The sequence below is a fragment of the Pristiophorus japonicus genome, chromosome 10, assembly GCF_044704955.1.
Source record: "Pristiophorus japonicus isolate sPriJap1 chromosome 10, sPriJap1.hap1, whole genome shotgun sequence".
NCBI lineage: Eukaryota > Metazoa > Chordata > Chondrichthyes > Pristiophoridae > Pristiophorus > Pristiophorus japonicus.
In genome coordinates, this window is record NC_091986.1 from 188,816,560 (window position 1) to 189,104,917 (window position 288,358).

The window sequence follows — 288,358 nt, forward strand, 5'->3', positions numbered from 1 at the left end:
TTTAGAAGGATGAGAGGGGATCTCATAGAAACATATAAGATTCTGACGGGACTGGGCAGGTTAGATGCGGGAAGAATGTTCCCTAGTTGGGGAAGTCCAGAACCAGGGGACATAGTCTGAGGATAAGGGGTAGGCCATTTAGGACTGAGATGAGGAGAAACTTCTTCACTCAGCGAGTTGTTAACCTGTAGAATTCCCTGCCGCAGAGAGTTGTTGATGCCAGTTCACTGGATATATTCAAGAGGGAGTTAGATATGGCTCTTACGGTTAAGGGGATCAAGGGGTATGGAGAGAAAGCAGGAAAGGGATACTGAGGTAATAATGTTCCCTACTATAAATTCACCTGAATCTGACTACAAGGGACCTATGTTTGTCTTCACTAATCTTTTTCTCTTCACATATCTATAGAAGCTTTTGCAGTCAGTTTTTATGTTCCCGGCAAGCTTCTTCTCGTACTCTATTTTCCCCCTCTTAATTAAACCCTTTGTCCTCCTCTGCTGAATTCTAAATATCTCCCAGTCCTCAGGTTTGCTGCTTTTTTTGGCCAATTTATATGCCTATTCCTTGGATTTAACATTATCCTTAATTTCCCTTGTTAGCCACGGTTGATCCACCTTCCCCGTTTTATTTTTACTCCAGACAGGGATGTACGATTGCTGAAGTTCACCCATGTGATCTTTAAATGTTTGCCATTGCCTATCCACTGTCAACCCTTTAAGTATCACTCGCCAGTCTATTCTAGCCAATTCATGCCTCAAACCATCGAAGTTACCTTTCCTTAAGTTCAGGACCCGAGATTCTGAATTAACTGTGTCACTCTCCATCTTAATAAAGAATTCTACCATGTTATGGTCACTCTTCCCCAAGGGGCCTCGCACAACAAGATTGCTAATTAGTCCTTTCTCATTACACATCACCCAGTCTAGGATGGCCAGCTCCTTAGTTGGTTCCTTGACATATTGGTCTAGAAAACCATCCCTAATACACTCCAGGAAATCTTCCTCCAACGCATTGCTACCAGTTTGGTTAGCCCAATCAATATGTAGATTGAAGTCACCCATGATAACTGCTGTACCTTTATTGCATGCATCCCTAATTTCTTGTTTGATGTTGTCCCCAACCTTACTACTACTGTTTGGTGGTCTGTACATAACTCCCAGTAGCGTTTTCTGCCCTTTGGTATTCCGTAGCTCCACCCATACCAATTCCACATCATCCAAGCTAATGTCCTTTCTTACTATTGCATTAATTTCCTCTTTAACCAGCAATGCCACCCCATCTCCTTTTCCTTTCTGTCTATCCTTCTTAAATGTTGAATACCCCTGGATGTTGAGTTCCCAGCCTTGGTCACCCTGGAGCAATGTCTCCATGATGCCAATTATATCATACCCGTTAACTGCTATCTGCGCAGTTAATTCGTTCACCTTATTCCGAATACTCCTCGCATTGAGGCACAGAGCCTTCAGGCTTGTCTTTTAACATAATTTGCCCCTTTAGAATTTTGCTGTAATGTGGCCCTTCTTGCTTTTTGCCTTAGGTTTCTCTGCCCTCCACTTTTACTTTTCTTCTTTCTATCTTTTGCTTCTGCCCCCATTCTACTTCCCTCTATCTCCCTGCATAGGTTCCCATCCCCCTGCCATATTAGTTTAATTCCTCCCCAAAAGCACTAGCAAACACTCCCCCTAGGACATTGGTTCCACTCCTGTCCAGGTGCAGACCGTCTGGTTTGTACTGGTCCCACCTCCCCCCGAACCGGTTCCAATGTCCCAGGAATTTGAATCCCTCCCTTCTACACCACTCCTCAAGCGACATATGCATCTGAGCTATCCTGCGATTCCTACTCTGACTAGCACATGGCACTGGTAGCAATCCTGAGATTACTACTTTTGAGGTCCTACTTTTTAATTTAGCGCCTAGCTCCCTAAATTCGTCTCGTAGGACCTCATCCCGTTTTTTACCTATATCGTTGGTACCTATATGCACCACGACAACTGACTGTTCACCCTCTCTTTTCAGAATGCCCTGCACCCGCTCCGAGACATCCTTGATCCTTGCACCAGGGAGGCAACATACCATCCTGGAGTCTCGGTTGCGGCCGCAGAAACGTCTTATCTATTCCCCTTAAAATTGAATCCCCTATCACTATAGCTCTCCCACTCTTTTTCCTGCCCTCCTGTGCAGCAGAGTCATCCACGGTGCCATGACCTTGGCTGCTGCTGCCCTCCCCTGATGAGTCATCCCCCCCAACAGTACCCAAAGCGGTGTATCTGTTTTGCAGGGGGATGACCGCAGGGGACCCCTGTACTACCTTCCTTGCACTGCTCTTCCTGTTGGTCACCCATTCCCTTTCTGGCTGTGTACCCTTTACCTGTGGTAAGGCCAACTCACTAAATGTGCTATTCACGTCATTCTCAGCATCCAGAGTACATCCAAAGTACATCCACCTGCAGCTCCAGTGCCGCAATGCAGTCCGTCAGGAGCTGCAAGCGGATGCACTTCCCGCACACATAGTCGTCAGGCACCACCGGAAGCGTCCCTGACTTCCCACATAGTACAGGAGGAGCATAACACGTGTCCGAGCTCTCCTGCCATGACTTAACCCTTAGATTAACTTAAATTGGCAACAACAATGCTAAAGGTTACTTACTGATAAAGAAAAAAAAAAGAAAAACTACTTACCAATCCTCTGCTAATCACTTATCCCCTTGGTTGTGACGTCACCTTTCAATTTCTTTCTACTTCTTTCTTGCCTTCCTGCTACAGCTGCACCAGTAGGTCTCACCGATGTCCTGCTCTGCCTCCTCGACGCACCTCGAACTCCCCGTTCGACGCTGGCCTCTTGTAGGCCTCACCGACCTCCTGCTCCACCTCCTCGATGCACCTCGAACCCCCCACTCAATGCTGGCCTCTTGTAGGCCTCACCGACCTCCTGCTCCACCTCCTCGATGCACCTCGAACCCCCCACTCAATGCTGGCCTCTTGTAGGCCTCACCGACGTCCTGCTCCGCCTCCTCGACGCATGGGAAATGCGTTCCGAAGTGCAGTTCGCGCTTTCCCTTCAATCTCCCGTGGCTGGGGCTTGTTAAGCCCACCCTGTGGGTTTCCTGGCCAATTAACTGGAAGCCAGTCTGATGACATCATCTGAAGATGCGTCATTAACCGGTTTCCTTAAAGGGTCCATGCCCAACTTTTTTTTGACACTTTTTCTGTCAGTGTTTTACAGCATTGAGCTATTGCAAACACTGCCCAACACTGCACAAAGGTGCACGGCTGCACATAGGCTCTGCCATGACTCCCTGCAGATGCTTATGGAGCGAATCACAGCACGTAGGGAGGTTCTCTTCCATTCCAATGGATGGAAGAGACCTTCCCAGGACACCAATGCAGCCTGGTTGCACATTGCACATGAGGGCACAAGCAGGGATGTCATTAGGAGAAACTGGCTGCAGTGGTGTAAACCTTTCAATGATCTCAGTAGATTACGAAACCGTACTGCAAGCCACACTCAACCTCATCCTGCTGTGTCACTCATCACATCCCCATCACTCTGCCTTCCCTACCCTACTCCTGCACATCCTTACTCACATCAACTTGCCTTGCACCACCACCCATCCCTCTCTCTCTCTCTCGCTATCTACATTATCAGTTCCCCATTTCACTAGCTACCCCTCACACTCACCCTCATCCTTGTCCAATCACGCCAACTAACAACACACAAGGGTAGACACTTGGGTCCTTGAGCCAATGTTCATTATCATTAATGTTGATGTGTTGTCAAACATTGAAATCTTTATTTTCAGGACTTTGCATTCTTGGGACAGATTTGTGGGCACCTTTGGAAGTGGCTTAGTGAGTTTTAGTGAATGGTGAGACATAAGGGTACCCCCTACAATGGTCATGAGTATGAAAGGAATGGGTTGGACATTGCAGGGATGCTTTATGGAGCTGGTGTGGTGTGGTGCAAACCTGGGGCATCATGTGGCAGTCAGGGTGTACAGTGTGAAGTAAATGTGGCAATGGTGAGGCCATCACTGGCATCCCGGGCAGCAATGTGGTCAGGTGCTGATGCCCTGTGTACTATGCAGCATCAGGTGATTGTGGAGAAGGTTGGTGTTGTTGGTGGTGATGCTGGTGTGCTTAGTGATGTTGGTGTTGGGGCTGATTATGGTGGGATCCTAAGGACCAAGGTGAGAAGGACACCGATGCTGCTGGAATAGATGGCAGGTGAGGTTGAGGTGACAGAAGTGTCCTATCAATGGTGAGAGAAGTTGCTCCAAGGAGGTGACAGTGAATAGAGAGTTCACTGCAAATACTTCCAAAGTGTAGACAGCTCAAATACTCTTGCAAAACCTGAAGGCTTCAGCTTCTGACATTGGAAAGCGAACAGCTGTGAAATGGTAGCTTTTATACCACTTCTGCAGCTGTCAACTAACCAAAGCAATAGAGAGTCACTGAGAACCCAACACACTGCCCTGGCGTGAAACCCAAGGCACTACAAACCAGTCAAAAGTTTGGGAAAATTGTAAGTGCCTGCTATTAAGCCACTTAACTAGGATTTACATACATTTTAATGATAATTGCCTGTCCCGCCGCTTGCTGTCAGGTCCGCTATCCGAATGCCCATATGACAGCCGGGAAACTCACACCGAGGCAGGTTCAGAGTGGGATCCCGACCCACTGTCAATCAGGTCTATTGTGACAGCGGGCCCGCCTCCAAACCCGCACTTGCAGGGCTGGGGTGATTCCGGCCCATGTGACCAGAAGAGGGAGATATTTGACTGCATTATGACATAATAGGGTCAGTTTAAGGTTTGTTTTTGGAATTTGTTCTATCCACTAAGGTCATTTCAAATATGTCATTAATTTAAAAAAAATATTTAGCAAGCACTGGCTGGAAAGAAACATGGCAGGTATTGAATTAGATGCTATTTTCAAAATGAGGTTTGATTGCAAAGAGAGAGAGAGAGGTGTGTTACCTTAGTACCCCAAGAAGCACAAAGCCGCTGTTACACTTAAAGGGCTTTGAGTGCTTTCGTAATGTAGCTATGAATGAAATGGTAGCTGCCTTCACTGGTTACTAATGCAGGAAAAACATTCGGTATTACAGTCTGCAAGTAAGTTTTGGAAACTTAAATGACTTCACAAATGTTTAAGTCAATGTGGTTATTACTCCACTCTTGTATTGCTTTTCTTTCAAGTTAGCTTTGAAGTGCGGTGAAGAATACCCTGCTGGGGTTGTGCTTTCATAAAATCGATCGTTACGTACCTCTCCAAGAACTTTGGCAGCAATTCCAAATAAATGTGATTATAAATGGTGAGCCCCAGTGATGAAGACTAATGGCCCAAACTCCCCAGGAGCTGTCATGGGACAGATCATAGATGGGGCAGAATTTCCATAATCTGCTTGCCTGTGCCCGACTCAGCCCATTCCCCAGTGTCAAGGGCATTTAAATATTTCGGATGGGTGCTGGTATAATTTACGGTGTCAATGGGAAACCTGCCGCAGATGGACGCAGAGTGAATTTAGTGTGATGACTAGGGCAGAGTAAGTAAAAATTTTCTAGCTTGTCAATCTTCTACTTTCAATAATGCAAATCAATTGTAATGTTGAAACCAACCCTTTAAAGTTAAAATCCCTCCCTGTGACTCCTTAGCAACAACTGCAACTTGCATTTATATAGCGCCTTTAATGTATGCAAATGGTGCACAGTCTGTGATAAGCTCATAATAAAGAATGAAACTGAGTATTGTGAGCAATGAGTAAGTGTGACCTTAGCTCCTTTACTCCAGAGTGCAGGTACCGCGTGGGTGGCCTGCTTATATACAGTGCTCCCAAGGGATGCTGGGATCTCCTCTGGTGGTGGTGTGATACAGGTAGCCAAGGGTTACATAACATCACTCCCCTGTGAAGTCAACAGTACACTTATTTACAGGGTGAGACGATCTGGGGCTTTTCGCTCCCTTGTCGATCGTCTCAGTACAAATGCAGGTGTGGGTGAGTTGGTTGGTTCTTCACTGGGCTGTTGGGCAGCCGGCCTTGCCGGGCTGCTGGGGATGGTGAGTTCGGCTTCGTGGTCAACCATGATATCGGTTGCCACTTGTGTGTGTGTTAGAGGGTCAAAGTTGGTGGTGTCTTATTCGGGTTGTTTGTAGCTGTTAGTGAACCGCAATTTGATTTGGTCCAAATGCTTTCTGCACATTAGTCCATTAGCCAATTTAACCTGAAACACGCTACTCCCTTCTTTGGCTGTGACCGTGCCAGCGAGCCATTTGGGACCATGTCCATAATTGAGTACAAACACAGGATCATTGATCTCAATATCTCATGACAAATATGCACGGTCATGGTCACACTTTGTTGATGCCGCCTGCCATCAGGGTGGACAAGAGAGAGCCTTGTTTTAAGCGCCCTTTTCATGAGAAGCTCGGCTGTGGGAACCTCGGTGAGCGAGTGGGGTCTGGTACGGTGGCTGAGCAGCACTCGGGACAGCCGGGTCTGCAGGGAGCTTTCCGACACGCATTTCAAGCTTAGCTTGATGGTCTGAACTGCCCGTTCTGCCTGGCTGTTGGATGCAGGCTTGAATGGGGCAGATGTGATGTGCTTGATCCCATTGCGGGTCATGAATTCCTTGAATTCAGCACTGGTGAAACATGGCCCATTGTCGCTGACTAGGACATCAGGCGGGCCGTGTGTGGCAAACATGGCTCATAGGCTTTCAATGATGGCCGTGGATGTGCTTATAGACATTATTACACATTCAATCCATTTTGAATAAGCATCCACAACAACCAAGAACATTTTGCCTAGAAATGGGCCCGCATAGTCAACGTGGATCCTCGACCATGGTTTGGAGGGCCACGACCACAAACTTAGTGGTGCCTCTCTGGGTGCATTGCTCAGTTGAGAGCCAGTGTTGCATTGGCGCACGAATGACTCTAAGTCTGAGTCGATGCCGGGCCACCACACATGGGATCTGGCTATGGCTTTCATCATTGCAATGCCTGGGTGGGTGCTGTTTAGGTCACGAATGAACGTTTCTCTGCCTTTCTTGGGCAAGACCACATGATTACCCCACAACAGACAGTCCGCCTGCAAGGACATTTCATCTTTGCACCTGTGGAATGGCTTAATCGCCTCCTGCATCTCCGCTGGGACGCTGGACCAGCTCCCATGGAGGACACAGTTTTTTACCAAGGACAGTAAAGGATCCTTGTTGGCCCAGGTCCTGATCTGGCGTGCCGTAACGGGTGACTTTTCATTTTCGAATGCATCCATTACCATGAGCAAGTCTGCAGGCTGTGCCATTTCCACCCCCGGTGGTGGGCAATGGTAGCCGACTGAGAGCATCAGCGCAGTTCTCTGTGCCTAGTCTGTGGCAGATTACATAGTTGTATCATCATCATCATAGGCAGTCCTTCGGAATCGAGGAGGACTTGCTTCCACTCCCAAAGTGAGTTCTTTGATGGCTGAACAGTCCGATACGAGAGCCACAGACCCTGTTACAGGTGGGACAGATATTCGTCGAGGGAAGGGGTCGGTGGGGCTGGTTTGCCGCACGCTCCTTCCGCTGCCTGCGCTTGGCCTCTTCATGCTCTTTGCGTTGAGACCCGAAGAGCGCAATGCGGATAGTTGTATGCCAACTGCATGAGCGCCCATCTTTGGATATGGGCAGAGGCATTGGTGTTAATCCCTTTGACCTCTGAGAATAGCGATATAGAAACATAGAAACATAGAAAATAGGTGCAGGAGCAGGCCATTCAGCCCTTCTAGCCTGCACCGCCATTCAATGAGTTCATGGCTGAACATGAAACTTCAGTACCCCCTTCCTGCTTTCTCGCCATAACCCTTGATCCCCCGAGTAGTAAGGACTTCATCTAACTCCCTTTTGAATATATTTAGTGAATTGGCCTCAACTACTTGCTGTGGTAGAGAATTCCACAGGTTCACCACTCTCTGGGTGAAGAAGTTTCTCCTCATCTCGGTCCTAAATGGCTTACCCCTTATCCTCAGACTGTGACCCCTAGTTCTGGACTTCCCCAACATTGGGAACATTCTTTCTGCATCTAACCTGTCTAAACCCGTCAGAATTTTAAACGTTTCTATGAGGTCCCCTCTCATTCTTCTGAACTCCAGTGAATACAAGCCCAGTTGATCCAATCTTTCTTGATAGGTCAGTCCCGCCATCCCGGGAATCAGTCTGGTGAACCTTCGCTGCACTCCCTCAATAGCAAGAATGTCCTTCCTCAAGTTAGGAGACCAAAACTGTACACAATACTCCAGGTGTGGCCTCACCAAGGCCCTGTACAACTGTAGCAACACCTCCCTGCCCCTGTATTCAAATCCCCTCGCTATGAAGGCCAACATGCCATTTGCTTTCTTAACCGCCTGCTGTACCTGCATGCTAACCTTCAATGACTGATGTACCATGACACCCAGGTCTCGTTGCACCTTCCCTTTTCCTAATCTGTCACCATTCAGATAATAGTCTGTCTCTCTGTTTTTACCACCAAAGTGGATAACCTCACATTTATCCACATTATACTTCATCTGCCATGCATTTGCCCACTCACCTAACCTATCCAAGTCACTCTGCAGCCTCATAGCATCCTTCTCGCAGCTCACACTGCCACCCAACTTAGTATCATCCGCAAATTTGGAGATACTGCATTTAATCCCCTCGTCTAAATCATTAATGTACAATGTAAACAGCTGGGGCCCCAGCACAGAACCTTGCGGCACTCCACTAGTCACTGCCTGCCATTCTGAAAAGTACCCGTTTACTCCTACTCTTTGCTTCCTGTCTGATAACCAGTTCTCAATCCACGTCAGCACACTACCCCCAATCCCATGTGCTTTAACTTTGCACATTAATCTCTTGTGTGGGACCTTGTCGAAAGCCTTCTGAAAGTCCAAATATACCACATCAACTGGTTCTCCTTTGTCCACTTTACTGGAAACATCCTCAAAAAATTCCAGAAGATTTGTCAAGCATGATTTCCCTTTCACAAATCCATGCTGACTTGGACCTATCATGTCACCATTTTCCAGATGCACTGCTATGACATCCTTAATAATTGATTCCATCATTTTACCCACTACTGAGGTCAGGCTGACCGGTCTATAATTCCCTGTTTTCTCTCTCCCTCCTTTTTTAAAAAGTGGGGTTACATTGGCTACCCTCCACTCCATAGGAACTGATCCAGAGTCAATGGAATGTTGGAAAATGACTGTCAATGCATCCGCTATTTCCAAGGCCACCTCCTTAAGTACTCTAGGATGCAGTCCATCAGGCCCTGGGGATTTATCGGCCTTCAATCCCATCAATTTCCCCAACACAATTTCCCGACTAACAAAGATTTCCCTCAGTTCCCCCTCCTTACTAGACCCTCTGACCCCTTTTATATCCGGAAGGTTGTTTGTATCCTCCTTAGTGAATACCGAACCAAAGTACTTGTTCAATTGGTCTGCCATTTCTTTGTTCCCCGTTATGACTTCCCCTGATTCTGACTGCAGGGGACCTACGTTTGTCTTCACCAACCTTTTTCTCTTTACATACCTATAGAAACTTTTGCAATCCGCCTTAATGTTCCCTGCAAGCTTCTTCTCGTACTCCATTTTCCCTGCCCTAATCAAACCCTTTGTCCTCCTCTGCTGAGTTCTAAATTTCTCCCAGTCCCCAGGTTCGCTGCTATTTCTGGCCAATTTGTATGCCACTTCCTTGGCTTTAATACTATCCTTGATTTCCCTAGATAGCCACGGTTGAGCCACCTTCCCTTTTTTATTTTTACGCCAGACAGGAATGTACAATTGTTGTAATTCATCCATGCGGTCTCTAAATGTCTGCCATTGCCCATCCACAGTCAACCCCCTAAGTATCATTCGCCAATCTATCCTAGCCAATTCACGCCTCATACCTTCAAAGTTACCCTTCTTTAAGTTCTGGACCATGGTCTCTGAAATTACTGTTTCATTCTCCATCCTAATGCAGAATTCCACCATATTATGGTCACTCTTCCCCAAGGGGCCTCGCACAATGAGATTGCTAATTAATCCTCTCTCATTACACAACACCCAGTCTAAGATGGCCTCCCCCCTAGTTGGTTCCTCAACATATTGGTCTAGAAAACCATCCCTTATGCACTCCAGGAAATCCTCCTCCACCGTATTGCTTCCAGTTTGGCTAGCCCAATCTATGTGCATATTAAAGTCACCCATTATAACTGCTACACCTTTATTGCATGCACCCCTAATTTCCTGTTTGATGCCCTCCCCAACATCCCTATTACTGTTTGGAGGTCTGTACACAACTCCTACTAACGTTTTTTGCCCTTTGGTGTTCTGCAGCTCTACCCATATAGATTCCACATCATCCAAGCTAATGTCTTTCCTAACTATTGCATTAATCTCCTCTTTAACCAGCAATGCTACCCCACCTCCTTTTCCTTTTATTCTATCCTTCCTGAATGTTGAATACCCCTGAATGTTGAGTTCCCAGCCCTGATCATCCTGGAGCCACGTCTCCGTAATCCCAATCACATCATATTTGTTAACATCTATTTGCACAATTAATTCATCCACCTTATTGCGGATACTCCTTGCATTAAGACACAAAGCCTTCAGGCTTGTTTTATTAACACCCTTTGTTCTTTTAGAATTTTGCTGTACAGTGGCCCTTTTTGTTCTTTGCCTTGGGTTTCTCTGCCCTCCACTTTTCCTCATCTCCTTTCTGTCTTTTGCTTTTGTCTCCTTTTTGTTTCCCTCTGTCTCCCTGCATTGGTTCCCATCCCCCTGCCATATTAGTTTAAATCCTCCCCAACAGCACTAGCAAACACTCCCCCTAGGACATTGGTTCCAGTCCTGCCCAGGTGCAGACCGTCCGGTTTGTACTGGTCCCACCTCCCCCAGAACCGGTTCCAATGCCCCAGGAATTTGAATCCCTCCCTGCTGCACCACTGCTCAAGCCACGTAATCATCTGCGCTATCCTGCGATTCCTACTCTGACTATCACGTGGCACTGGTAGCAATCCCGAGATTACTACTTTTGAGGTCCTACTTTTTAATTTAGCTCCTAGCTCCTTAAATTCGTTTCGTAGGACCTCATCCCTTTTTTTACCTATGTCGTTGGTACCAATGTGCACCACGACAACTGGCTGTTCTCCCTCCCATTTCAGAATGTCCTGCACCCGCTCCGAGACATCCTTGACCCTTGCACCAGGGAGGCAACATACCATCCTGGAGTCTCGGTTGCGGCCGCAGAAACGCCTATCTATTCCCCTCACAATTGAATCCCCTATCACTATCGCTCTCCCACTCTTTTTCTTGCCCTCCTGTGCAGCAGAGCCAGCCACGGTGCCATGAACTTGGCTGCTGCTGCCCTCCCCTGATGAGTCATTCCCCTCAACAGTACCCAAAGCGGTGTATCTGTTTTGCAGGGGGATGACCACAGGGGACCCCTGCACTACCTTCCTTGCACTACTCTTCCTGCTGGTCTTCCATTCCCTATCTGGCTGTGGACCCTTTCCCTGCGGTAAGACCAACTCACTACACGTGATACTCACGTCATTCTCAGCATCGTGGATGCTCCAGAGTAAATCCACCCTCAGCTCCAATTCCGTAACGCGGACCGTCAGGAGCTGGAGGTGGACACACTTCCCGCACACGTAGTCGTCAGGGACACCGGAAGTGTCCCTGAGTTCCCACATGGTACAGGAGGAGCATAACACCCGACCGAGCTCTCCTGCCATGTCTTAACCCTTAGATACACTTAAACTGGTAATAACAATGTTAAAAGTTACTGACCAATATAAGAAGAAAAAGAAAAACTACTCACCAATCACCAGCCAATCACTTACCCCCTAGGCTGTGACGTCACCTTTGTATCTTTGCCTTCTCCCTGTAGCTGCACCGGCACGCCTCTCGCCGACCCCGGACTCGCGCTGCTCCGAGCTCCCGCCTCCTCGACTGACTGTTCGAACTGCCTGACTCCCGCTGGCCTTTATAGGCCTCTCGCCGACCCCGGACTCGCGCTGCTCCGAGCTCCCAGCTTCTCGACTGACTGCTCGAACTGCTCGACTCCCGCTGGCCTTTATAGGCCTCTCGCCGACCCCGGACTCGCGCTGCTCCGAGCTCCCGCCTCCTTGACTGACTGCTCGAACTGCTCGACTCCCGCTGGCCTTTATAGGCCTCTCGCCGACCCCGGACTCGCGCTGCTCCGAGCTCCCGTCTCCTCGACTGACTGCTCGAACTGCTCGACTCCCGCTGGCCTTTATAGGCCTCTCGCCGACCCCGGACTCGCGCTGCTCCGAGCTCCCGCCTCCTCGACTGAGCGGCTTATGGTCAGTTTCAAGCTCAAACTTGAGGCCAAACAGATACTGGTGCATTTTTTTCACCCGTAAATGCACACCAGAGCCTCTTTTTCAATCATGCTGTAGGCCCTTTCGGCCTTGGACAGACTCCTGGACGCATAGACGACCGGTTGTAAAATCCCCGATTCGTTAACCTGTTGTAACACACACCCGACCCTGTATGACGAGGCATCGCAAGCTAGCAATAATTGTTTACATGGGTTGTACAGAACAAGCAGTTTGTTTGAACACAACAGATTTCTGGCTTTCTCAAGGGCAGCCTCTTGTGAATTCCCCCATACCCAGTCATCTCCCTTGCGCAGCAGCACATGTAGGGGTTCTAGCAGGGTGCTTAATCCGGGTAGGAAATTACCGAAATAGTTGAGGAGTCCCAGGAATGACCGCAGCTCCATCAAGTTCTGTGGTCTCGGCAAGTTCTTGATGGCCTCCGTCTTGGCGTCGGTGGATCTGATGCCGTCTGCTGCGATTCCTCTGCCCAAGAACTCGATCTCTGGCGCCAGGAAAACACATTTCGAGCATTTCAACCTGAGTCCCACGTGATCCAACCGACTAAGAACCTCTTCCAGATTCTTCAAGTGTTCGATGGTGTCCCGACCTGTAACCAGTATGTCTTCCTTGTGATGTATGTAGCACTCAAATCACTGATTCCACACAGTCTGGTGTTGTAATAACTGCTGTGACCTTGGTCCTTTATTGTGTAACTCCAGAGCGCCCCTCAGGTGTGGTGGGCAGCCTTTTATACTCTGTCTCGCAGGTACTTTTGGGTCTCCCACCACAGTGCCCCTTGTGGCGCACCATTGTAACTATACATTTAATGTACATGGACAATACATAACATCTCACTCCCCCCCCCCACCCCAGTTCCAAAAGCAAATTGCCGGTAACCTCGGCCTTGTTCGTCCTGGTTGATTTGTGAGTGTGAGTCCATGACCATCCATTTCCCTCCTCCCCCCCACCCCCCCATGTAGAGATTATGCTTGTGATCCGGTGCAAGCATGTGGTATTAGCAGTCCTTACATGGGTGATACAAGTACACAAACGTAATCTCCAGTAGAAAGTACATTTGAAGAGTTGTATCGAAAGGTTGCAGGCACACTGAACAGTTATTTAATCCCAGCTCCACTGGGTGAGGTGTGGTGGCGGCATACTGCCCCTTTTTGGCCGAGGTAATGGGCTGCTCTGAGACAGGGTATGGCAACTGGTGCGTTGCCTCTGTTCTCAGAAAATAGTTGCCTTTGTGGCTTGTCTGCAGCCGCTGAACAATTGCATAAATCACATAAAATCAAAAATCGCATTAATCCATTAGTCACGTTAGTCACGGATCCATTAACCCTTTTAACTGTGCATTGTGATATTAACTCTTTTCACCAATCATCTCAATCATTTTAATCACAGTAGTCATTTTAGCATCAAAATATTAACTCTTGTCATAAATCACGTCATCATACAAATCACAGTAATCATTTTGACTCACTCTTGCCCTTACAAAAGTCTCATTGTGGGGACCGCCAATGGTGTAAGGCCCCTTTAAGATTCCCGGCTACATTTCCCTTTTAAGACGCCATCTTGTTTTTCCCACGAGGTTTCTACTGGGCGCCGCCATTTTAGGTGCTCTGCTGGTGCCTGCCTGTCTCTCTCTGCAGAACTCTGCTGCCACGAGGCGCGCCGCCATCTCTGAATGCACCCGGGAGCCGCAACGCACCGGCCCCCGCACCGCCACATCCTCCGGAGCACCCCACGCAGCTGCCCTTTTTGCCCGGGAGTCACCACATACACACACACGTCCTCCGGAGCCGACCTCCTCACTGCCACAGCCGCTCCTCCCGCTGCAAGCCCCGCGAACGGCCGCCTCTGCCTGCGGGCCGACGGTGCCTGCTGGAGCAGCCCGTCGAAGCCCTTCTCTCTTCTCCAGCTCGGTCGGCGCTGCTGCTGGTTCCAGCGCCTCTTTCTCACTCTCAGACTTTGCAGGGGAGAGTCGACGGCCGCCGCTGCTCTGCCCAACCCCACACACGCTTCCTTCACTGCCATCCGATCCGAAGGTGGAGGCCTGCTCTGCCTGTGAACACGGGGGACAGCGGTCTGTGGAGGAATGAAGTCTTCCCAGCTCCCACGGACCTTCCCCATCCATCTCCTGCCAAGTAGCATCAGCCCATCGCCTGCAATGATCCACAAAGGTAAACCGTGCGTCTCGCCACCGTGAGATACCTGCACATCCGCTCTGCCAAGAACAGGTATCAGTTCCTTGGTGTAGGTGCGCAGCTTTGATGTGAACGGGACCAGCTTGGGTCATGCAGCTGGGTTGATCCACAGTTTATCAAAAGTTTCCTGACTCATCAGCGACTGACCCGACCCCGTGTCCACTTCCATACTCACTGAGACTCCGTTAATCTTGACTTCCATAATCACTGGGGCCGAATCGTCGGTACACGTATACAGTGCAAACGCATCATCTTCTTCTACCTGGGGCTGGGATGCCCATCGAGCCAAACCGCAATGCTCCTCGCTGGATAGCAGATCATCTACCATCTCCTCAACCACACGGTGAGTCGTGTTTCTTTTGCACATACGCTGAAGATGGCCTTTCATGTGGCAGGTATTGCACGTATACTCCACAAACCTGCACCGGTGAGCCCCATGGCTTCCTCCGCAGCGCCAGCATGGTGCTACTCGATTAGCCCCCCTCGGCGGACTCTGAGTTACAGGACCCTGAGGTCTGTGCTCTCTGCCTTGGGCAGAGCCACGTTCTGCAGTTTTGTCCATGACGGGCGCTATCCTGTGAAGAGTACCTGCCAGGTTCGAGACCGTGTGGATCATCTGCTTGGTGCTGCAAGTCGAGGTCATAAATGCCTGGCTGATGTTTATGGCTTGCTGCAGGCTGACTGTAGGTTCAGTAAATGGCAGCTTGTGAAGGACACCCTCATGACCAATCCCCATAACAAAGACATCTCACAACGCCTCGTTAAGGTGTGTGCCAAAATCGCATGGCGCCGCAAATCTCCTGATGTCCGCAGCATATTTTGTGAGATCCCGGCCCTCAGGTCTGCAGTGGTGGTAGAATTTGTGCCTGGCCGTGAGGATGCTCTCCTTCGGTTTCAGTTGGTTACGAATGAGTTCAATCAGCTGCTCATATGACTTGTCCTTGGTGCTCACGGGTGTCAGCAAATCCCTGACGAGACAGTAAACCTCCTCGCCACAACTGGACAGCAATATCGCCTTACGCTTCTCTATCAGTGCATGTCCCTTGTCAGGTTGTTTGCTATAAAATAGTACTCGAGCCTTTCCGTAAAGGCATCCCAGTCATTGCCCTCTGTGAAATCCTTCAGCGTGCCCAAAGTAGCCATGGTTGCATGAAGAGCTCGTCCGTGTCCTCGTCGCCAATTTGTGATGTATGTAGCACTCAAATCACTGGCTCCAGTGTTGTAGTAACTGCTGTGACCTTGGTCCTTTATTGTGTAACTCCAGAGCGCCCTTCAGGTGTGGTGGGCAGCCTTTTGTACTCTGTCTCGCAGATACTTTCGGGTCTCCCACCACAGTGCCCCTTGTGGCGCACCATTGTAACTATACATTTAATGTACATGGACAATACATAACAGTCCTGGAAAACCACAGTGCGAGGAACCGACTTTAGCAGGCTTTGCATGTTCCATTGGAAGATTGCCGCAGCCGACCGAATCCCGAACGGGCATCTGTTATAGCTGAACAGACCTTTTTGTGTGTTGATGCAGGTGAGGCCTTTCGAACATTCCTCCAGCTCCTGCGACATGTAGGCTGAGGTCAGGTCCAACTTGGTGAATGTTTTCCGTCCAATCAGGGTTGCAAATAGGTCGTCTGCCTTGGGTAGCGGGTACTGGTCCTGTAACAGAAAATGATTAATCGTTACTTTATAGTCCCCACAAAGTCTGACCGTGCCGTCACCTTTAAGTACCGGGACAATCGGACTGGCTCACTCGTTGACTTCCACCAGCACGATGATGCCTTCTCATTGCAGCCTGTCCAGCTCAATTTCCACTTTCTCTCGCATCATATACGGTACCGCTCGTGCCTTGTGGTGGATGGGTCGCGTACCGGGAACCAAATGGATCTGCACTTCCATCCCCGGGAAGCTTCCAATGCCTGGCTCGAACAACGATGGAAATCTGCTCAGAACCTGGGCACATGAGGCATCGTCGACGGACGAAAGCGCTCGGATGTTGTCCCAGTTCCAGCGGATTTTTCCCAGCCAGCTTCTGCCAAACAGTGTGGGGCCATCCCCTGGCACAATCCATAGTGGGAGACTTTGACTTCTGCACTGCCAATTACAGGGATCAGTTCCTTGGTGTAAGTTCTTAGCTTTGTGTGAATGGGGCTGAGCTTGGGCCTGTGTGCCTTGTTGCACCACAGCCTGTCGAAGGCCTTTTTGCTCATTATGGACTGACTCGCACCCGTGTCCAGTTCCATGGATACTGGGATTCCGTTCAGTTCAACTTTTAACATTATTGGTGGACATTTTGTGGTGAAGGTGTGTACCCTGTACACTTCTGCCTCCTTGGTTCGAGTCTCTAGTTCAGCCTGATCCACCGTGGATCGATCTTCCTCTGCAACGTGGTGGTTTGCAGGGTTTGCAGGGTTTGCAGCTCGCCTGCACATTCGCTGGAGGTGTCCCATTGTTCTGCTGCCGTTGCACGCATAGTGCTTGAAGCAGCATTGATGGGCCCGATGATCACCTCCACAACGCCAACAGGGTGTTAACTGCCTCGCATTAACGTTTGATGGCAGACTCTGGGTCATCTGAGGTCATGCAGCAGCCGGCGTGTACTATCAGCCATGTATATTCCTGCTCGAAAACGATGTTACTTTGTGCACAGTACTGGCCGAAACCTCTTTATGCTGCAAAATTTGTTTGGTGTTGTCGCTGGTGGACATAAATGCCTGGGCTATCGTTATGGCTTTGCTCAGATTCGGAGTTTCAACAGTCAATAATTTGCGAAGGATTACCTCATGGCCGATACCAAGCACAACAAAATCTCTCAGCATTTGTTCTAGGAATCCATCAAATTCGCAATGTCCTGCGAGGCGCCTTAGTTTGGCGAGGTAGCTCGCCACTTCTTGGCCTTCCGACCGTTGACACGCGTAGAACCGATACCTCACCATCAAAACGCTTTCCTTAGGATTTAGGTGCTCCGGGACCAGTGTACACAATTCTTCATAAGATTTGATTGTTGGTTTTACCGGAGTTAGAAGATTCTTCATGAGGCCATAGGTTGTTGCCCCACAGACGGTGAGGAGGATCGGCCTTCGTTTGGCAGCGTTCTTGTCCCCTTCCAGTTCATTGGCCACAAAGTATTGGTTGAGTCTCTCCACGAAGGCCTCCCAATCGTCCCCTTCTGAGAAGTTCTCCAGGATACCAACAGTTCTTTGCATTTTCATGCAGTTGTTTGTTATCTCGTCGCCAATTGGATAAGCTCATAATAAAGGATGAAACTGAGTACTGTGAGCAATGAGTAAGTGTGATCTTAGCTTCTTTAATAAGACTCCAGAGTGCAAGTACAGCGTGGGTGGCCTGCTTATATACAGTGCTCCCAAGGGATGCTGGGATCCCTTGGAACTCCAACAGGTAGGCCCTCTGGTGGTGGTGTGATACAGGTAGCCAAGGGTTAAATACATAACAGTCTGCCCATCCCTGATGCAGTACAAATGGCAGGCAATATATTGTATGATGTAATTCTCTTCTTTGCCTATGATTAGAATGTGCCCAGCAATATAATAAGATTTTCTTTTAATGGATTCTTCAAATACACTGTCGATTACCATATGCAGACAATTCATCCTGTGCTTCCTAGTACTGATATATTTGATGTAGAAAGATTGGGTATTATTTCTTTACAGTACTCAAAGGTTATATCATGTATTAATTTGCTTTAGCATTTAAATTAAGTTGCAAGTTTAATAATTTATAGGTCTGTGACTCATTGCTGGATTAGATTGTATTGGGAGCAGAGTGGAATGGGACAGAATAGGTTTATGCTTACACTTGCTCAGGTGCTTAACCACCGACCATGAGGAGATACCTTGTGGGGGCTGAATGGTTCATACTGAGATGGCAAGTCAATGCAACCAACAACAACTTGCATATAGATAACGTCTTTAATGTAGTAAAATGTCCCATGGTGTGTCACAGGAGCATAATCGAACAAAATTTGTCGCTGAGCCACATAAGGAGATATGAGGACAGGTGACCAAAAGCTTGGTTGAAGAGCGTCTTAAGGGAGGAGGGAAAAGTAGAGAGTCGGAGAGGATTAGGGTGAGAATTCCAGAGCTTAGAACCTAGGTAGCTGAAGCCCCAGCCGCCAGTGGTGGAGTGAAGAAAAGCCGGGATGCACAGGAGGCCAGAATTACCCAGCCAAAGCTGGTTGTTTTTGTGAATTTTTGTGCATCAAGATGAGGGATATGGGATGTCAGTGTTTGGGAATGGAACACATTTCCATATCAGCATCAAACGTTCCCAAGTCAGCACTGCTCGTGTAGAGTAAACTTCTCTCTGCTGTGCCCCAACAATGTGCCTCAGCCCGAATCTCAGCCTCAGGAAAACACCCTCTACTCCACCAGTATGGTGTTCCTTCATTCATCAGGCCTCACTGTGTGAAATCACCAAATAGTGCTGATTAAGGGGCAGTTTTGTGCTGTGGGCCCATGCACATTCATTTCACATTGGACTCCGATGGCCAACAAACAGGGAAGAATTTAATCACATCATCAGCCCAAGATGTTAATGGCCAGTGCTTAACCCACTGTGCCATTCAGGCCCACATTAGGTGATTTTTCAAGATGGCAGCTAGTAAACTAGATGTAAAACATTCTTCGTGAACAGAATACTCTGAAAATTTACTCGACAATGTACACGTAGTAATTAGGGAGTGACACCAGAGTGGCATAAAGAGTTTCCCCTTGTAAGGTCCAATTACTTCACTTGAACTATTCAGTTGGCTACATCATGAAAATGTCGGTCCTGCCACAAGATTGTACCTGTGAAAAATGTTAGGACTTTTATCTATTTGGCCTTAATTTATGATGCACTATTGCTATGAAGTTAGATTCAGCTTAACTTCCAGAGATACACAAGCCATTTAGAATGTTGGCTGAGTTGAATAGGTCGGACCCTCCCCGATGGAACAGCTTTCAAATTGTTTAATTTATCCTCACTATGTCAATGTTGGGACAATGAGGAGTCACTAAGCACATAGCAGTTTGTACTCTGATGGTAGAATGAGTTTTCATTCAATACACAGGCAGGGGGCTCAGCTGAGTAGACAATGGAGATGGCATAAGCTTCAAGAAGGGTGGTATCTCGTTCACAGTAGTAACTTTGATTGGCAGCTCGCCAAGCCAATCATCAACACACAGAGATGGTGTAGGGGTCAAAGAACTGTCATTGTCTATATCTCTCCAGACAAGTCAGAGACACAGAAAGAGCTTGCTCTTGAGGTGTTCAGTATGAGTCACTCAGAAATACACACACAAGCTCAACCAGAACAGCCCAAACTGCGTGTAATCAAAAGTTAGTACCAGTTAGCTCGGAACAATTAAATTGTAAATGAACCTCCACCAAAACACTTGTAGAGGTGCCTTGTTATTTTATGTAATGAGGTGTAGTAGGACGAGAAGGATGTATTCTGTTCATTCATATATTTTAGAAACATAGAAACATAGAAAATAGGTGCAGGAGTAGGCCATTCGGCCCTTCGAGCCTGCACCACCATTCAATAAGATTATGGCTGATCATTCCCTCAGTACCCCTTTCCTGCTTTCTCTCCATACCCCTTGATCCCCTTAGCCATAAGAGCCATATCTAATGCCCTCTTGTATATATCCAATGAACTGGCATCAACAACTCTGTGCGGCAAGGAATTCCACAGATTAACAACTCTCTGAGTGAAGAAGTTTCTCCTCATCTCAGTCCTAAATGACCTACCCCTTATCCTAAGACTATGTCCACTGGTTCTGGACTTCCCCAACATCGGGAACATTCTTCCCACATCTAACCTGTCCAGTCCCGTCAGAATCTTATACGTTTCTATGAGATCCCCTCTCATCCTTCTAAACTCCAGTGAATAGAGGCCCAGTTGATCCAATCTCTCCTCATATGACAGTCCAGCCATCCCTGGAATCAGTCTGGTTTATGTAAAATAAACCAGTTTGTTGATTTACAATTGGCCTTGTTGAAATTTAGGTTCACCTTACAAAAATTCACATGGTGACATATTTGAGATCATAATGTCCAGTACCCATAAGGCGTCTGTTGTTACAATCCCTTCCTGCTATTGTTTAACTAGGTGCTGGGCAACAAAGGGATGCTGCAGATCAGAGGGCGATGTGAGGTCCACTTACAGAATGTCACCACGAATCCTTCAAGAGATCCATTGATGAGCCCATTGCCTAGTATTGCAGCTATTGGGCTATCTCTACTTCTTCAATGGGTAATTTAAAATTCTCACCTTGGAGATCAGGTAGACAATGTGCTCCCACAGCTCCGGTTGAAAGGGCCGCATAGCCTCCTTCTGTGCCGTATCATTCTATGATTCTATGATCTATCATCCACCCAGAGACGACATTTGTCCCAAATACCTATAGCAAAATTACACAAAATGACTTCATACACATCTCTGGCACCTGTGTAATTTTATTCTTGTGCATTTCCTAATTTATCTATTTCCACCATCTGTTGGTGATTATGGCCCCTGCCAAGTCCATGTTGCCTTGTGCAGAATACAACAGCAAGAAACAACGGCGGAACTTTTTAAAGCTGTATTACAATCTGCCCACATGCAGCAGGTAATCAGGAAGGCGAATGGAATGTTGGCCTTCATTGCGAGAGGGATGGAGTACAAAAGCAGGGAGGTCCTGCTGCAACTGTACAGGGTATTGGTGAGGCTGCACCTGGAGTACTGCGTGCAGTTTTGGTCACCTTAATTAAGGAAGAATATACCAGCTTTGGAGGGGGTACAGAGACGATTCCCTCGGCTGATTCCGGAGATGAGGGGGTTACCTTATGATGATAGATTGGGTAGACCTGGGTCTTTACTCGTTGGAGTTCAGAAGGATGAGGGGTGATCTTATAGAAACATTTAAAATAATGAAAGGGATAGACAAGATAGAGGCAGAGAGGTTGTTTCCACTGGTCGGGGAGACTAGAACTAGGGGGCACAGCCTCAAAATTCGGGGGAGCCAATTTAAAACCGAGTTGAGAAGGAATTTCTTCTCCCAGAGGGTTGTGAATCTGTGGAATTCTCTGCCCAGGGAAGCAGTTGAGACTAGCTCATTGAATGTATTCAAATGACAGATAGATAGATTTTTAACCAATAAGGGAATTAAGGGTTACGGGGAGGGGGCGGGTAAGTGGAGCTGAGTCCAAGGCCAGATCAGCCATGATCTTGTTGAGTGGTGGAGCAGGCTCGAGGGGCTAGATGGCCTACTCCTGTTCCTAATTCTTATGTTCTTATGAAATCCAGATATTGGGATCTCATTTTTCAAAAAGCCAAGTGTGGACTCTATGATTGCCCTAATTGTATTGTGCTTTATAGGGCAGGTTTTGAAATTTGTGTCACATGCCGTGACTGCATGTCGTGATCTATGCCACTGGTCAAAGAGAAAATCGTATTTAAAAGTTGAGATCTATGTCTTACTTGCAGCTATTCACTACTCAATCCTCACTTTGACGTGATTAAACTAAGTAGGGTAGAAATTGCACCCCCCCCCCACCTGAAACAGGGCACAAGCATCCCGATTCAATGGTCGCCTCCTGAGCGAAATTCCGCTCTTTGTTGTTTTTTACTTGGATCCAGAAGTCGCTCTTAACAGGGGCGGTGACTACACGAGAGGGACAGATACACAGCGATGGCAACACCTGTGGGGCGGAGGTTGGGGGAGTGCAGAGTGGCCGTGGCAATGACGTTGTTATGTATGCAATAACTTGATAGACTGAATACTGTAAACGCCAAACAGGTACAAACCTGGCTGTACTTTATTAGGGCCCAAAGTGATTACATTACAAGATGGCTAGCCTTTTATACCTGGGCCGCACACACGTGCGCATAGCCCAATGACTTCCGAAAGTGACACCACTTGGTGGCTAGTAAACCCAAGCATACATACCTGACAATATCCCCCTTTAAGATATTAGTAATGGTCTTTTTACAAATTGAGACGGTCTGGGGCTTTCCGCTCCCGAGCTGAATGTTTCAGTTCAACTCCAGCCTTGGGCAAGCATTCCGAGTCTGTTATGACTGGGGGCTGGGTAGCCGATCTGATGCGAGTGGCAATGACCATGTCAGGGATTGAAAGTCCAGATTCATTGATGACAGCGGAGTCGTCTGATGACTGAGGGTAGGTTGGTTGGTCACTGATTGTGTCTTCCTCAGACTGTTCCGGTTCATCCGTGTGCCGCAGCTTTATCTGATCAACATGTTTCCTGCATGTTTGCCCATTCTTGAGCTTAACGCTAAACACTCTGTTACCCTCCTTGGCCGTAACAGTACCGGCGATCCATTTGGGACTTTGACCATAATTCAGTACATACACAGGAGCGTTAACAGAAATGTCACGTGACACAGTAGCACGATCATGATACCCTTGCTGACTTTGACGTCTGTATTCGACATGATTATTCAAGTCAGGGTGGACAAGAAAGAGCCTGGTCTTGAGAACTCTCTTCATCAATAGTTCAGCAGGGGAAACCCCAGTAAGCATATGGGGTCCTGTCCTGTAACTAAGCAATATGCGTGACAAGCGAGTTTGCAGTGAACCTTGAGTTATATATTCTGCTTGCTGGTTTGGACCACACGCTCTGCTTTTCCATTGGATGCGGGTTTGAATGTTGCTAACCTCACATGTTTGATACCATTGAGTTTCATGAACTCTTGAAACTCCATGCTCGTGAAGCAAGATCCGTTGTCGCTTACAACGATGTCAGGCAGACCATGCGTAGCAAACATGACACTCAGATTCTCAATGGTAGCTGTGGGTGCGCTGGATGACATGATTGTACACTCTACCTACTTGGAATAAGCATCCACCACAACGAAGAACATCTTTCCCAGGAAGGGACCTGCAAAGTCGATGTGGATCCTGGATCATGATTTAGATGGCCACGACCACAGACTCAGCAGCGATTCCGCTGGTGCTTTACTAAGCTGCATTCAAGTGTTGTACTGATGCACACATGATTCCAGATCAGAGTCAATTCCAGGCCACCGTATATGAGACCTGGCAATGGCTTTCATCATGACAATGCTGGGATGCGTGATATGTAGATCATGCACAAATTTCTCTATGCCTTTCTTGGGCATAACAACACGATTACCCCACAGTTTACCATCTGATTGAATGGATAGTTCGTCTTTTGCGACGGATGTAAGGTTTGGTCTCCGCACACATTTACTTGGGTACGGCAGACCAATCACCACTAAGGATACAAAATTTCACAACCAATAATATTGCCTCCTGGATGATCCAGATCTTAACTTGTTGGGCCATGACAGGGGTTCCTTCACATTCAAAAGCATCCATGACCAATAGTAGGTCTGCCGGTTGTGGCGTTTCCACCTCTGGTATAGGCAACGGCAAATGACTCAATGCATCGGCATAATTCTCAGTGCAAGGTCTATGACAAATGACATAATCATAGGCAGATAATGTCAGCGCCCACCTCTGGATGCGAGCGATGCATTGGTATTGATACCTTTGTTTTCCGGTTCAAACCAAAGCCCAAACAGGTACTGATGTATCTTTTTAATCTCATACACACAGGCTAGTGCTTCTTTCTCTACCATGCTGTAAGCTCTTTCTGCCTTTGACAAACATTTTGAAGCATATGCAACAGGTTGTAATTTGCCTGACTCATTAGCTTTTTGGAGCACGCAACCAACTCCATACGATGAAGCATCACAGGCCAATACTAGACGCTTACAAGGATCATAATATACCAGCAACTTGTTAGAGCAAAGCAGATTAGTAGCTTTCTCAAAAGCTCTATCTTGAGACACACCCCAAACCCAGTTGTCGCCTTTTCTTTGCAGCATGTGCAGTGGTTCTAATAAGGTGCTCAATCTACGTAAGAAATTACCAAAGTAGTTGAGTAGACCAAGGAACGAACGCAGCTCCGTCACATTCCGAGGCTTTGGGTGCATTTTTGATGGCCTTGGTTTTCGAGTCCGTGGGCCTGATGCCGTCAGCAGCAATTTTCGTCCCCAGGAATTCGACTTCCAGTGGCATGAAGACACACTTCGAGCGTTTCAGTCTGAGTCCCACTTTGTCCAGACGATGTAGATCCTCTCCCAGGTTGTTCAGATGTTTGACGGAGTCACGACCTGTGACAAGTATGTCATCTTGGAACACGACTGTTCTGGGACGGACTTTAGTAGAGTCTCTATGTTCCTCTGAAATATGGCTGCAGCTGAGCGAATTCCAAAAGGGCACCTATTGTAGATAAACAGTCCTTTATGAGTGTTGATGCACGTAAGTTTCTTCAACGTGTCAACCAGATCCTGTGTCATGTAGGCCGACGTCAGATCCAGTTTTGTGAACGACTTCCCCCCGGCTAGCACTGCAAACAGGTCATCAGTCTTCGGTAACGAGTATTGATCCTGTTTCGAAACTCGGTTCATCGTAAACTTGTAGTCTCCACAAACCCTGACAGTGCCATCACTTTTCAACATGGGAACAATGGGGCTGGCCCATTTGTTAAATTCGACCGGTGATATGGTCCCTTCACACTGGTGTTTATCCAGTTCGATTTCGACCTTCTCCCTCATCATGTACAGAACTGCCCGAAATTTATGATAGACGGGTCTTGCATCCGAGTCCACGTGGATCTCCACCTTGGCTCCCATGAAATTTGCGATGCCTGGTTCAAACAGCGAGGGGAACTTGCTCAGCACTTGAGTACATGGAGTATCCTCCTCCGAGGACAACTCTTTGATATCGTTCCAGTTCCATTAAATTTTTTCTAACCAGTTCCTGTCAAACAACGTTGGACCATTGCCTGGAACATAGAAACATAGAAACATAGAAACATAGGAAATAGGTGCAGGAGCAGGCCATTCAGCCCTTCTAGCCTGCACCACCATTCAATGAGTTCATGGCTGAACATGAAACTTCAGTACCCCCTTCCTGCTTTCTCGCCATACCCCTTGATCCCCCGAGTAGTAAGGACTTCATCTAACTCCCTTTTGAATATATTTAGTGAATTGGCCTCAACAACTTTCTGTGGTAGAGAATTCCACAGGTTCACCACTCTCTGGGTGAAGAAGTTTCTCCTCATCTCGGTCCTAAATGGCTTACCCCTTATCCTTAGACTGTGACCCCTGGTTCTGGACTTCCCCAACATTGGGAACATTCTTCCTGCATCCAACATGTCCAAACCCGTCAGAATTTTAAACATTTCTTTGAGGTCCCCTCTCACTCTTCTGAACTCCAGTGAATACAAGCACAGTTGATCCAGTCTTTCTTGATAGGTCAGTCCCACCATCCCGGGAATCAGTCTGGTGAATCTTCGCTGCACTCCCTCAATAGCAAGAATGTCCTTCCTCAAGTTAGGAGACCAAAACTGTACACAATACTCCAGGTGTGGCCTCACCAAGGCCCTGTACAACTGTAGCAACACCTCCCTGCCCCTGTACTCAAATCCCCTCGCTATGAAGGCCAACATGCCATTTGCTTTCTTAACCGCCTGCTGTACCTGCATGCCAACCTTCAATGACTGATGTACCATGACACCCAGGTCTCGTTGCACCTTCCCTTTTCCTAATCTGTCACCATTCAGATAATAGTCTGTCTCTCTGTTTTTACCACCAAAGTGGATAACCTCACATTTATCCACATTATACTTCATCTGCCATGCATTTGCCCACTCACCTAACCTATCCAAGTCACTCTGCAGCCTCATAGCATCCTCCTCGCAGCTCACACTGCCACCCAACTTAGTGTCATCCGCAAATTTGGAGATACTACATTTAATCCCCTCGTCTAAATCATTAATGTACAATGTAAACAGCTGGGGCCCCAGCACAGAACCTTGCGGTGCCCCACTAGTCACTGCCTGCCATTCTGAAAAGTACCCATTTACTCCTACTCTTTGCTTCCTGTCTGACAACCAGTTCTCAATCCACGTCAGCACACTACCCCCAATCCCATGTGCTTTAACTTTGCACATTAATCTCCTGTGTGGGACCTTGTCGAAAGCCTTCTGAAAGTCCAAATATACCACATCAACTGGTTCTCCTTTGTCCACTTTACTGGAAACATCCTCAAAAAATTCCAGAAGATTTGTCAATCCATTGAACAATCCATAACGGTAAATCATGAACCGCACCATCATACGACATCTTGATTGCTGCACTGCCAATCACCGTTATGAGTTCTTTAATGCACGTACGCAACTTGGTATTGACTGGACTCAGCTTAGGCCTCACAGCCTTAGTATCCCACAGCCTAGCGAATGTCCTTTGGCTCATTATCGATTGACTCGCACCCGTGTCCAATTCCATCGATACCGGCACATCATTAAGTTTTACATTAATCATTATCGGTTGGCTCTTTGTTAAGAACGAATACAGTCCATAGACTTCCTCCTCTGGTATCTCGGATTGCATATCCGGATCCGCGCTAGACCGGTCATCATCCTCCATGTGGTGTGTCGCAGCACGCTTGCTCAGTTGCGGATACATGCGCTGGAGATGCTCCACTCTCGAACAGCCTTAACAAATACACTGTTTAAACCGACACTGAAGATGCCGATTATAGTGTATGGAGAAAGAGTCAGACTGAACAATGTGAGCTCAAAATAAAGTGTGACCTTAGTCTTTTATTGCAGGTCTCCAGAGTGCCTCTCCAACAGGTGACGCCTCTTTAAATATCTGTGATCCCAAGGGATTATGGGATCCCTTGGGACTCCAGGGGATGAGCCCTCTAGTGGCTATACAGAGTAAATACAAGTCCACATATATAACAACACTTACCCCCCCCCCGAAAGACAATAGTGTAACTATTTACAATGTGAGTCGATCTGGGGCCCTTCTTGCCCTGGTTCATCGTCTCGGTGTGAAAGCTGGTGTTGTTGAATCATTTGTTGGGCCTTCGCTGGGCTGCTGTACAGCTGGCCTTGCTGGGCTGCCTGGTGTGTTGGGCCCTGCAGGGCTGCTGTGGATGATGGGTTCTGCTTCGTGGTCAACCGTGGTGTCGGTTGCCACTGGTGTGTATGTTGAGGGATCAAAAAAGGTAGGGTCCAAAGTGGGTTGCTCAGGATAGTCCGTGAATCTGAGTTTGATTTGGTCCAAGTGTTTCCGGTAAATTAGTCCATTTGAAAGTTTGACACGAAAAACCCTGCTCCCCTCTTTGGCCGCTTGGGACCTTGTCCATAATTTAATACAAATACAGGATCATTGATTTCAATCTCACGTGACACATTTGCGCTATCATGGTATGCACTTTGTTGAAGCCGCCTGTTCTCTACCTATTCATGTAGATCAGGGCGAACTAACGAGAGCCTTGTATTAAGTGCTCTTTTCATGAGCAGTTCAGCAGGTGGGATCCCAGTGAGTGAGTGGGGTCTCATGCGGTAGCTAAGCAAGACTCGGGATAGGTGAGTCTGCAGTGAGCCTTCAGTTACCCTCTTCAAGCCTTGCTTGATGATTTGCACTGCTCTCTCTGCCTGACCATTGGACGCTGGTTTAAACAGGGCAGATGTGATATGTTTGATCCCGTTACGGGTCATGAATTCTTTGGTAAAACATGGCCCGTTGTCGATCACCAGGACATCGGGTAAGCCGTGAGTGGCAAATATGGCCCGCAGGCTTTCAGTAGTGGCAGTGGATGTGCTAGCCAACATTATCTCACATTCAATCCACTTGGAATATGCGTCTACAACCACAAGGAACATTTTGCCCAAGAACGGGCCTGCATAGTCGAAGTGATCCTAGACCACGGTTTGGAGGGCCAAGACCATAAACTTAGCGGCGCCTCCCTGGGTACATTGCTTAACTGCGAGCATGTATTACATCTGTGAACGCAGGACTCTAAGTCCGCATTGATACTGGGCCACCACACGTGGGATCTGGCTATCGCTTTCTTCATTATGATGCCTGGGTGGGTACTGTGGAGGTCATTGATGAAAGTGTCTCTGCCCTTCTTGGGGACCACTACTCGATTGCTCCACAGAAGGCAGTCTGCCTGTATAGACATTTCATCTTTGCGCCGCTGGAACGGCTTTGCCTCTTCCTGCATTTCCACTGGGACACTGGACCAGCTCCCATGAAGCACGCAGCTTTTGACTAGAGAGAATAAGGGGCCCTGGCTTGTCAAGGTTTTGATCTGCCGGGCAGTTACGGGTGATTGCTCACTCTCAAATACTTCCATAACCAAGACGAGATCGCCGGGCTGCGCCATTTCCACCCCCGTAGTGGGAAATGACAGCCCACTGAGAGCATCGGCGCAGTTTTCTGTGCCTGGCCTGTGGCGGATGGCGTAGTTGTATGTGGACAACATGAGTGGCCATCTCTGGATGCGGGCCGATGCATTGGTATTTATCCCTTTACTCTTGGAAAACAGGGATATAAGTGGCTTATGATCAGTTTCCAATTAGAATTTTAGCCCAAACAGGTAATGATACATTTTCTTTACCCCATAGACACATGCTAACGCTTCTTTTTCAATCATGCTGTCGGGTCTCTCAGCCTTAGACAGACTCCTGGATGCAAAAGCAACCGGTTGCAGTTTCCCAAAATCATTAGCTTGTTGCAGTATACACCCGACGCCATATGACGATGCATCACATGCTAGTACCAAACGCTTGCATGGATCATACAACACAAGCAATTTGTTTGAGCATAACAATTTTCTCACTTTTACAAAGGCATTTTCTTGGCTTTTGCCCCAAACCCATTCGCCCCCTTTTCGTAGTAAGACATGTAGTGGTTCTAGCAGGGTGCTGAGACCTGGTAAGAAGTTACCAAAGTAGTTCAAGAGTCCCAGAAACGACCGCAGCTCCATCACGTTCTGTGGCCTTGGTGCGTTCTCGATTGCCTCCATCTTTGCATTGGTGGGCCTGATGCCATCCGCCACAATTCTCCTTCCCAAGAACTCCATTTCAGATGCCAGGAAAACGCACATCGAGCGTTTTAACCTGAGCCCCACGCGATTGAGTAGACTAAGAACCTCCTCCAGGTTCTGCAGATGCTTGACTGTCTTCCAACCTGTGACCAAGATGTCGTCCTGGAAGACCACGGTGTGCGGGACCAAATTCAGTAAACTTTCCATGTTGCTCTGGAATATCGCCGCCGCTGATCGGATTCCAAACGGGCATCTGTTATAATCAAAAAGACCTTTGTGCATGTTGATGCAGGTGAGGGCCTTCGATGATTCCTCCAGTTCCTGCGTCATGTAGGCTGAAGTCAGATCCAGCTTCATGAACGTCTTTCCTCCCGCCAGCATTGCAAAGAGGTCGTCAGTCTTTGGTAGGGGTATTGGTCCTGCAGGGAGAAACGATTGATAGTTACTTTGTAAGCGCCACAGATTCTAACGGTGCCGTCTCTCTTGAGGACTGGGACAATAGGACTGGCCCACTCGCTGAACTCAATTGGTGAAATAATGCCCTCTTTGCAGCCGGTCTAGCTCGATCTCCACCCTTACTCTCATCATGTATGGTACTGCTCTCGCCTTGTGATGGATGGGTCGCGCCCCCAGAATTAGATGGATCTGCACTTTTGTTCCTTGGAATTTCCCGATGCCTGTTTCGAACAGCGAAGGAAATTTATTTAAGTCCTGGGCACACGAAGTGTCGTCAGCAGGCGATAGCGTTCGGGCATCATCCCAGTTCCAGCGTATCTTTCCCAGCCAGCTCCTGCCAAGCAACATGGGACCATCGCCCGGTACCACCCAGAGTGGTAGCTTGTGCACCGCTCCATCGTAGGAGACCTTTACGGTAGCACTGCCGATTACAGGAATCAGTTCTTTATTGTAAGTTCTTAGTTTCCTGCGAACTGGAGTTAAGACTGGCCTTGAGGCCTTGTTGCACCACAACCTTTCGAAAGTCTTTTTGCCCATGATGGACTGGCTCACGCCCGTGTCCAGCTCCATTGACACCGGGAGTCCATTTAGTTCAACATTCAGCATTATAAGGGGACAATTTGTGGTGAATGTGTGCACCCCATGTACCTCTGCCTCCTCTATCTGAGGCTCTGGTTCGTCGTGATCCTCCATAGATCTGTCCTCCTCTGCAACATGGTGGTTTGCAGAATTAACTGGCTTTGCAGCTCGCCTGCACACTCATTGGAGGTGTCCCATTGTTCCACAGCCCTTGCAAACATACTCTTTGAATAGGCATGAATGGAAACGATGATCACCCCGCAGCGCCAACAAGGTGTTAATGGCCTTGCATTCATCACCCTTGATGGTGCACTCTGGGACATCTGCGGACGTGCAGCTGCAGGTATGTGTGACCTGCCCTCTACATTACGATTCGAAAACAGCATCACTTTGTTCACAGTACTTGCAGCAGCACTTGTGTGCTGAGAGATTTGCTTCGTATTGTCACTGGTGGCAATGAATGCCTGGGCTATCGCTATGGCCTTACTCAAGGTTGGGGTCTCTACAGTCAAAAGTTTGCGAAGTATGGTTTCGTAGCCAATGCCAAGTACGAAAAAGTCTCTGAGCATGTGCTCCAAATGTCCTTCAAATTCGCAATGTCCTGCAAGGCGTCTTAGCTCGGCAACATAATTCGCCACTTCCTGGCCTTCAGACCTCTTGTAGATGTAGAACCAGTACCTCGCCATCAGAACCCTTTCCTTCGAGTTCAATTGCTCTCGGACCAATGTGCGCAAATCATCGTACCATTTCTCCGTAGGTTCCGCTGGAGTGAGCAGATTCTTCATGAGGCCATACGTTGGTGCCCCACAGATGCTGTGGAGGATCGCTCTACATTTGGCAGCGCTCTTTTCCCCATCTAGCTCGTTGGCCGCGAAGTATTGGTCGAGTCGCTCCACAAAAGTTTCCCAATCATCTCCCTCCGAAAATTTCTCCAGGATGCCCACTGTTCTCTGCATCTTTGGGTTCGCTATCTGTATCTCATCGCCAGTTGTAGTGTATGGAGAAAGAGTCAGACTAAACCCTGTGAGCTCAAAGCAAAGTGTGACCTTAGTCTTTTATTGCAGAGTGCCTCTCCAACCTGTGAAGCCTCCTTAAGTACCTGTGCTGCCAAGGGATTATGGGATCCCTTGGGACTCCAGGGGACGAGCCCTCTGGGGGCTGTATGGAATAAATACAAGTCCACATATATAACACCGATGATTTCCCCCACAACGCCAACATGGTGATATCGGATTCATTGCCGTTGGCGGACTTTGAGCAGCCACCGGTTTCGCGTACGCAGTCGGGTAGGCCCTGCCATATGCAGCTCTGCCAAACGACGATACTATCTTGTTTACACTACTTGCCGAGTTCCGATTTTTCAATTATATCTGCTTTAAGCTTCTGTTCGTCGTCATGCATGATTGAGCAATTGTGATGGCCTTGCTCAAATCCAACATCTCCGCCGCCAGTAGCTTACGCAGGATTACCTCATGGTTGATGCCAATTACAAAGAAGTCCCGCAGCATGTTTGCCAATGCAGTTTCAAACTTATACGGTCCAGCTAGACGTCTTAAGTCGGTAGCGAATTCCGATACATCCTGGCCCTTAGAACGAACGTGCATATGGAATCGATATCTTGAGATGATGATGCCTTCATCTGGTTTGAGATGGTCACGTACCAGAGCACACAATGTTTCATAGTCCTTGTCCGTTGGACTTAAGGGCGAGAGGAGATTCTTTATGAGTCCATAGATTTTCGGACCGCAAACCGTGAGGAGGATCGCCCAGCGCCGAACTGCGTCTGCCTCTTCCTCCATTTTGTTGGCCACGAAGTACTGGTTCAAGCGGGCAACAAAGTCTGCCCAATCTTCTCCCTCCACGAATCGCTCCAGAATTCCAATTATGCTCATTTTTGCATGCGAAGGTTCTTGTTACCTTGTCGCCAAATGTTGTGTATGCAATAGACTGAATACTATAAAATCCCACCAGGTACAAACCTAGCTCTACTTTATTAGGACTCAAAGTGATTACATTACAAGATGGCTGGCCTTTTATATATGGGCCACACACACGTGCGCACAGCCCAATGACCTCTGACAGTGGAGCCACCTGGTGGCTAGTAAACCCCAGCATACATACTTGACAAACGCACAATAAACTCTTGGCCGCTACGTCCTACATTGGTCCAGCTGCAGTCACTGCCACCTTCACAATTGTGTGGACAACCTGCTGGGAGGCACCAGGTGTGTTGACTTTATGAGACACAGATCAACCATGCCTATACCAGCCGTACCTTTGTTTTTCCTTTTTACCATGGCCAATGATCAGCATTACGGAGAACCTAATATCACCAACAAGATCTTGGGTCCTGCAGTAATCACTATCAAAGAGGGCCCACCTCCTTCTCTGACTCACTTCTTACTGAAGCGTTTCAGCGCCTCCATCTTAGAAACAGAATGGACCTCTGCTCTCCTGCATTTCTTACATTTATTCCTTCTCTGAAGAAGCTTACTGACATCCAAATTTGCAAATCATCATGCCTGCCTTTCTAAGTGCAGCATGCATTTAAATCCTGCACCTGATCTCTTCCTTACCATCGAACAAGCTCTCACTCACACCCATTGTCCACATTGGGATTTTGCCCATGTTACGGTATTGAAAAATAATCCCTGAAATAACCGTGGGGTTAGTGCACTAAAGACCAAGACAATGATGGTCTTCTTGCACCAGCTAACTTCCACCCATGCCTGACAGGAAAAGCTAGATTCATTAGTCATAACTTCCTGACTAAAGTGAGAATGGCCTGATTCTGGTGTAATGTCAACACTACTCGCCACTTATTCTTTAAACTAGAGTTTATGTAATGATGTCCAACACACTAATTATCAAAATAGATTTTTCTGTCTGAAGAGAATAACATATAATGGATTATCCGGCTCAAAATATAGCAGCCAGTATAACTTACAATTCTCATTCACATTCTCTGTTGCAACTTTGGGATGGCATTAGGGACTCTCTACTTTACTTTTAGAAGCGATTTTTTAAAAGATACTGACATAACAGTGCTCCCAAAAGTGTAATATTTAGCAGCATAGAACAGTTGAAGCCTTTCCTATTACAGCATTCGCCACCGGAGCATGACTGGCTAAGTGGTTGCAGATGGTGGAACTCAAAGCATTAAGAAAGTCAGCGATGTTAAAGAATAGCTCTTTGGTTGCAGCTCTGAAAAGCAGTTATAGTGAAGTGTCCTCTTAAATAAAAAATTGTGACCTTAGGAATGACTTTGGTCAACTGATTGGCAACCATGGTTTCTCAGTAGAGAGTCTGAAAAGAGCTGGTTCAATAGAAAGTAAACAATGTGGTCGCACATTGGCCCAAGGACATGATTACTGAGGTTTTGATCATCAATATCCAGCTGTAATGCCTTGCACAGCTCATCCTGCATTTCTCCCAACTACGATTCAAGACTTTTTATTTTATCTCTCGTAGTTGATTTACAATCCCTATTGTACATTTTTGTTTGAATTTGAATCATAAAAGCTCTATTATTTAATTTTGTCTGTGTATAAAAATATTACATTCTGGGAATTATTGAAAATGATTTGAATTGGATGATGAATTTGAGTCGATTTTCAACCAAACTTAGAAACAAAAGCTATAACAGCACAAAACAGCATGACAAACAAAGGAGAAAGAGAGAGGGATGGAGAGAGAGCGTGAGCTAGAAATTCCGCAGGAGTTCTTACGTAGCTTTGGCAAGAGATCGGCGGAACTGCCAGAGAAACGGAATAGGTGTCTGAAAATTAGACTGTTTCTCTAGGTGTCCCACTGAAGGAGCCTGGGAGAACTCCTGTGGAACTTCAGGGCCAGAATTTTCAAAGCTACTCAGCAAACAGAGGAATCATTGAGAATATCAATGACACAGAAAAAGGAGCTGTTAAACATAATGCTTCACTGATATATTTACAAAGTGCAGTGACGCACAAAACAATATCGTCATGTGTAGAGAGAGAGATACAATGAAGGTGTAGCAATGACAAGATAACAATTCGCCATCATGTAGTATAAATGCAAAAAGCAGTGAGGCATTTCAGCACAGAGTATATCGACTTATTTAGGTTGACTAATATTGATCGCAGTCATGAATTCCTACATTTTCTCAGAAACAGCAGAACTGCTAAAATGATCTGACCATCTGGACAGCCACAGTGCAAATATAAAAACTGAATAGCACATCTCAGTAAGACACATTTGTATTGGTCCAAAATGTCTGCATAGCATGTCAGTTGCAATGCCTCATGCATTGCTTTTCCTTCCTGTAGAATGCTCTCACAGAACCTTTATTGTTTGGAACTAAAGAACACATTTTATGAGACTACATGCCTGGCACAAAAGCTTCCTCAATAGGAGCATGGATCAATGTGCTTGGTAGGTGTAATGTATGCACCTGTGAGTATGTGCACAGATTTGTAGAGCAGTAGAGTTGAGAATGGCTTAGCCAGTCATGTGATGTTCACAAGACTCAATAAAACCCCAGCCAGTTGGGTTCAGGGGATCCACAATGTGGCAGGTGGTTGTGAGCCTGGTTGATGAACTGGTAATGTGTAATATAATTGTTAAACCTTTGCTAATAAACCAACTAGTTCTTAATAGCAATGTGTTGCTATGAATTCTTAAGCAAAGAACCCATGAAGCAAATACATTACAATAGGCAACACTTCTGATTTCCCACTAATTAAAATCTATCACTTGGAAAATCAGCAGTGTGAATCGCACACTCTGACCTCACGCCCAAAATCTAGGCTGACAGCGCAGTACTGAGGGAGTTCTGAGGTGTCAGAGGTGCTGTCTTTTTAAAAAGAGAGAAAACAGGGAATTAAAGACCGGTCAGCCTGACATCAGTGGTGGGGAAAATGTTGGAATCAATTATTAAAGATTTAATAGCAGCACATTTGGAAAGCAGTGACAGGATCAGTCCAAGTCAGCATGGATTTATGAAAGGAAAATCATGCTTGACAAATCTGGAATTTTTTGAGGATGTAACTAGTAGAATGGACAAGAGGGAGCCAGTGGATGTGGTGTATTTAGACTTTCAAAAGGCTTTTGACAAGGTCCCACACAAGAGATTGGTGTGCAAAATTAAAGCACATGGTATTGGGGGTAATGTATTGACGTGGATAGAGAACTGGTTGGCAGGCAAGAAGCAAAGAGGAGGAATAAGCGGGTCCTTTTCAGAATGGCAGGCAGTGACTAGTGGGATACCGCAATGTTTAGAAACATAGAAACATAGAAACATAGAAAATAGGTGCAGGAGTAGGCCATTCGGCCCTTCTAGCCTGCACCGCCATTCAATGAGTTCATGGCTGAACATGCAACTTCAGTACCCCATTCCTGCTTTCTCACCATACCCCTTGATTCCCCTAGTAGTAAGGACTTCATCTAACTCCTTTTTGAATATATTTAGTGAATTGGCCTCAACAACTTTCTGTGGTAGAGAATTCCACAGGTTCACCACTCTCTGGGTGAAGAAATTCCTCCTCATCTCGGTCCTAAATGGCTTCCCCCTTATCCTTAGACTGTGTCCCCTGGTTCTGGACTTCCCCAACATTGGGAACATTCTTCCTGCATCTAACCTGTCTAACCCCGTCAGAATTTTAAACGTTTCTATGAGGTCCCCTCTCATTCTTCTGAACTCCAGTGAATACAAGCCCAGTTGATCCAGTCTTTCTTGATAGGTCAGTCCCGCCATCCCGGGAATCAGTCTGGTGAACCTTCGCTGCATTCCCTCAATAGCAAGAGTGTCCTTCCTCAGGTTAGGAGACCAAAACTGTACACAATACTCCAGGTGTGGCCTCACCAAGGCCCTGTACAATTGTAGCAACACCTCCCTGCCCTTGTACTCAAATCCCCTCGCTATGAAGGCCAACATGCCATTTGCTTTCTTAACCGCCTGCTGTACCTGCATGCCAACCTTCAATGACTGATGTACCATGACACCCAGGTCTCTTTGCACCTGCCCTTTTCCTAATCTGTCACCATTCAGATAATAGTCTGTCTCTCTGTTTTTACCACCAAAGTGGATAACCTCACATTTATCCACATTATACTTCATCTGCCATGCATTTGTCCACTCACCTAACCTATCCAAGTCGCTCTGCAGCCTCATAGAATCCTCCTTGCAGCTCACACTGCCACCCAACTTAGTGTCATCCGCAAATTTGGAGATACTACATTTAATCCCCTCGTCTAAATCATTAATGTACAGTGTAAACAGCTGGGGCCCCAGCACAGAACCTTGCGGTACCCCACTAGTCACTGCCTGCCATTCTGAAAAGTCCCCATTTACTCCTACTCTTTGCTTCCTGTCTGACAACCAGTTCTCAATCCATGTCAGCACACCACCCCCAATCCCATGTGCTTTAACTTTGCACATTAATCTCTTGTGTGGGACCTTGTCGAAAGCCTTCGGAAAGTCCAAATATACCACATCAACTGGTTCTCCCTTGTCCACTCTACTGGAAACATCCTCAAAAAATTCCAGAAGATTTGTCAAGCATGATTTCCCTTTCACAAATCCATGCTGACTTGGACCTATCATATTACCTCTTTCCAAATGCACTGCGATGACATCCTTAATAATTGATTCCATCATTTTACCCACTACCGATGTCAGGCTGACCGGTCTGTAATTCCCTGTTTTCTCTCTCCCTCCTTTTTTAAAAAGTTGTGTTACATTGGCTACCCTCTACTCCATAGGAACTGATCCAGAGTCAATGGAATGTTGGAAAATGACTGTCAATGCATCCACTATTTCCAAGGCCACCTCCTTAAGTACTCTGGGATGCAGTCCATCAGGCCCTGGGGATTTATCGGCCTTCAATCCCATCAATTTCCCCAACACAATTTCCCGACTAATAAGGATTTCCCTCAGTTCCTCCTCCTTACTAGACCCTCCGACCCCTTTTATATCCGGAAGGTTGTTTGTGTCCTCCTCAGTGAATACCGAACCAAAGTACTTGTTCAATTGGTCCGCCATTTCTTTGTTCCCCGTTATGACTTCCCCTGATTCTGACTGCAGGGGACCTACATTTGTTTTTACTAACCTTTTTCTCTTTACATATCTATAGAAACTTTTGCAATCCGTCTTAATGTTCCCTGCAAGCTTCTTCTCGTACTCCATTTTCCCTGCCCTAATCAAACCCTTTGTCCTCCTCTGCTGAGTTCTAAATTTCTCCCAGTCCCCGGGTTCTCTGCTATTTCTGGCCAATTTGTATGCCACTTCCTTGGCTTTAATGCTATCCCTGATTTCCCTTGACAGCCACGGTTGAGCCACCTTCCCTTTTTTATTTTTACGACAGACAGAAATGTACAATTGTTGTAGTTCATCCATGCGGTCTCTAAATGTCTGCCATTGCCCATCCACAGTCAACCCCTTCAGTATCATTCGCCAATCTATCCTAGCCAATTCACGCCTCATACCTTCAAAGTTACCCTTCTTTAAGTTCTGGACCATGGTCTCTGAATTAACTGTTTCATTCTCCATCCTAATGCAGAATTCCACCATATTATGGTCACTCTTCCCCAAGGGGCCTCGCACAACGAGATTGCTAATTAATCCTCTCTCATTACACAACACCCAGTCTAAGATGGCCTCCCCCCTAGTTGGTTTAGTGCTGGGATCCCAGCTATTTACAACATACATTAATGATTTGGACGAAGGAATTGAATGTAATATCTCCAAGTTTGCAGATGACACTAAGCTGGGTGGCAGTGTGAGCTGTGATGAGGATGCTAAGAGGCTGCAGGGTGAATTGGACAGGTTAGGTACGTGAGCAAATACATGGCAGATGCGATATAATGTAGATAAATGTGAGGTTATCCACTTAGGTGGTAAAAACAGGAAGGCAGAATATTATCTGAATGGTGACAGATTAGTAAAAGGGGACGTGCAACGAGACCTGGGTGTCAATGGTACATTAGTCATTGAAAGTTGGCATACAGGTACAGCAGACGGCAAAGAAGGCAAATGGCATGTTGGCCTTCATAGCGAGAGGATTTGAGTATAGGAACAGGGAGGTCCTACTACAGTTGTACAGGGCCTTGGTGAGGCCACACCTTGAATATTGTGTGCAGTTTTTGTCTCCTAATCTGAGGAAGGACATTCTTGCTATTGAGGGAGTACAGCAAAGGTTCACCAGATTAATGCCCGGGATGACAGGACTGACATATGAAGAAAGACTGGATCGACTAGGCTTATATTCAATGGAATTTAGAAGAATAAGAGGGGATCTCATAGAAACATATAAAATTCTGATGGGATTGGACAAGTTAGATGCTTGAAGAATGTTCCCGATGTTGGGGAAGTCCAGAACCAGGGGTCACAGTCTAAGGATAAGAGGCAAGCCATTTAGGACCGAGATGAGGAGAAACTTCTTCACTCAGACAGCTGTGAGCATGTGGGATTCTCTACCACTTGCTGAGGCCAGTTCATTAGATATATTCAAAAGGGAGTTAGATGTGGCCCTTAGGGCCAAAGGGATCAAGAGGTATGGAGAGAAAGCAGAAATGGGGTACTGAAGTGCATGATCAGCCATTTTCATATTGAATGGCGGTGCAGGCTCGAAGAGCCAAATGTTCTACTCCTATTTTCTATGTTTCTTTGACAGATTAAACCGAGGTCCCATCTATTCTTTCAGATAGATGTGGAGAATCCCATGCACTATTTTGAAGAAGAGCAGGAGACTTCTCCCCGGTGTCCTGACCAATATTTATCCCTCAACCAACATCGCTGAAACAGATTATCTGGTCATTATCACATTGCTGTTTGTGGGAACTTGCTGAGCACAGAATCCCTGCAGAGTTTCCTACATTACAACAGTGACTACACTCCAAAAGTACTTAAGCAAAATACTGCGGATGCTGGAAATCAGAAATAAAAACAGAAAATGCTGGAAATACTCAGCAGGTCAGATAGCATCTGTGGAGAGAGAAACAGAGTTAATGACCGGAATTTTCCGATTGCCGGGCGTGCAGGATTGGAGGCAGGTCAGGAGTGAAAGTTGAAATAAATCGGAGCAGGTTGAGAACCCGCCGTCATCCCACCTCCTTTTGCCAACGCGGCCGCGAACCGAACGACAGAGGCGGCCGACCTAATTCATTATTAGGTTGTTGTCAGACCCTTAAGCGTCCTTGTAACACTACCTTGGGAATCTCACTGCATGACCATGGGAATCACGCAGCTCGGGAACCACGTCTGTGACCCTAAGGTGGAAGTACAGTGGCCATTGATGGAACTCATTAGTGTACAGTATGGAAAGCACAATAAATACTCCCACCTGATGCCTGGTTACTTACCTAAGGCAGATGTTGTTGCTGAGTGCATTGTCAGTGTAGACATAGGTTTCTAGAGATTGGAAGTGTTTTCAGCAAATTCGGGAACCACTTCATTGATATAACGTATCACACCATTGGCAGATTGCTTCTCTCATCTCTACTTGACCTGCCATCCATTACATCACCATGGGTGCTGCTTATACTCTCCCATCTTCATCCTTAGAATCAGACCACAATGAGCCCCAACACCAGCAACACCAACAGCACCACCAGCTGATGCTGCACAGCACAGGACAGAGGGCATCAATGCCAGAGGCAATACCCCCAACACAGGGTATACAGGCAGAGGATGAGCTTCCTCAACATGACAGAGCAGCAATGCCAAAGGAGGCTCAGGCTATCACGCTAGGTTGTCGCAGACATTTGCACATTACCTGCATCCCAGAGGTCCGGGTGGCCATGCCTTACCAGTGACTCTCAAAGTCACCACCGCCTTCAACTTCTCCACGTCAGTCTCCTTCCAGGATCTGCAGCAGACAGTTGCAGCATCTCGCAGTCGGCCGCCCACAGGTGCCTCACACAGATTACTGATGCCCGATTTGACAAGTCAGACAATTATATCAAGTTTGCCACTGATGGTGCCAGTGTTACTGAGCGGATGCTCAGCTTTGCCATTCTGGCTGGTTTCCCACAGGTGCAGGACATCATCGACTGCACACATGTAGCCATCAGGGCACCCCATCATCACCCAGGGGTGTTTGTGAACAAAAATGGGCTTCCACTCCCTCAATGTGTAGCTCGTCTGCAACCATAGGAAGATCATCATGCGTGCGTGCGCCAAATTTCTTTGCAGCTGCCATGACTCTTTCGTGCTGTGCCAGTCCACCCTCCCTCAGCTGTTTGCACCACCAAACAGATTTATGGCTGGCTGCTTGGAGACAAAGGCTATCTACTGAAGACGTGGCTCATGACACCCTTGAGGAGACCAAGTACTGAGGACAAGAAGAGATATAATGATGTGTCATAGAGCAGACAACAGACATTGCCTTGATATTTCTGGAGGAGCCCTTCATACGCACCAGCCAGGGTCTCCAGAATCAGCATCATTTGCTGCACGCTGCACGACATAGCACAGTAGCAAGGATTAGAGCTGCATGAGGAACAAAGTGCAGAGCGCACAGCCTCTTCAGAGGAGGAGGACGAGGAGGAGCATCACTTGGAAGATGAGGAGGAGAAGCACGAGGAACCTGCAGTCCACATCCCACCAGCACCCGAGCACATTGCTGCCTGGGATGCCAGGGATGGCCTCAGCATGGCCAAATTTACTTAACTTCAAGCAATACACCCATATGACTGCCGTATGATGTGCCAGATTCCCACCATCCCACAGCAACACCATAAAGCACCCTACAATGACCAAGCCATTCCTTTCACATTGACCATTATTGCTGGCGGTAACGTTATGTCTCACCAATCACGCCAACTCACTAAGCCACTTCCAAAATTGCAGAAAAGATTTGTCATGAGTGGCCAATAAATAACTTCATCTGTGACGTAAGAGTAACAGAAACTTAACGCGAATAGTTATTAAAACACCCAAGTGCTTACCCTTGTGCATCTACTTTTGTGTCATTTTTCTCTTACGAGGGCTTCTACGAGGTGCAACTGCTGTGGCTTTAGCAGAGGTAGAGGCAGCCTGCTCACTGCCCTGCTGTGACTGCGTGGACACTTTTGGCGGATGTCCTCTGGGTTTTGGATCCTGTGAGGGCCCCGCCAAAGTCTGTTCCTCCTGCGACAGTGCAGGAGCAGACTCAGCCATCGTGATCTCAGGAAGCATGTGGGGCTCTGACTGAGGGGTATGCAATGGGGGAGAAGTGGGAGCGGTTTGAGAGGAGCCCCCACTTCCATCATCCCTCTCATGGGCCACCCACACCTCCCTGCTAGCAAGGAGCTGGAGAGCACCTTGTTGCACAGCAGTGGGGCCATGAGGACCCAATTCTACGCTGACATCCCTCCTAGAGAGGAGGTCTATGAACCTCTGCCATCTGTTGTCCATAGATAGCATGTGCTCATGTGAGTGGTGCAATAGCTGCTCCATGCAAGCGGCCTTCCTTTACATAGAAGAGCCTACAGTCACCATTGCCTGCGACACAGTGCTGCTCATGTTGGAGATGGACTCCTCCTTTCTCTGAACATTTGTAGACATCACAGTCGCAAAACCTGTGAAAGCCTCCTGCACTTCTTCCTCTACCTTCAGGATCGCCCTATTTCTGGATGGCCCCCGAGGCTCAGCATCTGCATGTAGCTGAGCAGAGCTGAGAGCATCCTACGCCCTTCAGCAAGGAATCTCCACCGCTGTCCCTGTCTCCACCATCTCCTCTTGCTCACTTGTGAGTTGTGACACACCAGGTGACAACATTATTCTATCTTGCATGGCACCCACCGAGGTGTGTGAATCTGCGCTGGTGCTGGGTGCGCTTATGTTTGGTGACGGTGTATCTTCAGAGGCTGGAGGCTCCTCTGAGGAGTCGTCTTCCTATTCCTCCTGGACAGTGGGGTGCGCTGATGGACCTGTGGGAGAGTAAAGAGATCATTTGAAAATGTCATATCAAGACACCATTATGGTACGGTAACGGTACCATTATGCACAGGATGAACATTCACTGGTTGCTGACATCAGTCCCCATATGAGTAACTGCTGTATGCCATGTGGCTGTATGAGATGTAATTCTGTAACCCAGTTGCTGAAATGGTCCCCTCTCTCCATCTCCCACCATCAGTTGCTCTGAGACCTCCAGGGTGACCTCCTCTGCTGCAGTTAAAGGAGCCAATGATGGAGGGCCACCTCTGGTTCTCTCTCTCCCTCTTATTGTGGGCTCTCTTCTCCTGTAAAGAGGGAAAGAAGAGAAGTTTGAATGAGAGTGATGGAATGAGTGGAAGGAATGGATGGGTTACATCATAGAGGGTGACAATGGGGTGCCAATGTCAAATGGCCCCCTCGTGTGGTGTTACTTGGTTATGATTGCATTAGGATCAGGGTGAGTGTGAGGGGTGGTTAGTCAGATGGGAATATGAGTATGTACATAGAGAGAGGGGTTGGGTGGATGCACAAGGTATGTTGGTGTGAGTAATGATGTGCAGGGAAGGCAGAGTGATGGGGATGGGATGACAGGCACTTCAGGATGAAGGTGAGTGTGGCATTGCACTAACCTTTCCTGATCTAATGAGATCATTGAATGCACCCAGATCCTCCTCACAACATCCCCGCTGTTCACCTTCTTTACTATCTCCAGACAGGCTCGTTTGGTCTCCTGGGGAGGTCTCTTGCACCCAAGCATATGGAGTCATCGGAGAACCATAGTGCAGCCCTCGAGGCTTAGCAAGACCTAAATGTTCTAATCCAGTGCCTGCACACTCCTAGATGAACCTTCAAATGCAATGTGGCCAAGGTTCCTTTAAATATCCCAGTTGGAAATGAGTCATTGATGACGTCAGGTCACGCGCAGGGCTGCCTTAATCGGCGCCATTGAGGGGAAATCATTCTGAAGAGCGACATGAAATTATGAACGGGATCCCGATCCGCCTCGCTGACTGTTCGCGCACGATCTGCCCAGGTAAAAAAAATTCCAGCCAACGTTTCAGGTTGATGCCCTTTCATCAGTTCAGATGCTGCTTGACCTGCTGAATATTTCCAGCATTTTCTGCTCTTACTTTAAGAGTACTGTAAAGCAATTTGGGGCAATCTGAGGTCGTGAAAGGCGATATAGAAAGTATTTCTTACTTTCTTTCAAATCTCCAATCCAAACTCCAGTCAAGTGGAGCATTGTATCAGGAGTGTAAATTTGCTGAATTTACCACTTTTGTCTCTTGCATGCACAAGTTTAAACGTAGAGTTAACCAGCACTTGCTGGAGCATATATTAAGGTACAGGAATTCAGTGACTTGACCAGTATAATTTCTTCCAAGTTTTCCTATGTTTTGAGTAAAATTCAGGATCAGATTTATGAGATACCCTTTCTTGTTATAATTGTTACACCACCTATAATATACAAATAAATCTGAAATATATCTACTGCAAGGATCTCAAAGCTTGTAAAAGGTTTCCCATTTCTTAAAATTCGAAAATTAGCTCCAACATTGGCTCGTTTCTTGATTAAGGGAGCAAAAGTACAATTTTCTTTGTAAAAGGTGTTCAGTCTCATCAATCAGAACTTCAGTTTTAACTAAAACTCTCATAAGTGAGTACCTGACTCATACACACCAGCAAGGTCCTGTGGTTAATTCCTGGTCTGTGCTGAGTTAGCTGAGTTATGGAGATAATCAGACTCAACAATAGCTCTCAACAGCCCTGGGTTAGGGAGGGTAAAATCAGATTGTGAAATGTGAAAGAGACTGTTGGTCGGTGGTGTCAAGAGAGGCAAAGAAGAGGGGAGTGTGTTTTGAACGAGAGAGAGGTGTTGCAGTATACCTTTGTGATTGAATGCTGCAGGATGTGATGGAGGGGAGGGAATTGTTGAGAGTGGTGGGGGAGGCGACTAGTGAAGTTAATAGAAGTGACAATCGGGAGAGATGTATAACGGATGACAGATCTAATATTGGCCATTTTACAATATCGGCCAATCAAGATTATCCCCAATCACTTCCTGGTTTGATGTCACGCAGGTAACATAATCCTCTTTTCTATTAGATTATGTCAGGTGCAATTCCAGAGTAAATGGCAAAATTTCGAAGACAGCAGGTTGCCCCCGCTTATTATCCTGTCATTTGCAAACATGCACCAATTTAGAGGCATGCATATCTTCTGCCAACAGCTAATTTTACCAGAATTTAGTGTGTATTTTAGAATGGTATAACTCTGGCATATCTGACTTACGCCCAAACTCCGATCCTCTAAATCATAACTACACCAATTTCAGGTCCATTGGAAAACATTTTTATATTCATTTATGTGATGTGGACATCACTGGCAAGGCCTGCATTTCTTGCCCTTGAGAAGATGTTGGCGAACCGTCATTTTAGAGGGCAGTTAAGAGTCAACCACATTGCTGTGGGTCTGGAGTCACATATAGGCCAGACCAGGTAAGGATGGCAGATTTCCTTCTCTAAAGGCCATTAGTAAACTAGATGTGTTTTTACGACAAACCGGTAGTTTCATGGTCACCATTACTGATACTACCTTTTTTCTTCTTCCAGATTTATTTAATTAACTGAATTTAAATTCTCCCAGCTTTCATAGTGGGATTTGAATTGATGTCTCCGGATCATTAGTCAAGACCTCTGGATTATTAGTCCAGTAATATAACCACTACCGTACCGACAAAATGCTGGGCAACGCAAAGGTTGGGGATCCATCAGTTATTGGTATGGTGTGGGAGGCCCGAAAAATATAAGGGGGGAGCAAAGGATGTACTTCTGAGGGTGGGCAGCTGCAGCATTGGAAGCTGGACTGCTCTTAAGGCAGAACCAGCATGCAGGAAGGTGAAGACATGGCTCCAACAGCAATAACTAAATGGAGAGAACAGCAAACTTCTCAACGATTGATCTCATGGGTCAAGTGGCTTGCTTCGGGTAGTTAAGACTTTGAACCTGCAGCATTTATAAACTTTCTTTGATTTACTCTGCCGCTCAGTTATGTGAAGCAGACTAATTTATTTCTCAAAATAGGCCTAACTGATTGATGTAGAATAAATACTACTCCTGAGCCTTAGACATAGAATACAGCTTTCATCATCATCATAGGCAGTCCCTCGGAATCGAGGAGGACTTGCTTCCACTCCCAAAGTGAGTTCTTTGATGGCTGAACAGTCCGATACGAGAGTCACAGACCCTGTTACAGGTGGGACAGACATTCGTCGAGGGAAGGGGTCGGTGGGGATGGTTTGCCGCGCGCTCCTTCCGCTGCCTGCGCTTGGCCTCTTCATGCTCTTTGCGTTGAGACTCGAAGAGTTCAACGTCCTCCCGGATGGACTTTCTCCACCTCGGGCGGTCTGCGGCCAGGGTCTCCCAGGTGTCAGTGGTGATGTCGCACTTTACCAGGGAGGCTTTGAGGGTGTCCTTATAACGTTTCCGCTGTCCTCCTTTGGCTCGTTTACCATGACAGAGCTCCTCATAAAGCATTTGCTTAGGGAGTCTCGTATCTGGCATGCAAACAATGTGGCCTGCCCAGCGAAGCTGATCGAGTGTGGTCAATGCTTCAATACTGGGGATGTTAGCCTGGACGAGGACACTGATTGTTGGTGCGCCTGTCCTCCCAGGGGATTTGCAGGACCTTGTGGAGACATCGTTGGTGATATATCTCCAGCGACTTGAGGTGCCTTCTATACATCGTCCATGCCTCGCGTCCATACAGGAGGGTGGGTATTACTACAGCCCTGTAGACCATGAGCTTGGTGGTAGATTTGAGGGCCTGGTCTTTAAACACTCTTTTCCTCAGATGGCCAAAGGCTGCACTGGCGCACTGGAGGCGATGTTGAATCTCTGCATCAATGTCTGCCTTTGCTGATAAGAGGGTCCTGAGATATGGGAAATGGTCCACGTTGTCGAGGGCCGCACCATGGATCTTGATGATTGGAGGGCAGTGCTGTGAGGCTGCTGGAGGATCTTTGTCTTACGGATGTTAAGCATAAGGCCCATGCTTTCATATGCCTCAGTGAATACGTTGACTATAACCTGGAGTTCAGCCTCTGAATGTGTGCAGACGCAGACGTCGTCCACATACTGCAGCTCAACGACAGAGGTTGGGGTGATCTTGGACCTGGCCTGGAGGCGGCGTAGGTTAAACAGCTTTCCACTGGTTCTGTAGTTTAGTTCCACTCCAGCGCTGGGAATACCTTTCAATAGTTCCATTCAAAGTGTAGGGGCTGAATCCGTTTTCCCATTATCTGTCAGTGTGCCGATGCTTTTTCCTGTAAGTAGGCACCTCAAAGCACTGGAGAAGTACCACCAAAGCTGCCTCCACAAAATTCTGCAAATCCATTGGCAAGATAGGCACACCAACGTCAGTGTTCTCTCTCAGGCCAACATCCCCAACATCGAGCACTGACCACGCTCAATCAGCTCTGAGGGGCGGGCCTTGTAATCCGCATGCCTGATACTAGGCTCCCGAATCAGGCACTGTACTCCGAGCTCTGTCACGGCAGGCGAGCCCCAGGAAGGCAGAGAAAACGCTTCAAGGACACTCTCAAAGCTTCCATGAAAAAATTTAATATCCCCACCGACTCTTGTGAATCTCAGGCCCATGTCCGCTCAAAGTGGAGAAGAAGCATTCAGGAAGGCGCCGAACACTTTGAGTCTCTTCGTCGGGAGCACACGGAAGTCAAGTACAAACAGCGGAAGGAACGTACAACAAACCAAGCACCCCACCCACCCGTCCCTTCACCCTGTGACAGAGTCTGTAGATCCTGCATCGGACTCATCAGCCACCTTAGAACTCATGTTAGTGTGGAAGCAAGTCATTCTCGACTCCTAAGAGGAGAAGAAGTGAAAGCGTGATACCATTAAATATCTGGAGATCAACACTGAGCGCTCCTATAGTGAGATGAATGAATACAACTATATTTATCATATGTGATCCTCAGAGAAGGAGATCGACAGAAGATATGTATAAAACGCATTTTCAATCACAGGTGAGTTATCTCTTTTCATTCGATTCCTTTCTTTGCGGCAACATCCTTTTTTTAACGTTGATCAACTCTTGCAATAGTCTTTTTATGGCCAATTAATTCCCCCCCTTTCCTGAAAAGAATCAACATGCAACCGTCCAAAGGGAAATGGGAAATGTGAAGTGGCTTTGTCAAGCCTTAACCTCCAATATGTGGTAGTTAACTTAAAGATTGAAGTTGTCTATGATTTTATCTGTTTTATTATGGAACTGAAATGCTCAACAGATTTACTGTTTTTGAAGCAAGACACAGAGCCTTACTAGTACATCAAAAAGGCTATTGACGCCCCCCCTCGCCCACCCCACACCTTATCAGAGGATCTCCTGGTTACAGTGAGTCACGTTTTTAGTTCCTAAATGAAAATAAGGAACTAAAAACCTTGGGCTAGATTTCCTGCTGCTGTTCGCCTCTGTTTTTGCCCGGGAGGGGTGGCAATGGCGGTGAGCTCTTCTGGGCAGGTGATCAGCTTCCAGCTCCCTGCCGGGGTTTTCGGAGCCGGTTTCGGCGGGATGCGGAGCATTACCGCCTGGAAGAGGCGAGCTGGTGTGCAACGCCCCGACCCATAGCGCCCAGCGTTCCAAGCTATAGCGGTTGCAGTGAGGTAAGTGTGTGCAGTGAGCCGACCTCAGGTAAGTGTGAATTTTTTTCTTTTTTTTTTGCGATTTATGTTGTGGTGGCGTGAGTTATGTATTGCCAATGTTTTTGGTGGGTTTTTTTCAGGGTTTTTTTTCTTCTCCCCAGACCTCTCATCGAGCACTCTCAGGCCGGCTGTTCAGCTCGGGATTTTCGAATGCCCAGCCGGCCTAGCGCCCTAAGAGAGGTGTGCAACGCCTCCCCTCCTGCTCTGCCCCACACTCAGGGCCCAGCTGCCCAATTTTGCAAACTTTTTCCAGGCAGTATCTGGACCACCCCCCCCACCATTAACGCCCCGAAATCCTAAGAGCCGAAAATCCAGCCCTTTGGTTTTAAGGATTCAACCATTCATTTGTGCACACCATTAAAGGGTTAAAGAAAAATAATATTGAACAATTTGTTCATGCTTATGCTGGAGAGTGGCAGGCAGCAGGAGAGACCCAGGTCTCTGAAAATACAGGCACAGAAAGTGAAGAGGCAGCACAGGAGTCCTGTTTCAAACTAGCTGACCCCATCAACAACATGGGGGTGTATTTTCTAACTGATGCTGTTTCTATAGCAACGCTTAAAGCACTCGTACTAAATTCCTCTATGCTTCTTTTTAACCTGTTTTAAATAAATGGGTTAACACCTGTGCTAAAAAAGCACATAGATGAATTTATTATGGGAGCCTTAAGCATTTTCTGACTGACACTGAAACATTCATGTGGGAACAGTGCGAGGTGGAAAATACGCAGATTGCAAAATTATTCTGATGATGGTCTGGGATAATATAGTTCTCCTAAATTACTGCTGGACATTCATTTAATGGTTTTGTCTTAATCAATACTGTCTGAAGGGCTGTTATATTGTGCTCAGTATATTAAAATATCTTAGTTTTCTTGATATTTTGAATGTTATCTTTCTTCCCCAAATGATTTCTCAACCAAGGCTACTGACAGGAAATCTCTCACCAGACTTCTGCCTATGCCATCTTTGAAACTAGCAGTGCACAAGAGCAGAACACTCACATGAACAAGCACTTTTTGGGTGCTGGTGGAAGCAATGAACAGGAAGACATCTCTCAAACTTGACCTTAGTGGTTGCTGCTAGTAGTTATGGGAATGGAAAAGGTAAATTGGAAATATTGGGCCTGAAATTCCGATGGAGGTCTTCCCGTGGGCAAACTGAAGAAAAAAGGTTAAAAAATGCGCACTTACCTGTTGCTGCTGCGCCCGCTCGAACTTCCGAGCCTGAAGCCTTCACTCCTACGCATCGGAGCGCGTGCATGTCAGGACGTGCGCAGGGCTGGAGCTGCAGTCACATGGCTCTGGGCAGCCAATCAAGGTACAGTATGTTCTCATTCATAATAATGGGAACTCCATAAGTTGGAATTCCCATTATTATGAATGAGAAACCCCCCCCAAACACACAAAACACTAATAAAAAATAGAAAAATACACTACATATTTAAGAATCATTTAAATTAAAGTTTAATAAAAAATATTTTCTCGACTTTTATCAAAGATTTTTTAAAATAAACTTACCTTAGTGGGGAGGGTTTTTAACAAAGTATTTTTTCATGTGTTTATTTAATTTAATTTTAATGTTTTTATGTATTTTTAAACACTTGCGCCTGTAAAAGTAGGCTATACGCCTGCTTTTTCAAGCGCAAGATTTTAAAGGACATTTGCTGGGCAAGTATTCGTAAATATCGGAAATATTGCCCTGCAAGTGTCCTCACTCCCGATATGCGCGAGATCTGTCAAGCCAGAAACTTGACAGATCGGAAAAGCCGGTTTTCAGCGCCTGCGCATTGCGCACTGAAACCTGGCTTTTCCGATGCCTTCCCAGATCCATAGGAACTTTGTACAGACCCAGGACCTCGGAATTTTAGGGCCAATAGTTTAAATTAAAAATATGATTCAAGCAGATAGAAGTTAAATTTAGGACTGGTGTCAGAAAATCTAACAAGAGCTTGCATTTATATAGCATCTTTTAAATCCAGAAAAATATCCCAATTCTTTCCACAAAGAAAGCTCAACACATAGAGAAGACTGCAAGAGAGATAAAAACCCTGAAATTGCATAGTATTTATAGTCCAGCAACAGGCCATTTGGCCCAACAGATCCATGCCAGTGTTTATGCTCCACACGACTCATAAGATTTTTATGAAATAACTGGACGCTGCAATTGGGGAAACTCTAGGATCCCAATGCATGGATGAATTTTGATCGGCCAAATGGCTTTCCTCATCTGTAATTATCTTGTGAATAGAATGGGTTGACTTACCTTCCAATTTTCCATCCCGTACCCCAACTCAGATTAGGAAATCACTATGTGGAGAATTACGGAGACAGCTCACCGTTATTAAGGAGTAAATCGGACAGCAACTTCCGGCATCGCACATACGCAGTTAAATGCAGAAATCAGGAAGTTGCTGCCCAAGTTGCCCTGCTCCTCCAGAAGTTTTGCTATGCCAACATCTTACTGAGAGACTCGGCATTGAAACACACTGATTGGTTAAGGAGATACATAGGGGTAGAAATTTGGCTGCTTTGCGCCTCCTGTTAGTGCCGGGAGGAGGCGCTAATGGGGTGCTAAGGGGTTACCGACCAGGTGCGGCGAATTCAGCGACACCTATGAACTTCCCTGGCAATTTTGCACTGGCGCTAACACTTACCACCTTGGTCGCTAGTGCCCCATAGATCGTGACGTCATCAGGTGCACAGCGTCCCTTTTGCGCCCCAGATGTGAAATTCACTCCTGCCCCCTGCTGCATCACCGGGCATCAATAACGGCAGCAACAGGAGGCATTGTCACCTCGGCTGGCTGCTCAGGGAAAGTTAGTTAAAGGCAGCGGTGGTCAGGTAGGCCAAACTTTATTCTTTGCACCAGTCTAGTGCCTGCTAATATTTTGGAAGCCTCATTGCTGCGCGACGCCTAAGTCCTCCACTTTCTGAGAGTGATTGGGGCTGTAATGGAAGTCGTGTAGGTCCCCGGGTCCCACAGAAATAATAATAAGAATGTTGCGAAACATCATTGGCTCTTACCTTTAAGCAAGGGAAGGAGTGTCTGATGCCGGCAGCACTGCACTGCACATTGTTCTGCGTTCTGCCGCTACCACATATTTTAATGCCCCAAGAGAAGTGGATAGCACTTGATTTAGTGCTCCACTTCCCTCTTGGAGTGCTAAAGCTGAAGTTCCCGGAATCAAAAAAAGTTTATCACCTTTTCTCAGATTTCTAAAGTTATCGCCATGATTTGGTATTGAATTAACTGACACTTCCTGGTTCGGACTCTGCGTGACTCATTAACGATTCTTCAATCTGATTGGTTAAGGAGATATACTGTTGCTTGCTCTGTTCACACAGGCAATTATACTGCAGGTTGCGAACTGTACTTTGCACACTTCATGAATTAGCCTGCTCGCTCATATAGTAGTATTCTGGCCTTTTGCCCCTCACCTCAGAAGACTGTACATTTGAGTCCTACACCAGAACTTTAGCATATAATCTGAGCTGACAATCCAGTGATTAATGGAGTGCTGTATTGTTCGATGTGCCATCATTTGGATGAGGCATTATACCAAAGTCTTGTTGCAATAAAAACATAGAAACATAGAAATATCAAAAATAGGAGCAGTAGACCATTTGGCCCTTCGAGCCTGCACCACCATTCAATAAGGTCATGGCTGATCATTCACCTCAGTATCCTTTTCCCGCTTTCTCTCCATACCCCTTGATCCCTTTAGCCGTAAGGGCCATATCCAACTCTCTCTTGAATATATCCAATGAACTGGCATCAACAACTCTCTGCGGTAGGGAATTCCACAGGTTAACAACTCTCTGAGTGAAGAAGTTTCTCCTCATCTCAGTCCTAAATGGCTTACCTCTTATTCTTAGATTATGTCCCCTGGTTCTGGATTTCCCCAACATCGGGAACATTCTTCCTGCATCTAACCTGTCCAGTCCCGTCAGAATTTTATATGTTTCTATGATATCCCCTCTCATCCTTCTAAACTCCAGTGAATAAAGGCCCAGTCGATCCAGTCTCTTCTCATATGTCAGTCCTGCCATCCCGGGAATCAGTCTGGTGAACCTTCACTGCATTCTGTCGAAATCTCGACCTCCGAAAAGAATGACTCCGACACTTACAGCTCCGGTAGAAGTTTCTTTAATTTACTTGCTCGCAAGGGGTAGGTTACACTCAGTCAAGGGCTAAGTGAACACCTCCGCAATGGTTCAGTTTAACAAGATATTTATACAGTAAAACCCAAGTTATGGCCTCTCCCTGTGTATTGCTCTGTCTCACAGTCAGTGAATACAGATAAAGAGTTAATTACTATATCCTGGTCCTGACATGGTATCCAGATATTTCCTTTTGTCAGGGTTATCAGTTGACCAGCCGGCCATTACTCCATGAGTCATAGGTAATGGGCTATCACCTGTCTTGTATTGTGTCAGGATTGTTCCAATTTCCTGGTCAGTTTATCTGTTTGCATCAAATGGATGTGATCTCGAAAAGAGATAATGGCTAGAAGATAAGGGTGGGGTGACATGGAACTCCTGTAGTGTAGACAATAGGAAAGCACCATGGGGGGGTACTTGTCTCAGCATGACTTGTCTCCTAGCTGTCTGATGGCCATCAGCCATCTCAAACCAGGTTTAGCTGTTTATGCAAGCTGACTGCTAAAATGCAGAAAGTTCTGGAAGGGCCAGGACTCCATTTTGATCAAAAAGCACACAAATACCGTATGGTATCAGCTTAGATAAAAATACATTTCCACATTCCCCCATTTTGTCCTTCACAAGGACAACTTAATCCATTCTGATCTTGTACAGTCTCTCCATTTCCATTTCCACACAAGAGCCTTCAGCAGTTGTTGCTACCATAACTCTAGCCGTGGTCTCGGTAGGTAACATAGTTTCTCCCACCCTGGCACAGCAACACTTAACGATGACAAATAATAGATACAGGGCGAAGACTATCAGCAGGAATATGATCAAACCCTGTACCACAGATTTCCCCAGGGCTTCCAACCATCCTGATGTTTTCAGCTAGACTGCTGATATCTTCTGATTTATCTGGGATATACGTACAGCATTCTTCACCTATTAATGCGCATGTTCCTCCCTCCGTGGCTAGGAGATAATCTAAGGCCATACGATTTTGGAGAGCCACTGTTCGAATAGCTACCATTTCATCAACTCCCTCAATAGCAAGAACATCCTTCCTCAGATTAGGAGACCAAAACTTAACACAATAGGCCCAAGTTACGGGCCGCGCCTAAAACGGCACAGCCCGGACCTGGACGCCCGTTTTTCGTGCCAGAAAGTGCGCCTAAAAAAACCGTACCTATTCTCCGGCTCCCTGCAGGCCCTCTGGAGCTGGGCGCAGCGCAGCACGAGCTGTAGGGGGCGGAGCCAGGTCCCTACGCTGAAAACAGTGTCGGGACCTCTGCACATGCGCGCTACAGTGGGCACGCATGTGCAGTAGCTCCAGGCGCCCAAAACTGTGGGAGGGGCCTGAAGCACGCAGCCCCTAGCCCTGGCCGAATGGCCTCACTGGGGCTGCGTGGATAAGGCTCCTCCCACCCGACCAGACCCCCGCTCTCCCCCCCCCGGACCTCTGCGACTCGACCTCTGCTTCCCCCCGTGGCGACCCGACCCCCGCCCCGCCCGGCGACCCGACCTCCGCTCCCCCCCCCACCCCGCGGACCTCCGCGACTCTTCCCCCCCCCCCGGACCTCCGCAACTCTTCCCCCACCCCCACAAGACCTCCGCGACTCTCCTCCCCCACCCCCCCCCCCCCCCCGCCCGGACCTCCGCGACCCCCCCCCCCGAGATCTGACGCCACCTACCTGTAAATCCAGCCCGAAGTCTTGGGACCGGCCGTTCAGCCTCCTTCTCTCCCTTCCCCCCCCCTCTCTCCTTCACTCCCTCCCTCCCTTCCCCTCCCTCTCTCCTTCACTCCCTCCTCTCTCCTTCCCTCCCTCCCTCCTCTCTCCTTCCCTCCTTCCTCTCTCCTTCCCCCCCTCCTCTCTCCTTCCCTCCCCCCTCTCTCCCTCCCTCCTCTCTCCTTCCCTCCCTCGTCTCTCCTTCCCTCCCTCCTTCCTCTCTCCTTCCCTTCCTCCCTCCTCTCTCCTTCCCTTCCTCCCTCCTCTCTCCTTCCCTCCCTCCATCCTCTCTCCTTCCCTCCCTCCATCCTCGCTCCTTCCCTCCCTCCATCCTCTCTCCTTCCCTCCCTCCACCCTCTCTCCCTTCTCCCCCTCTCCCCCCCCACTCTCCCCCTCCCCCTCCAACCCCCCTTCTCCCCCTCCCCTCGCTTTCAGAAACACAGACACTGACAGACAGAGAGTGAGAGACACACACACAGACAGACGGAGGGATAGAGACACTGACAGAGACACACTGGGGGGGCCGTCCCAGCACGCTGTTGGAGGACTCCCGGTGCTGCAGTCGATAAGTAGAAAATGTTTTATTTATTGATTTTTTTTTAAATTTATTTTTTATTAATTTTTTTTGATTGATTTATTGATTGATTTATTGATGTATTTATCATTTATTATTGATGATGGCTCTTTATTTGTAAAACTGAAGTGTTTAATGTTTGTAAACTTCCCTTTAAACCCCCCCTCCCCCATTCCCTTCGCCTGATTTGTAACCTACGCCTGATTTTCTAAAGTGTAGACAAGGTTTTTTCGAACGTACAAAAATCTTCACTTACTCCATTCTAAGTTAGTTTGGAGTAAGTTTTCACTGCCTAAACTTTGAAAACAGGTGTAAGTGGCCGGACACGCCCCCTTTTGAAAAAAAAATTCCAAAGTGAAACTGTTCTAACTGACTAGAACTGGAGCAAACTAAATGCCGAGAATTCAAATTTCTAAGATACTCCATTCTAAACCAGTTGCTCCAAAAAAACAGGAGCAACTCAGGCTGAAACTTGGCCCCAAAATTCCAGGTGAGGCCTCACCAAGGCCCTGTACAACTGCAGTAAGACCTCCCTGCTCCTATACTCAAATCCCCTAGCTATGAAGGCCAACATACCATTTGCCTTCTTTACCGCCTGCTGTACCTGCATGCCAACTTTCAATGACTGATGAAGCATGACACCCAGGTCTCGGTGCACCTTTTCCTAATCTGCCACCATTCAGATAATATTCTGGTAGATAATAGTTCAGGTGGATGTTAAAGATCGCATGGACAAAAATCCACAGGGTGCAATCCAAGTAGTTACACCAGGATCATTCCTACCCCAGTGTGTTCCAGGGCTGACCCTGCCAGAGTTTGTGAGATCAATGGGTGTGCTCCTTATTTACAGTCACATCTGTGCCTCACTACCTCATGCTGCCAGAACATCCAATGCCTGCCAGATATCTGAGAGGAGGGAAGGGGGGGGGGGGGAAGGGGAGTTGCCCAGCCCCCCCCTGCCTGAGAACCCATTCGCAGCCCCCTTTGGCAAGATGCCAATGTTAAAAATGTTGGGGGGGGGGGGGGAATCCTCATTGTCAGATGTTGAGGCCACTGCCCTAGCCTGGATCACCAGTAGAGCCTATTTGCATCTTGCTGGAAGGCAGTGCGTTTCATTTGACTTGACCTACCAGCCTCCAGTCTTACACTGTGACTGATGACATTGAGGCACTCAGTTACAGTGAGGCTGTTACGAAGGCTGTAACAGTGAGTCCACACACTTTGGAGATACTCTATAGTCTGCTTTCTTGCAGGTCTAGGGATATCAGCTGGAAGATCCAGCACTGGCTGGAGAATGGGCTGAGGAGGTAGGCTCCACTCAAGAAGGTGGTAGTGAGATAGTAGTGCATGTCCCACAGGCACTCTTCAATTTTGCTTCTGTATATTGATTCTATTAAATTATTTTCAGTTATTGAAATCAGGCTAACTGGGTTGTATTTGCCAGGTATGAGTATGTGTCTGTTTTCAGTCTGCTGGAACTTTCCCAGTGCTGATAGACTCCCTCAAAATGACCTTCAGTGCTTCACAAATTTCCATCCTTGTCTAAGTGCCTCAGGATATCTGTCTGAGGTGATTTAAACTAGCTTGGCAGGGGGATGGGAACCTGAGAACAAATTCAATAGGGAAGGAAGTAAAGCTGAAATTGGATAGCAAGAATTTAGAAAGTGAATCTGTAAGACAGAGGAAACAAGGATTAGTAAGTAGTAATCAAGGAGGTCTTCCAGTACTAAATGGTACATACTTTAATGCAAGGAGCATAGTGAATAAGGCGGATGAGTTAATAGCACAGGTAGACACTTGGGAGTATGACATTATAGCCATTACAGAGACCCATGGCTGAAAGAGGGGCAGGTTTGGAAGTTCAATATTATTGGTTACAGGATTTTTAGTCAAGACAGAGAGGGGAGTAAAAAGGGGAGGGGGGGTCCGCAGTATTGATTAAAGCAACTATTACAGCGGTGAGGAGAGATGATATGTTAGAAGAATTATCAAATGAGACCATATGGGTCAAATTGAAAAATTAAAAAGGGGCAATCACACTGCTGGACGTTTATTATAGACCCCCAAACAGTGGGAGGGAGATAGAAGAGCAAATATGTCGGCAAATTTCTGTGACGTCCAAAAACCATTGGGCAGTAATAGTAGGGGATTTTAACTATCCTAATATTGATTGGAACAAATATAGTGTGAAGGGTATAGAGGGTGCGGAATTCTTAAAATGCATTCAAGAGAACTTTTTTTAGCCAGTATGTAACAAGTCCAACATGAGAGGGCGCGGTTTTGGATTTAGTTTTGGGGAATAAAGCTGGGCAGGTGGAAGGGGTATTAGTGGGAGAGCACTTGGGTGCCAGTGACCATAATTCAGTCAGATTCAAGGTAGTTGTGGATAAGGACAAGGATAGACCAGGAATAAAAGTCCCAAATTGGGGAAAAGCTAACATTGCTAAGCTGAGGAGTGATTTGGCCACAGTGGACTGGAAACAGCTACTTGTAGGTAAATCAGTGTCGGAACAGTGGGAGGCATTCAAGGGGGAGATCCGGAGGGCTCAGACCAAACATGTGCCCTTAAAGAAAAAGGGTGGGAATAACAATTCTAGAGCCCCCTGGATGTCTAGGGACTTGCAGGGGAGGATAAAGAAAAAAAGGGAAGCTTATGTTACATATATCGATGGCTAAGTTCTGTAGAATCTTTGGAGAAATATAGAAAGTTCAGAGGTAAAATTAAAAAGGATATTAGGAATGCTAAGAGAGAGCATGGAAAATTCTTGGAAAATAAAATTAAGGAAAACCCAAAGATGTTCTATAAATATATTAAGAGCAAGAGGATAACTAAAGAAAGGGTCGGGCCTAGTAGAGACCATGAGGGTAATCTTTGTGTGGAGGCGGAAGATGTTGGTAGAGTTCTTAATGAAAACTTTGCATCTGTTTTCACAAAGCGGCAATGCAGATACTGCTATCGAGGAGGAGTGTGAAATTCTGGATGAAATAAGCATAGTGAGAGAAGAGTTATAAAGGGGTTTAGCAGCTTTGAAAGTAGATAAGTCCCCAGGCCCAGATGAAATGCATCCCAGGATGTTGAGCGAAGCAAAAGAGGAAATAGCAGAGGCCTTAACCATCATTTTCCAGTCCTCGTTGGATTTGGGCATGGTGCCTGAGAACTGGAGGAATGCTAATGTGGTATCCTTGTTTGAGAAGGGAGAAAGGGATAGGCCGAGTAATTACAGGCCTGTCAGCCTAACCTCAGTGATGGGAAAATTATTGGGAAAAATCCTGAAAGACAGGATAAATCTACATTTAGAAAGGCAAAGATTAATTAGGGACAGTCAGCACGGATTTGTTAAGGGAAGTTCGTGTTTGACTAACCTGATTGAATTTTTTGAGGAGGTAACCAATAGGTCTATGAGGGTAGTACTTACGATGTAGTGTATATGAACTTCAGCAAAGCTTTTGATAAGGTCCCACATGGTAGATTGGTCACAAAGGTTAAAGCTCATGGGATCCAGGGCAAAGTTGGAGCCAAAATTGGCTTAGAGGTAGGAAGCAAAGGGTTGATCAATGTTTTTGTGACTGGAAGGATGCTCAGTACAGGGTCCCTTGCTTTTTGTGCTTTACATCAATGATCTAGATTTGAATATAGGGGGTATGATTAAGAAGTCTGCAGATGACACTAAAATTGGTTGTGTGATTGGTAATAGAAACATAGAAACATAGAAAATAGATGCAAGAACAGGCCATTTGGCCCTTCGAGCCTGCACCGCCATTCATTATGATCATGGCTGATCATGCAACTTCAGTACCCCACTCCTGCCTTCTCTTCATACCCCCTGATCCCCTTAGCCATAAGGGCCACATCTAACTCCCTCTTGAATATATCCAACGAACTGGACTCAACAACTTTCTGTGGTAGAGAATTCCACAAGTTCACCACTCTTTGGGTGAAAAAGTTTCTCATCTCGGTCCTATATGGCTTACCCGTTATCTTTAGACTGTGATCCCTGGTTCTGGACTTCCCCAACATCGGGAACATTCTTCCTGCATCTAACCTGTCCAGTCCCATCATAATTTTATATGTTTCCATAAGATCCCCTCTCATTCTTCTAAATTCCAGTGAGTATATGCCTAGCCGATCCAGTCTTTCTTCAGATGTCAGTCCTGCCATCCCAGGAATTAGTCTGGTGAACCTTTGCTGCACTCCCTCAATAGCAAGCACATCCTTCCTCAGATTAGGAAACCAAAACTGCACACAATACTCAAGGTGTGGTTCAACTGCACTAAGACCTCCCTGCTCCTATACTCAAATCCTCTTGTTTTGAAGGCCAGCATGCCATTTGCTTTCTTTACTGCCTGCTGCACCTGCATGCCTACCCTCAGTGACTGATGTACCATGACACCCAGGTCTCGTTGCACCGCCCCTTTTACTATTCAGATAATAATCTGCCTTCCTGTTTTTTCCACCAAAGTGGATAACCTCACATTTATCCATATTATACTGCATCTGCCATGCATTTGCCCACTCACCTAACCTGTCCAAGTCACCATGCAGCCTCTTAGCATCCTCCTCAAAGCTCACACCGCTACCCAGCTTTGTGTCATCTGCAAACTTGGAGATATTACATTCAATTCCTTTGTCCAAATCAATAATGTATATTGTAACTAGCTGAGGTCCCAGCACTGAACCTTGCGGCACCCCACTGCCTGCCATTCTAAAAAGGACCCGTTTATTCCCACTCTTTGCTTCCTGTCTGCCAACCAGTTCTCTATCCATGTCAATACATTACCGCCAATACTATGTGCCTTAATTTTGCACACCAATCTCTTGTGTGGGACCTTTTCAAAAGCCTTTTGAAAGTCCAAATACACCACATTCACTGGTTCTCCCTTATCCACTCTACTAGTTACATCCTCAAAAAACTCTGGAAGATTTGTCAAGAATTATTTCCCTTTCATAAATCTATGCTGACTTGGACCGATCCTGCTTTCCAAATGTGCTGCATCTTTAATAATTGATTCCAGTATTTTTCCCACCACTGATGTCAGGCTAACCGGTCTATAATTCCCTGTTTTCTCTTTCCCTCCTTTTTTAAAAAGTGGTGTTACATTAGCTACCCTCCAATCCATAGGAACTGATCCAGAATCCATGGAATTTTGGAAAATGACCACCAATGCATCTACTATTTCTAGGGCCACTTCCTTAAGTACTCTGGATACAGACTACGAGGCCCTGGGGATTTATCGGCCTTCAGTCCCATCAGTTTCCCGAACACCATTTCCTGACTAATAAGGATTTCCCTCAGTTCCTCCTGCTCGCTGGACTCTCGGTCGCCTAGTATTTTCGGGAGGTTATTCGTGTCTTCCTTAGTGAAGACAGAACCAAAGTATTTATTCAATTGGTCTGCCATTTCCTTGTTCCCCATTATGAATTCACCTGATTCTGACTGCAAGGGGCCTACATTAGTCTTCACTAATCTTTTTCTCTTCACATATCTATAGAAGCTTTTGAAGTCAGTTTTTATGATCCCTGCAAGCTTACTCTCATACTCTATTTTCCCCCTCTTAATTAAAATCTTAGTCCTCCTCTGCTGAATTCTAAATTTCTCCCAGTCCTCAGGTTTGCTGCTTTTTCTAGCCAAATTATATGCCTCTTCCTTGGATTTAACACTATCCCTAATTTCCCTTGTTAGCCATGGTTGAGCCACCTTTCCTGTTTTATTTTTTTCGCCAGACAGCAATGTACAATAGTTGTAATTCATCCATGTGATCTTTAAATGTCTGCCATTGCCTATCCACCGTCAACCCTTTAAGTATCATTAGCCAGTCTATCCTAGCCAAATCATGTCTCATACCATCGAAGTTTCCTTTCTTTAAGTTCAGGACCCTAGTCTCTGAATTAACTGTGTCGCTCTCCATCTTAATGAAGAATTCTACCATATTATGATCACTCTTCCCCAAGGGGCCACGCACGACCAGATTGCTAATTAATCCTCTCTCGTTACACAAGACCCAGTCTAGGATGGCCTGCTCTCTAATTGGTTCCTCGACGTATTGGTCTAGAAAACCATCCCTTATACACTTCAGGAAATCCTCCTCCACAGTACTGCTACCAGTTTGGTTAGCCCAATCAATGTGTAGATTAAAGTCGCCCATGATAACTGCTGTACCCTTATTGCACGCGTCCCTAATTTCCTGTTTGATGCCATCCCCAACCTCACTACTACTGTTTGGTGGTTTGTACACAACTCCCACTAACGTTTTCTGTCCTTTGGTTTTTCGCAGCTCTACCATTACAGATTCCACATCATCCAAGCTAATATCCTTCCTTACTATTGCGTTAACTTCCTCTTTAACCATTAGCGCTACCCCACCTCTCTTTCCTTCCTGTCTATCCTTCCTGAATATTGAATACCCCTGGATGTTGAATTCCTAGCCTTGGTTACCCTGGAGCCATGTCTCCGTAACTCCAATTACATCATACCCGTTAACAGCTATCTGCGCAGTTAATTCGTCCACCTTATTACGAATGCTCCTTGCATTGAGACTCAGAGACTTCAGGCTTGTTTTTTTGTCCTTTTAGAATTATATTGTAATGTGGCCCTTTTTGAATTTTGCTTTTCATTTCTCTGCCCTCCACTCTTGCTTTTCTCCTTCCTACCTTTTGCTTCTGCCCCCTTTTTACTTCCCTCTGCCTCCCAGAATAGGTTCCCATCCCCCTGCCAGTTTAACCCCTCCCCAACAGCACTAGCAAACACTCCCCCTAGGACATTGGTCCCGGTCCTGCCCAGGTGCAGACCATCCGGTTTGTACTGGTCCCACCTCCCCCAGAACTGGTTCCAATGTCCCAGGAATTTGAATCCCTTCTCCTTGCACCATTCATCAAGCTGCGTATTCATCTAAGCTATCCTGCGTTTCCTACTCTGACTAGCACGTGGCACTGGTAGCAATCCTGAGATTACTACCTTTGAGGTCCTACTTTTTAATTTAACTCCTAGCTCCCTAAATTCAGCTTGTAGGACCTCATCCCATTTTTTACCTATATCATTGGTGCCTATATGCATCACGACAGCTAGCTGTTCCCACTCCCCCTCCAGAATGTGCTGCAGCCTCTCCAAGACATCCTTGACCCTTGCACCAGGGAGGCAACATGCCATCCTGGAGTCTCGTTTGCGGCAGCAGAATTGCCTATCTGTTCCCCTTACAATAGAATCCCCTATCACTATAACTCTCCCACTCTTTTTCCTGCCCTCCTGTGCAGCAGAGCCGCCCACGGTGCCATGAACTTGGCTGCTGCTGCCTTCCCCTGATGAGTCATCTCCCCCAACAGTATCCAAAACGGCGTATCAGAGTGCTGTGATGCCTCCTCCTCTCCCTCCATTCACGATTTACATGTATTTATGTAATTACATAATTTGATTTGTAACAGTCATAAGTGACTATCGGCAGATGTGAGGTCTTGCACTTTTACCGGGAATGTTTTACTTAAAGCCTGCGGTCACGGTGTATGTCTTGAAGAGATCACAAAGTCTCTGTTTAAAGAATGGACTCAGTCGAGAATATTTCGTGGATGTTATGTTTTTTTTTCTCTGAGGGTACTTTCTCTGTGATGGGGGTCACCCTGTGCAGATACGTGAAAAAGCTGGTTTGTTAAAACTCCAGAGACCGCATGGCAGTTGGCTGTGACAAAGAACTGTCAATCATCCAGAATGTACAGGTTTGCCCTAACAAAAAGAAAGGAGTTCAGATATCTGAGGCATGCATAAATTTTGGAAAATCACTCTAATATGCAAAGACACTTCTCACCTTCATCACCAACCTCGCGGCATTCGCTACAGACAAGTATGATTGCGAAAGGGTAACAGGGGTGGAGGTCAGAGTAGAAGGAGACCCCATGGTTCGACCACAGAAACAGTACAACTTCCCCAGAGAGGCAGAGGTGCATTTAGAGACGGCATTGGTATCACTGGTTGAGCAGGGTGTGCTGAGACCCATAGCGACCCATGTGAACTCTCCGATTTGGCCGTTTAGGAAACCGGACAATTCGTGGAGAGCCACTGTGGACAATCGGGTTCTTAACAAGAACATCCCAGCCTGTGCCCCCGCTTGATCAGGAGTATCCCAGCATCCGCGAAAACATTCAGGGTGCTGGACATTTCGAACGGATTCTGGTCTATCCCTCTCAAAAGGGAGGACCGGTATAAGTTCGCATTCACTTTCAAGGGTCAGCAGTACACATGGACCTTCCTTCCCCAAGGGTTTCATAATGTATGGCCAACTGTTTAAAAGGGTTCAGCAGACCACAGCAGCTTGTGCAGCACGTGGACGACCTGTTTTTGTTCTCCGGCAAGGGGGAGGAGCATGGCCCACTGCTGGCTGAGCTGCTGAGTCTGTTAAAGGAAGCTGGGTTCAAGGATAATCCCAGGAAAGCACAGATCAGCCAGCAGGAAATAAAATTCCTCGGGCTGACCGTGCGTGCTGGGGAGAGGGCCATCGATGAGACGAGGAGGAAGGCGGTACAGGAGCTACCTGCCCCGACCACGGTAATGGGGGTAAGATCCTTCCTGGGACTCACAGGGTACTGCAGAAATTTCTTAGAGGACTATGTCACCACGGCAGCCCCTCTACTCCGGCTCCTCCACAAGGGAGTGGGCTGGGAGTGGGATGAGGACTGCAGGGCAGCTTTCAGTTATCTGAAGCGAGATCTGCAGACCGCATCGGCTTTAGGAGCAATTGATGGGGGAGAGGAGTTCTTTTTGGAGGTAGCTGCCACAGGAGACAGCTTAAGCGCAGTGCTGCTCCAGGAGCAGCATGGCAAGCTGAGGCCTGTGGTATACTCATCAAGGATCCTCACAGATATCGAGAGGAGGTACTCCAATTGTGAGAGGCACCTGCTCACTACACATTGGGCCGTGAAGAGATCACAAATCTTCACGGGAGTGTCCCCGATAACTCTCTTAACCCATCATACGCTCATTCGGATACTTCTGGATGGGAGGATAAAGGACGGCACGGTGAGCAGTGCACGCGTTGCTCGCTGGACTTTATTGCTCTCGCAGATGAATTTGAGCATGAAAGGCCTCTGAGAGCCCAAGCTCGCCGCAAATTTGATCTACCCAGGGGTGGCTCACAAATGTTCTATTGAAGGAGTATGGGACGTAGACATAGGGTTTCGTGCTGGGATCCATCCCACAGGCCGCGAGATCTATGTAGACGGGTCCAGTACAGTGGTGGCAGGGGATCGACTCACTGGATGCGGGATTTTTGACCCAAAGGCAGGCATTGCCAAGGCCATTAAACATCCAAGCACCATGAGCGCGCAGCACGCTGAACTGTTAGTAGTGGTGTATGTGGTTACCCATCCCGAAGAGTTCCCTACACCCTACATGATTTGCTAGGACAGCATGTTCACTTGCAATTCATGTACAGAATATTTGGCCATTTGGACTCGTTGTGGGCTCACATCTGCAACAGATCAGAACATCGATAGGAACCCAGGGGGATTTCTATATCCACAAAGGCAAGGCCCATTCCAAGACAGAACCCCATGCAGAGGGCAATCAGCAGGCCTACGTACTGGCCAAGGAAGGTGCTTGAACAGGCACGTTTTGGTATCCTTACGGGTCGAGTCCGGTAGCCGCGATCAGGGACAGAGGTGGGACACAAGGGAGTGCAGGGGTAGCATTGGCCCCAGACCTAAAGATGGTCCAGATACTGGACCCCGTCCTAAAGACTGTTCTGGAGACGCTGGCTAAGGGAAATAAGGTAGAGAGTCCATACAGAGTGACAGCCATTACGGTAAAGGAAGGGATGGTTTTCAGAGTGGAACAGTGGGTAGTCCCGCAGCAGCACCGGAGAGAATTCCTTCAGTTGGCCCACCAGGGTCCAGGAGTGGGGCACCCCAGGCCGGAGACCACCTGGCAACGGGTGGAACAGGCAGGGTGGTGGCTGCAACTGAGGGAGGACGTCCGCGACTTCTGCGCAGATTGCTTGGTGTGTGCTGCAAACAACCCTGACCCCCCAGAAAAGGAAGGTATCCATGAGACACACTAGGAGACTGGAGGGACCATGGCAGTCCATGCAGGTCGATTATATCGGGCCATTGCCCACCGCTTAGGGGGGTTACAAGTACCGCCTAGTCCTGGTAGGTGTGTTCTCTAAATGGGTAGAAGCCTTCCCTTGCCGAACAGCCGCAGCTGTGGGGACCATAAGGATTCTAGTGAGAGAAGTATTCTCTAGGTGGGGGCTACCACAGTATGTGGAGTCCGATCAGGGGAGTCACTTCACAGGGGCAGTCATGCAGGCGACTCTGAAGATGCTCGGTGTAGAGGGTAAATGGCACGTCGCCCACAACCCGCAGTCATCAGGGATTGTGGAGCGAATGAATAGGACCATCAAGGAAAGGTTACGGAAGGAAATGGAGACTCGCCTAGAAAATGGGTGGAGGTCTTGCCTTTAGTTCTGATGGAGATCCGAGCCAGCCCGTCTAAAAGCACAGGTTATTCCCCGCATGAGCTCGTGACTGGCAGGGTCATGAGTACGCCCAGCCATGTACTGGCACCGGTTCGCTCGGAAGGTCAGTTGAGAGAGGTGAACTGGGAAAGGTTTGTTAAGAATCTGTTTGAGCATCTCAAATAGATCCATTGGTAGGCTGCCAGTAACATGAGGAAGCAACATCGTAGAAATCGTTTATTGCTTGAGCCTCAGAGGCACCACGAGTGGAAGGTCGGAGATCAGGTAATGGTCAGAAACCTCGCCAGGGTAGGGACTTTTGAACCGCTATACATGGGACCATACAGTATTGTGGATAAGGCAAGTCCTATGGTCTATGTGGTCAAAATGCCCCAACGCACTAAGTGGTTCCATTTCAAACAGTGCAAACCTTTCAACCCTGGGGAAAGAGCTGACAAGAGGAGGAAACAGCAGGGAGTGGTGAGCTGCGCTACAGGTGTGGGTCTCCAGCCCATAATCTGGGACTGTGAGGAGCCCACAGAGGGACCAGCCCTTCTGCCTGTGGGGACAGGAGTGAGGAGGAGTGCCAGGATCCCACGGCCAAGGGCTCCATGGACACCTCCTCACACACGGGTGAACGAAGGAAACTGGGGTCGTAAGAGGCCCAGGGTCGAGGAGACCTAGTGTGGCCACCCGGAGACGGGTGGCGCTGTACATAACTTCTTTCTCTTCTGTCTGTTGCCTTAGCTTGTCTGTATATTCCAGTTACCAAAGGAAATCATGTGTAGCTACATCTGGAAAGGTGAGGCATCACCCCAAGGACAACGTTGTCTTCTGTGTGTTTTGAGGGAACACCTAAGAACAAGATGAAGTCCGTCATAGTAATCCTGATCGTCATGATTGAAGCCAGCACGAGTCGCAGGGGCGACACCGATGAATCGGTTGTTTTCAGCTGCACTGGTGGAGATGAACCGACCGTGACCACTGGAGGTGGCTCGAAGGACGGGGCGAGCGACTATCTCCATGAGGGAAGATGGCCTGGATGGCTGGGGTTGAATTCCACCCAGTATTCCAGCCATGACAAGTTCACCTATGGTGAAGCGTCCATCCCATGCCTGAGAATAAGGGTCAGCACCTCCCGGGTTAGGGTAACAGAGGGTAAACGGGTCTGCCTTAGCTGTAGGGGACACATTCCACTGGGAAGGTGGTGGTGGCTCAGGAAACTGAGCACAGACACAGGGGACTGGACAGCTGACTAGGAAAGACTAAGTAACAACACGTACAGGACGATCATGGGTTCTCAGGGAGGAGTGAATGTGTGTTGGGATAAGTGGTGGGAATCCGATGAAGGGATTTATGTGTGTATGTGGGGGTCGGAAAAGATCTGCCCAACTGGTATGTCGATCGCGTTTAGCAAGGAGTGGTAGGTCGCCGGGGATGGGATTGGTTGGGATCGGAGTGTGGACTCCTGTGTAATCCCAAATCTCCCAAATACCATCAACGCCACAGAGCTCATCTCATACACCAGGAAGCCCCCACCCAGAGCCCCGACGGTACAGACGACTATAGATAGGTGTCCCACCACCACCAGGGGTCCAGGGAATGGGTTGGTGTTAAATCCCACTGGCAAAGTTTTGTTTCAGAACGTGCACTACTCCGTGGCATCCGTGATCCTAAACCTGACTGAAATCCACCTGCCTGTGTGGTGCCCAAAGAAGACGGAGAAGCTTTATGAAGCTCTGTTAAAAGTGATGTTTCAGGAGTTTTATGAACTGGATTATGGAAATGTAGATAAAGTACAGCTTTATGATCTGAATGTTGGGAATAGTGTGGGGTCCAGGAGGCAGAGAATAGGGACCTGGAACGATGTAGCCACAGTGTTCAGTACAGGAACGGGTATTGTTAATAGCGTGGATGATGTACAACTCCAGATGCAGATCACTGGGTTAAAGAACCAACCGCGTAAGATTCTAGGGGAAGAGAACACAGTGGTAGGTTCAGAGCTTCATGAGGACCAGACAATGACCGTTCATTTAAAGGAGGTCATTGCGGAGCTGGAGAGGCACGCTAAAACTGTTAATGGTTTGATATGGGAGGACAGGAATGTCTCGGAGCAGGCAGCACGGAATGAGGTGTGCATGTTGTGTGGAGCATCGTTGCTGGGCAAGGGCCGCAGTAACCTGGAGGACCTGAGGCAAGGTCGCATCCCTTCATGGATAAGCAACAAGCATTTCGCCGCGTTGCACCCGTATAGCAATTCGTTGAGCCCGTTTAGCTCTGAAGTCTACCCTGTCCCGGTAGATTGTGGGTGGTCCAACCATACAGTGATGGGAATTGTAGTGAGGATGCCGGTAATGGGCGGGTCATCCCGGTCAGCACCGGTATACAGGGTTGAGAATATCGGGGTCATTCGTGGAGGAGTGCATATTCATTTTAAAGCGGAACCGCCGTATGTCATAAAGCGGGAGCATGTTATGACGGGCACTGACCTCTCCGGATGCCAGAGCCGGGGTGCACACGTAATACTGTGCCCCCAGCACTTGAATGCTTTTGTTCGATCAGAATGTGGGTTTGCTTCTGCAGGTGCGGAACCTATTAATTGCACCATGGAAACGGTGGCACCAGATCACGTACCTCCACAGGTAGCATACGTGGGGAGTGGGACATACTGTTTCACCACAAGTGCACTCCGCTACCAGTACAGCCAGAACATGTGGTGTCCGGTGAGCGACAGCAGTTTTTGTTTCAAACCCAAGAACATAAGAACATAAGAATTAGGAACAGGAGTAGGCCATCTAGCCCCTCGAGCTTGCTCCGCCATTCAATAAGATCATGGCTGATCTGGCCGTGGACTCAGCTCCACTTACCCGCCCTCTCCCCGTAACCCTTAATTCCCTTAGTGCTTAAAAATCTATCTATCTTTGACTTGAAAACATTCAATGAGCCAGCCTCAACTGCTTCCTTGGGCAGAGAATTCCACAGATTCACGACCCTCTGGGAGAAGAAATTCTTTCTCAACTCGGTTTTAAATTGGCTCCTCCGTATTTTGAGGATGTGCCCCCTCGTTCTAGTCTCCCCCACCAATGGAAACAACCTCTCTGCCTCTATCTTGTCTATCCCTTTCATGATTTTAAATGTTTCTATAAGATCACCCCTCATCCTTCTGAACTCCAAGGAGTAAAGACCCAGTCTACTCAATCTATCATCATAAGTTAACCCCCTCATTTCTCGAATCAGCCTCGTGAATCGTCTCTGTACCCCTTCCAAAGCTAGTATATCCTTCCTTAAGTAAGGTGACCAAAACTACGCGCAGTACTCCAGGTGCGGTCTTACCAATATCCTGTACAGTTGCAGCAACACCTCCCTGCTTTTGTACTCCATCCCTTTCGCAATGAAGGCCAACATTCCATTTGCCTTCCTGATTACCTGCTGCACCTGCAAACTAACCTTTTGGGATTCATGCACAAGGACCCCCAGGTCCCTCTGCACCACAGCATGTTGTAATTTCTCCCCATTCAAATAATATTCCCTTTTACTGTTTTTTTTCCCCAAGGTGGATGACCTCACACTTTCCGACATTGTATTCCATCTGCCAAACCTTAGCCCATTCGCTTAACCTATCCAAATCTCCTTGTAGCCTCTCTGAGTCCTCTACACAACCCGCTTTCCCACTAATCTTAGTGTCATCTGCAAATTTTGTTGCACTACACTCTGTCCCCCTCCTCTAGGTCATCTATGTATATTGTAAACAGTTGTGGTCCCAGCACTGATCTCTGTGGCATACCACTAACCACTGATTTCCAACCCGAAAAGGACCCATTTATCCCGACTCTCTGCTTTCTGTTCGCCAGCCAATTCTTTATCCATGCTAATACATTTCCTCTGACTCCGCGTACCTTTATCTTCTGCAGTAACCTTTTGTGTGGCACCTTATCAAATGCCTTTTGGAAATCTAAATATACCACACCCATCGGTAACCATGCTCATTATATCCTCAAAAAATTCCAGTAAGTTAGTTAAACATGATTTCCCTTTCATGAATCCATGCTGCGTCTGCTTGATTGCACTATTCCTATCCAGATGTCCCGCTATTTCTTCCTTAATGATAGTTTCAAGCATTTTCCCCACTACAGATGTTAAACTAACCGGCCTATAGTTACCTGCCTTTTGCCTGCCCCCTTTTTTAAACAGAGGCGTTACATTAGCTGCTCTCCAATCCGCTGGTACCTCCCCAGAGTCCAGAGAATTTTGGTAGATTATAACAAATGCATCTGCTATAACTTCCGCCATCTTTTTTAATACCCTGGGATGCATTTCATCAGGACCAGGGGACTTGTCGACCTTCAGTCCCATTAGTCTGTCCAGCACTACCTCCCTAGTGATAGTGATCATCTCAAGGTCCTCCCTTCCCACATTCCTATGACCAGCAATTTTTGGCATGGTTTTTGTGTCTTCCACTGTGAAGACGGAAGCAAAATAATTGTTTAAGGTCTCAGCCATTTCCACATTTCCCATTATTAAATCCCCCTTTTCATCTTCTAAGGGACCAACATTTACTTTAGTCACTCTTTTCCGTTTTATATATCTGTAAAAGCTTTTACTATCTGTTTTTATGTTTTGCGCAAGTTTACCTTCGTAATCTATCTTCCCTTTCTTTATTGCTTTTTTAGTCATTCTTTGCTGTTGCTTAAAATCTTCCCAATCCTCTAGTTTCCCACTATCCTTGGCCACCTTATACGCATTGGTCTTTGATTTGATAATTTCCTTTATTTCCTTGGTTATCCACGGCTGGTTATCTCTTCTCTTACCGCCCTTCTTTTTCACTGGAATATATTTTTGTTGCGCATTATGAAAGAGCTCCTTAAAAGTCCTCCACTGTTCCTCAATTGTGCCACCGTTTAGTCCTTGTTTTCAGTCTACTTTAGCCAACTCTGCCCTCATCCCACTGTAGTCCCCTTTGTTTAAGCATAGTACTCTCATTTCTGACACAACTTCCTCATCCTCAATCTGTATTACAAATTCAACCATATTGTGATCACTCATTCCGAGAGGATCTTTTATGAGGAGATCGTTTATTTTTCCTGTCTCGTTACACAGGACCAGATCCAAAATGGCTTGCTCCCTTGTAGGCTCTGTTACATACTGTTCTAAGAAACAATCCCGTATGCATTCTATGAATTCCTCCTCCAGGCTACCCCCTGCGATTTGATTTGACCAATCGATATGTAGGTTAAAATCCCCCATAACTACTGCCGTTCCTTTTTCACATGCCTCCATTATTCCCTTGATTATTGCCCGCCCCACCATGAAGTTATTATTTGGGGGCCTATAAACTACGCCGACCAGTGACTTTTTCCCCTTACTATCTCTAATCTCCACCCACAATGATTCAACATTTTGTTCATTGGAGCCAATATCATCCCTCACAACTGCCCTGATATTAACAGAGCTACCCCACCTCCCTTCCCTTCCTGCCTATCTTTCCGAATCGTCAGATACCCCTGTACATTTAATTCCCAGTCCTGGCCACCTTAAACCATGTCTCTGTAATGGCCACCAAATCATACCCATTTGTAATGATTTGTGCCGTCAACTCATTTACTTTATTTCTAATGCTGCGTGCATTTAGGTAGAGTGTTTTCATCCTAGTTTTTAAACCATGATTTTTAGTTTTTACCCCTCCTGCAGTCCTTTTATATTCAGTGGCCCTTTTTGTTTCTTGCCTTTGGTTTCTCTGCCCTCCACTTTTACTCATCTCTTTTCTGTCTTTTGTTTTTGTCTCCTTTTTGTTTCCCTCTGTCTCCCTGTATTGGTTCCCATCCCCCTGCCATATTAGTTTAACTCCTCACCAACAGCACTAGCAAACACTCCCCCTAGGACATTGGTTCCGTTCCTGCCCAAGTACAGACCGTCCAGTTTGTACTGGTCCCACCTCCCCCAGAACCTGTCCCATGCCCCAAGGCGGAGGATCAAGTGGCACAAGAGCGAATTACTCCCATCCCCGAACCCTCGACCATTCACCTCACTGTGAACAACACCTTCACGCATCTCCAGGACTATGTGGTACATTTCGGGTACCCGATTCCTTTTCTGCCGGAACACCTCACTGAGTTAATAAAGGCTGTTGAGCTCTCCCAAAAACATTTTTACACTTTAGAACAAAAGACAGTGGAAGTGGGGGAGGAGATCAAGGGGATTGTCTCGCCACCATGGTGGGACATCGGTCTGAGTGTAGAGATTCCCCCCTGGATCCGCATCTGTTCCCATGCATTAGTTATCGTACAATTGTTGCTTGTAAGTTATTTGATGTACACCAGCTGCAGGCGATGGAGAGGTATAATTATTGATGATGGTTTCTCCCTGCCAAAACTTGTAATGTACCAAAGTTCTGTAAGGAAGTGTATTATATTCTGGTTATAGTTTCACACTCTGTATTGCGCGATGTGCACTGTTGTAGTTTTTGTAATTTTATTTTTGGTAACATCTTGCACAAAAAAACAAGTAGGCATTAACCTCAGGGTCAATGAGATAAGGGATGAGGTAGAGTTGTAACCATCAGGGAAAGCCACGGAATAATAAAGCCAAATGCCAATTAACAAAGTGCCAGCAATTGCAAATGAAGAAATAAAAGGTCAGGCTAGGAATAGCAAATTGAAGACCAACAGATAGGAGGGAGCCACCCACCATCACAGAACCAGTTGTGGCCACAGCAGGGGGTGGGGGGTTGGGGGGGGGGGGGAGGGTGATGAGAAAGATTCCAGAGATTAAATTAATAGTCACACATGGGAAGGGAGACTCCCAACTTGGTAATAACTTTTGGAGGTGAGAGACAAGTTGAGATAACAGCAGAATGTCTCTGTATCTTGTAGAAACGAGCAGGCAATTAGTAGCAACCTATACAATTAACAAAGGGGCAAAAAAGGTATAAAAATGGACACGTTGGGACAGTCTGGAGTGAGAACCCGGGACTAACTCTCGACAGAAACAGGGACCAGGGAGCAACCCTTGAAGGAACAGTTTCTGGACGTATTGGGTAACTATGAGAGAGTGTTGAGTTAAACAGAGTATTTTGAACAGCAAGGAACACCTTTTGGAACGCCTTGTTTGCAGAGTTGAGTTAAATAGAGTTGAGTTGAACAGAGTATTTGGAGCGGAAAGGAACACCCTTTGGAACGCCTTTCTGCAGAGATAAGCTGAGTTAAATTGGGTATAACTTGTGAGTCTTATACTTTTGTATTAAGTAATCGAAGAATTAGAGTATAAGTAGCGAGTCTTGTACTTTTCTTGTATTAAACGAATATTAACGATACTGTCATTTGTCTAGTGTGTAATTTGGTATTTAACTCAGGAACCGTCGCAGGCAACTACTAGTCACACGACGAGTGAAATTGCCGCTTGCGCAACATTGGCGATCTAGATGGGACGATTTTGAGTTAAAATAAATTAAATTGTTAAGAAAGACAAAAGAGAAATGACAGGAAAAGGTGGAACCTCCCAGTCTTGGGAAGAGCAGTTTAACCAGACTCTGATCGAGAATGTCAGGGGATGGCTTGAAACAATGAACTCATCCAGATTTCCCGGAGGAGACTCATTCTTCGACAAAACTAAAAAAGAAAAGAAGAGAGAGTCTAAATGTGTCTTATTGGCAGCATGTTTTGCAGAATTACTTAAGCAGAGAGACCTTAACAAAACTTTACAAAACCAAAGGGAGGACGAAAAATCAGGATGTCAGACAGACGTAGGAAAATTGACCGACGAAGTTAAGGGGTTGAGGCTTAAACTAGCAGAACATGCGAATCAAATTGAGATTCTCCAAAACAATTTTTTTAATTCCATACGTTAAATCTAACCTCTAGTATGATTATGGCAGAAAATAACAAGCGAAATGAAGAGAAAATGAGGCAAAAGTGCATAGAGGCTCAAAACCTCAGTATCTGCAAAAGCAGTTTTAAAAATCTGAAAGCTGACAGCAAGAGTTTTCAGGAAACAATGAAACAAGGTGAGCAGCAGGACCCTGCGGGATGGCAGGACTGACATATGAGGAGAGACTGGATCGACTGGGCCTGTATTCACTGGAGTTTAGAAGGATGAGAGGGGATCTCATAGAAACATATAACATTCTGATGGGACGGGACAGATTAGATGCAGAAAGAATGTTCCCGATGTTGGGGAAGTCCAGAACCAGGGGACACAGTCTAAGGATAAGGGGTAGGCCATTTAGGACTGAGATGAGGAGAAACTTCTTCACTCAGAGAGTTGTTAACCTGTGGAATTCCCCACCGCAGAGAGTTGTTGATGCCAGTTCATTGGATATATTCAAGGGAGAGTTAGATATGGCCCTTATGGCTAAAGGGATCAAGGGGTATGGAGAGAAAGCAGGAAAGGGGTACTGAGGTGAATGATCAGCCATGATCTCATTGAATGGTGGTGCAGGCTCGAAGTGCCGAATGGCCTACTGCTGCACCTATTTTCTATATTTCTATGATCCAAAAGGAAGTACAAAACATGGCAATGTATATTTGTGGTTCAGGGAAGCATTGTGTTTTACGGTAATAAGCCGTCTATTTAAGAGACGAAAAAAATAGAAAAACATTTCTATGAATCTAAGAAGATAGAACATAGAATTTGCTACTATGGATGTTTGAAAAGTAATAAATTGTATTATGTGTGACGCTTCAGTATGAATGAATGCTAAAACCAATGTAGATATTTATTTGTCTGTGTGTCTGTAGTTTTTCAACTGGCACTGGTTAGTGTGAAATTGGTTTGAATTAATTTGGAGTTATTGAGGTAAATTAAACTGTGAAAACCAAACTTTCATTATGGCCATGGTGGAATTTTGATTGGTTTAAATTGTGTGAAAAACTGCTAGTTCCGGACATGAGGCAATCACATATATTGGGTATTTTAAAATAAAATTTTCCGACCAATTCAAGAATGTGACCAGTGGAGAAAAAGAAAGTGAATGCTATTATGCGTGGAATACAGAAGGATTGCAATGAATGCTATTGGTATGCGTGGTGTTGCTTTACAGATTGTTGGTAACATTGTTGTGTTTGTCAAACTTTTAAAATGCGTAAAAAGGAAGATAACTCTCTGCACCAGATTTCAGAAAGCAATACCATTTTGCAGAGTTGAAGTTGAATATTTTGAGCATTTAAAAATTTTAAGAAAATTTTAAGTTTCGAATTTGAGTGGATCAGAAAGGGGATCATGATTGATGAATTAACCCATTGGGCTGGCACAAAAAAGCCACAATGGAGTTTCTGGGTTTTTTTCCTTCTAAGCAGGACTACTGATGGTGACAAAAATTGAACTTAAGACTTTGCTTTAAAAAAAATGCTTGGAATCAAGCTGATAACACAAGCCTCTTGGGGGTACTGTTACAGCACCATCATGACAAACTCCAACCCGTAGCTTACGCCTCACGCGTCATAACACCAGTGGAAGCAACTTTCCAGCCCTGTGAGAAGAATCTTCTGAGTGTCTTTTGGGCAGTGCATAAATTCTCCCCCATAATTGGACTTAGCCCCGTTATTATCTTAACGCCACACTCCCCCATCAAAATGCTGATGGACGGAAATCTCAAGGAAAGCTCAGACAGTTCCCAGCGAATCGCACGATGGACCCTCCTTCTCCAAGGATGGGACATTGCAGTCCAGTACCAGCCCAAGGCCACTAATCTAGCTCAAAATATGTTGTACCCCAGCGACCCACATCAGTGCGAGATTCTGACTTCAGGTACCTTGGATGGTCCCTTTCAGTCAGAAAGGGAGGGAGGAAGAGACAACAGTCACGAAGTCGAATTTAAAACCCATGTTTACGTGGACGGCTCTTCCGCAATTATAAATGGGCAGCAGTGCACAGTATTCTCAGTAATAAAAATGATCCCGGATGGCAAGCAGGCTTTAGAACAGATACCAATTAAATTAGAAGGCAGTAAAGCCTCCGCAGACGGAAGGCCGCTAGCTACAGCCCCACTTTTAAAATAGATTTTTGATACAGCCACCTCAAACCAAGGTCCGTACGTCATAACCAAAGTCAAAGCACATGCTAAGAATACCCCTTTAGGGAACCGAATGGCGGACGAACTAGCAAAAGCAGCCCATACAGGTTTCCTATGGGACCCCTTGGAAAACGTAAAAACCGCACCAAGGGCACCAGTTGCTGTTACCCGCCCGATACTGGACTTGGCAACCAGTCAGGCTACAGACCCTGATCTTAAAAACATACAATTAGGAAACCCAAGTCCTAAACCATACCTAGGACAAAATTTACAGCTTCACGACGGGGTAGTACTTAAAGACGGCAAATATGTAGTCCCAGTGTCAGAAAGGGGAGAATTGATTTACCAATGCCACGATATCAATGGGCATCAAGGAATAGATAAGACCATGGCAAAATTGAAGGAGCTATGCTGGTGGCCTGGAGTACAGCAAGATGTCAAAAACTGTCTGATATGTGCTCAGAGCAATCCAACACAGTACAAAAACCAGGCAGAATTAGGACATACTAGACAGGGCCCTTGGACTCAACTTCAGATAGACTATGTAGGACCTTTACCCACCTGCCCTGGTGGTAAGAAATACATCCTAGTAGTGGTGGACGTATTCTCCAAATGGATCGAAGCATTTCCAACTAATAATAATTCGGCTGCCACAACCACAAAAATCCTTATGGAAGAAGTGTTCTCCAGATGGGGATTGCCAGAGGGCATTGATTCTGACCAGGGAACACATTTCACGGGACAAGTTATGCAGCAGGTCATGCAATTGGCAGGGGTAAAACAGAAATTCCATATCGCCTACCACCCGGAATCAAGCGGAATGGTAGAGCGCATGAATCGGACATTAAAAACAATGTTATGAAAATTAGTACAGCAGAACCACACGTCCTGGAACAAGGTCTTCCCTTATGTATTAATGGCCATCCGAAACACAGTGGTAGCCTCTACAGGCTATTCACTCCACGAGCTAATGACAGGAAGGGTCATGAGAGGTGTTCAAGCCTTCATGGGATTAGATTTGAATGAGATCCAGAAAAGTTCCCTGTCCTCAGAGAAATACATGTCAGACTTGATCAAGTATTTGGAAGCTGCTTGAATAGCTGCCACAGTGAAATTGGGAAACAAACATAAACAAAGTAAGGCCTACTTTGATGGAAAGGTACATAGAAACATAGAAAATAGGTGCAGGAGTAGGCCATTCGGCCCTTCTAGCCTGCACCGCCATTTAATGAGTTCATGGCTGAACATTCAACTTCAGTACCCCATTCCTGCTTTCTCGCCATACCCCTTGATCCCCCTAGTAGTAAGGACCTCATCTAACTCCTTTTTGAATATATTTAGTGAATTGGCCTCAACAACTTTCTGTGGTAGAGAATTCCACAGGTTCACCACTCTCTGGGTGAAGAAGTTCCTCCGCATCTCGGTCCTAAATGGCTTACCCCTTATCCTTAGACTGTGACCTCTGGTTCTGGACTTCCCCAACATTGGGAACATTCTTCCTGCATCTGACCTGTCTAACCCCGTCAGAATTTTAAATGTTTCTATGAGGTCCCCTCTCATTCTTCTGAACTCCAGTGAATACAAGCCCAGTTGATCCAGTCTTTCTTGATAGGTCAGTCCCGCCATCCCGGGAATCAGTCTGGTGAACCTTCGCTGCACTCCCTCAATAGCAAGAATGTCCTTCCTCAGGTTAGGAGACCAAAACTGTACACAATACTCCAGGTGTGGCCTCACCAATGCCCTGTACAACTGTAGCAACACCTCCCTGCCCCTGTACTCAAATCCCCTTGCTATGAAGGCCAACATGCCATTTGCTTTCTTAACCGCCTGCTGCACCTGCATGCCAACCTTCAATGACTGATGTACCATGACACCCAGGTCTCTTTGCACCTCCCCTTTTCCTAATCTGTCACCATTCAGATAATAGTCTGTCTCTCTGTTTTTACCACCAAAGTGGATAACCTCACATTTATCCACATTATACTTCATCTGCCATACATTTGCCCACTCACCTAACCTATCCAAGTCGCTCTGCAGCCTCACAGCATCCTCCTCGCAGCTCACACTGCCACCCAACTTAGTGTCATCCGCAAATTTGGAGATACTACATTTAATCCCCTCATCTAAATCATTAATGTACAGTGTAAACAGCTGGGGCCCCAGCACAGAACCTTGCGGTACCCCACTAGTCACTGCCTGCCATTCTGAAAAGTACCCATTTATTCCTACTCTTTGCTTTCTGTCTGACAACCAGTTCTCAATCCATGTCAGCACACTACCCCCAATCCCATGTGCTCTAACTTTGCACATCAATCTCTTGTGTGGGACCTTGTCGAACGCCTTCGGAAAGTCCATATATACCACATCAACTGGTTCTCCCTTGTCCACTCTACTGGAAACATCCTCAAAAAATTCCAGAAGATTTGTCAAGCATGATTTCCCTTTCACAAATCCATGCTGACTTGGACCTATCATGTCACCTCTTTCCAAATGCACTGCTATGACATCCTTAATAATTGATTCCATCATTTTACCCACTACCGATGTCAGGCTGACCGGTCTATAATTCCCTGTTTTCTCTCTCCCTCCTTTTTTAAAAAGTGGGGTTACATTGGCTACCCTCCACTCGATAGGAACTGATCCAGAGTCAATGGAATGTTGGAAAATGACTGTCAATGCATCCGCTATTTCCAAGGCCACCTCCTTAAGTACTCTGGGATGCAGTCCATCAGGCCCTGGGGATTTATCGGCCTTCAATCCCATCAATTTCCCCAACACAATTTCCCGGCTAATAAGGATTTCCCTCAGTTCCTCCTCCTTACTAGACCCCCCGACCCCTTTTATAACCGGAAGGTTGTTTGTGTCCTCCTTCGTGAATACCGAACCAAAGTACTTGTTCAATTGGTCCGCCATTTCTTTGTTCCCCGTTATGACTTCCCCTGATTCTGACTGCAGGGGACCTACGTTTGTTTTTACTAACCTTTTTCTCTTTACATATCTATAGAAAGTTTTGCAATCCGTCTTAATGTTCCCTGCAAGCTTCTCATACTCCATTTTCCCTGCCCTAATCAAACCCTTTGTCCTCCTCTGCTGAGTTCTAAATTTCTCCCAGTCCCCAGATTCGCTTCTATTTCTGGCCAATTTGTATGCCACTTCCTTGGCTTTAATACTATCCCTGATTTCCCTTGATAGCCACGGTTGAGCCACCTTCCCTTTTTTATTTTTATGCCAAACAGGAATGTACAATTGTTGTAGTTCATCCATGCGGTCTCTAAATGTCTGCCATTGCCCATCCACAGCCAACCCCTTAAGTATCATTCGCCAATCCATCCCAGCCAATTCACGCCTCATACCTTCAAAGTTACCCTTCTTTAAGTTCACCCATGGGAACTAAAAATCGGGGACCAAGTAATGATAAAAGTACAGAAGGAAGGAACTTTTCTTGCCCCTAAATATGCCGGACCATTTAATATAATGGAAAAGGCTAGTGCCTCAGTGTTCAAGGTCATGGATGGCCAAGGGAAGTATAAGTGGTACCACCATAACCAGCTAAAACCCTTTGGGAAAATAAACAGTCACATGTACCACGTCATGTTAGATTCAGGAGAGACCGAGTTCGTCCCACCCGATCCAGCAGCTAACCCGATTCCAGCCCAAGGTATAATACCCACCTTGCCGCCTACCCAAAACTTAGAGGCCACAAATATTTCAGAGGAAGCCACCACAGAAGGAACAGATGGAGGTAGTAATTCAGAAGATGACCAGGTACCCGCCCCAGGACACCCGACGAAGCCCGCACCTCCCACAATGAAACGGCACCAAATACAACGGACGGCTTGTCACAGAATTTCGAAGCTATGAGTCTCACACCTCAAGCCACCCCCACCGGCCAGGAAAAGGAAACGAGGACGACGGTTCCCAGAGAGAGAAAGGAACAGTCACTTGGACTAGAAACCATCCAATACCATTGCCTGGCTCTGCGCTGGGTTCAAGGAGATTGAGAAGACCTATTCCGTAAGGAGAGCAACTGATACTAGGTTTTATTATCCTACAGGGTGGACCTACATGCCAAAAGTAATCCCATACCACAAATCAGAACATTTTCAGGACCTACCCAACGAATGGAGTAATCAGCTGAAATATGGACTAATGATTTTGTGTTTGTTTAACACTGTAATTTACATTGTAATATATCACTGTGTAAGTGGGTGCCAGGAGTCAGAGGGAAGAGATGGAGAACCCCTTACGAGATAGTAGAAATAGTAACAAGGGGGTAATCATGGGGAGACTGATTCTGGTAATCATCCTCACCATAGCAACAAAGACCCAAGGTAACACTTCTAGTCCTCCGGTACAGGTATTTTATTATGCCAATGGTACTGGGGAGACAGTCCACAAACTGTACTAATGCGGCAAACAGTTGGGAGGCCCCGATTAATGGGAATAATGTGTGTGCCTGTATCGGTACAACAAAAATGTGCACGGTATGCATTAGGTGCAACCATGTAACAGCCAACGACATTACTCCATTTGGCAGGCCATGGTTAGCAGCCATTTTGCAGGCCAAGAATGGTACCACATGGTCTCCTCGGCCGACAACCCCTCGACAGAGCTTAAGTGTACTCTGACCGGAAAGAAAATATGTTGTTATATTAAACAAGGTAATGGTCAATTACGGTTGTTTATGGGATGTAATAATAATGCCTCTGTACTCAACATTGTTGTGTATCTGTAAAGCATGCACTCCCATGTTCCGTCACCAGCGAGTGCATCCCCTGAAGTCCCAAGGGATCCCAGCATTCCTTGGGAGCACTATATATAAGCCGGCCCCTAAGGCCTGTTCCTCAGTCTGGAGTGTCTTAATAAAGACTGCGTCACTGTTACTTTAACCTCCCTGTGTGCAGTCTCATCCGTGTTAGGAACACAAAAACTGGCGACGAATATACGAATCTAACACAAAGATGCAGCAAACTGTGGGCATCCTGGAGAAGTTCTCGGAGGGTGAGGACTGGGAAGCCTATGACGAACGGCTAGACCAGTACTTTGTAGCCAACGAGCTGGACGGAGAAGGAAGCGTTGCAAAAGGGATAGCGGTCCTCCTCACAGTCTGCGGGGCACCGACCTACAGCCTCATGAAGAATCTTCTGGCTCCGGTGAAACCCACAGATAAGTTTATGAGGAGCTGTGTACACTGGTTTGGGAGCATCTTAACCCGAGGGAGAGCGTGCTGATGGCGAGGTATCGGTTCTACACGTGCCAGCGATCTGAAGGTCAGGAAGTGGCGAGCTACGTCACCGAGCTTAGGTGACTTGCAGGACAATGTGAGTTGATGGCTACCTGGAGCAAATGCTCAGAGACTTTTTTGTACTGGGCATTGGCCACGAGACCATCCTATGAAAACTTTTGACTGTAAAGACACCGACCCTCAGTAAGGCCATTGCAATAGCACAGGCGTTAATGTCCACCAGTGATAACACCAAACAAATCTCTCAGCACACAAGTGCTAGCAATGTTCATAAATTAACTGGAACTGTGTTTGCGAGCAGAAATGTACAGGGCAGAAACCACGAGTCTGCAACTGTCAGCAGGCCTCAAGTGACCCAGATGACTCAAAGTCCGCAACAAAGGATGAATGCAAGGCAATTCAGACCTTGTTGGTGTTCTGGAGGCTTCCATTCAGCCTATTCATGTCGCTTCAAAGGGTATGTTTGCAAGAGCTCTGGAACAATGGGGCATCTCCAAGCTGCAAGCTGCAAGCTCTACAAAACCTGCTAACCACCACGTGGCAGAGGAAGATCGGTCCATGGTGGATCAAAGCAATTTCGAGCCTCAGAGAGAGGAGGCAGATGCTGAAGTACACGGGGTGCACACATTTTCGATGAAATGTCCACCTATAATGCTAAATGTAAAATTGAATGGCTTACCCATAGCCATGGAACTGGACACTGGCGCTAGCCAATCCATCATGAGTAAAAAGCTGTTTGAGAGACTGTGGTGCAACAAGGCACTCAGACCAGCCCTGAGCCCCATCCACACGAAACTGAGAACGTACACCAAAGAGCTTATCACTGTCCTGGGCAGCGCCATGGTCAAGGTCACCTACGAGGGCACGGTGCACGAACTGCCACTCTGGATTGTTCCGGGCGATGGCCCCACACTGCTTAGAAGGAACTGGCTGGGCAAAATCAGCTGGAACTGGGATCACAACCGAGCGCCATCACGTCGATGAGGCCTCATGTACTCAGGTTCTTAACAAATTTCCTTCCCTTTTTGAGCCAGGCATTGGAAACTTTTCCGGGGCGAAGGTGCCGATCCACTTGGTTCCAGAGGCACGACCCATTCATCACAAGGCGTGAGCGGTACCTCACATGATGAGGGAGAGAGTGGAAATCGAGCTGGACAGGCTGCAACGCGAGGGCATCATCTCCCCAGTGGAATTCAGCGAGTGGGCCAGCCCGATTGTTCCAGTACTCAAAAGTGATGGCGCGGTCAGGATTTGTGGCGATTATAAAGTAACTATTAATCGTTTCTCATTACAGAACCAATACCCGCTAGCTAAGGCAGATGACCTATTTGCGACGCTGGCAGGAGGCAAGACATTCACCAAGCTCGACCTGACTTCGGCCTACATGATGCAAGAGCTGGAAGTGTCTTTGAAGGGCCTCACCCTGCATCAACACGCACAAGGGACTGTTCATCTGCAACAGATGCCCGTTTGGAATTCGGTCGGCTGCAGCGATCTTCCAGAGAAACATGGAGAGCCTGCCTAAGTCGGTACCACACACGGTGGTTTTTCAGGACGACATATTGGTCACAGGTCGAGACACCGTTGAGCACCTACAAAACCTGGAGGAGGTCCTCCAGCGACTGGATCGCGTAGGGCATCAGCTGAAGAGGTCGAAATGCGTCTTCATGGCAACAGAAATGGAGATTTTGGGGAGAAAGGTTGCGGCGGACGGCATTCAGCCCACAGACGATAAGACAGAGGCTATCAGGAACGTGCCCAGGCCACAGAACATCACGGAGCTGCGATCGTTCCTGGGACTCCTCAACTATTTTGGTAACTTCCTACCGGGGTTAAGCACCCTCTTAGAGCCCCTACATGTGTTATTGCGTAAAGGTGAGAACTGGGTATGGGAAAAAAACCAAGTAATTGCTTTTGAGAAAGCCAGAAACATTTTATGCTCCAACAAGCTGCTTGTATTGTATAACCCGTGTAAAAGACGTGTGCTAGCATGTGATGCATCGTCGTACAGAGTCGGGTGTGTATTACAACAAGCTAACATTGCGAGGAAGTTGCAACCTGTTGCCTATGGTTCCAGGAGCTTGTCTAAGGCCGAGAGAGCCTACAGCATGATTGAGAAAGAGGCATTAGCATGTGTGTTCGAGGTAAAGAAAATGCATCAGTACCTGTTTGGCCTCAAATTTGAGCTGCAAACCAATCACAAGTCCCTCATATCCTTGTTCGCTGAAAACAAGGGGATAAATACTAATGCCTCAGCCCGCATACAAACGTGGGCACTCGCGCTATCTGCGTATAACTATACCATCCGCCACAGGCCAGGCACCGAGAACTGTGCAGATGCTCTCAGTCGGCTACCATTGCCCACCACGGGGGTGGAAATGGCGCAGCCTGCAAACTTGTTGATGGTGGCGCAGCCCGCAGACTTGTTGATGGTCATGGAAATGTTTGAAAATGATAATTCACCTGTCATGGCCTGCCAGATTAGGACTTGGACCAGCCAAGATCCTCTGCTGTCCCTAGTAAAAAAACTGTGTACTGCATGGGAGCTGGGCCAGCATCCCCATTGAAATGCAAGAGCTAATCAACCCGTTCCAGCGACGAAAGGACGAGCTGTCCATTCAGGCAGACTGCCTATTGTGGGGTAACCGCATAGTGCTACCCAAAAAGGGCAGGGAGACGTTCATCTCGGATCTCCACAGCACACACCCGGGTATAGTAATGATGAAAGCAATAGCCAGATCCCACATGTGGTGACCCGGTATCGACTCTGACTTAGAGTCCTGTGTATGGCAATGCAGCGTATGTGCTCAATTGAGCAATGCGCCCAGAGAGGCATCACTAAGTTTATGGTCCTGGCCCTCCAGACCATGGTCGAGGATCCATGTCGACTATGCGGGCCCGTTTCTCGGTAAAATGTTCCTGGTGGTGGTGGATGCTTTTTCAAAAAGGCTTGAATATGAAATAATGTCGGGAAGCACCACCATCGCCACCATTGAAAGCCTGAGGGCCATGTTTGCCACCCACGGCCTGCCTAACATTCTGGTCAGTGACAACGGGCCATGTTTCACCAGTGGCAATTTTAAAGAATTCATCACTCGCAATGGGATCAAACATGTCACCTCGGCCCCATTTAAACCAGCCTCCAATGGGCAGGCAGAGCGGGCAGTACAAACCATCAAACAGAGCCTTAAACAAGTCACAGAAGGCTCACTCCAAACCCGCCTGTCCTGAGTACTGCTCAGCTACCGCACGAGACCCCACTCGCTCACAGGGATGCCCCCGGCTGAGCTACTCATGAAAAGAACACTTAAAACCAGACTCTCGCTGGTTCACCCCAACCTGCATGATCAGGTAGAGAGCAGGCGGCAGCAACAAAATGTAAACGATGATCGCGCCACTGTGTCACGGCAAATTGATCTGAATGACCACATGGTAAACTATAGACATAGTCCCAAGTGGATTGCGGGCACGGTGATAGCTAAAGAAGGGAGTAGGGTGTTTGTAGTCAAACTAGACAATGGACAAATTTGCAGAAAGCACCTGGACAAACGAGGCCGCGGTTCACAGACTGCCCTGAACAACCCACAGCAGACACCACCTTTTACGAGCCCACAACACACACCCAAAGGATCAACGACACCACCCCGGACCAGGAAATCGAACCCATCATGCCCAACAGCCCAGCAAGGCCAGGCTCACCCAGCAGCCCTGCAGGGCCAACAACACGCCAGCCCAGCGAGGGCACAGCCAACACACCAGAACAGATATTTGTACCGAGGCGGTTCATCAGGGAAAGAAAGGCTCCCGACCGCCTCACCTTGTAAATAGTGTTCACTTTGACATTGCGGGGCAGAGATGTTGTGTATCTGTAAAGCATGCACTCCCATGTTCCGCCACCAGGGGGCTCATCCCCTGAAGTCCCAATGGATAGCAGCATCCCTTGGGAGCACTGTATATAAGCCGGCCCCTAAGGCCTGTTCCTCACCCTGGAGTGTCTTAATAAAGACCGGGGTCACTGTTACTTTAATCTCCCTGTGTGCAGTCTCATCTGTGTTAGGAACACAACAAACATAACCAGCAATATCCGGACCAACACAAAGCCCAACTGTTCATGTGAAAATCAGGGTAAAATAATAGTGTGTCGGGAACAATCTCCCACCACCACCACGATAGCCCCGACTACTATTGGATCTCATCAACCCCCCGCTACTATCGAGACTCCCTATAAGTGGGAATGTCCTTATATTGAATCAGGACCAAAGGGAGGTGTTGTGTTACGAGAAACTAATCAGGTTGTGTATGACAATGTAGAGTATGAATTGATACCTGTTGTATTAAACATAAGTAATATTCAGTTACCCAACTGGTGCCCGTACAATTTAAGGAAATTGTATCAGGACTTGACTTCACTACTATTGAGACAAGAAATAGGGCTGAGGGAAACGGAAAGTAAGAATAGATGGAAAAGAGACATTATAAATTACATAGGTACAACGTATGGGGCAGGAATGGCCACAGTCAATACCTTAGCTATTACTAATTTGATCGCTAAAATAAAAGGATTGACCGGACAAGTAAAAGGTTTTAAATAGTTGAAATGATAATCAGAGACAGGTAGCGGAGACAGGAAAAGATGACGTTAAGCTGGAGAAAAGAATGGTCACCGTATTGGAAAGCCACGCTCAGACTATCAATCAATTAATCAATACGGCCAAGAAAGCAGAGAACCAAACTCAGGCGCAAGTTTTATGTAATATTTATGGAAACTGGATGATAGAACAATTACGGGAAAACCTGCAAGAAGTCAATGAGGGTAAAGTCCCCACCTGGATTAACAATACCCAAATACTGACTCAGATCTCGACAGGTTAGGTGAGTGCGCAAACTCATGGCAGATGCAGTATAATGTGGATAAATGTGAGGTTATCCACTTTGGGGGCAAAAACGTGAAGACAGAATATTATCTGAATGGTGGCAGATTAGGAAAAGGGGAGATGCAACGAGACCTGGGTATCATGTTTCATCAGTTGGCATACAGGTGCAGCAGGTGGTAAAGAAGGCAAATGGAATGTTGGCCTTCATAGCTAGGAGATTTGAATATAGGAGCAGGGAGGTCTTACTGCAGTTGTACAGGGCCTTGGTGAGGCCTCACCTGGAATATTGTGTACAGTTTTGGTCTCCTAATCTGAGGAAGAACATTCTTGCTATTGAGGGAGTGCAGCAAAGGTTCACCAGACTGATTCCCGGAATGGCCGGACTGACATATGAGGAGAGACTGGATCAACTGGGCCTTTATACATTGGAGTTTAGAAGGATGAGAGGGGATCTCATAGAAACATACAAGATTCTGACGGGACGGGACAGATGAGAGTAGATTGTTCCCGATGTTGGGGAAGTCCAGAACCAGAGGACACAGTTTTAGGATAAGGGGTGACATCAACATCCAGTTACAAAAGGAACACTTAACGGAAATCAGACATAAATTAGATTTGGTCTACAGAATTTATGAAAAAGTGGAAATAAATACCAGAGACATTGAAGCCAAAATTACCCGAATTAAGATCGACACTTGGTGGAACGAGATTTGGAATTGGGGAGAGAATGTGAATATTCACCCCTGGATCAGACCTTTCTCTCTCATCTTACGGTCATCTTGATAGCAATAATTTTTCTAGCATTGATAATAATGGTAGCATATGTGAGAAAGTTGGTACGTAGATTGGAGTTACAGCTGGGATGTATACAAGTAGGAACAGCATTACAAAATAGACTAAAGGGACCTCGTAGTGAAGCCAAAACTCTACTGTGATCAAAGCATATACATATATATATATGATTGATCAAAGGGAGGAATGTGGAAATATCAGAAAGGTTTAAGAAGTTAGTTCAGACCTGAGGTCTAAAAAACTAACAAGCTCTCTTGCACAAAAAAACAAGCAGGCGTTAACCTCAGGGTCAATGAGATAAGGGATGAGGTAGAGTTGTAACCATCAGGGAAAGTCACGAAAAAATAAAGCCATATGCCAATTAACAAAGTTCCAGCAATTGCTAACGACCGAACAAAAGGTCAGGCTAGGAATAACAAATTGAAGACCAATGGATAGTCACCCACCATCACAGGACCAGCTGTGGCCACAGCAGGGGGGGTGATAAGAAAGATTCCAGAGATCAAATTAATGGTCGCACACGGGAAGGGAGACTCCCAACTTGGTAATAACTTTTGGAGGCGAGAGACAAGTTGAGGTAACGGCAGAATGTCTCTGTATCTTGTAGAAACAAGCAGGCAATTAGTAGCAACCTATACGGCTAACAAAGGGACAGAAAAGGTATAAAAATGAACACATTGGGACAGTCCAGAACGAGAACCCGGGACTAACACTCGACAGAAGCAGGGATCAGGGAGCGACCCTTGAAGGAACAGTGTCCGGACCGGATTGATCACCCAGGATGTAATGGGTAACTATGAGAGAGTGTTGAGTTAAACAGAATATTTTGAACAGCAAGGAATACCTTTTGGAACGCCTTGTTTACAGAGTTGAGTTAAACAGAGTTGAAGAGACAGAGTATTTGAAGAGGAGAGGAACATCCTTTTGAACGCCTTTTCTGCAGAGTTAAACAGAGTTAAATAGAATATAAGTAGTGAGTCTTATACTTCTTTTGTATTGAGTAACTATAGAGTATAAGTGGTGAGTCTTGTACGTTTTCTGTATCGAAGAATTATAGAGTATAAGTAGTGAGTCTTGTACTTTTCCTGTATTAAATGAACATTAATGATAGTCATTTGTGTAGTGTGTAATTTGGTATTTAACTCAGGAACCGTCGCAGGCAACTACTAGTCACACGACGAGTGAAATTGCCGCTTGCGCAACACCGACTAAGTACCGGAGTACTTAGAAGCAAAAGGATTTCAAAGATTGGTGGGAGCAGGACTCCTTTAAAGATAGACTCTTTTCCAGCATTCTCCAGCATTCCAGCATTCCCCCTCTCTCTCTCGCTCCACCAAGACCGACGTGACAAGAAGAAGGACCAGCTGAACGATCGCGTGTCCCAAGCCGGTAACCAGAGTGCCAGGTGAGCAGTGTGAGGTGTAAAGGGTTCAGTGTTTTCTTGGAAGTGAAGCTTTTTTGAGCTATTCTGGGGAGGGACCTTCATGCGATTGGGCAATGCTCTGTTAGGGGGGAGTTAGACTCCATCATAGCAACAAGGAAATTACTGCATATCACCGGTCCTCAGTGTTGTACTGTATGTTGTTTTAACCTGGATCTTATTCTCCAGAGACAGTGATTTTGTTTAGTAGTGCATGTTTTAGCCAGTGTATGTTAGACCAAATAAATAAGTGCGATTTTTCACGAAAGCATTCCTATCCGTGACTTATTTCATTTACACTCTGAATAATAATCCCCGGTATAGAATTCTCGTAAGGCGGGGGTGATTCGAACCATCCATCTAGCCATTGGGATAGGATCAAACCGCTTACAGTCTTTAGGTAAAGAATGATAATAATCATAATAATCATGATTACATCTGTTGGTTATGTGTTGTATCAGTCTCTGTGACAGTACCGAGCAATGATATCATGCAATGATCTCATGCCATGTCGTCCTATCACCTTTTACAGAAGAAGCTATCGACGATGAGGTCCGTGCAGAGGTGAACGAGTGGGGGGCCACCAGTCCCCAGCGACATCACAGAGATGGAGGAGCGCGTGCTCGCACTCATGGGGAAACATCCCCGGACAGCTACAGATGCATCTGCAGACCCTGAAGTGATGTCACGTGAGTAAAGCTTACACCATTGCATCATGTAAAGTCTATAGATGCCACACCAACTCATATCCAAACAATCATATATGATAAATGATTTCTAAAAGTGTCATAGAAATAATGCTGGCCTCATGAAAATCATTGCAATGCACAATGTGTTGATGGTCATGATATGTGATGTCTGCGATGATTTTGAGAGCGGTGGTGCTTTTGTCGTGCATATGATGTGTGTAGCCCTGGACTCACCTTGTGACCCTAGCACCCCCTTCTCCTCTAATAACTTCATTTGTGTCTTGCAGCTCAGTCAGCAGCGCGGCCCCAAGCAAGGCCACAGAGGCCAGAAGGTGAGGGCACGGGGCAGGAGTCGGCAGACGAACCTACTACATCTGGTACTGAGGAGCTCCGATTGTTGCCCGTAATCCGCTGGGTCTGTTCTCAACGGATGAGAGCACGGACTTCGAAGAACCTGCATCACCACGCTGCAGAACCCATTCCACCCCAAGGCAATCTAGTGGTCCTCCAGTCATTCCCACCTCCACTCTGGAGGTGCCAGCCCCAAGCACCTCTCTAAAGGACACCCCATTTGTCCCCAGGATGGCGCAGACCCCGCGGAGGCCTCGTGGACACAGCACGTCTGGTCCACGAGCGCGACATGACAGCGGAGAGATGGTACAGTTGTCCAGGAGGACTGTAGACACTGGTGACCAGCTCATCGAAGCATTGGGGGGCATATCCCGACACCCGGCCACCATGACCGAGTACATTCCACGCATGGTGGAGTCCTTGGATGCAATAGCCTGGAACACTGCTGCCACAGGCCTCCCAGTGGTCCCCGAGCGCGGCACTCCACCTTTAGGTTCTGCACCACCACTGCGAACGACAGATGAGAGCAAAGGCCAAGATCCTGCTTCTGCATCAGAGAATGTTGCCCCCTCAGCACCCCCCGCTCCTGTACCTGTCCAACCAACGCATCTACCTTCATCGCCCCCCCAATGGGGCACCGCCTGAGGAGCTCCTCGGCCAGGCGCCGTGGAGCGAGGAGGGGAAGGGGTAGAGGTGGGGAGGAGAGGGGGGAAGGAAAGTGAGGTGCATGTCTGCAGGTGATGGCTGTGTTATATCTCCATCAGGGTGGAAGCAATTTGTTGCAATGTATGGGGGCTGGGGACCACACTCCTGCTTTGTCTTTGTATTCTGTGTTGCTGGACATGTTGAACATGTGATTTATGTCAATGGTGGAAAAAGTGGAGTGTGGGCGGGGGTTGGGTGTTATTGGTTGTGATACTTATGATTTCAGACCAATGTTGGTATTAAACTTTTGTTATTGAACATAACCTTGTTGCGCATTGGCTCAGATAGCTGGACCGTTACACACTGGTGATTCCTTACCATGAAAGGATTAAATACAACTTAACATCAATCAACATAAACTTTAACTGGCACCAAGGTGATGGGCACCATTGATGTCTGAGCTGCACATACACAGCAGTGTGTCAGCGTTGTTACTCACATCAGCACTCTTTCAGGCAAATCTTTCCGATATCAGCTCCTCACACAAGAGCCGCATTTAACAAATGCCAGCCACACCGCTGGCATTCGTTCCGGTTAGTTCCATTTTTTGTGGGCGGTTTTTTGAGTGAGCGATATTGTGGCCGATATGTGTGCCAGGTGATGAAATTGAAGATGGACGATATCCATGGCCGCTAGTTTGGGTAAATATGCTCTGTATGACAAAAAACCGTGCGCGGGCGTTAATATTGAATCTTGGCGTTTATTCCGTGTGGAAAGTAATGCTGGGCGATATTATGGGCGTTGAATTCGCCCATTCTGTTGATTCCGCCTAAAACAAATGGACGGGCGGTGATATTTTTTCTCGCCGTTGAGCCCACTGGGAAAATAACGCTCGGCGATAAGACTCCTAAAAAAGCCCGTCAGTATCCATTTTGTGTCAAAATGGGCGATATATGGGCGTTATACGTCATTTCAGCGGTAAAATGGGCATTAAGTGGGCGTTAAGCATGCAAAAAAAGTGGAGGTTCTAGCCCCATGTTCCTATTTATTGGTTTTCAGCCTCTTGAGCCTATCCTGAACTTCTGCTTTGCAAATGTGAAAGTCCCAGAGCTCTCACAATATGTGTTTGATGTTGAATATTAAAAACCTCAAAGAAGCAATCGTTTAACATGTCTACTATCTCCTGTTCATCGGAATTTTCAATTCCCTTTGGGTCTTAACTTCTTTCTTGACTACCGTGTTGCTGTTATAGAAGTGAAAGAATATTTTGGCATCATATTTTGCATTTGTTACTTTCTACCTTGTCACTAAGCAGTTTGAAATTACTTATTGTAGAATAGGACCAACTCAATACTATAACACAGTCATACCCATTAATAGATTCAAACTGTGTACATTGTCACATTAAAATTGAAACCACCTTCTGATATATATGTATCTATTGGAGAATTAGTGCTCACTAACCAATCCACATACTAATTTTCATCAAATATCTATTTATGTGTTAGAATTTTAAGCTTTAAAAACTTAGAAATTATAATCTTTCGAGAAACTCAGAGAATAGCTCTAACAGTGATATATAGATGGGTTATATCTAAATTGTTGTAGTAGAAAAATCATTTATTTGAATCTATGCTTTAAAGCTTCAAGGAGACTGAGTCCTCTAAGCCATTGGGAAATTTGGGACAAGTGTAATCAATCAACATTGACAATAGTGCCGAGTTTTCCCCTGGAATTTTTCAAAGTGGAACTTGTGCATTGAATATCTATGTTGCTAAGATACTAGAGGCTTATTACAATCAGTACTTTGATCATGGTGCTAATGCTATTTAAAAGAACACTAAAATTGCAGCATATTTTAATCTACATCCTATTAACAATGTGCTATAAGAAGAGGGCATGGATTAATGTGGCATAGGTAACGACAATGTAATTTTAATTGTTTCAGATAATATGTGTATCTGTACTGTTGATAATGTCACCTTGAGGCAGCATTGCAGTGAGGCTATTCCAGCTAAACCATTGGGAAAGATTTTATGGAACTTGCATTCAGTGCTACTGTACCAACATCACTTTAAACTGATGATGCTGTTTGCAGCCAAACACATGCTGAAAAGCATAACTTTGGAAAAGGAGCAGCTGTACAATAACTGAGAGTTAACAATCTCTGGTTAGAAAGAGATCTTTGTGGAAAAGCACATTATGCCAGCATGACTACCTGACAGGGGCTGGGGAGGATAAAATGGAGGAACACTAGAATCCTATAAAAAGTTTTAAAACATGATTGTGAGAGATAAAAACAGAAATGAGGAGTCATTCAGGTTGCACAGTGCAGAGATTCTGACTGATTTTGATTTATAAAGAAAAATTTTATATTGCATTTATATAGCATCTTTCACAACCACCAGATGTCCCAAAGCACTTTACAGCCAATTAAGTACTTTTTGAAGTATAGTCGCTGTTGTAATGTAGGTAATGCGGCAGCCAATTTGCGCACAGCAAGCTCCCACAAACAGCAATGTGATAATGACCAGATAATCTGTTTTTGTTATGTTAATTGAGAGGTAAATTTTGGCCAGGACACCGGAGATAACTCCTTGCTCTTCTTCGAAATAGTCCCATGGGATCTTTTACATCCACTTGAGAGAGCGGATGGGGCCTCGGTTTAACATCTCATCCGAAAGACGGCACTCTGACAGTGCAGCACTCCCTCAGTATTGCACTGGAGTGTCAGCCTAGCTTTTTAGGCTCAAATTATTTTCAGTATTGGATTGTGGAAATAATGGCCTCAAAATTACACCAAGGAAGTATTTGCACATGAACACTTAGGGGCCGATTTTCAGCACCTCACCGCCTGCTGCCACTGACTGCCGCCCACTCTCGCCGACATTCCTCCTGAAGATCCGCCCAGTGTCACATTCGGGGTGGCCTGGAGCGTGCAGGAGGGGAGAGCCGCCGGGTACCGCCCACTGACGTCAGCGGACGGCCGAGTGGCGCAACTGATCTCCTGCCCGCCGAGCTCCCAGATTCCTGTGGGCGGGACTCGGCAGCAGAACGGGGGCGGACCGCTGGCTGGAGGCGGGTCTGTCCCTGACGGTGAGTACGAAGAACCTGAAAAAAAGGTAAGTGAACATTTTAATACTGTTTTTCAACAGCGACTTACCAGCATGGGGTCCCCTGAAGGTCTTCGGATACTTTTTAAAATTTTTTGCTGTTGTTTTGTTTTCAGGTCTTTGACCCTCCGTGGGCCCGACTCCATCTTCGGCGGCACTTGGGCGGCAAGCGCCTCTGCCGCCGAGAATGCGACCTCCCGCCCGCTGCCGCCCAGATTGGCGGCGTATATCTTCCGTTTGCCGTCCGCCGACCTTCGAGGGACCTTCTTCCTGAATATCCCGCCCAAAGTGCCGTCCGGTACCTCGGCGGCCACCGGCGGCACTTTGGGCGGCACTTGGGCAGGCGGAGTCCTTGCTGAAAATCGGCCCCTTAATGTGTTCATATCACATAATATTCTGTTGTTCACAATTTAGCGGAGATATTAACCATTTAAAGTGGATGAACATACTAATATTCACGCAGTGTCATGTCATGGTCAATGGCACTAATGTAACAATTTTCAGAAGGTTGACATGTCTGATCTATAAGTGAGAACTGGGAGAACCGGGTACTTTTGTTTTTCCTTTCAGTCCCTACCTTCTCCACCTTTCAACCTGCGAGTTTGTGTCACCTTTGAGCAACAATGAATGACTGATATATGTTCCAGTGCCAGTCTCAGCTCCAGCTCAGGGCCAGCTGCTGTGTTACCTGATCACACTGAAGGAGGGATGGAGTGCCATTTTAGTGACAAGAAATTTGCCATTGTTGTACAACCAGGAGTCTCTTAAGATCCGGATGTGAGGAAATGAATAATACAACAAAGTCTTACTAATCAGCTGAGGGTTTGGGTGAGTGAGATGGCTCGATGTGCATATTTGACCTCTTCTTGCCAGCTTCCCAAGTTTCACCCTTTGCACAAACTCCACCTTGTCTAAAACTGAATTGTGCATATTCTATCGTGCAAGAAATCTTGCTCACCTCCTCACCAACTTGCATTCATTCCACATCCCACCCCTGCCACAATACTGATCAAAGTCACAAATGACTGTGACCATGGTGCACTCTCCCTCCTCATCCTTCTTGACCTCCCTACACTCTTAGACGTCCTGACCACGCCATCCTCCTCCAGCTCAATGGGACTGCCCTTGCTTGGTTCCGCTGATACCTATCCAGTCATATTCAGAGAATCTTCCAAATAGCTTTTCTTCCCCCACATTGATGTGTCACCCCTCCCCCCCAAGGATCTATCCATGACCCCTCCTGTTTCTCATCTACATGCATGCTGTCATTCGGTGATATAATTCGAAGACATGGCCCTGAATTTTGTGGTCAGTGGCAAAGGGATGCGCTCACTGCTGACCTCGAAGAAAGCTGTCCGCAAAGATTTAGTGGGCTCTGGAGCCTTGATTTCCTCTATTTCCAACGTGACATTGAATTTGGCGCCATCTGTGGCGCCTAGCAACAGTGCAGGTAGCAGACAGGCTGATCAGAAAAACAGATTTAAGAATTCTCAGACAGAAATTCACATTTGAATCATTTCACAGAAAACAAAATAAAGATTTGGACATACACGCGGGATTAAGGTAGAAGCTGAAATTTTTTTAAATAAAAATTTATTTTTATCATTTTAAAAATAATGGAATTTTTATATGTTCTTCTGAGGGATTAACACTCCACACATGTAAAATTAATTTTTCAGGGCCAGAGAGGTTGTTCAGTAGTAATTATGACATAGCATGGCATTAATAACTCAGTTACATCTCATTCAACAAGGTTTAACATTTTCAATGGTTTTTACAGCAAAAACAGTGCGTAAAAAGCTGAAGTTCACGTCAATTGACTGATTCTGTGCTGATTGCATCTTCTTCTTCTTCTTCTTCTTCTTAGGTGGTCCCTCGTATCGAGGATGATTTGCTTCCACCAAAAAAGGAAGTGTTCACAGGTGTTTCAATGAAGGACCTAATATTCCAGGTCCCGAACTGCATATTGAAGGGTGGAAGATGCCTGTGCGTGGATTTTTTTCACATCTGCGAAGCCTGCAACAACGTACCCTGTGAAGGAGCAGGGTATCACTGACATTGCCATATATGTATACTCTGTGTATATACTATGCTGGTACCACTAGAGGGTGCAAATGTGGGAGGCCCAGGCAGGCGCTGTATAAAAGGCTGGTCACCACGCGGTGAAGGCACTCTGCAGTTACAATAAAGAGACTAAGATCACAGCAGTTCAAGCACAGCACTAGGCCTCGTGGAGTTATTCTACAGATAAGTAGATAACTGGTGACGAGGATGGGAATGAAGCGGACCATCACCTTAAGCCAGGCGTTCACGACCTCAACGTTGAGATTCTCCCAGAATCAAAACTCAGTGGTAAGTACTGTGCAGAAAATAACTGTTGATCAATTAGTCTGACTCAGAGTCCGCCAAGGGGTGTAAATGTGAAGCGTTTAACATGCTGGCGTTGCGAGGGTAACCATCGGGCCCGTCTATGTCGATTCAGACACTATGTGTGCAAAGGCTGCGGCCAAAAGCGAATGTGCAGAAGAGCTGCGACTCAAAACATGGCAGAGTCGTCGGCAGGAGGTTTCCGATCCAGCAAGGATCATAAAGTACAAGCTAGAGAGGCGACTCAGCCCAAGGAAGCAGTGCACGGGGTGCACACCTTCACTACCAAAGGTCCCCCATGATGATGAAAGTCAAGATAAATGGCATTCCTGTTTCCATGGAGTTGGACACAGGGGCAAGTCAGTCGCTTATGAGCCAGAAGGCATTTGAGAGGCTGTTGAGCAACAAAGAAGAAAGACCCAAGCTGAGCCCGATTCAGACAAAGCTGCGCACTTATGCCAAGGAACTGATCCCAGTTATCGGCAATGCGAACGTAAAAGTATCCTATGATGGAGAGATACACGAATTGCCACTGTGGGTTGTACTAGGCGGCGGGCCAACGCTGCTTGGCAGAAGCTGGATGAGGAAGATTCAGTGGAACTGGGAAGACATCAGAGCACTATCTTCAGTGGACGATGCTTCCTATGCTCAAGTGCTGAGCAAGTTCCCATCCTTATTTGAACCAGGCATCGGCAACCTCACAGGCGCCAAAGTGCAGATCCACTTGGTCCCCGAGGCACGGCCTGTTCATCACAAGGCTCAAGCGGTTCTTTACATGATGAGGGATAAAGTGGAGATCGAATTGGACAGACTTCAACGCGAGGGAATCAGTCGAATTCAATGAGTGGGCCAGCCCGATTGTTCCGGTACCAAAGAGCAATGGTATGGTCAGAATCTGCGGCGAATACAAGGTAACGATCAACCAAGTTTTATTACAGGACCAGTACCCGCTACCCAAAGCCAATGATCTCTTTGCGACATTAGCAGGGGGAAAGGCATACACCAAGTTGGATCTAACTTCCGCTTACATGACCCAGGAGCTAGCTGAGTCAATGAAAAAATTACCGTGCATTAACATACACAAGGGACTGTTTTTGTATCGGGATCCGTTCGGCTGCAGCCATCTTCCAAAGGAACATGGAGAGTCTGTTGAAATCGGTTCCACGCACTGTTGTATTTCAGGATGACATCCTAATCACTGGTCACAACACCACCGAATACCTGCACAACTTGCAAGAGGTTTTAAGTCGACTAAACAGAGTTGGATTCTGGCTGAAATGATCCAAGTGTGTCTTCCTGACACCGGAGGTAGAATTTCTGGGGAGGAAGATTGCGGCAGACGGCATCAGACCCATGGACTCGAAGACAGAGGCCATCAAGAATGCACCCAGATCACGAAATGTAACGGAGTTGCGCTCGTTCCTGGGACTCCTCAACTATCTTGGTAACTTTCTTCCAGGGTTGAGCACCTTGCTTGAACTGTTGCACAAGTTGCTATGCATGGGAGAGGACTGGGTTTGGGGTCAAAATCAAGAGGCCGCCATCAAAAAGGCCAGAAACTTGCTGTGTCCAAACAAGTTGCTTGTATTGTATGAACCAGGTAAAAGTCTAGTTTTAGCATGTGACGCGTCATCGTACGGTGTCGGGTGTGTTTTACAGCAAGCAAATATAGCGGGCAATCTGCAAGCAGTTGCATATGCGTCTAGAAGTCTATCCAAGGCCGAAAGAGCCTACAGTATGGTCGAGAAGGAGGCTTTGGCCTGTGTCTATGCCGTAAAAAAAATGCACCAGTAATTAGCCAGACTCAGGTTCGAGTTAGAAACTGACCACAAGCCAATAATCTCACTGTTTTCGGAAAGCAAAGGCATAAACACCAATGCTTCATCGCGAATCCAAAGATGGGCACTAACACTGTCGGCCTACGATTATACAATCTGCCACAGGCCAGGCACTGAGAACTGCGCCGATGCCCTCAGCCGGCTACCGTTGCCCACCACCGGGGTGGAAATGGCGCAGCACACAGACCTGTGCCTGGTCATGGACGTCTTCGAAAGTGAAGGGTCACCCGTAACGGCCCGCCAGATCAGGACCTGGAACAACCAGAACCCTGTGTTATCTCTTGTAAAAAGTTGCGTCCTTAATGAGGGCTGGTCAGCGGTCCCAAGAGAAATGCAAGATGAGATAAAGCCGTTTCACCGTCCTAAAGATGAAATGTCCATCCAATCGATTGCCTCTTATGGGGCAACCGCAGCGTCCTGCCAAAAAAAGGCATGACAACCTTCATACGCAACCTACACAGTACCCACCCAGCATAGTCATGGTGAAGGCTATCGCCAGGTCCCACGTCTGGTGGTCCGGCATTGACTTGGACTTGGAGTCGTGTGTGCGCCAGTGTAACACTTGCTCACAATTGAGCAATGTCCCCAGGGAGGCTCCACTTAGTCTGTGGTCCTGGCCCTCAAAACCATGGTCCAGGATTGACGTAGATTATGCGGGCCCCTTTCTAGGAAAAATGTTCTTCGTTTTAGTGGACGCCTACTCTAAGTGGATCGAATGTGTAATAATGGCATCCAGCACATCCACCGCCACCATTGAAAGCCTCAGGGCCATGTTCACCGCCCATGGCTTGCCCGACATTCACCAGCTCAGAATTCAATGAATTCATGACCCGCAATGGCATCAAGCATGTCGGGTCTGCCCGTTAACGTCCGCATCCAACGGCCAAGCGGAGTGGGCAGTCCAAACCATAAAGCAGAGCTTGAAACGCGTCACGGAAGGCTCCTTACAAACCCGCCTATCCCGGGTGGTGACCAATTACAGGACAAGACCCCACTCACTTACCAGGGCCCCCTTGCGGAATTACTAATGAAACATGCACTCAAAACCAGGCTCTCCTTAGTCCACCCTGACCTCAACAATCAGGTGGAAACCAGGCGTTATTGGCAAAACATGTACCATAATCGCGCAGCTGTAACACGCGACATCACTGTAAACGACCCGGTGCTTGTGCTGAATCACGCTCATGGCCCCAAATGGGTCGCTGGCACTGTTTTAGCAAGGATGGGAATAGAGTGTTTGTTGTCAAACTGCTTAATGGACAAACGTGTAGAAAGCATTTGGACCAGACCAAATTGCGATTTACAGGTAACCAGGAACTACCGGGAGAGGACCTTACCTTCAGTGATCCACTTACACACATCCAATCAGCAACAGACCTAGCTGACAACCACGAGGATAATCCCAGCATCTCAAACAGTCCAGTCAGCCCAACAGCGCTGCAAGACAGCAATGTCCCGACCAACTCACCCGTGCCGGAAGTGACACTCAGACAATCAACCAGGGAGCGCAGAATTCCGGATTGCCTCAACCTGTAACTAACTCGCATCAAATACTTTGGGGGGGAATGTTGTCATATATGTATACTCTGTGTATATACTATGCTGGTACCACTAGAGGGTGCAACTGTTGGAGGCCCAGGCAGGAGCTGTATAAAAGGCTGGTCACCACGCGGTGAAGGCACTCTGCAGTTACAATAAAAAGACTACGGTCACAGCAATTCAAGCACAGCACTAGGCCTCGTGGAGTTATTCCACAGATAAGTAAAGACATATTAGACATCATCTTCCGGATTTTCGCATTTAAATGCGCATGTGCAGATGCCACAAGTTGCTATCAACTTGGCACAGTAATGATGGCGAGTGCTGACAGTTTTGCCATCATTACAACTGCAAATTCTGGCCCATTATTTCAAGTTCCATATGTATGCTGATGAGACCTCTCTTGACCTCCCCAATATCACTGTTTTGTCAGACTACTTGTCCGATATCCAGTCTTGATTTCCCAGTTAAACATTCGGAAAAAATAATTGAATTTATATAGCACCTTTTACGACCTCAGGATGTCCCAAAGCGCTTTACAGACAATTAAGTACTTTTGGAGTGTAGTCACTGTTGTAATGTAGGGCAAGCTCCCACAAACAGCAATGTGATAATGGCCGAATAGCCTGTTTTTTCCAGTGGTGTTGATTGAGATATAAGTATTGGCCAGAACACCAAGGATAATGCCCCTGATCTTCTTCAAAATAGTGCCATGGAATCTTTTATGTGTACCTGAGAGAGCAGACGGGATCTCGGTTTAATGTCTCATCCAAAAGACAGCACCTTCAACAGTGCAGCACTCCCTCAGTTCTGCACTGGAGTGTCAGCCGAGATATTTGCTGTCAAGTCTCTGGAGTTGGACTTGAACCCACAACCTTCTGACTCAGAGGCGAGAGTGCTACAAACTGAGTCACAGCTGACCCAACATAGACTGAAGCCCCTGCCACAAATTCCATCTCTCTGACTGTAGTCTCAGGCTGAACAGACTATTCACAACCTCTGCATCCTATTTGATAATAAGACCATAAGACCTAGGAGCAGGAGTAGGCCATTTGGCCCCTCAAGCCTGCTCCGCCATTTAATACGATCATGGCTGATCCGATCATGGACTCAGGTCCACTTCCCTGCCCACTCCCCATAACCCCTTATTCCCTTTTCAGTTAAGAACCTGTCTATTTCTGTCTTAAATGTATTCAATGGGCCAGCTTCCACAGCTCTCTGAAGCAGCGAATTCCACAGATTTACAACCTTCTGAGAGATTAAATTCCTCCTTATCTCTGTTTTAAATGGGCAGCCCCTTATTCTAAGATTATGCCCCCTAGTTCTAGTCTCCCCCATCAGTGGAAACATCCTCTCTGCATCCACCTTGTCAAGCCCCCTCATAATCTTATACGTTTTGATAAGATCACCTCTCATTCTTCTGAATTCCAATGAGTAGAGTCCCAACCTCCTCAACCTTTCCTCATAAGTCAACTCCCTCACTTCCGGAATTAACCTAGTGAACCTTCTCTGAACTGCCTCCAAAGCAAGTATATCCTTTTGTAAATATGGAAATCAAAACTGTACACAGTATTCCAGGTGTGGCCTTACCAATACCCTGTATAACTGTAGCAAGACTTCCCTGCTTTTATACTCCATCTCCGTTGCAATAAAGGCCAAGATTCTATTGGCCTTCCTGATCACTTGCTGTAACTGCATACTAATCTTTTGTGTTTCATGCACAAGTACCCCCAGGTCACGCTGTACTGCAGCACTTTGCAATTTTACTCCATTTAAATAATAACTTGGTCTTTGGTTTTTGATGACAAAGTGCATGACCTCATACTTTCCAACATTATACGCCATCTGCCAAATTTTTGCCCACTCACTTAGCCTGTCTGTGTCCTTTTGCAGATTTTTTGTGTCCTCACACATTGTTTTTCCTCCTATCTTTGTATCGTCAGCAAACTTGGCTATCTTCCAATCGGTTCCTTCTTCCAAGTCGTTAATATAGAATGTAAATAGTTGGGGTCCCAGCATTGATCCCTGCGGCACCCTACTAGTTACTGATTGCCAACCGGAGAATGAACCATTTATCCCGACTCTCTGTTTTCTGTTAGTTAGCCAACCCTGTGAACTTTTATTTTGTACAGTAACCTTTTATGCGGCACCTTGTCAAATGCCTTCTGGAAGTATGAAATAATATAACATAAGAAATAGGAGCAGGAGTAGTCCATTTGACCCCTCGAGCCTGCTCCACCATTTAATAAGATCATGGCTGATTTGATCATGGACTCAGTTCCACCTCCCTGCCTGCTCCCCATAAATGCATTATATATTAAATGCGTTTAATTTCATTAAGACATGACTCATAGTTATCAAAATGAGAGAAATCCCAGGAATACGCTTTTCAGTTGGGACAACAACTTGTACTGGGAATATATATAAAATATATTGTTGATAAAATGTTAGTAATTAATCTCTTCCCATTGCCTGTTTCAGCGTTTCAACTCATGTCACTGCTCGGCACTAATAACGCGCCTTGGTTTGCAGGCATGCTGGGAGATGTAGTTCTGAGTGTGCGTGGAACGGTGTGAAGCAGCGCAGATAAACTACAACCCCCAGGGTGCATTTCGAGAATAGCCACAACAGCGCTGGCAAAAAGTATCAAGTAAAGGAAGAGTTTGAAAGAGTGCAACGTTTGGGAACTTGCTGTGACACACTGTACCAAACCTATCACCTGATTTAGGATTTAGAAATGTTACCTATGCGTTTCAATTAAGGGCTTCCAATTCCATATTACTTTTTTGCGATCATAGATTCCACCTTAAAACATGCTGTGAGATGCATAATTTTAACATTTCCAGTATCCGCAGTATTTTGTTTTTGTGAAATGTATAGTTTTTTTTAAAATGGCAAATGCAATAGTATTAAACATCGGTCCGCTTTTAATTGTAGACCTTTTATATATTTCTTTGGTATTTGAGACTGTTGAAAAGAGCGTGATTCTAAATGGGTTGCGATTAAAAATGAGTTAGAATTGAACTCATTGCAAGTTAGAAATGAAAAGTTAGCATAAAATGTTTACAATAAATTCATTGCGGTTGGGTCTTACACTGGACATTACCTTAGTTCGGGAATCCGGCCAGGAAAACGACGAAAGACAAAGATGTTTAATACTATTGCATTTGCCATTTTAAAAAGGTATTTTTCTAAAAAAAAAAGCAACTATACATTTAAGACAAGATATGTTTTTTTGAATATTGGAGGCATCGGTTCAGGACATTTGGCTGGATGATGTGTGGAATGGAGAAGCGACTTGCGACCTGTTTTCTGGAACCTTCTTGGACTTTCCTATTCGGGAGGCGGATCAGCCGGTGGCAATAAATCCTAATCCGTTTAGTGGGATTAAGATTAAAAGCAGAACCCGCCTTTTTTTTTGCGGGCTGCCGGAGCGCCGAGTCCAAGTTGCTTTTTGTGTAGACGGAGGCAGATTCAGTCCTGACCCGGGGTGGGAGTCGCGTTCCCGCCGAATCCGCTTCGGGGTCACGCTGATTGTGAAGGGGCCGGAGACATCTGTGCAGAATGGCCCTGGTGAAGAGTGGCTGGCTGATGAGACAAAGTGAGTGTGTTTAATATGTAGGATTCTTTCTTTATTCGGAAAGGAATTATACTGCCCTAAATTCTGGAACTCCCTCCCTAAACCTCTTAGCCTCTATTTCCTCCTTTAACACGTTCCTTAAAACCGACCCCTTTGACCAAGTCACCTGCCCTAATTTCTTCTTTGTGTGGCTCGGTGTCAAATTTATTTATTTGTTTTGTCTTATAACAGTCCTGTGAAACGCCTTGGGACGATTTGCTGCGTTAAAGACGCTATATAAATGAAAGTTATTGTTGTTGCCTTAATTTTGCTGAATTTACATTTCTTATCTTATATGGACATTTATAACCATTATTTAAATCGATCAGTAGTTACAGTTTACAGTTAGATTCGTAATATACAACATTAAAAGTTTTGTGTATATAATGTGTCCCCGCCCCCTCCTGTAATTTTGTGTTTAGGGGACCGGGATTTATTTGTCCATTTAAAATGAAGTTATTTATACTGAGCCGCTTTAAAATGTAATAGCAGTATCTAAAGATCCTCTTAAACTGTGCACTAATATAGGAACGCTATGAAGGGCGAATAAAATGGGTTAAGAAAACCTGTAACTTTGTTGGTGTGTGTATGCAGGCTCAATACTTCGGCGATGGAAGAAGAACTGGTTTGATTTATGGCTGGACGGTAGCCTTGTGTATTATCAAGACGAAAATCGCCGTCAGTTGGAAGACAGTATCTATCTAAAAATAAACTGCGTAAATGTAAAGGCAGGATATGAATGCATACGTAAGTGTTTTCTGTCATTTTGTATATTTTACAATGTCTTGTTTCAAAAGACTTCAGAGACTTGAGCACAAAAATCTAGGCTGACACTCCAGTGCAGTACTGAGGGAGTGCTGCACTGTCAAAGGTGTCCTCTTTCGGATGAGACGTTAAACAGAGTCTGCTATCCGGGGTGGACCTAAAAGATTCCACACATTAATTCGAAGAAGAGCAGGGAAGTTATCCTCGGTGTCCTGGCCAATATTTATCCCTCAATCAACATCATTAAAACAGATTATTTGGTCATTATCGTGTTACTGTTTGTGGGAGCTTGCCATGTGCAAATTTCTACTTTACAACAGTGACTGTACTTCTTTGGCTTGAAAGCACTTTGGGATATCCTGAGATCTGAAAGACGCTATATCAATGCAAGTCCTTTTCTTATTCAGTGAGCGAATTGAATACTATGGTGGTTTAGGCCAGGTCGGTGATTAGAGCGCAGGAAGATACAGCAGGAGCGGCGAGATCGGGGCAAAGGAGTGGCAAGAGACTGTGGCGGGATGTGATTGGGGCTTAGGGGAGGCGTGAGTTCGGGGCCAGGCGCCCAGGGGCAGCACGGGCCAGCCCACACTGCGCTATGTGTGCGCGCTAGGTCCATGCAGCAGAGCAGGTCTTCAGTTGTTTTGGTTAATCCTTGCCACTGGACCAAGACCTAGCTCTGTCAAGCCCGTGTGGGGGTTGGTGTGCAACGGCCACCACACGTTTAAAAAAAAATCCACACACAGGCATCTTCCACCCTTCAGGATATAGTTCAGGACCTGGAATATTAGGTCCTTCATTGGAACACCTGTGAACTCATCCTTTTTTGGTGTGGAAGCAAGTCATCCTTGCTTTGAGGGACCTCCTATGATGATGATGATGATGGTTTAAGACACTGGGCCATTGGTTTGAATCCATTCAATACTATTAGCAAAAATCTCCTATGTGAAGTTTGGGCAGACTCCATGCATTTCCTAATGAGTGATGGCCCATAGCACATAAGTACCCACAATTCAACACAAATTGTCTGTCTCAGGCTATCAGAAGAGTTGGTGTGAGAAATGAAAAGATTCACATTGTTGCAATAATAGTGGCATACTGGCCGACTATAGTAAGAAAAATCCCAGTAGACTTGCCAACTGAGACAACTTTTCCTCATCTTTGGGATTAGAGGATCCTCTTCTCCTGTGGTAGCTTTTCGGGTGCTGGGATTCAGGCACATCGTTGGAACGGAGTAGATAGTCAGTGGTGACCAGTACAGAAGTAAGGGGCTATTTATGTTGAATATTTTTATATGTATCTGGGGCTGCAGGAGTTTGAATGGTTCACTGAACATAATGAAAACAAGATAAATGTAATAATAATGCTGTAGATGTATAGGCCTGGAGTTTCCGCTCGGATGCACTTTTTTTTTGGCAATTTGTCATGTAATTTCAAGCGCAAATTACATTCAGCGCAAATCGAGTTTCCACAATCTTTTGCGCTAGTTTAAAAACTATCAAGTTAGAAACCAGCCCTGCCTCAAAAGTAGCCACGCCCACAGATCGAATTAATAGAATTAATCCGCTAATTGCAGGCCATTGAAGAGGCTCTAAAAATTAAGCTGCTTTTTTCTAGCTAAAGGCTAGATTTTCCCCAGCCTAATGCACGTTTTAACACGATTTATTCGCGTTGAAAGGCTTTTTTGTCCTTAAACTGAATTGCTAAAAATTCCCCAAACCTTAAGAATGGCGTTTTCAAAATATTACCAAAAAGCGGATTGCCTTGGTGGAACTCGGGGGGGAAAAAAAACGCACCGTCTAAGTTTAGCCATTCGGCGAACCCGTTTTAAGAAGGAAAAAAAAACGCACATGAAAAGCAGGCGTTGCTGCCTCAGGAACATTGGTAAGTAGGAAGACCTGCAAAAAGGTAAGTTAAAGTTTTTATTTTTTAATTATTTTGCAGCAATTACTTAGTTAAGGTCTTGTAAATGTTTTGTGATTTTTGATTTTTGTTTTTTGCTATTTTTTTTGTGCTTTCTCCCCTCCGGGGCCTGTATTTTTTGCGTTGATAGGCCTCAGGCTAAAGTTGGCGACATCGCTGTTTTTAATGCAAATCGTTGTGGAACGCCGTTTTTTAAGAACAGGCTTATTTTGTGACCACATTTCCCCCCTTAAAAAATGGCAAAATTGTTATTATTTATTCACTATTTTGTCGTTATTTAGCAAATAACAACAGGCTGGGGAATTACAATTATAGGCAAATTATAAAGGCTTTGGAATGTATATATGTTTTTATTATTCACTACGAAACTGACTTCTGTACACCAATATAACTGGTAAAAGGTTCTGTGCAGTTATTTGAAGTCATTTTCAGTTAATTTAAAATCGATTACTCACAGGTGGTGGACTAGACATTTGATTAAAATGCTTATTTTTTGTGATAATCCCGTTTTCAGCTGTATTAATAAAACTGCAACAAGTTACCACTCTTAAATATATCAAGGAAAATTTTTTAAAGAAAAAACATGTTTAAAAAATTACGTTCCAAAACGCTGTACGATTGCGCTGGTTCATGGCAGATTTTACTTTTGGAGATATGCCAATTAGTTTGAGTGGAAACTTGAGGGGAAAGACCTTCTCAAAACTAGCACAATTTTGAGTGCAATTTGCGCTCGGATCGCCGATTGCGCCCAAAGCTGAAACTCTTATTACCTAGCTCAGGATTTTAAAGCACAGAACTTTTAGAATGTAATATGAAATCAATCATTCGTCAACATATTCAAAATGTTTGTTGTCAGTAATTATACATTGTGGACTTGTGTCTGATGTGAAAGGGGATTAGAGTTTTGAAGATATTAGTAAATCTGTTTGATTTCATTGAAGTCTTGATGGAGTAGTTCGTTCACAATTAAAAGGCAGCTCAGTCGCTCTCATGACGAACAAAATTCTCCGTCTGGTGGTGTGAACTGTGTGCATGAGTATTGTAAATAAACTCCTGTGCAATATTTCGTTTTGTTTCACCTTATGAGCAATGATAGTGATCTTCTCTCTGGTTGCCTGTTAGCAGCATTCCCAGTAAAAGTGGTAGTGGTAGACAACGACACTGAGCATCTTAAGTTTTAAAATCCTGTCAATAAAATCCTGTATTGCATGAGCAATGCAACACAATACATCCATCTGCGGAACCATATTGACTAGTAAACCAAGGCAAAATGTCACTGTTCATGTGCTGATAAAAAGTTATGCAGTGTTGCAATGTGGAATTTTCCACACGATACTTGCATTTTCAGTGCTCACCATGATACAGGGAAAGTACTGGCAGAGGTGAAGAATAGATATAGGTTGTAGCAAGTAACATTGGAATGACATTGCACTAACATACAATGAAAGAGATATCAAAGCACTGTGTCTTCTCAGTATTGCTTTACTGGTGTCTTCTGATTTTAACCAATTAATATCTCCAAACAACTAGCATTAAAAAGCACCAGCTGCAAATTGGTACAGGTATCTTTTTATATGAGGCAGCAGCTGCTTCAGCTTTTAATTGGATTAAGCTATTTTAAAGGAATAGGAGGATCTAAGATAAGTAGTTACACAGGTGACTTAAAATCAATTTTCAATTCATCCTAAGGATATGGGCATCGTTGGCAAGGCCAGCATTTATTGCCCATTCCCAGTCGGCCTTGAACAGATGGTGGTTGGCCTTCTGCTTGAACCACTGCAGTCCATGTGATGAAGGTACTCCCACAATGCTGTTAGGTGGAGAATTCCAGCATTTTGACCAAGTGACGATGAAGGAATGGCGATATATGTCCAAGTTGGAATGGTGAGTGGCTTGGAGGAGAACTTGGCGGTGGTGGTATTTGTTATGTATGTATGTAGACCTTACCCAAATGTAAGACCTGCCACCAGGGGGCACACCAGCGGGGTCACTTGTGCACCCTGGTGCAAGTAGGTATAAAAGGTGACTCACCATGCTGCTTCCTCACTCTAGAGTCTGAAATAAAGAGACCAAGATCACAACAGTTTGAGCTTGCGATAAAGTGGATTTATTCTGAACATAACAAATTGGCAACGAGTAACAAATCATGAACTTTCACACGGTAATGGCTGCCGTTGGTATTCTTGAGAAATTTGTAGAGGGTGATGATTGGGAAGCCTTCGTTGAGCGCCTCGACCAGTACTTTGTGGCCAATGAATTGGACAAGGCTGAGACGGTGGGTCATCGGTATATGGCCTCCTAAAAATCTTTCTGGCACCGATCAAAATAACGGACAAATCTTACGCAGAGCTGTGTACGCTGGCTAAGGAACATCTCAAGCCAAAGGAGAGCATCCTGATGGCCAGGTATCGCTTTTACACGCACCGTCGCTCCGAGGGCCACAACATGGTGAGTTTTGTCGCCGACCTAAGACGCCTTGTGGGGCAGTGCGACTTTGCAGGATCCTTGGGGGAAATGTTGCGGGACTTTTTCATGCTTGGAATTGGCCACGAGGTCATCCTTCGCAAACTGCTGTCTGCCAAATCCTTAGATCTGAGCAAGGCCATCACAATAGCCCAAGCCTTCATATCCACGAGCAATAACACGAAACAGATATTTTCACAGAATTGAAACTCACAGGTGAGCACGGTGCACAAAATAATGTTTGCAGCAGGCAGACGGCACAGGGCAGGGCCCACACGGTTGCAGAGGCCAGAACTAGGCCTTAGATTGACTCAGAGTCTGCCGTGGGGCGTGACTGCATATTAGTTAGCACCATGTTGGCACTGCAAGGGCAGCCATAGAGCTCATCAATGTCGATTCAAGCCCGAGGTGTGCAAGGGCTGTGGAACAATGGGGCACCTCCAGCGAATGTGCAAATGACCTCTGACTCATCACGTGGCAGTGTCAGGAGAGGACGACCGATCCAACGGGGATCACGATGAACGAGCAGAAGAGGCAATTGAACCTGAGGATGAAGAGGAAGTATATGGGATACACATCTTCACCACCAAAAGCCCTCCGATAATGTTAAAAGTTGAACTTAACGCCACTCCAGTCTCCATGGAACTAGACACGGGGGCGAGTCAGCCATGAGCCAGAAGGCTTTCGAGAGGCTGTGGAGCGACGAAGCCAAGCGACCCGAGCTGATCCCGATTCAGGCAAAGCTACACCAAGGAACTGATACCAGTTATTGGTAGTGCGGACATAAGAGTATTCCATGAGGGAGCAGTGCATGAATTACCACTGTGGATTGTTTCAGGTGATGGACCAACCCTGCTTCTCTGGGTGGATGGGGAAGATTCGATGGAACTGGGAAGACCTCTGTGTACCCTCTCCGGTGAATGAGGCCTCCCTTTTCCAAAGGCCGAGCAAACCCTCTCTTCCAGCTGAACCAGGCATCGATGTGCAGATCCATTTGCAGATCCCCAAGGCACAGGCCGCGCATCACAACCACGAGGAGGTAACGTTCAAGCGAGCAGAGGTACAGGCACGATACTCAGCATCTGAAGTCGACGACCCCTTTGCGACGATGGAAGAGGCTCCAGGTCGACCATGCGGAGTGGGCTCCGACCGAAACGATCCGAATGCGTCTTCCCGATGCCAGAGGCAAAATACCTGGGTAAGAAGATAACGGCAGTCGGCATCACGGACACTGACGAGAGGGCGTCCAGACCAGGGATGAGAAGGCGTCCAGACCACGGGACGAAGATGCGTCCAGGCCACGGGACGAGAGAGCGTCCAGGCCACGGGACGAGAGAGCGTCCAGGCCACGGGACGAGAGAGCGTCCAGGCAACGGGACGAGAGAGTGTCCAGACCATGGGACGAGAAAGCGTCCAGACCATGGAAGGTCGCCGCAACGGAATGGAGGAATGTGTCGCCCAGCAAGGAAGACGACTTGAGTTCGGTGCAAAGGTAAAGGAGCGGCCGCGGTGAGGGCCAGGAACCCACCACACTCAAATTGTGTGCACCATGTAACCCATGCGAGCGGTCTTTCGCGGCCAATGATGTACCATTGTATGGGGTTGGGGGTACCTTACAACAAGCCAAAGTAGCAGGCGAACCTCAACCTGTTGTATATGTATCTAACAAAGCATTTGTAGCAAGTGAGATGTTACCGCACGGGGTCGGGAGTGTTCGTGCCAGGCACAAAGAGTGGTACCCATGCTCTCAGTTGGCCACTGTTGCCCACCCTCGGGGTGGAAATGGCGCAGCCTGCAGACCTACTCGCGGTCATGGAAGTGCTAGAAAGCGAGGGGTCAACCATAACGACCCCCCAACTTAAGATCTGGACCAGCTAGGATGTCGGAAAATGTGAGATCATCCACCATAGGGAAAAAAAACAGTAAAAGGGAATATTATTTGAATGGGGAGAAATTACAACATGCTGCGGTGCAGAGGGACCTGGGGGTCCTTGTGCATGAATCCCAAAATGTTAGTTTGCAGGTGCAGCAGGTAATCAAGAAGGCGAATGGAATGTTGGCCTTCATTGCGAGAGGGATGGTGTACAAAAGCAGGGAGGTCCTGCTACAACTGTACAGGGTATTGGTGAGGCCGCACCTGGAGTACTGCGTGCAGTTTTGGTCACCTTACTTAAGGAAGGATATACTAGCCTTGGAGGGGGTACACAGACGATTCACTAGGCTGATTCCGGAGATGAGGGGGTTACCTTATGATGATAGATTGAGTAGACTGGGTCTTTAGTCGTTGGAGTTCAGAAGGATGAGGGGTGATCTTATAGAAACATTTAAAATAATGAAAGGGATAGACAAGATAGAGGCAGAGAGGTTGTTTCCACTGGTCGGAGAGACTAGAACTAGGGGGCACAGCCTCAAAATACAGGGGAGCCAATTTAAAACCGAGTTGAGAAGGAATTCCTTCTCCCAGAGGGTTGTGAATCTGGAATTCTCTGCCCAGGGAAGCAGTTGAGGCTAGCTCATTGAATGTATTCAAATCACAGATAGATAGATTTTTAACCAATAAGGGAATTAAGGGTTATGGGAGCGGATGGGTAAGTGGAGCTGAGTCCACGGCCAGATCAGCCATGATCTTGTTGAATGGCGGAGCAGGCTCGAGGGGCTAGATGGCCTACTCCTGTTCCTAATTCTTATGTTCTTATGTTCTTGTGCAGCAAGCAAAAGTAGCGGGCGAGCCCCAAACGATTGAACATGTATCCAATAAGTTAAACAAAGCAGCAGCCTGTGTTCACGGGACGAAAGAGTCGCACCAAGGAGTGTCCCAATATGTGCTTGAGTCAGACTTGGGAGAGCAGAGGCACCATTATCGATGCGTTGTTTCGAGAATGTCCAACACTGTGCACTGCACGTGTCAGGCACAGAGAGCGGCACAAATGCTCTCAGTTGGCCACTGTTGCCCACCCTCGGGGTGGAAATGGCGCAGCCTGCAGACCTACTCGCGGTCGTGGAAGTGCTAGAAAGCGAGGGGTCAACCATAGCGGCCTCCCAACTTAGGATCTGGACCAGCCAGAATCCCATGTTACTGCTTGCCAAAGGTGAACTGCTAGACGGGATGTGGCAACCTATCCGCCAAAAAGATGTTGGGATGGGTCGAACATGGCAAAGCAAGGCAGGGCGGCCACACGCAGTTGGTGATCCTGGGCCCCCATACTACGGCCCAAGTCCACGGGGACCACAAGGCCTCCCGCCACTACCGAAAGTGTAAAGTCCTGTCCCTGCAGTACAGATTCACACGAGGCACATGCTGAAGTCAAGGTCACTCAGGACCTGCATCTTTATTACACAGCTCTCGAATGCCACACTTGCCTGAGACCTGGCTTTATATACCTGTGTGTAACAGGTATTCAGTATCTCCTGCAAGTGCACCCCTGGTGGTAAGGTATGCTTGTGGTTACAGGTCATATCTAGTTACAGTCATGTATAGCATGGTAAGATACAGTTATGTACAGTAGTGTGAGATACATGACATCACCCTCCCCCAAGGTCTTATTGTCTTTATAGATTCAGTCTCAGGTGGTCTACGCTCTCGCGTGGAGCGTCTTAGTTGTGGTTCAGTTGTTTGCTTTGGCGCCTGTTTTTCTTTCGGTGTGATTGCTGGTATCTCGCCTGGGCTGTCTGTTTCATTCAGTATGATTGTTGGTATCTCGCCTGGGCTGTCTGTTGAGATTGCCCTTTCCTCAGGTTGTTCCCTCTGTCTGTCCACCAGATGTGGTGTGAGTTCCACATTGTAGTCTGCCTCTGGTTCTGCAGTGTTGTTGGTGAATCTACTTTTGACTTGGTCTACATGCCTTCGGCAGGTTTGGCCATTATCCATTTGTACCACCAGTAGCCTGTTTCCTTCCTTGCCCGTTACTGTCCCTGCAAGCCATTTGGGACCCCTGCCATAGTTGAGCACAAACACTTTGTCCCCTATCTCATTCCACCTCCCCCTCGAATTTCGGTCATGGTACTCAGTTAGCTTCTGGCGCTTTGCCTCAACGATTTCATGCATGTCTGGGAGGATTAATGAGAGCCTTGTCTTTAAGTTCCGTTTCATCAATAGTTGCGCGGGGGGATCCCAGTCAGTGAGTGCGGACGAGATCTGTATGCCAGCAGCAGTCACGACAGGCGACCCTGCAGCATGGGATCTTGGATTTTGAGCATGCCTTGTTTAATGATTTGCACTGTTCGCTCCGCCTGGCCGTTGGAGGCCGGCTTGAACGGTGCCGTCTTAACGTGATTTATACTGTGGTCAACTATAAAATCTTGGAATTCTGCGCTGGTGAAGCACGGACCATTGTCACTGACCAATATGTCAGGGATTCCGTGCGTTGTAAACATGGTTCAAAAGCTCTCCACAGTGGTGGAGGTTGTGCTCGAGTTTAAAATGGTGCATTCGATCCACTTTGAAAATGCATCTACTACTACGAGGAACATTTTGCCCATGAATGGGCCCGCATAGTCGACGTGCACCCGCGACCACGATTTAGTGGACCGGGGCTCAGGGGGGCCTCCCTGGGGGCATTACGAAGTTGGGCACAAATGGTGCACCGTCTGACGCAGAGCTCCAAGTCCGCATCAATGCCAGGCCACCAGACGTGGGATCTGGCTATGGCCTTCATGACAATGATCCCCGGGTGCTCGCGGTGGAGCTCCCGGACAAATGCCTCTCTGCCTCGCAGAGGCATAACTACTCAGCTGCCCCACATCAGGCAGTCTGCTTGTAGTGATAGCTCATGCATGCGCCTATGGAAGGGTTTGATCTCCTCGGAGCAGGCATCGCGGGCTTCTGCCCAGTCGCCGGTTAAGACACATCTTTTTACTAAGGATAACGTGGGGTCGCTGGCCGTCCAGGCTCTGATTTGACTATTAATTGAGCCAATAAGGTCAAAGAAGGCGAGTTCTTTTCTGTAAATTGATCCAGGTATAAGTACAGCATGGTCCATGTGGTCCCAGAAGGACAAAGACCTGGCTTAAAGCCAAGAACTTGTTACTGCTGTCTGCCAAATTAAAGAAGTTAAAACTACAATCGGTGTTCGTATTTCATTGGAAATTAAGAGATCTAACAATTTTGGCGTCACGAACACGATCGCTGAGAAAAGAATCTGAATTTTGGACATCGGACCTACATACTGAGGTAAGGACACCTCTTTTAAAAAAAGTCCTCGGTCAGAAGTCTAAATTCGCCTCTCCTACGTGATTCCGAAAGCCTCCGGTTTGCGAACCCTCTGGTTGGTAGTCGGCTGCAGGTCCCATAGACGTCTAAACTTCGGCGGTGTATTAGTTAATTAATCACCGACCCACTGATCGGCTAGAAAGCCTACGACTCGAGACCCCAGTAAAGAACTCAGTATTATGGCAGCAGGAGATAAGAGCAAAGAATTGCCTACAACTGTTAAAGGTGGGCAGGTACCACCTGAAGTTTCGCTAGATTTAATTCTCGAACAGTTGAAAGAATACATAGAGCAACAATTCAATTTATCTAAAACCTATATTAAGATCGAACAAAAGTACGGAACCTCCAAAGAACAATGGTCCTTGGACGAGATTAAAAGGGTCTGGGGAAAAACGATCCGTATGAAAAGTAAAGAGCAAACTAGATGGTCCCTAGCGGTTATGGGAAAGATCCGAAACCGGAATGAAATTATAATGCGTTCCCAACATGATCGAGAACTGACCAGTACAAAGGATCAATTGCAAGCAGTTTGTGCGCAGCTGCGACAGAAAAAGCTTGAACTTGAAAAGCTGGAAGCAGAAGTTAAAGATCTTAAAGGTGAAATTAAAGAATGGAAAAAATCATTAGGTCAAGAGACAGTAATAGGAAAAGGAAAATGTATTGATCAATTCCCAGGGTACCCATGTTTGGATAAATTAAAAGCGCAAACCCGAAGACACGACCGAGGAATAGATACGGATTCTGAATCCTCCGACAATACAGTGTCGAAGGATGAAGAATTAGGGGTGCGCTTTGCCCCGTTTAAAAAAAGACGAGTTGTAGTCAAATCAGAAGAGACTGCGGATGAGGGCGGAACCAAAAAAACGAAGAAAAGGCTGTATGAAAAATACTTAATTCATGATCCGGCAGACCCAGAGAAAATTGATAAATGGTCCAAGGAATTGCCCAATCCAAAGAAAGGGGGAGTAAAAACGTGGGACCAATTGGACCGCTTAAGAAATATATATCAACTTCATCCCTGGAACGGAGTGCAAATTTTGACCATAATGGTGCCAAAAACACAGGGAAGAAAATTACACGACAAGGTAGAAGAAGCTTTGGGGCAGGATGAGCAAGATTTAGATGCAGAATGAGAGGCGATTAAACACTGGCTGCAAGCCTTCAGTCCAGCTAAGACAGACTGGGGAAAAATTGCAGCCTGCCAACAGAAAGGAACAGAGGAGGTCCTGGAGTATGACGAGCGGTTTAGATGCACGTGGCTAGAACATTCGGGTATGAATAATACGGATGAGGAAATGGATGAACAAGTGTTTGGACCCCTGAAAGCAGCTTTCGTGGCAGGTCTAAAGCCAGAACTGTCTAAAATGCTTAAGGTAGTGTTACCGGACTGGGAAGGTAGAGGAACTACCTTTGCAGCATTGGTGGATCGATGTAACCAATTAGATCGGGATATGGGAGCTAAAGTCCGAGCTGTACAGGCTATGGGATGGAAATCCCAGGATTCCGATAAACAGTCATTCGAAAAATTACCCGGAAAATGTCATTATTGTGGGAAAGAAGGTCACTGGGCCAAGACGTGCAGGGCAAAACAGCAAGGTCATGGCTGGGGAAGAGGACGCAGCCAGGGATACAATTCAGCCAACAAGCCAGGCTTGTCACAAGATAACGACCTCATAGAAGCATTTAAGCGACTGACAATACAACAACAGAAGGAGTTACTTGGGATAGCAAAAAACGATTAGAGCCAACCCTGGCCCTCCTCCTCGCACTAATACAACAAAGGGGAGATGGGCTATATATAACTGTGAGGGTGGGCGATAAGGATGTGGACTGTCTTTTAGACACAGGGACGGAATTAACATGCTTACCCCTACAATATGGAGACTTTTTGCCGTTGGATGGTAGGACACGTACAGCCTCTGGAGTTGGGGGCCATAAAATGGAAATTAAAAGGACAACACCGGTACTTATAGGGCTGGGTCCACATGAACTAACCACGCCGGTCTGGATAGGTCCAGTAGATCAACCCCTTTTGGGAATGGACATTCTAATCCAAGTAGATTCATCGTTGCATTTCGAGGATGGTTGGGTGACATGGTCAATTAGAACTTTGAAGAAAGAAGAATTGAAGGAACACCCGATATGGGCTAAAGATAAGAACGATTGTGGCCTACTCCAGATGGAGCCTGCATCATTTACAGGGACCAAGCCTCCATGCACTAAACAGTATCCATCAGTCCAACTGCCATCGCGGGAATCTTACCGGTTATTCAGCAATTGGAAAAATGAGGGGTGCTTATTAAAACGCATAGCTCCTCCAATAGCCCCGTGTGGCCGGTACAGAAATCTAATGAGACTTGCCGTTTGACTGTCGATTATAGGAAAGCTAACCAGTGTATTGATCAAAAAGCTCCTTTGGTCGCAGATCCCTCCACCATTTTTAATGCTCTCAAACCGGAACATAAATATTTCTCGGTTATAGATATGGCCAACGGATTTTGGTCGGTGCCTCTGGCACCGGAGGTTCGACAGTGGTTTGCTTTCATGGTCCAAGGACAACAGTATACTTGGACCCGGTTACCGCAGGGTTTCCACAACAGCCCTACGGTATTCCACATGGCTTTACAAAGCCATTTGCGAGAATTACCTCCCCTGTCATCCACAGTCATCCAATATGTAGACGATATCCTGCTAGCTTCAAACACGGAAGAACAGCATGAACAAGATTTACGAGCTTTGCTGGACCACCTTCGGCTGAAAGGACATAAAGCCAGCATCGACAAAGCACAAATATCCCAAGAAGAGGTTGTATACCTGGGACAAAAGATTTCACAAGGAAAGAGAGAACTTACCCAGGATAGAACTGCAGCCATTCGGGCTGCTAAAAAACCCACCACTATTCAGGAACTAAGGTCTTTTTTGGGATTGTGTAACTTTAACAGAAATTGAATTGACTCCTTCACACAGCTTGCTCAGCCATTGAATGATATTTTAAAGGGGAAACGTGCCTCTAAAGAAGCCATCACCCTCACAAAAGAACAGCAAGAGGCCTTCCTGAGTTTGAAAAAGGCTTTGTGTTCGGCACCGGCTCTGGGAATCCCCGACAGTGGTAAGCCATTTACCCTGTTTGTCCATGAGAAAGAAGGATATATGACAGCTATACTGACACAAGAACATGGGGATCGGCAAAGACTGATTGGCTATTATTCGGCAAAACTGGATGTGGTAGCCCTCGGATGGGGAAGTTGCCTAAGGGCCATGGAAGCTACATGTCGAGCGGTAATGATCACTGCGGGTCTAATCCTCGACCAAAAGCTGATTGTCAAGTGTCCCCACACCGTACACGCTTTGCTGTCTATGAATAGAATGTCTCAGGTGACAGCAGCAAGATGGATCCGCTGGACAGCAGTTTTGGAAGCTCCTAATCTCCATATCGTCAGGGCCAGCCCGGTTAATCCCGCAACTATGCTCCCGATGTCAGAATCGAGGGAGCATGAGAGGGGAGAATATGAAGAGCATGACTGCGTGGAGATTTTAAAAGAAACAGAAGAAGCAGCCTTAGCAGCAGAGAAGCCTCTGCACAACCCAGACCTCATCCTGTTTACAGATGGTTCCTCCTTTGTTGACAATGGTACCAGAAAAGCAGGATGGGCAGTTACAACCTTATATGAGGTAGTGGCAAAAGGATGTTTACCCTCAGGAACGTCAGCACAACAGGTCGAGTTACGGGCCCTGTCAGAAGCATGTCGAATAGCAGAAGGACAGATAGCTAATGTCTACACAGATTCGTGTTATGTTTTTGGAGTCGCTCACAACTTTGGTATGTTATGGCAGAAAAGAGGATTCCTCACTGCTGCTGGTACACCTATCCGAAATGGAAAAGAAGTCCGAGACTTACTGGAGGCCATACAATTACCTCAGGAAGTGTCCATCCTGAAGTGTAAGGCCCATACCAAGGAAAATACCACAGAAGCACAGGGAAATGCCCTAGCCGACCAGGCAGCTAAAGATGCCGCCTCACAGGGCGTTCCTCCAGAAGAACCAACACAGATGTGCAGATTGAAAGCACTCATTACATTCCCCGATGGGGAGTCCCGAGTAGCATTGACTCAGATCAGGGAACACACTTCACAGGTGCTGTCTGCCAAGAAGTCTGTAGGTTACTGAACATTACGTGGGATTTACACTGTCCTTATCATCCACAATCATCAGGACAAGTAGAACGAATGAATCGAACTTTGAAACAACGGCTTGCCAAATATCACCAAGAAGGAACACCATGGCCCCAGGCACTACCAATAGTGCTATGTAGCATTAGGGCAACCCCGAACAGAACTACAGGTCTAAGCCCATTTGAAATTATAACAGGAAGACCCATGTCGCTGCCAGGAACTATCAATTTACGGAAAGCTGATGTTCACTTAATGAGTGACACTTTGTTATCATACTGTCAGAACTTAACCAATGCTATTAGTTCTGTTTCCCGACAGGTATCGGCAGCTTGGGATAATCCACCCGAAGGAGGATACGACATCATCCCGGGAGTCTGGGTCTATATGAAAAAGTTGCACAAAGAACCTTTGGGTGTCAAGTGGGAGGGACCTTATCAAGTGTTATTGACCACCCAGGCAGCTGTTAAAGTCCAAGGAAAGAAAGCCTGGATCCACGCTTCACACGTTAAACGAGCACCCGTAACTGAAGCTGAAATCTAATAAGGACAATTACTTTTTGCGAAAATGTATAAATTTACTGTATTATTGATTGTAGGTATTCTAGCCATAGGCCTACTTCTTACTAGCCGACCCTCTACACCAAAGGGAAATAGTAGGGTAGCAAGGGAATTACGTGTAAATACCTTTTTATTTATGTCATACATTTATGCCAAACAAGGTAACATTTCTAGTTGTTGGGTGTGTGCGCATATTCCTATTCACTCAAAGCGAGGGATTTCCTTGAGACCAGTTCCCTTGAATATCTCGGAAATGGCTGAATGGATAATTAATCAAAACAAAATAGGCAATGTGTTTCAGGATACGGAAAACTGGGCACGTAAATGGAAGTCAGCAGGTTACAATCTGACTACCTTTGAAGGGGGATACCAACCTTGCTACAATAATTCCAAACGGCCCCCATTTTTTGTTATCACTAATACAACGGGAATAGGAAGACCGGGGGAATCGGTCTGTCTGATTAGAAACATCAAAGGAGGCCAAAATATGGGGTATAGTAACTGCTCCCGGAATTATAATATAATCAAGCCACGGAACCGTCCAAACTGGGCCGATGTGGGAATTTTTAACGTAACGGGGATTCTGAATAAAACAGATGGAAAAGCCTGGACTGGCCCCGGAGTGTTGCTGACAAAGAAACAGCTAACATTCATTGCATATAATGGCACCTATTGGGTGTGTGGCCACAAGGCCTACCCTTGGCTGCCCCAGAATTGAATGGGATCCTGCTATTTAGCCTACATTGTGCCTTATGTGTATCATATAAAGTCACTCGGAACATTTACACCGTCCTAAGAGAGCTATCACAGAAACAGAGAGGTTCTTTGCCATTCTGATCCCTGGGTATGGGACTGCCAAACTGGCAAGGGAATCCATTAACATGGCATCCGTTGTGGAACGAGTAGCCAATGATACCTCAGAGGCCATAGTTAAAATCAGTGCAGAAATGGTAGCAATCCGCACAGTAGCCCTACAGAATAGACTGGCCCTTGATTACATCCTGGCTGAAAAGGGAGGTACTTGCACCCTACTCAGAACTGAGTGTTGCACATATATCCCAGATAGCTCCGAAGAAATTACCCACTTAGCAGAGCATATCCAAAAGGAGGTAAAAAAACTTAAGCAACCCCCATCATTCACTTTGTGGAGTGGAGCCACTGAATGGCTAGGTTCAATAGGAACTTCATTGGTGGAAGGTTTAATTCTATTTGTTGTAATTGTTTTACTTTTATATTGTTTGTTTATGTTGATTAAATGTTGTTGCGACCAGGCGGCTGTAGCTGCTGTCCCGCAGGTGAGACACCTTGCAGGTCCCAGAAGACTGTCTGTACGTGGCACAGGAGTATGTTATGCTTAAAGGAAGGTTGTTTACTGGTTGAACTAAGATATTGATTTGGATTAAATTGGAATAAGGTTAATTAACCGACTAAAACCAGACTTCCATTGTGGCCACGATGGAACTCGGGTTGGTGTAAATTTGTGTGGAAGCTACTAGTCCGGACATGTGGCGAAACACATCAACAAATTTTAGAAGGAAACTCTATTAACATGTATGAAATTATTTTGTAGAATGTTTAACCAGTGATACCTGATGTTTTATGATTCAGTTTGTGAAAGAATCAAAGGGGGGATTGATAGAGAATTCAAACAGGCTGCATTTAGACAGACTGTGAAAATTCACAGACCCCCAAGTCAAGGCTGCTACATGCAGTTCAGCATGTTGCATTAAGGCATCAATCAACTTGACATTTTAGGACCCTTGGGTAGCGAGCCAATTAAAAGGTTAAAAGACTATTAATTGAGCCAATAAGGTCAAAGAAGGCGAGTTCTTATCTGTAAATTGATCCAGGTATAAGTACAGCCATTTTGACCATGTGGTCCCAGAAGGACAAAGATCTGGCTTAAAGCCAAGAACTTGTTACTGCTGTCTGCCAAATTAAAGAAGTTAAAACTACAATCGGAGTTCGTATTTCATTGGAAATTAAGAGATCTAACAGTGGACATGGACAGATCTTTGAGCAATAAGGGAGTGAAGGGTTATGGGAAGCGGGCAGAAAAGTGGAGCTAAGTCCATGATCAGATCAGCCATGATATTAAATGACGGAGCAGGCTCAAGGGGCCAAATGGCCTACTCCTGCTCCTGTTTCTTATGTTCTTTTGAAGTGGATGTTTAAGCTGGTGGATGAGGTCGATCAAGTGGACTGCTTTGTCCTCTATGATGTTGAACTTTTTTAGGATTGTTGCAGCTGAACCCAACCAGGCAAGTGGAGTGTATTCCATCACACTCCTGACTTGTGCCTTGTAGATAGAGGAAAGCAGTCAGGAGGTGAGCCATTCACTGCAGAATGCCCTGCCTCTGACATGCTCTAGTAACCATGGTATTTATGTGTCTGTTCATGATGAGTTTCTAGTCAGTGGTGTTCCCTAGAATGTTGATGGTGGGGGATTCTGTGATGGGAATGCCATTAAATGTCAAAGAGGGGAGGTTAAGCTCTCTCTTGTTGGAGATGGTCATTTCCTGGCACTTGTGTGGCACAAATGTTACTTGCCACTTATATTCCCAAGCCTGGATGTTGTCATGCGGGTATGGCCTGCTTTATTATCTGAGGACTTGTGACTGGAGCTGAACACTATGCGATCATTAGCAAACATCCTCACTTCTGACCTTATGATGGAGGTAAGTTAATTGATGAAGCAGCTGAAGATAGTTGGGCCGAGGATGCTATCCTGAGGAGCTCCTGCAGAAATATCCTGACACTGAGATGACTGGCCTTCAACAACCACAACCATATTCCTTTGTGCCAGGTATGGCTCCAGCCACTGGAGAGTTTCCCCTGATCCTTATTGACTTCAGTTGTACTACGGGCCATAAAAGGAGCAGCGTGGTGGTGGCCCCGGACAGCATGGCGGCCCCCACCTGTGAGAGACCATCAGCGGCAGGTCGGGCCATAAAAGAAACATACCACTGCAAGGTACAATGCGAGCCAGTCCAGGAGGGCGAAGGCTGTGAAGAGGGCAACTGGGTGGACGTCACCATAACCCGGGTCGGGGATTGGAGCGTGGGCAGGTACAGCAGGAGCGACAAGGTCGGGGTGAAGAAGCGGTGATAGATTGCAGAGCGATGTGATCGGAGCCCAGGAGAGGTGTGAGTTCGGGACCCAGAAGAGGCGTGGGCCCAGGGCCAGCATAGGCCAGCCCACATTGTGATATGTTTGCGCATTAATTCCGTGCACCAGAGCTGGTCTCCAGTCGTCTCGGTTAATCCTTGCCACTGGACCAAGACCTAGCTCTGTCAAGCCCATGTGGTGGCTGGTGTGCAACGGCCACCACACATTTTAAAAAATCCACGTTCAGGCATCTTCCACCCTTCAATATGCAGTTTGGGACTTGGAATATTAGATCCTTCATTGAAACACCTATGAACTCATCCCTTTTTGACGTGGAAGTAAGTCACCCCCGATTCGAGGGATCGCCTAAGAAGAAGACTAAGGCTTGTTGGTGCTACACTTAGTCTAACACTGCCTCGATGTCAAGGCCAATCCTTCTTGCCTAAACTCTGGAACTCAGCTCTTGTGTCCATGTTTCAACCAAGGCTGTAATGTCTGGAGCCAAACTGAGCATCGGTGAGCAGGTAATTGGTGAGTGATTGCTGCTTGATTGCATTGTTGATGACTCCTTCTGTCATGTATCCTACATGGTTACTGCTGTACTATTACAAGGTGTGCCACCAGGGGGCACCTCAGTGGGAGACTTGTAGGTTACCTGTACAGGTGTGCCAGGCCTAGTATAAAAAGCAGGCTACCAGGTGTGATCCTCACTCTGGAGTTATCAATAAAGGACTAAGGTCACTACAGTTCAAGTACAGCACATTGCCTCATGGAGTCATTAACAGAGCATCTAAAGACATAACAATTGGCGACAAGATTACGGACCTTCACGTGAAAATGGCTACCCTTGGTATGTTGCAGCAGTTCGCCGATGGTGATGATTGGGGCACCTTTGTGGAGCGGCTCGACCATTTCTTCACGGCAAACTACCTCACGGGCGACAATCCAGCCACAGTGGCTGATAAGCGCAGAGCTATCCTGCTAACCAGTTGTGGGCCCATTGTCTATAGCCTCATCAGGGACTTGCTGGCACCAGCGAAGACAATGACCAAGACTTATGAGGAGCTTGTAACGCTGATCCAAGAACAACTCAAGCCCAAAGAGAGCATCCTCACAGCCAGACACCGGTTTTACATCCACCGACGGCCCGAAGGCCAGGAAATCATGAAATATGCTGCAGATCTCAGGAGACTGGCGGCATCGTGTGATTTCGGCAACCACCTCACTGAAGCGCTGTGGGACATCTTTGTCATTGGAATCGGCCATGAGGGCCTTCTTCATAAGCTACTGTCTGCGGATACCACAGTCACACTGCAGAAGGCCATCTCCATGAGTCAGGCATTCATGACCTCAACCTGTGGCTCTAGGCAGATGACTCATCCTCAGGACTCAAACCCAGTAAGTACTGTGCACAGAGTGGCGCCTTTTAGAGGCTGGACTGTAGAACGTGAACCTTCTCAGGGAGAGAGAACAGGCCCCCGAGTCCCTTAACTCAGAGTTCGCCGAGGGGGGCTAATCGAGTAGCTCCATGCTGGCGTTGCGGAGGGAATCACAGGGCTCACCAGTGCTGCTTTAAAGATTGTGTGTAAAGGCTGCAGCACAAAGGGCCATCTCCAGTGAATGTATAAAAGAAATATGACTCACTGTGTTGATGAAGAGTCTGCAGAAGGCCATGAATCCAGCGCGGATTATGAAACGATAGTCAGAGAGGCAGCTCAGCCCCACGATGAGGCATATGGCCCCTGTGTCGACCTCCATCGAGACTGGAACACTGTTGATTTCTATTTCCATTTTCAACGGGGAACTCTCGGTGGAGCAAGTACACCTCTTCCTAGGGCTGAGCTGCCTCATAGATTCTCTCTTCATCTTCATCAGCGCTGGAGCCCGGGTGATTGGCAAACTCTTCAGTGACTTGGTGAGTAAAATTTCTTCTACACATTTGCTGGAGATGCCCTTTAGTGTTACAGCCTTTTCAAGTATAGTCTTTATATTGGCACTGGTGGGCCCTGTGATTTCCTCCACAGCGCCAGCACGGGGCTGGCCGGTTGGCCCCATGTGGCGGACTCAGGGTTGCGGGACTCGGGGTAGGAGCCTTTCGGTTCCATTCGGTTCACTGTACTTGCCGGGTTAGAGTCCTGAGGGTGAATCATCATCCTCTTGGAATCGCAGGCCGAGATCATGAACGCCTGGCTCACTTTAATTGCCTTCTGCAGGGTGACCGTAGTGTCCGCAGAGAGCAGCTTGTGGAGGAGGCCCTCGTGGCCGATTCCAATAACAAAGATGTCCCTCAGTGCTTCAGTGAGGTGGTCGCCAAAATCACATGCTGCAGCCAATCGTCTGAGGTCTGGAGAATATTTTGCGATTTCTTGGCCTTCGGGCTGAAGGTGGGTGTAGAACTGGTGTCTGGCTGTGAGGATGCTCTCTTTAGGTTTGAGCTGTTCCTGTATTATTGTTACGAGCTCAGCGTACGTTTTGGTTGTCATCTTCACTGGGGCTAGCAGATCCCTGACGAGGCCATGGACAGTGGGCCCACAACTGCTGAGCAGGATAGCTCTGCGCTTATCAGCCACGAGGTCGGCTTGTCTCCTGCCAGGTCATTTGCAATGAACAAGTGTTAGAGCCTTTCCACAAAGGCATCCCAATCTCCGCCATCAGCGAATTGTTGAAAGTTGCTAAGGTTAGCCATTTTGCGCGTGGAAATTCGTAATCTCGTCATCAGTTGTTATGTGTGTAAGCATTCTAGTAATGACTCCACGAGGTAAGGTATTGTACTTGAACTGTTGTGACCTTAGTCCATTTATTGCAGTTCCTGAGTGAGAATACAGTGAGGTGAGCTCCCTTTTATACCTGGTTACCTGCAGTGTGCAGGTGACCCTTCGGTCTCCAGCAGTAGCACCCTCTGGTGGTACAGGTATAGTGTATACAGTGTGAAGATACATTCAGTGGTCTAATGTTACAGTACGTACATTATACATGCACAACACCTCCAACCCTGCCGGAAGAGCTTGCTGCCCAGTCCCATTCTCGGTCCCCACCGGTTTGATTCTCCTGCTGGTGCGTTCTCCTGTCGGTATGTTCTCACGCCCCTAGCCCTGGCTGAAGGGCTTGCCAGTGCGTTCTGTGAGTTCTTCTGCCTGCCGGTGAGTCCCCCCTCCCCCCCCCCTACAGCCCAGGCCAAGTGGTCTCCTCCCTCCCAGTCAAAGGCCCTCCCCCCCCACCCCCTCTCCCTCCTTGTTTGTTTCTTTCCTTTCTTGCTGTACTTTTTGTTTTTTTGTGTTTCTGTCACTGGGGCCTATCCTGTTTTAATTTTAGGCGCACAACGGGTGGAGTGAGGAATTTGAGGCCCAGGCATCATTTGCATGGTGCCAGTGAGCTGAGGGCTGTGATAGGTTGTCAGTGGGGGACGGCAGCAAATCTGCCGGCTGCTGCACAGACTCTAGTTACGAAACAACTCCAGGGATTTGGGGGCAGTGGCCAAAGTATATTAGTGGGACCAGGAAGAGCATTCCTGCTCCTACTAGGCCCACAAAATAAAAGTTAAAAGTATCTTTGTGGTCTTTTTAAGCACCGATATTTAGGTCGCTTAAGTCCTGTACAAAAGGGCGGATCATTGGCAGTGCATGTTCTCCAGACTCACAGCAATGTGGTTGACTCTTAACTGCCCTCTGAAATGGCTTAGCAAGCCACTAAACCAATACGACAAAGTCACTATGGGAGTACCTTTACCACATGGACTTTAGCGGTTCAATAAGGTGACTTGCCAACACCTTCTCAAGGGCAAATAGGGATGGGCAATAAATGCTGGCGTTGCCAACGGAAACCACTTCCCATGAATGAATTTAAAAAAAAATGTTCTGTTCATTTATACCTCAAAATTGTAATCAGGGTACTATGTGCACCATACATCCTGTGTGACGCAGGTGGGCACTCTTCTGCCCTACTCAGGAGCCGACCCATGATGGCGACAGCCAGAGTGCCAGTGTGAATGGGGTGGTTAAGTGACTTGTGCCATTTTCGGACTGCTAACATCACAGACAGAGGCACTTTCCTTTTTTTCTTTGTCTTTTTCTTTTCTTTCTCCATTATCACTCTTCACTTTCCCTCTGTCATGTATGCACATGCTGTTTGTAGCCACCAGATGGTGTCATTGTTGGGGGCCACTGAGCAGCACGCACATGGTGCTGCTCTGGTATAAAAGACCAGCCATTTTGTGAGTTAGACACTTTGGGCTGTAATAAAGCAGACCAACGTTGTACCTTCTTCAGTTAAACAGTACTCAGTTTGTACCTTTTATTGAATGGCAGGCAGTGACTAGTGGAGTGCCGCAGGGCTCAGTGCTGGGATCCCAGCTCTTTACAATATACATTAATGATTTAGATGAAGGAATTGAGTGTAATCTCTCCAAGTTTGCAGATGGCACTAAGCTTGGTGGTGGTGTGAGCTGTGAGGAGGACGCGAAGAGGCTGCAGGGTGACTTGGACAGGTTAGGTGAGTGGGCAAATGCATGGCAGATGCAGTATAATGTGGATAAATGTGAGGTTATCCATTTTGGGGGCAAAAACACGAAGGCAGAATATTATTAGAATGGCGGCAGATTGGGAAAAGGGGAGGTGCAACAAGACCTGGGTGTCATGGTTCATCAGTCACTGAAAGTGGGCATGCAGGTACAGCAGGCGGTGAAGAAGGCAAATGGTATGTTGGCCTTCATAGCTAGGGGATTTGAGTATAGGAGCAGGGAGGTCTTACTGCAATTGTACAGGGCCTTAGTGAGGCCTCACCTGGAATATTGTGTTCACATTTGGTCTCCTAATCTGAGGAAGGGCGTTCTTGCTATTGAGGGAATGCAGCGAAGGTTCACCAGACTGATTCCAGGGATGGCTGGACTGTCATATGAGGAGAGACTGGATCAACAGGGCCTTTATTCACTGGAGTTTAGAAGAAAGAGGGGATCTCATAGAAACGTATAAGATTCTGACGGGACTGGACAGGTTGTATGCGGGAAGAATGTTCCCGATGTTGGGGAAGTCCAGAACCAGTGGACATAGTCTTAGGATAAGGGGTAGGTCATTTAGGACTGAGATGAGGAGAAACTTCTTCACTCAGAGAGTTGTTAACCTATGGAATTCCCTGCCGTAGAGAGTTGTTGATTCCAGTTCATTGGATATATTCAAGAGGGAGTTAGATATGGCCCTTGCGGCTAAGGGGATCAAGGGGTATGGAGAGAAAGCAGGAAGGGGTACTGAGGGAAGGGTTTGATTAGGGCAGTGAAAATAGAGTACGAGAGGAAGCTTGCAGGGAACATTAAAACGAACTGCAGAAGCTTCTATAGATATGTAAAAAGAAAAAGATTAGTAAAGACAAACGTAGGTCCCCTGCAGTCAGAATCAGGGGCAGTACTAACGGGGAACAAAGAAATGGCAGACCAATTGAACAAGTACTTTGGTTCGGTATTCACTAAGGAGGACACAAACAACCTCCTGGATATAAAAGGGGTCAGAGGGTCTAGTAAGAAGGAGGAACTGAGGGAAATCCTTATTAGTCGGGAAATTGTGTTGGGGAAATTGATGGGATTGAAGGCCGATAAATCCCCAGGGCCTGATGGTCTGCATCCCAGAGTACTTAAGGAGGTGGCCTTGGAAATAGTGGATGCAGTGACAGTCATTTTCCAACATTCCATAGACTCTGGATCAGTTCCTATGGAGTGGAGGGTAACCAATGTAACTCCACTTTTTAAAAAAGGAGGAAGAGAGAAAACAGGGAATTATAGACCGGTCAGCCTGACATCGGTAGTGGATAAAATGATGGAATCAATTATTAAGGATGTCATAGCAGCGCATTTGGAAAGAGGTGACATGATAGGTCCAAGTCAGCATGGATTTGTGAAAGGGAAATCATGCTTGACAAATCTTCTGGAATTTTTTGAGGATGTTTCCAGTAGAGTGGACAAGGGAGAACCAGTTGATGTGGTGTATTTGGACTTTCAGAAGGCTTTCGACAAGGTCCCACACAAGAGATTAATGTGCAAAGTTAAAGCACATGGGATTGGGGGTAGTGTGCTGACATGGATTGAGAACTGGTTGGCAGACAGGAAGCAAAGAGTAGGAGTAAATGGGTACTTTTCAGAATGGCAGGTAGTGATTAGTTGCGTACCGCAAGTTCTGTGCTGGGGCCCCAGCTGTTTACATTGTACATTAATGATTTAGACGAGGGGATTAAATGTAGTATCTCCAAATTTGCAGATGACACTAAGTTGGGTGGCAGTGTGAGCTGCGAGGAGGATGCTATGAGGCTGCAGAGTGACTTGGATAGGTTAGGTGAGTGGGCAAATGCATGGCAGATGAAGTATAATGTGGATAAATGTGAGGTTATCCACTTTGGTGGTAAAAACAGAGAGACAGACTATTATCTGAATGGTGTCAGATTAGGAAAAGGGGAGGTGCAACGAGACCTGGGTGTCATGGTACATCAGTCATTGAAGGTTGGCATGCAAGTACAGCAGGATGTTAAGAAAGCAAATGGCATGTTGGCCTTCATAGCGAGGGGATTTGAGTACAGAGTCAGGGAGGTGTTACTACAGTTGTACAGGGCCTTGGTGAGGCCACACCTGGAGTATTGTGTACAGTTTTGGTCTCCTAACTTGAGGAAAGACATTCTTGCTATTGAGGGAGTGCAGCGAAGGTTTACCAGACTGATTCCCGGGATGGCGGGACTGACATATCAAGAAAGACTGGATCAACTGGGCTTGTATTCACAGGAGTTCAGAAGAATGAGAGGGGATCTCATAGAAACGTTTAAAATTCTGATGGGTTTAGACAGGTTAGATGCAGGAAGAATGTTCCCAATGTTGGGGAAGTCCAGAACCAGGGGTCACAGTCTAAGGATAAGGGGTAAACCATTTAGGACCGATGAGGAGATGAGGAGAAACTTCTTCACCCAGAGAGCGGTGAACCTGTAGAATTTTCTACCACAGAAAGTTGTTGAGGCCAATTCAGTAAATATATTCAAAAAGGAGTTAGATGTAGTCCTTACTACTAGGGGGATCAAGGGGTATGGCGAGAAAACAGGAATGGAGTACTGAAGTTGCAAGTTCAGTCATGAACTCATTGAATGGCGGTGCAGGCTCGAAGGGCCGAATGGCCTACTCCTGCACCGATTTTCTATGTTTCTATACATAACATTTGATGACGAGAATACAAGAACCTTTGTTTGCAAAATGAGTATAATTGGATTTTTAGAGCTCTGCGTAGAGGGAGAAGATTGGGCAGACTTTGTGAGCCGTTTGCTCGTGGCCAACAAAATGAAGGGGGTCGACGATGCAGATAGGCACTGGGCCGTGTTCCTCATTGTGTGCGGTTCAAAGTCTGATTAAAAAATCTACTCATGCCTAATGATCCAACAGAGAAAACGTACAAGGAGTTGTGTACGTTGGTACGAGAGCACCTCAAGCCAGACGATGGCATAATCATCTCGAGATACAGGTTTTATACACCCGTTCGATCGGAGGGCCAGAGTGCGGCAGAATTTGTTGCCGACCTGAGACGTCTAGCGGGGCCGTGCAAGTTCAGGACGGTGTTGGCAGACATGCTGCGGGACTTCTTTGTTATCGGTATCAACCACGAGGTGATCCTGCGCAAACTTCTGGCGGTGGAGGAGTTGGATTTAAAAAGGGCCATCCAGATCGCTGAATCATGTATGACGATGGACAGGAGTTTAAAGCAAATATCGAAAGCAAATATCGGTAACGAACTGAACCTCGGCAAGTACTGTAGATGCGATTGATTCGGCGTTCGGCAGAGTGGCACAGGGCGGGGCCTATCCGGCTGCATTCGCAAAACCTGTGGCTGCCCAAAGTTCGCCAGCGGTAATGTATTCGACTTCTCCATGTTGGCGTTGTGGGGGAAATCATCGGCACCATCAATGCCAATTTAAGCAATATAGTTGCAAAGGCTGTCTGAGAGTGGGGCATCTCCAGCACAAGAGTCCGCAGATGAGCAAGCGAGCTGCGACACACCATGTGGAGGATGATGGGCAGACTAGTGTGGATCCGGATACGCAATCCAAGGTGCCAGAGGAGGAAGTGTATGGACTGTACTCTTTCATAACCAAGAGTAAACCAATTTTGAATAATGTAAAGTTTAACGGGATACCGGTATCGATGAAACTGGAGACGGGCGAGTCAATCGATCATGAATGAGAGGGCATTTAATAAGACTGTGAGGCCCAGGCTGAGCCCTGTTAGCGCCAAGAGAGAACTGATGAAGGTGATTGGCAGTGCACAAATTAATGTGTCGTGTAACAGTGCGGTTCACGAGTTACCGCTATGGATTGTTCCAGGCAATGGCCCAACGCTTCTCGGCAGGATTGGTTGGAGAAAATCGGATGCAACTGGAACGACATAAAGGCGTTGTCGTTGGAGGAAGATACATGTGCCCAAGTATTGAGCAAGTTCCCTTCGCTGTTCGAACCGGGGTATCGGCAACTTCACGGTATCATGTATTCAACTGTCATCGTAACCCATGTATAAATGGACCTAAGTTGTACATTGTGAGAACATTGACCACTAGGTGGTGAACTTGTGGGAGACACTCCTAACCTGGTCTTTCAGGTATAAAAGGGAAAGCTCCACCCACCTTCATCACTTCAGTGCTGAAATAAAGGTTACTGGTCACAGAGTGACCTTCTCTCACGTATGGGCCACGTGTGCATTTATACTGTATAGTAAGGACATATCATTGGCGACGAGAAACTGGGATTTAAACCACGTGAGCATGGCCACTAGAAGCACAGACGAGAGGTACTGTGTTGGTGATGATTGGGACGATTTTATTGAGAGACTATAGCAAAGTTTCGTTACTAAGGAATGGTTAGGACATGATTCGGCCGACAAACGCAGGGCTCATCTCCTGACGGTTTGTGGATCCAGGACGTACTCCCTGATGAAGGACCTTCTAGCACCAGAGAAGCCGGTGGACAAGACTTTTGAAGAGCTCAGTACGGGGAACACTTTAAACCGGCGAGCAGCATGCACATGGCGAGACACCGGTTTTACACGCACCGGCGGCGAGAAGGGCAATGCGTTCCAGACTTCGTGGCAGATCTCCGGCGATTGGCGAGCCTATGTAAGTTCCCAGATGCATGCAGAGCGGAGGTGCTGCGAGACTTTTTTATTGAGGGCATCAGGCATGCTGGGGTTTTCTGGAAACTGATTGAGACCAAAGACTTGACCCTGGAAAAGGCGGCTTTGATGACCCAGACATTTATCTCAGGAGAGGAAGAGACCAGAATGATGTTTGACAAAAATAGAAACATAGAAAATAGGTGCAGGAGTAGGCCATTCGGCCCTTCGAGCCTGCACCGCCAACCAATGAGTTCATGGCTGAACATGCAACTTCAGTACCCCATTCCTGCTTTCTCGCCCTTGATCCTCCTCGTAGTAAGGACTACATCTAACTCCTTTTTGAATATATTTAGTGAATTGGCCTCAACAACTTTCTGTGGTAGAGAATTCCACAGGTTCACCACTCTCTGGGTGAAGAAGTTTCTCCTCATCTCAGTCCTAAATGGCTTAAATGCAGCAAATGGACAGGGAGTCAACATTGTTGATGCGGCACTCAGTTCTCCAGGCAGACAGGGACAATCAGACATGCCTGAGCATGTAGTCGAACCTAAAGGGGGAATTCAACAGAGACAATGGCTAGCTGAACGGCGATTCATGCCATCGCAAGGGACAATGCGGCCAGTAATGGGGCCATCAACACCTGTCAATGGTGCGCTTAAGGACAGTTACAGAGACAGTCAGAGACGATCAACTGGTAATGGACCCTTTGTTTCCCACAACGGCTCATGTTGGAGGTGTGGAGGCAAACACCCAGCCAGAGCTTGCAGGTCTCAGCAATATACCTGCGGAAATTGCAACATCAGCTGTCACTTGGCGCGTATGTGCAGGAAGCCTGTAGCCAGGTTGATGTACGAGGAGGACGGACCCGATGTAAGCCCTACGAGGCCAAATGAACACTGGGGGAAATCGCTCGAAGCTGAAGTTCAGCGAGTTCATGTGGAGCACATATACAGTTCATACACCAGGATGCCACCGATAATGATGAAAGTGCTCCTCAGTGGCATCCCAATATCAATGGAGCTAGACACGGGGGCCAGCTAGTCCCTGATGAGTATCAAACAGTTCGACAAGTTGTGGGCGTCCAAGGCCAGGAGACCAAAATTATTGCCGATTGACGCACAGCTACGGACATAGACAAAGGAGATCATTCTGACATAGGTGGTGGGGAAATTTTGGAATCAATCATTAAGGATGAAATAGCAGCGCATTTGGAGAGCAGTGATGGGATTGGTCCAAGTCAGCATGGATTTATGAAAGGGAAATCATGCTTGACAAATCTTCTGGAATTTTTTGAGGATGTAACTAGTAGAGTGGACTAGAAGCATTAACGAGAGCCTTAGCTTTTGACCCTTAGCACGCACGGCATTCGTGGTCGCAGGTGCATGTAGACTATGCGGGCCCATTCATGGGCAAAATGTTCCTCGTAGTCGTTGATGCATTTTCAAAGTGGATCGAATGCACCATTTTAAACTCGAGCACCACCTCCACCACTGTGGAGAGCCTTAGAACCATGTTTGCAACGCATGGCATTCCTGACATATTGGTCAGTGATAATGATCCATGCTTCACCAGCGCAGAATTTCACGATTTTATAGTTGACCACGGTGTAAATCACATTATGTTCCCCTTCGTAAGTCGGCTTGGTCTTTCTGATTCTGCTCTGCCGACTCTAACAGTTCCCTCATCACCTCTTTAAGTTGTTCCACCTTTTCATTCAGCCCTTGTATATCCAGTGAGTTTACTATGGAGGTCCCGGTATTAAAGCCGGTAGCAGCGTCATTAATTATTCCCCTCTTATGCCTATGCACCTGCTCTTGTTCTCGGAACCTACTGACACCCATGGCATCGGCAGCCTGCTGCATTACAACCTTACTTAATACACTATACATCTTCCTTGCCTATTCTGTACAATACTCCGGCATTTATATGCCTGAAATATTGATCAGAACAGGTACAATTTCATGCTTTACATTATGCGTTAAAATAAGTTCTGTCCTCGCTCCAGTCCTTGGCTGCTGGGATACATATTCCATCAGTTAAATTAAACAAGATCCCATAATTCGGGTAAGTGTGTCTTTCCTGCATGTGCTATATTTCTCGTATTCTGTCTGTTTTATCCAGTGTCTGCGTGGGCCTTAAGGTTCCCAGTATCCTGAGTCTCCAGAGTCGAAGTAGCCGCTGCGGTCCCATCTCGGTGGGTGTTTTATCTGCAAATTTTAAACAGATAGCCTGGTCGTCACCAGGTGTTAGGTTCTGGTCTACTCATCTTTTATCCATGCATGTCGAGGTCACTCTCTGAAATCGGAGGTAAGGGTTAGGTTGGGTTTGTGGACTACACTTACCCACCGTGGGGTACATTGGCTCTATTGCCATAGGTGATGGTACTATGGCTGCGCATTGCACTATCCGTCTGGTCCTGTTTTTTTAAATCTCTTCCGGCTTATTTATCTTAGCTTTTAACTCTTGAATTTGTTTTGTTTGAGTATCTATTACATAGGCTAGTTCTATTTTTTTTTTAGCTTGACTATCCCACCATTTCCTTTATTTGTCAGGTGAGTCTTTATTCTATTAAGAAATCCAAATTAATAATGTCCAATATAAAACAGCTGTCAGTGGAAAGGGTTAATTCCTTTACAGGTTTGATGTCATTACGTGACTTTGCGTAATCATCCGAAAATGTTTTTTTAAGTCTTTGTGCCTTCAAAACTTGCTTAGAAATTAGGAATCCGTTAAAACAGCAGAAATCATAAATAAAGCCGTCATAATAAAAGTCTTCTCATCAGGAAAGACAGCATTTTAGATTAAACTCCAATTTTTTCTTAACTTCTAATTCAAGTACTTGCCAAAAATTTTTTTTAATTTGATTTAAAACGAGACCACACATTTTTAATAGCTATTTTGTTTACTGAAATCCAATTTTCACACACGCTGTATACATTCCAACATTTTGGTTTTTTTTACAGTCCCGTTCACTGGGCAAATTCCCAGGTTTTTTTCCTGTGCTGAGTTCGCATAGCTTAGATCTTTTCTCCTCGTTATTTTCAAAACCCTCCTGCTTGTTTAGACTGTTTGGGACTTTTCTTGATAAACATCGTCTATTCTGGAAATCTTTTCAAACTGCAGTGAAATGTTCTCGTAATTTAAAATCATTATCACTGGAGAGTGTCTTTTACCTCTTCCAAAATTTTTTCAATTAAACCAATATCTTTTTCACAGCCAATATCAACTAGTATTTAGTACGTTACGTCTCTTTTTTTTTTCAGATCTCCTTTCTTCAAATTAGGTTTTGTATTTTACACAGAGGGCTCGTGTCTCCATAAATTTGTTAATCGAAGATACTTTTTCTTTCAAATTCGTTCAGTTTGTTTTCTTTCAAGGTTGCATCTTTATCTTTTTTTTTCGTCTTTTCCATAACTAGAACGGAGTCCAGCACATAGACTTTGAGGGCTGCTTTTCGTTATCTCAAATGTTCTAGTTTCAAGGCCCTTACAATGTCCTTTTTTCTAAACTGCTAAAGCTTGCCATTTTAACATCAGATTTAATTTAATATTTTTTTAGTTTGAATCTATCTCAGTATTTTGCTGTGCCTTCTCTTAATATCTCAAAATCCCAATTCAAATTTTGCAATGCCAATCTTTTATTTAAAACTCTTTTTACTGAGCTAGAAGCTTTCGCATCAAGGTTTTACACAAAGGAAAATGGGAGCGTACTTCCCCAGCCCGCAACCTTGAGAGACCCATGCAGGCTTTTTATTAAAAAAAAAGACATTCTTTATCTCATTCCCAGACTAAATTTATGTCTTTCAACCCAATGTAATCAATGATTGCGGGTTTTTTTTCGACAAGTAAGTGAGCGTGTCAAATGAATTTTTTTTAAAACCACCGGGACCATGTATTTTTTATCTTTTGCTCAACAAACCTATATCCTTTGGGCATTTCCTAGCTCCGTAACATATCATGCAAATAAATCCACACCTGCGTTTCTAACTTAAAATTTCCTACATACAGGACAACACTACAAAGGGTTAAAAAAACGTTCACTCTGTCTGAAAAAGTTGGTGGAGCTAAAACAAACAGACAGCTCCACCACTTTCCCAAACAGGCTTTCAGAAACATGAAAAATTCATTCCGCAGTCAAAAAATCTCACAAGCACTCTCACTCAAAGACAGACATTCACAAAAGTCTCTCTTCATTCACCAAAGCTTATTGTTTGGCCGGCTCTATTTTTTTTGGATCCATACATCACTTAAGATTTTCTTTTATAAATTAATACATGATGATAGATTAATACATGATTGATTTACTTTCTCTGTTAATTTTACGTGGGCTCGAAGAATTAGAACCCAGGCCTTTTCTATTACTTTCTTTTGTTTCTCCGCCAGGTGGCGGGTAAGGGATCTTTCTGGTCCCCACTCAAGTTTTGTTGTTATACTGGCCATGTTTAGAACTTAGTATAGTTAGAGGTCTAACTCTCAGAGGTCCGCTTTTACCTGCTCGACTTGTAGTAGACCACCTTGACATGTTTGTAATGTTCACATAACTGTAACCTTTATGTAACAACACTGTACACTGTATACACCTGAGAAATACACATCTTGACCACAGGGGGTGAACTTGTGGGAGACACTCCTCACTTGGTCATCCAGGTATATAAAGGGAGGTCCCACGCAGGGTCATCACTTCTTGGTCCTGTGAATAAAGGTACAGGTCACAGAGTGACCTTGTCTCCAATATGTGCCTCGTGTTGATTTGCTGTAGTGTGTAAGGACACAACAATTGGCGATGAGAAATGGGAATCAACGACTCGAGAATGGCCACCGGTAGCACGGAGGAATGGTACTGTGTTGGTGAGGACTGGGACGATTTCGTTGAGAGGCTCCAGCAGAGCTTTGTCACGAAGGACTGGCTGGGAGCGACGGCGGCTGACAAGCGGAGGGCGCATCTATTGACCAGCTATGGACCTAAGACGTACATGCTGATGAAAGATCTGCTCGCACCCGAGAAGCCGGCGGACAAGACCTTCGAGGAGCTCAGCAAACTGATCGGTGAGCATCTCAAACTGGCGAGCAGTATACACATGGCCCGACATTGATTGTATATGCACCAACGTCGGGAAGGGCAGAGCATACCGGACTTCGTTGCGGACCTTCGGCGCTTGGCCAGCCTCTATAAGTTCACAGATGCCTGCAGGGGGGAGATGTTACAGGATTTCTTCATTGAGGGCATTGGTCATGCTGGGATTTTTAGGAAGCTAATTGAGACCAAGGACTTGACCTTGGAAGCAGCGGCGTTGATGGCTCAAACCTTCATGGCAGGGGAGGAGGAAACCAAGATTATATACGCACGCAACTCTGCTCCCAACGTGGCAATGGAGCAGGGGGTTAACATGGTAAACGCGACTCAGAACCCCGCAGGCAGGCAAGGGCAATTCGACACCAACCAGGCAGTAACAGACTCTAGGGTGGGTCCTCAACAGAGACAATGGCAGGTTGAACGGACATTTACACCATCACAAGGGACAATACGTCCCAGGATGGGACCATTGACACCCACAAGCAGAGTGCTCAAGAGTAATCAAAGAGACAATCTTTTGTTCACAACAATCTCAGCTCATGCTGGAGGTGCGGGGGCAAACATGCTGCGAAGACCTGCCGGTTTCAACAATTCATCTGCAGAAATTGTAACTTGAGTAGACATTTAGCCAGGATGTGCAGGAAGCCCGCAGCGAGGCTGGTTTACGAAGTGGATGAACCACAAGAGGGGTCTGCAAGGCAGGGGTATGCCTGGGACACAGCAATGGATGCCGAAGTTCATCGGGTTCAGGTGGCAAACATCCACAGCTCATACACAAGAACGTCACCTATGATGATGAGAGTACTGTTAAATGCATGGAGCTGGACACAGGAGCCAGCCTGTCACTCATGAGTGTCCAACAATTCGAGAAACTGTGGCCACTCAGAGCTAGCAGACCCAAACTTGAACGCATTGACGTGCAATTACGGACGTACACCAAAGAGATCACCCCAGTGCTAGGCAGTGCAATGTTGGTGGTCACACATAATGGATCTCAGAACCGGCTGCCACTCTGGATTGTCCTGAGAAATGATCCCGCGCTTTTGGGGAGGAGCTGGCTAGCCGAGATGAACTGGAAATGCACGCCATTTCATCTGTGGAGCGAAGTTCATGCTCACAGGTCCGACAAAAGTTCGAGTCATTATGTCAACCTGGCGTCGGGACTTTCAAAGGCACCAAAGTAGTGATACGCATCACCCCGTACGCCACACCAGTGCACCACAAAGTCAGAGCTGTGCCGTATGTGATGTGGGAGAAAATTGAGAGTGAGTTGGACAGGTTGCTCAGAGAGGCATAATTTCGCCCGTTGAATTTAGCGACTGGGCAAGCCCCATCGTCCCTGTCCTAAAAACGGATGGCTCGGTCAGGATCTGCGGCGACTACAAGGCCACCATCAACCGAGTGTCCCTTCAGGACCAATACCCGCTTCCGAGAGCAGAGGATCTTTTTGCCACGCTGGTAGGCAGCAAGCTTTTCACCAAGTTGGACCTCACTTCGGCCTACATGACCCAGGAACTGGCCGAAGAATCCAAGCTCCTGACCACCATCAACAAACACAAGGGGCTGTTTGTCTACAACAGGTGTCCATTTGGCATTCGTTCAGCAGCCGCTATCTTTCAGAGGAACATTGAAAGGTTGCTCAAATCCTTCCCGGAACAAATCGTATTTCAGGACGACATCCTTATCACGGGTCGAGACATCGAGGAACACCTCCACAACCTGGAGGAGGAGGTGCTACGCCGACTGGACCAGGTAGGCCTGCAAGTAAAGAAGTCCAAGTTTTTTGTTTTTGGCCCCAGGGGTCCAGTTTTTGGGCAGGAAGATTGCCGCAGATGGGATCCGGCCTACCGAATCCAAAACTGAGGCGATCTGTCGCGCGCCCAGGCCCGGCAACACATCAGAGTTGCGTTCATTTCTGGGACTATTGAACTATTTCGGGAACTTTCTGCAGAACTTAAGTACATTGTTGGAGACGCTACACGTGCTCCTGCGTAAGGGTTGCGATTGGTTTGGGGGGGCTGTGAGGAACAGGCTTTCAATTGGGCGCGGAACCTGCTTTGTTCTAATAAGTCATTGACCCTGTACGAAATTGGTTTTGACATGCGATGCATCATCCTATGGGGTTGGGTGCATGTTGCAGCAGAGTAATGATGAGAGCCAACTCCAACCTGTGGCTTATGCCTCCAGGTCGTTCTCCCAAGCAGAAAGGGGATATGGGATGGTTGAAAAGGAAGCACTCGCATGTGTCTACGGGGTGAAACCTTTTTGGCAGAAGGTTCGAGTTAGAAACTGACCACAAGCTGTTAACATCCCTGTTGTCAGACAGCAAAGTTGTCAATGCCAATGCATCAGCCCGCATACAGCGATGGGCTCTCACGCTGGCTGCGTATGACTACACCATACGGCACCGGCCAGGCACCGAAAATTACGCTGACGCACTCAGCAGGCTTCCACTGGCCACCACTGAAGGGGCAACGGAGCAAAGCGCTGATATGGTCATGGCTGTCAACGCCTTTGACAGCGTAGGTTCCCCCATCACAGCCCGCCAGATCAAAACCTGGACAAACAGAGATCCCCTCCTATCTTTGATTAAGAAATGTGTCCTGACTGGGGATTGGGCGCCTGCACACGGAGCATGCCCTGAAGAGGTCAGACCGTTCCACAGACGGCTGGATGACCTCTCCATCCAAGCCGACTGCCTACTGTGGAGCAGCCGAGTAGTCATGTCCCAGAAGGGAAGGGAAGCATTTATCAGGGAACTCCACAGCGAGCACCCAGGCATTGTGTTAATGAAGGCCATTGCCCGGTCACATGTATGGTGGCCGGGAATTGATGCAGACCTGGAACACTGTGTTCGCAGGTGCACGACGTGTGCCCAGCTGGGCAATGCCCCCAGGGAGGCCCCACTCAGCCCGTGGCCCTGGCCCACCAAGCCATGGTCACTTATTCACGTAGACTACGCGCGCCCGTTCATGGGAAAAATGTTCCTTATTGTTGTTGATGCATACTTGAAATGGATCGAGTGCATCATATTGAATTCATGCATGACATCCACCACAGTGGAGAGTCTGCATGTGGTCTTTGCGACCCACGGCTTGCCGGACATCCTAGTTGGCGACAACGGCCCGTGTTTCACTAGCTATGAATTCCGGGAGTTCATGTCGGGTAATGACATCAAACATGTCAGGACAGCGCCGTTCAAGCCGGCTTCCAATGGTCAAGCGGAACGTGCGGTCCAAATCATAAAGCAAGGCATGCTCTTGATTCAAGGACCCTCCCTTCAATACCGTCTATCGCGCCTCCTGCTGGCCTACAGGTCCTGACCGCACTTGCTCATGGGAGTCCCGCCAACGGAACTACTCATGAAACGTACACTTAAAACTCGGCTGTCCCTCATTCATCCAGTCTTGTCAGACATTGTTGAGGGCAAGTGCCAGTCCCAAAATGAGTGCCACGACCGTAACTCAAAGGGGAGATGGATAGAAATCGATGACCCTGTATTTGTTCTTAATCATGCTGTGGGGCCCAAGTGGCTCGAGGGTACTGTAATTGGTAAAGAGGGGAATAGGATCATAGTGGTCAGACTCAACAATGGGCAGATATGCCACAAGCATCTGGACCAAGTAAAAAAAAAGGTTCAGCATGGACACTGAGGAACCTGAGGAAAATCATGAGATACTGCCCACACCACTGCTAGTGAATGAGCAACAAGAACTGTCAGCAGCATGCACAGTCCCTGCGGCCAGCCCGGACAAGCCGGAAGCACCACAGGTGACAAAGACGCATGGCAAGGCTCAACAACCAGAGCCCCAATTGCGGCGCTCCACGAGAGAGCGTCGACCGCCTGAAAGACTCAATCTTTGACCCAAAGACATTGGGGGGGTGGGGAGGGGTGATGTCATGTTTGTAACCTATACATAACTGTAACCTTTATGTAACAACACTGTATACACCTGAGAAATGCACACCTTGACCACGGGGTGAACTTGTGCGAGACACTCCTCACCTGGTCATCCAGGTATATAAAGGGAGGTCCCACGCAGGGTCATCACTTCTTGGTCCTGTGAATAAAGGTACAGGTCACAGAGTGACCTTGTCTCCAGTATGTGCCTCGTGTTGATTTGTTGTAGTGTGTAAGGACACAACACGCCTCACTCTCAGCGGTCCGCTCCCAGCTAGACTTTTAGGAGGCTGTTTCTAACTCGGAAGTTGGGAATAGATAGAGGTCTAACTCTCAGAGGTCCGCTATTACCTGCTCGACTTGTAGTAAGACCACCTCACTCTCAGCGGTCCGCACCCAGCTTGACTTGTAGGAGGCTGTTTCCTAGCTATTAAATTTAGTTTAGGTAGCCCGTTAAAGGTTGGGGATAGTTAGAGGTCTAACTCTGAGGTCCGCTCTCACCAGCTTGACTTGTAGTAGACCACCTCACTCTCAGAGGTCCACTCCCAGCTTGACTTGTAGGAGGCTGTTTCTATCCACTGTCAGGTTACGAATCTGCTATTACACAAACTCGCGCAATTCCTAAAACGTGTATAAGCAATTCCCGCAGTGCTCTATACCCCCACTAATGGCTACCTACCACCGTTTTGCCTGTTGGTCCGACCCTCCTTACAGGTCAGATATTGCGTTGGCCTCCGGACACCGCCTGGTCCCTTCCCCCCTGGATTTATTGCCCAACGGCCTCTGCAATATCCTGTTCATGACGCCATTGTTAGCGCGAATGTACCCTTCCAAGAAACACTCGTCCCTCAGGGTCGGTCCATACATCAAAACGGTTTATTACGCCGGCAGGGAGATGAAGCAACTGGTGGGTCCAGGTACCTCTCTCCGCCGAACAAAGGGTTTCATGGATTTTTATGTTTTACAACAGTTTACTACAGTTACATCAGCCCATTTCGGCCGGACACTATCCAATCATATTGATTATAGATTACATATAGATTCAAATAGACCAATAGAAGTAGTCTCTAACCATTATGTGACTGCGTGATTGTCTCATGTGTTACTAAGGGTTATTCATGGTCTTGTGACATGGTCTGGGCCCCCCCCCCCCTTATCTTACTGTCCTTGGGTGCAGTTTCCTTAGTCCTGTTACGGAGTCGTATTGTAACATGAACCAGGACGCCTTGTCTAAGGCCTGTTAGCCCGCTGATTGGGAACATCTGCGAAGTTCATGTGTATCCCTGCTTGAGAAACACAGCAGTTATCAGTAACTAAGAATGCAGTCTCTTTTCTGCTGGCTGAAATCCCTTGGGGCTTTGCTAAACCACGAACAGCCACCTTTATACATTTTACACACACATTTAATACTACAGTTACATATTTAGTTCTAACATTATGCTACAGGTGCCATTGCCCTAGGGGAAAATCTTTTCTCTATAACAATCCACTAGGCTCACAACTACATACTTCATCATGGATGGCCTAGACACAACTGACTGTGGTTTTATTGAGTCTTGTGAACATCATGTGACTAGCTAAGCCACTCAAAATGCAACAGCTCTACAACTGTTTTTGGTGTAACTTTAAAGCTTTGGTGTAACTTTAAAGCTTTGGGAACTAAAATCCATAAACATTGTAAGGCCACAAAAATCCACAAAATAATTAATAAACATTACAGGTGCATGCGATACACCTACTTATCAAAATCTAATTTTCGCAGAAGTGTTCTTCCCGATTTCATTCTCTGGGGACAAATTCAAAAGAATTTATGTAATAAAATAATCTCCTTCCCCAAAGTTACCCCCGTTTCATAGCGGCATAAGTTTGATGGGTGCAGCCTTGGGCGGAAATGGCAATTTAGGGCTGACAATATTTTCTGAGAGCAGCCTTAATCCATAATTCGCAGGACTGCACCTTAGCTAAGGTGTGTGTATCTTACACCCAACTTCACCTTTGGCAAAATTTAGTGCTTAAATAGGGTGTAAAACCGATGGATCCTTTTATTCAAATTATTGACCAGTGGAAGCTCTAAATAATATTTTTGAAAAGCTAATTTTGCAAATTGTTTACCATAGAAACAACCAAGGGGCAACAACACACATCCCATTGTCTTTTGTCTGTTTATTATTATATATTTCCTTCCGCAGAGGGCTTGCCACCTGAAGAGAGCAGCAGGGAATGCATGCTGATGATTTATCTAAGAGATGGGTCTAAACTGGCACTGAGTGCAGACAGTGCTGATGATGCATTGTAAGTATATCCCTTTCTGCATACAGAGTATTGATGTACCAACATACTAATGTACCGATATACTGATAAAATAACTTGTCCAGTGAGTGTTGTGGTGTGTGTCCTGAACAAGTTGTAAATCTATCGAGCAGACTCCCCAAGGAAACAGATAGCGTTGATTCATTCAAATGCAGGTTAGATAGATTTCTTTTAGAAAATAATATTTTGGGATGCAGTGTATGAGTAATTTGTGACATGACCTGTGGTAAGTTCAGCATGTTTAGGAGAGATAGATTTGTATTTGTGGTTCGCAAAGTTTTCCACCATTGGGGCTTTTCCTCGCCTCATGTCTTGGTCTGTTGTAGATTAATGGATAGAGATTGATTGGTGTGATCAGTCAACAACTCGCACTGTTGTTGTATTATGCGACTACCAGGATGGTAGAAAGCAAACTAGATGGACCTTGGTCTTTTTCCGCCTAGCAGTTCCAATATTAATTATCAGCAGACAATCATACCATGTATGCTGATGATTTAAATTGCATGAAATCAAGAAGTTATAATAATAGGATAAGACCCTGCAGTGGCCATTTGGTTACAAAAACACTGATTTTAAGAAGGAATACTGGGTGCAGTAGGGGAACCTTTGTCAACACTTCAAAGATGGCAACTCTGATCAAGAGATCAGCAACCTTCTCAGTGCAAAACTGAATACAGGATTGCTTTAGAAAAAAAATTTAATCTTAATGTGTTACAACTTTTTTTAGATTCAATTTTTGTAATACTTTTCTTTTTATACAATGCAAGATAACATACAAAAAAATGTAACTACTATTTAATCACTCGGTTTTATTAACTATCTTAATTTTAGAACCACTTCTGTGCTGACATTTAAAGTTTCCTTATATATCTTAGCCAGCAGTAAATGACATTGGCCCTGAATATGAGGTGTGCACGTGCCCATAGGGACGCGCAAGTTCTGGGTTTAGGTATGCGAAGCGCATACTCTTGACAGATCGCATGCATCTGAAATAAAGGGCCTCCGTGGGCTATTTGCGCAACTCCTACCCAGTGAATGCCCTTGAAATGCTTACGACTGATCAAAGCAGTAAGGCCTGCTGTTATCAGCATAGGATTTTTAAGGCACAGAATAATAAATTTTTTTCAAAAATGTAAACATTTAAAATCCTATTGAATTTTTTTGACCCTTTAAATTTATGAAAAATTAAATGTTGGTTGCAAATAATTAATTAGATTCCATTTTCATTAATTTTAAATATGTAATGTTTTACATTTTTTAATATAAGGTGCTTGTGTATTTTGTGGGTATTCCCATTCATACTTGTGGTGATTTGGAATCACCCTATGAATGGGAATACCCCAGCACTGATAGGTTGGGCTGCCCCACGTGATCCCAGTGATGCGCACAAAGCGTATATGCTGCTGGGATACATGGGCCTCCACGCAGGCATTCGCGTAAAGTCCCAGGACCAGAAGTCTCCGAAACTCCGGAAACAGCAGGTACTTTCTAGAAATTTTTGCGGTCGGAGGCATCTGCAGGAAGTCTCCGACCGCAAATGCTGGACCATTGTCTGGCAAGAAAAGTTTGCGAACAATCTCTCCAAAGCAATAAATGGTTACCCTCAATAACTGGAAAACGTTTGCCTTGAAACTAATTTTTCTTGTGTAGGTGAAGGGATAAACTGAATTAGTGCTGGGAACTGTCTGATCCATTAAGCTGCTTTGATGTCAGCTGGCTGGCTGTCGGGCGGGTAGGCCTGTGGCACTAGGCCGCAGGGAGAAGGGAGGGAGGGATCGGAGGGCGGAGGAGGATCGAGGCTGGGCCGGGGGAGTTGAGGCCGGAGGAGGATCGCCGGGGGTGGGGGGGTGGGTGCTGTAGGGGGGAGGTCAGAGGTTGATTGGAGGCCGGGGGAGGTGGGGGGATTAGAGTTGGTAGGGGGGATCAGGAGCCAGAAGAGAGATTGTGGGGGGTGAGGGCTGAGGATTGAAGGTGGGATCGGAGGGGTCGGGGGTGGGGGTGTCCGATTGTGGGGGATTGGCGAGGCAGGGACGCTGTCCTCGCCTCCCTTTAGCTAGCAGGTTCCCTGAGGTCTGGGAAACTTGGCTGCCCAGAGTTAAATTTGAAATGGTGGTTCACCATGAGACACGGAGCCTCATAATATTTAAATGGGCAAATCCACCTCCTGCGGGAGGGTTGACTGCCCCCCCTCCGTCAAAACCAGAAGTAGATAGTTTGGGGTCAGGATTCCATTTTTTTTTAAGTCTTTAACCTCACACCTGTTTTTTTGAGGTTAAAAGTCCCTCCCGCCCCACGAGTGTCACAGCAAGAGTATCATGATTGAATCTGATCCTATCCTTAGCTGATGCCTGTTTGTACACATTTCCAACAGAAGCCACTGCTCAGATATATATCAGGAGCAGGACCATGCCCACTGCTCCCCTCCTCAATCCAGAGACACTGGTGCCAATTGTAGAATCCCTACTGTGGTGTATGTAGCACACAAATCACTGACTCCACACGTTCTGGTGTAAGTCTAACTCCTGTGACCTTCGTCCTTTATTGTTCAGTTCCAGAGTGCCTCCCAGGTGTGGTGGTCACCCTTATATAGTCCTTGTTACAGGTACTACCAGGGTTTCCCACCGCAGTGCCCTCTGTGGTGTGGCATAGTACTTACATTACATTTAAGGTACTGGGACGATACACACATCATTACATAACATCACCTTCCCCCCCCCCCCCCCCCCCCACCTGGACGCAGGACAACGATACACACATCATTACATAACATCACACTTGTCCAACGGAAGGCAGGTGGGCATAGACAGTGCGTTAGTATTATCTGGTACATTAACTGGTTATTGACTGGTAGCGGAACCTTGATTTCCTTGTTAACCGTTATCATTAATTGTACTTCATCCATTATTTTACACAAATACAGTGGCCATTCAGCATAAAAAAGTAATTCTTATTATAAATTCACTATCTCACATTAACATAGCTCATTTTAGACTCGCTCTGCCAAACAGAAGTCCTTTGTGGGGACCACCTCTTTGTAAGGCCCTTTTAAGACTCCCGGGTGCATTTCCTCTTTAAGGCGCCATCTTTGATGCAGGAGGATTCCACGAGGCTTCTCCTTGGGCGCTGCCATCTTTGATGCTCTGCAGCTCCGACACGATGCCGCCGCCATCTTCTTCTCCGCCGCTCCAAATGCCCTTCAGCCGTCGCAGCCTCTGCTCCCCTCCGCTGCCACCTGACTTGCCGCCTCTCCTGCGGCCATCGTGGCCTCTCCAGCGGCCGCACTTGCCGCGTCCCCCGCGGCCTCCGTAGCGGCCTCCCCTGCGGCTGCCATGGCCGCCGCCCGACGCTACCAGCTCCTCGGCGGGGCCTCTTCCTCTGCGGGGCCCTTCCGAACCGCCGGCCCCTGGATCCCTCAGCACCCCGCCCGCAGTGCCCCGCCGGCTCATTTCCCCCCCCCCCCCCACTAGGCCCCTCTGTGCAGGGCTGCTTGCCTGTGGGGGCTGGGGCTGCAGGGTCTCTGTGTGAGGTCCGGGCCTGGGACTTGCCTGTGGGTGGATTGAGGCTGCAGCTCCAGCTCGGTCGGCGCTGCTCTCTGGGGACCCGGGGCACGGCAGCACCCCAGGGAGCAGCAGCCTGTGGAGGAATGAAGTCTTCCCAGCTCCCACGGACCTTCCCCATCCACCTCGGGCCGAGGAGTGTCGGCCCATCGCCTGCAACGACCCACAAAGGTAAAGCGTGTGTCTCGTCCCCGTGGGATACCTGCACCATCGCTCTGCCGAGAACAGGTATTAGTTCCCTGGTGTAGGTACGCAGCTTCGCCGTGACCGGGACCAGCTTGGGTCGTGCAGCTGGGTTAATCCACAGTTTATCCGACTCATCAACGACGGACCCGAGCCCGTGTCCACTTCCATACTCACAGGGACTCCGTTGATTTTTACTTCACTTATCACTGGGGGCGAATTGTCGGTGCACGTATACAGTCCAAGCACCTCATCTTCTACCTGCTCCTCGCTGAACAGTGGATCATCCCCCATCTCCTCAGCCACATGGTGAGTCCGATTTCTTTTACACATACGCTGAAGGTGGCCTTTAACATGGCAGGTATTGCACGTGTAGTCCGCAAACCTGCACCGGTGAGCCCCATGGCTTCATCCACAGCGCCAGCATGGTGCTGCTTGATTGGCCCCCCTCGGCGGACTCTGAGTTCCAGGACCTCGAGGTCCGTGCTCTCTGCCCCGGGCAGAGCCACGTTCTGCAGTTTTGTCCGTGATGGGAGCTATCCTGTGGACAGTGCCTGCCGGGTTCGAGACTGTGTGGATCATTTGCTTGGTGCTGCAAGTCGAGGTCATATATGCCCGGCTGATGGCGATGGCCTTTGTCAGAGTGACTGTGGGTTCCGTGGCCAGCAGCTTGTGAAGGAGGCCCTCGTGGCCAATCCCCATAACGAAAACGTCCCGCAAAACCTCGTCAAGGTGTGCCCCAAAATCACACGGCGCCGCGAGTCTCCTGAGGTCCGCAGAATATTTGGTGACATCCTGGCCCTCAGATCTGCAGTGATGGTAAAATTTGTATCTGGCCATGAGGATGCTCTCCTTCGGTTTCAACTGGTAACGAATGAGTTCAGTCAGCTCCTCGTATGACTTGTCCCTGGCGCTCCCAGGTGCCAGCAAATTCCTGACGAGACAGTAAACCCCATCTCCACAAATGGAGAGCAATATCGCCTTACGCTTCTCTCTCATTGCGTATGTGTCCTCCGTCAGGTCATTAGCTGTGAAGTAGTACTCGAGCCTTTCCGTAAAGGCCTCCCAATCATTGCCCACGGTAAAATCCTTTAGCGAGCCCAGAGTAGCCATGGTTGCGTGGAGTTTGTCCGCTTCCTCGTTGCCAGTGTGGTGTATGTAGCACACAAATTACTGACTCCACACGGTCTGGTGTAAGTCTAACTGTTGTGACCTTCGTCCTTTATTGTTCAGCTCCAGAGTGCCTCCCAGGTGTGGTGGTCACCCTTATATAGTCCTTATTACAGGTACTACCAGGGTTTCCCACCGCAGCGCCCTCTGTGGTGGTGGCATAGTACTTACATTACATTTAAGGTACTGGGACGATACACACATCATTACATAACACCTACTGAGATCAGCTACCTCATCAAGCCTAGGACCTTCGTGGTCTGTCTGACTCTCCTCAGTTGCTTAACTAGCTGAGCCCACAGTTGTAATTTTTAAACCAATTTGTAGGAATTGATGCAGGATGGACAAGACGGGGAGCATAATGTGAGCATCGGTGACCGAAACACTGCAGAGTTTTGGCCACGTTAGCCCGGCCGTGTTTTCGGATGCTGAGGCTCATTCAGCTCCTGATGTGCACAATGCCCAACAATGTGCAAATGCTTTAAGCATGTAGAGCCTGTGCACTGCCTGTTTCAAGGCTTATCGAGGTTACAATTCTGTTCAAGTTAAAGGAGCTCTTGATTGATGCAGCTGGATCATCTAAGAATTGCCTCAATCGCTCAATGCCTGTTTCAAATGAATGCTTCGAGGGAGAGCTTTAAAAAATATTTCATTTCCTCCCCGCTCCCCTCCCCAACGGATGAGCCACTCTTTGAAATAGGGCCACCCTTCATCGCTGCACATCCTCTCGTTTGGCCACCAGAGGTTGATCGGTGAATGGGCTGTTCTGGCCTGAGCCATTTTTCTCCCTTCAAAAATGTTTCAACATCAAGGGCATCCAACAGCCCTTTGATTGCTGCTGGTGCCTGATAGTTCAATTCCTGACCCCCATGGTGCTTCCAGCAAGTCAATTTTAAAGCACCATGTGTGCAATATATGTACCATCACTGGTGTCACCCACATTCCACGAGTAAGAAAAAATAAAAGACAGAAAATCTTGTGGCATATGCTGATTTCCACATGTGAATCCCTGATATGCAGCATATCCCAGCATAGAATGCTCCATGCCAGGAGTGCAAATTCATCAAATCTATCACACAATTTAACCAATCAATATCTGACACATATTCTCAGCACTGCACTGAATAAAAAAAAAACAAGAAACAAAAGATTAAAAATGAGTTTTGGCTCTAGGATGTACTTGCAATGTTTAAATGTAAATATCAATAGCGCCTGCTTTTACCAGGCGCAAGAGTTTTAAGGACATTCGCAGGGCAAGAGATCGGCAAATAGCCTAATCTCTGCCATAGGAATGTCTTTCTCCCCGGGATGCGCACATGCCGAAAACCAGCTTTTCCGATCTGTCAAGCCAGAAACTTGACAGATCGGAAAAGCTGGTTTTCGGCACGTGCACATTGCGTGCTGCAAACCGGCTTTTGCGATGCCTTCCCGGGTCCGTACACACTTCATATGGTCCTGGGGAGGATGGAATTTCAGGGCCATTGTGTTATTAAGGAATAAACAAAGAAGTCCATTTAAACAAGGCCCAGTTTGACATCTCACCAGTCTTTGTCCCGTTGAGGTCACTTTGCTGGTTAAAGTTTGCGGGCTAGATTTTACAAAAATGGGCGTTATTTCTGGCGTGGGCGGTAAAAATGGATTTTCAGATTGCTGGCTTCTCGCCCATTCTCAAAGCCCCTCGTCACCATTTTTGAAATTGGGCGTTACCACGAGCGATATGAAATGGGTGGTAGCATTAAATCTCTCTGACCTTCTGCAGTAAAGTGTTGCCGTCCTTAGCAACGGCATAGCAATGCTCGATTCCTGCGATTCAGGAGGTCAAGGGTCATGACATGCACAGAAGAGGAGACAGAGAGAGAGAGGGAGCTGAGAAGGACTGAAGGCGTGTGTGGGTGTGGTGTGTGGTGTGGCTGCTTTGGGAGGAGGAAGGGAGAGTTCAGAGCTTTAGAGCAAATAGGGAAACAAGAATTAGCTGTTACCAGCCACATATTTGCCCTAATTTGGCCTATACTGGAGAGAGAGGAGGAGGCATCACAGCACACTGTGGAGACTGATGCTGGAGAGAGCAGTGAGCTCGGAGAGGAGCACATTGGAGGGCGCAAAAGAGCGAGGAGGTTCTCGGACGAGACAAATGCTTCTCTTCTGCAGGTCGAGTCACGCTGGGGTGATTTGACCCAGGGAGGGCGTGGGAAGGCCTACCAGAAGATATGGACTGAGATAGCAGTCTTGTTGGCGACCAACGAGGTGCGTGAGGACAACCAATGCTGCAAACGTTGGAACGACCTTGTGGGATCTGCAAGAGTAAGTATTACATTGATTTACATGTACTTATGTATTTATATCATTTGATTTGTAACAGTCATGAGTGACTATCAGCAGATGTGAGATCTTTCACTTTTACCGGGAATGTTTTACTCAAAGCCTGTGGTCACGGTGCACGTCTTTAGTTAAAGAATGATAATTATCATAATAATCATGATTACATCTGTCGGTTGTGTTGTATCAGTCTCTGTGACAGTACCTAGCAATGATATCATGCAATGATCTCATGCCATGTCGTCCTGTCACCTTTTACAGAAGAAGCTATTGACGATGAGGTCCATGCAGAGGCGAACGGGTGGGGGGCCACCAGTCCCCAGCGACATCATTGAGATGGAGGAGTGGGTGCTCGCACTCGTGGGGAAGCAGCCCCCGGACAGCCACGCAAGCATCTGCAGACCCTGAAATGATGCAACGTGAGTAAAGTTTATACCATTGTGTGATGTAATTCAATAGATGCCACACTCACTCATATCCAAACAATCATATATGATAGATGATTTCTAAAATTGTCCTAGAAATAATTCTGGCCTAATGAAAATCATTGCAATGCACCATGTGTTGATGGTCATGAAATGTGATGATTTTGATAGCGGTGGTGCTTTTGTCGGTACATATGCTGTGTGTAGCGCTGGACTCACCTTGTGACCCTAGCACCCCCTTTCTCCTCTAATAACCTCATTTGTGTTTTGCAGCTCAGCCAGCAGCGCGGCCCGAGGCAAGACCACAGAGGCCAGAAGATGGGGGCCAGGGCAGGAGTCGGCAGACGATCCTACATCTGCTGAGGAGCTCCGATTCTCGCCCGTCAATCCACTGGGTCTGTTCTCTATGGATGAGAGTGCTGACTCCGAGGAACCTGCATCGCCATGCTCCAGAAGCCATTCCACCCCAAGGCCATCTAGTGCTCCTCCGGTCATTCCCGCCTCCATTCTGGAGGTACCGGCCCCAAGCACCTCGCCACAGGGCATCCCATTTGTCCCCAGGACGGCACTGACCCCGCGGAGGTTTCATGGACGCGGCAGGTCTGGTCCACGGGCGTGACATGAGAGCGGAGAGATGGTACAGTTGTCCAGGAGGACTGTAGACATTGGTGACCAGCTCCTCGAAGCATTGGGGGGCGTATCCCGACAGCTGGCCACCATGACTGAGTACGTTCCGCGGATGGCAGAGGCCCTGGAGACGATAGACAGGAACACTGCTGTCACAGGCCTCCCTGTGGTCCCGGAGCGCTTCACTCCTCCACTAGGTTCCGCACCACCACTGCGAACGACAGATAAGAGGCAGGACCAAGATCCTGCTTCTGGATCAGATAATGTTCCCCCATCGGCACCCCCCCAGCTCCCATACTCGTGCAACCACCGCCTCTGCCTTCATCCCCCCCAATGAGGCACCGCCTGAGGAGCTCTTCGGCCAGGCGGCATGGAGCAAGGAGGGGAAGGAGTAGAGGTGGGGAGAAGAAGGGGAGGGCGGAAGGAAAGTGAGGTGCATGTGCGCAAGTGATGGCTGTGTTATATCTCCATCTGAATGAATGCAATTTGTTGTAATGTATGGGGGGAGGGGACCACCCTCCTGCTTTGCCTTTGTATTCTGTGTTGCTGGACATGTTGAACATTTGATTGATGTCAATGGTGGAAAAAGTGGGGTGTGGGCGATGGTTGGGTGTTTTTGCCTGTGATACTTATGATTTCAGACCAATGTTGGTATAAAAATGTTTTTATTGAACATACCTTGTTGTGCATTGTCTCAGATAGTTGGACTGTTATACACTGGTGATTCCTTACCATGAAAGGGTTAAATACAACTTAACGTCAATCAACGTAAACTTTAACTGGCACCAAGGTGATGGGCACCATTGATGTCTGAGCTGCAAACACACAACAATGTGTCAGCGTTGTCACTCACAGCAACGTTCTTTCAGGCAAATCGTTCAGACATTTGATATTCACTGCCATTATGATCTGGTTGTGGTCGACAACTAGTTGGACCTTCAAGGAGTGAAATCCTTTTCTGTTACGAGAAAGCTCTGGGTCCTAAGAAGGTGCCCGCATGGCGATGTGAGTGCACTGTATAGCTCTCTGCACTCTGGGGAACTTAGTTATGCGGTAGAATGCTCCAGCCCCGTCAGTCTGAGCCTACATGGTCATGGGGAAGCTGATAAAATCCATCCTTCCTGCGTACAGGGCCTCTATGACCTGTCTAATGCAGCGATGGGTGATATTGTGAGACAGAGGGCAAATCACAACCACGGAGACCCAAAAGGAAACGGACGTGTAGAAAAACAGTGCTGCGGCGACCTTGACCTCGGCCAACATTGACGTTGTGATGGCAGGCTGCATATGTAGCCTGATGAGCTCACATATTTCATTGATCTCCACCTTGTGGAAGCGCAGTCTCCGAACGCAGGTGTGCTTGGACATGTCGAGATAAGACCTCTTTCCCTGTATGTGCGGGGTGTGTATGGTCTGGCCCTCCTCCTCATTCTTACATGTCTTAAATTGTGCATCACACATTGAGCCATCTGCACTCTGCAGCATCTGCGTATTAATCAATGCAGGCTGAGGAATGGCTGGCCCCATTGCAATGAAAATATAATAGCGATTGATCAGAAGCAATAATTTCCTCACTAAAATACACCTACAGTAAACCCCCAATAGTCCAGAGTCTGAAAATATGTCTGTTGAGATGGTCACTTCACCTGAGAAGAACTCCAGAGTCAATCCAAACTCCCCCGAAGTTGAAGCAGCCTTTTGAATGCGATTTTGAACATGGCGCCCACACCGTTGTGATTCGTTCAGAACAGATCCACTTTTTCTGAGCAGTGTTTCGGGCGAGCAATATTGTGGCGATATGTATGCAAGGTGGTAAAAGTGACGCTGGGCGATCTCCAGGGCGTTAGTTTTGGCAAATGTGATCTTTACGACAAAAAAAAGTGGGCAGGCGGTATTACTGAATCTCGGCGTTAATTCCATGCAGAAACTAACGCTGGGCGATATTATAGGCGTTGATTTCGCCCATTCTGATGATTCCTCCCAAAAAAATATTTTTTCCCGGCGTTACGCACATGGGGAAAGTAACGCTCGCCGATAAGTGTCCGAAAAATGCCCGTTAGTTTCCATTTTGTGGCTATGTGGGCGTTATACGTCATTTCAGCGGTAAAATGGACGATTAAGTGGACGTTAAACATGCAAAAAAACTGGAAAATGTAGCCCTGCATCCTTTAGAAAGGTGTAAAGAGGACGGATTGTAATGGCATTGCAAGATGTTAATCAGCTGATTTTTTTTACTTAATTGAAAGATAATCTTCGAAACAGTGGGAGATTGCTAAAATGTGTCACAGCTTCAGCAGCAAAAATAGGAATTACGTTGAATGTCTTTCCATTCCAAAGGAGGTTATTGGATACCTAGTTAGATATCCGGTTATTTACCTGTCTACAGTTGATCAAATGCGGAATGTTTATTTGTAGCCTCCTTAAATATAACCAGACTGCAATACTGCTGCTTCTTTGTTGTTTTAAAGTCTACGCTGACCTTATTCCCACAAATGTGTCGGTCTCCTAATATTTTGTTCCACATTGAAGTATTCCTTTTTAATAGATTACAGCACTAGAATCTTTTTCCCATGTGCTGCTCCAGATACATCTGATATCTTTTTCAGACATGTGTTAAAGTGGCTGATAGTTTGGGAATTGACATTGAATATATTCATATATCTTGGAACTCACCTTGTCAAAATATAACCCAAATTGCAGCCTATTACAAGTGGAGTATATGTAAATGCTCACAATGGCCCCAAGTTTCCACATGCGGCAAAACAGGCACCCCTCCGAGCTGGGCGCCCGTTTTTCGTGCCGAAAACGGCACCTGAAAAGAAACGCGGTATTCTCGAGCGCCTTGCAGCTCGATGTCTGCTTGGCGTGGCGCACAGGGGGCGGAGCCTACCACGCGTGCCGATTTTGTAAATAGGAGGGGGCAGGTATAATTTAAATGAGTTTTTTCGTGCCGGCAACCCTGCGCGTGCGCGTTGGAGCGTTCGCGCACGCGCAGTCTGAAGTAAACATTGGCACTCGGCCATTTTAAAAAGTGCTGCAGAAAAAGTGAAAATTTGTTTATTGAACCCTTGCAAAGGCTTGTATTTTAATTTTCTTGATATTTCTGTGTGTGAGGGAGTGCATTCTGTAATTAAAGATAGACTGTGATAAATGGGACACATGCACTTGTTTGAGACTATTCAAATTCTTTGTAGCTGTTCAATTTTTAACATTTTTTAATAAAACCACATTGCCCTTCCATGATCAGCATTGAGGCTTCTTGCAGCTTTCTCCCTCCCTCCCTCCCTCCCTCCCCTGCCGTCGGTCGGGCCTGACGGCAAACCGCTGCCTGAAAGGCCTGCCTGAAGCACTTTCACACAGGTAGGAACATGGTTTATTTAATCTTTCCTTTGCTTATAAATGTTTATTCAGGTTGGATTTATTTGTATAATATTTGTATAAGTATAACTAAGGATTTATTGTAGAATTGAATTACTTCCCTTCCCCCCCCTTCCCCCCCCCCCCCCTCGTTCCCGACGCCTAATTTGTAACCTGCGTCTGATTTTTTAATGTGTAGACAAGGTTTTTTCAAGCCTACAAAAATCTTCACTTGCTCCATTCTAATTTAGTTTGGAGTATGTTTTCACTGTGGAAACTTTGAAATCAGGCATCAGTGGCCGGACACGCCCCCTTTTGAAAAAAAAATTCTGTTCAAAAGTGAAACTGTTCTACCTGACTAGAACTGCAGAAAACTTCAATGTGGAGAATTCCGATTTCTAAGATACTCCGTTCTCCACCAGTTGCTCCTAAAAATCAGGAGCAAATCATGTGGAAACTTGGGGCCATTGTGTGGAAGTGGTATTTTTCTGTTAAATTGTTTGCAGCTTGATGTCTAAGTGAGGTTTAGTAATAACATATGTTGCATTTTTAAAAAAATTAGCAAACCACTGCTGCTGTGTCAAAAATGTTACTCAACCAAATTAAATAAACCTGACTGCCCACATAAGCTGTTTTTTTGAAATCTTCATGTTAGGAAGGCCACACAGTGTTTCTTGCACCTCTGTTTCTTTTCTGTTGGAGAATTGTTTATAAATCATGATATTAGTTTATTATTGTGAGATGTGTGTTACTGTGTGTATGCTGTAGACTGATGAGCTGTGTAGTTGTGGGCAGAGTCACCAAGGGATTACACTGCTCACTTAATTTCCTTTTACATCCAGCTGTAACATTTTGTTGCTCCAGGCACTGACTTATTTTCAGGTAATGCCAAATGTAGAATAATGGATACTTGTAAAGCAACTCAAAAGATTCACATCAGTACAACGGTAGCAGCTCGGAGGAAATTCTCAGCCTCATAAACTGCACCTGAAGTTTAAAACTGCATTATAATCTTTAAATCTCTCCCTCTTCTCCCTGAATCTGAGATTCGAAGACCTGGTCGAGGGCATCCTGTGTGTGAGCAATTGTTGCTCCAGTGTCATTCCTGGTTTACGCACAAGACCCCTCATGTAGTAAGAATTTAGGGTAGAAACATGCAAGAAATGATTGAGTTTTTAATTTCCGGATAAATAAACCCAATCTGAGTATAGAAATATCAGGATAGAGCAGGAGAGATGGTGCAGGAGGGAGGGCTTTAGATTCCTGGGACATTGGGACCGGTTCTCGGGGTGGTGCGACCTGTACAGGCTGGACGGGTTGCATCTCAACAGAGCTGGGACCAATGTCCTCAGGAGGGGCTGCGGGGGGGCGGGGGTGTTGCTAGTGCTATTGGAGAGGATTTAAACTAATTTGGCAGGCGGATGGGCACCAGGATGCAGTGCGTGTAGTTCTGGTCACCATATTATAGGAAGGACGTGATTGCACTGGAGAGGGTGCAGAGGAGATTTACCAGAATGCTGCCTGGAATGGAGAATCTGAGCTATGAGGACAGATTGAATAGGCTGGGTTTGTTCTCATTGGAACAGAGGAGGCTGAGAGGAGACCACATTGAGGTGTATAACATTTTGAGGGGCCTGAATATAGTGGATAGCAAGGGCCTATTTTCTTTGGTGGAGGGGTCAATTACGAGGGAGCATAGTTTTAAGATGGTTGGTGGGGATTTGAGGGAAAGCTTCTTCACACAGAGGGTTGTGGGGGTCTGGAACTCACTGCCTGGAAGGGTAGTGGATGCAGAAACCCTCACCACATTTAAAAGGTGCTTGGATGGGCACTTGAAGTGCCGTAACCTCTTGTTGACTGGTGCAGATACAATGGTAAGTACTGCAGGGAATTGAATGCGGCCAGAGTGATCTCCTGGACTAGCTTCGATCATCTGGATGGGTCGGAGAGGAAATTTCCCAGATTTTTTTCCCCATTTGGCCTGGATTTTAATCTTTTTTTGCCTCTCCCAGAGATCGCATGGTTCCAGTTGGGGTGGAGTGTAGAATGTTGTGGTGCAAGGGGTGTTGCAGTTGTGTGGAGCAGACTGGTTGGGCCAGATGCTCTTTACCTTTCTGCCATTGTTCATTGTTCATAGGTTTATGCAACCTTCAGGGCTGCTGACCGAGGACCGTGTGGCTCTTTGTCAGCCGGTGCTGACATGATGGGCCTAAATGGTCCCCTTCTGCGCTGTAGATTTCTATGTTTTCATTAGAAAGGAGAAACACGGTGCCCAAGGAATGAGAGAGACGATGGCACAAGAGTAAGAAATAGTGCGATATTAGGTAGGATCAGACTAAGAGAGAATACAAGAAGGTCTAAGATAGGTTTATGGCGCATGTGTGTGAATGCACGGTGTGGTAAATAAGGTTGGTGACCTGCATGTACAAATAGATACATGGGAATATGATGCCATGGCGATAACGGAGACCTGGCTCAAAAAAGGGCAGGATTGGGTACTAAATATTCCTGGATATAAAGTGTTCAGGAAAGAAAGGAGGTGGACTGGAGGTACTGATTAAGGAGAATATTACAGTGCTGGAGAGAGAGGATGTCCTGGAGGGGTCAAGGATAGAATCTATTTGGTTAGAGTTGAGAAACAATAGAGGTGCCGTTACAATACTAGGTGTAATCTATAAGCCGCCAACTAGTGGGAAAAGATATAGAGGAGCAAATTTGCAGGGAGATTACGTAAGGGTACAAGAGCAATCGAATAGTGATAATGGGGGACTTCAACTAATATAGACTGGGATAGTAATAATGTTAAGGACAGAGAGGGGAAGAATTTCTGAATGTGTTCAGGAGAACGTTCTTGATCAGTACCTTTCTGGCCCAATGAGGAAGCAGGCATTGCTGGATCTGGTTCTAGGGAATGAGATGGGGCAAGTAGGGCAAGTGTCAGTAAGGGAACATTTAGGGAACAGCGATCACAGTATCATAAGGTTCAGACTAGGTTGGAAAAAGACAGGGAGCAATCTAGAGTAAAAAAATTAGTTGGAGGAAGGCCAATTTCAGTGGGTTGAGAATGGATCTGGCCCGGGTAAATTGGAATCAAAGATTTGCAGGCAAACATGTGGTGGAACAATGGTCTGCCTTTAAAGAGGAGATGGTTCGGGTAAACTCGAGGTACATTCCCATAAGGGGGAAAGTTAGGGCAACCAAGGCCAGAGCTCCCTGGATGAAAAAGAGAGCAAAATGAAGCAGAAAAAGGGGCGTATGACAGATGTCAGTTTAGAATACAAGTGAGAACCAAGCTAAATATAGAAAGTTCAAAGGGGAAATTAAAAAGGAAATAAGGGGTCAAAGAGAGAGTATGAGAATAGATTGGCAGCTAACATAAAAGGAATCCAAAAGTCTTCTATAGGCATAATAAATAGTCAATAGGTAGTAAGAGGAGGGGTGGGGCTGATTAGAGATCAAAATGGAAACCTGCAAATGGAGGCAGATGGCATGGCTAGTATTAATAAATACTTTGCATCAATCTTTACAAAGGATGAAGATGCTGCCAAAGTCATAGTGAAAGAGGAGGTAGTTGAGAAACTGGATGGAATAAAAATTGATAAGGAGAAGGTACTAGAAAGGCTGGCTGTACTTAAAGCAGGTAAGTCACCAGGACCAGATGGGATGCATCTTAGGATGCTGTGGAAAGTAAAGGTGGAAATTGCAGAGGTACTGGCCATATTCTTCCAATGATCCTTGGATAAGGGGCTGGTGTCAGAGGACTGGAGAATTGCAAGTGTTACACCCTTGTTCAAAAAAGAGTGTAAAGATAAACACAATAACTACAGGCTAGTCATAGTGGGGAAACTTCTAGAAACGATAATCCGGGATGAAATTAACAGTCACTTGGATAAGTGTGGATTAATTAAGGAAAGCCAGCATGGATTTGTTAAAGGCAAATCGTGTTTTATTAACTTGATTGAGTTTTTTGATGAAGTAACAGAGAGGACTGATGAGGGCAATGCGGTTGATGTGGTGTACATGGATTTCCAAAAGGTATTTGATAAAGTGCCACATAAATCGCCTCCTTTCGTGCTGTAAACTTCTATGATTCTATAATAGGCTTGCCAACAAAGTTGAAGCCCATGGAATAAAAGGCACAATGGCAACATGGATATGAAATTGGTTAAGTGACAGGAAAGAGAGCATAGTGGTGAACGGTTGTTTTTTGGACTGGAGGAAGATATACAGTGGTGTTCCCCAGGTGTCGGTACTAGGACCACTGCTTTTCTTGAAATACATTGGCCCAGAATTAAGGTCGGAGGCTTCCCTCAGACGGATCCCTCCGACTGCAAAAGTTTCTACGAAAATACCTGTTGTTCCCGGAGTTTCGGAGACTTCTGGTCCTGGGCCTCTATGTGAAGGCCTGCTTAGAGGCCCATGTATCCCAGCAGCCTATGCGCTTCGTACCCATCAATGGAATCACGTGGGTCGGCCCAGCCTATCAGAGTAGAGGTATTCCCATTCATACTTGGGGTGATTCCAATGACTTAAGATAATTTTTTAAAAAACATCACATGTTTAAAATTAATCAAAATAGAAATTAATGAATTATTTAAAACAAAAATTAAATTTTTTGAAAAATAAATTTACTTATTTTAAAGGTTTATTTATGTTACTTGTCGTTAAAAATAAACTTACCTTATTTAACAGGATTTTAATTGTTTAAATTATTGGAAAAAAATTATTATTCTGTGCTTTAAAAGTCTTGCGCTGATAAAAGTAGGTCTTACACCTGCTTTTGTCAGTCGTAGGCATTTCAAGGACATTCGCTGGGTAATAGCCCAACTCTCCATCTGCGGAGGCCCTTTACCTTCGGATGTGGTGGATCTGTCAAAAGCGTTCCTGACAGATCGCAAGTTCCGGGTTTAGGTGCATGCACTTTGTATGCCTAAACCTGGAACTTGCGGGGCCCCCACGAGCATGTGCACACCTCATACGCGTACATAGGGGCTGCGAATTCAGGGCCAATAATGACTTAGACTTGGGAGTACAGGGCACAGTTTCAAAATTTGCAGATGACACAAAACTTGGAAGTATAGTGAACAGTGAGGAGGAGAGTGATAGACTTCAAAAAGACATAGATAGGATGGTAGAATGTGCGGACATGTGGCAGATGAAATTTAACACAGAAAGGCGCAAAGTGACATATTTTGGTAGGAAACATAGAAAATAGGTGCAGGAGTAGGCCATTCGGCCCTTCGAGCCTGCACCACCATTCAATGAGTTCATGGCTGAACAAAGTGGAAGAATGTGGCGAGGCAATAAAAACTAAAGGGTACAATTCTAAAGGGGGTGCATGAACAGAGAGACCTGGGGGCATATGTTCACAAATCGTTGAAAGTGGCAGGGCAGATTGAGAAAGCGGTTAATAAAGCTTACAGGATCCTGGGCTTCATAACTAGTGGCATTGGGTATAAAACATAAGAAATAGAAGCAGGAGTAGGCCATACGGCCCCTCGAGCTTGCTCCGCCATTTAACACGATCATGGCTGATCCGACCATGGATTCAGGTCCACTTCCCTGCCCGCTCCCCATAACCCCTTATTCCCTTATTGGTTAAGAAACTGTCTATCTCTGTCTTAAATTTATTCAATGTCCCAGGCTCCATAGCTCTCTGAGGCAGCGAATTCCACAGATTTACAACCCTCTGAGAGAAGAAATTTCTCCTCATCTCAGTTTTAAATGGGCAGCCCCTTATTCTAAGATTATGCCCCCTAGTTCTAGTCTCCCCCATCAGTGGAAACATCCTCTCTGCATCCACCTTGTCAAGGCCCCTCATAATCTTATACGTTTCGATAAGATCACCTCTCATTCTTCTGAATTCCAATGAGTAGAGGCCCAACCTACTCAACCTTTCCTCATAAGTCAACCCCCTCATCTCCGGAATCAACCTAGTGAACCTTCTCTGAACTGCAGTATTCTAGGCGTGGCCTCACCAATATCCTGTATAACTGTAGCAAGACTTACCTGTTTTTATACTCCATCCCCTTTGCAATAAAGGCCAAGAATCCATTGGCCTTCTTGATCACATGCTGTACCTGCATACTAACCTTTTGTGTTTCATGCACCAGGACCCCCAGGTCCCGCTGTACTGCAGCACTTTGCAATTTTTCTCCATTTAAATAATAACTTGCTCTTCGATTTTTTTTTAATGCCAAAGTGCATAACCTCACACTTTTCAACATTATACTCCATCTGTCAAATTTTTGCCCACTCACTTAGCTTGTCTATGTCTTTTTGCAGGTTTTTTATGTCCTCCTCACACATTGCTTTTCCTCCCATCTTTGTATCGTTAGCAAACTTGGCTATGTTACACTCGGTCCCTTCTTCCAAGTTGTTAATGTAGATTGTAAATAGTTGGGGTCCCAACACTGATCCCTGCGGCCCCTCACTCGTTATTGATTGCCAACCCGACTCTCTGTTTTCTGTTAGTTCGCCAATCCTCTATCCATGCTAATATATTACCCCCAACCCCGTGAACTTTTATCTTGTGCAGTAACCTTTAATGTGGCACCTTGTCAAATGCCTTCTGGAAGTCCAAATACACCACATCCACTGGTTTCCCCTTACCCACCAAGGAAGTTATGATGAACCTTTATAAAACACTGGTTTGGCCTCAACTGGATTATTGCGTCCAATTCTGGGTGCCGGACTTTAAGAGGGATGTGAGGGCCTTAGAGAGGGTGCAGAAAAGATTTACAAGAATGGTTCCAAGGATGAGGTGCTTAAGTTATGTGGATAGACTGGAGAAGCTGGGGTTGTTCTCCTTAGAGCAGAGAAGGTTGAGAGGAGATTTGATAGAGGTGTTCAAAATCATGAAAGGTCTAGTCAGAGCAGATAGAGAGAAACTGTTCCTATTGGCAGAATGGCCGAGAACCAGAGGACACAAATTTAAGGTAATTGGCAGAAGAACCAAAGGCGATATGAGGAAAAACTTTTTTATGCAGCGAGAGGCTAGGATCTGGAATTCACTGCCTGAAAGGGCGGTGGAGGCAGATTCAATTGTGGCTTTCAAAAGAGAATTGGATAAGTACCTGAAGGAAAAGATTTGCAGGGCTACGGGGAAAGGGTGGGGCAGTGGGACTAGCTGAAGTGCTCTTGCAGAGTGCCGGCATGGGCTTGCTGGGCCGAATGGTCTCCTTCTGTGCTGTAACCATTCTATGATTGTATGATCTGAAATTATGGAAATGATTAAGAAACGGAATAATATATTTTGCTTTTTCTAAAAAGGCACAATTTAATTCTGCGCAGAATATGTAGCCAAGGGATTCAGCGAGTCACTCACCAGCAGGAGACTGGCGGGATCCCCTGGAAAACAGCAGAGACCCAATTGCAGCAGGCCTCGACCTGGTCCGGGAGTTTCCAACTTACCTTGTAAGGGGCCAGGGTTGCTCGTCCAATAACGTAGCCACTCGCTCACCATTCCCATTCAAGCACAACAAGAGGAAAATCTGCTCCATTGTATTTTCACAAGTGTCAACATTTATTATGCTGCACTGCCTTAGCTTCTGTGACTGTACTCTGTAAAAGCTGTGATGGAACGTTAAAATTTTCCTAATGAAGTCTGAATCTGGAGCTACTTACCATTGTTTCATGACCTTCTCACCACCCCCTCCCATGTAATTCAGTTGAGTTACTACTGATTACCCTTTAACATGCCTGCATTGTCTGCTGAGTTCTCTGAATCCATATTTTGAATGTACAGACAAATGTATAGTGCACTGCCACTTTCTTTCACTATTGTGCCCTGATAACTCATCAACTTTTGTGAAAATTAATGCACAGAGGAAAATACAGACCTTAATTTGCAATTACAAATATTTTATTACGCAATTTAATTTTGTCATATTGGGGTGGAAATTCCTTTAGCCCTACTGTTGAATCTGAAATGGCACAGAGCTTTATTTTTATTCATTCACAGGATGTGGGCATCGCTGGCAAGGCCAGCATTTATTGCCAATCTTTGCCCTTGAAAAGGTGGTGGTGAGCTGCCTTCTTGAATCACTGCAGTCCACAAGGTACTCCCACAGTGCTGACTTTGTCATAGCAGTTTGGTACAACTGAGTGACTTGCTAGGCCATTTCACAGGTCAGTTGAGAGTCAACCATATTGCTATGGGTCTGGAGTCACTGCAGATTTCATTCCCTAAAGGACATTATTGAGCCGTAGTTGGGTTTTCAATCTGATAGTTCCAGGCTCACCTTTATTGATACTAGCTTTTTAATATCAAATTTGTTTAACTGAATTTAAATTCCCCAGCTGCCATGGTGGGACTTGAACTCACATTTCTGGATTATTAGTATAGGCCTCTGCATTACTAGACCAGTAACATAACCACTATGCTACCGTACCCTTGCACCCAAAACTGGTTGAATTTGGGTCTTGGGCCTCATTATTATTATTTGGACAACTTGTCAGTCAGTGCCTGACGTACCTTCACAGGCAGCTGGCCCATTTTAAGACGACGAATATAAGGCCGCTTGCCTTACTGGCATTAAACCAAAGTTATGCCCCAGGAGGGGAGAGAGGTGGAACGGCAACGAGGAGCGGGGGTCGGGGGGGGCACGATTAGTAATATTATGGAGTTGGGGGAGCTCTCATGCTCATCCTAGCTCCACGAGCAATTTTCAAAAGTTTTTTAAAAGAAAACTCATCGACTGCCGAAGGATCGTGAGCGGAGCAGGCCCGGCTTTTGCTCTGCTCGTTGTTATCGAAGTTCCCAGAGGGGACCTAAAACAGGCGTTAAGCCCCCCATTTATATATGTAGGAGACATAACTCCTGTTTTAGATGGCTGCCAGGGATGCCTGAACAAAAGCCCGACCCAATATCGGGTCGTAATGAGGGCCAGTTTCTACCTCATGAGCCACTAAATGTTTTTCAGTTTATGATATACAACACTTCAATAATATACTCACTGATGCTATATTTCTTGTACAAATTTGCAGGTTCACCAGGAATTTCTCGTAGCTAGAGGCAGAAAGAGAGTTGTAGACTGGAGATCTATATTCGTAATATGAGTAATTTCCACACTTTGCCATCCCCATGTTTAAAATATTCCTCACTGTAGTGCCTGAGGAGTGCTCAGTTCCCCGGTGCAATAGAGAGAAAAAGTGGGTGGGATCGCATTATACTGGCTCTCCGCCCCCTTTAGAGTGTCCCAGGTTTCCCCGGCTTTCCCCAATGAGCAGAGCCTGTGGAATGTTAATGGGCGAGGGGAGGGGTGTTCTTTTGCCCACTTCCAGTATAGATTGGCATGCGCAGGGATGGTAGGTGTGTGTGGAATACAATGCCCAGGGTGGCTTTTGGAAGAGTCAGAGGGTACTTTGATTCCCGAATTCCAATCGAGCTAAAAGACAGTGGTCAGTAATTTGTGCTAGTGGATGAGAAGCCAGCTGGGAAATAAATCCAATTAAGTCATTTTTCTTGTTCTAGTTAGTTGCGTGGTGTAACTCCATCAGCAATGTAATGCATTAACAATCTTTTATATGGTAGCTTGAACAGCAACATTAAATGTCGACATCCAGATTCATCATCCACTCTGTGGCCTCTGGTGAAGCTATTTTACCGGGGAAGAATCTTAGCGAGAAAAGGTTCAGAAGGCGCTCCATGGTCTCATTTCATTTGGGAAAGATTAGTACACTGCACGTGTGATGCATGAAGACAAATTCTGCAAGATCTTTCCTTAAGTGCATCTAATCCTCCCAATTTGCAAGATTAAATAGTGCTGACATTCAGTCAGTGTGCTAACTGTCTGCTGAGAAACCTTCCTGCAATTTGATGACAGATGCTCAGTGGGCTGGAAGATTAGAAATTTCAGAATAACCCAAGTTTTGCAAGCTAGTATCACAATTCCCACGGGCATAAGGCAACAACAATATCTAGGCTGTAGTTATCTTTACACCTTAGCTTGGTACCTGTACTCCATTTCCTTCCTTTTATTATTAACAGTGCATGCCATCACATTTAACATCACACATCAAGTATCTTGTTCACGCTTGCTGAGGTGGTAAATTTAAATATTATCAACTGACATTGGGGGCTAGACATTCCTGGCATGTCACTGGAGGACCTCCACCATTCTGCCCCCATTCCTTACCCTGTCCCAAAATCAGGGGACGGAGTCATTAACATAAAAGGGGCAGGCACCTACCACCTGACCCCCATCGCCTCCCACCGTCTGTATTCTGCATCAGGTGAGAAAGGATGTTAATCCCAAACAAACTCCTCCCCCCAACACACATTGCACAGATTTTGCACTAAAATTGGGTAGGAATTTTGGGCCTTAACTTATGGCTATCAAATTCATTTATACACTGTCGTGTAACAGTCTAAAATACCTTCCAGTTCTAAAATTGCCTTTATTTCTGCCGGTGATAATCACCAGGTCGTCAATATAAGGTCTGCAGAAGTCCTGCATGTATTTTCTTGATATATGTGAACAAATTCTCAATCCAAATCTATGAAACAACTTCTGAAAATTCATTTGTTCTTGTGTGTCGCAGGGCATGGAAGCTGGCTTTCCTGGAAACTAAATCCAACTCGGTAAGAATTTTTTTTTAAATACAGGTTGAACCTCCCTTATCCGGGACTCCCTTCTCCGGCACCACCCTTCGTCCGGCACTATTCCCGGACTGGCGCATGCGCAGAACTCCAACATGAACAAATTGAAGTCCTTCCTCGCTGCTGACTCCCGCAATCTCTGGCCTGACCCCGTGATCCACCACTCCCACCTCCCCCCCCCCCCCCCCCGCAATGATCTCTTTGCCGCACTCCCAGCCTCAAGCCAGCCAGCCCCGATAACCCCTTGCTCAGTACCTGTACCATCCAATTTAACGTGACCACCCCTCATCCGGCAAAATCCCTTATCCGGCACAGGCCAGGACCCGAGGGTGCCAGATAAGAGAGGTTCAACCTGTACTTGGATTGCTATTTTACAACAAGGTTAATTTTTTTCAGATTGTACTGAGTATTCAGTATATTCAGTGGTCAGGTAGAGGTGAATGAATATGTACATCTTTGAATGAATCCCAATTTGGATGGCCTGACCAGAGAGGTCAAAACCAGAACATGTCACGTTTTGGGCTAGGATAAGGGTGGATTCAAATCGCTTATATTCCAGCCACATTCAGTCAGTTTTTGACAGGTACATCCCTACATGATTGAGACTGTGGCCACAGTAAATGGTTGCTTTGGAGTTTGATGCACGACCACCACCAGACCAGAGTTATACTGCTAATTTCCCATCCCTGTGGATTGAATTGAAGTTATAAATAAAGGAGCTCTTTGAAACGTATTTGAAGTCGTGCTCTTAGCTTTTCTCACCAGCGGCTGATTCTTCATATTTGTGGACTGTAGTTGGGAGTGTCTGCTTTTTCCTTAAATTGAAAATATGTTTTCGTTATCCTGTTTTTGTGTGTTTAATGCAAGCGTTGCATTTTGCAATTTGTACAGTGTTTTACTTTACCTTCTGAATTGTCATATATTGCCCACCCCTGCCTTCCAGTGTCAAATTCTGTTTTGTTTTCTTGTTCCTCCAAAATGTTGCAGATAATGACCAAGACCACGGATCTATCTATGGTTTTCAAGGAAAAATTGATGGAATTGTAAAATGCGATCCCTGAAAAATCCCATGATTTCAAGTAATAAAAACATGGCATTTTACTTATACCAGTCAACATAAGCTAGTGGCTTTAATTATAAACAGCTGATAGTTATTTCAGTTTATGGGGTGCTCAATTTTTCCATTCAGCAATAAAAATGAACATTGCTTGAGATGTCATCAATTGTTACTTTCCCTCTACAAAAAAAAAGCCAATGTCTCATCATACCTGTGAAATTCAGCCCTGTTATCAAATTAGATTGCCGGTGCATTAGATCTCAATTACCTGATACGAGGAAACATTCTCCATCCTTTCCTTTTTACAGTCTGCTACTGACTTCAAAAGGAGCTTGTCTCCTCATTGGAAGTTTTCAGACAAGCTCAGTCCCTGACACAGCCAGGAACAGCCTCTTCTGTTTCAACACTGCATGTTGGCGCTCGGGGAAGGTTTGTGCTGCAGCAGAAGGAATATTTACTGCAGTAAAGACAGTTTTTGCATTAATTTGGTCTCTCTTTTTGGCCATAGACAATAGGCGATTCACTGACATTAGAGATCACAGCATTGTTCTTTATTTACTCACTGATAAGGAAGCAATTTAAGATATGATCAAATGGGTAGGGGGAGAAACATTGAATGGCTCAGAGGTAAAGGGGGGAAATTTTAACCCCCCCCCAGGGTGGGTGAGGGGTTAAAAAATGTTTTTAAGGGGAATTCCGACTCCAACTTGCCCACTTCTAGCTTTAACTAATGTTTTATTTTTAACTTCTCGAGGCCTGGCAGATGAAAGGAGGTGATAAGGGTGATATAAGTGCCTTTATTGCACTGTTTGTGAGCCAGGAGGAGCAGGAGTGCTCCCCCCCCCAACCCCAGCCCAGCCCAGCCCACCAAGCCAACCTCCAACCCCTCCCCCTCCGATGTCGATCAATCCCCTCTCCCCTCCATCCCCATCGATTTGCGATTTCCCCACCCACCACCCTCCCTCCGCAATGTCGAACTTACCTGCCATCCGCTCCCCAGTTGCTTTCCAGCCCAACAAGACAGCCAGCCTATCAATCTGGCTAAAAAGTTGTGATCAGGGGTGAATCACCCTATGATTTTTCCTTCTGTCCTTGTGAGGAACCATATGGGTTCTATTTGTCAGTTCTACTGGCAGGAGGGTTGAAATTACAGAATCACAGGCATGACCAGCTGTTCCAATAGGGAAATGTGCTTTTAAAGGTCTGGTGGATCTATTGGGGCATTGCTCACAGTAAGTCAGAGGGGACACTGGCCCCGAAATTCATGGTCCCGGGAAGGACCGTTACTGCCCGTTTGCGGCGGCCAGTCGTCAAAATTGAATGGCTGCCACTTTGCACTCAACTGGCTGCCCCAACATAGATTCGTCCCAGAGGTCTTGCAGCGGTGTGGGCCACCGCCGACTCTCGTGGTGGTTTGGGGCTTGCAGCAGTGACGCGCTAAAGGTGTGCACCACTGCCGCTCCGCCAGTGCCGCCTTCGGTCGTTTGAGGAAGAGAGTTTTTGAAGACCAGGACCTCAAATCTGGCACCAAGCTTATGGTCTACATGGCAATAGTGATACCCGCCCTCCTATATGGCTCGGAGTCGTGGACTATTTCCAGCAGACACCTTGAAGCACTGGAGAAGTATCACCAACACTGCCTCCGCAAGATCCTGCAATTCCATTGGGAGGACAGATGCACCAATGTCAGTGTTCTCGCTCAGGCCAACATCCCCAGCATCGAAGCACTGACCATACTTATTGGGGTAAAAAGAAGACTTCTCTTCTTCAAGGTGGACTCCCTGATATAAGGAATTGACACCCGCCCGTATCCCTGCCCGTAGAGCAACCACGGAATCACTCAGACGAAACCTCGGTTCAACCGGTCTTTATTCAAGCATGCAGGGGAAGTGTTCACGGATTAACCTAAGAACAAAGGTTTTACATCTAGAGTTATATAGTTTCCAAGATGTGCGACCTCCTACAAAACCACCGATTGGCCTACTGCTATCGCCGAAGTTACATCAGACTGGCTCTGAGTGGTTCCTCCCACCTGTCCATCTCCCATCACATGTCACCCTTCCGGAATGTGTTGTTCAGTGGTGTCAACTTTGCCTCAGATCCTCATGACGTGTGAATTAACCTTGTTTCCCAGGGTTTGCTATCCCAAACATCCCTTCAGATGTTGCTACAATAGACTGTTGACTCCCTCCTGTCCTTGGTGGGTGTGTTATGTAAGTTTCCCTCAGTCTGTATTAAGGTTAACACAACGGATGGTTCATTAACCATCAAGCTTTGTTATGGAGAAAGCTTTGCTGCTTCCCCTTCTTAAAACCCATTGTAAGTGAGTGTTATACGCGTGCCTTACATAAATAAGCGAGTTTACATACAATATTACAATCCTTACCATAAGGTAGAGGAACTCCCGATTCCTCAGAACCTCCTAATACTGATGCACCCTTCAATCTGGATCATGTGTCAGATCAATTCACTACCTTCCTTCAGTAGCCGCTTTGGTGACCATCTATTTGTCCCCTTACAACGCTCAATCAGCTCCATTGGGCGGGCCACATCATCCGCATGCCTGACACGAGATCCCAAAGCAAGCGCTTTTCTCGGAGCCTCGATACGGCAAGCAAGCCCCAGGTGGGCAAAGGAAACGCTTCAAGGATATCCTCAAAGCCTCCTTGATAAAGTGCAACATCCCCACCAGCACCAGGGAGTCCCTGGCTCAAAACTGCCCAAAGTGGAGGAAGGGCATCCGGGAGGGCGCTGAGCACCTCGAGTCTCGTCGCCGAGAGCATGCAGAAACCAAGCGCAGATAGTAGAAGGAGCGTGCGACAACCCAGGCTCCCCACCCACCCTTTCCTTCAACCACTGTCTGCCGCACCTGTGACAGAGACTGTAGGTCCCGCATTGGACTGTTCAGCCACCTGACAACTCACTTTTAGTTTGGAAGCAAGTCATCGTTGACTTCGAGGGACTGCCTATGATGATCTTACACATGCCTAACCTGTGACTTCACCTCAGTGTCTCCCCTGTGGCTGCCTCATGGGTCTGGGAAGGCTGCTGTGTTCCCTGTGTGGAAGCTGCAGATGTCCTTCTAGGATGCCCTCGAGCAGCTTTGGGCCTGGAAGGGCTGACTGGAGATTGGGATGGTTCAGTCTGACTTGGCTAAGGCGAGGCCATGCGTGGAGACGCTGGCAGAGTGACAGGTCTGGGGCCAGGAATGCAGTGAGCCGGAGGGAGCGCATCATCCGTATCCTGGCCCGAGGAGCCTGAATAACTCACCAGGGGCAGCACAATACCACCACCACCAATCTGAGGAAACTCAGGTCGGTGCTGTGGCGCCCCGTGGCCCGTGGTGGACCCAGCCACGAAAGCAACACTGAGGTCTCAGGGGCATCCAGCAGAGACTGCATGCGAGCAGCCACAGTCTGAAAACCACCAGATATGACCGCACTTAAGACGCCCCGTCGACTCTTGCAGAGCCGCGGTCATTCTCACCAAAGCAGCACTGACACGCTCGTTCCCTCACGCATGTTCTGCAATGGCAGCTGCCACATCACCCTAAGGGTGAATTTCCCGTGTGAATACCGCCCCAATTAAGACTGCAAACTTTCAGGTTTGAAGGGCTGATAAGACCGGACACTTTTTTGTGGTCAAAAAGCTGAATTTGGTTCCAATGACCACCGCAAAGCATGGGCCTTACGCTAAATATCCGTAAGATAAAGGTCCTCCACCAGCCTGTCCTCACCGCACAGCACTGCCCACACCAGTCATCAAGATCCACGGTGTGGCCCTGGACACCATGGACCACTTCCCATATCTCGGGAACCTCCTATCAACAAGAGCAGGTATCGACGACAAGATTCAACGCCACCTCGAGTGCGCCAGTGCAGCCTTCGGCCGCCTGAGGAAAAGTGTTCGAAGACCAGGCCCCCAAATCTGCCACCAAGCTCATGGTCTACAGGGCTGTAGTAATACCCGCCCTTCTGTATGGCTCAGAGACATGGACCATGTACAGTGGACACCTCAAGTCGCTGGAGAAATGCCACCAACGATGTCACCGCAAGATCCTACAACTCCCCTGGGAGGACAGACGCACCAACATTAGCGGACAGACGCACCAACATTAGCGTCCTCGACCAGGCCAATATCCCCAGCATTGAAGCACTGACTACACTTGATCAGCTCCGCTGGGCACATTGTCCGCATAGAAACATAGAAAATAGGTGCAGGAGTAGGCCATTTGGCCCTTCGAGCCTGCACCACCATTCAATATGATCATGCACTTCAGTACCCCTGCTTTCTCTCCATACCCCTTAATCCCTTTAGCTGTAAGGGCCACATATAATTCCCTTTTGAATATATCTAACGAACTGGCCTCAACAACATTCTGTGGTAGAGAATTGCACATGCTCACGACTCTGAGTGAAGCAGTTTCTCCTCACCTCGGTTCTAAATGGCTTACCCCTTATCCTTAGACTGTGACCCTGATTCTGGACTTCCCCAACATCGGGAACATTCTTCCTGCATCTAACCCTGTCCAACTACAGCCCTGTAGGCCATGCCAGACACGAGACTCCCAAAGCAAGTGCTCTACTCGGAACTCCTTCACGACAAACGAGCCAAAGGTGGGCAGAGAAAACGTTTCAAGGACACCCTCAAAGCCTCCCTGATAATATGCAACATCCCCACCGACACCTGGGAGTCCCTGGCCTAAGTGGAGGAAGTGCATCCGGGAGGGTGCTGAGCACCTCGAGTCTCATCGCCAAGAGCATACAGAAATCAAGCGCAGGCAGCGAAAGAGTGTGCGGCAAACCTGTCCCACCCTCCCTTACCCTCAACAACTATCTGTCCCACCTGTGACAGGGACTGTGTGTGGCTCTCATATTGGACTGTTCAGTCACCTAAGGACTCATTTTAAGAGTGGAAGCAAGTCTTCCTCGATTCCAAGGGACTCCCTATGATGATGATTTTGCTGCACTGAATTTCAGCCCCACTATTTTATAATGTCAAAGTCCTACAACATGTAATGCACAATGTATTATATTTAAAATTAAGGGACTGTTGATATCTTAATAGCCCTTTCCTAATAGACATAAAGGAACTGCTTGAGGTAAGCTATTTGCAGGAGTTTAACTTGGCCTGCCCTGTTAAGATCACAAAGTATAACTGGCTCAGTGGTAATATTCACAGTTCTGAGTCAGAGGCCATGGATTCAAGCCTCACTTCAGATCTAGATCACATAATCTAGGCTGAGAATTCATTGCATTACAGAGGGAGTGCTGTATTGTCAGATGCCCCATCTTTCCAATGAGATAAAAGTTCACGGGATTGGGGATAATATATTAGCATGGATAGAGGATTGGCTAACTAACAGAAAACAGAGTCGGGATAAATGGTTCATTCTCTGGTTGGCAACCAGTAACTAGTGGGGTGCCGCAGGGATCAGTGCTGGGACCCCAACTATTTACAATCTATATTAACGACTTGGAAGAAGGGACCGAGTGTAACGTAGCCAAGTTTGCTGACGATACAAAGATGGGAGGAAAAGCAATGTGTGAGGAGGACACAAAATCTGCAAAAGGACATAAACAGGCTAAGTGAGTGGGCAAAAATTTGGCAGATGGAGTATAATGTTGGAAAGTGTGAGGTCATGCACTTTGGCAGAAAAAAATCAAAGAGCAAGTTATTATTTAAATGGAGAAAGATTGCAAAGTGCCGCAGTACAGCGGGACTTGGGGGTACTTGTGCATGAAACACAAAAGGATAGTATGTAGGTACAGCAAGTGATGAGGAAGGCCAATGCTATCTTGGACTTTATTGCAAAGGGGATGGAGTATAAAAGCAGGGAAGTCTTACTACAGCTATATAAGGTATTGGTGAGGCCACACCTGGAATACTGCGTGCAGTTTTGGTTTCCATATTTACGAAAGGATATATTTGCTTTGGAGACAGTTCAAAGAAGGTTCACTAGTTGATTCCGGGGATGAGGGGGTTGACTTATGAGGAAAGGTTGAGTAGGTTGGGCCTCTACTCATTGGAATTCAGAAGAATGAGAGGTGATCTTATCAAAACGTATATGATTATGAGGGGGCTTGACAAGGTGGATGCAGAGACGATGTTTCCACTGATGGGGGCGCCTAGAGCTAGAGGGCACGTTCTTAGAATAAGGGGCCGTCCATTTAAAACAGAGATGAGGAGAAATTTCTTCTCTCAGAAGGTTGTAAATCTGTGGAATTCGCTGCCTCAGAGAGCTGTGGAAGCTGGGACATTGAATAAATTTAAGAGAGATAGACAGTTTCTTAAACGATAAGGGGTTATGGGGAGCGGGTGGGGAAGTGGAGCTGAGTCCATGATCAGATCAGCCATGATCTTATTAAATGGCGGAGCAGGCTCGAGGGGCCGTATGGCCTACTGCTCCTATTTCTTATGTTCTTATGTTAAACTGTGACCCCCCCATCTGCCTGTTCAAGTGGATGTAACTGTTCTTACCTCACTATTCGAAGAAAAGCAGTGGTTTTCTCCCGGTGTCCTGGCCAACATTCGTTCCTCAACTGACACCATTAATAAAAAATAATCTGGTAATTTATCACATTGCTGTTTGTGAGACTTTCCTGTGCGTTTATTGGCTTCATTAAGTGCCCATATAACAACCGCGCCTAAACTTCAGGGGGCCGAAATTCCCCTGTTGTGCCCCACCCATTAGTGCCTCTCGGGGTAGGAGGGTGCTAACAGGGTGTGAAACTGTTTTCTCTGTCAAAATAAAACTTCTTCATGAGACTCAGAAGGTTTACATTGGCCTAATCATGCTGCAGATTAGTAGGTGCTAATCCTTGGCCCCTCCATTTGGAGAGAGGCCATTTTATCAAGGTCGGTAGAAACTTACAGAAAACGGCTGACTTTCTCTTTAAAAAAAAATCTTTTAAGATTGTTCAGTTGTAATTTATTACTGTTATGTAAGTATGAGAGTTGAGCCAAACAGGTGCAAATGTGACATATAGTTTGCATGTGTGGCACATTCAAGTGTGACCAGAATAATACTGAGTTGTGATGGATGCGGCAGATATAGAGCGGCCATCCAAAGCTCAGATTTGCAAGGCAACAGATGGATTGAGATGTAGAGGAGGCTATTGCCAAGAGGTTGTCAATATTTGGAAATGAAATTAATCACCAGACCTATAAAGTAGGAAAAAGGTGGCCTGGGAGGAGATTACTCCGTGTGTCCCGGAATCCTAATTTTACCCACAGGTAAAATGTAGCTTGGTATCTTTGGTTGCTGTAACAAGTCATGAGCTGATGTAGTAGGAAAAGCAAATTATAATTTAAATGGAGAAAAATTGCAAAGTGCTGCAGTACAGAGGGACCTGGGGGTCCTTTTACATGAAACACAAAAAGTTAGCATGCAGGTACAGCAAGTAATCAGGAAGGCAAATGGAATGTTGGCCTTTATTGCAAGGGGGATGGAGTATAAAAGCAGAGAAGTCCTGCAGCAACTGTACAGGGTATTGGTGAGGCCACACCTCGAGTACTGCATTCAGTTTTGGTCTCCGTATTTAAGAAAGGATATACTTGCATTGGAGGTTGTTCAGAGAAGATTCACGAGGTTGATTCCGGAGATGAGGGGGCTGACTTATGAAGATAGGTTGAGTAGGTTGGGCCTATACTCATTGGAGTTCAGAAGAATGAGAGGTGATCTTATCGAAACATATAAGATAATGAGGGGGCTCGACAAGGTGGATGCAGAGAGGATATTTCCACTCATAGGGGAAACTAAAACTAGGGGACATAGTCTCAGAATAAGGGGCCGCCCATTTAAAGAGGGTTGTAAATCTATGGAATTCTCTGCCCCAGAAAACTGTGGAGGCTGGATCATTGAATATATTTAAGGCGGAGATAGACAGATTTTTGAGCGATACGGGAATAAAGGATTATGGGGACGGGCAGGGAAGTGGAGCTGAGTCCATGATCAGATCAGCCATGATCTTAGTAAATGGAGGAGCAGGCTCTAGGAGCCAAATGGCCTACTCCTGCTCCTAGTTCTTATGTTCTTATGGTTGAGCCTTTGAAGCCACCATCCTGGTCTGAAAAAGCCTATCTCTGTTAACTGACTCAAATAAATTAGGCACACATGTCTGGCTGAGAAGTCTCGTGTTGATCTTGTATTTGGCAGCCACCAAGATGGTAATTTTCTTGATTACACACACTAGCTACCTAATGAGGATATAGGAATACATCTGATTGATGGATGCCATTAAATTTTCTCTATTTGCCTACAGTCTACCATGCCCAGTACTCTGTGAAAGTCAGTAATGGCATACCATTTTGTGGTCTGACCAGATGTTGCTTTATAATTTAATGGAACATTGCAGCTTTCTGGAGCAGTGAATCAGTAATCTTCTGCAAGTGAATGGATATGGTGCCTTGACCAGTATCACCGTAATTTTCTTCCTAGTGCATGGAAACACCCAGTAGCTAAAACAAAACCTGATCAATGCTGTGATCTAGAGAGCCACAGGCAGAGCACTGGCTCACTGAAGATAGCCCCTAGATTTGCACCAGCTTTCACATATCTCAGTAATTATCTCCGTGGTGACCATAAATTTTCAAATGCACTACTCGTCTGATAAGACCAGGTTGTTCACTCCATGCCTGTAGGTTGTGGCCAGTATGAGCTCCTTGTTGCTGCCCTGTGTGCCTGTATGATGTTTCATTCCAGTCCCGAAAGAGCAGAGAGGCTGCTGAGAATATTAAATGACATTGCAGCACTGTGTAACACTACATTTATTTTGTCAGCATTATTAAAATCTAGCCCAGTTGCAACTTCTAGCGCCATTGTACTACAGCTTTTAAAAGACCAAAATATGTCGAGCTACTTAAACTAATTGAATCTGCCCTTGAATATGTGGCTAAATTAGTCTTTTAGCTTTTTAAAATCATTTACTGCTGTGCTAAACCTGTATCTAATTCTGTGGAATGGCATTAAGATCACACAAAGTATCCCCTCATACATGGTGGTAATTGGATGATAAAATTACTGACATAATATCTGCCTGAAATATTTTACTAATATTTGTTCCCAATAGTGATACCTGGTCTGTATCAAGATGTGATTTATTTCCTCAGCCATTTTGGAAACCACTGTGAATTACATATTATACACATGTATGTCTTAGAATCATAGAAATTTACAGCACAGAAGGAGGCCATTCGGCCCGTTGTGTTCGTGCCGGCCGACAAAGAGCAAACCAGCCTAATCCCACTTTCCAGCTCTTGGTCTGTGGCCTTGTAGGTTATGGCACTTCAAGTGCATATCCGAGTACTTTTTAAATGTGGTGAGGGTTTCTGCCTCTACCACCCTTTCAGGCAGTGAGTTTCAGACCTCCACTGGTGAAAACATTTCTCCTCCGATCCCCTCTAAGCCTTCATCCAGAGAATCCTGGCTCACTGCAGTACTGAGGATGTGCTGCACTATCGGAGGTGCCATCTTTCGGATGCGATGTCTCGGGTGGATGTTAAAGATCCCATGTCACTATTTAATACTTATACCTCAACCAACATCGCTGAAACAGATTATCTGGCCATTATCTCATTGGCATTTGTGGGACCTTGCTGTGTGAAAATGGGCTGCTGCGTCTTTCTTTCTTGAATTTTACCATTCTGCATCTTCTATTTGTTTCTAATGGTTCATACTTTCATAATGACTTTTAAATGTGCCTGTAGATTTTCTTAATTGGGCCCGTTTTAATATTAGAAATGTTCTTTACTGCAAGCAAATGCCTTATATAACGTATATAATTAAAGTTCTTGCAAGGCATTGGAGTTGCTACATGTAACGTGATAATATTAGACATAAATAGGTATTGTGATTTCTTTCCTTAATTTGGATCAAAGGATCAGTTGCAATCAGCTGCAAGGAAAAATGTGCTTTTTAGATCAAAAAATAAAACAGAATGTTCATAATCAGCAAATAACAAGTGATGAATTGAATCAGTCAACCAAAACCTATCTGCAAAGGGTGTTGAAGATTTACATTTTTGTTCTAGGGCTTTTATCGGGATTAACCTCAATTACGCGATTCATCTTCTGGGAGAAGATGATTGCATTAAACTTGAAAATCAGAAAGGCTTAATTATACATGCAGAAAGGAAGAGCGAGAGTAAGAAACCAGGAAGTAACTTCTTTGCCTGGTGTGAGGAAAGGCTGTGTTCTAACGGGCTTCAGCTTAGATCACTATGTAAGGCCAAAACTTTCAAGAAAAAATGTTGTAAAAGCCTAAGCTTTCATAGAATCATGGGGCCCAAGTTTCCACACGATAAAAAACGGGCGCCCCTCCAAGCTGGGTGCCCGTTTTTCGCGCCTAAAACGGCGCCGGAAAAAAACTCGCGATTCTGGAGAGCCCTGCAGCTCCTTGTCTGTTTGGTGCGGCGCCCAGGGGGGCGGAGCCTACACTCGCACCGATTTTGTAAGTGGGAGGGGGCGGGTACCATTTAAATTAGTTTTTTTCCTGCCGGCAACGCTGCGCGTGCGTGTTGAAGGCGTTCGCGCACGTGCAGTGTGAAGGAAACATTGGCACTCGGCCATTTTTGTAGTTCTTTGTAGCTGTTTAGTTTTTGAACATTTTTTAATAAAAGCACATTGCCATCAGCACATCAGCACTGAGAAGGCTGCAGGAAGCCTCAGAAAGTTGAGGCAGCCGTTTCCCGACGACCTCCCCCTTTTGCCGAGTTTACTCACTAATGTCACATAGTGCAAACCCAGCCTCACTGTGCACCATGCTTCCACATTGTCACATTTCACAAACTCCAACTCATCCAACCTTCACCATCTACTCATCTATTGCTATTGCCCTCGACTTGTTGCCCCTTTGGCCTCAAATTCTTGTTCTCATTTACAAATGATTTGTGGTCTTGCCTCACCCTACTTCTGTAATCTCTTCCAGCCCTTGCTCCCAGATTGCATTCTCTGCTCTTCTGACTCTGGCCTACTATACTAACCTCCTTTCTATAACAGAGTCTTCATCTGTCACAACTCTGCACTTTGGTGTATGTATTGGCATATGCAGCGGAGCCTAGTCTGCAATTGTCTTGGATCCCCTTGCCACTGGACCAAGACCTTGCTCCGTCAAGCCCGTGTGGTGGCTGGTGTGCAACGGCCACCCCACGTTAAAAGAATTCACGCACATGCATCTTCCATCATTTAAAATGAGCTAATCAGTCACCTTAGTACTCATTTTTAGTGTGGAAGCAAGTCATCCTCGACCAAGAGGGACTGCCTATGATGTTGATGCACTTTGGTATTGTTTTCTAAAATGTCCACCTTTTTGCATCTCAACCCACATCAGAATTCTCTTTGAACATCTCTATCGTATTTTTTTTCCTTTCCTAACTCCTGCTCTATGTCCATTCCTCTGCCCTATTGTGAAATACCTTGGGATGTTCTACTACCTTACAAGTTATTATAAAGAGAATAACTCAAATTTTTTAAAAATCTTTAAAAATATTCATATCTGAAATGAAGCAATGAATGTCTTTGATTTCATCACCCGGAGGAGCAGGCATAACAGCACAATATAAACCAAGGGAACTCCATCCATTATTATTAGAACTTGGTTGATCAAAATGTTTCAAGAACAATTTGTGTCTTTTTTTCCCTCAGTCTCTCCCGACTGTTTGCTGCGATTTAAGCATCTGTCTGATTCCCGGCAATCTGGCAACTGAAGGAGTATGTGTGTATTTATTGACTAGCAGCCCATTGGGAAGGGATTATATAGTCGTATAAGAATCCAGCTGTTTGATCTCTATAAAATGTCCCTAGTATAGGTGAATTTGCTCTATTAAACTTGTTTCCCTTGTACTAATAATCAGGAGTTCCAATAATGAAGTTTCACCTGTACGAGTGTTGTCCAAAATGCTAGCCTCTAGCCAAATGGGGTTAATTGGGAATCCAGATTTGGCTCTTGCATTTCTCATTAATAAATAAAAAATGAGTAATAGATACTGTTGGGCCTGTGGGAAACAGACAAGATTATTGCAAGTCTGAGCTGTATCACAGATCCTCACTCCTTGGAGACAGAGGTGAGATGACTCAGTGGTGGGTAAGTACAATGAATGCGTATAGGTACGTTTGTGCATGGAAGAAACCGTCTGATGGAAGTGAATGAGACATTCAGAGGAAATGTACATTGTGCTCAAGATTTTTACTTATAGTCTTGCTCCTAGCGTGTGTTTTGCCTGTCACACTTCCTGTATCACACCTTTTGACATTAAACTTCGGGCATTGCACCTGTGCAAAGGCAAATTTCCTGCAGCTAATTGACCTAAATTTTGTTTTCATAAACAGCAATAAACCGCAACTAAGGAAGTAAGGACTGTACAAATCAAAAAGGAAGAAAGTGACTAGAAATGTGCCAATGAGAATCTACTAGAGACACATGAAATCTACCAATGAAAGAACGAAGGGGAATCAATAAAATTGGTCTAAAATATTTTAAAAATCGTTTTAGTTGCCACAAACAGACATCTTTTAAAGTCCTTTCAGTGGAAATGTGCACCCATCCCCATCTTCACACACACTACCCTCACGCCTTGCAACGACTTAACCTCTGACTCTACAAGTGATGCCATGGGAGAGATCCCTTTAGTTTAAAAGGTAAAACTTTCAAGATAGCAAGTTACCGTTAAAATACTGAACAAATGACTCTCATACAAATGTGCTAAACATTAACTATTATGGGCAACAGTAAGTCCCAAACTATAGCTCTTTAAAAGGTGATGTGCCTCACAGGTTGTAGGATATAGTAGCCTAGTGGTCATAGTACTGGACTAGCAATCCAGCAGCCACAATCACAAATTTAAATAAATCTGGTCATTTGTGGACTGACACCAGAAAAATTACCATGAAAGCTGCTGGATATTATAAAACACAACTGGTCCAGGGAAGGGACTTACTACCAGTACCTGAACTGGCCGACATCTAACTGCAAGCAGCTCTGAGCATTTTAGTTTTTCCTTATTCTGTTACAAAAAGCACTTGTTTGAAAATTACTTTCAGTCGGGGCTTTATACAGGGGATGTAATATCAACCTGCAGTGGAAAGGTACTGGAACTGTGCCTCTGTGATATGAGTGAGTACATTTAGTAGTTGAAAATAGTTTAGCAGATTACAATCTAAGGTTTTTAATCTAACTAGTACTATAAATTACTTGTCACACGTAACATATTAAAACCGTTTCCATTCTTTGAAGAGCCATGTAATTAATTAACACCGTGTCTAAATCACATTGTAAATGTCTTTTTCAGACCCTTATCTGTTTCCTGTATTTCCTAATATATCTCGAGACTTTCATCCTCAGTCAACTGAAATATACACATGGCTAAACTTTAATGGCAGTGATAAATTAGAAGAGATAATGTCCTAAATCATAGCTAATAAATAACAAAATGAGATAACCTGAAACTATCTCACATTTTCAACGTTTTATGGAATCCTTTCCAGCTTATCAGAAGGAAATCAAATTAACTATCAAACATGAATAATGATGAAATGAACAGTAATTTCAATATGTCAGTCCATCAGGATATGTGAAGCGAAGAATGGGCGACAGTTCTGAAAAAGAACTACTGTATATTGTATGAGAGCTGCTGTTTGGAATATTTAATGTGCCTTGTGGAGTAATGTTCTCATAAAGGGGGTTTAAATGAGCAGCTTCATTTAAAGTTTCCCAATTAAAAAGTAAGACATACTGCTGTAAGTAAGCATGCATATTGCTCTCGTATTGGACTGTTCAGCCACCAAAGAACTCACTTCAGGAATCGAAGCAAGTCTTCCTCAATTCTGAGGGACTACCTATGATGATGATGATATATATATAGTTAAATGGCTTTTAATCCATAGTCTATGCTTGTGGATGCAGTGCACTTTAAAATCTTAGCTTAATGCCACTGAATTACTACTTCTTTACTTAGCTCACATCTTCTACCCTTTTCAACCTTTGTGGTGTTGGCAACTATGGTGTCTCAATAAAAAAACTTGCACATCTGTTTTGTGACTTCCAGTTTTGAGAAACCACATTCCAACAACTTACATATATATAGCACCAGTAATGTTGAAAACATTCCAGGGCACATCAAAATGGAAATAGATAAAGAGGTAGAAGCTGAGGGAAGGGGAGACAAGGGGGATGAATTTAATCATGTTGTAAAGATTTGTTGTGAAAAGTATTTTAAAGGAGGAGAGAGCAGGAGAGTCAGCGTTTACGCAGGGAATCCAGAGAGTATTACTGAATCCTATGTGCCCAACATTGGCCATGAGTTGCATCAATATTTTTTGGAGTAACTTGTTTTCTCTGGTGTAAGTTATAAAATGCCATTTTCCCCCCAAAATTTGCTCCAGAGTAAGTCAGTTAGGTACGATTTTTTTTTAGGTCAGTTTCTTTTTTCAAAAGGGGGCGTTCCCAGACACTTACGACAGTTTTGGTCATTTATGCCACTTTGGCCAGCAAAAACTTACTCCAAATCGACTTAGGTCAGCGTATGTGGCCAGCTCTGAAAAACCTTACGAGCAGTGAAGAAAAAGCAGCGCACATTCGGTAGACATTAGGGCAGGGATAGGGGAGGGAAGGGAACTGGAGAGCACCTCAACAACCAACAAGCATCAAACATTGCAAGGAAAAGCTCAAACCATTAAAATACAATTTAAAAAAGAACTAAATCCTACCTTAATCTTGTAAGTATAGCCGGGAAAGGCAGTGGGCCGGCCTGTGCGTGAGGCCATTCGGCCTGGGATAGGGGTGGGAAGACCCGCACCAGAGAAGTCACAGCTGCTGGGCGGGACGCCGTCTTGTTTTGCCTCTATTGTGCATGCACGCACGTCGGGCCAGCACCACTGCGCATGCCGGCACTGTTTACAGCGCTTGCGTTTGGCTCCAACCCCCACTTCAGCATGCACGTTACGCCAGGAATCCGGGGACTGTGAACAGTGGTGAGGATGGAGCGATTTTTTTTTTTTTTCCCGGCACCATTTCCAGCACGCAAAGTCAGCACGTTTCAGGTCAGTGCGCCGAAAAAACGGCTTGGGCAATGTTGTGCCTTATACCACTAATAGTGGGGTAAAGGGAGGAAGGGGAATTCACCAAGAGGCCAAAGTCAAGAGGTTGCAGTGATAGGATGGGACAGGGTCTGAGGGATTTGGGAATGGAGAGTTTAAATTTAATGGGGTAGAGTTTCCACTTTGAGCGCAATCAGCAATTCTGGTGCAAATTGTACCCAAAATTACGCCCATTTTGAAATGTTTTTTTCCCCCGGCTCAAACACATTTGCATATCACCAAACACAAAATCTGCCATGAATCAGCGCAATCAGGCAGCATTATAAAACATTTTTTTTTTTATTGCTTTAAAAAATATTCCTTGATATATTTAACCACAACCTGAACATGCATTTATATACCGCCGTAATGTACTAAAATGTCCCACAGCGCTTAACAGGAATGTTATCAAACAAAATTTGATACCGAGCCACATAAGGAGATATTTGGGCTGATGACCAAAAGCTTGGTCAAAGAGGTAGGTTTAAAGGAACATCTTAAAGAAGGAGAGAGAGAGGCGGAGAGGTTTAGGTCGGGAATTCCGGTGCTTAGGGCCTCAGCAGCTGAAGGCAAGGCCACCAATGGTAGAGCGATTAAAGTCAGGGATGAACAAGAGGCTAGAATTAAAGGAGTGCAGATATCTCGGGGGGGTGGGGGAGGGGTTTTGGGCTGGAGCAGGTTACAGGGATAGGGAGGGGCGAGGCCATGGGAGCATTTGAAAACAAGAATAGAGAATTTTTAAATCGACATTGACCAATTGCTGTTTCATGAGCAAAAACTCAGGGACCAATGTAGAGCAGCGAGCACAGGGGTGATGCGTGAACGGAACTTAGTGCAAGTTAGGACATGGGCAGCCGAATTATGGATGACCTCAAGTTTATGGAGGATGGAAGATGGGAAGCCGGCCAGAGTGGTAACTCAGGAAAGTTTGATTATACGGCTGAAAATGGGTTTATTACAAAAAAATAAGCATTTTAAATCAGTGTCAATCCATCACCTGTGAGTAACCTGATTTTAAATTACTGAAAATGACTTAAAAATTATTTTAAAACTATTTTCTAGTTAGATTGGGGTACAGTAGTCAGTTTCTTAGTAAATGAGAAAAAAATCATTCTAAACCTTTCAAAATGTACCTGTTAGTGTCCTTGCACCCAAAAGATCCAGCTTCATTTTAGGACATAAGAATTAGGAACAGGAGTAGGCCATCTAGCCCCTCGAGCCTGCTCCGCCATTCAACAAGATCCTGGCTGATCTGGCCGTGGACTCAGCTCCACTTACCCATCCGCTCCCCATAACCCTTAATTCCCTTATTGGTTAAAAATCTATCTATCTGTGACTTGAAAACATTCAATGAGCTAACCTCAACTGCTTCCTTGGGCAGAGAATTCCACAGATTCACAACCCTCTGGGAGAAGAAATTTTTTCTCAACTCGGTTTTAAATTGGCTCCCCCGTATTTTGAGGCTGTGCCCCCTAGTTCTAGTCTCCACGACCAGTGGAAACAACCTCTCTGCCTCTATCTTGTCTATCCCTTTCATTATTTTAAATGTTTCGATAAGATCACCCCTCATCCTTCTGAACTCCAACGAGTAAAGACCCAGTCTACTCAATCAATCATCATAAGGTAACCCCCTCATCTCCGGAATCAACCGAGTGAATCGTCTCTGTACCCCCTCCAAAGCCAGTATATCCTTCCTTAAGTAAGGCGACCAAAACTGCACGCAGTACTCCAGGTGCGGCCTCACCAATACCCTATACAGTTGCAGAAGGACCTCCCTGCTTTTGTACTCCATCCCTCTCGCAATGAAGGCCAACATTCCATTCGCCTTCCTGATTACCTGCTGCACCTGCAAACTAACTTTTTGGGATTCATGCACAAGGACCCCCAGGTCCCTCTGCACCGCAGCATGTTGTAATTTCTCCCCATTCAAATAGTATTTCCTTTTTTTTGTTTTTTTTCCCAAGGTGGATGACCTCACACTTTCCGACATTGTATTCCATCTGCCAAACCTTAGCCCATTCGCTTAAACTATCTAAATCTCTTTGTAGCCTCTCTGTGTCCTCTACACAACCCGCTTTCCCACTAATCTTTGTGTCATCTGCAAATTTTGTTACACTACACTCTGTCCCCTCTTCCAGGTCATCTATGTATATTGTAAACAGTTGTGGTCCCAGCACCGATCCCTGTGGCACACCACTAACCACAAATTTCCAACCCGAAAAGGACCCATTTATCCCGACTCTCTGCTTTCTGTTAGCCAGCCAATTCTCTATCCATGCTAATAAATTTCCACTGACCCCGCATATCTTTATCTTCTGCAGTAACCTTTTGTGTGGCACCTTATCGAATGCCTTTTGAAAATCTAAATACACCACATCCATCGGTGCACCTCTATCCACCATGCTCGTTATATCCTCAAAAAATTCCAGTAAATTAGTTAAACATGATTTCCCCTTCATGAATCCATGCTGCGTCTGCTTGATTGCACTATTCCTATCTAGATGTCCCGCTATTTCTCCCTTAATGATAGTTTCAAGTATTTTCCGACTACAGATGTTAAACTAACCGGCCCATAGTTACCTGCCTTTTGTCTGCCCCCTTTTTTAAACAGAGGCGTTACATTAGCTGCTTTCCAATCCGCTGGTACCTCCCCAGAGTCCAGAGAATTTTGGTAGATTATAACGAATGCATCTGCTATAACTTCCGCCATCTCTTTTAATATCCTGGGATGCATTTCAACAGGACCAGGGGACTTGTCTACCTTGAGTCCCATTAGCCTGTCCAGCACTACCCCCCTAGTGATAGTGATTGTCTCCAGGTCCTCCCTTCCCACATTCCTGTGACCAGCAATTTCTGGCATGGTTTCTGTGTCTTCCACTGTGAAGACTGAAGCAACATAATTGTTTAAGGTCTCAGCCATTTCCACATTTCCCATTATTAAATCCCCCTTCTCATCTTCTAAGGGACCAACATTTACTTTAGTCACTCTTTTCCGTTTTATATATCTGTAAAAGCTTTTACTATCCGTTTTTATGTTTTGCGCAAGTTTACCTTCGTAATCTATCTTTCCTTTCTTTATTGCTTTCTTAGTCATTCTTTGCTGTCGTTTAAAATTTTCCCAATCTTCTATTTTCCCACTAACCTTGGCCACCTTATAGGCATTGGTTTTTAATTTGATACTCTCCTTAATTTCCCTGGTTATCCATGGTTGGTTATCCCTTCTCTTACCGCCCTTCTTTTTCATTGGAATATATTTTTGTTGAGCACTATGAAAGAGCTCCTTAAAAGTCCTCCACTGTTCCTCAATTGTGCCACCGTTTAGTCTGTGTTTCCAGACTACTTTAGCCAACTCTGCCCTCATCCCACTGTAGTCCTCTTTGTTTAAGCATAGTATGCTCGTTTGAGACACTACTTCCTCACCCTCAATCTGTATTATAAATTCAACCATACTGTGATCACTCATTCCGAGAGGATCTTTTACTAGGAGATCGTTTATTATTCCTGTCTCATTACACAGGACCAGATCTAAGATAGCTTGCTCCCTTGTAGGTTCTGTAACATACTGTTCTAAGAAACAATCCCATATGCATTCTATGAATTCCTCCTCCAGGCTACCCCGGACCTGACTGAATCTTCCGCCTGCTTGCTTTACATCAAGGGGCTTGTCTGGGGAAATTCACAGGCTATCCCAGAAATTCACCCTCTCAGAGCTGATGTGGATCCAACTGAGGGAATTCGCAAGACACCCCAACTCTCAACTAGGGAAAGATAGTTGATACTAGAGGGCCTAATTTCTGTCATTGGAGTGGCATGGCATTGTTGCAACTTTGCTGCAGGCAGATTGGGCTGAGTGCTGCTAATAGAAGGACTTGCATTTAATAACGCCTTTCATTACCTCAGGAGATCCCAAAGCACTTCACAGCCAATGAAGTACTTTTTCAGGGTGGGTCACTGTTGTACTATAGGGAAATGCAGCAGTCAATTTGCACACAGCAAGCTTGACGAGTAACAATAAGATGAATGAGTAGTTTATCTTAGTAATGTTGGTTTAGAGATAAATATTGACCAGAATACCAGGAGGGACTCCCCTGCTCTTCTTCTTCAAATAGTACTGTGGAATCTTTTACTCCATCTGAGAGGGCAAACAGGACTGCGGTTTAGCGTCTGATCCAAAAGATGGCATCTCTGACGATGCAGCACTCCCTCAGCACTGCACTGGAATGTCAGCCTAGATTATGTGCTCAAGTCTCTGGAGTGGGGCTTGAACCCACAACCTCTTATTCGGAGGCAAGAGTGCCAGCGCTGAACCTAGGTGGTGCTTTAATGGACACAGGCTGCTTGCCCTGCGCACACAAATTATCCTGTACTCACATCGTGGGGCGGTCTCTGGGCCTCTTAGCTGGAGCAGATAGGAGCTGCTCGGTTATTTTTCCACCAGCAGAGCAGTGTTACTGAAATTTCAAGGCATTTGAACTTATCTGGGTAAATTTTGCCAGTGGGGTCTTGCTCGCAGCCAGTGCTTATCAGAAAATCGGGGCATGCTGACGTCACTGGTACAGGACCTCACAAAATGTATCCAATCTTGCCCATAAGAAATTAAATTAATAGGTGATGTACAGACCCACAACTTCCAAGAAAGTGTTTCTCGCTACACCCTATTCTCTGTATTTTCCGTGCGTATGAGGTTGCCATCCCTAAAAGAACTCCCCTCCCTGTAAAGGTTTCACATTGACTGGAACCCCCATCTTGAAGAAGATGCTGTTGTGATAAAAAATGTAGTATTTTTGACTATATAGCTTTGACTTGCTGTTCTGTCCCTTTAAATCCATTCATAATATCCAGCTGCGGTAAAAAAAAAATAACATCACAGAGCTGAATTTAATATATTTGTTACGAGGTCAGTTTGAACTTCTTTCAAACTGTTGGCTTGAAGGGCTGGAACCAACGTACTTTTGAACAAACACAGATGGTGGGATATTTCCAGTTAAACCCTATTATGTTTGAATCAGAGAGTCAGTTATGAAATGCCAAACAAGCTGTGGATATTTCCAGTTAAATGTATCACATCCTATTATGTTTGAATCAGAGAGTCAGTTATGAAATCCCAAACAAGCTGTGGCTATATATGGGCTGGATCCATTCATTCACTGAGTTAATAGAAGATTGTTGAATCGATTGGAACCTTCATAGGAAAAGATAAGGTTCACTGTCTCGCTTTCATGTGTATGAATTGAGAGGACCAGTTCATCAGCAGATAAAATCTACAGGTCTAACGACAGGAGGTAAGTTTACTGTCGTCAATACCCGATGACCCATGGAAGTTCCAAAGGTTTTCCCATCCTCCCAACTTTGTTAGCTGCAACTTCTACTGCAAGAGCAGTTGCCAACAGTTCAGGAAAGTTTTGCTTATTGAACTGAAGGATTACACACCACGTCACTCCTACCTGGATATGTCAGAGGAGGTCTTCACACTCCCTTCACTCAGGAGGCTTTGAGTAAGCTATGCCACCTGCTGCAGGTTGACTTACAAAAACCTTAAGGCTGTTTCAGTGGCTGTGAAGGTCACAACAGCATTAAGCTTCTAAGCAACAGGTCACCCTAGCGAACATCTGCTAGTCTGCAGCTCAGACCTAATATAAAACAAGTGACAAACGCCAGGGAAACATATTTATCACATTCTTAGTGGAAAGGGCACAGAATTTTTAACTGCTTTCCAGCAGTCCAGGGCATTATAGATAGGACCCATGTGGCTGACAGTGCACTACCATTGCCAAGGCCCCACCATCAATATCTTGGGGACCGCCACTGACCAGAAGCTTAACAGGACTAGCCATATCACCATGGCTACAAGAGCAGAGAAGAGGTTGGCTGCTCTATGATGAGTGGCTCAACTCCTAACCTTTCCACCATCTACATAGCTCAAATCAGGAATGTGCAGCTGCAATAACACCCAAGAATCTCACCATCCAGAATCAAATGCATACTCGAAGATTAACATGGCCACAGAAATGTTATCCTGTACATTAATGTATGTTATTCTGGACCATCCATGATGCTTTTGTCATATCCATGGTACCTATATTATTTGAAGGTCCCAAAGAGATGGCAATGCAGGCATGGCTCATGACCCCAATTAGAAATCTCCACACAACAGCAGACCACAAATACAATGAGGCCCATGTTACCTGAGCATACTGATGCTGAACCAATGATTCCATTGTTTGGACTGATTAGTTAGGGTGCTACTATACAGTCCAGCCACAGTCTGGCTAGCACGTGGTTATTTGTGACTTCCTTCGTGAAGACAGAACCAAAGTATTTGTGCTAGTCAGAGTAGAAATCGCAGGATAGCTCAGATGACTACGTGGCTTGAGGAGTGGTGCAGAAGGGAGGGATTCAAATTCCTGGGACATTGGAACCGGTTCTGGGACAGGTCGGACCAGTACAAACCGGATGGTCTGCACCTGAGCAGGACCGGAACCAATGTCCTAGGGGGAGTGTTTGCTAGTGCTGTTGGGGAATGGTTAAATTAATATGGCAGGGGGATGGGAACCTATGCAGGGAGATAGAGAGAAGTAAAATAGGGGCAGAAGCAAAAGATAGAAAGAAGAAAAGTAAAAGTGGAGGGCAGAGAAACCCAAGGCAAGAATCAAAAAGGGCCACATTGCAGCAAAATTCTAAAGGGGCAAAGTGTGTTAAAAAAGACAAGCCTGAAGGTTGTGTGCCTCAATGCAAGGAGTATTTGTAATAAGGTGGACGAATTAACCGCACAGGCAGCAATTAATGAATATGATATAATTGGCATCACGGAGAAATGGCTCCAGGGTGACCAAGGCTGTGAACTCAACATCCAGGGGTATTCAACATTCAGGAAGGATAGACAGAAAGGAAAAGGAGGTGGGGTAGCGTTGCTGGTTAAAGAGGAAAATAACGCAATAGTAAGGAAAGACATTAGCTTGGATGATGTGGAATCTGTGCGGGTGGAGCTGCGGAATACCTAAGGGCAAAAAACGCTAGTGGGAGTTGTGTATACACCACCAAACAGTAGTAGTGAGGTTGGGGACAGCATCAAACAAGAAATTAGGAATGCGTGCAATAAAGATACAGCAGTTATCATGAACGACTTTAATCTACATATAGATTGGGCTATCCAAACTGGTAGCAATATGATGGAGGAGGATTTCCTGGAATGTATTAGGGATGGTTTTCTGGACCAATATGTCGAGGAACCAACTAGAGGGCTGGCCATCCTAGACTGGGTGATGTGTAATGAGAAAGGACTAATTAGCAATCTTGTTGTGCGAGGCCCCTTGGGGAAGAGTGACCATAATATGGTAGAATTCCTTATTAAGATGGAGAGTGACACAGTTAATTCAGAGACTAGGGTCCTGAACTTGAGGAAAGGTAACTTCGATGGTATGAGGCATGAATTGGCTAGAATAGACAGGCAAATGAAACTTAGAGAGTTGACGGTGGATAGGCAATGGCAAACATTTAAAGATCACATGGATGAACTTCAGCAATTGTACATCCCTGTCTGGAGTAAAAATAAAATGGGGAAGGTGGCTCAACCATGGCTAACAAGGGAAATTAAGGATAGTGTTAAATCCAAGGAAAAGGTATATAAATTGGCCAGAAAAAGCAGCAAACCTGAGGACTGGGAGAAATTTAGAATTCAGCAGAGGACAAAGGGTTTAATTAGGAGGGGGAAAATAGAGTATGAGAGGAAACTTGTTGGGAACATAAAAATTGACTGCAAAAGCTTCTATACATATGTGAAGAAAAAAAGATCAGTGACGACAAATGTAGGTCCCTTGCAGTCAGATTCAGGTGAATTTATAATGGGGAACAAAGAAATGGCAGACCAGTTGAACAAATACTTTGGTTCTGTCTTCACGAAGCAAGACACAAATAACCTTCCAGAAGTACTCTGGGACCGAGGGTCTAGTGAGAAGGAGGAACTGAAGGATATCCTTATTAGTCGGGAAGTTGTGTTAGGGAAATTGATGGGATTGAAGGCCGATAAATCCCCGGGGCCCGATAGTCTGCATCCCAGAGTATTTAAGGAAGTGGCCCTAGAAATAGTAGATGCATTGGTGATCATTTTCCAACAGTCTATCGACTCTGGATCAGTTCATATGGACTGGAGTGTAGCTAATGTAACACCACTTTTTAAAAAAGGATGGAGAGAGAAAACGGGTAATTATAAACCGTTGAACCTGATATCAGTGGTGGGGAAAATGTTGGAATCAATTATTAAAGATGAAATAACAGCGCATTTGCAAAGCAGTGACAGGATCGGTCCAAGTCAACATGGATTTATGAAAGTGAAATCATGCTTGACAAATCTTCTGGGAATTTTTTGAGGATGTAACTAGTAGAGTGGACAAGGGAGAACCAGTGGATGTGGTGTATTTGGACTTTCAAAAGGCTTTTGACAAGGTCCCACACAAGAGATTGGTGTGCAAAATTAAAGCACATGGTATTGGGGATAATGTACTGACGTTGATAGAGAACTGGTTGGCAGACAGGAAGCAGAGAGTCAGAATAAACGGGTCCTTTTCAGAATTGCAGGCAGTGACTAGTGGAGTGCCTCAGGGCTCACTGCTGGGACCCCATCTATTTACAATATACATTAATGATTTGGATGAATGAATTGAGTGTAATATCTCCAAGTTTACAGAGGACACTAAACTGGATGGCAGTGTGAGCTGTGAGGAGGATGCTAAGAGGCTGCAGGGTGACTTGGACAGATTAGGTGAGTGGGCAAATGCATGGCAGATGCAGTATAATGTGGATAAATGTGAGGTAATCCACTCTGGGGGCAAAAATACAAAGGCAGAATATATGAGGAGAGACTGAATCGACTGGGCCTTTATTCACTGGAGTTTAGAAGGATGAGAGAGGATCTCATAGAAACATATAAAATTTTGACGGGACTGGACAGGTTAGATGCAGGAAGAATGTTCCCGATATTGGTCAAGTACAGAACCAGGAGATACAGTCTAAGGATAAGGGGTAAGCCATTTAGGACTGAGATGAGGAGAAACTTCTTCACTCAGAGAGTTGTTAACCTGTGGAATTCCCTATCGCAGAGAGTTATTGATGCCAGTTCATTGGATATATTCAAGAGGGAGTTAGATGTGGCCCTTACTGCTAAAGGGATCAAGGGGTATGGAAAGAAAGCAGGAAAGGGGTACTGAGGTGAATGATCAGCCATGATCTTATTGAATGATGGTGCAGGCTCGAAGGGCCGAATGGCCTACTCCTGCACCTATTTTCTATGTTTCTCCAAAATCATCACTCTGTTGCATGCTGCACAATCCATCCACCGATCTTGAAGTAGGATGATCAGGAGGTCCATGAGCTATAGGCCCAAGGACTGGAAAAGGACGATGTCAAACGAAGTGATGTACAGTCTGGGAGATTGATGTGGGACTTTATTTGTTAATTTAATATTCCCTCCAAAAACATACCACACACTCCTTCTACTCAAGCTAAACTTTTCAATCCTCTCCCAGCTTTTTATAACCTCTCCACTGCCCTACCTCTCTAACAAAGTGACAATAAAATAAAACAATCAATATTTATTATGCCATATGTACTCTAAGTGCTCTATTTCCTGCCACCATGCTTCCACTTGGTAGCCCTATAAATTATGCTTACTATGCTACCTAACCTCAGTGCTCCCCAAGTAGGTATAGCAGTTGTAGTGGCAGGCTGCTCTTGGGTTTATATCCCTTTTGTGATGATGTGACCCCGAATCTCCGGGTGCAGAGTCATTGCTGGAGATTTGTCTGACATAGCATTAACCCTTTGTGGGGCCATGCTGGAGTGGGAGAATATAAGAACATTAAGAAATAGAAGCAGAAGTAGACCATTTGGTCCCTTGAGCCTGATGCGCCTTTCAATAAGATCATGGCTGATCTGATCCTTGCCTCAACTCCACTTCCCCTCCCCTTCCCCATAACCCTTGACTCCCTTATCATTCAAAAATTTGCCTATCTCCACCTTAAATACATTCAATGACCCAGCTTCCACAGCTCTCTGGATTAGAGAATTCCAAAGATTCACAACCCTCTGAGAGAAGAAATTACTCCTCATCTCCATTTTAAATGGGCAACCCGTTATTCTGAAACCATGTCCCCTAGTTCTAGATTCACTCACAAGGGGAAACATTCTCGCTGCATCTACCTTGTCGAGCCCCCTCAGAATCAGTAAGATCACCTCTCATTCTTCTAAACTCCAATGAGTAAAGGCCCAACCTGCTCACCCTTTCTTCATAAGACAACCCCTTCATCTCAGGAATCATCCTCACGAACCTTCTCTGAACTGCCTCCAATGCAAGTTCAGGTTGAACCTCCCTTATCCGGAACCCTCGGGACCTGGCCTGTTCTAGATCAGGGATTTTTCAGGACGAGGGGTGGCCATGTTAAAGTGGATGGTACAGGTACTGAGTAAGGGGATATCGGGGCTGGCTGGCTTGGGGCTAGGAGTGCAGCAGAGAGATCATGGCGGGGTGGGGGGGGGGGGGGGTGCGGTGAATCGCGGGGTCAGGCCAGCGATTGCAACAGCGAGGAAGGACTTCAATTTGTTCATGTCAGAGTTCTGCGCATGTGCCACCTCGTGGCCAGGAATGGTTCTGGACAAGAGGTGGTTCTGGACAAGGGAGTTCTGGATAAGGGAGTTCTGGATAAGGGAGGTTCAAACTGTATATCCCTCCTTAAATAAGGAGACCAAAACTGTACGCAATAGACCAGGTGTGATCTCACCAATGTCCCCTGTACAGTTGTAGCAGAACTTCCCTACTTTAATATTCCATTCCCCTTGCAATAAAGGGCAACGTTCCAGTTGCCTTCCTAATTACTTGCTTTACCTGCATGCTAACATTTTGTGTTTCATAGACAAGGATCCCAAGATCCCTCTGTACTAGAAACATAGAAACATAGAAAACAGGTGCAGGAGTAGGCCTTTCGGCCCTTCGAGCCTGCACCACCACTCAATAAGATCATGGCTGATCATTCCCTCAGTACCCCTTTCCTGCTTTCTCTCCATACCCCTTGATCCCTTTAGCCATGAGGGCCATATCTAACTTCCTCTTGAATATATCCAATGAACTGGCATCAATAACTCTCTGCGGCAGGGAATTCCACAGGTTAACAACTCTCTGAGTGAAGAAGTTTCTCCTCATCTCAGTCTTAAATGGCCTACCCCTTATCCTAAGACTGTGTCCCCTGGTTCTGGACTTCCCCATCATCGGGAACATTCTTCCCGCATCTAACCTGTCCAGTCCCGTCACAATCTTGTAAGTTTCTATGAGATCCCCTCTCATCATTCTAAACTCCAGTGTATAAAGGCCCAGTTGATCTAGTCTCTCCTCATGTCAGTCCGCCATCCCGGGAATCAGCCTGGTGAACCTTCGCTGCACTCCCTCAATAGCAAGAACGTCCTTCCTCAGATTAGGAGACCAAAACTGAACACAATATTCGAGGTGAGTCCTCACCAAGGCCCTGTACAACTGCAGTAAGACCTCCCTGCTCCTATACTCAAATCCCCTGGCTATGAAGGCCAACATACCATTTGCTTTCTTCACCGCCTGCTGTACCTGCATGCCAACTTTCAATGACTGATGAACCACGACACCCAGCTCTCATTGCACCTCTCCCTTTCCTAATCTGCCGCCATTCAGATAATATTCTGCCTTCATGTTTTTGCCCCCAAAGTGGATAACCTCACATTTATCCACATTATACTGCATCTGCCATGCATTTGCCCACTCACCTAACCTGTCCAAGTCACCCTGCAGCCTTTTAGCGTCCTCCTCACAGCTCACACCGCCAACCAGTTTAGTGTCATCTGCAAACATGGAGATATTACACTCAATTCACTCATCCAAATCATTAATGTATATTGTAAAGAGCTGGGGTCCCAGCACTGAGCCTTGCGCCACTCCACTAGTCACTGCCTGCCATTCTGAAAAAGACCCGTTTATCCCGACTCTCTGCTTCCTGTCTGCCAACCAGTTCTCTATCCACGTCAGTACATTACCCCCAATACCATGCGCTTTGATTTTGCATACCAATCTCTTATGCGGGACCTTGTCAAAAGCCTTTTGAAAGTCCAAATACACCACATCCACTGGTTCTGCCTTGTCCACTCTACTAGTTACATCCTCAAAAAATTCTAGAAGATTTGTTAAGCATGATTTCCCCTTCATAAACCCACGCTGACTTGGACCGATCCTGTCACTGCTTTCCAAATGCGCTGCTATTTCATCTTTAATAATTGATTCCAACATTTTCCCCACTACTGGTGTCAGGCTAACCGGTTATAATTACCCGTTTTCTCTCTCCTTTTTAAAAAAGTGATGTTATATTCGCTACCCTCCAGTCCATAGGAACCGATCCAGAGTCGATAGACTGCTGGAAAATGATCACCAATGCATCCACTATTTTTATGGCCACTTCCTGAAATAGTCTGGGATGCAGACTATCAGGCCCCGGGGAATTATCGGCCTTCAATCCCATCAATTTTCCTAACACAATTTCCTGCCTAATAAGGATATCCTTCAGTTCCTCCTTCTCAGTAGACCCTCGGTCCCCTAGTACTTCAAGAAGGTTATTTGTGTCTTCCTTTGTGAAGACAGAACCAAAGTATTTGTTCAATTGGTCTGCCATTTCTTTGTCCCCCATTATAAATTCACCTGACACCGACAGCAAGGGACCTATGTTTGTCTTCACTAATCTTTTTCTCTTCACATATCTATAGAAGCTTTTGCAGTCAGTTTTTATGTTCCCAGCAAGCTTCTTCTCATACTCTATTTTCCCCCTCCTAATTAAACCTTTTGTCCTCCTCTGCTGTATTACAAAATTCTCCCAGTCCTCAGGATTGCTGCTTTTTCGAGCCAATTTATATGCCTCTTCCTTGGATTTAACACTATCCTTAATTTCCCTTGTCAGCCACGGTTGAGCCACCTTCCCCGTTTTATTTTTACTCCAGACAGGGATGTACAATTGTTGAAGTTCATCCATGTGATCTTTAAATATTTGCCATTGCCTATCCACCGTCAACCCTTTAAGTATCACTCACCAGTCTATTCTAGCCAATTCACGCACGCGTCATACCATCGAAGTTACCTTTCCCCAAGTTCAGGACCCTAGTCTCTGAATTAACTGTGTCACTCTCCATCTTAATAAAGAATTCTACCATATTATGGTAACTCTTCCGCAAGGGGCCTCGCACAACAAGATTGTTAATTAGTCCTTTCTCATTACACATCACCCAGCCTAGGATGGCCAGCCCTCTAGTTGGTTCCTCAACGTATTGGTCTGGAAAACCATCCCTAATACACTCCAGGAAATCCTCCTCCACCGCATTGCTACCAGTTTGGTTAGCCCAGTCAATATGTAGATTAAAGTTGCCCATGATAACTGCTGTACCTTTATTGCAAGCATCCCTAATTTCTTGTTTGATACTGTCCCCATCCTCATTACTACTGTTTGGTGGTCTGTACACAACTCCCACTAGCGTTTTCTGCCCTTTGGTATTCCGTAGCTCCACCCATACAGATTGCACATCATCCAAGCTAATGTCCTTCCTTACTATTGCATTAATTTCTTCTTTAACCAGCAACGCCACCCCACCTTCTTTTCCTTTCTGTCTATCCTTCCTAAATGTTGAATACCCCTGGATGTTGAGTTCCCAGCCTTGGTCATCCTGGAGCCATGTCTCCGTGATGCCAATTACATCATATCCGTTAACTGCTATCTGCGCAGTTAATTCGTCCACCTTATACTGCAGCATTTTGTAATCTCTCCCCATTTAAATAATAATTTGCTTATTTATTCTTCCTACCAAAATGGATAACCTCACATTTTCCCACATTATACTCCATCGGCCAAATTTTTTCCCACTCACAGCCTATCTGTTTGGAAAAGCATAATTCAATCTAGCACAGTCAGCATGGATTTATGAAAGGGAAATCATGTTTGACAAATTTTCTGAAGTTCTTTGAGGATCTAATGAGCAGGGTCGATAAGGGGGAACCAGTGGATGTGGTGTATTTGGATTTCCAGAAGGTATTCGATAAGGTGCCACATAAAAGGTTCGCGCCCGAGGTAGGCCCGAATTTATGCATTATAGGAATAAGGGTTTAAGGTAAAATTTAAGAGAATGTTAGGGAATGCTTAGACAGTGGGAGGGGAGGAGATTGAGAATGAAAGTTGTCGGATGGCTAAAGATTCTACGGTTAAGTTGTTTTCTCAGGGGAGCTTCTCAGGGAGCTGCCACCCCGGCAGCCATCTTTCCAAACCGAGGTCAAACAGGGCTGCGTCATCGCACCAACCCTCTTCTCAATCTTCCTCGCTGCCATGCTCCACCTCACTGTCAACAAGCTGGAGTGGAACTAAACTACAGAACCAGTGGCAAGCTGTTTAACCTACACCGCCTCCGGAGCAGGTCCACGATCACCCAATCCTCTGTTGTTGAACTGCAGTATGTGGACAACGCCTGCGTCTGAGCACATTCTGAGGCTGAACTCTAGGATATAGTCGATGTATTCACCGAGGCATATGAAAGCATGGGCCTTACGCTTAACATCCATATGACAAAGGTCCTCCACCAGCCTGTCCTCGCCGCACAGCACTGCCCCCCAGTCATCAAGATTCACGGCGCGACCCTCAACAACATGGACAATTTCCCATACCTCGGGAGCTTCTTGTCAACAAAGGCAGACAGTGATGTGGAGATTCAACGTCGCCTCCAGTGCGTCAGTGCAGCCTTCGGCCGCCTGAGGAAAAGAGTGTTCGAAGACCAGGCCCTCAAACCTACCACCAAGCTCATGGTCTGCAGGGCTGTAGTAATACCCGCCGTCCTGTATGCATCAGAGGCATGGACGACTTATAGAAGACACATCAAGTGCTGGAGATATATCACCAACGATGTCTCTGCAAGATCCTGCAAAACCCCTGGGAGGACAGATGCATGAACATCAGTGTCCTCGCCCAGGCTAACATACCCAGCATTGAAGCACTAACCACACTCGATCAGCTTCGCTGGGAAGGCCAATTAGTTCGCATGCCAGACACGAGACTCCCTAAGCAACTGCTCTATGCGGAGCTCCTTCATGGCAAACGAGCCAAAGGTGGGCAGCAGACACGTCACAAGGACACCCTCAATCACCACATCACCACTGACGGCTGGGAGACCCTGGCCAAAGACCGCCGTATGTGGAAAAAGTGCATCCGGGAGGGCATTGAGCTCTTCGAATCTCAACGCTGCGAGCGTGAAGAGGTCAGGCACAGGCAACGGAAGGAGCGTGGTAAATCAGTGCCACCCCCGCTTCCCCCGACGAATATCTGTCTCACTTGTGACTGTTGTGTATGGCGAAAGAGTCAGACTGAAAACTGTGAGCTCAAAGTAAAGTGTGACCTTAGTCTTTTATTGCAGGTCTCCAGAGTGCCTCTCCAACCTGTGAAGCCTCCTTAAATACCTGTGCCCTTCGAGCCTGCACCACCATTCAATAAGATCATGGCTGATCATTCCTTCAGTACCCCTTTCCTGCTTTCTCTCCATACCCCTTGATCCCTTTAGTCGTAAGGGCCATATCTAACTCCCTCTTGAATATATCCAATGAACTGGCATCAATAACTCTCTGCAGCAGGGAATTCCACAGGTTAACAACTCTCTGAGTGAAGAAGTTTCTCCTCATCTCAGTCCTAAACGGCCTGCCACTTATCCTAAAACTGTGTCCCCTGGTTCTGGACTTCCCCAACATCGGGAACATTCTTCTCACATCTAACCTGTCCTGTCCCTTCAGAATCTTATACGTTTCTATGAGATCCCCTCTCATCCTTCTAAACTCCAGTGTATAAAGGCCCAGTTGATCCAGTCTCTCCTCATATGTCAGTCCAGCCATCCCTGGAATCAGTCTGGTGAACCTTCACTGCACTCCCTCAATAGCAAGAACGTCCTTCCTCAGATTAGGAGACCAAAACTGAACACAATATTCCAGGTGGGGCCTCACCAAGGCCCTGTACAACTGCAGCAAGACTTCCCTGCTCCTATACTCAAATCCCCTTGCTATGAAGGCCAACATACCATTTGTCTTCTTCACCGCCTGCTGTACCTGCATGCCAACTTTCAATGACTGATGAACCATGACACCCAGGTCTCGCTGCACCTCCCCTTTTCCTAATCTGCCGCCATTCAGATAATATTCTACCTTCGTGTTTTTGCCCCAAAGTGGATAACCTCACATTTATCCACATTATACTGCATCGGCCATGTAATTGCCCACTCACCTAACCTGTCCAAGCCACCCTGCAGCATCTTAGTGTCCTCTTCACAGCTCACACCATCACCAAGTTTAGTGTCATCTGCAAAGGGAAATCATGCTTGACCAATCTGCTGGATTTTTTGAGGATGTAACTAGTAGAGTGGACAAGGGAGAACCAGTGGATGTGATGTATTTGGACTTCCAAAAGGCCTTTGACAAGGTCCCACATAAGAGATTGGTGTGCAAGATCAAGGCACATGGTATTGGGGGTAATGTACTGGCGTGGATAGAGAATTGGTTGGCAGGCAGGAAACAGAGAGTCGGGATAAATGGGTCCTTTTCGGAATGGGAGGCAGTGACTAGTAGAGTATCGCAGGGTTCAGTGCTGGGACCCCAGCTCTTTACAATATACATTAATGATTTGGATGAAAAAATTGAGTGTAATATTTCCAAGTTTGCAGATGACACTAAACTGGCAGTGTGAGCTGAGAGGAGGATGCTAAGAGGCTGCAGGGTGATTTGGACAGGTTAGATGAGTGGGCAAATGCATGGCAGATGCAGTATAATGTGGATAAATGTGAGGTTATCCACTTTGGTGGCAAAAACACGAAGGCAGATTATTATCTGAATGGTGGCAGTTTAGGAAAAGGGGAGGTCCAACGAGACCTCGGTGTCTTGTTTCATCCGTCTTTGAAAGTTGGCATGCAGGTACAGCAGGTGGTGAAGAAGGCAAATGGCATGTTGGCCTTCATAGCAAGGGGATTTGAGTATAGGAGCAGGGAGGTCTTAATGCAATTGTACAGGTTCTTGGTGAGGCCTCACCTGGAATATTGTGTTCAGTTTTGGTCTCCTAACCTGAGGAAGGACGTTCTTGCTATTGAGGGAGTGCAGCAAAGGTTCACCAGACTGATTCCAGGGATGGCTGGACTGACATATGAGGAGAGACTGGATCAACTGGGCCTTTATACACTGGAGTTTAGAAGGATGAGAGGGGATCTCATAGAAACGTATAAGATTCTGAAGGGACAGGACAGGTTAGATGCGGGAAGAATGTTCTCGATGTTGGGGAAGTCCAGAACCAGGGGACACAGTCTTAGGATAAGGGGTAGGCCGTTTAGGACTGAGATGAGGAGAAACTTCTTCACTCAGAGAGTTGTTAACCTGTGGAATTCCCTGCCGCAGAGAGTCGTTGATGCCAGTTCATTGGATATATTCAAGAGGGAGTTAGATATGGCCCTTATGGCTAAAGGGATCAAGGGGTATGGAGAGAAAGTGGGAAAGGGGTACTGAGGTGAATAATCAGCCATTATCATATTGAATGGCGGTGCAGGCTCGAAGGGCCTCCGTATTTAAGAAAGGATATGCTTGCATTGGAGGCAGTTCAGAGAAGGTTCACTAGGTTGATACCGGAGTTGAACGGGTTGACTTATGAAGGTAGATTGAGTAGGTTGGGCCTATACGCATTGGAGTTCAGAAGAATGAAAGGTGATCTTATCGAAACATGTAAAATAATGAGGGGCTCGACAAGAGGATGCAGAGAGGATATTTCCACTCACAGGGGAAACTAAAACTTGGGGACATAGTCTTAGAATAAGGGGCCACCCATTTAAAACTGAGATGAGGAGGAATTTCTTCTCTCAGAGGGTTGTAAATCTATGCAATTCTCTGCCTCAGAGAGCTGTGGAGCTGGGTCATTGAATATATTTAAGGCGGAGATGGACAGATTTTTGAGTGATAAGGGAATAAAGGGTTATGGGGAGCGGGCGGGGAAGTGGAACTGAGTCCATGATCAGATCAGCCTTGATCATATTAAATGGCAGAGCAGGCTCAAGGGGCCAAATGGCCTACTCCTGCTCATAGTTCTTATGTTCCTATGATTTGCATGAGAGTAGTCTATATGATATCACGGATATGCAGGCAACTTGTGACTGGGCCGATAGAAAAACAGAAAATGCTGTAAATACTCAGCGGGTCAGGTAGCATCTGTGGAGAGAGAAACAGAGTTAACGGGCCCAAGTTTCGAGCCGCGCCTAGAACGGCGCAGTCCCGATCTGGACGCCCGTTTTTCGCGCCACAAAGTGCGCCTAAAAAAAACCTCCAGATTCTCCACCTCCCTGCAGGTCCTCTGGCCCTCGGCGCAGCGCAGCAGGAGCTGTAGGGGGCGGAGCCAGGTCCCTGCGCTGAAAACAGTGCCGGGACCTCTGCACATGCGCGCTACAGTGGGCACGCAAGTGCAATAGCTCCAGGCGCCCAAAACTGTGGGAGGGGCCGAAGCACGCAGCCCCTAGCCCTGGCCCAATGGCCTCACTGGGGCTGCATGCATAAGGCTCCTCCCACGCCCAGCTCCTGCTTCCTCCCGACCCGACTCGACTCCCACTCCCCGCCTCCGGACCGGACCCGACACCGACCTGACTCCCGTTCCCCCCTCCCCCGTCCCCGGACCGGACCCGACACCGACCTGACTCCCGCTTTCCCCCCACCACCGCCCCCGGACCGGACCCGACACCGACCTGACTCCCGTTCCCCCCTCCCCCGCCCCCGGACCGGACCCGACACCGACCTGACTCCCGCTTTCCCCCCACCACCGCCCCCGGACCGGACCCGACACCGACCTGACTCCCGTTCTCCCCTCCCACGCCCCCGGACCGGACCCGACACCGACCTGACTCCCGTTCTCCCCTCCCCCGCCCCCGACCCGACCCCGACCCGACTCCCGCTCCCCCCCCACCCCCGGACTGGATCCGACCTGACCTCCCTCCCCCCGACCTGACCTCCCTCTCCCTCCCTCCCTCCCCCCGACCCGAACCGACCTCCCTCCCACCAACCCCCCGACCCGCGCTCCCCCCGACCCGACCCAACGGCACCTACCTGTAAATCTGGTGCTGGGGACGGGCACTGCCCGAAGTCTCGGGCCCGGCCCGTTCAGCCTTCCTCCCCCTTCTCCTTCCCCCCCCCCAATCTCCTTCCCCCCCCCTCGAATCTCCTCCACCCCCAATCTCCTTCCCCCCCATCTCCTTCCCCCATCTCCTTTCCCCCCCATCTCCCTTCCCCCCCATCTCCTTTCCCCCCCATCTCCTTTCCCCCCCATCTCCTTCCCCCCCATATCCTTCCCCCATCTCCTTCCACCCCCATCTCCTTTCCCCATCTCCTTTCCCCCCATTTCCTTTCTCCCCCTTCTCCCCTTTATCGCCTTCTCCCCCGCCTTCCCCTTTCTCCCCCCTTCCCCCTTCTGAAATCCCCTCATGCATGACTGCAGGGAAGGAAGAGATGCACTGCTGCACATTCTCTGCCTGTTGCAGTAGACTGCTTGTGGCAGATTCACGGCATGCAGGAAAGGCCTTCTGCTTCTGTATTAACTCATGTCTGAAGGCAGGTGTGGTATAATATCAGTCCCAATAAATGTATGTTTGAGAACATCACACTCGTCTGATCTTTCCCGCTCCTCTTCTGCCACATCTACTTGCTCCTTCTCACTGGTAAACTGTGCACAGTGCATCTTCCTCAAACTACCTAGATTCTCCAGTGTGCCAGTGCTTGGAAGGTAGAGTGCTTGAAGTGCCAGGGTCTGCGGCACCACTTGCTCCACCCTCCTCATCTTGGCAACAGCTGACAGGAAGAGGGCAAGAGTAAGATTTATAACGCATCCCCCAGCAGCAGCTCCAAAGACATGTAAGTTCATAAGACGTTTTAACCAGGATCTTCATCTGGATACTGTTATTTTCATAATGAAGTGGCGTAACTGTAGACATGAGTAAGCGTGACCTTGGTTCCTTTATTCTAACTCCAGAGTGTTGGTACAGCATCGGAGGTCTGCTTATATACAGTGCTCCCAAGGGATGCTAGGATCCCTTGGGACTCCAGCAGATACGCCCTCTGTTGGCGGTATAATACTGGTTACATAGGGTTGCATACATCCCAAAGTCAATAGTACACTTAGTTACAGGCTGAGACGATCTGGGGCCTTTTGCTCCGTGTCAATCGTCTCGGTATAAATGCAGGTGTAGGTGAGTTGGTTGGTTCTTCGCTAGGCTGCTGTGCAGCTGGCCTTGCTGGGCTCCTGGGGATGGTGAGGTCAGCTTCGTGGTCAACCGTGATGTCGGTTGCAACTTGTGTGTGTATCGGGGGGTCAAAGTTGGTGGTGTCCTCTTCGGGTTGCTCGTGGCTGTCTCTGAATCGCAGTTTGGTTTGGTCCAAATGCCTTCTGCACATTAGTCCATTTGCGAGTTTGACCTGAAGCACCCTACTCCCTTCTTTGGCTATGACAGTGCCAGCAAGTCAATTGGGACCATGTCCATAGTTGAGTACAAATACAGGGTCATTGACTTCAATATCGCGTGACAAATTTGCGCGATCGTGGTACATGCTTTGTTGATGCCATCTGTCCTCGACGTGATCATGGAGGTCAGGGTGGACAAGAGAGAGACTTGTTTTGAGCGCCCTTTTCATGAGCAGCTCGGCTGGCGGAATCCCGGTGAGCGAGTGGGGTCTGGTGCGGTAGCTGAGCAGGACTCGGGACAGGCGAGTCTGCAGGGAGCCTTCCGACACGCGTTTCAAGCTTTGCTTGATGGTTTGGACTGACCATTCTGCCTGGCCATTGGATGCAGGCTTGAACGGGGCAGATGTGACATGCTTGATCCCATTGCGGATCATGAATTCCTTGAATTCAGCACTGGTGAAGCATGGCTCATTGTCACTGACAAGGACATCAGGCAGGCCATGCGTGGCAAACATGACTCGTTGGCTTTCGATGGTGGCAGTGGACATGCTTACAGACATTATTACACACTCAATCCATTTTGAATAAGCATCCACAACAACCAAAAATATTTTGCCTAGAAACGGGCCAGCAAAGTTGACGTGGATCCTAGACCATGGTTTGGAGGGCCATAACCACAAACTTAGCGGTGCCTCCCTGGGTGCATTGCTCAGTTGAGAGCAAGTGTTGCATTGGCGCATGCATGACTCCAAATCTGAGTTGATGCCGGGCCACCACACATGGGATCTGGCTATAGTTTTCATCATTACTATGCCTGGGTGGGTACTGTGTAGGTCGCGTATGAACGTTTCCTTGCCTTTCTTAGGCAAAACCACGCGATTACCCCACAAAAGACAGTCCGCCTGTATGGACATTTCATCTTTGCGCCGCTGGAATGGCTTGATCTCTTCATGCATCTCCGCTGGGACGCTGGACCAGCTCCCATGGAGGACGCAGTTTTTTACAAGGGACAGTAGGGGATCTTGGCTGGTCTTGGTCCTGATCTGGCGGGCCGTAACGGGTGACTTTTCGTTTTGAAACGCATCCATCACCAAGAGCAAGTCTCCAGGCTATGCCATTTCCACCCTGGTAGTGGGCAATGGTAGCCGACTGAGAGCATCAGCACAGTTCTCTGTGCCTGGTCTGTGGCGGATTACATAGCGTGACAGCTTTGGATGCGAGCAGAGGCATTGGTATTAATCCCTTTGCTCTCTGAGAATAGCGATATGAGCGGCTTATGGTCAGTTTCTAACTCAAACTTAAGACCAAACAGATACTGGTGCATTTTTCTTACCCCGTAAACGCATGCCAGAGCTTCTTTTTCAATCATGCTGTAGGCCCTTTTGGCCTTGGACAAACTCCTGGAAGCATAGGCGACCGGTTGCAATGTTCCCAATTCGTTTGCTTGTTGTAACACACACCCGACCCCTTACGTAGACGCATCACAAGCTAGCACTAAACGTTTACATGGATTATACAGATCAAGCAGTTTGTTGGAACATTACAGATTTCTGGCTTTCTCAAAGGCAGCCTCTTGTGATTTCCCCCATACCCAGTCATCTCCCTTGCGTAGCAACACATGTAGGGGTTCTAGCAAGGTGCTTAACCTGGGTAGGAAATTACCAAAATAAGTGAGGAGTCCCAGGCACGACCGCAGCTCCGTCACATTCTGTGGTCTTGGCGCATTCTTGGTGGCTTCCGTCTTGGCTTCGGTGGATCTGTTGCCATCTGCCGCGACTCTTCTCCCTAAGAACTCGACCTCCAGCGCCAGGAAAACACACTTCGAGCGTTTCAACCTGAGTCCCACACAATCTAGCCGATTTAGAACCTCTTCCAGGTTCTTCAAGTGTTCGATGGTGTCCCGACCTGTGATCAATATGTCGTCCTGGAAAACCACGGTGCGCGGAACCGACTTTAGCAGGCTCTCCATGTTCCTTTGAAAAATAGCCACGGTCAATCGAATCCCAAACGGGCATCTATTGTAGATGAACAGACCTTTGTGCGTGTTGATGCAGGGGAGGCCTTTCGAAGATTCCGTCAGCTCCTGCGTCATTTAAGCTGAGGTCAGATCCAACTTGGTGAATGTCTTTCCTCCAGCCAGGGTCGCAAATAGGTCGTCTGCCTTGGGTAGCGGGTAGTAGTCCTGTAGTGAAAAACAGTTAATCGTTACTTTATAGTCCCCACAAATTCTGACCGTGCCATCGCCCTTGGGAACCGGAACAATCGGACTGGCTCACTCGTTGAACTCCACCGGCCGATGATGCCTTCTCGCTGCAGCCTGTCCAGCTCGATCTCCACTTCCTCTCGCATCATATATAGCACCACCCGTGCCTTGTGGTGGATGGGTCATGTATCGTGAACCAAGTGGATCTGCACCTTCGCCCCCGAGAAACTACCAATGCCTGGCTCAAACAACAACAAAAACTTGCTCAGAACCTGGGCACATGAGGCGTTGTCGACGGACGAGAGCGCTCGGATCTCGTCCCAGTTCCAGCAGATTTTCCCAGCCAGCTTCTGCCAAACAGTGTGAGTACAATCCATAGTGGGAGTTCGTGCACTGCTCCATCATAGGAGACCTTTACTGCTGTGCTGCCAATTACAGGGATCAGCTCTTTAGTGTAAGTTCTCAGCTTGGTGTGAATCGGGCTAAGCTTGGGCCTGTGTGCCTCGTTGCACCACAGCCTGTCGAAGGCCTTTTTGCTCATGCTGGACTGACTTGCACCTGTGTCCAGTTCCACGGATACTGGAATTCCATCCAGTTCAACTTTTAACATGATTGGTGAACATTTTGTGGTGACTGTTTGTATCCCGTATACTTCTGCCTCCTCGGTTCAAGTCCCTAGTTCAGTTTGATCCGCCATGGATCGATTTTTCTCTGCCATGTGAGGGTTTGCAGCTCGTCTGTACATTCGCTGGAGGTGTCCCATTGTTCCACAGCCTTTGCACGCATAGTGTTTGAAGGGGCATTGATGGGCTCGATGATCACCTCCGCGTCGCCAACAAGGTGTTAACTACCTCGCATTAACGTTTGATGGCAGACTCTGGGTCATCTGAGATCGTGCAGCTGCAGGCGTGTACGTTCTGCCATAAACATTCCTGCCTGAAAACGACGTTACTTTGTGTGCAGTACTTGCCGAAACCTCTTTATGCTGCGAAATTCGTTTGGTGTTATCGCTGGTGGACATAAATGCCTGGGCTATCGTTATGGCTTTGCTCAGGTTCGGTGTTTCAACAGTCAATAGTTTGCGAAGGCTAAGCTCATGACCAATGCCAAGCACAAAAAAGACTCTTAGCATTTGTTCAAGGAATCCATCGAATTCGCAATGTCCTGCAAGGCGCCTTAGTTCGGTGATGTAGCTCGCCACTTCCTGGCCTTCAGACCGTTGACATTTGTAAAATCAATACCTTGCCATCAGAACGCTCTCCTTCGGATTTAGGTGCTCCCAGACCAGCGTACACAGTTCTTCATACGATTTTGTTGTTGGTTTCACCAGAGCAAGAAGATTCTTCATGAGGCCATAGGTTGTTGCCCCGCAGATGGTGAGGAGGATCGCCCTTCGTTTGGCAGCATTCTCATCCCCTTCCAGCTCGTTGGCCACGAAGTATTGATCGAGTCGCTCCACGAAGGCCTCCCAATCGTCTCCTTCTGAGAATTTCTCCAGGATACCAACAGTTCTCTGCATTTTCACATGATGGTTCATTATCTTGTCGCCAGTTGTTATGTTCATAATAAAGTGGTGTAACTGAGTGCTGTAGACGTGAGTAAGTATGACCTTAGTTCCTTTATTCTAACTCCAGAGTGTTGGTACAGCATGGGAGGCCTGCTTATATACAGTGCTCCCAAGGGATGCTGGGATCCCTTGGGACTCCAGCAGGTATGCCCTCTGGTGGCGGTATAATACTGGTTACATTAGGGTTGCATACATAACAGATACCATCCCGATTTTCAGGCAGGAACAGAAAGTAATGTGGGGGCCCACGACACCAGATTCCCACTTTTTCTTTTAAGAGCCTGAGTTTCTGGTGCCACCTCTGCTAGATGCTAAAAGTGACTTCCCAAATTCTATATTAAGATGAAGTAATGAAGGCTTACGTTGTGTTTCCTGTCATTACCACCTCCACAATGCTGAATGCAACTTACACTTGTATATAACAGGCATCCAGCAGTGATAGGAAATGCTAAAGGTTTAAATAGACACAGCAGGCGATTTAAGGGAGAAATGGATGTTGGATCTTAACTATCCTATTGCTGGCCACATTTCGACCAGCAATCACGCCAGTGAGGAATATCTAGGCTTTTGTGAGTCAAGCAGTTGCTTTACAAATATAGCCCCCTCTGTAAGGGTTTTGCAAGTGAGTCAGTGTATGAATGATCAGGCTGGTCGCCACCAAACTTACCTTCATCGATACCCTCAACAGATTGCCTGCCATAAAGGGCGAAGGTCATCTCCTCGAACTGTTTCAATTGTTTCAGGATGACTGGCCTACTGGCTGTCCTAGTTCTCTGCTGATGGTTATGAACTGCCTTTATGTATGAAGATGGTATCAACACCTGAACCTCCTCTCCCAAATAGTGCCGTTGTGTTCAGACCACCCTATGCCACACCTTTTCAATGAGCTTACATGGTGTTTTTTCTGCCACTACTCTTTTGTAGATGAACTGTAATGTGATATATGTGCATGATAATTGTCCTCTAATATAATTGTCGGGGGCCGCCACGCTGCTCCAGGGCCGCTACACTGCTCCTTTTATGGCCCGACCTGCGAGAGACCATCAGCGGCAGGTCGGGGTCATAAAAGGAGCAGCATGGCAGCCCCGACCTGCAAGAGACCATCAGCGGCAGGTCGGGGCCATAAAAGGAGCAGTGTAGCGGCCCTGGAGCAGCGTGGAGCATGCCACTCCAGGGTACAGCGCGAGCCGATCCGGGAGGGCGACGGCTGTGAAGGGGCCACTGGACTGGACGTCACCATAACCCAGGTCGGTGATTGGAGCATGAGCAGGTACAGCAGGAGCGACGAGGTCGGGGCGAAGGAGCGGCGAGAGATTGCAGAGCGATGTGATCGGGGCCCAGGAGAGGCAAGGGCCCAGTGGTAGCACGGGCCAGCCCACACTGCGATATGTGTGCGCACTAGGTCCGTGCAGCAGAGCTGGTCTCTAATCGTCTTGGTTAACCCTTGCCACTGGACCAAGACCAAGCTCTGTCAAGCCCATGTGGTGGCTGGTGTGCAACGGCCATTACACGTAAAAAAAAATCCATGCACAGACATCGTCCATCCTTCAATATGTAGTTCAGGACCTGTAATATTAGGTCCTTCATTGAAACATTTGTGAACTCATTGAACTCATCCCTTTTTGGCGTGGAAGGAAGTCATCCTCGATCCGAGGGACCACCTAAGAGAAGAATACAGTTGTTGCATGCGGTTTGTGTGGAATGAAGCAGTGTTGTAAATAGCGTGTTGTAAATACTATGCAGGTTATCTTCCTGAGGGTGCTGCGTTGGGTTCATGCCTTGAAGGAAGAGTGTGCATGTATACAAAAATTGCGAGGTCTTGGCTTCTCTGATTTCATCACTTCATCATTATACTTCCTCATTCACTCCCAGGTATGGTGGACCCGGGAGACTGCATTCATTTAGTCACCTACCTCCATCCATGCTGCTTGCACCTAGATTTTAACTGGCGAATGCCCTATGGCACCAGATCAGGTAACTCTCCTCCACTGCACTTCCTGCAGCAACACCTCCAACAACTTTTACAGAAAAGGTGATTTGATCAAAAATTTCAAGATATTAAGGGGAACAGATAGGGTAGATAGAGAGAAACAATTTCTGCTGTTTGGGGAGTCTAGCACTAGGGGGCATAGTCTAAAAATTAAAGCCAGACCTTTCAGGAATGAAGTTAGGATACACTTCTACACACAAAGGGTGATAGAAGTTTGGAACTCTCTTCCGCAAACCATAATTGATGCTAGATCAGTTGTTGATTTTAAATCTGAGATTGATAGATTTTTATTAACCAAAAGTTTTACGGGAAATCATCATCATCATCATCATAGGCAGTCCCTCGGAATCGAGGAAGACTTGCTTCCACTCCTGAAGTGAGTTCTCTGGTGGCTGAACAATCCAATACGAGAGCCACAGACTCTGTCACAGGTGGGACAGATACTTGCCGAGGGAAGTGATGTGTGGGACTGGTTTACCACACGCTCCTTCTGCTGCCTGCGCTTGACCTCTTCATTTTTTATTTTTTTTTATTCGTTGCCAATCTTTCCAATTCTTTGTCAAATCACAAACGCCAGAGGTCACCTTGCACATATCAAGGATCACTCTGCGCCAGTGCTCTTAGCCAAAAGGCCTAGAGCCACTGCACCGTTCCTGGAAGTACTGCAATACCAGGTTCGTGCCATGGAGGTGGATGGGTCAGGCCCCCCACACACCTCCGTGGAGGTGGATGGGTCAAGCCACCCCACCCACCTCCTATTTCTCGGCGTTGAGATTCTAAGAGCTCAATGCCCTCCCGGATGCACTTTCTCCACCTAGGGTGGTCTTCGGCCAAGGACTCCCAGATGTCAATGGTGAATGTTGCACTTTATCAGGGATGCTTTGAGGGTGTCCTTGTAACGTTTCCGCTGCCCACCTTTAGCTCGTTTGCTGTGAAGGAGCTCTGCGTAGAGCATTTGCTTAGGGAGTCTCGTGTCTGACATGCAAACTATGTGGCCTGCCCAATGAAACTGATCGAATGTGGTCAGTGCTTCAATGCTGGGGATGTTAGCCTGGACGAGGACACTGATGTTAATGCGCCTGTCCTCCCAGGGGACTTGCAGGATCTTGCGGGAGATAGGGCAAAAGTGGGTATGTGGAGTTAGGTCGCAGATCAACCATGATCTCATTCAATGGCGGAGCAGGCTCTTGTTCCTATGTTCCTGGAAGATGGGAGTCTTAGCTGCTGACCCTGTTGTACACATGATGCTGCCCACTTCTGTGCTTCATTCAGCCTTCTGCAAAACTATTACAGGCAACTTCCCTTTAGGAGATGCCAACTTTCCGAATTTTGCAGTTGGCAGGCAACCACACATTTTCTATGAGCAGCAAAGCTATTCAAATGGAGGGGCTTGCCTCGCAACATTCAGTGAGGCCAACTCTCCCAGTAGTAGTGCAGATGTTTCCGCACAATGAGTGACTGCTCCTCCGATGTTGTTAAACTGGCAAAATTAACTTTAAGGTGAACTGGGTTGGTGTAAAATGTGGCCTTGATTCTAAGATGGAGAATGTAGAAAAACATGCCTATTGGAAGAGTCATATTTTGTGTTACCTAGATTTTGTCATCTTCCATTTGAAGCTTACTTCTCTGTAATGTATTACCCAAATTGCTGTCTATTGATTCAGAAAAGGCTGCAGTAAGTGGCTCAACCAGATAGCTGCTGCGTGGCAGTTCTTTCAAACATTCCAATTCCTTTTATGATTGTTTCAGTCATGATGGCAAAGTGGTCTCAGTCTCTGACTGCCATAAATCACTGTCAGTGCCATCAGGTAGTAGCAGTCTAACTTTGCTTGGATTTTAGGATTTCTTTGATCTCCCTGACGGCTTTCAGGTTCCTAAACCTTTTGCTGTTAGAAATATTGTTTTCCCCACGGTATTGGAACGATGCCTCGATGACTGCATGATTGGGGTTTTGAAGGGATTCAAGTTTCCGGATGATTGCGGAAGGAATTTGAATCTACAATTTTTGTAGGCCCAGGTCCCCATCTTTGTTCTCTGCGTAAAGTATTCTGCCAGTGCTGTCGTTAGGGAGGTGGAGTATCTCCTTTACCGACTTTTTGATTAACCTGTCTAATTCCCTAAGTGTATTTTGTAAAAGCAATTTTGTGATCCTGAGCTTCCAGTCGCCTGTCACTTTAATTCTCCACTCCATTCCCACTTTGACCTCTCCGTCCTCGGTCTCCTACACTGTTCCATCGAATCTCAATGTAAGCTCAAGGAACAGCACCTTACCTTTCGTTTAGGCACTTTACAGCCTTTTGGACTCAACATCGAGTTCAAACATTTCAGACCATAACCACTGCCAATCATTGGCTCCCTTTCCACCCCCCACCCCCCTCCACCCCCCCACCCCCCCCCCCCCCCCCCAGAGCTTGTTTCTTTTTTTTTCCTTGTCTCTAATAGCAGCTGGTCATTACCCCACCATTCACACCCTACCTTGACTAATGTTTTTCTAACTCTTAGCATTACCATTTGAATTTGGGCCATCATCCCTTTTGTCTCGCTAATCTCTCCTGCCTTCCACCCTATCACAGACCTTCCCTTTTGTTCTTTCTTCCCCTCCCCCTTTCAGTGCTTGTTAAGAATATGTTCTTTCCGAACACTCTCCAGTTCTGATGAAGAGTCATCAACCCGAAACGTTAATTTTGCTTCCTCTCCACAGATGCTGCCTGACCTGCTGAGATTTCTAACATTTTCTGTTTTTATTCCGGATTCCAGCATCCGCAGTATTTTGCTTTTGTAAAAGCTTCAGTCAGGACTCGGTGGTAATTCAGGAGGGGTGATTTGGGTGCTGCCCTTTGTTTTTTTTCTACTCTGATACCCATAGTTAAGGTAAAAGACAGCTCAGCTGAGCCACTTGGAAAGATTGCAATGGAGCGATTTACCATAAATGAGGAGACTTGTAAGCCCTGTGGACAGCAATATTGGCATCAAAGTATTGGAGAAATCTGTAACTCAATCTCTACATTTTCCTTGTAGAGATGAGATAACAAATGTGTACAGAGGAAAGAATTTTCATCTTTTCACCAGAATTAATATTAAGGCTCTATTGAAAGGTCATCGACCCGAAACATTAACTCTGTTTCTCTCTCTGCAGATGTTGTCTGACCTGCTGATTGCTTCCAGCATTTTCTGTTTTTATTTCAGGAGTCGACATAACCTGGTTGAACTGCAGTTTTTAAACGTGCTCATGTATGAGGTGAACAAATTTAGATTTTAATAGAATTACTGAGAACTTAGGGCTTCATTAGGCACTTATCAAGAAACAAGTTGACCTAACTGTCACCAAAGTACTGGGGATTTTAAACATAGAAACATAGCAAATAGGTGCAGGAGTAGGCCATTCGGTCCTTCGAGCCTGCACCGCCATTCAATATGATCATGGCTGATCGTTCACCTCAGTACCCCTTAAATTAAATTTAAAACAACCATTCAGCATTAATTGGATACGATCAAAAGCGATATTTTCAGTTATTTTTGTGCTTACTCTAGTAGGCCTATAAATTATTTCAGATGAAAGAATTAATTCAATTAGATATGGTTATAAGCGGGACAAATGAGGTTCTGTAAAAGAGTCATGTAAATTTTAATTTACCCATCTTATTTGACTGCAGCAGGGCCTCTAATTAAAACATTGTGATGAATAATTTATAAATCTGTGCTTTTGCTATATTATGATTCCTGAAGGTAATAAAAAAATAATATGAATTGTTCATTTCTCAGAGCTTCAATATTGATGATAATTTTATTGATTTTTTTTCCCACGTTGTACATAACTTAAACATGAACTTGCCATTCAAATTCCTGAAGCCTGACAGTAATAATTGTGTAAGTATTTCTTTCAGTAGTCAATCTCACTAAATCCAGGGTGATAAGCACTGCTGAAATAGTGGAATGTAATGCAGTGAACCTGCTTCCATTATAGAGCACAGACAGAAATCATCACGGCCCAATGCTGATTGCGCGAGAGCTGGTATTTTGTTTAAATAATTATCAAATGATAATGCATAAAAACTCGAGTGCATGAAATGTAAAATTGTTTAGAATAGATCTATCACATTGATTAATTGTGTCTTCGCTATTAATGTTAAAATAACTATTAATGGATAAACATCACTTTCTATAATGTATTAACTCTTGTGCACTTCAAGTCAACTTTCTCCATTGTAAATTTCTAAGTCCATATTTATAATGGATACCACCCATTTAAACTAGTCACATTGTAATTACACTCTCCCTGCAGTAGCAGCGATGTATAAATGTGGACATAGGAATTTATAATAATGATGTAAAAATGAGCAGAATGTAAGACTTTGACTGAATTACATCTGCATGTGTCCAAATATACCCTGGCCTCTATCCACTTACCTAAAGCCTACAGTCTTAACTTCCTATGTGCAACACCTCAGAAGATCAACTCGTATTTATATATATGTGGATGCTAGTGTGCTTTACTGAGTAAAAATAAATTAAATTGCCTATAATGACCCAGGGAAAAAGGTGCAAGTCTTTAAAATAATATTGCATTTGAAATAATGGCCCGCAATTTCAAATTAATCAAATTTCATTCTGCAATACTTTTTGAAGTCACCTTTAAAGGAACATTGAGCAGGGAGAATAGTGGTCTCATGCACAAGCAGTGCAATTACTTTATTGAGGTACAGTGAGGTGTATTGATGGAAATACCTTCATTGTATCTGAGCATGTGGAAAACTAAGCTTTTCAAATAGGTTTTCCATGAAGACCCGACGGTTTAAATAGCAATTATGCGTAGGTGTCTCTTGCCACAAATCTTGTCACTCTTGCTGAACACTTGAATAGACCATCGGAGGGTTACGATTCCCCGCACAGGCATCACTGTAGTCCAGAAAATACCCAATTTGGAATCATATCAATACTGTATATAAAATTAATTTTAGTAGCTATCTCTCTGTGCACTATTCTGGCAGCCTTCCCAAAAACAGCAGGCAGCTATCGCTATGGTAACAAGAAGTTCTTTGGCAGGCCTGCCCACTATCTTGTTCTCACTGGCTGCATGCTTTGCTACGTGTGTTTGGATTTGCAGTCTGGGTCTGAAACAGCAGGCTCCGTTAGAGTACCTGGCATTGAAATTCCGAATGAAATTCTTTACATTAAAAAAAATTAGGAGAAATCAATTTAATTTTAAACAATTTTTCTTTAAAAATTAATTCTCGGGATGTGGGTATCACTGGCAAGGCCAGCATGTATTGCCCCATCCCTCGCTGCCCTAAGATGGTGATGGTCAAAGATCGCTCTAATTATTTCTTCCCGCACAGCCCCACGTGCGCAGTATCTCTCCCAGCGGCAGCGGTGGTGAGTGGCCTGCGGGGACCTCGGTCGCGCACCTTAGGAGGAACATTGGTGGTTGTGGGCTCTCTTAAACCGCTGTGATTTCACACAACCTAATGGGCTGCTAAGCCACTTCAGTGGGCAGTAAAGAGTCAACCGCACAATCACTACACTACTGTACAGTATAGTATTTAAATGACTAAAGCTATGTTTTTTTATAATTTCCCTCCAAGGTCACATGGAGGAAGGCAAGATGAACCCTACTGTATGTTTCTGAATTTTCTGCCTTGATCTTTACTGTTTGGTTCTACCTTACATAGCTTGACCACTGGCTTCTGCACAATAACATGGCAGTTCCCATTTGCTCTGTTTCTTCCGTCTTCATTTGCTCTGTGCTGGCGTCTCCTTCTGCTTCTCAGCCTCCCTCCCACACGGACCTCATCAATTATATCCCTGCTATCTCTTGCTTCATGCTTGTACTTTCTCTGTACTTAACATCTGCATTTTCCTCAAGAAGTGCCTACTTTTAGCCTAGAAGTTCCTGTAGAGTGCTAATCGAGGGTGAACTGTAGATTACTAATTTTGGGGGACAAACTTGCCTGGCTTGCAGACCCTTCTCTAAGCTCTCGGGGATAGAAGAGACACAGTTTAAGGCGCTTGCCCCCCCCCCCCCCCCCCGAAACATCTTCTTCTTCTTAGACTGTCCCTTGAATCGAGGATGACCTGCTTCCACACCAAAAAGGGATGTGTTCAATGAATTCACAGGTGTTTCAATGAAGGACCTAATATTCCAGGTCCCGAACTACATGTTGAAGGGTGGAAGATGCCTGTGCGTGGACACCACACGGGCTTGACAGAGCTAGGTCTTGGTCCAGTGGCAAGGATTAACCAAGACGACTGGAGACCAGCTCTGCGCACACATACCGCAGTGTGGCCCGTGCTGCCCCTGGGCCCACGCCTCCCCTGGGCCCCGAACTCACGCTTCTCCTGGGCCCCGATCACATCGCACTGCAATCGCTTGCCGCTCCTGCTGTACCTTACCACGCTCCAATCACCGACCTGGGTTATGGTGACGCCCAAACCAGTCGTCCTTTTCACAGCCGTCGCCCTCCTGCTGCTCCGTGAAGTGGTATGCCAGCACGCTGCTCCAGGGGCTGCTCGCCTTTTATGGCTCCCACCTGCCGCTGGTGTTTCCTCGCAGGTAGGGGCTGCCATGCTGTCCAGAGGCCGCTCGCCTTTTATGGCCCTGAAACATCTAGTGCACCAGGCATGGGAGGAGGTAGCTACAATACAGGCAGTACCAATCAGTTACTAGTCTTGAAGGCAATGTTCCCTGTAACTTTTTTTCATGTGCGAATCATTTAAATTTGCAGCGGCCGCGTATGCGCTGTTTCTTTACCAGCGGCAACAGCTGGCGTGGGCCTATGCAGTACCTCCGGATCTGCGCGTGGCCGCACACCTTAGGGGAAACGTTGCTTGGAGGTGACTGTTATTTACACCATTGTTATCAACAAAACAGATTATCTGGTCATTATCACATTGCTGTTTGAGGGAGCTTGCCGTACGCAAATTGGCTGCCGCATTTCCCACAATACAACAGTGACTACACTCAAAAAATACTTCATTGGTTATAAAGCACTTTAAAACATCTGGTGGTCGTGAAAGGCACTATATAAATGCAAGTCTTTCTTTTTCTTTATTGCTCCACTATTTCCACTGATTTTCCACAATAGGAAACACTCGAAAAATACTACCCTTTAATCTTTCCACAAGAGGCATTTTTAGAAAGGGCAACATTAGGCCAACGGAAGCTACCAAAATTCACATACCATGCAATAGAGCAAATAAATGCCCTGCACTCGACTCGAACTTTGTGCTGAATATTCATTTGTCATTGATTGCAATTTAAGAGCCCAGCATAAGATGACAGTGGTTTGGTATTTGAGAATTGACTACTTAATTGTATGGCCAATGTGATAAGCCCTGTTAAGAACTGATGTAGCTACGGCACTCCTTGGAAACCAACTGGAATAATTGGCTGGCCCATCGACCTTCTTGTATTACTGCTAGTTCCTCATTGGCATTGGCATTCTTCTACTCTACCATTGACTTGCATGCTGAAATATCTTTTCAAGGTGAAGTTATGGAACACACAGAATATTGTTCTCCTTGGAACAGAGGAGACAGAGGGGAGATTTAATTGAGGTGTATAAAATTATGAGGGGCCAAGATAGAGTGGATTGGAAGCACCTATTTCCCTTAGCAGAGGAGTCAATAACCAAGGGTTTTGAAGGTTACCAGGTCTATGAAGTGCTGCTTCAAGATACTAATTCTGATTGTAGCATACACTTTGTTGTAACTGTACTGTGCTTCTGTCTGTGGTTGGTACCTCTGTATGCAAAAATACGAACCTCATGCACAAAATTACAATCCACCCTGTATGCAATAAGTCACTATTAACGCCAACTCTGGTCTAAATTTACTTATCTGGAAATTCCGTATAAATTTTTGTAATTAAATTAAATATTGGAAAACTGGAGACGTTTCGCGCAAATCAGCTTCTTGCACTTTTTACATTTCTTCTCTGGTGCTTTTGCCTCCTTTATCTAGGAGGGTGATGAAGCTCAAGATTTTTCACAGTATTGATAGCACTGCTGCTTAACGCTCGTATATCAGACGATGCGTGTGACAAAAATGAAGGATTTTTAATCTAATTTTAGTTCGATAGCAGTCTCTTTTAATTCAGTCGCAACACTAGGCAGTTTAAAAGAAACAGCTGTACCCAAATCATGTCCTTGGCCTAGCCCGATACAATGTTACAAGCATTTTGGTTTGATCTCTGACCAGATAGCTTGAGGGGCGGAGCCAATCCATGTCAAAGCAAAAATGTGCTATGCGATTAGCTCAGTTATGTAATTGCTATTGAATTTAATTAAATGATTGAAATCCATAACTGCATTTAAGTGTGGAGACTGTTCAAATCACTGAGTCAATTTGAAACTTTCAGAGATCGACCAGGCCGGTTAGCTTCTGCAGTCCATAAGACTATATGAAGAAGAGAGTAACTAGCTATATAAAGGTTAAAAGAAAGAAAAAGACTTACATTTATATAGCGCCTTTCATGACCACTACACGGCCCAAAGCGCTTTACAGCCAATGAAGTACATTTTGAAGTGTAGTTACTATTGTAATGTAGGAAACGCAGCAGACAATTTGCGCACAGCAAGCTCCCACAAACAGCAATATGATAACGACCTGATCATCTATTTTAGTGATGTTGATTGAGGGATATATATTGACCAGGAAACCAGGGATAACTCTCATGCTCTTCTTCAAAATAATGCCATGGGATCTTTTGCGTCCACCTGAGGGAGAAGACGGGACCTCGGTTTAACGTCTCAACCGAAAGACGGCACCTCCGACAGTGCAGCACTCCCTCAGTACTGGAGTGTCAGCCTAGATTTATTGTGCTCAAGTCTATAGAGTGGAACTTGAACCCACAACCTTTTGATGCAGAAGCGAGGGTGCTACCCACTGAGCCATATAAACTCTCTTAATGGTTTAGTATAAAGATTTTGAACATTTCTTTTCTCATTTAAGAAGTTAATTTATCTATTTACACTAAATATATACACATTATTGTTACAAATTCCCATTAGCCATAGTAACCTACTTGAATTCAGTGGCATAAGTCGCCCCCGTAAGTGTTCAGAGTGTATTACTTTTATAGCATTCGACCCACAATGCCCAATATCTACTGTGGCAATAACTAAGCCGGGGTATAACCGTAGTACCCCCTTGTGACCTGAACCAAATATTTGTGTAGTTTGCACATGCCAAAGTAAACGCTTAATAAGATAAAGCCAGGTGTCAATCGTTAAGCTGTTTTATTTTCCACACAGTACATGAACTTACAGAGACCCAGTTGTAATCTACATCCACTTATTCCACTCAGCCTCACATTGTTTTTTGTATGTAAAGAATATAATGAACTCTCAACACTATTCCATATTGGTGGACTGCCTTACTTGTAATTTCAAAATCATCTTACAGCCAATAGTTGTACAGAATGTAAGAAATGAAATGCATTATGGCCCAGAAATTGGGCTACTTTCCGCCACGAGTTATCGCCGCAATCCTGGAAAAGAAATGGCAGCCGCCACTTCTCTGGAGCGGGACCTCATGGCCGCCATGTTGGTGAGGGCCTTAGCGCTGCCAATAGCAATGCTGGCCCTGGAGATGCAAATATGGAGAGCGTGACGCATGGCAACTTAACGTCATGCTCTGTGAACTTGGACCTTAGCGCTGAGTCCTAAGCTCACTCTGAAAAGCAAGTATGCAGCATACTGACAGAGACGCTGTTAGCACTTCTTAAAGGTACACACACATCTTTCAGATAAGCTTACATTTAAGCTTTTAAACTCGATTTTTTAATATTTTATTAAAGTAGTGTCTTGGTGCAATACATGTTGAAAGTTTTTAAAAGTACGCCGGGAGTGCTGCTGGATACTTGCAAGGCCTTGGATGGTAAAGGAAGGCCTCTGAGAAGACAGAAAGTGCTGCAAATACTCAGCCAGTCAAGCAGCCTCTGTGGGAAACAGAAGAGGAGGAATCAGAAGGAAGGATGCAATCCAGAAAGCCCCTTGGCCGATATATTCGGGATGGAATCATTCATCTATGGTACCAGTGACCACAACCCCAATTCCCCTTTCAACATTTGTCTCAGACCATACCTTCCCTCTGTTACTGACCATCACAACGTTCTCTTGGCCACAATGCTGAAATAAAAGCCACCACAAAGCAAACTTTACAATATGACATCAAGAAATCAACTCATCACCCTTATGCATTCCTTTAGTGACTGTCTTGTATGTACCTTTGCCTATCCTACTGATATTATGCAGTGCTACCTCAGCAGCTGCAGCATGACTGGTGGAAGGCTGCTGACTTTCAGTGGGAGACACTGCAAATGGCCTTGCTGGTCGACCTTAACAAGTTGGTGGCTGGGAGTGTGAAATCGAGTGATGGTGTTTCTTCTGCTTCTTCACTCTCCTCTCCCTTTTTTTGATCAACCACTGGTTGCATTTCTTGAGTGTGTGAAATGAGGAAGGCACAAAGATGGAGTTGTGATGAGTGGAGGGCGGGAAAGCAAGAGCTGCATGCGAAAAGGAAGATATAATGAGGATACCTGTATCTTGTATCCTTTCAGCCCCCCTGCTGGCCAAGGGCTCATCCATGCCCCTGCCAAGAATGGCCAGCACCGTCTCCTCCAAGGGCGTAAGGTGAAGCTATGAGTGGGAGATATGCCTCGTGTTTGGTACAGATTGTTGATAGGTGAGTGATTGGGGTGGAGGGGGGGTAGTGGGAGTTGTGCATTGGGAAGTGTGTGAGGCTAGTGGTGCAGTTGGTAGGAGACAGCTTTTGATGGTGCATTCACTGACCTTGACCACTGGTTTGTGTTCATGAAGCTTCTTTGGGCTCTGAAGCCAAGTTGTAGGGGCGACTGCTACCTGTGACGGCCTCGGTGATCTGGTCCCACATTCTTCTTTGTGGGGGGCCGACTGGCCCCTGTGGGTAGAGGACCTCTCTTGTAGTGTTGCACAAAGCTGAAGTGTTGCATGCGAGACTCTGCGTGCCTCTTCCCTGGCTTGCTGAGTCATTTGTATTAGTACTGAAGCACCTTTCCCATTTTTTTAGGTGCGGAGGGCAATTCAGCTTTAAGAACTGAAGATTCCCATTTGGGACATTTTAATGTTAATTTTTTTTTTCAGCAAGCAGTTGAGCTGTACGCGCTAAAAACGACCTATTTTTAAATGATTTTTATTTTTTCATTTTAGAAGGCAGTTCCCCTTTAAGAGACCGCACTGCTCTCCAAAATAACATTCTTGCATTTAAAGAAGGCGGCTTTTGCTGCAATTATGCTACGGCTGCACCACATTGGAACTAACATCACAAAAACGGCCTTGCACGGTAAGTTTAGCACTGGGCTTATGTTAATTAGCCACCAGCGTCAATATCCAGGTCCTGCCAGCACCATCAATTTCAGCGCCCGTTAACTCCAGCCCGCGGTGGCACCAGCAGGTTTTTAGGAATCTCAAATTTTTAGGCCTTTGACTTCCAGCTTAGGGACATAGAAACATAGAAATTAGGTGCAGGAGCAGGCCATTTGGCGCTTCGAGCCTGCACTGCCATTCAATAAGATCATGGCTGATCATTCAACCTCAGTACAAATGTTAATTTTTTTTTCAGAAACTTACCGTGCAAGGCCATTTTTGTGGCGTTAGTTCCGGCAGGAGGCCCAATGTAGTGCGGCTGTAGCGTAATTGCAGCAAAAACCTACTCTCTCTCTCTGTAGTCTTTTGTCTTTTCTTCATTGGCTGGAAATCGCTTTATGATGTCATGAGTTCATGAACTGCGCTATATAAATGCAACTTCTTTATTTTCTTTTTCTTCCATCAGCCTATTTACAGTGTGAACTTTTAGTCAAACTGACTATCCATAACCCAACAACAATTCAACTGGTTGAATTCAAATGAATAAAGTTGTCTCACCAGAAATGAGTGTAATTATTGGAATGTTTAACTGTCTTTCATTGTCTCCAGGCACCCCATTTGAATTATAATCTATATCTCCAAGACCTTCTGTCCTTTGCATTTAACTCAATAGTAGCATTTTTAAACATATCTTACGTAAAAGTTCCCTGCACCAGCATCGTCAGAAATGCTCAAACATGACATGACTATATTGTTGCTATATGTTTGCTTATCCCTTTAATGTTTAATTAACTCATTTAATAGTTAAAAGTCTAAAACAACATCTGCTGTTGTGATGCTCTGCATTTTTGTCAAAGCTGCGAGGAATAGGATAGATCTAAAGGCCAAAGGAACTTTTAAAGAAAGGTTTTCTGTTTTATTTATTATTTATTCTCGGGATGTGAGCAGTGCTGTGAAGGCTGCATTTATTGCCCATGCCTTGAGAAGATGGCGATGCACCTTCTTGAACCGCCGCAACCCTTGTGACGATGACAATGGTCTCACAATGGTGTTAAGTTGGACATTTCAGGATATTGACCCACAATAATGAAGGAATGGCAAAACATGTCCAAGTAAGATGATGTGTGACTTGGAGGTGATGATGAACCCATGACATTGCTGATCTTGTCATTCTCGGTGGTAGAGGTTGCAGGACAAGGGAGTGTTGTTGAAGTTGAGTGTTGCTGGTGAGTTCCTGCAGTGCATCATGTAGACCATACATACAGCAGCACAGTGTGCCAGTGGCAGATACAGTTAATATTCAGTCCAGTGGCAGGGGCGCCAATTTGTTCCAGATAGTGTTGAACGTCTTTAGCATTGTTGAAGCTGTGCCCATCCAAGCAAGTGGAGAGTTCTCCATCACAATCTACCTGAGCCTTGTAGATGAATGGGTCAGGAGGTGAGCCACTCAATGCAGATTATCCGGCTTCTCCCCTGCTCTAATTGCCATGGTGTCGATATGGCTTATGCAATGAAGCTTCTGGTCAATGGTTTTCTGTTTGCTATCTTCGGTACTTACCTCAGTATCAGGCCCAATGAAGATACTCTCAAAGGCCACAAGGATCTAAAACCCCCAACTATGAGGGTAACCCAAAATACAGAAGCTGATGAGAATGCCAGAAAAGATCCTGTAGTGTAACAATGCATTCACAACCAGTCAACATGTGCCATCTTTAGCTCTCACCCAGTGAATATTCAGCAATTCTGGTACTTATACCTGAAACTGCTAAGTTATAAAGACAGCAACTTAAATCTTATATTTTAGTCTCAGTAAGTCAACAAATGCAGCGGTCTGCCCAATTATCAACAGTACAACATTGTTCATCCTTGATGGGATAACTGCATAAGGGCACTGAAAATAAAATTCCTCTTGCTCCTTTAGTATTGTAATGCCCTCTAATGCTTCATTTATTGTTCTTTTTAAAAAGGTATTGATGTATGATCCTGCTGATGATCATTATCAGGCTGTTGCCCCAGATGCTTTTAACACCACCTACATCAACCCAAGAAACTGCGGCCACCAGTATTCAGGTATAGCATTTAAAGTTATGTTACACAACATCACAATTCCTTTAGGTTGTAAGTCCATGAATAAATTGCTTCAATTTTTATTTTTCAAGCCATCTAGACCTATGCTGAAAACCTTCAATATCTTTCATAGCTAGCTGCTACACCCATATTGCCTACTGGTGCTGTATTCCACATAGCATTGCAGAATGATTGCAAGAGAGTATAGTCAAATTTAAGGTGCCAATTGACCAATATTGTCATTGTGTGTGCCAACCTTATGCTGCTTGGTAGTTCTAAAAGTTCTTGCAGCAAATGGCACAGCTCTCAATCTACCTCTCTGCTGACCAGATCCTGAGAAGACAGGTTCCCCGTGGCCATTTCCAGTCAGGTGTGCCAGGGCTGCAGAAATGGTTAGTTGTTTCTTCGAGGATGCACTGGCTGTTATCTTGGCATGCCTTTTTCATGCAGTGCCACTGAAAGCAAGATATTCAGTGATCAGAGTGCTTCTAAACAAGAACTCAGTTATGATTAGTCAGGCATTCATATATCTTAGTAGTGCCATTAAATTTGCCATCCCAGCTTCCATTAAGAATAGGAGCCTTAACCTGTCGTATTCATCTATTATAGTAGGGTAGGGGTGGGGGATATTACAACAATTGCTTATTAGAACCTAAGTGCCAGCAGGAAATAAACAAAATAAAAAAGGTTTAGTAATGACGAAATACACTTACCTTTGGTGTTACTGTACCCTTTCCGTATACTTTCCACACTTGGCAAACATAGAAACATAGAAAATAGGTGCAGGAGTAGGCCATTTGGCCCTTCTAGCCTGCACCACCATTCAATAAGATCATGGCTGATCATTCCCTCAGTACCCCTTTCCTGCTTTCTCTCCATACCCCTTGATCCCCTTAGCCATAAGGGCCATATCTAACTCCCTCTTGACTATATCTAATGAACTGGCATCAACAACTCTCTGTGGCAGGGAATTCCATAGGTTAACAACTCTCTGAGTGAAGAGGTTTCTCCTCATCTCAGTCCTAACTGGCTTACCCCTTATCCTTAGACTGTGTCTCCTGGTTCTGGACTTCCCCAACATCAGGAACATTCTTCCCGCATCTAACCTGTCCAGTCCCGTCAGAATCTTATACGTTTCTATGAGATCCCCTCTCATCATTCTAAACTCCAGTGAATAAAGGCCCAGTTGATCCAGTCTCTCCTCATATGTCAGTCCTGCCATCCCTAGAATCAGTCTGGTGAACCTTCGCTGCACTCCCTCAATAGCAAGAACGTCCTTCCTCAGATTAGGAGACCAAAACTGTACACAATATTCCAGGTGAGGCCTCACCAAGGCCCTGTACAACTGCAGCAAGACCTCCCTGCTCCTATACTCAAATCCCCAGCTCTTTACAATATACATTAACGATTTAGATGAAGGAATTGAGTGTAATATCTCCAAGTTTGCGGATGACACTAAACTGGGTGGCGGTGTGAGCTGTGAGGAGGACGCTATGAAGGCCAACATACCATTTGCCGCCTTCATCGCCTGCTGTACCTGTGTGCCCACTTTCAGTGATGATGAACCATGACACCCAGGTCTCGTTGCACCTCCCCTTTTCCTAATCTGCCACCATCCAGATAATATTCTGCCTTCGTGTTTTTGCCCCCAAAATGGATAACCTCACATTTATCCACATTATACTGCATCTGCCATGCATTTGCCAACTCACCTAATCTGTCCAAGTCACCCTGCAGCCTCTTAGCGACCTCCTCACAGCTCACACTGCCACCCAGTTTAGTTTCATCCGCAAACTTGGAGATATTACACTCAATTCCTTCATCTAAATCATTAATGTATATTGTAAAGAGCTGGGGTCCCAGCACTGCGCCCTGCGTCACTCCACTAGTCACTGCCTGCCATTCTGAAAAGGACCCGTTTATCCCGACTCTCTTCTTCCTGTCTGCCAACCAGTTCTCTATCCACATCAGTACATTACCCCCAATACCATGTGCTTTGATTTTGCACATCAGTCTCTTGTGCAGGACCTTGTCAAAAGCTTTTTGAAAGTCCAAATACACCACATCCACTGGTTCTCCCTTGTCCACTCTACTAGTTACATCCTCAAAAAATTCCAGAAGATTCGTCAAGCATGATTTCCCCTTCATAAATCCATGCTGACTTGGTCCAATCCTGTCAGTGCTTTCCAAATGCGCTGCTATTTCATCCTTAATGATTGACCCAGGATGCCCCACTTCACATGGCCATGTTCTACATTAGACATCCAGCATACCGGAACAGTGGGCACAACAGACATGCGCCCAAATTAATAATCAAATGAGGTGTCCATTTGTTTGAGGCGGGTCCTTCCAATTCTGCTTATCCGGTCCATTGGAAAATGATCGGGTGCAAAGTGGGCGCAGTTCTGATGGGGCAGCCCTTCTGCCTCCTCCTACCCAAACACCACCTGAAAGGTGGGTGTTTACCATAAGAAAAGCTATACCAGGAGGTCTGATTATAGACTAAATCATGAAAGAAATGGTTAGATACACACGTATGTGATAACTATACATTAACAATGGACTTTCCTTCTTTCTCAGATCCAAGGATGACGCGTGTGTGGGTACATCGGGATCCAGGTTGCAGCACAGGAGAACAGATTGCACTTGGGATACTTGCCGGGGTTGTCACGGGCACTATGCTGAGGTCACTAATGTGGCTGCCATGTTGTCTCTGAAATAACATTGCTGTTAAGGCAATAACCTGCCCATTGTTGCGTAAACGTAGGGGCCTTTAGTTATACAATTGTGTTGCTGTCTAGGCTGCTACTTCCTACTTGGAAAAATGAGATTGAATATGGGCACCATTAGAAATGAAATGATTTGTCTGGAGTTTGGTTTCAACTAAGTTAGGATGAATAACCAAATGCTCAATGCACCGAAGGAAATGTTATTTTTGGAATTTTATTGTAAGCATTACACGTACACATTGCGTATTAGGGCAGCATTGTTGACATAGTGCAAGCTAAAGCATATTGTTTACGCAAAATTTGGTTCATATTGTTCTGTTAAAATGCAAATAACAACTTCCATTTAAAATATATGATCATCTAAAGCAGTGTCACTTTTTGTGGCATTGTTTGTTGAAGACATGTGCAATATTATTTTACCAATTTATTTTCCTACCCCCTTTCTTAGTTTCTGCAGGCTGCGGACCAAATTTGGTCAAGAGATTAGGTGGTTTGCCCCAGAATTTGAGCCAGGCTTAAGAGGAGCCTCGGATTTTTCATTGGCTGCCTCTGTTGCTGAGCATCTGCCCTCTGCTTGGCAATTCTCCCCGTTGGGATGGCTGAGATTGGCAGCTCAGCATTGTGAGAGGCCACAGACATAAATGCCTGAGCCATCAATCCAGAATACCATCGGTTGAAGTTCCAACCTCCTTACATATTATGTCACTGTTGGAGGGTGTCCATGTCTGTGTTTGAAGATACAACAGCCAAGCATTTTTTTATTGGTTATACACAAGAATTGGATTGAGGTGGTTCGGACACGAAGAAGGTGACTACCAGCATGAGTGCAAACGCAGTAACACAAATTGGTCATTCAAGCTTATTTGGAAATAAAAGACTTGCATTTATATAGCGCCTTTCATGACCACCAGATATCCGAATGCGCTTTACAGTCAATACAGTACTTTTTGAAGTATAGTCACTGTTGTAATGTAGGAAACACGTGAATTTGTCCTAATACAACTTTGGTTTTAGCTATGTTTGTTCCTTAAAATAAAATGTCAGCAGAAATGCTTACAGAACTAATCATTCCTTTGTGCATGCAAAGCCATCATTTTCCATTTTCAAGCATATGTTTCTCTTAGAGAGTGGGGACTTGAAATCTCCATTCACATCCAGAACAGCTAATGCATGTGTGGTGGGGATGGGGATAGTTAGTCATTATGGGGCCAATTTTCCTCTTGGCTGCTGCCACTGGGATCGATGGTGGGGGGGGCAGTTTAAAGGATATCTGCCACTTGCCTGCAAAGTCTTCGGCCTGCTTCTTGATTCCCACTCTCCAATCCGCAGAGGTCCCGTGGCAGGTCTTTGCGCCAGGTTATTGAAGATGCCCCTCCTCTGGGCCCGCAATAGTCAACAGGCAGAGTAAATTGAGGCAGAAGACCAAGAATGCATTTCCCGCATCAATGAAATGTGCCTACTCCAGTTAGTCTATGAGGGACTTCCCTGGAACAACAGCAGAGACCTGACTTAACCTGACTAATCTGTTTAGTGCGATGGAAAATGCATACATAAGAACATAAGAAATAGGAGCAGGAGTAGGCTGCAACAAGACTTGCTTCCCAGAGGTCCTGGTGGACACTTCTTACCAGTGGCTGTCAAAATGGCACTCAACCTCTTTGTGTCTAGCTCCTTCCAGGGATCTGCAGCAGACATTTGTGGGATCGCGCAGGCAGCCCCCCACAGATGTATCACCCAGGTGACCGATGCCATGTTTGACAGCCAATTATGTGAACTTTGCCACTGATGAAGCCAGTGTTACTGAGTGGGAGCGTGGCTTTGCGGCTCTGGCTGGCTTCCCACAGGTGTCGGGCATCATCGACTACACACATGTGGCCATAAAGGCAACTCCTCATCACCCAGGAGTGTTTGTGAACCACAAGGGCCTCCACTCCTTCAATGCACAGCTCGTCTGCAACCATAAAAAGATTATCATACATGTGTGCACTAGATACCCTGGCAGCTGTGATGACTCTTTTGTGCTGCACCAGTCTACCCTTGAAGACAAGGGCTACTCACCGAAGACATGGCTTATAACACCCCTGAGGTGGCCAAGTACTGAGGCCGAGGAATGTTATAATGAGAGCCACATGTCCACCAGATGTGTCATAGAGTAAGCAATAGGCATGCTGAAAATGCTCTTCAGACGCTTTGACAGATCTGGAGGAGCCTTTCCGTATGCACAAACCAGGGTCTCCAGAATCATCATTCTTTGCTGCGCACTGCACAACATAGCACAGCAACAAGGATTGGAGCTGCAGGAGGAGCAAGGCGCAGAGCACACAGCCTCTTCGGAGGAGGAGGAACCTGAGGTGGAGATTGTTGTGTATGGAGAAAGAGTCAGACTGAACAATGTGAGCTCAAAGCAAAGTGTGACTTTAGTCTTTTATTGCAGGTCTCCAGAGTGCCTCTCGAACCTGTGAAGCCTCCTTAAATACCTTTGCTCCCAAGGGATTATGGGATTCCTTGGGACTCCAGGGGATGAGACCTCTGGTGGCTGTACAGAGTAAATACAAGTTCACATATATAACAACACTCCCCCCGCCCCAAAGTCAATAGTGTAACTATTTACAATGTGAGTCGATCTGCGGCCCTCCTTGCCCTGGTTGATCGTCTCGGTGTGAAAGCTGGTGTTGTTGAATCATTTATTGGGCGCTCGCTGGACTGCTGTGCAGCTGGCCTTGCTGGGCTGCCTGGTGTGTGGGGCACTGAAGGGCTGCTGTGGATGATGGGTTCTGCTTCGTGGTCAACTGTGGTACTGGTTGCCACTGGTGTGTATGTTGGGGGATCAAAAAAGGTAGGGTCCAAGGTGGGTTGCTCAGGATAGTCCGTGAATCTGAATTTGATTTGGTCCAAGTGTTTCCAGTAAATTAGTCCATTTGAAAGTTTGACCCGAAACACCCTGCTCCCCTCTTTGGCCACGACAGTGCCAGGAATCCACTTGGGACCTTGTCCATAATTTAATACAAATACAGGATCATTGATTTCAATCTCAAGTGACACATTTGCGCTATTATGGTATGCTCTTTGTTGAAGCCGCCTGCTCTCTGCCTGTTCATGTAGATCAGAGTGAACTAACGAGAGCCTTGTCTTAAGTGCTCTTTTCATGAGCAGTTCAGCAGGTGGGATCCCAGTGAGTGAGTGTGGACTCATGCGGTAGCTAAGCAGGACTCTGGATCGGCAAGTCTGCAGTGAGCCTTCAGTTAGCCTTTTCAAGCCTTGCTTGATGGTTTGCACTGCTCTCTCTGCCTGACCATTGGACGCTGGTTTAAACGGGGCAGATGTGACATGTTTGATCCCGTTACGGGTCATGAATTCTTTGAACTCAGCACTGGTAAAACATAGCCCATTGTCGCTCACCAGGACATCGGGTAAGCCGTGAGTGGCAAACATGGCCTGCAGGCTTTCAGTAGTGGCAGCGGACGTGCTAGCCGACATTATCTTACATTCAATCCATTTGGAGTCGCGTCTACAAACACAAGGAACATTTTACCCAAGAATGGGCCTGCATATTCGACATGTACCCGAGACCACGGTTTGGAGGGCCAAGACCATAAACTTAGCGGCGCCTCCCTGGGTACATTGCTTAACTGTGAGCATGTATTACATCTGTGAATGCAGGACTCTAAGTCCGCATCGATAACGGGCCACCACACGTGGAATCTAGCTATCGCTTTCATCATTACGATGCCTGGGTGGGTACTGTGGAGCTCATTGATGAAGGTGTCTCTGCCCTTCTTGGGGATCACTACTCGATTGCCCCACAGAAGGCAGTCTGCCTGTATAGACATTTCATCTTTGCGCCGCTGGAACGGCTTTATCTCTTCCTGCATTTCCACTGGGACACTGGACCAGCTCCCGTGAAGCACACAGCTTTTGACTAGAGATCCTGGCTTGTCCAGGTTTTGATCTGCCAGGCAGTGACGGTTGATTGCTCACTCTCAAATGCTTCCATAACCATGGCTAGATCTGCGGGCCGCACCGTTTCCACCACTGTGGTGGGCAATAGCAGCCTACTGAGAGCATCGGCGTAGTTTTCTGTGGCGGATGGCATAGTTGTCTGCGGACAACATGAGCACCCATCTCTGGATACGGGCCGATACGTTGGTATTTATCCCTTTACTCTCGGAAAACAGGGATATAAGTGGCTTATGGTCAGTTTACAATTCGAATTTTAGCCCAAACAGGTTTTGATGCATTTTCTTTACCCCATAGACACACTCTAACGCTTTTTCAATCATGCTGTAGACTCTCTCAGCCTTAGACAGACTCCTGGATGCATAAGCAACCGGTTGCAGTTTCACAAAATCATTAGCTTGTTGCAATACACACCCGACGCCATATGCCGACGCATCATATACTAGTACCAAACGCTTACATGGATCATACAACACAAGCAATTTGTTTGAGCATAACAATTTTCTTGCTTTTACAAAGGTATTTTCTTGGCTTTTGCCCCAAACTCATTCGCCCCCTTTTTGCAGTAAGACATGTAGTGGTTCTAGCAGTGTGCTGAGACCCAGTAAGAAGTTACAAAAGTAGTTCAAGATTTCCAGAAACGACCGCAGCTCTGTCACGTTCTGTGGCCTCAGTGCGTTCTCGATTGCCTCCGCCTTCGCGTTGGTGGGCCTGCTGCCATCCGCCGCAATCCTCCTTCCCAAGAGCTCCACTTCAGGCGCCAGGAAAACGCACTTTGAGCGTTTTAACCTGAGCCCCACGCGGTTGAGTCGACTAAGAACCTCCTCCAGATTCTGCAGGTGCTCGACTGTGTTCCGATCTGTGACCAAGATGTCGTCCTGGAAGAACACGGTGTGCAAGACCGACTTCAGTAAACTTTCCATGTTTCTCTGGAATATCGCCGCCGCTGATCGGATTCCAAACGGGCATCTGTTATAAAGAAAAAGATCTTTGTGCGTGTTGATGCAGGTGAGGGCCTTCGATGATTCCTCCAGTTCCTGCGTCATGTAGGCTGAAATCAGATCCAGCTTCATGAACGTCTTTCTTCCTGCCAGTGTTGCAAAGAGGTCGTCGGCCTTGGTAGTGGGTATTGGTCCTGCAGGGAGAACGATTGATAGTTACTTTGTAATCGCCACAGATTCTGACGGTGCCATCTCCCTTGAGGACTGGGACAATAGGACTGGCCCACTCGCTGAACTCGGTCAGTGAAATGATGCCCTCTCTTTGCAGCCGGTCTAGCTCGATCTCTACCCTTTCTCTCATCATGTACGATACTGCTCTCGCCTTGTGATGGATGGGTCACGCCCCCGAAATTAGGTGGATCTGCACTTTTGCTCCTTGGAATTTCCCGATGCCTGTTTCGAACAGCGAAGGAAATATGTTTAAGACCTGGGCACAAGAAGTGTCGTCAGCGGGCGATAGCGTTAGGTTGTCGTCCCAGTTCCAGTGTATCTTTCCCAGCCAGCTCCTGCCGCGCCGTGTGGGACCATCGCCCGGTACCACCCAGAGTGGTAGCCTGTGCACCGCCCCATCGTAGACCTTTACGGTAGCACTGCCGATTACAGGAATCAGTTCTTTAGTGTAAGTTCTTAGTTTCGTGCGAACTGGAGTTTAGACTGGCCTTGAGGCTGATAGCGTGAATGTACCCTTCCAAGAATCACTCGTCACTCAGGGTCGGTCCATACGTCAAAACGGTTTATTACGCCGGCGGGAAGATGAAGCAACTGGTGGGTCCAGGTACCTCTCTCCGCCGAACAAAGGGTTTCATGGATTTTTATATGTTTTACAACAGTTTACTACAGTTACATCAGCCCATTTTGGCCGGACACTATCCAATCACATTGATTATAGATTACATATAGATTCAAATGGACCAATAGAAGTGGTCTCTAAACATTATGTGACTGCGTGATTGCCTCGTGTGTTGCTAAGGGTTATTCATGGTCTTGTGACATGGTCCGGGCCCCCCCTTATCTTACTGTCCTTGGGTGCTGTCTTTGGGCAGTCTCCTTATCTTAGTCCTATTACAGAGTCGTATTGTTCTAACATGAACCCGGACATCTTGCCTGAGGTGTTAGCCCGTTGATTAGGAACATCTGCAGGGCTCATGTGTATTCCTGTGTGAGAAAACAGCAGTTGTCGGTGACTAAGGAATGCAGTCTCTTTCTGCTGGCTGAAATCCCTTGGGGCTCTGCTGAACCACGAGCAGCCATCTTTATACATAGATGTGGTCTCTAAACATTATGCTACAGGTGCTGTTGCCCTAGGGGGAAATCTTTCTCTATAACAAGGCCTTGATGCATCACAACCTTTCAAAAGTCTTTTTGCCCGTGATGGACTGGCTCGCGCCCGTGTCCAGCTTCATTGGCACCAGGAGTCCATTTAGTTCAACACTCAGCATTATCGGGGGACAATTCGTGGTGAATGTGTGCACCCCATGTACCTCTGCCTCCTCGATCTGAGGCTCTGGTTCATCGTGATCCTCCGTGGATCTGTCCTCCTCTGCAACATGGTGGTTTGCAGGTTTAATATGCTTTGCAGCTCGCCTGCACACTCGTTGGAGGTGTCCCATTGTTCCATAGCCCTTGCAAACGTACGCTTTGAATCGGCATGAATGGAAACGAAGATCACCCCCGCAGCACCAACAAGGTGTTAATGGCCTTGCATTCATCACCCTTGATGGTGGACTCTGAGTCATCTGCGGACGTGCAGCTGCAGGTATGTGTGACCTGCCCTGTACTTTACGATTCGAAACCAACATCACTTTGTTCACAGTACTTGTAGCAGCACTTGTGTGCTGAGAGATTTGCTTCGTATTGTCACTGGTGGCAATGAATGCCTGGGCTATCGCTATGGCCTTACTCAAGGTTGGGGTCTCTACAGTCAAAAGTTTGCGAAGTATGGTTTCATGGCCAATGCCGTACAAAAAAGTCTCTGAGCATGTGCTCCAAATGTCCTTCAAATTCGCAACGTCCTGCAAGGCGTCTTAGCTCAGCGACATAACTCGCCACCTCCTGGCCTTCAGACCTTTTGTAGGTGTAGAACCAGTACCTCGCCATCAGAATGCTTTCCTTCGGGTTCAAATGCTCTTGGACCATGTGTCTGTATGAGATGTAATTCTGTCACCAGGTTGCTGGGATGTCCCCCTCTCTCCTCCCGCTACCAGCAGCACTGCAACTCAAGAAACCTCCAGGGTCTTCTCCTCTGCTGGAGTGAATTGAATGAAGATTGGAGGGCCAACTCTAGTTCTCTGCCTCTCCCTATTGTTCTGGGCTCTCTTCTCCTGCAAAGAGGGAAAGAAGAGAAGTTTGAGTGAGAGTGATGGAATGAGTAAGGAATGGAGGCTACATCTGTAGAGGGCGACTATGACGGAGTGGGGTGCCAATGCCAAATGGCCTCCTCTTGTGTTATTTGCTATCATTGCATTAGGATGAGGGTGAGTGTGAGAGGTGGTTAGTCAGATGGGGACGTGAGTATGTACATAGAGTGAGAGGAATGAATGGCCGTGCAAGGTATGTTGGTGTGAGAAATTATGTGCAGGAGTAGGCTGGGGAAGGCAGAGTGATGGGGATGTCATGACAGGCATATCAAGATGAAGGTGAGTGTGGCATTGTACTCACCTTTCCTGACCTCATGAGATCATTGAATCTTTTCCTGCATTGGATCTATGTCCTCCTGACGACATCCCTGCTGCTGATCTCCTCTGCGATCTCCAACCATGCCCTTTAGGTGGTCTTTTGCGCCTATCAACAGGGAAGAGGACCACCCTGCATGCACCAGAACATCGAGGGATGCATTGTTAAATCTTGATGCAGCCCTCTGCCTCTGTGTATCCATAAGCGACACTTTTATCAGCTTTCTAACAGTTGTCACGCCTCTGGAAATGACCTTGCACACTCCTGCATCAACCTTCAAATGAGATGTGTGCAAGGCTGCTTGAAGCAGGTCATCTAATTGCCATTTAATTGGCCTGGGAAATGCGCCTGACTGGTATAATTGGGGCCATTAAGTAAAAGTCGCACTGAACTACGCGTTGCTCACAACATCGTGTTCCTGGCCCGCTATGCGCCCCGCGTGCACACAACTCCAAGGTAAAGATTCCGACCGGTGTGTTAGAATACTGTGCTTTTAGCTTGGAGGCCCAGTTATGAGAGAAGATGAGGGGGTCCTTGCCTTGATGGAAGCCAGGGATTAAAAAGGAAATCAGTGAAATCACTGCAGATCTTGACTGAGTTATTCTGTTCTTATTCCATGGCAACATCATTAATCTTACTGCCTAACAGATCAATAATTCATCCAAGTGAAAACAGAAATAATTCACAGAAGTAAATAAATTTTTGATGTTTAGCCAACCGTGTACAGCATTTCAGATCTGCTAAAATTGTGCAATGTGTTTATTGAAAGGCAGCTTACAGATGCACTTCCACTGATGTAAAGATATGTTGTCAACCATACTTGAAGTGAGCTATGGGGCTTTTACACTTCCAACACCTTTCTCACAATCTTGCACAGGACACAGGAAAAAGCTCGGCAGATGATACATGATCATTCTCTCAGTTCCAGCCTCCGACTTCTCTCTATCTCATTCTTTCTTGGCTCCCTAGACACTCCTTAAAACCTACCTCTTTGAGCAAGCTTTTGGTCATCTGTCATAATTTCATCTTTAGGTCGCGGCTTTTCTGTTGGACCTCAGCCTTCAGATGTCTGTAAAGCTGCTTTCTTGCCCTTGAGTTGTGTTGCTCCTTTCAGTCCAAGAATGCCTTGCTCCTTGAAAAAATGTAACATCCCCACCGATACCTGGGAATCCCAGGCCCAAGACCGCCCAAAGTGGAGGAAAAGCATCCGGGAAGGCGCTGAACACCTCGAGTCTTTTCGCCGGGAGCAACCTGAAGCCAAGTGTCGACAGCGGAAAGGGCACACAGCAACCCAGGCCCCCCACCCACCCGTTCCTTCAACCACCATCTGCCCCGCCTGTGACAGAGACTGTCGGTCCCGCATTGGACTCTTCAGTCACCTGAGAACTCATTTTTAGTGTGGAAGCAAGTCATCCTCGACTCCGAGGGACTGCCTAGGATGATGATGATAATTTCATCTTATGTGGCTCAGTGTCAAATTTATTTGTTTTGTCTTATAACACTGCTGTGAAGCACCTTGGGACATTTTACTACGTTAAAGGCACTATATAAATAAAAGTTGTTGTTGTATACACTTTCTTATGTGCCTTTCCGCTGTTCTCTATCCTCTCAATGTATTGAAATCACCACTCATTAAATCTCCCATCAAAATTCTGGAACTAAAAACAGAAAATGCTGGAAATACTCAGCAGGTCAGGCAGGATCTGTGGAGTGAGAAGCAGTTAACGTTTCAGGTTGATGACCTTGCGTCAGAAACTCACTACTCTCTCATGCCTTGAAATTGGGCTCTTCAAATATTAGCTGTAGGACCCTTAATGGGTTTGCGTGAAATTCCTTTCTTTTAATACAGTTCTAGCGCATTTAAAATATTCAGATTAAAATGTTAAAATGTTAAACGGGAATTTCATATGAAAATGTTAATATTTCAAGAGCCCAATTTTGAGCCACCAGTCTGCTGCTTACAATCTCTAGGCTTTTAAAACGAAAGCTCGATCTCACTAACCACTACTTCTGTTTTGTCTACTGCCCTACTTTTTTCAGCACTGTCTTGAATTATTAATCTTAGCTCTTCACTGCAGTTTCTTCAAAAAAGAACATAGATGAATGTAATTCACTTTCACAGGTAGAGCATCCCAAGTTAGTAACAGGTAATGCTGAACCTATATAAATCATTTGTTAGTCTGCAGTTTGGGTGCTCTACTTTAGGAAGGATTTCAAAGCCATGGGGAGGGTACACAAAAGTTCATAGAATTTTAAAGCACAGAAGGAGGCTGTTCAGCCAATTACATCGACTCTCAAAAAGAGCTATCTACTTAATTCCATTCCGATGCCCTTTAAAAATGTTCTTTGTCAAAAATTCATTCACATTCTTTTCAGAAGCTATTATGGGTTCTATTTCCATCACTGTATCTGGTGGGGCATTCTATGTCCTAACAACATCGCAGTAAACCTGTGCACCAGAGCTAGCTGCCTGAGCCAAACATAGAAACATAGAAACAGAAAATAGGTGCAGGAGTAGGATATTCAGCCCTTCGAGCCTACACCGCCATTCAATGAGTTCATGGCTGAACATGCAACTTCAGTACCCCATTCCTGCTTTCTCGCCTTACCCCTTGATCCCCCTAGCAGTAAGGACTACATCTAACTCCGTTTTGAATATATTTAGTGAATTGGCCTCAACAACTTTCTGTGGTAGAGAATTCCACAGGTTCACCACTCTCTGGGTGAAGAAGTTTCTCCTCATCTCGGTCCTAAATGGCTTACCCCTTATCCTTAGACTGTGACCCCTGGTTATGGACTTCCCCAACATTGGGAACATTCTTCCTGCATCTAACCTGTCTAAACCCGTCAGAATTTTAAACGTTTCTATGAGATCCCCTCTCATTCTTCTGAACTCCAATGAATACAAGCCCAGTTGATCCAGTCTTTCTTGATATGTCAGTCCCGCCATCCCGGGAATTAGTCTGGTGAACCTTCGCTGCACTCCCTCAATAGCAGGAATGTCCTTCCTCAAGTTAGGAGACCAAAACTGATAACAATACTCCAGGTGTGGCCTCACCAAGACCCTGTACAACTGTAGTAACACATCCCAGCCCCTGTACTCAAATCCCCTCGCTATGAAGGCCAACATGCCATTTGCTTTCTTAACCGCCTGCTGTACCTGCATGCCAATCTTCAATGACTGATGTACCATGACACCCAGATCTCGTTGCACCTCCGCTTTTCCTAATCTGTCACCATTCAGATAATAGTCTGTCTCTCTGTTTTTACCACCAAAGTGGATAACCTCACATTTATCCACATTATACTTCATCTGCCATGCATTTTCCCACTCACCTAACCTATCCAAGTCACTCTGCAGCCTCATAGCATCCTCCTCGCAGCTCACACTGCCACCCAACTTAGTGTCATCCACAAATTTGGAAATACTACATTTAATCCCCTCGTCTAAATCATCAATGTACAATGTAAACAGCTGGGGCCCCAGCACAGAACCTTGTGGTACCCCACTAGTCACTGCCTGCCATTCTGAAAAGTACCCATTTATTTCTACTCTTTGCTTCCTGTATGCCAACCAGTTCTCAATCCACGTCAGCACACTACCCCCAATCCCATGTGCTTTAACTTTGCACATTAATCTCTTGTGTGGGACCTTGTCGAAAGCCTTCTGAACGTCCAAATACACTACATCAACTGGTTCTCCCTTGTCCACTCTACTGGAAACATCCTCAAAAAATTCCAGAAGATTTGTCAAGCATGGTTTCCCTTTCACAAATCCATGCTGACTTGGATCTATCATGTCACCTCTTTCCAAATGCGCTGCTATCCCACAATCCCACAATCAACAGAGCAGATCAAAGCTCTGCAGTCCTGCCACATCCAGTCCTGAATGGTGGTGGGTAATTAAACCACTAATGGGAGGAGGAGGCTCCATGAACAACCCTATCTTCAATGATGGTGGAGCGAGCATGCTAGTGCAAAAGATATGGCTGAAGCGTTTGCAACCATCTTCAGCCAGTAGTGCCAAGTGGATGATCCATCTCAGCCTTCTCCCGAAGTCCCCACCATCACAGAAGCCAGTCTTCAGCTAATTTGATTCACTCCACTTTATAACAAGAAATGGCTGAGCGCACTGGCTAGGGCCCCGACAACATCCTGGTTGTAGTGTTGAAGACTCATGCTCCAGAACTAGCCGTGCCTCCAGCCAAGCTGTTGCAGTGCAGCCAAAACACTGGCATCTACCTGACAAAGTGGAAAATTGCCCAGCTACGTCCTGTCCACAAAAAAACAGGACAAATCCAATCAAGCCAGTTACTGCCCCATCAGTCTACTCTCAATCATCAGCAAAGTGATGGAAGGTGTCATCGACAGAGCTTTCAAGTGACACCTTACTCACCAATAACTTGCTCACCGATGCTCAGTTTGGGTTCCGCCAAGACTACTCAGCTCCAGACCTCATTAGTCCAAACATGGACAGAAGAGCTGAATTCCAGAGGTGAAGTGTGAGTGACTGTCCTTGACACCATTGCAGCATTTGACCAAGTGTGGCATGAAGGAGTCCGAGTAAAATTGAAGCCAATGGGAATCGGTGAAAATTCTCCACTGGCTGGCGTCATACCTAGCACTAAAGAAGATAGTTGCGGTTGTTGAAAGCCTCTTATCTCAGTCCCAGGACATCGCTGCAGGAGTTCCTCAGGACAGTATCCTAGACCCACCCATCTTCAGCTGGTTCATCAATGATCTTCCCTCCATCATAAGGTCAAATGTGGGGATGTTTCACTTTCATCTGCAACTCCTTAGATAATGAACCTGTCTGTTCCCACATGCAGCAAGACCTGGACAACGTTTAGGCTTGGGCTGATAAGTGGCAGGCAAAATTTGCGGCACACTAGTGCCCGGCAATAACCATCTCCACCAAGAGAAAGTCTAACCACCTCCCATTGACATTCAATAGAATTACCATCATCGAAACCCCTACCATCAACATCCTGGGGGTCACCATTGACCAGAAACTTAACTGGATCAGCCACATAAATATAGTGGCTATAAGAGCTGGTCAGAGGCTCGGTATTCTGCGGCGTGTATCTCACCTCCTGACTCCCCAAAGCCATTCCACCATCTATAAGTCACAAATCAGGAGTGTGATGGAATACTCTCCACTTGCCTGGATGAGTGCAGCGACAACATTCAAGAAGCTCGACATCATCTAGGTCAAAGCAATCCGCTTGATTGGCAACCCATCCACCGCCTTCAACATTCACTCCCTCCACCACCGGCACACAGTGTCCTCAGCGCGTACCATCTACAAGATGCATTGCAGCAACTCGCCAACACTTCTTCGACAGCACCTCCCAAACCAGCGGATATTAATAGAAACATAGAAACAGAGAAAATAGGTGCAGGAGCAGGCCATTCAGCCCTTCTAGCCTGCACCGCCATTCAATGAGTTCATGGCTGAACATGAAACTTCAGTACCCCCTTCCTGCTTTCTCGCCATACCCTTGATCCCCCGAGTGGTAAGGACTTCATCTAACTCCCTTTTGAATATATTTAGTAAATTGGCCTCAACTACTTTCTGTGGTAGAGAATTCCACAGGTTCACCACTCTCTGGGTGAAGAAGTTTCTCCTCATCTCGGTCCTAAATGGCTTACCCCTTATCGTTAGACTGTGACCCCTGGTTCTGGACTTCCCCAACATTGGGAACATTCTTCCTGCATCCAACCTGTCCAAACCCGTCAGAATTTTAAACGTTTCTATGAGGTCCCCTCTCACTCTTCTGAACTCCAGTGAATACAAGCCCAGTTGATCCAGTCTTTCTTGATAGGTCAGTCCCACCATCCCGGGAATCAGTCTGGTGAATCTTCGCTGCACTCCCTCAATAGCAAGAACGTCCTTCCTCAAGTTAGGAGACCAAAACTGTACACAATACTCCAGGTGTGGCCTCACCAAGGCCCTATACAACTGTAGCAACACCTCCCTGCCCCTGTACTCAAATCCCCTCGCTATGAAGGCCAACATGCCATTTGCTTTCTTAACCGCCTGCTGTACCTGCATGCCAACCTTCAATGACTGATGTACCATGACACCCAGGTCTCGCTGTACCTTCCCCCTTCCTAATCTGTCACCATTCAGATAATAGTCTGTCTCTCTGTTTTTACCACCAAAGTGGATATACTCACATTTATCCACATTATACTTCATCTGCCACGCATTTGCCCACTCACCTAACCTATCCAAGTCACTCTGCAGCCTCATAGCATCCTCCTCGCAGCTCACACTGCCACCCAACTTAGTGTCATCCACAAATTTGGAGATACTACATTTAATCCCCTCGTCTAAATCATTAATGTACAATGTAAACAGCTGGGGCCCCAGCACAGAACCTTCGGTACCCCATTAGTCACTGCCTGCCATTCTGAAAAGTACCCATTTACTCCTACTCTTGCTTCCTGTCTGACAACCAGTTCTCAATCCACATCAGCACACTACCCCCAATCCCATGTGCTTTAACTTTGCACATTAATCTCCTGTGTGGGACCTTGTCGAAAGCCTTCTGAAAGTCCAAATATACCACATCAACTGGTTCTCCTTTGTCCACTTTACTGAAAACATCCTCAAAAAATTCCAGAAGATTTGTCAAGCATGATCTCCCTTTCACAAATCCATGCTGACTTGGACCTATCATGTCACCATTTTCCAAATGCGCTGCTATGACATCCTTAATAATTGATTCCATCATTTTACCCACTACTGAGGTCAGGCTGACCGGTCTATAATTCCCTGCTTTCTCTCTCCCTCCTTTTATAAAAAGTGGAGTTACATTGGCTACCCTCCACTCGATAGGAACTGATCCAGAGTCAATGGAATGTTGGAAAATGACTGTCAATGCATCCGCTATTTCCAAGGCCACCTCCTTAAGTACTCTGGGATGCAGTCCATCAGGCCCTGGGGATTTATCGGCCTTCAATCCCATCAATTTCCCCAACACAATTTCCCGACTAATAAAGATTTCCCTCAGTTCCTCCTTCTTACTAGACCCTCTGACCCCTTTTATATCCGGAAGGTTGTTTGTGTCCTCCTTAGTGAATACTGAACCAAAGTACTTGTTCAATTGGTCTGCCATTTCTTTGTTCCCCGTTATGACTTCCCCTGATTCTGACTGCAGGGGACCTACGTTTGTCTTTACTAACCTTTTTCTCTTTACATACCTATAGAAACTTTTGCAATCCGCCTTAATGTTCCCTGCAAGCTTCTTCTCGTACTCCATTTTCCCTGCCCTAATCAAACCCTTTGTCCTCCTCTGCTGAGTTCTAAATTTCTCCCAGTCCCCAGGTTCGCTGTTATTTCTGGCCAATTTGTATGCCACTTCCTTGGCTTTAATGTTATCCCCGATTTCCCTTGATAGCCACGGTTGAGCCACCTTCCCTTTTTTATTTTTACGACAGACAGGAATGTACAATTGTTGTAGTTCATCCATGCGGTCTCTAAATGTCTGCCATTGCCCATCCACAGTCAACCCCTTCAGTATCATTCGCCAATCTATCCTAGCCAATTCACGCCTCATACCTTCAAAGTTACCCTTCTTTAAGTTCTGGACCATGGTCTCTGAATTAACTGTTTCATTCTCCATCCTAATGCAGAATTCCACCATATTATGGTCACTCTTCCCCAAGGGGCCTCGCACAATGAGATTGTTAATTAATCCTCTCTCATTACACAACACCCAGTCTAAGATGGCCTCCCCCCTAGTTGGTTCCTCGACATATTGGTCTAGAAAACCATCCCTTATGCACTCCAGGAAATCCTCCTCCACCGTATTGCTTCCAGTTTGGCTAGCCCAATCTATGTGCATATTAAAGTCACCCATTATAACTGCTGCACCTTTACTGCATGCACTCCTAATTTCCTGTTTGATGCCCTCCCCAACATCACTACTACTGTTTTGAGGTCTGTACACAACTCCCACTAACGTTTTTTGCCCTTTAGTGTTCTGCAGCTCTACCCATATAGATTCCACATCATCCAAGCTAATGTCTTTCCTAACTATTGCATTAATCTCTTTAACCAGCAATGCTACCCCACCTCCTTTTCCTTTTATTCTATCCTTCCTGAATGTTGAATACCCCTGAATGTTGAGTTCCCAGCCCTGATCATCCTGGAGCCACGTCTCCGTAATCCCAATCACATCATATTTGTTAACATCTATTTGCACAGTTAATTCATCCACCTTATTGCGGATACTCCTTGCATTAAGACACAAAGCCTTCAGGCTTGCTTTTTTAACACCCTTTGTCCTTTTAGAATTTTGCTGTACAGTGGCCCTTTTTGTTCTTTGCCTTGGTTTTCTCCGCCCTCCACTTTTCCTCATGGCAGCGGACATGCTAGCCGACATTATTTCACATTCAATCCACTTGGAGTACGCGTCTACAACCACAAGGAACATTTTACCCAAGAATAGGCCTGCATAGTCGACGTGTACCCTAGACCATGTTTGGAGGGCCAAGACCATAAATTTAGCGGTGCCTGACTGGGTAGATTGTTTAACTGCGAGCATGTATTACATCTGTGAACGCAGGACTCTAAGTCCGCATCGATACCGGGCCACCACACGTGGAATCTGGCTATCGCTTTCATCATTACGATGCCTAGGTGAGTACTGTGGAGGTCATTGATGAAGGTGTCTCTGCCCTTCTTGGGGACCACTACTCGATTGCCCCACAGAAGGTAGTCTGCCTGTACAGACATTTCATCTTTGCGCCGCTGGAACGGCTTTATCTCTTCCTGCATTTCCACTGGAACACTGGACCAGCTCCCGTGAAGCACACAACTTTTGACTAGAGATAATAAGGGGTCCTGGCTTGTCCAGGTTTTGATCTGCCGGGCAGACGGGTGATTGCTCACTCTCAAATGCTTCCATAACCATGGCTAGATCTGCTGGCTGCGCCATTTCCACCCCCGTGGTGGGCAACGGCAGCCTACTGAGAGCATCGGTGCAGTTTTCTGTGCCTGGCCTGTGGCGGATGGCATAGTTGTATGTGGACAACATGAGCGCCCATCTCTGGATGCGGCCCGATGCGTTGGTATTTATCCCTTTATCCTCGGAAAACAGGGATATGAGTGGCTTATGGTCAGTTTCCAATTCGAATTTTAGCCCAAACAGGTATTGATGCATTTTCTTTACCCCACAGACACACGCTAACGCTTCTTTTTCAATCATGCTGTAGGCTCTCTCAGCCTTAGACAGACTCCTGGATGCATAAGCAACTGGTTGCAGTTTCCCGAAATCATTAGCTTGTTGCAATACACACCTGACGCCATATGACGACGCATCACATGCGAGTACCAAACGCTTACATGGGTCATACAACACAAGCAATTTGTTTGAGCATAACAATTTTCTCGCTTTTACAAAGGCATTTTCTTGGCTTTTGCCCCAAACCCATTCACCTGCTTTTCATAGTAAGACATGTAATGGTTCTAGCAGTGTGCTGAGACCCAGTAAGAAGTTACCAAAGTAGTTCAAGAGTCCCAGAAACGACCACAGCTCCATCACGTTCTGTGGCCTCGGTGCATTCTCGATTGCCTCCGTCTTCGCGTTGGAGGGCCTGATGTCAGCCACCACAATCCTCCTTCCCAAGAACTTCACTGCAGGCGCCAGGAAAATGCACTTCGAGCGTTTTAATCTGAGCCCCACGCGATTGAGTCGACTAAGAACCTCCTCCAGGTTCTGCAGATGCTCGACTGTGTTCCGACCTGTGACCAAGATGTCGTCCTGGAAGACCACGGTGTGCAGGACCAGCTTCAGTAAACTTTCCATGTATCTCTGGAATATCGCCACCGCTGATCGGATTCCAAACGGGCATCTGTTATAAACAAAAAGACCCTTGTCCGTGTTGATACAAGTGAGAGCCTTCAATGATTCCTCCAGTCCTGCATCATGTAGGCTGAAGTCAGATCCAGCTTCGTGAACGTCTTTCCTCCTGCCAGTATTACAAAGAGGTCGTTGGCCTTTGGTATTGGGTATTGGTCCTGCAGGGAGAAACGATTGATAGTTACTTTGTAATCGCCACAGATTCTGACGGTGCTGTCTCCCTTGAGGACTGGGACAATAGGACTGGTCCACTCGCTTAACTCGATCGGTGAAATGATGCCCTCTCTTTGCAGCCGGTCTAGCTCGATCTCTACCCTTTCTCTCATCATGTACGATACTGCTCTCGTCTTGTGATGGATGGGTCGCGCCCCCGAAATTAGGTGGATCTGCACTTTTGCACCTTGGACTTCCCCGATATCTGGTTCGAACAACGAAGAAAATTTGTTTAAGACCTGGGCACACGAAGTGTCGTCAGCGGGCGATAGCGCTTGGACGTCATCCCAGTTCCAGCGTATCTTTCCCAGCCAGCTCCTGCCGAGCAGCGTGGGACCAGCACCCGGTACCACCCAGAGTGGTAGCTTGTGCACCGCTCCATGGTAGGAGACCTTTACAGTAGCACTGCCGATTACAGGAATCAGTTCTTTCGTGTAAGTTCTTAGTTTCGTGCGAACTGGAGTTAAGACTGGCCTTGAGGCCTTGTTGCGCCACAACCTTTCGAAAGTCTTTTTGCCCATGTTGGACTGGCTCGCGTCCATGTCTAGCTCCATTGACACCGGGAGTCCATTTAGTTCTGTCATGTATTTAACCATTTTGCAATGACATAGTCATGTAACTGTAACTCATGTACACCGTACCTGTACCATAGAAATGCACACCTTGACCACAGGGGGTGAACTTGTGGGAGACGCTCCTCACCTGGGTTTCCAGGTATAAAAGGGGAGGTCCCACCCAGGGTCAAGACTCCTTGGTCCTGGCAATAAAGGTGAAGGTCGCGGAGTGACCGTGTCTGATACATCCCATCCTCCTCGCCAAATGTAGTGTCCCTGCACCTTACTACAAACTCATTCGAGGCATGGATATATCAGACACGGTCACTCCGCGACCTTCACCTGTATTGCCAGGACCAAGGAGTCTTGATCCCGGGGTCAAGAACGGGCTTTCAATAAGGCGAGGAACCTGCTGTGTTCCAACAAACTGTTGACTTTGTATGACCCGTGTAAAAAACTGGTTTTAACATGCGATGCGTCATCCTTCGGGGTTGGGTGTGTGTTGCAGCAGGGTAACGATGACGGCTGACTCCAACCGGTGGCTTACGCCTCCAGGTCGCTCTCCCAGGCAGAGCGTGGATACGGCATGGTCGAGAAGGAAGCACTCGCGTGTGTTTACGGTATGAAAAAGATGCACCAGTATCTCTTTGGTAGACAGTTCGAGCTAGAGACGGACCACAAGCCATTAACATCCTTGTTGTCTGACAACAAGGCTGTCAACGCCAATGCATCAGCTCGCATACAGCGCTGGGCCCTCACGCTGGCTGCGTATGACTACACCATATGGCACCGGCCAGGCACCGAAAATTGCGCTGACGCGCTCAGCAGGCTCCCACTGGCCACCACCGAGGGGGCGTCGGAGCAGAGCGGCGAGATGGTCATGGCCATTGAGGCTTTTGACACTGCGGGCTCCCCCATCACAACCCGCCAGATCAAACTCTGGACCAACAGGGACCCCCTCCTATCCATGATAAAGAAATGTGTCCTGACTGGGGATTGGGAGCCCGCACACAGGGCGCGCCCCGAGGAAGTCAGACCGTTTCAGAGACGGATGGATGAGCTCTCCATCCAAGCCAACCACCTGCTATGGGGCAGGCGGGTAATCATGCCCCAGAAAGGAAGGGAAGCGTTCATCAGGGAACTCCACATCGAGCACCCAGGCATCGTGTTAATGAAGGCCATTGCCCGGTCACATGTATGGTGACCGGGGATTGACTCAGATCTGGAACACTGGGTTCGCAGGTGCACGATGTGTGCCCAGCTGGGCAATGCCCCCGGGGAAGCCCCACTTAGCCCGTGGCCCTGGCCCACCAGACCATGGTCAGGTATTCACGTAGACTATGCGGGCCCGTTCATGGGGAAAATGTTCCTGGATCGAGTGCATCATATTGAACTCATGCACGACATCCATCACCATGGAGGGTCTGCGTACGATTTTCGCGACCCATGCCTTGCCAGACATCCTGGTTAGCGACAATGGCCCGCGTTTTACCAGCCATGAATTCCAGGTGTTTACGTCGGGCAATGGTATCAAGCATGTTCGGACAGCGCCGTTCAAGCCGGCTTCCAATGGCCAGGCGGAACGGGCGGTCCAAGTCATAAAACAGGGCATGCTACGCATCCAAGGACCCTCCCTTCAGTACCGCCTATCGCGCCTCCTGCTGGCCTACAGGTCCCGTCCACACTTGCTCACGGGAGTCCCGCAGCGGAACTCCTCATGAAACGCACGCTCAAGGCGCGGCTGTCCCTCATTCACCCAGCCCTGGCAGATATTGTTGAGGGCAAGCGCCAGTCCCAAACCAAGCTCCATGATCGAAACTTAAGTTGGAGGTGTATAGAAATAGATGACCCGGTATTTGTTCTTAACCATGCTTTGGGACTCAAGTGACTTGAGGGCACCGTAATTGGCAAAGAAGGAAATAGAGTCATGGTGGTCCGAATAAACAATGGACAGATATGCCTCAAACACTTGGACCAAGTAAAGAAAAGGTTCAGCATAGACACGGAGGAACCTGAAGAAGAGCATGAAATGGCACCCACACCACTGCCAGCAGACGAGCAACAAAGACAGCCCTCAGCATGCACAGTCCCTGCCACCAGAGCCACAACTGCGGCGCTCCACGAGAGAGCATCGACCACCTGACAGACTTAACCTCTGAAACAAAAAGACTTAAGGGGGGAGGTGATGTCATGTATTTAACCATCTTGCAATGACATAGTCATGTAACTGTAACTCATGTACACTGTACCTGTACCATAGAAATGCACACCTTGACCACAGGGGGTGAACTTGTGGGAGACATTCCTCACCTGGGTTTCCAGGTATAAAAGGGGAGGTCCCACCCAGGGTCAAGACTCCTTGGTCCTGGCAATAAAGGTGAAGGTCGCGAAGTGACCGTGTCTGATAGATCCATGCCTCGTGTAAGGTGCAGGGACACTACAAGTTCAACATTCAGCATTATCGGGGGACAATTCGTGGTGAATGTGTGCACCCCAAGTACCTCAGCCTCCTCTATCCGAGGCTCTGGTTCGTCATGATCCACCGTGGATCTGTCCTCCTTTGCAACATGGTGGTTTTCAAGTTTAACAGGCTTAGCAACTCGCCTGCACACTCATTGGAGGTGTCCCATTGCTCCACAGCCCTTGCAAAAGTACTCTTTGAATCGGCATGAATGGAAACGATGATCACCCCCGCAGCGCCAACAAAGTGTTAATGGCCTTGCATTCATCACCCTTGATGGTGGACTCTGAGTCATCTGCGGATGTGCAGCTGCAGGTATGTGTGACCTGCCCTGTATGTTACGATTTGAAAACAACATCACATTGTTCACAGTACTTGTAGCAGCACTTGTGTGCTGAGAGATTTGCTTCGTATTGTCACTGGTGGCAAAGAACGCCTGGGCTATCGCTATGGCCTTACTCAAGGTTGGGATCTCTACAGTCAAAAGTTTGCGAAGTATGGTTTCGTGGCCAATGCCAAGTATGAAAAAGTCTCTGAGCATGTGCTCCAAATGTCCTTCAAATTCGCAATGTCTTGCAAAGCATCTTAGCTCGGCGACATAACATGCCACTTCCTGGCCTTCAGACCTTTTGTAGGTGTAGAACCAGTACCTCGCCATCAGAATGCTTTCCTTTGGGTTAAAATGCTCTCGGACCAGTGTGCACAAATTGTCGTACGATTTCTCCATGGGTTTCGCTGGAGTGAGTAGATTCTTCATGAGGCCATACGTTGGTGCCCCACAGACGGTGATGAGGATCGCCCTTCGTTTGGCAGCACTCTCTTCCCCATTGGCCACGAAGTATTGGTCGAGTCACTCCAAAAAAGTTTCCCAATCATCTTCCTCCGAAAATTTCTGCAGGATGCCCACTGTTCTCTGCATCTTTGGGTTCACTATCTATATCTCGTCGCCAGTTGTTGTGTATGGAGAAAGAGTCAGACTAAACACTGTGAGCTCAAAGTAAAGTGTGACCTTAGTCTTTTATTGCGGGTCTCCAGAGTGCCTTTCCAACCTGTGAAGCCTCCTTAAATACCTGTGCTCCCAAGGGATTATGGGATCCCTTGGGACTCCAGGGGATGAGCCCTCTGGTGGCTGTACAGAGTAAATACAAGTCCACATATACAACAAGTTTTAAGGGACTTGAGCACATAAATATAGACTGACACTCCAGTGCAGTGCTGAGGGAGTGCTGCACTGTCGGAGGTGTCGTCTTTCGAATGAGATGTTGAACCGAGGCCCCGTCTGCTCTCTCAGGTGGACATAAAAGATCCCATGGCACTAATTTGGAGAGCAGGGGAGTTAGCCTTCGTGTCCTGGTCAATATTTATCTCTCAACCAACATCACTAAAACAGATTACAAAAGCAAAATTACAAAAGATTGGTGGAACTCTGAAATAACAATAAAATGCTGGAAATACTCAGCAGGTCAGGCAGTATCTGTGGCGTGAGAACTAGAGATAATGTTTCAGATCGAGAACAGTTCTGATGAAATGGTGATCGACATGAAACGTTAACTCCAATTTTCGCTCCACAAATGCTGCTTGACCTGCTGAGTATTTCCAGCAATTTCTGTTTTTATTTCACTAAAACAGATTATCTGGTCATTATCACATTGCTGTTGGTGGGAGCTTGCTGTGTGCAAATTGGCTGCCGCTTTTCCTACGTTACAATAGTGACTACACTTCAAAAAGTAGTTAATCGGCTATTAAGTGCTTTGGGACATCCTGAGGTTGTGAAAGGTGCTATAGAAATGCAAATCTTTCTTCGTCAGAGGTCAGTGATCACATACACAGGACATCACTGCAGGAGTTCTTCAGGGAAGCGACCTCAGCCCAGTCATCTTCTCTCCATCCGAAGGTCAGGAGTGGGACTGTTAACTGATGATTCCGCAGTGCCTAGCAACATTCATACCTTCTCTGATAATGAAACAGTCCATGCCAGCCTACCACAGGATCTTGATAAAATCCAGGCTTGGGCTGACAAGTGCCAGGTAACATTGGCGCAACATAAGTGTCAGGTAATGACCATCTCAAGCAAGAGAAATTCCAGCCATCTTCCCATGACCTTAAATAGCAGCACCATCGCCGAATCCCTCATCATCAATATTTGCAGGTCACCTTTTAACCAAAAGCTGACTTGGATCAACCATATCAATAACGTGGCACAAAAGCAGTGCAGAGATGGCAACAAACGGCTCATTTGAAACCTCAAAGCCTCTCCACTATCTACAAGGCTCAAGTCAGGCGTGTGATAGAATACTCATCACTCACCTGGATGGGTGCATCCATTCGTTCATCATTGCTGAATCAATATCTTAGAATTCCCCACTTAACACCATTGTGGAAGCATCATCACCACAAGGGCTGCAGCGGTTCAAGGAGATAGCCCATCACCACCTTCTCAGGGCAACTAGCAATGGGCAATAAACATGGGTTTGCCAGCAGCGCCACATCCCAAGAACAGATAATTAAAAAAATTAAACAACCATCTCCAAAATAAAACATTCTCCTAATCTCTCCCCTTTTTCCTCTGGTGACGATCTTCAATTTATAATCCCACAGTTACCAACTTACGAGGACGATGCCAGCCTGGATTCTGGTGAGGTCCCAGCAGATTGGAAAACTGCAAATGTAACGCCCCTATTAAAAAAGAAGACAGACAAAAAGCAGGAAACTAGACCAGTTAGCCTAACATCTGTGGTTGGGAAAATGTTGGAGCCCATTATTAAAGAAGCAGTAACAGGACATTTGGAAAAGCATAATTCGGTCAGGCAGAGTCAGCATGGTTTTATGAAGGGGAAGTCACGTTTGACAAATTTGCTAGAATTCTTTGAGGGTGTAACGAACAGGGTGGATGAAGGGGAACCAGTGGATGTGGTGTATTTGGACTTCCAGAAAGCAATTAACAAGGTGCCACATAAAAGGTTACTGCACAAGATAAAAGTTCACGGGGTTTGGGGTAATATATTAGCATGATAGACTATTGGCTAACTAACAGAAAACACAGAGTCGGGATAAATGGTTCATTCTCTGGTTGGCAATTAGTAACTAGCGGGGTGCCGCAGGGATCAGTGCTGGGACTGCAACTATTTACAATCTATATTAACGACTTGGAGGAAAGGACCGAGTGTAACGTAGCCAAGTTTGCTAATGATACAAAGATGGAAGGAAAAGCAATGTGTGAGGAGGACACAAAAAATCTGCAAAAGGACATAAACAGGCTAAGTGAGTGGGCCAAAATTTGGCAGATGGAGTATAATGTCGGAAAGTGTGAAGTCATGCACTCTGCCAGAAAAAAATCAAAGAGCAAATTATTATTTAAATGGAGAAAGATTGCAAAGTGCTGCACTACAGCGGGACCTGGGGGTACTTGTGCATGAAACACAAAACGTTAGTATGCAGGTACAGAAAGTGATCAGGAAGGCCTATGGAATCTTGGACTTTATTGCAAAGGGGATGGAATATAAAAGCAGGGAAGTCTTGCTACAGTTATATAAGGTACTGGTGAGGCCACACCTGGAATACTGCGTGCAGTTTTGGTTACCTTATTTACGAAAGGATATACTTGCTTTGGAGAAAGTTCAGAGAAGGTTCACTAGGTTGATTCTGGAGATGAGGGGGTTGACTTACGAGGAAAGGCTGAGCAGATTGGGCCTCTACTCATCGGAATTCAGAAGAATGAGAGGTGATCTTATCGAAATGTATAAGATTATGAAGGGGCTTGACAAGGTGGATGCAGAGAAGATGTTTCCACTGATTGGGGAGACTAGAACTAGGGGGCAAAATCTTAGAATAAGGAGCTGCCCATTTAAAACTGAGATGAGGAGAAATTTCTTCTCTCAGAGGGTTGTAAATCTGTGGAATTTGCTGCCTCAGAGAGCTGTGGAAGCTGGCACATTGAATAAATTTAAGACAGAGATAGACAGTTTCTTAACCGAGAAGGGAATATGGGGTTATGGGAAAAGGGCAAGGGAATGGACCCGAGTCCATGATCGGATCAGCCATGATCGTATTAAATGGCGGAGCAGGCTCGAGGGGCTGTATGGCCTATCCCTGCTCCTATTTCTTATGTTATGTTCTTATGTTTAGTTATGAGAATCAATAGAGCAGAGAAAGTTAAGAGGAGATCTGATAGAGGTATTTAAAATGATGACAAGAATTGATAAGGCAAATAAGGGAAAATCTATTTCCACTTGTTGATGAGTTGGGTGGGTGGGGTTGGTGGTGAGAGTTGCCTGGAAAGTGGTGATTGACTGCATGATCCTGTCATAGATGCTTATTGACCGGCTGATGAGTTACTTGCTAGAGCCAGCAACTTGCTCACATTCCCTCTGGCTAACTGGCAACAGCAGTTTTTACAAATTAAGGATTCCCCAGTTTATTTATATTGCATTCCTGTAGCCTTACTTGCTCCTGTCAGGAACCACCAAGGGCTATCGGTTCACCTCACCTGTCCTTTAGTTTTGGGGGTGGAGCCTTGACCTGAGCCAAAAAATTGGGTTGCCACGGTAACCAGGGGCACAATGCGGGCTGAGGCTGCAAAGTGAAACATACAGCTACCTCCCAACACGTTAAAATATATTGCAGCAAATTAAAAACACATTAAAATACATTGCAGCAACTTAAAAACACATTAAAATACATTGCAGCAAATTACCTCCAATTATTAAAGTGCCCCCCTCCCGATGCTGGTGCCGATCCCCGACCCTATCCCAGGCTGAAGGGCCTCCCAGTCCGTTCCCCCACCCGCCCCTAGCCCCGAGTGCCCTTGCCGGTCCCGCTACCCCGCACGTAGCCCTGGCCGAGGGGCCTCCCGGTCCACTCCTCCACCCCTATCTCAGGCCGAGTGGCCTCCCGGTCCGCTCCCCCACCCCTATCCCAGGCCGAGGGGCCTCCCGGTCCACTCCCCCACCCCTATCCCAGGCTAAGTGGCCTCCCAATCCACTCCCCCGCTCCTATCCCAGGCTAAGTGGCCTCCCAATCCACTCCACCGCTCCTATCCCAGGCCGACTGGCCTCTTCCCTCCCGGTCCCCGCACCTAACTATACCCGAAAGGCTTCCCCCCCTCTCTCTTACCTCTCCTGCTGTTCGGGCATCTGCTGCACTTGCCTGCACCGATTTCCATAACTCTCTGCAGAGGCCACATACAATGGCCTAAGAAGAACTGGAGTAACTCTCAGTTGGCCAAACTTCCCTAAATGGCCAGAAATGGCCAAGTTACACCCCCTTTGACTGATAAAAAACTTACCCAAAAAAATCTTAACTAACTGAGTTACGCTGGTGCAAATTGATCGGGGAAACTGTGCTTTTTTAACTTAGGCCAAAAAAAGCGGCCTGCTCCAAAAAAACGGCACAAATCACTGGGGAAAATTGAGCCCATGGATTCAGGGCTGAAATGACCTTGTCAGCTGCTGCCGGTGGTGTGACAGACTTGGTGTTTGGGGGCCGGCCTGTTATCAGAATGCAGCATAACTCTGTCAGGCTTCCCTTTTGAATCGTAATCTGTAGATACACTGTTCCTTTGCCTATAGATGTTATTGGGTGAGTAACAGTAGGGAGTGGGGAGAGGAACGGGAGAGGTCCCTGGGATCATGTGGACCAGGTCCTCCAATGAGAAAGGGGGATTCCATTTCCGAACGGAATCCCCTACAAACCTTACTGGAATCCCCAAATAATTAAACAATTTAGATAACTGTAATAAATATAAACATTCTGATTTTGAAATGTCCCTTCATTACAGCAAATACAATAAAAAATGTATTTTATTTTATGGAAAAATAATTTTAAACATTTTAATTTGGGTCAATATTTACAAAAACTAATTTTAAGTTTTTGTGAATCGTTTTTTATTTTCAAATTTTTAATTTAAGATTTATAATAACCCTTACCCAGGTGACAGCAGGCCCTAGGCCTGCTTTTACCACCCGCAAGGGTTTCGTGGGCAATTGCTGGGCAGTAGTTGGGAAAATGCCCAACTCTGTTTCAGTGGAAGTGATTTTCTGGTCGGTTTGGATGATCTGTCGAGGCATGCCTTGACAGACCGCAAGTTCCAGCTTTTCACGTATGTGCAGCACAGGCGGAAAACTGGTACTTGCGGGGCCTTTCAGAAGGCCGCTGAGTGTACGCCGTCACAGAGATTGTAAGTTCTGGCCCATTCTGTTTTTTACTGAACTGCCTCTTATTCTACTGCCCCTCCTATTTGCATAAATTTGACCATTTTGAGTTGAGTCCCACTCTGCATTTTTCCATTACCCAGACCATTCACTCTTGGAAAGATCAGATTGCCAGTCATGATAGGAGTTTCATTGTGGATAGTCACCACAAAGAACTCATTTGAAGCGATTCAAACTCATTTCATGAAAAGCCTTTACAGTCGCGTTAGTTTGGGCTGAATTGAAAGGGCGGTGCATCACCCCATGTCCCATTCTCAGGCCTCTACGAATGTCACTCTTTAACTCAACCTGAGAAGAATGCCAGAGATCCCTGGGGTTTTGGTTCTCAGTGTCAGAAGCTCATGGTCCAGGGTGCTTTTTTGTTCTCTCGGTGCTAGAAGTTAATGGTCACTAATCAGTGCTTCACCAGATGGCTCAGCCAAGACTAACAGCTAGATTCATAGCTCCAAACCCATCTCCTTCCACTCCACGCCATTGAGTGGTTAGGATTTGGAATGCACTGCCTGATAGGGTGGTGGATACAGATTCAATGGTAGCCTTCAAAAGGGAATTGGATAAATACTTGCAGGGAAAGAGCAGGGGAGCGGGATTAACTGGATTGCTATTCGAAAGAGCCGGTGCAGACTCGATAGGCAGAATGGTCTCCTTCTGTGCCATACTATTCTATGACTCCATGTGTCCTGGATATCAGTTCATTCCAAGTTAAACTTCTCAACCCTATTATAATTTAGTGATAGATGGAAAATCCTCAGGGCCGTACTGACCTCCACATCTGAATTTCTAAAATATAATATGAATGCTAGTTTTCCCTTTCCTTTCCCCCCTCATTAAATTCCCTCCATACCACAAACCATTTTCTCAGCTAAGAAGACAGGCAGGCAACTAGCTCCAGACTACTAGCACGATTGAGTTTGTGTGAAAGTCCTCGATTAGCTCCAATTTTACCTTCACTCCTTGTACTATATGATCTCAGTTTAGCATCTCCGACTGTTCATTGCCACCTAATCTCAATAACTCTGATATGCACGATCACTTAGAGAGCTATCTGTCAACTTGTATACTCAGGAAGGAAGGAGGTTCATGCACCATGCAAAGGTTTTTGTGTACATAAAAACATTGGTCGCTCTTCATCGGTTGTAAATGATGGTTCTGGCAGTAAGTCAGGCAGATGATCTCTCTCTGTGTGAGAAGGGTGACAGCTAAGGGCAGCTCATTAACTGACTGACTATTATTGTTCTCTGTTATTATCGGCAGGAAAAACAAATTCATCTATTATAGATTTCCGTTTTGTGAACCATTATGTGCACACTAAATAAACAAGTTATAATCATACTGACAGCCCGACATTCATTTTATAATAAATTGCATTACTGACTAAAGAATGTTTGTGACTCACCACTAGCACAGTGCTCCCCTGGGCTGTGTAGCTTCGGATTAGACTGAGGGTCAAATGATGGATCGAGCTGCAAGTGTCAGCCACAATCACAGACAATTTATTTGTTTACAATCAATGAATTGATCGCCCCTCCAAACACTTTTATCACACTCACTTTGCAACTATATACTCCTAGTTCTTGTTAACGCACAACAGGTAAAACTACTGGACTAGTAATCAAGAGATTTAGACTAATAATACGGAGACGTGGGTTCAAGCCCCACCATGGCAGTAATGGGAATTTAAATTCTGTTAATTAAATCAATCTGGCATAAAAAGCTAGTATCAGTGATGGTACTACCTGATTGTTGTAAAAACCTAACTGGTTCACTAATGTCCTTTAAGAAGGAAACCTGCCGTCCTTACCCGATCTGGCCTAAATGTGACTCCAGACCTACAGCAATGTGATTGACTCAGCTGTGGCTCAATGGGTAGCACTCTCGCCTCTGAGTCAGAAAGTTGTGGCTTCAAGTCCCACTCCAGGGACTTGAGCTACAGACATTACACCGGTGATGCCCACATATACCCGTGAATGAATAAATAAATGCAGCAGGCAATAACATTACTAGTTGCAGAGTGGTTATAGGTGTAGTACAATGCACAGTACAACGTTACTGAACAATTCTCTCCAGCTCCCTCTGAGGTTAACTTTGAATGGACCCGGGTATAGGTGTGCAACCGACTGCAGACATAGGAGTCTCCCTCTGTTGTGTATTTATGATTCTGCTGTTGAGAATATGGAACCAGCTTCTCGAATGTAAACATAGGGAGCCAGGACCGTGGGTTTGCTCTCTGCATAAAACCAGAGACCAACGTGCTTACAGAGACTGACTTCCCATTCTGCGTGCAAATGTGAGAGAAGTTGTGAGTGACAGAAGTTGGTTTCCTGAAACAACAACAACTTACAACAACCTATATTTATATAGCACCTTTAATGTAGCATTCATGGTGATACTGGGGGCAGTGCACACCGGCGCTTCACTCCCGGGCGATACTCCTCAGCGCCGCCGGAGCGTTATCAAAAAAAATTTGACACCGAGCCACATAAGGAGAAGTTAGGGCAGATGACCAAAGGCTTGTTCAAAAAGATAGGTTTTAAGGAGCATCTAAAAGGAAGAAAGAGAGGTGGAGAGGCAGAGAGGTTTAGGGAGGGAATTCCAGAGCTTAGGACCTAGGCAGTGGAAGGCAAAGCCACCAAAGGTGAAGCGATTAAAATCTGGGATGATCAAGAGGCCAAAACTTGTGGAGCGCAGAGATCTTTGGGATTGTGGAGCTAGAGGAGATTATAGAGATAGGAAGGGGTGAGGCCATGGAGGGATTTGAAAAAAAAGATGAGAGGCCTCCCTTCAAAAAAAAAAGAATTGGAAGAAAAAACACAAAAAACATTTCCTGTACATTACTCAACCCAAATAAAGTTAAATCGCAAATAAAAAATATATTTATATCAATCACACTTACCTCATGCAGTCATTCCTTCCCTTAGCGCCCTGGGGCAACTCTGCACGCCTGCTTTCTTTGGCGGGGTCACTACGGGGCGCTACAGGTGCAGCGCAAATCAAATGTTGTATTCATGGTGATACCGGGGGCGTTGCACACTGGTGCTTCACTCCCGGGCAATACTCCTCAGCGCTGCCGGTACCGACACACTGAATTTGCCAAGCGGCACAAATGCCGGCGCTCGCAGCTACAAACCTTTTAGCGCCCCTGTTTCGACCCACGCCAGGGGCGCTGTCCAAACAAATTTCTAGCCTGTAAAGAAGCCATTTTATAAGTCGAGAGTACAACTAACTTAGAGCAGGGCTTGAGCATGTCTTTATATACTGACTTAAATTTTTATTAAAATTAACTAGTTACCATAGGTGTACATATTGCCGCACGTAATCTTTTATTCGCTATCTACAATTAATTCATCAACCCTTCTTTTTTTGAAGGCAGTGGCTCAAGCTGATTGATGGTTCCATCAGTGCTAGCAACCTTCTGGTACTCTGCCCAAGTGGTCTTTTTTCATGAATGAGCCTATACAGTGAGTTCTGTGTAACCTCAGGCTATTTCACTGGGGGCTGGTGCATCACAACTATCTCCAAGTCTAACCTTGTTCAGCATCCACACGAGCACTTTTCAAGAGGGGTTACTAGATATTAATCAGGAAGATACCCTATTCTTATATATATATATATATGTATATATATTATATATACGTAGGATTAGTGTAGTGTTGTGTATGGAGAAAGAGTCATACTGAACACTGTGAGCTCCTGATGAAATGCATCCCAGGGTATTAAAAGAGATGGCGGAAGTTATAGCAGATGCATTCGTTATAATCTACCAAAATTCTCTGGACTCTGGGGAGGTACCAGCGGATTGGAAAGTAGCTAATGTAACGCCTCTGTTTAAAAAAGGGGGCAGACACAAGGCAGGTAACTATAGGCTGGTTAATTTAACATCTGTAGTGGGGAAAATGCTTGAAGCTATCATTAAGGAAGAAATAGCGGGACATCTAGATAGGAATAGTGCAATCAAGCAGACGCAACATGGATTCATGAAGGGGAAATCATGTTTAAATAATTTACTGGAATTCTTTGAGGATATAACGAGCATGGTGGATAGAGGTGTACCAATGGATGTGGTGTATTTAGATTTCCAAAAGGCATTTGATAAGGTGCCACACAAAAGGTTACTGCAGAAGATAAAGGTACGCGGAGTCAGAGGAAATGTATTAGCATGGATCGAGAATTGGCTGGCTAACAGAAAGCAGAGAGTCGGGATAAATGGGTCCTTTTCGGGTTGGAAATCGGTGGTTAGTGGTGTGCCACAGGGATCAGTGCTGGGACCACAACTGTTTACAATATACATAGATGACCTGGAAGAGGGGACAGAGTGTAGTGTAACACAATTTGCAGATGACACTAAGATTAGTGGGAAAGCGGGTTGTGTAGAGGACACAGAGAGGCTGCAAAGAGATTTAGATAGGTTAAGCGAATGGGCTAAGGTTTGGCAGATGGAATACAATGTCGGAAAATGTGAGGTCATCCACCTTGGAAAAAAAAACAGTAAAAGAGAATATTATTTGAATGGGGAGAAATTACAACATGCTGCGGTGCAGAGGGACCTGGGGGTCCTTGTGCATGAATCCCAAAAAGTTAGTTTGAAGGTGCAGCAGGTAATCAGGAAGGTGAATGGAATGTTGGCCTTCATTGCGAGAGGGATGGAGTACAAAAGCAGGGAGGTCCTGCTGCAACTGTATAGGGTATTGGTGAGGCCACACCTGAAGTACTGCGTGCAGTTTTGGTCACCTTACTTAAGGAAGGATATACTGGCTTTGGAGGGGGTAAAGAGACGATTCACTAGGCTGATTCCAGAGATGAGGGGGTTACCTTATGATGATAGATTGAGTAGACTGGGTTTTTACTCGTTGGAGTTCAGAAGGATGTGGGGTGATCTTATAGAAACATTTAAAATAATGAAAGGGATAGACAAGATAGAGGCAGAGAGGTTGTTTCCACTGGTCGGGGAGACTAGAACTAGGGGGCACAGCCTCAAAATACGGGGGAGCCAATTTAAAACCGAGTTGAGAAGGAATTTCTTCTCCCAGAGGGTTGTGAATCTGTGGAATTCTCTGCCCAAGGAAGCAGTTGAGGCTAGCTCATTGAATGTATTCAAATCACGGATAGATAGATTTTTAACCAATAAGGGAATTAAGGGTTACGGGGAGCATGCGGGTAAGTTGAGCTGAGTCCACGGCCAGATCAGCCATGATCTTGTTGAATGGCGGAGCAGGCTCGAGGGGCTAGATGGCCTACTCCTGTTCCTAATTCTTATGTTCTTATTATGTTCTTAAAGTAAAGTGTGACCTTAGTCTTTTATTGCAGGTCTCCAGAGTGCCTCTCCAACCTGTAAAACTTCCTTAAATACCTGTGCTCCCAAGAGATTATGGGATCCCTTGGGATTCCAGGGGATGAGCCCTCTGGTGGCTGTATAGAGTAAATACAAGTCCACATATATAACAACACTGCCCCTCCAAAGTCACTAGTGTAACTATTTACAATGTGAGTCGATCTGGGGCCCTTCTTGCCCTGGTTGATCGTCTCGATGTGAAAGCTGGTGTTGTTGAATCATTTGTTGGGACCTCGTTGGGCTGCTGTGCAGCTGGTCTTGCTGGGCTGCCTGGTGTGTTGGGCCCTGCAGGGCTGCTGTGGTCAGCCGTGGTGCCAGTTGCCACTGGTGTGTGTGTTGGGGTATCAAAAAAGGTAGGGTCCAAGGTGGGTTGCTCAGGATAGTCCATGAATCTGAGTTTGATTTGGTCCAAGTGTTTCCGGTGAATAGGTCCATTTGAAAGTTTGACCCGAAACACCCTGCTCCCCTCTTTGGCCACAACAGTGCCAGGAAGCCACTTGGGACCTTGTCCATAATTTAATACAAATACAGGATCATTGATTTCAATCTCGCATGACACATTTGCGCTATCATGGTATGCACTTTGTTGAAGCCGCCTGCTCTCTAACTGTTCACATAGATCAGGATGAACTAACGAGAGCCTTGTCTTAAGTGCTCTTTTCATGAGCAGTTCAGCAGGTGGGATCCCAGTGAGTGAGTGTGGTCTCGTGCGGTACCTAAGCGGGACTCGGGATAGGCGAGTCTGCAGTGAGCCTTCAGTTACCCTCTTCAAGCCTTGCTTGATGGTTTGCAATGCTCTCTCTGCCTGACCATTGGACGCTGGTTTAAACGGGGCAGATGTTTGATCCCGTTTCGGGTCATGAATTCTTTGAACTCAGCAATGGTAAATCATGGCCTGTTGTCGCTCACCAGGATATCGGGTAAGCCATGATGGCAAACGTGGCCCACAGGCTTTCAGTAGTGGCAGCGGACGTGCTAACCGATATCGTCTCACATTCAATCCACTTGGAGTACACGTCTACAACCACAAGGAACATTTTACCCAAGAACGGGTCTGCATAGTTGATGTGTACCCTAGACCACGGTTTGGAGGGCCAAGACCATAAACTTAGCGGCGCCTCCCTGGGTACATTGCTTAACTGCGAGCATGTATTACATTTGTGAACACAGGACTCTAAGTCCGCATCAATAACGGGCCACCACACGTGGGATCTGGCTATCGCTTTCATCATTACAATGCCTGGGTGGGTAATGTGGAGATCATTGATGAAGGTGTCTCTGACCTTCTTGGGGACCACCACTCGATTGCCCCACAGAGGGCAGTCTGCCTGTATGGACATTTCATCTTTGCGCCACTGGAAAGGCTTTATCTCTTCCTGCATTTCCACTGGGACACTGGACCAACTCCCGTGAAGCACACAGCTTTTGACTAGAGATAATAAGGGGTTCTGGCTTGTCCAGGTTTTAATCTGCCGGACAGTGACGGGTGATTGCTCACCCTCAAATGCTTCCATAACCATGGCTAGATCTGCAGTTGCGCCATTTCCACCCCCTTGGTGGGCAATGGCAGCCTACTGAGAGCATCGGCGCAGTTTTCTGTGCCTGGCCTGTGGCAGATGGCATAGTTGTATGCAGACAACGTAAGCACCCATCTCTGGATGCGGGCCAATGCATTGGTATTTATCCCTTTACTCTCGGAAAACAGGGATATATGTGGCTTATGGTCAGTTTCCAATTCGAATTTTAGCCCAAACAGGTATTGATGCATTTTCTTTACCCCATAGACACACGCTAACGCTTCTTTTTCAATCATGCTGTAGGCTCTCTCAGCCTTAGACAGAATCCTGGATGCATAAGCAACCAGTTGCAGTTTCCCAAAATCATTAGCTTGTTGCAATACACACCCGACGCCATATGACGACGCATCATATACTAGTACCAAACGCTTACCAGGATCATACAACACAAGCAATTTGTTTGAGCATAACAATTTTCTCGCTTTTACAAAGGCATTTTCTTGGCTTTTGCCCCAAAACCATGCGCCCCCTTTTCGTAGTAAGACATGTAGTGATTCTAGCAGTGTGCTGAGACTTGGTAAGAAGTTATCAAAGCAGTTCAAGAGTCCCAGAAACGACCGCAGCTCCATCACGTTCTGTGCCCTCGGTGGGTTTCGATTGCCTCCGTCTTCGCGGTGGTGGGCCTGATGCCATCCGCCACAATCCTCCTTCTCAAGAACTCCACTGCAGGCGCCAGGAAAATGCACTTCGAGCATTTTAACCTGAGCCCCACGCGATTGAGTCAACTAAGAACCTCCTCCAGATTCTGCAGGTGCTCAACTGTGTTCCGACCTGTGACCAAGATGTCATCCTGGAAGACCACGGTGTGCGGGACTGACTTCAGTAAACTGTCCATATTTCTCTGGAAAATCGCTGCCGCTGATCGGATCCCAAACGGGCATGTTATAAACAAAAAGACCTTTGTGCATGTTGCTGCAGGTGAGGGCGTTCGATGATTCCTCCAGTTCCTAGGTCATGTAGGCAGAAGTCAGATCCAGCTTCGTGAACGTCTTTCCTCCCGCCAGCGTTGCAAAGAGGTCGTCGGCCTTTGGTAGTGGGTATTGGTCCTGCGGGGAGAAATGATTAATAGTTACTTTGTAATCGCCACAGATTCTGATGGTGCCGTCTCCCTTGAGGACTGGGACAATAGGACTGGCCCACTCGCTGAACTCGATAGGTGAAATGATGCCCTCTCTTTGCTCGATCTCTACCCTTTCTCTCATCATGTACGGTATTGCTCTCGCCTTGTGATGGATGGGTCGCACCCCCGGAATTAGATGGATCTGCACTTTTGCTCTTTGGAATTTCCCGATGCCTGGTTCGAACAGCGAAGAAAATTTGTTTAAGATCTGGGCAAACGAAGTGTCGTTGGCTGGCGATAACGCACGGACGTCGTCCCAGTTACAGCGTATCTTTCCCAGCCAGCTCCTGCCGAGCAGCGTGGGACCATCACCCGATACCATCCAGAGTGGTAGCTTGTATACCGCTCCATTGTAGGAGACCTTTACGATAGCACTGCCGATTACAGGAATCAGTTCTTTCGTGTAAGTTCTTAGTTTCGTGCAAACTGGAGTTAAGACTGGCCTTGATGCCTTGTTGCACCAAAACATTTCGAAAGTCTTTTTGCCCATGATGTACTGGCTCGCGCCCATATCCAGTTCCACTGCGAGTCCATTTAGTTTAACATTCAGCATTATCGGGGGACAATTCGTGGTGAATGTGTGCACCCCATGTACCTCTGCCTCCTCTATCCATGGCTCTGGTTCGTCGTGATCCTCCGTGGATCTGTCCTCCTCTGCAGCATGGTGGTTTGCAGGTTTAACAGGCTTTGCAGATCGCCTGCACACTCGTTGGAGGTGTCCCATTGTTCCACAGCCCTTGCAAATGTATTCTTTGAATCGGCACGAATGGAAACGATGATCACCCCCCGCAGCACCAACAAGGTGTTAATGGCCTTGCATTCATCACCCTTGATGGTGGACTCTGAGTCATCTGCAGAAGTACAACTACAGATATCTGTGACCTGCCCTGTACGTTACGTTTCGAAAACAACATCACTTTGCTCACTATACTTGGCAGAAGCACTTGTGTGCTGAGAGGTTTGCTTCGTATTGTCACTGGTGGCAATGAACACCTGGGCTATCGCTATGGCCTTACTCAATGTTGGGGTCTCTACAGTCAAAAGCTTGCAAAGTATGGTTTCGTGGCCAATGCCAAGTACGAAAAAGTCTCTGAGCATGTGCTCCAAATTCGCAATGCGTCTTAGCTTGGCAACATAACTTACCACTTCCTGGCCTTCGGACCTTTTGTAGGTGTAGAACCGGTACCTTGCCATCAGGACGCTTTCCTTCGGGTTCAAATGCTCTCGGACCAGTGTGCACAAATCATCGTACGATTTCTCAGTGGGTTTCGCTGGAGTGAGCAGATTCTTCATGAGGCCATACATTGGTGCCCCACAGACGGTGAGGAGGATCGCCCTTCATTTGGCAGCGCTCTCTTCCCCATCTAGCTCGTTGGCCACGAAGTATTGGTCAAGTCGCTCTCAAAAGTTTCCCAACATCTCCCTCCGAAAATTTCTCCAGGATGCCCACTGTTCTCTGCATCTTTGGGTTTGCTATCTGTATCTCGTCGCCAGTTGTTGTGTATGGAGAGAGTCAGACTGAACACTGTAAGCTCAAAGTACAGTGTGACCTTAGTCTTTTATTGCAGATCTCCAGAGAGCCTCTCCAACCTGTGAGGCCTCCTTAAATACCTGTGCTCTCAAGGGATTATGGGATCCTTTGGGACTCCAGGGGAAGAGCCCTCTGGTGGCTGTACAGAGTAAATACAAGTCCACATATATAACAATTAGGATTTGGTTTAATCTCATATGCTTAAGGTCTTTTCACTTACAAGTTGCTTGTAGATATGTAGGGGCCGAAATTGCCCATCACCCGAAATGAGGCACAACTACTATTTTCGGAGTGTTCTGGCCACCTCAGTGCATGGGGTGGCCATTCCGTAGAAATTCAGCACTTCAGGGTTTTTTTTGGAGTGGGGCATAAGTGGCCTCATCATCGGGGCAGAAGTAGGGGCGGGGCAGAATGACCGACACTGCAAGGATGACGTCATCGCGTTGGCAGGTCACATCGTCTGTCTCCTTCAGTTAAAGTGGGAGGGCCGCTGTGAAATCTGCAGCCACTTTAGTGACAAACACTGGGCCACCAGGGAGGGTTTCGGCCAGGCCAGCGACCTGGTACCCAAGAGAGCGAACCCATGGCCATAAATGTCGACCCAACCTGGCATTGACCGACAAAAAAAATAACATGGCGTCGCAGGTAGCACCACCTCCCCTTTAAGTGCAGCCACACCGCCAAGCCACAGAGAGTATACCAACGGCAAAAGCTGTCGGGGGCACCGACTGTCAGTGGCACCACTCCTGCGGGGCAATTCCAGGAAAGGGGCAATTTTCCAAGGGCAATTTCGGGAAGGGGTCCCCACCAGTCAGCACCTGCACACCGCAGAGGGAAAATGTGCGGAGTGGTCCCCTACACCACTCCAAACCTGAGGAAGGGCAATTTTCAAAATGGCGGTCCTTCCGCGGAGACTCGGCGGCCAGTCCACACCGACCCATGGCCGCCGCTTTCAGGCGGCCAGAGACCTTACAGAAAGGGGCAATTTCGGCCCCGAACTGTAGCTAGAAATAATAAAATGGTCAAGTTCCTCATTCCCAGAATGCTTCAGGGTATAGATGACATTTAGCAAGAAAAAACCTTGTCGGCAAGGAGAGGTCTTTTGTTAGCAAGGAATGCTTAATAAGGGATCAGTCGTCTCCAGATAAAAGGGTAGCCAATATCACAAACTGCTAAACAAGATAATGATCAATGGAAATAATTAAACTGAAATATATGGATGTGCATGATTCGAGTCCTATAAAGATCTTAAGCTTTCCTTCACAATTCATGGAGACCAAGAACGGAATAATTGATATTGGTTATGTTCTTTATCCAAAGTGAAAGCAGGTAATATTGTTTATTTCCCTGTATGACTATTGCTAAAGACATTGAGGGGCCAAAATTGCCCCCACCCCAACCCGCAACGGAGCGCATGCACCCCGTTTCAATGGTTTTTACTGCAACTATAGTTCAGGTCGCCTCTTGAACGAAATTCCACTCTTTGTTGTTTTTTTTTACTTGCATCCGGAAGTCGCTCTTATTGGGGGTGGTGACAATACTTGAGGGGCAGAAGATGGTTCGGCCGATCCCGGAGGCTTATTTGTCACATGGTAGCCAGCCGACAAAAAAAAAATGGCAGCAGCACACCCTCCCCTTTACGGGAAGCTGCACCACCATTGCAGAAGGCCTCAGCCCCACTTGACCACCGGGAAAACATAGGTTTTGGCACTGCCGGGCGGGCTGAAGATTTTCAGAGGGGAATGTCACCGTCAGGGGGCGGGGGCCACGGGGGGGTAGATCGGCGGTGCGCACGGTGATGACGCACTTACCATGGATCGGCAGCAGCGGAGCAGTAGAGGGGGGTTCAGGGCACCGCCTGGAAACCTGGGAAGGGCAATTGGACTATCAGCGGCCATTCCACTCCACAGCGCGGCCGCCAATTTGTGGTGGTAACAGGCCTTAAGGAGAGGGGCAAGTTCAGATCAGAACAAACCGGACGGTCTGCACATGAGCAGGACCGGAACCAATGTCCTAGGGTGAGTGCTTGCTAGTGCTGTTGGGGAGGAGTTAAACTAATATGGTAGGGGGATGGGAACCTATGCAGGGAGACAGAGGGAAATAAAATGGAGGCTGAAGCAAAAGATAGAAAGGAGAATAGTAAAAGTGGAGGGCAGAGAAACCCAAGGCAAAAAACAAAAAGGGCCACATTATAGCAAAATTCTAAAGGGGCAAAGTGTGTTAAAAAGAGAAGCCTGAACGCTCTGTGCCTCAATGCGAGGAGTATTCGGAATAAGGTGGCCGAATTAACTGCGCAGATAGCAGTTAACAGATATGATGTAATTGGCATCCCGGAGACATGACTCCAGGGTGACCAAGGCTGGGAACTCAACATCCAAGGGTATTCAACATTTAGGAAGGTTAGACAGAAAGGAAAAGGAGGCGGGGTGGCATTGCTGGTTAAAGAGGAAATTAATGCAATAGTAAGGAGGGACATTAGCTTGGATTATGTGGAATCGGTATGGGTGGAGCTGCGGAATACCAAAGGGCAGAAAACAATAGTGGGAGTTGTGTACAGACCATCAAACAGTAGTAGTCAGGTTGGGGACAGCATCAAATAAGAAATCAGGGATGTGTGCAATAAAGGCACAGCAGTTATCATGGGCGACTTTAATCTACATATTGACTGGGCTAACCAAACTGGTAGCAATGCGGTGGAGGAGGATTTCCTGGAGTGTATTACATAGAAAACAGGTGTAGGAGTAGGCCATTCGGCCCTTCGAGCCTGCACCACCATTCAATAAGATCATGGCTGAACATGAAACTTCAGTACCCCCTTCCTGCTTTCTCGCCATACCCCTTGATCCCCCGAGTAGTAAGGACTTCATCTAACTCCCTTTTGAATATATTTAGTGAATTGGCCTCAACTACTTTCTGTGGTAGAGAATTCCACAGGTTCACCACTCTCTGGGTGAAGAAGTTTCTCCTCATCTCGGTCCTAAATGGCTTACCCCTTATCCTTAGACTGTGACCCCTGGTTCTGGACTTCCCCAACATTGGGAACATTCTTCCTGCATCTAACCTGTCTAAACCCGTCAGAATTTTAAACGTTTCTATGAGGTCCCCTCTCATTCTTCTGAACTCCAGTGAATACAAGCCCAGTTGATCCAGTCTTTCTTGATAGGTCAGTCCCACCATCCCGGGAATCAGTCTGGTGAATCTTCGCTGCACTCCCTCAATAGCAAGAATGTCCTTCCTCAAGTTAGGAGGCCAAAACTGTACACAATACTCCAGGTGTGGCCTCACCAAGGCCCTGTACAACTGTAGCAACACCTCCCTGCCCCTGTACTCAAATCCCCTCGCTGTGAAGGCCAACATGCCATTTGCTTTCTTAACCGCCTGCTGTACCTGCATGCCAACCTTCAATGACTGATGTACCATGACACCCAGGTCTCGTTGCACCTCCCCTTTTCCTAATCTGTCACCATTCAGATAATAGTCTGTCTCTCTGTTTTTACCACCAAAGTGGATAACCTCACATTTATCCACATTATACTTCATCTGCCATTCATTTGCCCACTCACCTAACCTATCCAAGTCACTCTGCAGCCTCATAGCATCCACCTCGCAGCTCACACTGCCACCCAACTTAGTGTCATCCGCAAATTTGGAGATACTACATTCAATCCCCTCGTCTAAATCATTAATGTACAATATAAACAGCTGGGGCCCCAGCACAGAACCTTGCGGTAACCCACTAGTCACTGCCTGCCATTCTGAAAAGTACTCATTTACTCCTATTCTTTGCTTCCTGTCTGACAACCAGTTCTCAATTCATGTCAGCACACTACCCCAAATCCCATGTGCTTTAACTTTGCACATTAATCTCTTGTGTGGGACCTTGTCGAAAGCCTTCTGAAAGTCCAAATATACCACATCAACTGGTTCTCCTTTGTCCACTTTACTGGAAACATCCTCAAAAAATTCCAGAAGATTTGTCAAGCATGATTTCCCTTTCACAAATCCATGCTGACTTGGACCTATCATGTCACCATTTTCCAAATGCGCTGCTATGACATCCTTAATAACTGATTCCATCATTTTACCCACTACTGAGGTCAGGCTGACCGGTCTATAATTCCCTGTTTTCTCTCACCCTCCTTTTTTAAAAAGTGGGGTTACATTGGCTACCCTCCACTCGATAGGAACTGATCCAGAGTCAATGGAATGTTGGAAAATAACTGTCAATGCATCTGCTATTTCCAAGGCCACCTCCTTAAGTACTCTGGGATGCAGTCCATCAGGCCCTGGGGATTTATCGACCTTCAATCCCATCAATTTCCCCAACACAATTTCCCGACTAATAAAGATTTCCCTCAGTTCCTCCTCCTTACTAGACCCTCTGACCCCTTTTATATCCGGAAGGTTGTTTGTGTCCTCCTTCATGAATACCGAACCAAAGTACTTGTTCAATTGGTCTGCCATTTCTTTGTTCCCCGTTATGATTTCCCCTGATTCTGACTGCAGGGGACCTACGTTTGTCTTTACTAACCTTTTTCTCTTTACATACCTATAGAAACTTTTGCAATACGCCTTAATGTTCCCTGCAAGCTTCTTCTCGTACTCCATTTTCCCTGCCCTAATCAAACCCTTTGTCCTCCTCTGCTGAGTTCTAAATTTCTCCCAGTCCCCGGGTTTGCTGCTATTTCTGGCCAATTTGTATGCCACTTCCGTGGCTTTAATACTATCCCTGATTTCCCTAGATAGCCACGGTTGAGCCACCTTCCCTTTTTTATTTTTACGCAAGACAGGAATGTACAATTGTTGTAATTCATCCATGCGGTCTCTAAATGTCTGCCATTGCCCATCCACAGCCAACCCCTTAAGTATCATTCGCCAATCTATCCTAGCCAATTCACGCCTCATACCTTCAAAGTTACCCTTCTTTAAGTTCTGGACCATGGTCTCTGAATTAACTGTATCATTCTCCATCCCAATGCAGAATTCCACCATATTATGGTCACTCTTCCCCAAGGGGCCTCGCACAATGAGATTGCTAATTAGTCCTCTCTCATTACACAACACCCAATCTAAGATGGCCTCCCCCCTAGTTGGTTCCTCGACATATTGGTCTAGAAAACCATCCCTTATGCACTCCAGGAAATCCTCCTCCACCGTATTGCTTCCAGTTTGGCTAGCCCAATCTATGAGCATATTAAAGTCACCCATTATAACTGCTGCACCTTTATTGCATGCACCCCTAATTTCCTGTTTGATGCCCTCCCCAACATCGCTACTACTGTTTGGAGGTCTGTACACAACTCCCACTAACGTTTTTTGCCCTTTGGTGTTCTGCAGCTCTACCCATATCGATTCCACATCATCCAAGCTAATGTCTTTCCTAACTATTGCATTAATCTCCTCTTTAACCAGCAATGCTACCCCACCTCCTTTTCCTTTTATTCTATCCTTCCTGAATGTTGAATACCCCTGGATGTTGAGTTCCCAGCCCTGATCATTCTGGAGCCACGTCTCCGTAATCCCAATCACATCATATTTGTTAACATCTATTTGCACAGTTAATTCATCCACCTTATTGTGGATACTCCTTACATTAAGACACAAAGCCTTCAGGCTTGTTTTTTTAACACCCTTTGTCTTTTTACAATTTTGCTGTACAGTGGCCCTTTTTGTTCTTTGCCTTGGGTTTCTCTGCCCTCCACTTTTCCTCATCTCCTTTCTGTCTTTTGCTTATGCCTCCTTTTTGTCTCCCTCTGTCTCCCTGCATTAGTTCCCATCCCCCTGCCATATTAGTTTAACTCCTCCCCAACAGCACTAGCAAACACTCCCCCTAGGACATTGGTTCCGGTCCTGCCCAGGTGCAGACCGTCCGGTTTGTACTGGTCCCACCTCCGCCAGAACCGGTTCCAATGCCCCAGGAATTTGAATCCCTCCCTGCTGCACCACTGCTCAAGCCACGTATTCATCTGCGCTATCCTGCGATTCCTACTCTGACTAGCATGTGGCACTGGTAGCAATCCCGAGATTACTACTTTTGAGGTCCTACTTTTTAATTTAGCTCCTAGCTCCTTAAATTCGTTTCGTAGGACCTCATCCCTTTTTTTACCTATGTCGTTGGTACCACAGTGCACCACGACAACTGGCTGTTCTCCCTCCCATTTCAGAATGTCCTGCACCCGCTCCGAGACATCCTTGACCCTTGCACCAGGGAGGCAACATACCATCCTGGAGTCTCGGTTGCGGCCGCAGAAACGCCTATCTATTCCCCTCACCATTGAATCCCCTATCACTATCGTGCTCCTACTCTTTTTCCTGCCCTCCTGTGCAGCAGAGCCAGCCACGGTGCCATGAACTTGGCTGCTGCTGCCCTCCCCTGATGAGTCATCCCCCCCCAACAGTACTCAAAGCGGTATATCTGTTTTGCAGGGGGATGACCACAGGGAACCCCTGCACTACCTTCCTTGCACTACTCTTCCTGCTGGTCTTCCATTCCCTATCTGGCTGTGGACCCTTCTCCTGCGGTAAGACCAACTCACTACACGTGATACTCATGTCATTCTCAGCATCGTGGATGCTCCAGAGTGAATCCACCCTCAGCTCCAATTCCGCAACGCGGACCGTCAGGAGCTCGAGGCGGATACACTTCCCGCACACGTAGTCGTCAGGGACACCGGAAGTGTCCCTGAGTTCCCACATGGTACAGGAGGAGCATAACACCCGACCGAGCTCTCCTGCCATGACTTAACCTTTAGATACACTTAAATACACTTAAATTAGCAACAACAATGTTAAAAGTTACTGACTAATATAAAAAAGAAAAAGAAAAACTACTCACCAATCACCAGCCAATCACTTACCCCCTAGGCTGTGACGTCACCTTTCTGTTTCTTTTTACTTCTTTTTTGCCTTCTCCCTGTAGCTGCACAAGCTCCGCCTTTATAGGCCTTTCGCCGACACCGGACTCACGCCTCAGCGACCACGAACTCCCGCTGCCTCTCGCGGCCTTTATAGGCCTCTCGCCGACCCCGGACTCACGCCTCAGCGACCACGAACTCCCACTGCCTCTCGCGGCCTTTATAGGCCTCTCAGTCCTAAATGGCCTACCCCATATCCTAAGACTGAGTTCCCTGGTTCTGGACTTTCCCAACATCGGGAACATTCTACCCGCATCTAACCTGTCCTGTCCCGTCAGAATCTAGTATGTTTCTATGAGATCCCCTCTCATCCTTCTGAACTCCAATGTATAAAGGCCCAGTTGATCCAGTATTAGGGATGGTTTTCTAGACCAATATGTCGAGGAACCAACTAGAGAGCTGGTCATCCTAGACTGGGTGATGTGTAATGAGAAGGGACAAATTAGCAATCTTGTTGTACGAGGCCCCTTGGGGAAGAGTGACCATAATATGGTAGAATTCTTTATTAAGATGGAGAGTGACACAGTTAATTCAGAAACTAGGGTCCTGAACTTAAGGACAGGTAACTTCAACGGTATGAGGCATGAATTGGCTAGAATAGACTGGCAAATGATACTTAGAGTGTTGACAGTGGATAGGCAATGGCAAACATTTAAGGATCACATGGATGAACTTCAACAATTGTACATCCCTGTCCAGAGTAAAAATAAAACAGGGAAGGTGGCTCAACCGTGGCTAACAAGGGAAATTAAGGATAGTGTTAAATCCAAGGAAGAGGCATATAAATTGGCCAGAAAAAGCAGAAAACCTGAGGACTGGGAAAAATTTAGAATTCAGAAGAGGAGGACTAAGGGTTTAATTAAGAGGGGGAAAATAGAGTACAAAAGGAAGCTTGCCGGGAACATAAAAACTGACTGCAAAAGCTTCTATAGATATGTGAAGAGAAAAAGATTAGTAAAGACAAACGTAGGTCCCTTGCAGTCAGATTCAAGTGAATTTATAATGGAGAACAAAGAAATGGCAGACCAATTGAACAAATACTTTGGTTCTGTCTTCACGAAGGAAGACACAAATAACCTTCCGGATGTACTAGGGGACAGAGGGTCTAGTGAGAAGGAGGAACTGAAGGATATCCTTATTAGGCAGGAAATAATGTTAGGGAAATTGATGGGATTGAAGGCCGATAAATCCCCAGGGCCTGAAAGACTGCATCCAAGAGTATTTAAGGAAGTGGCCCTAGAAATAGTGGATGCATTGGTGATCATTTTCCAACAGTCTATCGACTCTGGATCAATTCCTATGGACTGGAGGGTAGCTAATGTAACCCCACTTTTTAAAAAAGAAGGGAGAGAGAAAACAGGTAATTATGAACCGGTTAGCCTGACATCAGTAGTGGGGAAAATGTTGGAATCAATCATGAAGGATGAAATAGCAGCGCATTTGAAAAGCAGTGACAGGATGGATTTACGAAAGGGAAATCATGCTTGACGAATCTTCTGGAATTTTTTGAGGATGTAACTAGCATTGTGGACAAGGGAGAACCAGTGGATGTGGTGTATTTGGACTTTCAAAAGGCTTTTGACAAGGTCCCACACAAGAGATTAGTATGCAAAATCAAAGCGCATGGCATTGGAGGTAATGTACTGACGTAGATAGAGAACTGATTGGCAGACAGGAAGCAGAGAGTTGGGATAAACGGGTCCTTTTCAGAATGGCAGGCAGTGACTAGTGGGGTGCCGCAGGGCTCAGTGCTGGGACCCCAGCTATTTACAATATACATTAATGATTTGATGAATGAATTGAATGTAATATCTCCAAGTTTGCAGTTGACACTAAACTGGGTGGTGTGAGCTACGAGGAGAAACGCTAAGAGGCTGCAGGGTGACTTGGACAGATTAGGTGAGTGGGCAAATGCATGGCAAATGCAGTATAATGTGGTTAAATGTGAGGTTATCCACTTTGGGGGCAAAATCACGAAGGCAGAATATTATCTGAATGGCGGCAGATTCTGAAAAGGGGAGGTGCAATGAGACCTGGGTGTCATGGTTCATCAGTCATTGAAAGTTGGCATGCAGGTACAGCAGGCGGTGAAGAAGGCAACTGGTATGTTGGCCTTCATAGCTAGGGGATTTGAGTATAGGAGCAGGGAGGTCTTACTGCAGTTGTGCAGGGTCTTGGTGAGACCTCACCCGGAATATTGTGTTCAGTTTTGAACATAAGAACATAAGAACATCAGAACATAAGAATTAGGAACAGGAGTAGGCCATCTAGCCCCTCGAGCCTGCTCCACCATTCAATAAGATCATGGCTGATCTGGCCGTGGACTCAGCTCCACTTACCCGCCTGCTCCCCATAACCCTTAATTCTCTTATTGGTTAAAAAGTTATCTATCTGTGACTTGAATACATTCAATGAGCTAGCCTCAACTGCTTCCTTGGGCAGAGAATTCCACAGATTCACAACCCTCTGGGAGAAGAAATTCCTTCTCAACTCGGTTTTAAATTGGCTCCCCCGTATTTTGAGGCTGTGCCCCCTAGTTCTAGTCTCCCCGACCAGTGGAAACAACCTCTCTGCCTCTATCTTGTCTATCTATTTCATTATTTTAATTGTTTCTATAAGATCACCCTCATCCTTCTGAACTCCAATGAGTAAAGACCCAGTCTACTCAATCTATCATCATAAGGTAACCCCCTCATCTCCGGTATCAGCCTAGTGAATCATCTCTGTACCCCCTCCAAAGCCAGTATATCCTTCCTTAAGTAAGGTGACCAAAACTGCACGCAGTACTCCAGATGCGGTCTTACCAATACCCTATACAGTTGCAGCAGGACCTCCCTGTTTTTGTACTCCAACCCTCTCGCAATGAAGGCCAACATTCCATTTGCCTTCCTGATTGCCTGCTGCACCTGCAAACTAACTTTTTGGGATTCCTGCACAAGGACCCCCAGGTCCCTCTGCACCTCAGCATGTTGTAATTTCTCCCCATTCAAATAATATTCCCTTTTACTGTTTTTTTTCTCAAGGTGGATGACCTCACACTTTCCGACATTGTATTCCATCTGCCAAACCTTAGCCCATCCGCTTAACCTATCTAAATCTCTTTGCAGCCTCTCTGTGTCCTCTACACAACCTGCTGTCCCACGAATCTTTGTGACATCTGCAAATTTTGTTACACTACACTCTGTCCCCTCTTCCAGGTCATCTATGTATATTGTAAACAGTTGTGGTCCCAGCACTGATCCCTGTGGCACACCACTAACCACCGATTTCCAACCCGAAAAGGACCCATTTATCCCGACTCTCTGCTTTCTGTTCGCCAGCCAATTCTCTATCCATGCTAATACATTTCCTCTGACTCCGTGTACCTCTATCTTCTGCAGTAACCTTTTGTGCGGCACCTTATCGAATGCCTTTTGGAAATCTAAATACACCACATCCATCGGTACACCTCTATCCACCATGCTCGTTATATCCTCAAAGAATTCCAGTAAATTAGTTAAACATAATTTCCCCTTCATGAATCCATGCTGCGTCTGCTTGATTGCACTATTCCTATCTAGATGTCCCGCTATTTCTTCCTTAATGATAGCTTCAAGCATTTTCCCCACTACAGATGTTAAACTAACCGGCCTATAGTTACCTGCCTTTTGTCTGCCCCCTTTTTTAAACAGAGGCGTTACATTAGCTGCTTTCCAATGTGCTGGTACCCCCCCAGAGTCCAGAGAATTTTGGTAGATTATAACGAATGCATCTGCTATAACTTCCGCCATCTCTTTTAATACCCTGGGATGCATTTCATCAGGACCAGGAGACTTGTCTAACTTGAGTCCCATTAGCCTGTCCAGCACTACCCCCCTAGTGATAGTGATTGTCTCAAGGTCCTCCCTTCCCACATTCCTATGACCAGCAATTTTTGGCATGGTTTTTGTGTCTTCCACTGTGAAGACCGAAGCAAAATAAATTTTTTAAAGTCTCAGCCATTTCCACATTTCCCATTATTAAATCCCCCTTCTCATCTTCTAAGGGGCCAACATTTACTTTAGTCACTCTTTTCCGTTTTATATATCTGTAAAAGCTTTTACTATCTGTTTTTATGTTTTGCGCAAGTTTACCTTCGTAATCTATCTTTCCTTTCTTTATTGCTTTTTTAGTCATTCTTTGCTGTCGTTTAAAATTTTCCCAATCTTCTATTTTCCCACTAACCTTGGCCACCTTATACGCATTGGTCTTTGATTTGATACTCTCCTTTATTTCCTTGGTTATCCACAGCTGGTTATCCCTTCTCTTACCACCCTTCTTTTTCATTGGAATATATTTTTGTTGCGCACTATGAAAGAGCTCCTTAAAAGTCCTCCACTGTTCCTCAATTGTCTGTGATTCCAGTCTACTTTAGCCAACTCTGCCCTAATCCCACTGTAGTCCCCTTTGTTTAAGCATAGTACGCTCATTTCTGACACAACTTCCTCACCCTCAATCTGTATTACAAATTCAACCATACTGTGATCACTCATTCCGAGAGGATCTTTTACTAGGAGATCATTTGTTTTTCCTGTCTCATTACACAGGACCAGATTTAAGATAGCTTGCTCCCTTGTAGGTTCTGTAACATACTGTTCTAAGAAACAATCCCGTATGCATTCTATGAATTCCTCCTCCAGGCTACCCCGTGCAATTTGAGTTGATCAATCGATATATAGGTTAAAATCCCCCAGGACTACTGCCGTTCCTTTTTCACATGCCTCCATTATTCCCTTGATTATTGCCCGCCCCACCGTGAAGTTATTACGTGGGAGCCTATAAACTACGCCCATCAGTGACTTTTTCCCCTTACTATCTCTAATCTCCACCCACAATGATTCAACATTTTGTTCATTAGAGCCAATATCGTCTCTCACAACTGCCCTGATATCATCATTTGTTAACAGAGCTACCCCACCTCCTTTCCCTTCTTGTCTATCTTTCCGAATCGTCAGATACCCCTGTATGTTTAATTCCCAGTCTTGGCCACCATGCAACCACGTTTCTGTAATGGCCACCAAATCATACCCATTTGTAATGATTTGTGCCGTCAACTCATTTACTTTATTTCAAATGCTGCGTGCGTTTAGGTAGAGTGTTTTAATACTATGATTTTTAGTTTTGACCCCTCCTGCAGCCCCTTTATATTCAGTGGCCCTTTTTGTTTTTTGCCTTGGGTTTCTCTGCCCTCCACTTTTACTCATCTCCTTTCTGTCTTTTGCTTTTGTCTCCTTTTTGTTTCCTTCTGTCTCCCTGCATAGGTTCCCATCCCCCTGCCATATTAGTTTAACTCCTCCCCAACAGCACTAGCAAACACTCCCCCTAGGACATTGGTTCCGGTCCTGCCCAGGTGCAGACCGTCCGGTTTGTACTGGTCCCACCTCCCCAGAACCTGTTCCAATGCTCCAGGAATTTGAATCCCTCCCTGCTGCACCACTGCTCAAGCCACGTATTCATCTGCGCTATCCTGCGATTCCTACTCTGACTAGCATGTGGCACTGGTAGCAATCCCGAGATTATTACTTTTGAGGTCCTACTTTTTAATTTAGCTCCTAGCTCCTTAAATTCGTCTCGTAGGACCTCATCCCTTTTTTTACCTATGACATTGGTACCAATGTGCACCACGACAACTGGCTGTTCTCCCTCCCTTTTTAGAATGTCCTGCACCCGCTCCGAGGCATCCTTGACCCTTGCACCAGGGAGGCAACATACCATCCTGGAGTCTCGGTTGCGGCCGCAGAAACGCCTATCTATTCCCCTTACAATCGAATCCCCTATCACTATCGCTCTCCCACTCTTTTTCCTGCCCTCCTGTGCAGCAGAGCCAGCCACGGTGCCATGAACTTGGCTGCTGCTGCCCTCCCCTGATGAGTCATCCCCCTCAACAGTACTCAAAACGGTGTATCTGTTTTGCAGGGGGATGACCGCAGGAGACCCCTGCATTACCTTCCTTGCACTGCTCTTCCTGCTGGTCTTCCATTCCCTATCTGGCTGTGGACCCTTCACCTGTGGTAAGACCAGCTCGCTACACGTGCTACTCACATCATTCTCAGCATCGTGGATGCTCCAGAGTGAATCCACCCTCAGCTCCAATTCCGCAACGCGGACCGTCAGGAGCTGGAGGTGGACACACTTCCCGCACACGTAGTCGTCAGGGACACCGGAAGTGTCCCTGAGTTCCCACATGGTACAGGAGGAGCATATCACGTGACTGAGCTCTCCTGCCATGACTTAACCCTTAGATACACTTAAATTGGCAACAACACTGTTAACAAGTTACTTACTGTTATAGGAGAGAAAAAAGAAAAACTACTCACCAATCCAGCCAATCACTTATCCCCTTGGCTGTGACGTCACCTTTCTGTTTCTTTCTACTTTTTTGCCTTCTCCCTGTAGCTGCACAAGCTCCACCTCTCCACGCACCTCCTCGACGCTGCTCCCGACTGCTGCCGACGCTGGGCCCCGGACTCCCTGCTGTGCCTTTTATAGGCCTCACCAATGGACCTCCTCGACGCTGCTCCCGACTGCCGCCGACGCTGGGCCCCGGACTCCCTGCTGTGCCTTTTATAGGCCTCTCCACGCACCTCCTCGACGTTGCTCCCGACTGCCGCCGACACTGGGCCCCGGACTCCCTGCTGTGCCTTTTATAGGCCTCACCAATGGACCTCCTCGACGCTGCTCCCAACTGCCGCCGACGCGCTCCCGATTTGGTCTCCTAATCTGAGGAAGGACGTTCTTGCTATTGAGTGGGTGCAGCGAAGGTTCACCAGACTGATTGCAGGGATGGTTGGACTGACATATGAGGAGAGATTGGATCAACTAGGCCTTTAGAAGGAGTTTAGAAGGATGAGAGGGGATCTCATAGAAATGTATAAGATTCTGACAGGACTGGACAGGTTAGATGCGGGAAGAATGTTCCCGATGTTGGGGAAGTCCAGAACCAGAGGACGCCATCTTAGGATAAGGGGTAGGCCATTTAGGACTGAGACGAGGAGAAACTTCTTCACTGAGAGAGTTGTTAACCTGTGGAATTCCCTACTGCAGACAGTTGTTGATGCCAGTTCATTGGATATATTCAAAAGGGAGTTAGATATGGCCCTTACGGCTAAAGGGATCAAGGGGTATGGAGAGAAAGCAGGAAATGGGTACTGAGGGAATGATCAGCCATGATCTTATTGAATGGTGGTGCAGGTTCGAAGGGCCGAATGGCCTACTTCTGCACCTATTTCCTATGTTTCTATGTTTCGAAATGTGTCTGGACATGGTCGAACTCAATAAACATTATTTGAAACCAAGTTGTCAAGTCGAAGAACCTTACAAGTGCGAGCCCTGGGTACTGTTCTTCCCTAATGCAAAAGCAAAATACTGTGAATACAGGAAGTTTGAAATTAGAACAGAAAACGCTGAAATACTCAGCAGGTGAGGCAGCACCTGTGGAGAGAGAAACAGAGTTTACGATTCATCAGAACTGACGAAAGGTCATCGACCTGAAATGTAACTCTATTTCTTTCTCCAGAGATGCTGCCTGACCTGCTGAATATTTCCAGCATTTTCTGTGCCTCTCTAGCCCAAAATGCTGAGGCCAACTGTAGTGCTCCCACTCTCACTACCAGTCCAAGTAAATTAACACCCAAGAATCACTTGGTCTGTAAGGTGCAATCCCACACCAGTTACTGTACAAAGTCACTGAGCCAAGTGGCAACTAGTCCATTTTTGTTTTATCGGAGTAATAACTGACACTGCAGCCGCCCTGCATCTCCGAAGACATCACAATGACAACGGACAGCTCCCTTGCATTGACACTGAAGCCATCCGACACTGTGCACATGACATGGGTTAGAGTTAAGCGGGTAGAGATTCAGTATTGCCCTGTTTGGAGGTGGTAACAGTTGGGAGGTGCGAGGCTTAGTGCCAGGCGCTGAAGTCTCGTCACTCTCAAAAACATTCGGGTGATCGCCCCCGGAAGGAAGTGGAACGCTAAATCAAGCGCTCCACTTCCTGGGGCACCAATAGGCCGGACGCCTCAGCAGCCCTATGCATTGGGCCGCGCAGCGATTCCGCATCCGAGGGGCCCTTCTCTCATTTACACTGCCGACTCTACAAAGTAAAGAGAGACCTACCTGGACCACCGGGGAGCGGGGGTGCCGTGCGATCAGAGTGCGGGGCTGAGCGATCACAGCCAGGACCCCACAAAGAAACTGGATCAGCAGCGCCAACAAGGTAAGTTTTTTGTTATTTTTCACTCTGCCACCTCGCCTTTAATTTTTGCCCCAGTCGCGGCCGGCCGCCCGATCTGTACCTCCTGCAACTGTCGGTGTTCTCGCCCGGCACTGCTGCAGGGGGCGAAAATGAATTTCAGGCGTGGGGCGCTAACAGGGAAATGCGCACGCCGATGATGTCATGATCGCCGGGCAAAAAAGATCGGGGCGCAAAGCCGTAGTGCCGCCGCTAAACTCCCGCCCAATATGGTGGGAATCATTAACAGCGCCAAGTAGTTTTTAGTGTTAAGATTATTAGTCAGGGTTAAGCTTCAAGAACTGCTATTGATACGACCATTCTCTTTAAATGTGCTTGTTTGCCAGTGAGGAGATACCATTCTGAGCACTGGATAGTGACCATAGCCACATTATACTGGGGTACACCTCCCTGACTCCACAGGGCCCTCCCAATTCTGATATACAAATGTTTCTAATTTCTCAAATCCTCCTTTTTCAGGCAGTCTACTTACTGTGAATCTTCTTTCCCATATTTAAGAGGAAATCCCAGTAATAACCACCTTATGGGATCTTCACAAATGGCCTTTTTAGGTTTTACTTCAGCGTCTTGTTTTAGCGAATTATGTCCAAATAAACATTCAAATTGGTGTGATAATAATTAGCTGCTATTTTATTTCCAGACTCTCTAGAAGCTTCAATCAAAGAATAACTAAGTAATACAAGAGAAGTCATTGCAATTTAATTAATACAAGGCACTTACTCCTGTCGCGGGGCTATCTGGTGTCCAGTTAACAATATGCGAGTACCATACATATCACTTTCACCCCTCAGAATTACACAGTGAAAATAATAATTTCCTAGAATGAGCCTGCTTCACAGCTAACACACATGAAGTAAAAAAATCTTAAATAAAGCAACAACATCATACAATTAAAAAAAACCCTAAACTCTTCCGGTAATATGCAGGCAAGACGAGTTATATCAGCACTAGAGACAAACATATCAATGCGGAAGCCTCCATTTTGTCTCCAATGCCATGTTAACAAAAAGCAGCTGTTTCTCCGGCAGCGTATTATGGAAGAATCCCACTATCGTTGTACTGACCCCAGCCCCATTATGAATACACAATGATGATACTGATTTTCACAGGTGTAGTGTCAGCACAAAATAATTCTGACTGCACTGGGAAGAGGCAGCTATTTATTAACACTTCAGTTTCTTGCTCTTCACAAGATATCAAAATCTCTGAATTAAAACCAAATAACAAGTTAAATATTACATGTTAAATATTGTGAATAAAGCTAGCATAATAATCAATTTAGAAATTAGAGTAACTTGATCAGATATTAAAATTAAACAGATCTAATGAACCATAACCCCACCCTATTTGACCAAGGGAGTGACTCCTGCTCCCTCCCGGCATTTTTCCCGCTCCCTCCCGGCATTTTTCCTGCTCCCTCCCGACATTTTTCCCGCTCCCTCCCGGCATTTTTGAAGCAGCCCATTCCCTACTGATGTGACATCCTGTGACACTGGTGTTCAGAGATATCAAGGAAACTGAACCTCTGACTGTACACCCTGTTTCACAAAATCATAGAATCATAGAAATTTACAGCACGGAAGGAGGCCATTTCGGTCCATCGTGTCCAGGCGGCCGACAAAGAACTATCCAGCCTAATCCCATTTTCTAGCTCTTGGTCCATAGCCCTGCAGGTTACGGCACTTCAGGTGCACATCCAATTATTTTTTTAATGTGTTGGGGGTTTCTGCCTCTACCATCCTTTCAGGCAGTGAGTTCCAGACCCCCACAACCCTCTGGGTGAAGGAATGTCACCTCAAATCTTCTCTCAACCTCCTACCAATTATTTTAAATCTATGTCCCATGGTTGTTCACCACTCTGCTATGGAAAAAAGCTCCTTCTTCTCCACTCTATCTAGGCCCCTCAATTTATACACCTCAATTTTATACACCTCAATCAGGTCTCCCCTCAGTCTCCTCTGTTCCAAAGAAAACAAACCCATCCTTTCCAATCTTTCCAGTCCTGGCAACATCCTCATAAATCTCCTCTGTAACCTCTCTAGTACAAATCACATCGTTCCTGTAATGTGATAGCCAGAACTGTATGCAGTACTCTAGCTTTGGCTTAACTAGTATTTTATACAGTTCAAGCATAACCTCCCTGCTCTTATATTATCTGAAAGGTGGCAGACTAGGAAAAGGGGAGGTGCAACGAGACCTGGGTGTCATGGTTCATCAGTCACTGAAAGTGGGCACGCAGGTACAGCAGGCGGTGAAGAAGGCAAATGGTATGTTGGCCTTCATAGCTAGGGGATTTGAATATAGAAGCAGGGAGGTCTTACTGCAGTTGTACAGGGCCGTAGTGAGGCCTCACCTGGAATATTGTGTTTAGTTTTGGTCTCCTAGTCTGAGGAAGGACGTTCTTGCTATTGAGGGAGTGCAGCGAAGGTTCACCAGACTGGTTCCAGGGATGGCTGGGCTGTCATATGAGGAGAGACTGGATCAACTGGGCCTTTATTCACTGGAGTTTAAAAGGATGAGAAGGGATCTCATAGAAACATATAAGATTCTGACGGGACTGGACAAGTTAGATGCGGGAAGAGTGTTCCCGATGTTGGGGAAGTCCAGAATCAGGGGACATAATCTTAGGATAAGGGGTAGGCCATTTAGGACTGAGATGAGGAGAAACTTCTTCACTCAGAGAGCTGTTAACCTGTGGAATTCCCTGCCGCAGAGAGTTGTTGATGCCAGTTCACTGGATGTATTCAAGAGGGAGTTAGATATGGCTCTTACGGTGAAGGAGATCAAGGGGTATGGAGAGAAAGCAGGAAAGGGGTACTGAAGGAATGATCAGCCATGATCTTATTGAATGGCGATGCAGGCTCTAAGGGCCGAATGGCCTCTCCTGCACCTATTTTTCTATGTTTCTATGTTTCTATATTCTATGTCTCAGCTAATAAAGGCATGTATTCCGTACGCCTTCTTAAGCACCTTATCTACCTGACCCGCTACCTTCAGGGATCTGTGGGCATGCACTCCAAGGTCCCTTTGTTCCTCTACACTTCTCAGTGTCCTACCATTTAATGTGTATTCCCTTGCCTTGTTAGCCCTCCCCAAATGCATAACTTCACACTTCTCCGGATTGAATTCCATTGGACACTGTTCTGCCCACCTGACCAGTGCATTGATATCTTCCTGCAGTCTACAGTTTTCTTCTTCATTATCAACCACACAGCAGATTTTAGTATCATCTGCAAACTTCTTAATCATACCCCCTGTATTCGTGTCCAGCTGTTGCTGGTGCTCTTGCTGGTCATCTTGGTCCTCATCTGAGGTCCAATGGAAGGCAGCATAAGCGGCCCCCATCCTGATGTGATAGAGCAAATCTTCAGTGTAGAAAGTAACCTCTGAATTGGTCACCTCTCAGCAAAAGTACTGTGAACAAACTCTATCCAGCTGGTAAGTACTGAGTATATATTGGCACATTTGCCTGAGATTGCTTCGGCTCCCTCAATTGCTGCTGCGTTCTCGTCTTACATTCACTGATGAGTTTCAGGAAGCCCAGGAAGCCTGTGGATTCAACGTTAAACTGAAAAGTGTGTCTAATTCAGCAATTAACATCATCATCATCATAGAGAGTCCCTCGAAATCGAGGAAGACTTGCTTCCACTAAAGGTGAGTTCTTAGGTGACTGTACAGTCCAATACGGGAATTACAGTCTCTGTCACAGATGGGACAGACAGACAGACAGTCGTTGAAGGAAAGGGTGGGTGGGTTGTGATCTTGACCAATGGATCCACCACAGACCCAATCCACGTCTGGATCAGAGTCAAGCAGGGCTGCGTCATCGCGCCAACCCTCTTCTCGATCTTCCTCGCTGCCATGCTCCACCTCACAGTCAACAAGCTCCCCGCTGGAGTGGAACTAAACTACAGAACCAGTGGGAAACCTGTTCAACCTTCGTCGTCTCCAGGCCAGATCCAAGACCGTCCCAACCTCTGTCGTCGAGTTACAGTACGCGGACAATGCTTGCGTCTGCGCACATTCAGAGACTGAACTCCAAGTCATCGTCAACATCTTCACTGAGGCGTACGAAAGCATGGGCTTTACACTAAATATCCGTAAAATAAAGGTCCTCCAGCAACCTGACACCGCCACAAAGCAATTAACACCCGTTAATTGGCAGCCAGCCTGTCCTGGGGGGGGGGAGGGGTTGCGCGCACGCAGCTTAATGCGATGGACTGAAATGCGGAAGTTGGCGGGTTAGAGCCGGCTCCCTGACAAGCTGTCAATTTCGGTGGATTTAACCCCACCCCACCCCAAACCCATGCGCTCCTGCAGATCAAAACTCAGCCTGATCTGTCTGGGGTTAAATTCTCAACGGAAAAGGAAGGAGTTGCAACCTCAGGACATCTCAAAGTGCTTTGACAGTCAATCTTAGAAGGCAGGTACCAAACATGTTTCAAATATAGTGAAATAAATTAAAATATTCTAGTGGGGGAGAGGGCCTTCCCTTAGACCTGCCAGAAAATAAATCAAATTAACATAAAATAAAATGTCGCCTTGTAGCTTAAGTTAGGACAAGCTCGAGTACTCCTGCCATTTCAGTGGCAGCTACTTGTTTTTGCATTATTAACTTATATTCGGGGCTCTTTTGAGTTGGCATCTTTTTGAAACCGTTGTCAGTTCACTAACTTGTGTATGGATACAACACCATTGGAAAACAGTGGACAACCGTTACATGTATTATGTATGAATGAATACTCAGATTGTTTAACAATTTAATATGAGGGTCTTGACTCCTAATTACATGCATTCTTAAAGAGGGAGCCTCACCATGAGTGCTTCCTCTAATCAGAGTAAGGGGAATGTGCTCCAATATAAAGCAATTGTGATGTGAGGTTTCTATCTCTATTTCTTGGTAATGGGTTCTAGACAGAGTAGATGGAGAGAAATCTTTCCCGTTGGCAGAAGGGTTGAGAACCAGAGGACACAGATTTAAGGTGATTGGCAAAAGAACCAAAGGTGATATGAGGAAAAACTTTTTTTACGCAGCGAGTGGTTAGGATCTGGAATGCGCTGCCTGAAAGGGTGGTAGAGATTCAAATTGACTTCCAAAAGGGAATTAGATAAGTACCTGAAGGAAAAGAAATTGCAGGGCTACGGGGAAAGGGCATGGGAGTGGGACTAGCTGAAGTGCTCTTGTAGAAAGCCAGCACAGGCTTGATGGGCTGAATGGCCATTCTATGGGGCTGATTTTAAGCAAGGCCTCCGCCTGCCCAAGTGCCGCTCAAAGTGCCGCCGATGGTCGCCGAGGTACCAAACGTTACTTTGGGCGGGATATTCATGAAGAAGGTCCATCGAAGGTCGGCAGGCGGCAAATGGAAGATGTATGCCGCCAATCTGGGCGGGAGGTCGCATTCTCGGCAACAGAGGCGCTTGCCACCCAAGTGCCGCCGAGGATGGTGTCGGGCCCACGGAGGGTCGAAGACCTGAAAAAAAAAATCACCAATCAAAAATACAAAAACTATCCGAAGACCTTCAGGGGACCCCATGCAGGTAAGTCACTGCTGAAAAATTACTTTAAAATGTTCACTTACTTTTTGTTCAGGTTCTTCAGACGTACCGTTGGGGACAGACCAGCCTCCAGCCCGCGGTCCACCCCAGTTCTGCCGCCGACTCCCGCCCACAGGAATCTGGGAGCTCGGCGGGCAGGAGCTCAGTTGCACCATTCGGCCGTCCGCTGACGTCAGCGGGCGCTTCCCAGTGGCTCTCTCCTCCCGCCCGCTCCAGACCACCCTGAAAGTGGCACTGGGCTGATCTGCAGGAGGAATATCGGCAGGAGTGAGCGGCAGTCAGCAGCAGCGGGCGGTGGGCTGCTGAAAGATGAACCCCTATGATTCTAATTTATTCCAATGCTTTTTTTTATAATCACCCTTTCTAGTTCTTATCCAGTTCTTTGATGCATTTTTATACTTAAAACTGATTGACTTCTACTACAGTATAACACATTTCCATCGTAGTTCATTTGTTTGAACATTGATCATGAATAAACAGATATTCCTAATAAGAACACTAAGAAAAATTCCAAGTAACCTGACGGTCAATAAATTTGCCAACAAATAATTCAGCAGCCATTTCTGGGACATTCCCGATTCTCACTCCTGATCGCACACTAATGTAAAAGCTGAGATGACACGAAACTTCTGGCATTTGCACAAAACATGACAGGGCTGCCTTTCAACCTCAGGTTAAGGCACGTAATATAAATATTTAATTTCAACAGTCTTTTATCTGGGCATTGTTAAATTATTCAAAGTGGTTACTCCATCCCAGCACGTCCAAGCACAAAAGATGTTTGCAGAAAGCCTGTCAAGGAACTAGTCTTAGTTTGTATGGAATATCATCAAGAGCAAGAATCCTCAAGCTTCACTCAACATATCAGCACGGACATGCTGGTCTGAATGGCCTCCTTCTCTGCTGTGAATGTTGTTATTTTTTTACACCTCCCCCAGTATCTGTAGCCAAGTGAGAATGATATGGTAATGTTTGTATTTAGGTAATACAGTACTACAAATCAATTTTTGGTTTTGATGTTCATTCACTTTTTTAATGTAGATTTTTTTTTACAGTGCTCAGTGTAGAAAACTATTTGTTGCAGGTGTTTTTACAAGAACTTGCATTTGTATAGCACCGAAATATAAAAATCAACGGCAACGAAAGAGATATTGGGAGAGGTGAACTAAAGGTTGGTCAAAGAGATGGATTTTACATAGAATCATAGAAAATTACAAAACAGAAGGAGGCCATTCGGCCCATCGTGTCCATGCCAGTCGATAAAAAAGAGCTAGCATTAGGTCCGTATCCCTATAGCAAGGCTCTTTAAGTGCACATCCAAGTACTTTTTAAATGTGATGACACATTTTCAGGCAGTGAGTTCCAGACTCCCAGCACCCTCCGGGTGAAGAAATATTTCCTCATCTCCCCTCTAATCCTTCTTTCAACTACTTTAAATCCATGCCCCCCTGGTTGTTGACCCCTCTATTAAGGGAAAAAGATCCTTCCTATCCACTCTATGTAGGCCCCTCATCATTTTATACACCTCAATCAGGTCTCCCCTCAGCCTCCTCTGTTCCAAGAAAAACAACCCCAGCCTATCCAATCTTTCCTCGTAGCTAAAGTTTTCCAGTTTTGACAACATCCTCGTAAATCTCCTCTGCACCCTTTCTAGTGCAATCACATCCTTCCTGTAATGTGTTGACCAGAACTGCACACAGTACTCCAGCTGTGGCCTAATTAATATTGTGTACAGTTCTAACATAACGTCCTTGCTCTTGTATTCTATGCCTCGGTTAATAAAGGCCAATATCCGTATGCCTTCTTAACTACCTTATCGATCTGTCCTGCTACCTTTAAGGATCTGTGGACATATACTCCAAGGTCCCTCTGTTCCTCCACATCTCTCACTATCCTCCCATTTATTGTTCATTCCCTTGCCTTGTTGCTCCTCTCCAATTGCATTACCTCACACTTTTCCAAATTGAATTCCATTTTCCACTTTTCTGCCCAACTGACCAGTTCATCGATGTCTTCCTGCAGTCTGGAGTTTTCCTCCTCACTGTCAACCGCACGGCCAGTTTTTATATCATTTGCAAATTTCTTTATCATGCCACCTACATTTAAGTCTAAATCATTAATATATACTACAAAAAGTAAGGGACCGAGTACTGAGACCTGTGGAACCCCACTGGAAACAGCCTTCCAGCCACAAACGCTCCCCTCAACTATTGTTGCTTCCTGCCACTGAGCCAATTTTGGATCCAATTTGCCACTCTCCCTTGGATCCCATGGGCTTTTACTTTTTTGATCAGACTACCAAATGGAACCTTATCAAAAGCCTTGTTAAATTCCATGTAAACTACATCAAACACACTGCCCTCATTGACCCTCCTTGTTACCTCCTTAAAGAACTCAATCAAGTTAATCAGACATTACCTTCCCTTAACAAATCCATGCTGACTCACCTTGATTAATCTGTGTCTTTCTAAATGAAGGTTTATACTGTCCCTCAGAATTGATTCCAGTAATTTTCCCACCACCGAGGTTAAATTAATTAGTCTGTAATTGCTCGGTTTATCCCTTCCTCTCTTTTTAAACAATAGTACAACATTAGCAGTTCTCCAATCCTCTGGCACAACTCCTGTCGCCAGGGAGGATTGAAAAAGGATGGTCAGATCCTCCCTTGTTCCCTTCCTTGCAATTTCCTCCTTTGCTTCTTTTAGTAGACTTGGATATATTTCATCCGTTTCAAGTAGGATCGTAAAGGAGGAGACGTGGAAGAGTTTAGGAATGGAATTCCACAGTGAGGGGCCTGGGTGACTGAAGGCACAACTGCCAATGGTGGGACAATGGGAAAGAATGCAAAATAGCCAAGAGTCAGAGACATGGAGAGTTCAGGTTGGGTTTGTAGGGCTGGAGGAGGTTACAAAGATAGGGGGGGATTTAAACACGAGGATGAGAATTTTAAATTCAAGGCATTGGGGGCTGGAAGCTGATGAAAGTCAGCAAGAACAGGATGGGTGAGTGAGACATTGTGTGGAATAGGATGCAGGCAGCAGAGTTTTGGAATGAGCTAAAATTTACAGAGGATGGAGGATGGAAGGCTGGCTAAAAGCTACATCGGAATAGTCGAGTCATCATCATCATCATAGGCAGTCCCTCAGAGTCGAGGAAGACTTGCTTCCACTCTTAGCATGAGTTCTTAGGTGCTGTACAGTCCAATACGAGAACCACAGCCTCTGTCACAGGTGGGACAGACAGTCGTCGAGGAAAGGGGTGGGTGGGACTGGTTTGCTGCACGCTCTTTCCGCTGCCTGCGCTTGGTTTCTGCATGTTCTCAACGACAAGACTTGAGGTCCTCAGCGCCCTCCCGGATGCACTTCCTCCACTTAGGGCAGTCTTTGGCCAGGGACTCCCAGGTGTCAATGGGGATGTTGCACTTTATCAGTACGAAGTACGAAGTCGAGTACGAAGGTGACAAAGGCAGGGCTGAGGTGGGCGATGTTATGGAGGTGGAAGTCTTTGTGATGGAGAGGATGCAGGGTTGGAAACTCAGCTTGGGGTCAAATAGGATACCGAGGTTCTGAACAGTCTGGTTCAACCGAGATTGGAGTAGGTTTTCTATGGTGACAGGACTGAACCATTGAGATCTGCAGTAGGTTTTCTGAGGTGACAGGACTGAACCATTGAGATCTGCAGTAAGTTTTCTGTGGTGACAGGACTGAACCATTGAGATCTGCAGTAGGGTTTCTGTGGTGACAGGACTGAACCATTGAGATCTGCAGTAGGATTTCTGTACTGACAGTGCAGAACCATTGAGATCTGCAGTAGGGTTCCTGTGGTGACAGGACTGAACCATTGAGATCTGCAGTAGGGTTTCTGTGGTGACAGGACTGAACCATTGAGATCTATAGTAGGATTTCTGTACTGACAGTGCTGAACCATTGAGAACTGAGGCAGGATTTCTGTACAGACAGAACATGAATGACTGACACTTGCATATTTTGCACTGACACTTTAAGCATTGCATTAGAGTTTTTATATTCTCTATAGTTTTAATGATATAATTTGTCTGTAATTGAATAATGCTTACAATAGTTGCTTTTACATGCACTTTTATCACTTTGTAACTTCCAACAATCCTCAATAGTAACTTGCGTTCCTTTAGCAGCCCCCACATACCCTGTAACCTCAGGCACTTAACAAGGAAGCAAAAGTGGCTACTGAGTGGGGACGAGAGAAATTAAGGGGCAAGGCTGAGGGTACAGCCAAAGAGATAGTTTTCAAATTGGCTTTTGAAAGGAGTGGTGGAAATGACAAGATAAAGTAGAGAATTGTAGATGGCGGGGTCACCCTTTAATGGTAAAGCGGAGAGAGCTGGGGCCACATATGAAACCAAAGATGGAAGATCACTCAGCACTTGAGACATTGTAAGGGATCACTTAGAATGAAGGGGCAAGTCTGTAGAGCAATTGAAGAAGATGTCAGCAGACTGGAAATTTCCAGAGCCTTGTTTCACTGCCGGATTGAACCCATCCAAAATTCCAGAGACAAATCATTTGCATAAAGGGACAGTCATTCACAACATTGAGTTCACTGGGTGAAACTCCAGGAGTAAGTGGCTCCAGCCAAAGCCTATTTTATGATATTACAAATAAACGTCATCCTTTATTTTATGGCCTGCATGTGAAAATATATGCATTCCAAAAACTCGTGTATGTCGAGTGTTTCCATTTTGTCACTTGCAATCATCAATTTGTCATTAGACTAGCCAGCCAAGCAGCTCTGTGTAATCAGGTCAGTTTCAAAGCGTGACTGCCAGTTATTTGCTCCTTCCTGTATCTGTAGATCAAACCACAGCTTTCTTCTATCGGGGTTATTGATATTTCCAATTCAGGCCTTCCTTTGACTGACCCTAGAAAGATCTGCCGCTGCCATATCATGCCGTGTGCTTAGATTGCTCGAAGCACGTAACCGAGATTAATATATAGACCGTAAATTGATGACAGCAACTCAAGCTGCAATAAGAGCCTCAAGGAAATATGAGGCAGGGATGTTAAGTTAGATATTTCTGTCCACTGGAGAGCAATTTGTGACTGAATTGGAAGAAAATCTTCAAAAGCACTAAATTAGGATATTGTTTTGAGTACCTCTAACCCCTTTATAAACCTAGATATTGATGTGCTGGGAAAGTAGGTGAGAAATGGGTAGGCACACTAATATCCACTGTACTGGACGAAGATCTTCAGGACCATGTAGGATATCTTTAAATAAGAAAAACTTGCATTCATGTATGTTTCAATTATATTCCACTTTAATGTTGGATCATTCATGACCTCTAATTATTGTGTTTCACCTAAACTTACTGAAACCTTTATTTTAAAAAATTGTATGGTAACATTTGTCATTTCTCCAAAGAAAATTGTATTGTTTACAGTTAAATTACATTGCAAAAAGCAACCTCTGTCAAATGCTAACATAAAGTAAATCCAATAGTAAATTAGGTTTAAAAAAATGACAGTGAGGAAACCATCCTTTCATTTAGTTACAAGTTCCATTAGAATGATACTGAAACATTCAGTTAACCAAAGTAGCATCAAATATCTTCCAAAATGCACTTTTTTCATGTAAATTGTATTTAATGCTAATCTGTATCCAGCCAAAGTCTATTCATTGGGAAATATTAGTAGAAATTAAGTTGCCTCATTAAGTAAACCCCATCAACAGTGATCCAGGAAGCTAAGACAAGGAAATTGTTTTTATTCGATCCTGGGATGTGGGCATCGCTGACAAGGCCAGCATTTATTGCCCATCCCTAATTGCCCCTGAGAAGATAGTGGTGAGCCGCCTTCTTGAACCACTGCAGTCCTTGTGGTAAATGTACTGTTAATGTTACATCTCCTGTATATTGTGACAGTTCTCTCAGTATAGCTGCACTATCCTTCAATTTTGTGTATGGCATTAATTTCAATTCACAGCAAATTAAAAGAAAGAATTCTTTGATGTTGGAGTCCCACAATCAGTGTGATGCTGATTTTAAAAATTGGCAGCGCATGACAGCAACTCATTGCAGAAATGAATTATATCAATTAATTTCTGTGTCAGCAAATACCCTCCAATTCAAAATAAAGGTTAAATTCCCCTGTTAAATGTAGCGAAAGCTCTGACAATTTCAACCAATTTTTTCAAATATAAATTGAACAAATGACAGACGCTGTTGTGGAATGATTTTTTTTCACAGCTGCTAATGCCCCCCAGTTGTAACGCACTGTAAAATAATTAATTTTTTTCTGTCTATTTACCACAATTGTTGAGCTAATTACAGTGAAAGACAAGAATTGTTGCAGTATACTCAAAAGATGTAATGCAATTTGTGAAATCATGCATCTAATCCCAAAGCTGATCTACACACCAGGTACATTTGGTGCAACAAACACATTTCAGTACGGATATCTGCAGAGTGCAGTATTCTAAGCTGTTATCTTTCAGAGCGAGATATCCAGGCTGAAATCCATCACAGTGTCGTGTGAGCAGCAGTCAGGTCTCAGGGAGATGTGTTGACGTTTGTAAGTAGTTAAATCTGCTGGTGTTCAATTCAAAATGGGACTCAGTCAACAACATAAAACCATTACAGGTGGTTGAAACAACAAAGTAGAAATCATATATAACCTTAACAGCCATGTTTGTGATTTTTTTTTTCTTTTATTAATTTAACTTTCCAGTAGAATATTGCATCGAGTGTATTATAGAGGTTATGTCACTGGACTAGCAATCCAGAGGCCTGGACTACTGACCCAGAGACATGAGTTCAAAATCCCATCATGACAGCTGGGGAATTTAAATTCAGTTAATAAATAAATCTGGAATTAAAAACCATAAAACTACCGGATTGTTGTTAAAAACCCATCTGGTTCACTAATGTCTTTTAAGGAAGGAAATCTGCTGTCCTTACCCAGTCTGACCTATATGTGACTCCAGACCCACAGCAATGTGGTTGACTCTTAATTGCCCTCTGAAATGGCGGCTCACCACCACTTTCTCAGGGGCAATTAGGGATGGGCAATAAATGCTGGCCTTGCAGCAATGCCCACATCCCAGGATCGAATAAATAATAAAAAAGCTTGTATCTGAGATGGATAATGGCTGTAATTACAACAGTGACTACACTTCAAAAGTATTTCATTGCTTGTAAAGCATTTGAGGCATCCTGAGGTCATGACAGGTGCTGTTTGGATGCAATTTTTAAAAATTCCTATTTGCATGGAATAAATGAAGCAAGATATCGGACTCATCCAAAAACGAAACAAGAAGGTGATACAAGTACATTTAATGTAAAATACTTGTTCCTTTATGTGTTTTAAATTGTTATTTGATAAAAAATGTTCTCTTTAATTTTAGAGAAGTTCACAGTTGAGGGCCGCCTGCATTGTGCCCAGAGCAGCCTCGAACTAAGATTTAATATAAGCTCATCAGTACTTCTTGGCTTTTATATTCTGTGCCTCGTGCTAAAACTTAGAATTCCATTAGCTTTCTTTTTTACAGCCTGAGGTGCTGCCTATAATGTCCTGTGAACTTGTACCCTCAAATCCCTTGCTCTTCCATAGAACTGAGCATCCATTGATATGGATGCCTTCTGGGGCCCAAAGAAAAACTTGAAAGATGTATTTGCATAGTGGTGAAGACTAAAAGTGTGTTGCACATACCATAGGGAAAGGTTGCCGATAAATTATTTATTGGCCTTATAACTTGGCATTAACTTTATAGTAGTTCTGACATCATGAAGAAAAGTTGTTTAAATATGCAGACTGGCTTGGTTAGTGTAATGTATGCACCTATGAGCAGGTTTGTGGAGCTGTTGCACTGTGAGTGGCTTAGCCAGTCATGTGATGCTCACAAGACTCAATAAAACCCCAGTTACCTGCACACACGTGCAGGGCCAGTATAAAAGGTTGGCTGCCATGTTGTTTAGGCACTCTGGAGTTGAAGAATAATAGAAACATAGAAAATAGGTGCAGGAGCAGGCCATTCAGCACCACCATTCAGTAAGATTATGGCTGATCATTCACCTCACTACCGCTTTCCTGCTTTCTCTCCATACCCCTTGATCCCTTTAGCCATAAGGGCCATATCTAACTTCCTCTTGAATATATCTAACAAACTGGCATCAACAATGCTCTGCGGTAGAGAATTCCACAGGTTAACAACTCTCTGAGTGAAGAAGTTTCTCCTCATCTCGATCCTAAATGCCTTAGCCCTTATCCTTAGACTGTGGCCCCTGGACTAGTGGGGTGCCGCAGGGCTCAGTGCTGCGCCCCCAGTTCTTTACAATATACATTAATGATTTAGATGAAGGAATTGAGTGTAATAGCTCCAAGTTTGCAGATGACACTAAACTGGGTGGCAGTGTGAGCTGTGATGAGGACGCTAAGAGGCTGCAGGGTGACTTGGACAGGTTAGGTGAGTGGGCAAATGCATGGCAGATGCAGTATGATGTGGATAAATGTGAAGTTATCCACTTTGGGGGCAAAAACACGAAGGCAGAATATTATCTGAATGGCGGCAGATTAGGAAAAGGGGAGGTGCAACGAGACCTGGGTGTCATGGTACATCAGTCATTGAAAGTTGGCATGCAGGTACAGCAGACTGTGAAGAAGGCAAATGGTATGTTGGCCTTCATACTAGGGGATTTGAGTATCGGAGCAGAGAGGTCTTACTGTAGTTGTACAGGACCTTGCTGAGGTCTCACCTGGAGTATTGTGTTCAGTTTTGGTCTCCGAATCTGAGGAAGGACGATCTTGCTATTGAGTGCAGCGAAGGTTCACCAGACTAATTCCCGGGATGGCTGGACTGATATATGAGGAAGACTGGATCGACTGGGCCTGTATTCACTGGAGTTTAGAAGGATGAAAGGGGATCTCATAGAAACATATAAAATTCTGACTTGACTGGACAGGTTAGATGCAGAAAGAATGTTCCCGATGTTGGGGAAGTCCAGAACCAGGGGACACAGTCTAAGGATAAGGGGTAAGCCATTTAGGAATGAAATGAGGAGAAACTTCTTCACTCAGAGAGTTGTTAACCTGTGGAATTCCCTACCGCAAATAGTTGTTGATGCTAGTTCATTGGATATATTCAAGAGGGAGTTAGATATGGCCCTTACAGCTAAAGGGATCAAGGGGTATGGAGAGAAAGCAAGAAAGGGGTACTGAGGTGAAAGATCAGCCATGATCTTATTGAATGGTGGTGCAGGCTCGAAGGGCCGAATGGCCTATTCCTGCACCTATTTTCTATGTTTCTATGTTTCCCCAACATCGGGAACATTCTTCCTGTCCAGTCCCTTCAGAATTTTATATGTTTCTATGAGATCCCCTCTCATTCTTCTAAGCTCCAGTGAATATAGGCCCAGTCGATCCAGTCTGTCCTCATATGTCAGTCCTTCAACCCGGGAATCAGTCTGGTGAACCTTCGCTGCACTCCCACAATAGCAAAAATGTCCTTCCTTAGATTAGGAAACAAAAACTGAACACAATATTCCAGGTGAGGTCTCACCAAGAGCCTGTACAATTGCAGTAAGACCTCCCTGCTCCTATACTCAAATCCCCTAGCTATGAAGGCCAACATGCCATTTTCCTTCTTCACCGCCTGCTGTACCTGCATGCCAGCTTTCAATGACTGATGTACCATGACACCCAGGTCTTGTTGCACTTCCCCTTTTCCTAATCTGCCGCCATTCAGATAATATTCTGCCTTCATGTTTTTGCCACCAAAGTGGATAATCTCACACTTATCCACATCATACTGCATCTGCCATGCATTTGCCCACTCACCTAACCTGTCCAAGTCATCCTGCAGCCTCTTAGCATCCTCCTCACAGCTCACACCGCCACCCAGCTTAGTGTCATCTGCAAACTTGGAGATATTACACTCAATTCCTTCATCTAAATCATTAATGTATATTGTAAAGAGCTGGGGTCCCAGCACTGAGCCCTGCGGCACCCCACTAGTCACTGCCTGCCATTCTGAAAAGGACCCATTTATCCCGACTCTCTGCTTCCTGTCTGCCAACCAGTTCTCTATCCACGTCAATACATTACCCCCAATACCACGTGCTTTAATTTTGCACACCAATCTCTTATGTGGGACCTTGTCAAAAGCCTTTTGAAAGTCCAAATACACCACATCCACTGGTTCTCCCTGGTCCACTCTACTAGTTACATCCTCACCACTGGTTCTCCTTTGTCCACTCTACTAGTTACATCCTCAGCACTGGTTCTCCCTTGTCCACTCTACTAGTTATATCCTC

General features: G+C 46.2%; 1 protein-coding gene across 1 annotated transcript; it reads left to right on the forward strand.

The window, feature by feature from the left end:
* Nucleotides 1–101,289: 101,289 nt before the first annotated feature.
* Nucleotides 101,290–221,869, forward strand: plekhb1 (pleckstrin homology domain containing B1). The gene is made up of 6 exons (XM_070891590.1): nucleotides 101,290–101,461; nucleotides 102,074–102,226; nucleotides 139,955–140,057; nucleotides 162,256–162,295; nucleotides 218,004–218,106; nucleotides 220,684–221,869. Exons 1-6 carry the CDS (start codon nucleotides 101,425–101,427, stop codon nucleotides 220,818–220,820), a joined length of 573 nt encoding a protein of 190 aa, XP_070747691.1. The 5' UTR covers nucleotides 101,290–101,424; the 3' UTR covers nucleotides 220,821–221,869.
* The last annotated feature ends 66,489 nt before the right edge of the window (nucleotides 221,870–288,358 follow it).

Excerpts from the sequence above, each read along its gene's own strand:
- plekhb1 (XM_070891590.1), top strand. The coding sequence starts at position 101,425 with ATGGCCCTGGTGAAGAGTGGCTGGCTGATGAGACAAA. Across the intron at positions 102,227-139,954 it reads GGCAGGATATGAATGCATAC|AGGGCTTGCCACCTGAAGAG; the intron begins GTAAGTGTTTTC and ends TTCCTTCCGCAG. Across the intron at positions 162,296-218,003 it reads TGGAAACTAAATCCAACTCG|GTATTGATGTATGATCCTGC; the intron begins GTAAGAATTTTT and ends CTTTTTAAAAAG.